The sequence below is a fragment of the Pristiophorus japonicus genome, chromosome 15 (assembly GCF_044704955.1).
Source record: "Pristiophorus japonicus isolate sPriJap1 chromosome 15, sPriJap1.hap1, whole genome shotgun sequence".
Lineage (NCBI taxonomy): Eukaryota > Metazoa > Chordata > Chondrichthyes > Pristiophoridae > Pristiophorus > Pristiophorus japonicus.
This window is the reverse complement of record NC_091991.1, coordinates 41,827,355-42,115,712: the sequence shown is the minus strand read 5'-3', so window position 1 is coordinate 42,115,712 and position 288,358 is coordinate 41,827,355. Positions and strand designations below refer to the sequence as shown.

Genomic DNA, 288,358 nt, shown 5'->3' with positions numbered 1-288,358 from the left:
AACAGTATGGTGATCATTTTTGGTAGACATTGAACTTGAGTTGAGGCTTACTATGTATGTAGAGCATGCTTCAGCTGCATTTGAGCCTACTATTGGGACCAGGGACAGATTAAAAAGTCTTGGGGGCTCTAGGCACGAAGAACATTAGGGGCTCCAACACACGACATTTCATCAGTTGTTTGCAGTTGTGGTGAATTTTACCAGGGCCCCATCTTTGTACAGGGCCCCTGGAAGGCACCCAAATTTGCATGGGGCCACTACCATGTGCTCCATTGGCCAATACATTAATCTGTCCCCGGCTGGCATCTTGCACAGATGGGGTGCAGAGGTGAAAGCAGGCAATTTAAAAGGCTACATTGTGCACTTAAAAGGTAAATTCACTTACAACAGAATTCAAGTGGCTGGAGAGGAGAATACAACATTTAAATTAAAACTTTAATGGAACTGCGTAAAGAAAAAACTATTGTGCGCTGTTTGATGCTAAGTTATCAGAACTGGAGTTACTGCTGCAAAAACTGTTCCAAAGAGGGGTTGCATGCGGTAATTACATCCTCTTGCCAGTGAAGGCTGCAGCAAAGCCACTGTAATGACAGTAAAGGTAGTTTCAATTATAAATGTGGGCATGGGAATTTATATTGGATTTTTTTTTTTAAGTCAATGTATGGGCCCAAACTTGGTCAAAGTCAAGGCCTGCCCAAGTGCCACCCAAATGGTCGCAAGAGACCGGGCGGTACGTTGTCACGATGATTCCTCTAAAAGAGAAGGCAGTACCGCCCGGCGGCAAAATAACGGCATATGCCATCAATCTGGACAGCCGCAGATGGGAGCTCCAATCTCAGCAGCAAGTGCGATCCTCGCCAAAGTGCCGCCGAGGATTGAGTCGGGCCCAGGGGAGAGGGGGGAAGACCTAAAACTAAAAATTTTAAAAAGAAACATTGGAACACCTTCAGGGGACCCCATACAGATAAATTGCTGGGAAAAAAAATGAAAAGATGTTCACTAACCTATTTTTGCAGGTCTTCTTACTTACCGTGGGAGTTAGACCTGCCTCCACACAGCGGTGCTTCCCCCTGCTGCCACCGACGCCCGCCCAAAGGAATCTGCCAGCTCGGCAGGCGGAAGGACACTTGCGTGACTTGACCACCAGTGGCCGTCAGCAGGTGGTTCCCGACAATAATTCCCTCCTGCCGGCTGCAGATTTGGAGGAATCTGTCACAAGGGGAGAATGCCGAAAAAACTCGGCAGCAGTGGGCGGTGTGGCCATCAATTTCAGGCCCTATGACTTTAAATTGGGGATTGAATTACACTCAAACTCCTTTTTAAACCCCTCCAGTCTCTACCCTCACCTCCGACAATAAGTGTGAGGAGCTCATGGACTTCTTTGTCTCTAAGATTGAGATCATTTGCTGGGATCGCCCCAGCATCCAAGGAAAGTTGGTAGATTACAACCAATGCATCCGCAATCTCTGCAGCCACTTCTTTTAAGACCCTCGGATGTAAGCCATCAGATCCAGGGGACTTGACCACCTTTAGTCCTATTATTTTACTGAGTACTACTTCATTAATGATAGTGATTGTATTAAGTTCCCCCCTCCCTATAGCCCCTTGATTATCCACTATTGGGATGATTTTAGTGTCATCTACCGAGACCCTCCCACCTCGTGCTGGACCCGGTCCCCTGATTTTTCTCAGATCCACCTACCCCCCACCCCCCACTTCATGCTGGTCCCCACCCCCAATCTTTATCCCCTACTCCCCCAATGCTCCTCCGTTCAGCCCCTGGCCCCCAAGCAGTTTATCCCTTCTATCCGCCCGGCCTCTCAATCTGGCTGGCTGCGGGTGGGAAATAGGCTTCCCATGCAAATCATCCCCTGCCATTACATTTGCCAGAGTCTGTGGGAAACGTGTTCTCCCGGGTTTCCCAACAGCCACGGAGCCCACTCGCTCCCAACTTGGTTTCCCCATTAAAATTCAGCCCCTGCTCTTGACTGTGTGAGATCGAATAGTTTTTGCTCTTATTTACTAAAAATACACGCCTTAGCTATGTTGTAGGCAAGTTAGTTTAGGGATCATGGGAAAATGACTGAAGAATGTTGAGTCCTTAGATGCTCTAATAATGACTCCACGAGGCAGTGTGTTGTACTTGAACTGTAGTGACCTTAGTCCTTTATTTGCTAACTCCAGAATGAGGATCACATCTGGTGGCCTGCCTTTTATACTAGGCCAGGCACACCTGTACAGGTAACCTACAAGTCTCCCACTGCTGTGCCCTCTGGTGATAGTACCAACAGTAGCCACGTAGGATACATGACAAAGAAGAGCAACTGACTGCTGCTGGGCACCAAGGAATGTGTCCATGTAAAGCACAGGTAGGAAAGTAGCTCAGTTGCAACTGTAATTTGTGCTGTAACAAAACATGATGTCAGGGGTATGTCAGATGACATGGATTGTTCACTAAAATATATAAAAAGTTAGAGTACCTGAGTATAAGGGGGCAGCTTAAATTTAAGACACCAAGGTTCCTTCCAGCAAGGTGACCTGATGCAAGTTAATGTGGCCATGTTGGGCTTACATGTTTACTATGATTGATGTAGAAATATAAGATACATCTTACATTTCTTAAAGTTACTGACACTAGACTCTTGGTCTTATTAATTAGTAAGACAATGCATCAGCTAGGATCTTACACAGAATCTTATAATTTGGACCAAATTAACAATGGCAAGATCAACATGCTAGATGTTGAAATTTATGGTATACATCGCTCATCTTGCTGTTCCAGGAAGCTGTTTCGTAGCTCCGTTCTGAGGTACAGTTAAAGTACATTGTTGAGTAAGAGAAGAGAGAGTATTACTGTGCTTAACCTTGAAGTGCTTGATAATGCTTTGGGCACAAGCAAAATCCCTCACCTTGACCACAAAAATCACCAAAGCATAAAAACTAAAATACATCAAATGGGAATATAAATGGGAGTTCAGAAAGAATAATCATCTCAACCAATCATAATTATTTGAAAACATTACAGATATTCACATTTTAAAGGGAAATACATTTTGATTAATCGCCTTCTGTAACTAATATTTGCTTCCAGCAATAAATTTACAAATGTTTTACATAGAATTCACAGCACAGGGACAGGCTATTTGACCCAACGGGTGTATGCCGGTGTTTATGCTCCACACAAGCCTCCTCCCACCTTCCTTCATCTCACTCTATCAGCATGTCCTTCTATTCCTTTCTCCCTCATGTACTTATTTCATGGTAACTCATGTTACCATGTTAGAATAGCATATAACCCTAAATCTGTAAAATCAGTGTGCATTTTTGAAGCATTTGCCAAAGATGTACTTGATTCATAACATTTTCAATTCTTGTTGACATCATGATATCAGAACCAGGTCTTCCACAAAGTATACTTCGGAGATTTGTGTACTTGTGAATAATTTTCCTATACTACATTGCAAGCTACTTTGTAAATGCATAACCAGAATAAATTAAATAGTAAAATTATCATACATTCTCAATTTTTTGGGAGGAATATATAAAATAAATTTAAATTCATGCATAGGTTGAATTCTACGGGTATTGTTAATAAAGTTACATTAAGTATTTAACAAAAAATAATCTACTGAGGGTCTTTTCAATTCAGAATTTCATAATTAAATGGGAATATAAATGGCTCTGCCTGGTAATGTACCAACTCTGGTTAAGGTAGGTGACCTGCTCCCAGGCCTCTGCCAAAACCATTCTAAACTGATCACTGGGAGGCTCACAAGAGGGTCCCAGTGATGACTCTTCTGTATATATATGCTCCTTCCTGTAGGGGAGTGCCTTGCCTCCTCTTAGTCCTTACCCATGAAGAAGAGGCTGAAATTAGGGATTCAAAGTTGTGGCCAATTGTTTTCATAAATCAGTATACCAGAATCCCACTGGTTAGATGTGTTCGTACTCCAATAAGCTATGCCATCAGTTTAGTTTTTGGTTTGTTACTAAGATCTGTTGAGTGTCTTTGTTTTCTGTCCGTTAACCAACACTCAACTAAGAGTAGGGATAAATGAGTCATTTTCCAGTTGGCAGGTTGTAACTAGTGGGATGCTGCAAGGATTAGGGCTTGGGCCTCAGCTATTTACATCTATATTAATGAGTTCGATGAAGGAAACGAGTGCAATGTATCCAAATTTGCTGACGATACAAAGCTAGGTGGGAAAGTAAGCTATGAAGAGGACACAAAGAGCCTGCAAAAGGATATAGACCGGTTAAGTGACTGGGCAATAAAGTCGCAGATGTAGTATATAATGTGGAGAAATGTGACGTTATTCACCTTGGTAGGAAGAATAGAAAAACAGAATGTTTTAAATGGTGAGAAATTATTAAATGTTGGTGTTCAGATAGGTTGAGGTGTCCTCGTACAGGAAACACAGGAAGTTAGCATGCGATTAGGAGGGCAAATGGCAGGTTGTCCCTTATTGCAAGGCAATTGGAGTACAAGAGTAAGGAGGCCTGACTACAATTGTATAAGGCTTTGGTGAGACCACACCTGAAGCACTGTGCACAGTTTAGGACTCCTTATCTGAGGAAGTGCAACAAAGATTTACTACAGTGATCCCTGGGATGAGAAGGTTGTCCTATTAGGAGAGATTGAGTAAATAGGACCTATACTCTCTGGGCTTAAGAAGATTGAGAGGTGATCTCATTGAAACATATAAGATTCTGATGGAGATTGACATGTTAGATTCTGAGAGGTTGTTTCCTCTGGCTGGAGAGTCTCTGGGGGGGGGGAGCGACGGAAATTCAGGAGCGCCAGGCGCTAATGTTTTCTAACTTAAAAAACAAGCCAGCATTTGCACTCCAGGAAGGTGGCAGGCGGGGCGGTATGTGTGCAGCGTGCCATATTGGAAGGCTCCTTACCTCCCTTAAAGGGAAGGGCCATCACTGCAGGCTCTGCAAAAGAAGAACTTACCTGGACCCCAATGGCAGCCACGATCCAGCCCGATGCATGGCAGCAGAGTTGACCAGGCTGAGCGATCGCGGGGGAGAAACTTCAAAGCGAGCAATGTAATTTTTTTTTAAACTTTCCTTGGCCACCTCGCCTTTAAGCATCACTTCTGAAGTGCCTGGCCTCCCGACGAACACCTCTTGCAGCTGTCGGTGTTTTCGCCTGGCAGTGCTGCAGGGGGTGGAACCGAAGTTTAGGTCCAGGGTGCTACCAGGGCAATGCTCACAGCGATGACTTCACAATCTCCGGGCGAAGGAGATCGGGCACAATGCCACACCACACCGCAAGCCTCCGGTTGAATATGGCAGGAGTCGATCTTTTCGCTGCGCCTGGTCGGTAAGTGCTTAGTGCCCCATTATCGCCCCCTAGAGGCGATAATGGGAGTGTGCTAAAGAGGCCAATTTCTAGGCCGAGGACTTGGGAGCATAGTCTCAAGATAAGTGGTCGGCCATTTAAGACTGAGATAAGGAAGAACTTCTTCACTCAAGGTACCCCAAAGGGCTGTGGATGCTGAGCTGTTGAGTATACTTAAGGCTGAGATGGATTTTTGGACTCTAGGGGAAATCAAGGGATTTGGAGATAGGGCGGGAAAGTGGAATTGAGGTCGCGGATCAGCCATGACCTTATTGAATGGCAGAGCAGGTTCGAGGGGCCGTATGGCCTACTCCTGCTCCTGATTCTTATGTTCTTATCACACAGTATGATTTCAACCTAAATGTTAACTTGGTTGTATTTAAAGCAATGGACATTTTTTATAGAGAATCACATGAATAGAAAGCCATCTTGGCAAGGGATTATACCCACCTACATAATCCTTCAGTGAACTACTGAACTGCAATTTGTGAATACAGATTCTTTTTGTTAGCCTTCTCAATCTGAACTGTGAAGGTCCAGTTAAACATTTCTCCAGTTCCTTCCCAAGACATTAAACCCAGGTTCTAACAATTATTGAAAGAATTGTGCATTGATTTCCTCTTGTGATCTTGCTCTTTCGGTCATCCTAACTTCAATCAAAATGATGACATTGAAGCTTTACTGCTTTCAAAGCTGAAATGTCAGATTTTACTATATGCTTGTTGTATCTGTGAATCAGGGGAAGCATTTGCCATGATGGAGAGCAGAATGTTGGTCTTACATCTGATCTGAGCAAGTTTTAGGACTGTTCAAAGATGTCCATTCCCTTATGTTCATTCTCAAGTGCGGTAAGTTTATATTGAAACTTAGTTTGTTTAGCTATACTGACCTTTTTCTTCCACTGAATCATTAAATATCAGAAATCCTTGTAGGAGTATATGAGTACTTTCTCATAATAGAAAGTTAATGAGAGAAAACATTTGTGTCCTAGAAAAAATGTCATTTGTATTTCATAAGATAGAAAACCTCTGAGTCATCTACAAATGAAACAATTATTCCATTGTTTAGATTACACATGCAGTTGAACCTGATTAATCTTAGACAATAAAATTCTTCAAGCACTCCTATGTAAAGATTCCTGTTCTTTGTCTTAATAAAGATAAGATCTCAACAGTGTGGCCTATATTGCAGAACCTTTTCTCAGGAGAGAGATAGATTGGATAGAGTCCATGATAGAGTAGATTGTCTGTATTTAAAATGATGAAGGATTCAATAAAGTAGATACAGAGAAACTATTTCCTCTGATGGGTGAGTCCAGAACAAGAATTGTAATCTTAAAAGTAGAGGTAGGCCTGTTAGGAGAGGATTCAGGAAGAACTTTTTCACACAAAGGGTAGTGGAAATCTGGAACACTCTCCCCAAAAGTTGTGTCAATTGAAATTTTTATTTGGTAAGGGCATCAAGAGATACGTATTAAAGACGAGTAAATGGAGTTGAGGTACAAATCAGCTAAGGTCAGTATAGCGGAACAGGCCCAAGAGCCTGAAGGCCGACTCCTGTTTTATGGTCATCCAAGAGGCAGTGTTAGGCAGTTCAGGACACAAGGATGGTGCAGAAAGGGAGAAGTGGACAGCGCTCCGTTTTCACTTTAGAATAAAAATTGGGGAACGGCCGTGAAGCTGCATCGGGCGATGCCAGCGACAGCTTCAGGGGTCACTGGGCACTACTTAAAGGGGAGGTGGTGGCCATGTTTAAAAAGTAACGTTTTGCTTCTGTGCCCCGTTGGCACCACGAACGCGGGATCTGTGCCGCGATCGGTCAGCCGGCACTCTGCTTGAGTGCCGGGCTGTTGGCATGGCATCCCTGGTCCCGGTGGTTTCTTAACTGCAGAGTTTGGAGCTTGAGCCCTTCCCTTTAATGAAGGGAAGAGTCCCACCTACACGGCAGCGCTACGCGGCCCAGTGCATAGTGGTGCGCCCTGCTCCCGACCCGTCCACCACACTACTGCCCCGTTATTTTGCGCTCCACTTCCTTTCGGGGACGATAACCCAAATTTTTCGAGCGGGGCGGGACTTCTGCACCTGGCGCAGAATGTCCCGCCTCCCGGATGTTACCGCCCCCAAACAAGGCACAACAGAATTTCTAGGTCTTAGACACTAAATTGAAAAATAAGACCTCTGGATTGCTTCCTGTGCCACACATTGTTTAGGAGGTAAGAAAGGTCAATGGGTGGTATTAGTGAGATTTGGAGCAAGAGGCTAAACTATCTTGAAGGAATAACCTTCATCTGAACTGAAACAGTATTAATACATTGTGGAGGGCAGTGTGGGAGGATTTAAACTAATATGACAGGGATGGGGAAAGCATAAATTTGATACGAGAGAAGGTGAGCAGAATTAATAAAGCTATTGGAATAGTAATGGAAAGTATAGCTGAAATAAATAGTGGAGGTATTTTCAGAGGACAAAGTGGAAGAAATGGGCTTTGAAATAGGGAAAGATAATACACTGCTATAGAAAGGACAGTGGATGTTAAAACGTTAAATGAGAAAATCAGGAAAAAGATTGCAATCAAAAGAAAATTGGATGGGTTCTAGAATAGACGGCTGCTCCACTCCTCCAGGTTACTGCCCAAGCGTTGAAGTTGAAAATGATCCCCCATATAGAATCATGGAAAAATTATGACACAGAAGGAGGTCATTTGGCCCATCGTGTCTGTGCCAGTCGAAAAAGAGCTACCCAGCCTAATCTCACCTTCCAGTACTAGGTCTGTAGCCTTGTAGGTTAAGGCTCTTTAAGTGCACATCAAAGTATTAGTATTAGGCAATCCCTCGTGTCGAGGATGACCCACTTCCACACCAAAAAAAAAAGAGTTCACAGGTGTTTCAATGTGGGACCTGACATTCCAGGTCCCGACTACATCCTGAAGGGTGGAAGATGCCTTCCATTGCACACCAGCCACCACACGGGCTTGACAGTGCAAGGCCTTGGCCCAGTGGCAAGGGTTAACCAAGACGACTGGAGACCAGCTCTGCTACGTCATCCCTGGGCTCCGACCCATCTGTTGTTATATGCTGCACCGCTCCTGGGCCACGACCCCTTCGCTCCTCAACTCTGACACCGCTGCTCCTGGGTCACGACCCCACCGCTCCTCGACTCCAACATCGCTGCCCCTGGGCCACGATCCCACCATCCCTGGGCCACGACCCCGCCGCTCCTCGACTCAGTCGCTCTTGAACCCCGCACTCTCGTCTCTCCTGGGACAAGGTCGGGGCCAAGGTGAGACGAGGGTTTGGGGTCCAGGAGAGGCGAGACATCAAAGTACCTTTTAAATGTGATGAGGGTTTCTGCCTCTATCACCCTTTCAGGCAGACTCGCACCGCCCTCTGGGTGAAGAAATGGTTCCTCATCTCCCCTCTAATACTTCTACCAACTGCTCTAAATCTATGCCCCCTGGTTATTGACCCCTCTGCTAAGGGAAATAGGTTCTTCCTATTCACTCTATCTAATCCACTCATAGTTTTATATACTTCAATTAAATCTCCACTCAGCCTCCTCTGTTCCAAAGAAAACAACCCCAGTCTATCCAATCTTTTCTCATAGCTAAAGTTTTCCAATCCTGGTAAAATTCTCGTAAATCTCCTATGCACCCTTTCTAGTGCAATCACATCCTTTCTGCAATGTGGTGACCAGAACTGCACGCAGTACTCAAGCTGTGGCCTAACTAACGTTGTATATAGTTCTAGCGTAATGTCCTTGCTCTTATATTCTATGCCTCGGCTAATAAAGGAAAGCATTTCGTATGCCTTTTTAACTACCTTATCGACCTGTCCTGCTACCTTTAAGGGTCTGTGGACATGTACTCCAAGGTCCCTCAGTTCCTCCACACCTCTCAATCTCCTTCCATTTATTGTGTATTCTCTTGCCTTGTTGCTCCTCCCCAAATGCATTACCTCACACTTTCTGGATTGAATTCCATTTTCCACTTTTCTGCCCAACTGACCAGTTCATCGATATCTTCCTGCAGTCTGGAGCTTTCCTCGTCACTGTCAACCACACAGCCAATTTTTGTATCTTCTGCAAATATCTTTATCATGCCCCCTATATTTAAGTTTAAATTGTTAATATATACTACAAAAAGTAAGGAACCAAGGCCCCAACTTTGCCCATCACTGAGCGCTGTTGTTTCGGCGACCAGTGAATTTTTTGGTGCCAAAGCTCAGTCCAAAGATTCCCCAGTGTTGGCGGCAAACATTCTGGCACTGGTGTACCTGTAAAAGAAGGTTTTGCAACATTTCTGTACTTAAGTAAACCTTCCCACCAACAAAATATTTAAAACCAGTGCAGAGACCCTAGAAACACCATAGGAAAAACCCTTACCTGCAATTAGAGAATCTGCGCTGGCCCACTGCTATCCCCGGCTGAAGGGACTTCCATTTAGCTTACAATTAAACTCTATAGTTAAAATTTGGTTTTTAAATTACCTTAAACAGTTATAAAATAAATATAAACTTAGCCATGCTGATGCTCTTGCGATGAAAAAAGAATGATGGCAAAAAAATTTAAAAAATAAAATCTTGACCATCGATGTCCACACAGCCCAAAATACTCCAAATAGTTAAAGGAAAACATTATAAAGTTCCAAAAATGAAGAATCAGAATACCAATCCTCCTTCTTCTTCTGGGATCCAGTGCAGCCCTCTCCCCACTCTCCTGGACGTTGAATGGAGCCGCTGCTAGCCCAGGCTGAAGGTCCTCCACCCATGCGGTCCACTGCGAGCTCAGGCCGAAGATCCTGCACCCATGCGGCCCGTTGCTAGCCCAGGCCAAAGGTTTGCACACTAAGGACCGTGTGAGACACTCCAGGTTCAAAGGCAAGCAGCAGTGATCTCTATTAAAGGTGGAACATTACATTGAAAAAAAATAATCCCACCACAAATCTTTTAAGTTTTTATGGAGTGTTGGAGTGCTTAAGTGCAAAATATATAATTTATATTAAATGTTACAACCACAAATCTTTTACGTTTCAAAGGAGTGTTGGAGTGCTTTGGTGAACATTATATAATGGCTATTAAATATTCCCACCACCAATCTTTTAAGTTTTAAAGGAGTGTTGGAGTTCTTAGATGGACATAATCTTATAAGAGCATAAGAAATAGGAACAGGAGTAGGCCATATGGCCCCTCGAGTCTACTCGGCCATTCAATAAGATCATGGCTGATCTGATCATGGACTCAGCTCCACTTCCCCGGCCGCTCCCCATAACCCCTTATCGCTTTATCAATTAAGAAACCGTCTATTTCTGTCTTAAATTTATTCAATGTCCAAGCTTCCACAGCTCTCAAGCAGCGAATTCCACAGATTCACAACCCTCAGAGAAGAAATTTCTTTTTATCTCTGTTTTAAATGGGCGACCCCTTATTCTAAGATCGTGCCTTCTAGTTCGAGTCTCCCCCATCAGTGGAAACATCCTCTCTGCATCCACCCTGTCAAGCCCCCTCATAATCTTATACATTTCGATAAGATCACCTCTTGTTCTTCTGAATTCCAATGAGTAGCGGCCCAAACTACTCAATCTTTCCTCATTAGTCAACCCCCTCATCCCCAGAATCAACCTAATGAGCCTTTTCTGAACTGCCTCCACAGCAAGTATATCCTTTCGTAAATATGGAAACCAAAACTGCACGCAGTATTCCAGGTGTGGCCTCACCACTACCTTATATAGCTGTAGCAAGACTTCCCTGCTTTTATACACCATCCCCTTTGCAATAAAGGCCAAGATACCCTTCCTGATCACTTGCTGTACCTGCATACTATCTTTTTGTGTTTTATGCACAAGTACACCCAGGTCCCGCTGTATTGTGGCACTTTGCAATCTTTCTCCATTTAAATAATAACGTGCTGTTTGATTTTTTTCTGCCAAAGTGCATGACCTCACACGTTCCAATATTATACTCCATCTGCCAAATTTTTGCCCACTTACTTAGCCTGTCTATGTCCTTTTGCAGATATTTTGTGTCCTCCCCACTCGTTGCTTTTCCTCCCATCTTTGTATCATCAGCAAACTTGGCTACGTTACACTGAGTCCCTTCTTTCAAGTCATTAATATAGATTGTAAATAGTTGGGGTCCCAGTACTGATCCCTGCAGCACCCCACTAGTTACTGGTTGCCAACCAGAGAATGAACCATTTATCCTGACTGTCTGTTCTCTGTTAGTTAGCCAATCCTCTATCCATGCTAATATATTACTCCCAACCTCGTGAACTTTTATCTTGTGCAGTAACCTTTTATGTGACACCTTGTCAAATGCCTTCTGGAAGTCCAAATACACCACATCCACTGGTTCCCCTTTATCCACCTTTTTCGTTACATCCTCAAAGAATTACTGCAAATTTGTCAAACATGACTTCCCCTTAATAAATCCATGCTGACTCTGCCTGACCGAATTTTGCTTTTCCAAATGTCCTTCTACTGCATCTTTAATAATGGACTCCAACATTTTCCCAACCACAGATGTTAGGCTAACTGGCCTATAGTTTCCTGCTTTTTGTCTGCCTCCTTTTTTAAATGGTGGGGGGGGTTACATTTGCAGTTTTCCAATTTGCTGGGACCTCCCCAGATTCCAGGGAATTTTGATAAATTACAACCAATTAATCCACAATCCCTGCAACTACTTCTCTTAAGACCCTAGGATGCAAGTCATCAGGTCCAGGGGATTTATCTGCCTTTAGTCCCATTATCTTACTGAGTACCACCTCCTTTGTGATTGTGATTGTGTTAAGTTCCTCCCCCCTATAGCCCCTAGACTATCCACTGTCGGAATATTGTTAATGCCCTCTACCATAAAGACTGATACAAAATATTTATTCAGCATTTCTGCCATCTCCATGTTCCCCATTACTAATTCCCCGGTCTCGTCCTCTAAGGGACCAACATTTACTTTAGCCACCCTTTTCCTTTTTATATACCTATAGAAACTCTTGCTATCTGTTTTTATATTTTGCGCTAGTTTACTTTCATAGTCTATCTTTCCTTTCTTAATCATATTTTCAGTCGTTCTTTGCTGGCTTTTAAAAGCTTCCTAGTCTTCTGTCCTCCCAGAAGTCCACTTTGTATGCCCTTGTTTTTAATTGGATAATATCAGAGCATCCAAAGACATAACAATTGGCGACGAGATTACAGATCTTCACACGAGAATGGCTACCCTTGGTACGTTGCAGCAGTTCGCCGATGGTGATGATTGGGACGCCTTTGTGGAGAGGCTCGACCATTTCTTCACAGCAAACGACCTGGCAGGCGAAAATCCGGCCACACTGGCTAATAAGCGCAGAGTTATCCTGCTAATGAGTTGTGGGCCCATAGTCTATGGTCTCGTCAGGGACTTACTGGTACCAGCGAAGATAACGACCAAGACGTACGAGGAACTTGTAACGTGATCCAAGAGCAACTCAAGTCCAAAGAGAACATCCTCACAGCCAGACACCTTTTTTACACCCACCGATGGCCCGAAGGCCAGGAAATCGTGAAATACACTGCAGACTTCGGGAGGCCGGCCGCAACGTGTGATTTCGGCGATCACCTCACCGAAGCGCTGCGGGATATCTTTTTAATTGGAATCAGCCATGAGGGCTTTCTTTATAAGCTACCGCCTGCGGATACCACAGTCACTCTGCAGAAGGCCATCTCTGTGAGCCAGGCATTCATGACCTCGACTTGCGGCTCTAGGCAGATGACTCATCCTCAGGACTCAAACCCAGCAAGTACTATGCACAAAGTGGTGCCTTTTAGAGGCTGGACTGTAGAACGTGAACCTTCTCAGGGAAGCCAGAACAGTGCCCCCGAGTCCCTTAACTCAGAGTGCGCCGAGGGGGCTAACCGAGTAGCTCCATGCTGGCATTGCGGAAGGAATCACAGGGCTCACCAGTGCCGCTTTAAAGACTATGTGTGTAAAGGCTGCAGCACAAAGGGCCACCTCCAGCGAATGTGTAAAAGAACTCTGACTCACTGTGTTGATGAAGAGTCTGCAGATGGCCATGAATCCAACATGGATTATGAAGTGACAGTCAGAGAGGCAGCTCAGCCCCACGATGAGGTACGTAGCATGTTTACCTGCCCCACCGAGTGTTCCCCGTTGAGGATGGAAGTCGAGATAAATGGCGTTCCAGTCTTCATGGAAGTGGATATGGGGATGAGCCAGTCAGTAATGAATCAAGAAGCCTTTGAGAGCTATGGGACAATCAAACTGAATGACCCAAGTTGGTCCCAGTTCAAGCAAAGCTGCGCACCTACACCAATGAACTTATCCCAGTCATTGGTAGAATGGATGTAAAGGTACTCCATGATGGCGCGGTGCACAAGTTACCTTTGTGGATTGTTGCAGGTGATGGACCAACGCTACTTGGAAGAAGGTGGATGGAGAAAATCCATTGAAGTTGGGAAGATTTCACCCCTCCAGCAATTGACGGCCTCCGCGCTCAGAGGCAAAGCAAGACCCGGCACCAGAGAGCAGACCAGCACAACACCCAAGGTATAGACCGACCAGCACGGTGTGAGGAGATGATCCAGCTGAGATGATCCGAACACACCTTCCAGGCTCCAGTAGCAAGACTTTGGAGGAAGAAAATCGGATCCAAAGGCGACTGCCCAGCTTCGGTGGCAGAACCCGGGGAGAAGAGGATCACCGCAGTCGACATCGTGGATGGAGGAAAGATGGCGCCCAAACCACGAGATGATGCGCTGAAGAAAAAGATGGTAGCCAGACCATGAGGTGCAGCGCTGATGAGCAACACGTGGCACCAAACAGAGAAGAGGTTTGGGGTAAAGATAGCAAGGCTCTTTTAAAGGAGGCCTGCAACCCACCACACTTAAAGGGACAGTTCCACATTCTCAATCAATGTAAGTGCAACTGTGAGTTAGATGTAAAATGTACAATTGATGATCAGAGTTGCGTACATGCAATAAGCAAAGAAAAGGCACACGATCGCGATCGGAGCTACAGGTTATTTACAATGTGTAATGAAACGTTGTGCGATGTAAAATTTCAACTGCATTCAGTCAATGCAGCAGGCAGACACCCATCGGGAGCACACAGGTCCAGCGAGCTACCCAATGTAGTAGCCTGCGTCCCTGGGACCAGAGTTATGCACCACGGAGTGTGGCCACAAGCAGCTAATACATTCAAGCTGCTGAGCAAGCGATCTCAGGAGGGCAACGGCACCGATATCGATACCCTGCCCCTGATCAGCTCCACCTCTCAGGCACCCAATGGCACCAACCACCACGAGCCTGAAAGAGCAAGCTGTGCGAAGGCGCAGCCCCCAAACCCCATCGCCACCAAGGCCATACCCGGGAACAGTTCTCCCAAATGGGACCGGGACCAGCCAGAATCCCAAACCAAATAACGCCCAAGCAAGTGAGTCAGCAGTTCCCTGTGCACTGCTAGACAACTGCTCCTCAGGGAGCAGCAGCGACCCAGGGTGAAAGGAAAGGACAGGGAGGCCACAGGCATCTGTGAACCTGCCTGACGCTAGGAGCAACGGCAAAAGCCCCGAGAGTAAGCAACTTGAGCCAACCGGGTTCCCACTGCCAGCACTGGGCACCGCACTGCTGCCAGACTACCTGGACACCATCCAGCAGTTCTGGAACTAGCTTGTCCTCTCGCACCGGTGCTGACACCTGTACCGATTCCAAGTACATATCAAGAATGTATCTCACCAGTCGAATGTACTTGCCTCACAACTGTACCACAGATGTAATGATATAAATGCAAATTTTTTTCTGGACTTGAATGTATATTAATGTAATGAGCCACCGACATAATCTATATGTCGGGGGGAGAGAATGGAGTGGTCATGGACATACAAACAGTAACCACCAGCACTCTACTGCCAACGAAACACCACCCACTCACCCAAGATAGAAACAACCTGCCAAGGGTCAACTAGATAGAGCTAAGCCCAGAGCACAGTCAATGCAGAGGCGATTTGCACTAAAGGCTTGGGGGAGAGTGATGTCATGTATCCAACATGGTTACTGCTTGTACTATTACAAGGTGTGCCACCAGAGGGCACAGCAGTGGGAGACTTGCAGGTTACCTGTACAGGTGTGCCTGGCCTAGTATAAAAAGGCAGGCCACCAGGTGTGATCCTCACTCTGGAGTTATCAATAAAGGACTACGGTCACTACAGTTCAAGTACAACACATTGCCTCATGGAGTCATTATCAGAGCATCCAAAGACATAACAGATACCGTCCTTTATTTCTTTAGTTAGTCACAGATGGCTATCTTTTCTCTTACACCCTTTCCTCCCCACTGGAATATATTTTTGCTGAGAGTTGTGAACTATCTCCTTAAATGTACACCACTGTTCATCAACCATCCTACCCTTTAATCTATTTTCCCAATCCACTTTACCCAACTCTGCCCTCGTACCTTCATAGTCTCCTTTATTTAAGCTTAGTACGCTGGTTATAGATCCAACTTTCTCACCCTCCATCTGAATTTGAAATTCAATCATGCTATGATCACTCATTCCGAGGGGATCCTTTACTAGGAGATTGTTTATTAATCCTGTCTCATTACACAGGACCAGATCTAAGATAGCCCCTGGTTGGTTCCGTTACATACTGCTCAAGGAACCCGTCCCTTACGCACTCTATGAACTCCTCCCCAAGGCTACCCTGACCAATTTGATTTGTCCCATCAATTTGTCCAATCAATATGGAGGTTAAAATTGTTATGTATGAATAAAGAGTCTGATTGGATACTGTGAGCTCAAAGTAAAGTGTGACCTTCGTCTTTTATTGCAGGTCTCCGGAGGGCCTCTCCAGCCTATGAGGCCTCCTTAAGTACCTGTGCTCCCAAGGGATTGTGGGATCCCTTGGGACTCCAGGGGATGAGCCCTCTGGTGGCTGTACAAGATATATACAAGTTTACATATATAACAAAAATCACCCATGATTATTGCTGTTCCCTTTTTACAAGCTCCCACTATTTCCTGGTTTATGCTCCGACCAACAGAGTTGCTACTGTTAGGGGGACTAGAGACTACACCCACCAGTGACTTTTTCCCCTTATTGTTCCTTATCTCCACCCAAATTGTTTCAACACCCTTATCATTTGAGCAATATCGTTTCTTACTATTGCAGTGATTCCATCCTTTATCAATAGAGCTACCCCACCTCCTTTTCCTTTCTGTCTGACCTTCCGGATTGTCAATACCCCTGAATATTTAATTCCCAGTCCTGGTCACCTTGAAACCACAACTCTGTAATGGCGATCAGATCATACCCATTTGTCTCAATTTGTGCCTTCAACTCATCTATTTTGTTACAAATGCTATGTGTATTTAGACAAAGTGCCTATAAGTTTGTTTTCTTACCCTTTTTTCTTGCTTGTTTCCTCTCTCCTTCAAACTCACTTTCTTTATTTTTGCTTTTTAATTCCCTCTTTACTCCCTTCCCTACTGAATCTAGTTTCAGGATCCCATCTCCCTGCCAAGCTAGTTTAAACTCTCCTCAACAGCACTAGCAAACCCCCCCCATCCCCCACGAGGATATTGGTCCTGGCTCTGTTGAGGTGCAACCCGTCCAGTTTGTACAGGTCTCATCTCCCCCAAAAATGGTCCCAATGCCTCAGGAATCTAAAGCCCTCCCTCCTGTATCATCTCTCCAGCCACGCATTCATCCTTTCAATCTTCCTATTCCTGTACTCAGTAGCATGTGGCACCAGGAGTAATCCGGAGATTGCTACCTTTTGGATCCTGCTTTTTAATCTCTCTCCTAGCTCACTAAAATCTGCCTGCAGGATGTCATCCCTCTTTCTTCCTATATCATTGGTGTCGATATGGATCACGACCTCTAGCTGTTCATCCTCCCCCCTCAAAATGTCCTGCAGCCGCTCAGTGACAGCCTTGACCCTGGCACCACGGGGGCAACATAACATCCTGGAGTCATGTCTGCGGACACAAAAACGCCTGTCTGCTCCCCTAACTATCAAATCCCCCACCGCTATTGCTCTTCCACTCTTCTTCCTGCCCCCTTGTGCAGCTAAGCTACCCTTGGTGCAATGGACTTGGCTCTGGCTGCACTCCCCAGAGGAACCATCACCCCTACCAGTACTCAGAACTGAATACTGGTTGGAGAGCAAGATGCACTCAGGGGACTCCTACACTACCTGCCTGGTCCTCGTCTTCTGAGTGGTGGTCACTCATTCCCTCTCTGCCTGCACACTCTTAAGCTGTGGGATGACCATCTCTAGAAATGTGCTATCTGTTATGTTTAGAATAACTCCACAAAACTGAGTACTGTAAGCTTAAACTGATGTGACCTTAGTCTCTTTAATAAAACGCCAGAGTGCCAAAGCAGCATGGCAGACAACCTTTTATACTCGCTTGCATGAGGTGTGCAGGTGACCCTTGGGCCTCCAACAGGTGAGCCCTCTGGTGGCAAGTCTTACACAGTTATAATGCTTACATACATAACACTATCCACGAATTTCTCAGCATTGTGGATGCACTGCAGTGACTCTAGCGGCCACTCAAGCTCCGAAACACGGATCTCGAGCTGCTGTAGCTGGTGACACTTCCTGCACACGTGGTCGTCCAGGCCACGAGAAGCATCCAGGAATGTCCCACATGGCACAGGATGTGCATTCCACGGGACTGAGCTGCCCTGTCATGCCTCTATTTAATAAACTAAGAACTAACAGCAGAAATAAGCTAAAAACACTCTCTAGCTACTCATTAATCAACTCTTTCCTTTGTGCCGACATCACTTATTCTACTCTGGCGTCACTCTTTCGAATTCTGCCTCTGATGAGTTGCTGCCCCTCTTGCTGTGCTCTCGCTCAAGTCACGCCCAGATCCGCTGCCTCCCCCGGTCTCAGGCCTGTACTCCGCGCTCCTTTATCGCTGCTATCACTCTCGTTCTGCTCCCGCTCAGATCTCGCCCAGGTCCGCTGCCTCCTCTGGATATGGATATGGATAGCATTATGAAATTGAAAGATAAATCATACTATCCTTGGTTTGCATTACACGTCAGAGTGGAGATAAGGTGATGGGGCAGATTTGCAGTCAGTTCAGTGAGATATATATGAATATCAGGGCAATAATATTGTTTGATTTTACCTATCACAAGATAAACCCGGAATAAAGGAATATGTTCAAAGTGGGTAACACTTGTTTGAATACATTCAGAACTACTTCCTAGATCAGTATAAAATAAAAGCAGAAAATGCTGGAGATACTCATCAGGTCAGGCAGCATCTGTAGAGAGAAACAGAATTAACTTTTCAGGTCGATGACCCTTCGTCAGAACTGGAAAAGTTAGAAATGTAACAGATTTTTAAGCAATTGTACGGGCAGGGAAAGCAGGGAGGGGAAGAAAGAACAAAAGGAAAGGTCTGTGATAAGATGGGATGTAGGAGAGATTAAAAGATAAAAAGGATGACGGTGCAAGGCAAATGGAGATGGTAATGGGACAAATTAAGAAACAAAAGATGAGTCTCGATGAGGTGTAAATGGGAATTCACCCAACGGCAGCTGCCTAACCCGCTGAGTATTTCCAGCATTTTCTGTTTTTATTTCAGATTTCCAACATCTGCAGTATTTTGCATTTGTCCAAGATCAGTATACTTCTGGACCAACAAAGAATGAAGCACTGCTTAATTTAGATCTGAGAAATGAAATGGGAAAAATAACTGATCAGAAAGCAGGAAGCAACTGGGAAATACTGACCACAACACAGTTAGGTTCAATCAAAGAATAGAAGAGAATGAAAAACCAAAAATAAGGCTGTTGGACCGGAAAAAGGCAAATTTTAGCAAGATTAATTGGGCAGAAAAGTTGGAAAACAGGTTAATGTATCGGGAGTAGGAGATGGACAGAGTACAAAATTAATATATTCCTGTACAAAAAAAAAGGAATGTGTCGAAGAATAGAGTTCCATTGATTAGTAGACAGATTAAAACTAAACTGAAACTTAAAATGGATGCATATGATGAACTTAGGGCTAACTGCTAAAGAAAATCATGAGGAATGTAGAAAGTTCCATGGGGAAATGAAAAGGATTAGTAGGGCTAAATGGAAAACTGAAATAAGACTAACATAATAAAAGGAAATGGTAAGGGATTGTATAAGCATATAAAAAGTACATAAATGACTAGAGAGTGTAGGATCATTTGGGGATAAAAGGAGCAATGTAGGATGAAAATATAGCTGATATATTAAATTGATCAGTTTTTACCAATGATGGTGGAAGTGAGAATGCGATTGCACTAGATGATCAATTGTTAGAGATAGTCATCGAAAAGGAATTGGTTCTAAATAGAATACAAGGTATGTAAATCACTGAGTCCTGATATTGTTCATCATAAGCTGCTGAAAGAAATCAGAGAGGAGATAGCAAAGGTTCTAGCCACAGTTTTTCAATCCTCCTGAAATATACATATTGTACCATGTGACTGGAGAGTATTCAATGTAACATCATTATTCAAGAAGGGATAAGTCAGTCTAATGTCAGTTGTGGACAATCTCTTGGATTCCATAATTCAAGATAAAATTAGTGAGCATTTAGAAATGCATGGGTTAATCAAGGACAACCAGCATGGATTTATTAATGGCAAATTGAGTTAGACAAATTTAATGGCCTTTTTTGAAGCGGTGACAGACACAAATAATTAGGGTAAATATGTTGTTATTTGGATTGAAGAAGGGTTAGAAATGGTATACCCCAGGTGTCAGTGCTAGATCTACTTTTGTTCTCCATTATATAGATGATTTAGACTTGTGTTATCATCAAGTTTCAAGATTGTACTTTCAATGCCCAAGAGTGTAAAAATGTAAAAGACTCCAGGAAGATAGACAGATTTTGAAGAAAGGGCAAGTAGGCCAACAGCATTTTGGGATGTAGATTACAAGAGTAAAGAACAAATGATAAATTTGTAGACAATTTTAGTCAGGCCAGAGTTAGAGTACTGTGTGCAGTTTTGGGCACGCCATTACCAGGATATTAAAACCATTGGGCACATACAGTGTAGATTTGCCAAAGTGATGCCAGCAATGGGAATTTATAACTATGAGGAGATACTGAGACTATTTACGCTGGAGCAGAGAAGGCTGAGGAAATTTAACAGGGATTTTTAAAATTATGAAGAGTCTTGAATAGGAAAAGATTATTTTCTTTGGGCATTCAGTTACAAGAGGTGATCAACATTGTGACTAAGCGAGCAAGGACAGAGGTTAGGAGAAAGTTCAAGAGGGTTGTCAGAAGGAGAATCCATTGCACCTTTTAAGGGGAAACTGGATAAATGTTTGAAGCAGAAGAAGATATAGGGCTATGGGCAAAGAGTGGAGCAGTAGGATTAGTGTTAGATTGCTTTAGCAATACACTGGCACAGAATGGCCTTCTTCTGTGCTATAAACCTTTATGTCCCCTTGTTATGTATGAATAACGAGTCTGACTGGATACTGTGAACTCAAAGTAAAGTGTGACCTTAGTCTTTTATTGCAGGTCTCCAGAGAGCTTCTCCAGCTTGTGAGGCCTCCTTAAGTACCTGTGCTCCCAAGGGATTGTGGGATCCCCTGGGACTCCAGGGGATGAGCCCTCTAGTGGCTGTACAAGGTATATACAAGTTTACATATTTCACAACTCTCCCCCTGCAAAGTCAACGGTGTACCTATTTACAAGGTGAGTCGATCTGGGGCCTTTCTTTCCCTGGTTGATCGTCTCGGTGCAAATGCTGGTTTTGGTGAATCGTTTGTTGGGCCCTCGCTTGGCTGCTGTGCAGCTGGCCTTGCTGGCTGCCTGGTGTGGTGAGTCCTGCTGGGCTGCTGCAGATGATGGGTTCTGCTTCGTGGCCAACCGCGGTGTCGGTTGCCACTGGAGTGTATGTTGGGGGGTCAAAGAAGGTAGGGTCCAAAGTGGGTTGCTCAGGATAGTCCGTGAATCTGAGTTTGATTTGGTTCAAGTGTTTCCGGTGAATGAGTCCATTTGAAAGTTTGACCCGAAACACCCTGCTCCCCTCTTTGGCCACAACAGTGCTGGGAAGTCACTTGGGACCTTGTCCATAATTCAATACAAATACAGGATCATTGATTTCAATTTCGCGTGACACATTTGTGCTATCATATGTACTCTGTTGAAGCCGCCTGCTCGCTACCTGTTCATGTAGATCAGGGTAAACTAACGAGAGCCTTGTCTTAAGTGCCCTTTTCATGAGCAGTTCAGCAGGTGGAATTCCAGTGAGCGAGTGGGAACTCATGCGGTAGCTAGGCAGGACTCGGGATAGGCAAGTCTGCAGTGAGCCTTCAGTTACTCTCTTTCAACCCTGCTTGATAGTTTGCACTGCTGTCTCTGCCTGACCATTGGATGCTGGCTTGAACGGGGCAGATGTAACATGTTTGATCCCGTTACGGGTCATGAATTCTTTGAACTCGGCACTGGTAAAACATGGTCTGTTGTCGCTCACAAGGACATCAAGTAGTCCGTGCGTGACAAGCATGGCCCGCAGGCTTTCAGTGGTGGCAGCGGACGTGCTTGCTGACATTATCTCACATTCAATCCATTTGGAATACGCATCTACAACCACAAGGAACATTTTACCCAAAAACTGGCCTGCATAGCCGACATGGACCCTGGACCACGGTTTGGAGGGCCAAGACCATAAACTTAGTGGCGCCTCCCTGGGTGCATTGCTTAACTGCGAGCATGTATTACATCTGTGCACTCAGGACTCTAAGTCCGCATCGATATCGGGCCACCACACGTGGGATCTGGCTATTGCTTTTATCATTATGATGCCTGGGTGGGTACTGTGGAGGTCACTGATGAAGGTGTCGCTGCCCTTCTTGGGGACCACTACCCAATTGCCCCACAGAAGGCAGTCTGCCAGTATAGACATTTCATGTGTGCGTCGCTGGTACGGCTTTATCTCTTCCTGCATTTCCACTGAGACACTGGACCAGCTTCCGTGAAGCACACAATTTTTTACTCGGGACAATAAGGGGTCCTGGCTCGAGCAGGTTCTAATCTGTTGGGCTGTGACGGGTGATTGCTCACTCTTGAATGCTTCCATAACCATGACTAACTCTGCGGGCTGCGCCATTTCCACCCCCGTGGTGGGCAATGGCAGCCTACTGAGAGCATCGGCACAGTTTTCTGTGCCTGGCCTGTGGCGGATGGCATAGTTGTATGTGGACAACGTGCGCACCCATCTCTGGATGCGAGCCGATGCATTAGTATTTATCCTCTTACTCTCGGAAAACAGAGATATTAGTGGCTTATGGTCAGTTTCCAATTCAAATTTTAGTCCAAACAGATATTGATGCATTTTCTTTACCCCATAGACACACGCTAACGCTTCTTTTTCAATCATGCTGTAGGCTCTCTCAGTCTTAGACAGACTCCTGGATGCATAAGCAACCAGTTGCAATTTCCCAGAATCATTAGCTTGTTGCAATCCACACCCGACGCCGTATGACGACACATCACATGCTAGTACCAAATGCTTACATGGATCATACAACACAAGCAATTTGTTTGAGCATAACAATTTTCTTGCTTTTACAAAGGCATTTTCTTGGCTTTTGCCCCAAACCCATTCGTCTCCTTTACACAGTAAGGAGTGCAGTGGTTCTAACAGTGTGCTGAGACCTGGTAAGAAGTTACCAAAGTAATTCAGGATTCCTAGAAACGACCACAACTCCGCCACGTTCTGTGGCCTCATTGTGTTCTCGATTGCCTCCGTCTTCGCGTTGGTGGGCCTGGTGCCATCCGCCGCGATTCTCCTCCCCAGGAACTCGACTTCAGGTACCAGGAAAATGTACTTCGAGCATTTTAACCTAAGCCCCACGCAGTTGAGTCGACTAAGAACCTCCTCCAGGTTCTGCAGATGCTCGACTGTGTCCCGACCTGTAAACAAGATGTCATCCTGGAAGACTACCATGCGCGGGACCGACTTCAGTAAGCTTTCCATGTTACTCTGGAATATCGCCGCGGCTGATGGAATTCCAAATAGGCTTCTGTTGCAAATGAAGAGATCTTTCTGCGTGTTGATGCAAGTGAGGCCCTTCGATGATTCCTCCAGCTCCTGTGTCATGTAGGCCGAGGTCAAGTCCAGCTTCGTGAACATCTTTCCTCCCACCAGCGTAGCAAAAAGGTCGTCAGCCTTTGGTACTGGGTATTGATCCTGCAGGGAGAAACGATTGATAGTTACTTTGTAATCACCACAGATTCTGACGATGCCGTGTCCCTTGAGGACTGGAATGATCGGACTGGCCCACTCATTGAATTCGATCGGCGAAATGATGCCCTCTCTTTTCAGCCGGTTTAGCTCTACCCTTTCTCCCTTTCTCTCATAATGTATGGTACTGTTCTCACCTTGTGATGGATGGGTCGCGCCCCCGGAATTAGCTGGATCTGCACTTTTGCTCCTTGATACTTCCCGATGCCTGGTTCGAACAGCAACGGGAACGTGTTTAAGACCTGGGCACATGAGGTGTCGTCAGCAAACGAGAGCGCTCGGACGTCGTCCCAGTTCCAGCGTAGCTTTCACAACCAGCTCCTGCCGAGCAGTGTGGGACCATCGCCCGGTGCCACTCAGAGTGGTAGCTTGTACACCGCTCCATCGTAGGAGACTTTTACAGTAGCACTGCCAATTACAGGAATCAGTTCTCAGTTTCATGTGAATAGGAGTCAAGACTGGCCTTGAGGCCTTGCTGCACCACAATTTTTCGAATGTCTTTTTGCTCATAATGGACTGGCTTGCGCCGTATCCAGCTCCATTGACACCGGGAGTCCATTTAATTCAACCTTCAGCACTATCGGGGGACACTTTATGGTAAATGTGTGCACCCGATATACCTCTGCCTCCTCGGTCTGAGGCTCTGGTTCGTCATGATCTGCCGAGGATCTGTCCTCCTCTGCAACATGGCAGTTTGCAGGATTAACAGGGTTTGCAGCTCGCCTGCACATGCGTTGGAGGTGTCACATTGTTCCACAGCCGTTGCAAATGTACCCTTTGAAGTGGCATGAATGGAAATGATGATCACCCCCGCAGCGCCAACAAGGAGCTAATGACCTTGCATTCATCACCCTTGCTGGTGGACTCTGAGACATCTGCGGATGTGCAGCTGCAGGCATGTGGGACCTACCCTGTATGTTGCGATTTGAAAACAACATCACTTTGTTCACAGTACTTGTAGCAGCACTCATGTGCTGAGAGATTTGCTTAGTATTGTCACTGGTGGCAATGAATGCCTGGGCTATCGCTATGGCCTTACTCAATGTTGGGGTCTCGACAGTCAAAAGTTTGCAAAGTATGGTTTCATGATCAATGCCAAGTATGAAAAAGTCTCTGAGCATGTGCTCCAAATGTCCTTCAAATTTGCAATGTCCTGCAAGGTATCTTAGCTCAGCGACATAACTTGCCACTTCCTGGCCTTCAGACATTTTGTAGGTATAGAACCGATACCTCGCCATCAGAACGCTTTCCTTCGGGTTCAGATGCTCCCGGACCAGTGTGTACAAATCATCATATGATTTCTCTGTGGGTTTCGCTGGAGAAAGCAGATTTTTCATGAGGCGATATGTTGGTGCCCCACAAACGGTGAGGAGAATCGCCCTTCGTTTGGCAGCATTCGCTTCTCCTTCCAGCTTGGCCACGAAGTATTGGTCGAGTCGCTCCACAAAGGTTTCCCAATCATCTCCCTCTGAGAATTTCTCCAGGATGCTCACTGTTCTCTGCATCGTTGGGTTCATCATCTGTATCTCGTCACCAGTTGTTATGTATGAATAAAGAGTCTGACTGGATACTATGAGCTCAAAGTAAAGTGTGACTGTAGTCTTTTATTGCAGGTCTCCAGAGTGCCTATCCAGCCCGTGAGGCCTCCTTAAGTACCTGAGCTCGCAAGGGATTGTGGTGGCTGTACAAGGTATATACAAGTTTACATATATAACACCCCTAAACTCTGATGGGCCTCTTCTATCAGCAGAGTCTGATAAAGACAGGAATTCCAGACTCCTTCCCAAATTATTGACTACACTCCAAAAGTACTTCATTTACTGTAAAGCGCTTTGAGCTGTCCGGTGGTCATGAAAGGCGTTATATAAATGCAAGGCTTTTTTATTGGATTTTCTGCTCCCTAAGCAGTGATATGATGTGATTATCCCCACCTTCACCCCCACCTCAGCCCCCTTCCTCAATGAGCACAGAAATGTAGAAGGAACCCTCGAGCACAATTGATATCCCACCCTCCTCCTATACTGAGCAGAAATATAGTAAATGTACCCATGCTTTCTGGTGCTAGCCTATAAACTGCTAGATGTATTGAATTCAACCACAACTTGCTGTGGTGGGATTTGAACTCACAATCTCTAGGTTGCTAGTCCAGTATCTGATCCCAAGGTCACGATAAATAAATACAATTTTACTTCAAATAGGCCCAGAAAAAGCTGCAATAACAAGTAGTGCTATGCAGCACTGTGAATATATTCGCAATTTTTACTGTATTTCTGCAATACATCCATTCATTGTGCTGAAATTGTAGACGTAAATATCCTGTTGCCTTCAATATTATAAAGGGAATAGACACTACGGGACAGAAATTTAGCACCGCCCGAAATGGGTTGCACCTACCGCTTCGGATGTGTTTCCACCACTGCCGTGGATGAGGTAGCCTCATGCGCGAAATTCAGCTCTTTGTCATTTTTTTTGGAGCGGACCGGAAGTCGGTCATAATGGGGGCGGAAGTGCGGCGAAAAGCACTGTAGAGGGGCAGAAGTGGAGGTAGGACGGAATCTCCGCCGCTGTCAGTCATCAGCCTGATGTCAATGATGACATGACGCGTGTGCGTCACCACGTCTCTTCCCTTCACTTAAAGGGGAGAGCTGCTGCGAGCTCTGCGATTATTTTAGTTAAGTCCACTGGGCATGCAGGGAGGGTTTTGGCCGGGCCAGCGGCCAAGAAGGGGTGCCAGGTTAACTGTTGACAGCCCGGCCAAATCCGGGGCATAATAGTTGGGCTGACCAGGCAGTCGGCCGACAAAAAAATTTAAATGGCGGCCGCGGCAGTGCGCCCTCCTCTTGAATAACCGCAGCACAGAACCCACTTCGAAGACAGTGCACCGACAGAAAGAGCTGTTGGGGGCACCGCTCGGTGGCCTGAAGATTTTTGTTGTTGAATTTGGATGGAGGTGCAGGAGATTGGCGGTGAGCGTTTTAATTGTGCACTTAGGAAGGGTCGGCAGCAGTGGGGTGGAAGTGGGGACCTCCGGAAAAATCACCTACGAGAATTTTGCTGGCGGCAGCGGCCATTCAACTGCAAATCGGTGGCATCTCGACTGTGCCACTTGGATGCTTTACGCTGATGCTTACTAAAATCCAGTTGCGACATCCTCAAAATTGTATTATTGCTATCATACGTGTTGAAGTTCAAATTTACTACACATTTATAGTGATGCAAACAGTTCATGAAAGGCAAATCGTCCGGCTAAAAGAGCTAAATCCAATAAATATGGAACTAAAATAAAACCAAGCATTATTCTGCATGAATGTGTTTCTGGACATGGGGTGATACCTACAATCTTGCAGTAATTTCTTCTGTGGGCATACCAATTCCATCATTATTTTGCATAAACAGACATTAATAATAAAAGATTTTGTTATGTAAATATATTTTGAATCCTCGCTCTCCCATACTAAATGCACTAAAAGTCATCATGCTGTCAACGTGTTTTCCAGTTTACAGTTATAACTGTTTAGCTTATTTTTCATAGTCACATTGTGCTGAGAGGTGACATTTGGTACATATTTACTTAGTGTTTGTTCAGGGATACCATGTAGAATTTATCCAGTGGAAAAGCATGTTGACTATCCAAGCATGAAGAGCATGATGTTGTCTGATCACATAGTCATCAGATTTGCATTCATTTGCTTACTACCACTAAAGTATGTGTACTATGTTACATCTCATCACCTGAGATTATCTCACGTACAGATTACTCTTCCATATCTTATGGTATTATATATAGAATAGCCGATGACCAGGAGCATACTATAAATAAAAGTGCGTGCATATTGACTTGGTTTGGATCAGTATGATATAGCAAATGAATCATGTAGATGCACAGGCCAAGTAAGACCTGCACTCATATCTAATTCATCAAAACCATTCATTGTTATCTCTCATTATATTTTTGGACTTGAATTTTTAACCATGACTAGTTGAAGAGCCTTCATGTGTGAGAAATTAGGTTTTACTAATTGGCAAGCTAATTGATGTCAATGGGCAACAGACTTCAATGAGCATATAGCAAAACAAAGTCTGACATTACAAAGTGCAGACTATGTAGCTTTGGCAACATAGATGAAAAACTTTCCCACTTTTAAAATAAAATGTAATCCAAAGGTAACAACCCAGTCTATCAATATCTAGAAATATATATCGACAACAGTAATTGGCACTTACCATTATTTCTGTTATTGTATCTTTTTACTGCCAATGATATGATATCTCATCACAGATATAGATTCCACGGGCCCAAATTTGCCCAGGAGTTGCTCCATTTTTTTTGGAGGAACTTGAATTTTCTGCAGTATCTTAAAAATCCCCATTCTGCACATTTAATTTTCGCCAGTGTAAGTGAGTTAGTTAGGATTTTTTTTAGTTTTGTTTTTTTTTCAAAAGGGTGCATTATCAGCCACCAATGCCTGTTTTGGCCATTTAAGCCAGTTTGGACAGTTAATAGTTGCTCCAAATTAACTTAGGCCAGCGTATGTGGCCACTTGTTGTCGCACAGAAAATTCTTGCGGAGAGTTAAGAAATCAGCGCACATAGTCAGAGATAGGGGAGGGGGAAGGGAAGTGGAGAGGACTTTGCAAAGCACTAAACACCTTCACAACAACTAATACAGATCTTGTTTTGCAACTTTTACATAATTTACACATTCCACTATATAAAGTGTCATAAAATATGTACTTTTTAATATCATTTATATCAGAAGACAAAGGGTTTCATAAAGCCATTTATGAATCAAATATTTTGCTAGCAGGGCTATATTAATGCAAGTTGTTATCTTGTGTCATCACACCATCATGAGGTAGTGATTGTGGGTGGTGCAATGATAGGAGTAATACAACTGGCCTTGTTGTCATCGGGTTAGGGAGCGGAAAATCAACTGGGTTCCAGCTCCTGGTTGCTATCCATTGAGCCTGCTGGAACTGTTCTATGTGTAGAGATCAGGTGAAAAGTGGAACAGGCTGTGATGTCCCTTGTGGTCACATAGCTTGCCTTTTTCCAATTGTCAAGGCGCGGGCTTACACATGAATGAACGATGGCCACTTGCGCAAGGTACCTGAGGGTTCCCATGCAGTTACTCCCCAATAAGGCACCCGTGGGTGCTGATGGAATGTTCCCAATAGGGTATCTACGGGCATCCATGCAGTTGTTCAGTAAGAATTGGAGAGATTTTTCAAAAATTAACCTAAGTCATAATTACTACCAAAACAAAAGCCACAACCAGATATTTGCTGGTACTGAGGAAAGTTTTCTCTGGTCATTCTCACCTCTTAACAGCCAGTTGCATTGTGCCATTGGCAGAGACTTTTCTTCTAAATCATTTAAAGAAACTCTCCTCCTTCCCCCCTCCCCACCCACCCCGATTAAAAGTCTCCTCATACCAACCTGTTTCTTGTAGCCTTCAGCGAGGGAAGGCAGCGGCCGGCTTGTGCGGCAGGCCACTCGGCCCGGGATAGGGGCGGGTCGTGTTGGGTCCCACGCTGCAAGCATGCAACATCACAATCATAGGAGGAGCTACTGCCCATGCGCGAATGCTCTACTGCGCATGTGGACAGCTGCCGGCACTCTTTTAGGCACAGGGCCCTAGCTCCGCTCCCCAATGGACTCGCCATGCTCGCCAAGCCTTGGGAGAGTCGGCAGAGAGGCCAGAAAACGGGGATATCTTTTCGGTGCCGTTTTGAACGCAGGAAGTCGGTGCACCTCATGTAAGTGCACCGAAAAAACTGGAGGGCCAAATTTGGGCCCTATGACACTAAATGGGACTACCACAGAAAGGGTCTTGCAGCAGTAGACAGGTTGCATAATGTCTTGCTCTTGAACCTTGCAAGAGTTAAATATAACATTTATACACTATAATATGTTTCTAAAAGTGATCAACTTTAACCATATACTCAAAAACAAAATATGCTCCCATCTAATATATGAACCACATAGTGGGAAAATATGTTGTGGAAAAACCTAGTTTTGAATACTGAATCTCCTTCATTTTTATCCCAGAACTCTTGGAAATAGTACAACACCACTTGGCAGCAGGATGCAAAAGTAATTGGCAAAACAACTAGAGGGGAAATGAGAATTGTTTTTACACAGCGGATTGTTAAGATCTGGAATGCACTATCTAACAGAATGGTGGAAGCAAATTCTATAGGAAATTTCAAGAGGCAATTTGACATATACTTGAAGAGGACTAATTTTCAGGGTTATGGAGAAAAGGCTGGCGTGTGGGGCTAAATTAGACAGCTCATTCAAAGAGCCAGCACGGGCATGATGAGCCAAATGCTCCCCTTCTGTACTGAAAGATTCTATGATTTTATCCTACTTGGAATATTTAGTAGAAACAATGATGTCTCCCTGATAATGGAAAATACAAAGAAAGAAAAATCTTGCATTTATATCATGTCTTTCATGACCTCAGGACATCCCAAAGCGGTTTACAGCCAATGATGTACTTTTGAAGTACAATTTTAGCACAGTAAGGTCCCACAAACAGCAATGAGATAATAACCAGATAATCTGTTTTAGTGATGTTGCTTGAGGGATAAATATTGCCCAGGAGACCAGGGAGAGATCCCCGGCTCTTCTTCAAAGTACTGCCATAGGATCTTTTATGTCCACCTGAGAGGGCAGGCATCTAATCGGTTTAGCATCTGATCTGAGAGACAGCACCTTCGACAGCAGCACTCCCTCAGTGATGCACTCAAGTGTCAGCCTAGATTTTGTGTTAGGTTGTGCTGATGCAGGAAAAACTAAGCCATTCTAAAGATTGTCTTAAGTATGTAAGAACTGTCATGTATGTACTTTTGGGATCACTAGCCACTAGATGGTGTCACTGTGGGAGGCCATTGTGTGCAGCCCAAGTACAAAAGGCCAGCCATTTTGTATATTCGGCACTTTGGGCCTTAATAAAGCAGAGCCAAGGTTATACCTCTTGGAGTTAAACAGTACTCAGTCTAACAGTTATTGCATACACAACATTTGGTGACAAGGCAACAAGAACCTTTGCATGCAAAAATGAGCACAATTGGATTGTTGGAGTGATTTGTGGAAGGAGAAGATTGGGCAGACTTTGTGAGCCGTTTGAGCCAGTTCTTCATGGCCAACAAAATGGAGGAGGTCCGTGACGCAGATTGGTGCTCCTCACGGTTTGTGGTCCAAAAATTTATGGTCTGATAAAGAATCTACTCCTGCCTGTAAGTCCAACAGAGAAGACATTTGAAGAATTGTGTACACTGGTACAAGACCACCTTAAGCCAGATGAAGGCATTATCATCTCGAGAAACAGATTTTATACGCACGTTCGCTCAGAGGGCCAGAATGCGGCGGAATTCGTTGCCGACCTGAGACGTCAACGGGACTGAGTAAGTTTGGGGCTGTGTTGGCAGACATGCTGCGGGACTTCTTTGTAATCGGCATCAACCACGAGGTGATCCTGAGTAAACTACTGGCGTTGAAGATGTTGCCGTGGAACAGGGCCATCGCTATTGCTCAGTCATGCATGACGACGGATAGAAGTCTAAAGCAGATATCAGTGAAAAATCGAAACTCGGCAAGTACTATAAATGTGATTGATTCGGCGTTCGGCAGAGCGGCACATGGCAGGGCCTACCCGACTGCGTACGCAAAACCTGTGGCTGCCCAAAGTCCGCCAACGGGAATGCATCCGATTTCTCCGTGTTGGAGTTGTGGGGGAAATCACCGGCACCAGCAGTGCCGATTTAAGCAATATAGTCGCAAAGGTTGTCTGAGAGTGGGGCATCTCCAGCACAAGTGTCCGCAGATGAGCAAACATGCTACGACACACCACGTGGAGGGTGATGGTCAGACTAGCGCGGATCCGGATACGCAATCCGAGATACCAGAGGAGGAAGTGTATGGACTGTACTCGTTCCTAACTAAGAGCAAACCGATAATGATCAACGTGAAATTTAATGGGATGCCGGTATCGATGGAACTGGCCACGGGGACAAGTCAATCGATAATAATCCAGAGGGTGTTCGACAAGCTGTGGGATACTAAGGTTGTGAGGCCTAGGCTGAGTCCAGTCATTGGCAAGTTGCGCACGTACACCAAAGAACTCATAACGGTGATTGGCAGTGCCACAATTAAAGTGTCGTATGATGGTGCGCTTCATGAGTTACCGTTATGGATTGTCGCAGGCAATGGCCCAACGCTGTACGGCAGGAACTGGCTTGAAAAAAATCAGATGTGACTGGAATGACATCATGGCATTGTCGTCAGAGGAAGATACATGTGCCCAAGTACTGAACAAGTTCCCCTCGCTGTTTGAACGAGGCATCGGCAACTTCACGAGAGCCAAGGTGCAGATCCACGTGGACTCGGATGCAAGACCCATCCATCATAAAGCTCGGGCAGTTCAGTATATGATGAGGGAGAAGGTCAAAATCGAACTGGACAGACTCCAGCGTGAATTTAATGAATGGGCCAGCCCCATTGTTCCTGTGCTGAAAAGTGATGGCACAGTCAGAATCTGTGGAGATTACAAGGCTACAATCAACAGGGTTTCGAAACAGGATCAGTACCCGTTACCGAAGGCTGATGACTTGTTTGCAACGCTAGCCGCGGGGAAGTCGTTCACCAAACTGGACTTGACGTAGGACTACATGACACAGGAGCTGGTCGAGGCACGAAGAGACTTACATGCATTAACAGCATAAAGGACTGTTTATTTATCACAGGTGCCCTTTTGGAATTCGCTCGGCTGCAGCAATATTTCAGAGGAACATGAAGAGTCTACTGATGTCCGTTCCCAGAACCGTCGTGTTCCAAGATGACATCCTGATCACAGGTCGTGACTCTGAGGAACATCTGAATAACCTGGAAGATGTTCTACACCGTCTGGACAAAGTAGGACTCAGACTGAAACGCTCGAAGTGCGTCTTCATGGCACCAGAGGTCGAATTTCTGGGGAGAAAAATTGCTGCTGATGGCATCAAGTCCTCGGACGCAAAAACCAAGGCCATCAAGAATGTACCCAAGCCGTCGAATGTGGCGGAGCTGCGTTCGTTCCTGGGTCTACTCAACTACTTCGGTAACTTCCTACCTAAATTAGTAGAACCACTACACATGCTGCTAAGAAAAGTTGACAACAGGGTATAGGGTGCGTCTCAAGACAGAGCTTTTTAGAAAGCCATTAATCTGCTTTGCTCTAACAAACTGCTGGTACATTATGACCCATGTAAACATTTAGTATTGGCCTGTGTTGCTTCGTCATACGGAATTGGTTGTGTACTCCAACAAGCTAATGTGTCGGGTAAACTTCAACCAGTCGTGTATGCTTCAAAAAGTTTGTCTAAAGTAGAAAGAGCCGACAGCATGGTAGAGAAAGAAGCACTATCCTGTGTGTATGGCGTTAAAAAGATGTATCAGTGCCTGTTTGGTCTTCGGTTTGAACTGGAGACAGATCACAAGCCGCTCATTTCACTGTTCTCCGAAAACAAAGGTATCAATACCAATGCTTCATCCCGCATCCAGAGGTGGGCGCTGACATTATCCGCTTATGATTAAGTCATTCGCAATAGACCTGGCACCGAGAATTGTACCAATGCTTTGAGCCGTCTGCCGTCGCTCACACCAGAGGTGGAAACGCCACAACCGGCGGACCTATTGTTAGTTATGGATGCGTTTGAGAGTGAAGGAACCCCTGTCACGGCTCAACAAGTTAAGACCTGGACCAGCCAGGACCCGATTTTATCGGTGGTGAAGAGTTGCATCCTCAAAGGTGATTGGTCTGCCACACCCAAGCAAATGTGCGAGGAGACCAAACGTTACATTCATCGCAAAGACGAACTGTCTATTCAGTCAGATTGTATACTGTGGGGCAATCGTGTTGTTATGCCCAAGAAAGGGAGAGAGAAATTTGTACATGAGCTACACAGCACACATCCCGGCATTGTAATGATGAAAGCCAATGCCAGGTCTCATGTATGGTGGCCGGGAATTGACTCTGAGCTGGAATCATGTGTGCATCAGTGCAACACTTGCATGCAGCTCAGCAAAACACCAGCGGCATCGTTGCTAAGTCTGTGGTCGTGGCCGTCTAAACCATGGTCCAGGATCCACATAGACTTTGCAGGTCCCTTCCTGGGGAAGATGTTTTTAGTTGTGGTGGATGCATATTCGAAGTGGATAGAGTGTATAATCATGTCATCCAGCATATCCAGCTACCATTGAGAATCTCAGTATCATGTTCACGACACATGGTCTGCCTGACATCGTTGTTAGCGACAACGGATCGTGCTTTACCAATCAGGAGTTTCAACAATCCATGAAACTCAATGGTATCAAACATGTAAGGTCAGCACCATTCAAACCTGCATCCATTGGGCAAGCAGAACGTGCTGTCCAAATCATAAAAGAGAGTATGAAGCGAGTAACATAGAAACATAGAAAATAGGTGCAGGAGTAGGCCATTCGTCCCTTCGAGCCTGCAGCAACATTCAATAAGATCATGGCTGATCATTCCCTCAGTACGCCTTTCCTGCTTTCTCTCCATACCCCTTGATCCCTTTAGCCGTAAGGGCCATATCTAACTCTCTCTTGAATATATCCAATGAACTGGCATCAACAACTCTCTGCGGTAGGGAATTCCACAGGTTAACAACTCTGAGTGAAGAAGTTTCTCCTCATCTCAGTCCAAAATGGCCTACCCCTTATTCTAAGACTGTGTTCCCTGGTCCTGGACTTCCCCATCATCGGGAACATTCTTCACGCATTTAACCTGTCCAGTCCCGTCAGAATCTTGTAAGTTTCTCTGAGATCCCCTCTCATCCTTCTAAATTCCAGTGTATATTGGCCCAGTTGATCCAGTCTCTCCTCATATGTCAGTCCCGCCATCCCAGGAATCAGTCTGGTGAACCTTCACTGCACTCCCTCAATAGCAAGAACGTCCTTCCTCAGATTAGGAGACCAAAACTGAACACAATATTCCAGGTGAGGCCTCACCAAGGCCCTATACAACTGCAGCAAGACCTACCTGTTTCTATACTCAAATCCCCGAGCTATGAAGGCCAACATACCATTTGCCTTCTTCACCGCCTGCTGTACCTGCATGCCAACTTTCAATGACTGATGAACCATGACACCCAGGTTTCATTGCACCTCCCCTTTCCTAATCTGCCGCCATTCAGATAATATTTTGCCTTTGTGTTTTTGCCCCCAAAGTGGATAACCTCACATTTATCCACATTATACTGAATCTGCCACGCATTTGCCCACTCACCTAACCTGTCCAAGTCACCCTGCAGTCTTTTAGCGTCCTGCTCACAGATCACACTGCCAGCCAGTTTAGTGTCATCTGCAAACTTGGAGATATTACACTCAATTCCTTCATCTACATCATTAATGTATATTGTAAAGAGCTGGGGTCCCAGCACTGAGCCCTGCGGTACTCCACTAGTCACTGCCTACCATTCGGAAAAGGACCCGTTTATCCCAACTCTCTGCTTCCTGTCTGCCAACCAGTTCTCTATCTGCATCAGTACATTACTCCCAATACCATGTGCTTTGATTTTGCACACCGATCTCTTGTGTAGGATCTTGTCAAAAGCCTTTTGAAAGTTCAAATACACCACATCCACTGGTTCTCCCTTGTCCACTCTATTAGTTACATCCTCAAAAAATTCCAGAAGATTTGTCAAGCATGATTTCCCTTTCATAAATCCATGCTGACTTGGACAAATCCTGTCACTGCTTTCCAAATGCGCTGCTATTTTATCTTTAATAATTTTCCCCACTACTGATGTCAGGCTAACCAGTCTGTAATTACCCGTTTTCTCTCTCCCTCCTTTTTTAAACAGTGGTGTTACATTAGCTACCCTCCAGTCCATAGGAACTGATCCACAGTCGCTAGACTGTTGGAAAATGATCACCAATGCTTCCACTATTTCTATGGCCACTTCCTTAAGTACTCTGGGATGCAGACTATCAGGCCCCGGGGATTTATCGGCCTTCAATCCCATCAATTTCCCTAACACAATTTCCCGCTTTATAACGATATCCTTCAGTTCCTCCTTCTCACTAGACCCTCTGTCCCCTAGTATTTCCGGAAGGTTATTTGTGTCTTCCTTTGTGAAAACATAACCAAAGTATTTGTTTAACTGGCCCGCCATTTCTTTGCTCCCCATTATAAATTCACCTGAATCTGACTGCAAGGGACCTACATTTGTTTTCACTAATCTTTTTCTCTTCACATATCTATAGAAGCTTTTGCAGTCAGTTTTTATGTTCCCAGCAAGATTCCTCTCATACTCTATTTTCCCCCTCCTAATTAAACCCTTTGTCCTCCTCTGCTATATTACAAAATTCTCCCAGTCCTCAGGTTTGCTGCTTTTTCTGGCCAATTTATATGCCTCTTCCTTGGATCTAACACTATCCTTAATTTCCCTTGTTAGCCACGGTTGAGCCACCTTCCCTGTTTTATTTTTACTCCAGACAGGGATGTACAATTGTTGAAGTTCATCCATGTGATCTTTAAATGTTTGCCATTGCTTATCCACCGCCAACCCTTTAAGTATCACTTGCCAGTCTATTCTAGCCAAGTCACATCTCATACCATCAAAGTTATCTTTCCCCAAGTTCAGGACACTAGTCTCTGAATTAACTATGACACTCTCCAACTTAATAAAGAATTCTACTATATTATGGTCACTCTTCCCCAAGGGGCCTCGCACAAGATTGTTAATTAGTCCTTTCTCATTACACATCACCCAATCTAGGATGGCCAGCCCTCTAGTTGGTTCCTCGACATATTTGTCTGGAAAACCATCCCTAATACACTCCAGGAAATCCTCCTCCACCACATTGATACCAGTTTGGTTAGCCCAGTCAATATGTAGATTAAAGTCGCCCATGATAAATGCTGTACCTTTATTGCATGCATCCCTAATTTCTTGTTTGATGCTGTCCCCATCCTCATTACTACTGTTTGGTGGTCTGTACACAACTCCCACTAGCGTTTTCTGCCCTTTGGAATTCTGTAGCTCCACCCATACAGATTCCACATCATCCAAGCTAATGTCCTTCCTTACTATTGCATTAATTTCCTCTTTAACCAGCAACGCTACCCCACCTCCTTTTACTTTCTGTCCATCCTTCATAAATGTTGAATACCCTTGAATGTTGAGTTCCCAGCCTTGGTCACCCTGGAGCCATGTCTCCGTGATGCCAATTACATCATATCTGTTAACTGCTATCTGTGCAGTTAATTCGACCACCTTATTCCGAATACTCCTCGCATTGAGGCACAGAGCCTTCAGGCTTGTCTTTTTAACACCCTTTGCCCCTTTAGGATTTTGCTGTAATGTGGCCCTTTTTGCTTTTTGCCTTGGGTTTCTCTGCCCTCCACTTTTACTTTTCTTCTTTCTATCTTTTGCTTCTGCCCCCATTCTACTTCCCTCTGTCTCCCTGCATAGGTTCCCAGCCCCCTGCCATATTAGTTTAACCCCTCCCCAACAGCACTAGCAAACACTTCCCTCGGACATTGGTTCTGGTCCTGTCCAGGTGCAGACTGTCCGGTTTGTACTGGTCCCACCTCCCCCAGAACCGGTTCCAATGTCCCAGGAATTTGAATCCCTCCCTTCTGCACCACTCCTCAAGCCACGTATTCATCTGAGCTATCCTGCAATTCCTACTCTGACTAACACGTGGCACTGCAAGCAATCCTGAGATGACTACTTTTGAGGTCCTACTTTTTAATTTAGCTCCTAGCTCCCTAAATTCGTCTTGTAGGACCTCATCCCGTTTTTTACCTATATCGTTGGTACCTATATGCACCACGACAACTGGCTGTTTACCCTCCCCCTTCAAAATGCCCTGCACCTGCTCCGAGACATCCTTGACCCTTACACATACCATCCTGGAATCTCAGTTGCGGCCGCAGAAATGTCTATCTATTCCCCTTACAATAGAATCCCCTATCACTATAGCTCTCTTGCTCTTTTTCCTGCCCTCCTGTGCAGCAGAACCACTCATGGTGCCATGGAAATGGCTGCTGCTGCCCTCCCCTGATGAGTCATCCCCCTCAACAGTACCCAAAGTGGTGTATCTGTTTTGCAGGGGGATGAATGCAGGGGACCCCTGCACTACCTTCCTTCCACTGCTCTCCCTGTTGGTCACCCATGCCCTATCTAGCTGTGTAACCTTTACCTGTGGTAAGATCAACTCACTAAATGTGCTATTCACGTCATTCTCAGCATCGTGGATGCTCCAGAGTGAATCTACCCGCAGCTCCAGTGCTGCAATGCGGTCTGTCAGGAGCTGCAGCCAGATACACTTCCCGCATATGTAGTCATCAGGGACACTGGAAGCATCCCTGACTTCCCACATAGTACAGGAAGAGCAAAGCACGAGTAACCCAAGGGTCACTGCAGACCCGTCTGTCATGCATACTGCTTAGTTACAGGACAAGACCACACACGCTTACTGGGGTCTCACCTGCAAAACTAATGATGAAGAGAGGTCTAAAGACCAAGCTATCTCTTGTACACCCTGACTTGAATAATCATGTTGAATATAGAAGACAAAGTCAGCAAGGATATCACGATCGCACAGCTGTGTCACGCGATATTTCTGTAAATTATCCTGTGCATGTTCTGAATTATGGTCAGGGTCCCAAGTGGATTGCTGGTACTGTCATGGCCAAGGAGGGCAACAGAGTTTTCATTGTCAAGCTCAAAAATGGGCAAACATGCAGGAAACATATGGATCAGACAAAGCTGCAACACACAGATGAACCGGAACAGTCAGAGGAAGAGACAATCGACGACCAACCAACCTACCCCCAGTCATCAGAGGCCTCAGTGGCCGTCAGTGAATTGGGACTTTCAATCACTGACATGTTCAATGAAAATGGACTTTCAATCCCTGACATGGCCATTGCCACTCCCACCCGGTCAACCACCCAGCCACCAGTCACAACAGACTCTGAACACTCACCCAAGGCTGGAGTTGAACTGAGACGGTCAAACCGGGAGCGTAAAACACCGGACGGTCTCAATTTGTAAAAGACTGTGTTAATATCTCAGAGGAGGGTATTGTCATGTATGTACTTTTGGGATCACTAGCCACTAGATGGCGTCACTGTTGGAGGACATTGGGTTGCATGCACATGTGTGCAGCCCAAGTACAAAAGGCCAGCCATTTTGTATATTGGTCACTTTGGGCCTTAATAAAGCAGAGGCAAGGTTATACCTCTTGGAATTCAATAGTACTCAGTCTAACAGTTATTGCATACACAACAAGAACAATTGGAATTTCCTACTTAGTTTAAATGGACTGACAACCAGAGTATTTGGGCTCCATCCAAAATTCCAACTACCTGCACAACTCTGTCAGAATCCCATCCTCCTATGTGGCTGAATTTCTAGGCTGTAGACAACTTAAATATTGCTTCTCACATTTTATTCTTGAAGTATATATCCTATGTCCATCTTGATTATTAATTGTATCCTCCATTGTGTTGAAGTACTCTACTTATTTAGAAAAATTAGTCGCCAAAACGCTCATCCCATGCTTTTGTCACCTCTGGAGTCAACTATTCCAAAACTCTACAAGCTGGCTTCTAATCCTCCGTTCTTGGAAAAACTCAGCTTATTCAACACTCTACTTCCCATATCCCAACTTGCACCAACACCTGCTGATCCATCGTTCCTGTGCATATTGGCCTATGTTGGCTTCCTGACTCCCAATGCCTCCAATTTAAGATTCACATCCTCATGTTCAAAATCCCTCCATGGCTTTGTCTCTCCTTATCTCTGTAACCTCTTCCAGCTCTACACCCCTCTGACAACTCTGCCCTCTTGTGCATCCCCCATTCCCTTTGCCCCACTATAGGCTGTTGTGCTTTCAGCTGCCTACACCCCAAGCTCTAGAATTCTCTCCCTAAATCTCTCCACCTATTCTCCTATAAGACTATGCTTAATACATGCCTCTTTGACCAAGCTTTTAGTCAGCCCTCCTAAAATCTACTTCTTTGTATCGGTATTAATTTTTGTCAGCACGCATTTGTGAAGTGTCTTGCGACGTTTTGTACGTTGAATGCGCTTTATAAATTCAAGTTGGTGGTGATCTTTGTAAATGTGTAATCTTTAATAGAGGACAGGCTATTCATTAAAACATGTCACCCCACTTTTATTCATTCAGTAGCAACAATCTATTTTGAGAAAAATGCTAACCTTTGTTGATATTTCCAGTTTTATTGTTTTAGTTTATAGCAAATACCCACAAATGAACCTTTCCAAAGCAAATACTAGCTGAAACAGGGTAAGTCAATACCAACACATTTGAAACTTCTTTTTACTGTACAGTAATAGTAAAAGTGAATTTGTGATATGAAATAAACATTGTCAGACTCATCTATGTATGAAATATAAATTATTTGGGATCTGGAGGTTTTTTAAGACATAGGTGAAAATTATAGGCTTCTGGCAGGCATGCTGCAATGTAAAGTGGTTTTATTATGTCCAGTTCACTGAAACAAGATGAATTAGTAATTAGGTTTGACATCTACAAAGCAATACAGTGCAAATGGGAAACATTGTTGTGTAACCTACATGAAAGAAATTCTGGGCACAGAGAAACATGAATTCAAACTAGTGAGAAGTCCTTTACAAAGCCTTTTAGTTCCAACGTGACTAATATTACTGAGGATAAAAAGGTCACTACAGCCATTAAAATTTGTACTGTAAGTTAGCTAAGATAGAGGAAAACAAAATGAAAAGTTCTGTTCAAGCAACTAAATTGTAGTTTTCTAAAAGTAGATGGCTTTTGTCTTTGCTCATACTGATGTGGAATTGGATGTGGCTGAAGTTGTTCCATCTTCGGACAGCATTGGCTGACTGCAGGCACTATAGATGTTACCATTGGAACTAGTTTTAGAAATGGTGGCCTGGAAAATCTAGCTGCCAAAATCCTGGCAGTTATGCAAGGATTAAAACTCACCGGTACACTCCAGCATTGAACCCACATGTATGGGATCAGTGGGCACATGTGCCGCTATGACACCTCGAGTGCCAGTTTGTCCCATGCTGTCTGAAACTTTAGTGTCTGGTTGACATCGAGGGAATGAATGCCGTGTCGACCCAATGTAGTCTCCCCTCCTCCCCCCATGGCCACCTGTGTAAGAGGGCCAATACTAAATGTTTTAATTATTTACCTGCTCTTCGGTGGTCCAAGCCATTTTCCTGGTTTAGAGTCTCAAGATAGGTCTCACTTTCATCCACCTGGAGGCTGATAGCCCTCATCTCACTGGGCATACTGGCCTCCAATATTATGTTAGTTGCCTTATGGACCTAGGAAATTGGAACTCTCAGCGTAGAGAGTCCCTGTCCACATCCCTGACCCTGTCCAATCCCCATCAACATGACTGGTCTTGAAAGAGGCAGGCAGAAGCGCTGCCCTCACAAGGCCAACTTGGGAATTCCCAAGTAAAGCTTCTAGCGAGATGAATATCATCCTCTTTCAAGGGCCATTTATCAATGCCAACACAGCTGCAATTGTCTATGGTTAATTAACAATAATATTGTTGTAGACTCAGTGCCAAAAAGTTTGTATATGAGGAGGAAAATCTGAAATTACAGATTTTAAATTAAGAATCAGTCTCTTTTTGATTGTGCATGTGTGCCACAAAGTAGATTATGTTTCTCTAGTTTTAGTTAATCTCTGTTCTTTTACATCCAGTCATAGTACGTAAGCAATTAAAAAAATGACAAACATACAAATTTCTGACTCCGAAGCAAGAATATTACTAAATGGGCCAAACTGACACTTGCAAGGTAAGGCTAAAGTACACTTTCAACTACCAATTACCTTGTCCCAATTGAGCAGATCACAAAGTACAAACAGCAACTATATAACTTAAACTGTGGGCTGTCATAATCTTTCAAGGGATTTGACACATGATACATGTTAATTTAGTGTGAGACAGGATAGGCTCTAAAAGAGTCTCTCTTATACAGTTTTAACATATTATGTGAATGGACTGAGAACCTTGTGGCAGGGATTCATAAACCTCATTGCTGCCCAAAGCTCTGGTCCTTCACCAATCAATGGACATGCTGAGGGAGTGCTCATCTGGAAAAGGCAGAGCTTGGGCAGTTGACTCTCAGCAATGCCACATTCAGTTCAAGCGACATTTAATATTCCCAAACAAATGTCAGGACCAGTGAGCTATAGTGGCAGTAGACATTGGTGAATCAGTTACATTGTAAAACACTGCTTAAGGAGATTGAGGACCACCTCAATCCCATTTAGCCGTCACTGAAATTCTGCAGCCAGTCAGTACATTTATTCCTTCCACAGCAAAATCACTTGGAAGAACTAATAGGTTAAGCTTTAATTATTGCACACAATTCACCAGCACTAAGGGGAAACACCATGGCACAGCATATTGACATTATTCACACATCACAGAAAGTAGGAATATAAATTGGCTGCACTTGATTTAGATTTTTTTGCTGAGATTTTCTTTTGTGTTTGCACAGAACAAGGTTTCATCACAGTAAAGGATGGATATTGATGATGATTGATGAAGTGCAGAGGACCATTTGAGAACGTTTCTAGCCATCTTACTGTGTACACGTGGATGGGGGATTCCTTGAAAGGGGTAGCTCAGATGATTGGCTAAGTGTATCTTGTATGAGTGCTTCATGCAGAAGTCTTCCAGGCTGCACCTGTGTTTCAGGAGCTACATTGTGATGGTCTTATTACTGGCATAAAAATTGTCAGATCATTTGTTAATACACAATCTTTGGTGAAGATTAGGAACATATTGATTTGGCATTGTTCCAATTAAGTCCTGGAATATGTTCTGCATGGATATTCATTACTTCATTTGTACAAAAAGATTACCACTGAAAGGACGTGTTTACATTTCCAACACTGACAGTTAATGTACAAACATATGAATGACAAAGTAAAGCCCGTTTAATTACATTTATAATTACTATAACCTGGGTAGGGCTAGATTTTCCTTTTCTAATGGAAAAACAAAAGAAATGTTTTACCACGGGGCAAGAGTTATGCATCAGGCTGGCAGAGTGAGAGGAAAGTGTTGGTATGAGGTCCAGGCCATTTTAACTCCTAGGCTTCATTACCATGGTCAGCTATTAGGTAAGTGCATCAGTGAGGGGGTTGGCAGGCAAATGCAGTTAGATGAGGAGGTGAAGCTTAGGGCAGGGAAGGCCAAGGTTTCCTTGTGGGCCCGTTGGCGTCCTGGCCCACAAGGAAACAATCAAACATTAAGTTTGCTACCTTCTGGGCCTGCTCCTAGCAAGGCTGGCACCAGGTACCGAACATGCAATTGTGCGTTAAAATCGTATCGCGATGTGAATGATGTCAGGTGCCAACTCTTGCATTTTAGTAAGGCCCTCACCTTCCTGGGGCAGGAGCCTCTAAAGCTGCCCGGAACACTCCTGTTAAAATGGTGCAGGCAGCAAGTGTACTGCAAACAAAGTGAGTATCACACTGCCAATATTTTAACCCCCGGCATCCTGTTACCATCAGGAGGAAGGGATTCAAATTAGTCCTCTTGTTTTTCATTAAAATTATGAGAAAACGCAGCTTTAAAGCATACGATTTGTAAGAATGGAATTTCATTATCAACAGCAAAAGAAATCCAGCAGCCAATCACAAAACATCTGCAACAATACCTCTTAATATCTCTTGAGAAGCTAATGAGACAGTTAGTCCAGTAATCAATGTCAAAAAGTTCATTAATCCCGTTGTAGAATGTGGAATTTCTGAGCAAAACGGTTGAAGAGAAAGTTAGAAAAAGTAGTTTACCAGCCAGGCCCTTCACAGGCTGCTGATCTTTGTTGTGGAGAAAAAGAAGTAGGATTTTCATGAGATGGTGGTAAGGAAAATCCCATAATATATAAAGGAGGTGCCAAGCATGGCATTTTAGCACACAAAGAGTGAACTCAGTTTCAAGAACTCTAGAGGACATAGTTGGAGGTTCGGAAGAAGTTGTACAACTTAAGAGCAAAAATATCATTGTAAAACAGGAGTGCCTCATCTTTTTTCTTTGTGGGCCACATATAGGCCTAGAAATTGGGTCGCAGAGCGTCTGTATTTCAGGTGCTTTGCAGCCTCCTAAGTCCCCAAAATGTCAGGCAGGAAGTGCGCTTACACTTCCGAATGGAAGTACACCACTGAATATTGGGTAAGGGCAAACTAGATGTGTACATTATCCATACCTGAAACAGGTGTTAGAATCTTTGCATTCATGGCCCTGACTTCTGATCTCCCTCTCCCTTCCAACACTTTCCTGTGTGGCCTTCTCTTGCAGCGCCGTTGTTATGAGAATAAGGTTCGAGCCCAATATCCAGAGCCCCTGGAATCCTACCATTCATGTGCAGGGTAAGTATTTTGCGCAGGGGAAGGGAATTTATAAGCCATAAAGTTAAAACTCAGTTCATAATAACTTGCATATATCTCAAGTTGTTGATAATAACAGATGTAATTGTCCTGATCTAGGATTTATCCTGTGATGAGGCAACAAGACGAAGAACAGTCCTTTCCAAGTCTAAATAGTAGTTGTTTACTTGCACTTATATAACGTTAAAAGTATATCAAGGCATTTCACAAAGGAGATAGAAAGGTGAAGGGATATTGATTCATGAAAGAGGAAGTGTAACTGAAAGCTTGGATCAAAAGATGGGTTTTGAATAGATTTTTAAAGCTGGAGCAAGGAGTAGAGGCAGGGCATTTGGGGAGGGGCTCTAGAGAGTAGGACCGAGGCAGTTGAAATCTCTACATCTAGTAGTGAGGCAAAGAGAGCGGGGAATGCACAGAAATCCAGAGTTAGGATTGAAGGATGCAGAAGGGATATAATGCATCAGGCAGAGCAAGGTGATGAAGAGACTCGAAAACAAGGACAAGGTTTTTAAATGTAATAAATTGGGAGACAAGGTGCCAATGTAGGTCAGTAAGGATGGGGGTAATTGGAGCATTTTTGATCAGTTAGAGCTTATGGAGAGCGCAAGTTGGGAGGCCGTAAAGTAGGGCATCGGAATAATCCCATCTAATGGTGACAAAAACGTGAATGAGTTTCAGTGGCGGAGGCAGGAAATGTTGCAGTGGTGGAAGTAAGTGGTCTTAGTGATGGTCAGTTTCTTAGCTTAGGACATTAAGGATTTGCGTGACCTGTTTCAGCCTAAGTGAGTGATTGTGGCGGGTATGGAATCTATAGCAAGTGATTGGAGTTCAAGGGGCTGCTTCATTCTTCCCAATGTGACTCATCCATGACTTGTCAGAAAGTCTGATTCCATAGAGGTAATCAAGGGGTTGAAATAGGTGGTGCAGAGGTAGAGTTGGGTGCTGTCAGCATACATATGTCTGCGGGTGACATCACAACCAGCAGCATTTAGATGAAGACGAGGAAGGGGCCAAGGATAATCCTTTGGGGTCTCCAGAGGTAATGGTTCAGGGATGTGAAGAAAAGCCATTGCTGGAGATGCACTGGCTAGGTAGAAGTGGAACCACTCAAAGACAATCCCACAGAGTGGGACAACAGAGGAGTGATAATAAAGGAAACTTATGTGGTTAATTAACTATATCAAGCACTAGGGGAAATCAAGAACAAGGAGAGATAATGCACCATAATCACAGTCACAGCGGATGTTAGTATATTCCCACCACCATCTCAGCACAATCCCAGCCCTACACAAGGTAGAAAAGGCCATCCGTCAACTTAAGAACAACAAGGGGCAGATAGAATTCCTGCCGAGGCACTATAGCATGGCAGACAAGCACTATTGGCACAAATGCATGACCTCATTACTCTTATCTGGAAGGAGGAGAGTATGCCAGGAGATCTCAGAGATGCCGTAATCGTGACCACCTTCAAGAAAGTGGACAAATCCGATTGCGGTAACTATAGAGGAATCTCCCTGCTGTCGGCCACTGGGAAAGTCAACGCAAGAATCCTCCTCAATCGTCTTCTCCCTGTGGCTGAAGAGTTCCTCCCAGAGTCGCAATGCGGATTCCATCCACTAAGGGCTACAACGGAAATGATCTTCTCTGCGTGACAACTACACGAGAAATGCAGGGAACAGCAGCAACCCTTGTACATGGCCTTCTTTGACCTCACAAAGGCCTTTGATACTGTCAACTGTGAGAGATTATGGAGCGTCCTCCTCTGTTTCGGCTGCCCCCAAAAGTTTGTCATCCTCCGCCTGCTGCACGACGACAACACCAGCCGTGATCCTGACCAACGGATCCACCACTGACCCAATCCATGTCCGGACTGGGGTCAAGCAGTGCTGCATCATCGCACCAACGCTCTTCTCGATCTTCCTTGCTGCAATGCCCCATCTCACTCTCAACAAGCTCCCTGCTGGAGTGGAACTAAACTATAGAACAAATGGCAACCTTTACAACCTTCGCTGCCTCCAGGCTAGATCCAAGGTCGTCCCATCCTCTGACATCGCGCTACAATACGTGGACGATGCTTGCGTCTGCGCACACTCAGTGGCCGAACTCCAAGCCATCGTCAACACCTGCACCAAGGCATATGAAAGCATGGGCCTTACACTAAACATCCGTAAGACAAAGGGCCTCCACCAACCTGCCCCCGCCATGCAGCACTCCCCGCCCCGGTCATCAGAATCCACGGCGAAGCCTTGGACAACGTGGATCATTTTCCATACCTCAGGAGCCTACTATCAGCAAAGGCAGACGTTGATGACGAGGTCTCCAGAAAGCCAGCGCCACCTTTGGTCGCCTGGGAAAGAGAGTATTTGAAGACCAGGATCTCAAATTTGGCACCAAGTTTATGGCCTACAGGACAATAGTGATACCTGCCCTCCTATATGACTGAGAGACGTGGACCATATATAGCAGACACCACCAGCGCTGCCTCCACAAGATCCTGCAAATCCACTGGGAGAATAGATGCACCAACGTCAGTGTTCTCGCTCAGGCCAACATCCCCAGCATCGAAGCACTGACCATGCTCGACCAGCTCCGTTGGGCGGGCCACATCGTCCGTATGCCCGACTCGAGACTCCCTAAGCAAGCATTCTGCTTGGAACTCCTCCACAGCAGGCGATCCCCAGGTGGGCAGAGGAAATGTTTCAAGGACACCCTCAAAGCCTCCTTGATAAAGTGCAACATTCCCACCAGCAGCTGGGAATCTCTGGCCCAAGACCACCCAAAGTGGAGGAAGAGCATCCAGGAGGGTGCTGAGCACCTCGAGTCTTGTTATCAAGAGCATGCAGAAATCAAACACAGAGAGCGGAAGGAGCGTGTGGCAAACCAGGCTCCCCACCCACCCACCCCTTTAACCACTGTCTGTCCCACCTGTGACAGAGACTGTAATTCCCGCATTAGACTGCTCAGCCACCTGAGAACTTTAAGAGTGGAAGCAAGTCATCCTCGATTTCAAGGGACTGCTTATGATGATGATGGATTCTTACTGATGTGAGGTTATAATGCTACAGGTCCGGGGAAGAAAGACTGAAAAATAAGCAGGGTATGGAGGAGTAGGAATCATGGTCTCAGCTCAGGGTTGGTAGCAAAATTATCCTTCATTTGTTCTCCATCCTATTCAGTCTCTCATTCAGCGAAAGCAAAGCATTGTAGAGAAAATGCCCTCTAAAATTGCCTGGAATTTGTTCTCAAAATGGAGTTCCAGCTTAAAGGCGATCAATAAAATGGAGTCAGTAGTTAAACTGAATGCTGGGAAATGGCTGGGAATTTAAACTAACTGAAATGAATAAGGTTTATATAAACAGAACATTCCTTACCAATGATAAGAGAGCCCAATAAGCACTGTTAGGAACAGTGCATTAGTGGTAGATAAATATGTCATGCCTTACCTGGTCCTGTGCAGGGTCCTAGATTAAAGAGACTGAGAAGTCAGGGGTGGGGAGGTAAAAGTGGAGTCCGGCCTGTGTAGGTATATGTGCCTTATTAATGAGCCCAGTGATGGACACAGAATGAGGAAACCTTCTGCCACACGTGTCCCCACATTAAATGCTGTATTGTTCCATCACTTGCCCTCACACTCCATTTTGTGTATCCATGTTGAATTTCTTTTCACTTCATTTTTGACTGGCATTCTTGGCTGCACCCCCTCCCCCAGCTCCACTCTCGAGCAGTCATTCAGCTCACTGCACTGTTCACTGCACTTCAGCTTTGCAGAAAAGCCTAAACTTAGCCTGATTACAAAGGGAGCCCTAATGTAGCTGTCTTCTGAGATATTGCCTGTGGATCACAGGAAGATTCCTTATGGCACAAAAGTTGATAGAACATAAGAATTAGGAACAGGAGTAGGCCATTTAGCCCCTCGAGCCTGCTCCACCATTCAACAAGATCATGGCTGATCTGGCCGTGGATAAAAGTTGATGGCAGAGTTGACTTGTATTGACACTAATAATACATGGCCATCTCTGCAGGACTTCATGGTTGAGGTAGGACACCTCAAACATGCTCCCCCTGGTAAGCTAGAGCCTCACACATTTTGTGCCTCCACTGTTCCCATGTACCTGATTTTGTTGCAGTCGAACGTTTAACTGGGGGAATACCTGCTACAATTCATCTACCCTTATGCTTTCTGTTTCATTGCAATATACTCCACCAATAACTGCTACACCATAATTTTGGACAAAAATGTATTTCTTTCACTGCTATGGTGAAACTTTAGAATCGTCCCCTTTATTAAGCTCACTAACTCCAGGTCTGACAGACTAAAATAGCCACTGCAGCCCAAGAACTCTGCACAAGTTCATCATTATCAGTGACCTGAACAAGTGAAAATGAGCTTGTTTCCTTTTTGAGAGTTTTTTTAACACCCTTTTTGGAAGTCTATGAATTCTCAAAGCTGTCCATTCCTGTGTTGTCCCAATAGTACATGTCAACCTTTTTGCTAAAATTCAAAGTGAAGAATGTTGGCCCTGTCATTGTCATTTAGTTTCACAATTTATGACTGCTGCTCTGAATGTGTATAAAAATCTACTTCCAATGAACTTCCTTAAATGGAATTCTCATAAATAAACAAGGAATATGTGGTATTATCTGACAAAATCACTTAGTCCAAATTCATCATGTTAATGCCAGTGACAAGAATACATTTTTTCAAGGATCTCCACTATCAATTTCAATAAATTTAATGGAAATCGGATCACAGCGTAATTGCCAATTCATCTGAATTTATTAAAAAGAGATTTCAATTACATACCACAGCTGAATTTTGATGCACAAAATTTAATTAAGAAACATAAGTCTATCTCCTTCTTAAACCCAGAAACATTGAAAAGCTCTTTCCGCAACTTTTTAAAGAAGAACTTCCCCATTCAGCTACCTGGTAAAATCAGACATTAGTACGAAGAACCAGGTTAAATCATTTACTGAATAGTTTTAATGCCATTTCAGTGTTCCTCATATAATTACTCTTCATCTAAGATATCCAGTAATGATGTTGGACATTCTTGGTTCAGGCTCAGTGGCTTGCTTCATTAGCATGTCATTCCCATTCCACATCATAAGATTTAATTGTAATGCTGAATATGCACAGCTCTTCACAGAAGTCTAATCAAAGTGGATTCACTTGTATTATTAATATAAAAAATCAGACCACTTGCTATTTTTATAAATAAAAGAATTCAGATACATAAATCAACTGTCATTCATTAGCATGTTACTGACATGTCTGGCAGACACATGAGCAGCCTATCATAGTTCCTTAAAATTATTTTCACCAAGATTAAAACCCTTATACATTAAATATACATTCTAATTCCACCATAAAGTAATCAGATTACAGAGCAGGTGACATTGTACTCCAGAATTCAAATGATTTGCAGTAATGAGCTGCAGAAGGAACGTTGTACTTCCAACAAGAACGAGACTGCCTTCAAATTAGCAATAAAATCATTATGAGCTTTTTTCAGGATCACCATCCTGATCACGATTGAGTTGCTGGTTGATTCATCATTGATATTACGATGGCCATGATTTGGTGTCATTTTTTTTACAATTATATTATTTGTGGTACAATTTTGTTGAATGAGCCCAGCTTCGTCAGTCATAGAAATAAAGAGATAAATTTCCCTTTCTCTCTAAGTCAAAATTCTTGATCAAGAGAGACTAAGATATCTGTTAAATGTGTACAGAAACAGTGAGCTCAGGTCTATTGTCTTGAAGCAGGTGTGCTTGTGGCCCACAAAAAAAACTCTGTTCAATTCCCGGTACATTCGAGCCCCACCCACCTTTCCCCCCAAGACCTGACCTGTCGGTTGGCTTAAAGTAAGAAACGGCTGATTTCTTTCCCTTTCCGACTGGTGGGCTGCAGCAGGGTAGCCGTTTAGCACTCGCAGCAGATTGGAAAACTGCAAATGTAATGCCCCTATTTAAAAAAGGAGGCAGACAAAAAGCAGGAAACTACAGACTAGTTAGCCTAACATCTGTGGTTGGGAAAATGTTGGAGTCCATTATTAAAGAAGCAGTAGCAGGACATTTGGAAAAGCAAAATTCGGTCAGGCAGAGTCAGCACGGATTTATGAAAGGGAAGTCATGTTTGACAAATTTGCTGGAGTTCTTTGAGGATGTAACGAACAGGGTGGATAAAGGGGAACCAGTGGATGTGGTGTATTTGGACTTCCAGAAGGCATTTGACAAGGTGCCACATAAAAGGTTACTGCACAAGACAAAAGTTCACAGGGTTGGGGGCAATATATTAGCATGGATAGAGGATTGGCTAACTAACAGAGAACAGAGAGTTGGGATAAATGGTTCATTCTCTGGTTCGCAATGAGTAACTAGTGGGGTGCCACAGGAATCAGTGCTGGGACCCCAACTATTTACAATCTATATTAACAACTTGGAAGAAGGGACTGAGTGAAATGTAGACAAATTTGCTGATGATACAAAGATGGGAGGAAAAGCAATGTGTGAGGAGGACACAAAAAATCTGCAAAAGGACATAGACAGGCTAAGTGAGTGGGCAAAAATTTGGCAGATGGAGTATAATGTTGGAAAGTGTGAGGTCATGCACTTTGGCAAAAAAAAATCAAAGAGCAAGTTATTATTTAAATGGAGGAAGATTGCAAAGTGCTGCAGTACAGTGGGACCTGGGAGTATTTGTGCATGAAACACAAAAGGATAGTATGCAGGTACAGCAAGTGATCAGGAAGGCCAATGGAATCTTGGCCTTTATTGCAAAGAGGATGGAGTATAAAAGCAGGAAAGTCTTGCTACAGCTATATAAGGTGAGGCCACACCTGGAATACTGCGTGCAGCTTTGGTTTCCATATTTACGAAAGGATATACTTGCTTTGGAGGCAGTTCAGAGAAGGTTCACAAGGTTGATTCCGGAGATCAGGGGGTTGACTTATGAGGAAAGGTTGAGTAGTTTGGGCCTCTACTCATTGGAATTCAGAAGAATGAAAGGTGATCTTATTGAAACGTATAAGATTATAAGGGGGCTTGACAAGGTGGATGCAGAGAGGATGTTTCCACTGATGGGGGAGACTGGAACTAGAGGGCATGAACTTAAAATAAGGGGTTGCCCATTTAAAACAGAGATGAGGAGAAATTTCTTCTCTCAGAGGATTGTAAATCTGTGGAATTCGCTGCCTCCAAGAGCTGTAGAAGCTGGGACATTGAATAAATTTAAGACAGAAATTGACAGTTTCTTAAAAGATAAGGGGTTATGGGGAGCGGGCGGGGAAGTGGAGCTGAGTCCATGATCAGATCAGCCATGATCTTATTGAATGGCGGAGCAGGCTCGAGGGGCCGTATGGCCTACTCCTGTTCCTATTTCTTATGTTCTTATGTAAATGCATTCTAATTCCACCATAAAGCAATCAGATTACAGAGCAGGCTGACAAAGCAGGCTTAAATGAGGCCTGAAGCCAAATTTGGCTTGAGCCTCAGGCCAGCACAGAGCTATCACTCTGTACACTTTGCACCCATTTTGGGTGTAAGTCGAATTTCTTGGGCTATGACTTCAAGTTAGTTGTGAACAAACTCTTAGATCTTGCTTTAACTGCAGCTCCCTGAGATTGTTTTTGCTTATGTACCCTCTCTTGTGACTCTCCTACTTGCAAGACATGATTGCATTCAATAGGAGAGAACAAAAGGGCATAGGGAAGGAGCACAAGAAATACATTCAAGGAGGTCATCCTGCATGTCATTGTAAGGGAGACCATAGAGGGGGCATGGGATGCTGTTGCTGGAAAGTTGTACTCTCTGGTATACTGACCTAGTGCTAGCCATTGTAAACACTGCAATGCAATTGAGAATGCAGTGTGCTTTCATGGTCCTACATACAGATACTTTGCCCTCTTTTACAGAGAGAAACAGGATAAAGCCATGACAATGCTTCCAAAGAAGCCCACACCTCACAGTGCCCTATTGAACAAGTACCATCTCAGCCTAGCACCAGCAAAGAGACACACTATGGATAATGGACTCAGTGAATGAGATAATGCAACACAGGGCAAGTTACAAAATATGGATGAGGAAGAACAAGTGATATTGGCTCCCTGAGGCCAAGTACCTGCTAGGTGGAGGTGCAATGTGGAATCTGGCTTTTGCACAGCACCCTGAGGATTCAGACCTGACAGGGCTTGCTTCTAAATGAAGAATGCTATTTGAGTCGGAGTGAAGTTAGGAAACACTTCTACACACAAAGGGTGCTAAAAGTTTGGAAGCCTCTTCCGCAGACGGCAGTTGATGCTAGATCTATTGTTAATTTTAAATCAGTGATTGATAGTTTTTAGTTAACCAAAGGTCTTAAGGGATATGAGGCAAAAGTGGGTATATGGAGTTAGGTCACAGATCAACCATAATCTCATTGAATGGCAGAACAGGCTCGAGGGGCAAAATGGCCTTCTCCTGTTCCTATGTTCCAAGGGTCCCTTATTTCCATGGAAAACATGCTGCATGACCTTGGGAACAATGAGGAGGAGTCCATTAATATGACTTATTCAGCAATGGAAGAAACTCATTATGCTGTGGGGTTTATGGTAGCATCTGTGGCATCTGCTGGACTTTGTGAACATCTCTCATGAATGTTCAAATAGTTACTATGGAGGCACGATGGGAAGAACCTATATGCTTGGGAATGGTTTCACACAAACTTGAGGCAAGGATTCGGGCACCTCATAGATACCCACACTTACAGCCTCAAACAGATCACTGCTCACTTTGAGGCAATATCTTCCAGCAGAGGTATACATATTGTTTTCAAGGGTTGGGAAGTTGGCTCTTCCGTTCACCATCTCTGTGCAATGGACAGGCCAATGTGGCTGCCTTACAGATCGAGGTGTTGTGCCACAAGAATCCAGCAGACTTGCAGTGATACCCTGCAGCTACCCAGTGCACTTGCTACTATCATTAAGGAATCTTGAAGAAGCGGTAGGAATTTAAATGTCACACATGGTATGTAAACAGACACGAGGGGAAAACAGCATTGCAAGTCATGCTAATATTCAGGACCACATTTATTTGTAATTCTTCAGTGTGTTGACTTTAAAATGGCAAAATATGTCATGTGAGGACTGGGGTGTGCAGGGCAGAGAGTGTGGTTATGTAAAAGGCCAGAATTTAATGAGGTGGAAGAGTTTGATATTATAGGAAGACATCCTGCATGAGTGCTTGACACATAGGTATTCCATGTGGGGATTCACAACTGGATCACTGTCATCATAGTCGTCCTTCTGCTATGCCATGGTTTGACTATTTCATGGGCCCGAACTTGGTGGCCTTACCGCCCGCTTCCGCTAAACTTTTTGGGTGGTCTCCCCTCAGTGCCATTTTCCACTTGGCCTCCCGCCGGCGGGAGGGGAGGACAGCTGGGAACCACCCGCAGACAGCCGCTAGTGCGCAAGGTGCGTAAGTGTCCTCCCACCCGCCGAGCTGCCAGATTCCTCCGGGCGGGAGTCGTGGCAGCAGGGGGAAGGACCGCTGCATGGAGGCAGATCTAATCCCAACGGTAAGTATGAAGACCTGCAATAAAAGGTGAGTAAACTTCTTTTTTTTTGCAGCAATTCATCCCTGAATGTTTTCCAGTGATTTTTTTTTTCTGTGCAAATTTTTATTTTTATGTGTTCCCCTCTCCATCAATCCTTGGTGGCACTTTGGCGAGGATTGCATTTGCCGCCGAGATTGGGAGCTCCTGCCCGCTGACGCCCAGATTCATGGCGTAAGTCGTTTTTTCCCGCCAGGCAGTCTTTGCAAATCTTTTGGAGGAATCTCCCTGCCAAAGTATCGCCAGGTCTCTCGCCGGTCTTTTTAGCAGCACTTGGGCAGGCCTTAGCTTTGACCAAGTTCGGATCCACATGTGTCTTCCTCTATGGCCATGCCGCTCTGCAAAACAAAATTATCTAGGATGCTGCACAGCACAGTTATTCTCGAGACCAGGCAGGGGTGGCTCTATGGTAAGGTCCAGCCAAATTATTTTTATATGAAGCATTGTTTGAAGATACCATTATCCGTGATATCATATTGGCCTCATTGAGTCAGTGCTCCATTTCTGTTCATGGTTGTTACAAAGGGTTGACCAATCTTCAACTCATTCTTCCCCTTTGTTGGAGCAGACGTTGACCTACATTATTCTGTGCTGCTGTTCACAATCCAATCCTATTGCCTGAGGTAGGATAAAGCATTGTGCACAAGGGCCCCATTAGCTACATGCATGCAATTCATGATGCCCTGGACTCGAGGAAACCTAATGGACCTGTGGAATTGTGCTAGCTCAGCCTGCAGTCTTTGTTTCTCAGTAGGAAAGGTGATAAAATTGTGCACCCTGTGGAATAATGCATCCTTTTCTCACAGCAGACTAACTAATGGAGCAGATGCCCCGTGTTGGCTAAGAAGGACTCTGAGGACTGTGGTGATGTTCAGATCAACACGGCACTGCCAATAACTCATAGCTTTGGTTTGCAGGTCCTGATTGAGCCAGTGGTAGAATTTTGCCACTGTTTCGTGGCTTAATCTGTGTCTTCTAAGACCAATGTTTCCAGGTAGCTTTGCCTGGGATAGTGTATCCCTGCAATAAGTACCACCAGTAAGTATAGAACAAGAGGTATACTGGACCATTCTCAATATTTTTCAAGTGAAAGCAGCCATCAACTTGCTACTGAAGCTGAGCACATACATTTAATCTAAGCAGGCAATACTGCTTTACCTGTTTGAAATAGGAATCTGTTAGGCAGCATTAAATGCCTACTGAGAGCTCTGGAAAATGGAAAACTAGTGTCTCAGTAAACAATGCTCCCTTCTTTAATTCATGTCGTGTTTCATTTAGGTGGGTGCCATAATCCACAGCAGCCATTTGCTCCCACCAGCAATTCTGATGTTGCAGGAATTGATTGTACTCTGTAGCATATTCTAAACATTGTTATCCATTAGCGCACATATAGCGCATGCCTTATTAAGACAAACAGTGATTTCAATACTATTTAGTTTTTTAAAAGCTTAATATTTGTGTGGAAGCCTTTTTGTTAAGTGTGTCACATATTTAATGTGATATTCATGTGTAGTTTTGCAGTCTATACATGATGTATAGGGTAGCATCTGCAGGTTAATGTTTCCAGTTGTTACCTTTGTAAATGCTAATCTGTCAATTATTCATCTAAATAGGTTGATTTAACATTTCACTGTTGACTAACTATTAGAGTTTTGTTGGATGTTAATGCCATCAAAATTAACAATTCTAAACATTACTATTAAGTTTAGCATGATGTTTTGGTACTATCTTACACTTCATTATATGTATGTTTTAATGAGTAGCTTGGTTGGTAGGTAGGTATGTAAATTGTGGAAAACCTGCTATATACTGAATAATCAATGATATTTTTTACTGTACCAAGGAATTGAAGTTAAGTGGTTTAATCTGTAATAGACCAAATTTTTCAATTAGTCTGTTGTCCTCAATTTCCCAGTATAGTACAGATGGGATCCATCACTGTTCAATCAGTGTGAGTTACTATTTGAGACATTGTTTTGTTTCTCTGGCCCTTTGCAGCTTTCAAAAATGTTAACACATTGCAGAGATTTTAGTTGACACCTGTGACAGGGACTGTGGTTCTCGTATTGGACTGTTCAGCCACCTAACGACTCATTTTTAGAGTGGAAGCAAGTCTTCCTCGATTCCGATGGACTACCTATGATGATGATATCGTATATTTGGTGTATTGTGAATGGATCCTCAAGAGGATCTAACTGTTCTCAGTTTCATTATACAGCATTTAACCAACTGGGATACTGTATTTTCAATAATGAAAACAGAAAATGCTGGAAATACTCAGCATGTCAGGCAGCATCTGTGGCAAGAGAAACTGAGTTAACGTTTTATGTTGATGGTTCTGATGTAAGGTCATCGATCTGAAACGTTAACTCTCTTTCTCCCTCCACAGATGCTGCCTAACTTGCTGAGTGTTTCTAGCATTTTCAGTTTTTATTTCAGATTTCCCACATCCTCAGTATTTTGCTTTTGTGCTGTATTTTCAATGTTGTCAACAGTATAGTTTTTTTTTATTCGTTCATGGCATGTGGGTGTCGCTGGCAAGGCCAGCATTTATTACCCATCCCTAATTGTCCTTGAGAAGATGGTGGTGAGCCACCTTCTTGAACCGCTGCAATCCGTGTAGTGATGGTACTCCCACAGTCCTGATAGGGAGGGAGTTCCATGAATTTTGACCCAGCAACGATGAAGGAACGATGATATACTTCGAAGTCAAGGTGGTGTGTGACTTGGAGGGGCACGTGGAGGTGGTGGTGTTCTCATGCTTCTGCTGCCCTTGTCCTTCTAGATGGTAGATGTTGCAGGTTTGGGAGGTGCTGCCAAAGAAGTATGGGTATTTTGAGGAATGAAGGGACCAACTTTTACCTTACATTATGCAAGTACAAAGTTATATATAGTTATGAGGAAATCACAAGGCATCCAATCACATCCAAGTATGCACTCAGCGAGGCTGCAATTTTTGGGCCAATATGGCCGATTTTAACCCTGCCCATCCAACGGAGATCAGGCAAGTGGACCTTTAAAATCTCCTGGGCCTCATCCTGCCGAAATCACGAAGGTTTGCCGCCAGCCTCGGCTTCCGCCCACCTGATTCCTGACCCAAGTTAAGATCTTAAAATCGGGGCTAAAGTATTACAAATTATCCCAGGAATTTGACTTAAAAGTAATGAATTAATTAATAGAAAAAAGTTTGATTAAACCATTTTACATGAACACTTTATTTTACTTAAAGTTAATAGAAACACTGATCAATTTATACACATTTAAATTTCTATACAAACATTGACATAAATCTATTTTTTAATTTCAGTGCCCAAGATCATTTTAAGGTAAATAGAAAATTTTTTATAATTATATATTTTATTTTGTAAATCATTTTAAAAAGCCTGATTTTTTTTTCATTTCATAACTCATTCTGAAATACGTTTTATGTATACTTTTGTGTTGAAGTGTTACAGGAAATGAAAGATTGAAGTGTTATCCCTATTTAAATGCCACTCTTGGATGGCTTAACTCCATGACATACTATTTTCAGGTTTTCTCTTGGACTTGATGTTTTTAAACAATTTATATTTTTTTTATCACATCAAAGGCAGACTGTAGTTTTTCAAAGGAAAAGGAGAATACTCTGCCGATGGCTCTTCCAGCCTTGCATTTCTTATTCCATTTCATCTTGCTTCGTTTTGACTAATTCAGTAACAGCTACCGGTAATAAAAAAAACTTGTTGGAACTTGTTGTGCCTTGAAGGGCTGTCTTTGATACACTAACAGCCAATAGGATGCATTCACTGATTACTTTACAAGAACTCATGTTTACTGATTGATGGTTAATAAAACAGAAACAATTTTACAGTTGTGAGGAGAAAATGATGCCAAATGGAATGTTTTTCTGCAGAACATGCAATGCCCTTGTCACTACTGTTTTACTACAGATGGAGATTATAATGTTGTCTAAATGGCTAAATCATGAGCTCAGAAATATTGGGGAGAAAATTACAGTCACAGGCTTCCTTCGGGCGAATGCCTCCAACTGGAATTTTTTTAACGAAAATATCTGGTGGTCCCGGAGGAACGTAGGATTGCGGTCGGAGGCCTAGTTTCGCAGTCCAGCGTATGGGAGCATGTCTTCTAGGTACTCCTGGGATCACGTGGGCCTGGACCACCAATGAACATCTAATATTCTCATTGATAATAATGGGAACTATGTTTGTACGAGCTCCCATTACTATCAATGAGAATACTGCCCAAAAGAAAGAAGCACACCACAATAAAAAATACACTTCATATATTTAAAATTAATTGAAATTGAATGTAATTAAATGTTTTAGAAAAATAATATTTATTTGAATTTTTTAAATATGTTTTACTATGTTTTAAGAACATAAGAACATAAGAAAATAAGAATTAGGAACAGGAGTAGGCCATCTAGCCCCTCGAGCCTGCTCCGCCATTCAATAAGATCATGGCTGATCTGGTCGTGGACTCAGCTCCACTCATCCGCCCTCTCCCCGTAACCCTTAATTCCCTTATTGCTTAAAAATCTATCTATCTTTGACTTGAAAACATTCAATGAGCCAGCCTCAACTGCTTCCTTGGGCAGAGAATTCCACAGATTCACAACCCTCTGGGAGAAGAAATTCTTTCTCAACTCGGTTTTAAATTGGCTCCTCTGTATTTTAAGGCTGTGCCCCCTAGTTCTAGTCTCCCCCACCAATGGAAACAACCTCTCTGCCTCTAACTTGTCTATCCCTTTCATGATTTTAAATGTTTCTATAAGATCACCCCTCATCCTTCTGAACTCCAAAGAGTAAAGACCCAGTCTACTCAATCTATCATCATAAGTTAACCCCCTCATCTCCGGAATCAGCCTAGTGAATCGTCTCTGTACCCCTTCCAAAGCTAGTATATCCTTCCTTAAGTAAGGTGACCAAAACTGCACGCAGTACTCCAGGTGCGGCCTTACCAATACCTTATACAGTTGCAGCAACACCTCCCTGCTTTTGTACTCCATCTCTTTCGCAATGAAGGCCAACATTCCATTTGCCTTCCTGATTAACTGCTGCACCTGCAAACTAACCTTTTGGGATTCATGCACAAGGACCCCCAGGTCCCTCTGCACCACAGCATGTTGTAATTTCTCCCCATTCAAATAATATTCCCTTTTACTGTGTTTTTTCCCAAGGTGGATGACCTCACACTTTCCGACATTGTATTCCATCTGTCAAACCTTAGCCCATTCGCTTAACCTATCCAAATCTCCTTGCAGCCTCTCTGAGTCCTCTACACAACCCGCTTTCCCACTAATCTTAGTATCATCTGCAAATTTTGTTGCACTACACTCTGTCCCCTCTTCTAGGTCATCTATGTATATTGTAAACAGTTGTGGTCCCAGTACTGATCCCTGTGGCACACCACTAACCACTGATTTCCAACGGGAAAAGGACCCATTTATCCCGACTCTCTGCTTTCTGTTCGCCAGCCAATTAATAGGGTTAAAAATAAACTTACCTTAATGGACGGGGTATATAATATAAAAAAGAGTGATTAAATTTAATTTTTCTATGTTTGTAAACTCTTAAGCTGGTAAAAGTAGGCTATACACTTACTTTTACCAGGTGTAAGAGTTTGAAGGACATTCGCTGGGCAAGAGTTGGGCAAATAGCCTGATCTCTGCCCTGCAGATGTCCTTTTCCCGGTGATGCGTGCGATTTGTCAAAAGAAATTTTAACAGATTGCTAAAGCCGGTTCTTGGCGCATGCGCATCGCGCTGAGAACCGGCATTTGCGAGGTCTCTTCGGGTGCGTGCGCACATCATATGCACCTGGAGAGGCCGCAATTTTTGGCCCACTATCTAATTAATTCGAATGTTCACTTAAAGTAGCTATACCATGTTAATTTTATATACAGATTGTACAATAATGGGGCATAAAGGGAAGGAAAATAATATTGGTTGGTGAAGATTGAACACAAGAAATAGTTTAAGTGAAGCCAATGCTCCAATCTCAATCAACTCCATTTTTCTTCAAAAAACCATTTTTGAGCACTAGAGAAAATATAAGTTTTAGTCAGTGTACTTTCCCTCTTCAGACTTGGGTACTGGGCACAAATCCAGCTTTAAAATTGTTCTTTTGTCATACTGATGCTGTCAGGGTAAAGCATAATTAATCTGAAACTAGCCTGCATTGTGCAAAGTCAATATGCAAAAGGAAATTAATAATTTATAAAAATGAACAACAGAGTATTTGTGCATCTTAAATGGGAAAGTAACTGCAGGGGCAGGACTTTTAGTGTGAAATATTTACCCCCTCATGTGTCCCACATTTTTATTTATTAACAGTCTTCTTTGTTGAATGATTTACCTTTATTAGATAAGAGATCCTTGAAGGGCTCCTATGTAGAGCTTGGGAGATAGTTCCTCAAAGTGGAAGTCAAGTAGATGTACTTTATTGATGTCAGTGAAATGGTTATTTGCCACCATTGATGGGTATGTTTCGTTTTTTAAGACCGTTGGGAGCTCTCTGTTCCTTTTTAACTCAGTCTCCACTGAGTTCTACTGCACAGAATTCAGTGAGGGTTGTATTTAAAAGGATATTATAATATCATCATTGGTCTGCAACCAGAGGAACTGAAGCAATAAAATGGCAGCTAGATCTGCTGAAAGAGGATACTTTCTTTTCCCTCCAATCAGATGGCAATGTGACACATGTGCTTCTCTGTTCTTTAAGGAACGTATTTCTCCTGAACTGTGTGAAGGGGCATTTCAACAAGGGCATCATGCAGGCAAAATTCAACTTAATTTACATCAGCTAAGTGAATTGATGAATAAGCAAAATTGGCCTGTACTCTTATGAAAAGACAGTGCATGTGATACTTTATTAACATCTGTATTTTAATAATAACTGTCAATTAATGGGCAAGTACAAATTTAGTTTAATAAAATAACCGTGTAAAAAATATTAAAGAAAGACATTGCATTTATATAACACCTTTCAAACATGTTCCAAAGCAGTTCATAGTCAATGAAGGACTCTTGAAGTGTCGACATTGTCATAATTTGGGGAAACATGGCTGCCAATTTGCATACAGCAAAGTCCCACCAACAGCAATGAGATAATGACCAGATAATCTGTTTTAATGATGTTGGTTGATGGATAAATGTTAGCAGGAACACAGGGAGAACTTCCCTACCCTTCTATGAATAGTGCAATGGGATATTTTACATCCAACTCAAAGGACAGACAGGGCCTCGATTTAATGTCTCATCTGAAAAATAGCATTTTTAACATTGCAGCTTTCCCTTAGTCTTGTAGTGGAATATAAGCCTAGATTATGTACTGAAGTCTCTGGACTGGGGTTGACTCAGAGGACAGGGCCTTTGTTCTTATTTTTTTGTGGCAAAAATGGTAAAATATGTAAGTTTTTTTTTCACCATGATCTCTCAGAAAAGGTACACATTATAAATTTAGCACTAAGACCATTTACAGAATCTTAAAATTTGAAATCTCCTCACTTGTTCATCACCACAAGAGAAGGAAAGAATCTCTGCAGCCTTCCCTTGCTGTTGCCAAGTATTTTACTGTACTCTCAGCCATCTTTACAGAGGCTGTGCTCCTTCTACACTGAAGTTTCCTGGGGCATAAGCTGCTCACATTGCTTTTAGAATGCTATTACACCAAAACTCACACCATTTCATATGTAATTTAACTTTCCTAGGAAACTTGCATGAAACTCCTTCTGCTGGAGAACTGCATAACTTTCTTGACCTTGCCATCTCTCGTGGCCTCACTATTCCTACCATGTCAGTTGCAGATAAGGCCATCTCTGACCATTTCCTTTTATAACTCTCCACACACATCCCCGTTCCCCCACCCAACCCTACTTCCTTCTGCGTCCATCCCTGGAAAAAACTCTCTCCAAACTCTCTTACAATTGCACTTATCAACTACAAACTGTCCAGCCTTTGGCCCTCCATTCACCATGTTCTTAATGATGTAAATTAAGTTGATAGGTGAGTGGGCAAATGCATGGCAGATGAAGTATAATGTGGATAAATGTGAGGTTATCCACTTTGGTGGTAAAAACAGAGAGACAGACTATTATCGGAATGGTGACAGATTAGGAAAAGGGAGGTGCAACGAGACCTGGGTGTCATGGTACATCAGTCATTGAAGGTTGGCATGCAGGTACAGCAGGCGGTTAAGAAAGCAAATGGCATGTTGGCATTCATAGTGAGGCGATTTGAATACAGGGGCAGGGAGATGTTACTACAGTTGTACAGGGCCTTGGTGAGGCCACACCTGGAGTATTGTGTACAGTTTTGGTCTCCTAAATTGAGGAAGGACATTCTTGCTATTGAGGGAGTGCAGCGAAGGTTCACCAGACTGATTCCCGGGATGGCAGGACTGACATATCAAGAAAAACTGGATCAAATGGGCTTGTATTCACTGGAGTTCAGAAAAATGAGAGGGGATCTCATAGAAACGTTTAAAATTCTGACGGGTTTAGACAGGTTAGATGCAGGAAGAATGTTCCCAATGTTGGGGAAGTCCAGAACCAGGGGTCACAGTCTGAGGATAAGGGGTAAGCCATTTAGGACCGAGATGAGGAGAAACTTCTTCACCCAGAGAGTGGTGAACCTGTGGAATTCTCTACCACAGAAAGTTGTTGAGGTCAATTCACTAAATATATTCAAAAAGGAGTTAGATGTAGTCCTTACTACTAGGGGGATCAAGGGGTATGGCGAGAAAACAGGAATGGGGTACTGAAGTTGCATGTTCAGCCATGAACTCATTGAATCGTGGTGTAGGCTCGAAGGGTCGAATGGCCTACTCCTGCACCTATTTTCTATGTTTCTATGTTTCTATGTCATTTCTGCAGCCACCGATCTGCTCAACCACACCCTCACCACTACCTTTGATGCCCTAGTCAATTTAAAACAATTACTCTCTCTCACCCTGGCCATTCCCCCTGGTACGGCCATTATCTTCGCTCCCTCAAATCCAAGGGGCGCAGACTTGAACGGATGTGGCGGACAACTGGTTTAGCCATTCACCACCAGATCTGGCTGGACCACATAAAGCATTATTTGGTCCTGCTCTCGTCTGCCAAAACTGCTCATTGTTTCAGGATCATTCTGGAATGTAAAAATGCCCCCCGGGCTACTATTCTCTACTGCTAACTGTCTTCTTAAACCTCTCTCCTGTCTCCACCACACTCGCCTCCAATAACAAATGCGAGGAGCTCCTGGACTTCTTTATCTCAAGGATTGAGACCATCCGATCAGCTGCCTCTGCCACTTCCCTCCCTTCCCCTAGCCCACCGGGCCGAACTTCCACTGAGGATCCCCCCTGCCCTAGCCATGAACTCGCATTTTTCTTCAGCTTCTCTCTGATCTCCCCTCTCGACCTCTCCACGCTCATCTTGTCCATGAGACCAACTTTCTGCTCCCTTGACCCTATTCCCACTAAACTGCTGACCACTCAACTTCCTTTTCTGGCTCCCATGTTAGCTGACATCGCTAATGGTTCTCTCTCCTCAGGTACTGTCCCCCACTCCCTCAAATCTACCATCATCACCCCTCTGCTCAAAAAAACAACCCTTGACCCCATTGTGCCTGCAAACTACCACTCCATCTCCAACCTCCCTTCCCTCTCCAAGATCCTTAAACGTGTTGTTGCCTCCCAAATCTGTGCCCATCTTTCCAGGAACTCCATGTTTGAATTCCTTCAATCCGGTTTCCACCGCAGCCACAGTACCGAAACAGCTCTCATCAAAGTCACAAATGACATCCTTTGTGACTGTGAGAAAGGTAAACTATCCCTCCTCGTCCTTCTTGACTTGTCTGCAGCCTTTGACATGGTTGACCACTCCATCCTCTTCCAACGCCTCTCCACCACTGTCCAGCTGGTAGCCAGAAAATCACCTGCAATGGCTTCTCTTCTCACTCCTGCATCGTTACCTCCGGTGTCCCCAAGGATCTATCATTGTCCCGTCCTATTTCTCATCTATATGTTACCTCTTGGCGATATCATCCAAAAACATGGCATTTGTGTCCACATGTATGCTAACGCCACCCAGCTCTACCTCACCACCACTTCTCTCGACCCCTCCACGGTCTCTAAATTGTCAGACTGCTTGTCCGACATTCAGTACTGGGTGAGCAGAAATTTTCTCCAATTAAATATTGGCAAGACCGACACCATTGTTTTTGGTCCCCGCCACAAACTGCATTCCTGAGCCATCGACTCCATCCTTCTCCCTAGCATTTGTCTGAGGCTGAACCAGACTGTTCGCAACCTAGGTGTCATATTTGACACTGAAATGAGCTTACAGCCACAAACTAAAACCGCCTATTTCCATCTCCGTAACATTGCCTGTCTCTGTCTCTGCCTCAGCTCATCTGCTGCTGAAACCTTCATCCATGCCTTTGTTACCTCAACGCACTACTGGCTGGCCTCCCACATATTACCCTTCGTAAACGTGAGGTCATCCAAAACTCGGCAGCCCATGTCCTAACTCGCACCAAGTCCCGTTCTTCCATCACCCACTGTACTCGCTGACCTACATTGGCTCCCGGTTAAGCAACGCCTCGATTTCAAAATTCCCATCCTTGTTTATAATTCCTTCCATGGCCTTGCCCCTCCCTAGCTCTGTAATTTCCTTCAGCCTCACAAACCCCCGAGCAATCTGCACTCTTCAAATTTTGTCCTCTTGAGCAGCCCTGATTATAACTGCGCAACCATCGGTGGCTGTGCCTTCAGCTGCCTGGGCCCTAAGCTCTGGCACTTCCTCCCTATACCTCTCCGCCTCTCTACCGCTCTTTCCTCCTTTAAGACGTTTCTTAAAACCTATCTTTTTGGCCAAGCTTTTGATCATCCGCTGTAATTTCTTTTTACGTGGCTCGGTGTCAAAAAATGTTTTTGTCTTGTAACACTCCTGTGAAGCACCTTGGGATATTTTACTACGTTAAAGGCGTTATATAAACACATGTTGTTGTTGTTGGTGAAATAACATCATAATGGACATCAAGGAAACTCAGGCCCCAGGATTCTATAACACTAAGAGTGTCGGGTGGCGGGGAGGGGGGGGGGGCGGGGGAGGGATGGAGGGCAGGGGGTGGTGGGCGGGGATGTGTGGGAGGGGGTGGAGGGCGGGGATGTGTGGGAGGTGTGGGAGGAGATATGAGATTCTTGCATCCCAGCAGAGCCGTTTCAAATTCCATACTGCCACACATTAACACTAATCTCCATTGGAGCAGACCCTAGTTTTCTAACTCTTCTTTCCTCCCTGCTGAAAGCAGCTACTGATGTAATCAGTGTGTCACACCATGGATCAGCTTATTATTCCTGTCTCCGGGTAATACCAAGGGTAATTAGAGGTTGAACAAACACTTTTAAAACATAAGAATACATTTTGCACTTCCAAAATAATATAAATGATTATCTTAGTGACAATGAGACTCAAGAGATAAGAGCTGCCATATTGTAGGAGATGGACAGAGTAGTACAATGCACAGAAATAAATGAGCTTATAAAGTACAATACAGTAGAAGGGTTACAGTAGACAGTATAGTATACAGAGTATAAATTATATTAATTTTCAAAACAGCAACATATACTCTATCCTAATAAACCACGAAGGAAGTAGCTATTAAATGGGCTTCGCACAGGGAAAAATTACAGACACATATTATAACATTGTGAGCAAACCAATAAATTACTGGTACATACTGATATATTTAAAATTTGGTATGTGGGGTGCACATTGAATTGAACTCATTTTAAGTACCTGTAGTGTAGATAACATGGTGATATATAGATAACATGGTGATATATAGATATGTTCCATATTAAAGGTCACACTGTTTTATAGTGAGACAGTACCACCTTAGGATTGTGCATTCTGGCTACCAGTTCACACAATTTGTTGAAAATACCTTCTGAACCTTTTTTCACTGCCATTTTTTTATCTGTAATGAAATTTCTCTATCTAAAATAAAGTTTTAAACTAAAAAAATGCATACTTTCACAGAAACATAATGAGAACCATCCACTGAATTGTCTATTGTGTCTTTTAATGCCTTTATTAAAGTGTACTTTGAAAGCTTTAGACTAAGTCTAAATCCTGGGTTTGGACTTAATATTTGACATTGTGAGATGAATCTGGATGATGAAGTTTAAATATTGCAGTGTGCCGAATTTCCCAGGATGCCATTCAGTCAGCTGTACTGATGGAATATGTTTCTTTAGCTTTACCACTTTCTACATAACACCTTTTGTTGAAAAGGAGAGGAAAAGTTACTAAAGCTTTGTTGCAAAATTTATGTTGTTTTTTTTCAAAAAAGGAGAAGCTATGTGTGTGTTGGAGAGAGATGGAGAAAATAATGACTGTTCTTATTAAGCAGCTGTCAGCTTTTGTGTTCTGTAAACTTGAGGAAGTGTATTAAATTGGTAAGAGTAAGGGGAGAGAGAAACAGATTCTTGATGTTAATGTTATGCATGTTACTTGGTGTTTTGCAGCTTTCAATCTATTCAGTCTTTCCCTCTCCTCCATCTTTGATATCCTTGTCACCAGTAAAACCTTCACTGTGTCCCATCCTGGTCATTCACCTGGTATGGCTGCCATCTTCACTCCATCAAATCCAAGGGGTGGAAACTTGCGTGTAACTGAGGCACATTACAAGCTATTTGGCCTCTGTTTTCGCTGACTAAACCACCGACTATGCCAGGATCGTCCTGGAGAGCAAAGATAGCCTCTGCCTTTTCTCCATTTGCACCTGTATCCTTAAAACCATCTCACTGGCACCTACCATTACCTCCAGTATAGAGTGCGAAGACTATAAGTGTGCGCACTCGGTCCGTGCAGCAGAGCTAGTCTCCAGTCGTCTTGGGTAATCCTTGCCACTGGACCAAGGCCTATCTCTGTCAAGCCCGTATGGTGGCTGGTGTGCAATGGCCACCACACGTTAAATAAATAAATCCAAGCACAGGCTCAGCAGTCCGGGGAGCGTCGAGAGAGGCGGGAGTCCAGAGAGGCAGCGGCCTATAAAAGGCTCAGCAGTCCGGGGAGCGTCGAGAGAGGCGGGAGTCCAGAGAGGCAGCGGCCTATAAAAGGCTCAGCAGTCCGGGGAGCGTCGAGAGAGGCGGGAGTCCAGAGAGGCAGCGGCCTATAAAAGGCTCAGCAGTCCGGGGAGCGTCGAGAGAGGCGGGAGTCCAGAGAGGCAGCGGCCTATAAAAGGCTCAGCAGTCCGGGGAGCGTCGAGAGAGGCGGGAGTCCAGAGAGGCAGCGGCCGCGGCCTATAAAAGGCTCAGCAGTCCGGGGAGCGTCGAGAGAGGCGGGAGTCCAGAGAGGCAGCGGCCTATAAAAGGCTCAGCAGTCCGGGGAGCGTCGAGAGAGGCGGGAGTCGAGAGAGGCGTACCGGTGCAGCTCCAGCTGAGAGAAGTCAAAAAAGAAGTAGAAAGAAATCAAAAGGTGACGTCACAGCCAACGTGGTAAGTGATTGGCTGCTGATTGGTGAGTAGTTTTTCTTTTTCTTTATTAGTCAGTAACTTTTAACATTGTTGTCGGCAATTTAAGTGTATCTAAGGGTTAAGTCATGGCAGGACAGCTCGGTCATGTGATATGCTCCTCCTGTACCATGTGGGAACACGGGGACAACACCAGTGTCCCTGACGACTACATGTGCGGGAAGTGTGTCCACCTCCGGCTACTGACGGTCCGCGTTGCGGAGTTGGAGCTGAAGGTGGATTCACTCTGGAGCATCCACGATGCTGAGAATGACGTGAGTATCACATGTAGCGAGTTGGTCTTACCGCAGGAGAAGGGTCCACAGCCAGCGAGGGAATGGAAGACCAGCAGGAAGAGTAGTGCAAGGAAGGTAGTGCAGGGGTCCCCTGTGGTCATCCCACTGCAAAACAGATACACTGCTTTGAGTGCTGTTGAGGGGGATGACTCATCAGGAGTGGGCAGCAGCAGCCAAGTTCATGGCACCGTGGCTGGCTCTGTTGCACAGGAGGGCAGGAAAAAGAGTGGGTGAGCGATAGTGATAGGGGATTCAATTGTAAGGGGAATAGATAGGCGTTTCTGCGGCCGCAACCGAGACTCCAGGATGGTATGTTGCCTCCCTGGTGCAAGGATCAAGGATGTCTCGGAGCGGGTGCAGGACATTCTAAAAAGGGAGGGAGAACAGCCAGTTGTCGTGGTGCACGTTGGTACCAATGACATAGGTAAAAAAAGGGATGAGTTCCTACGAAATGAATTTAAGGAGCTAGGAGCTAAATTAAAAAGTAGGACCTCAAAAGTAGTAATCTCGGGATTGCTACCAGTGCCACGTGCTAGTCAGAGTAGGAATCGCAGGATAGCTCAGATGAATACGTGGCTTGAGCAATGGTGCAGCAGGGAAGGATTCAAATTCCTGGGGCATTGGAACCGGTTCTGGGGGAGGTGGGACCAGTACAATCCGGACGGTCTGCACCTGGGCAGAATCGGAACCAATGTCCTCGGGGGAGTGTTTGCTAGTGCTGTTGGGGAGGAGTTAAACTAATATGGCAGGGGGATGGGAACCAATGCAGGGAGATAGAGGGAAACAAAAAGGAGGCAAAAACAAAAGACAGAAAGGAGATGAGGAAAAGTGGAGGGCAGAGAAACCCAAGGCAAAGAACAAAAAGGGCCATTGTACAGCAAAATTCTAAAAGGACAGAGGGTGTTAAAAAAACAAGCCTAAAGGCTTTGTGTCTTAATGCAAGGAGTATCCGCAATAAGGTGGATGAATTAACTGTGCAAATAGATGTTAACAAATATGATGTGATTGGGATTACGGAGACGTGGCTCCAGGATGAGCAGGGCTGGGAACTCAACATCCAGGGGTATTCAACATTCAGGAAGGATAGAATAAAAGGAAAAGGAGGTGGGGTAGCATTGCTGGTTAAGGAGGAGATTAAGGCAATAGTTAGGAAGGACATTAGCTTGGATGATGTGGAATCTATATGGGTAGAGCTGCAGAACACCAAAGGGCAAAAAACGTTAGTGGGAGTTGTGTACAGACCTCCAAACAGTAGTAGTGATGTTGGGGAGGGCATCAAACAGGAAATTAGGGGTGCGTGCAATAAAGGTGCAGCAGTTATAATGGGTGACTTTAATATGCACATAGATTGGGCTAACCAAACTGGAAGCAATACGGTGGAGGAGGATTTTCTGGAGTGCACAAGGGATGGTTTTTTAGACCAATATGTCGAGGAACCAACTAGGGGGGAGGCCATCTTAGACTGGGTGTTATGTAATGAGAAAGGATTAATTAGCAATCTCGTTGTGCGAGGCCCCTTGGGGAAGAGTGACCATAATATGGTGGAATTCTGCATTAGGATGGAGAATGAAACAGTTAATTCAGAGACCATGGTCCAGAACTTAAAGAAGGCTAACTTTGAAGGTATGAGGCGTGAATTGGCTGAGATGGATTGGCGAATGATACTTAAGGGGTTGACTGTGGATGGGCAATGGCAGACATTTAGAGACCGCATGGATGAACTACAACAATTGTACATTCCTGTCTGGCATAGAAATAAAAAAGGGAAGGTGGCTCAACCGTGGCTATCAAGGGAAATCAGGGATAGTATTAAAGCCAAGGAAGTGGCATACAAATTGGCCAGAAATAGCAGCGAACCTGGGGACTGGGAGAAATTTAGAACTCAGCAGAGGAGGACAAAGGGTCTGATTAGGGCAGGGAAAATGGAGTATGAGAAGAAGCTTGCAGGGAACATTAAGACGGATTGCAAAAGTTTCTATAGATATGTAAAGAGAAAAAGGTTAGTAAAGACAAACGTAGGTCCCCTGCAGTCAGAATCAGGGGAAGTCATAACGGGGAACAAAGAAATGGCGGACCAATTGAACAAGTACTTTGGTTCGGTATTCACGAAGGAGGACACGAACAACCTTCCGGTTATAAAAGGGGTTGGGGGGTCTAGTAAGGAGGAGGAACTGAGGGAAATCCTTATTGTGTTGGGGAAATTGATGGGATTGAAGGCCGATAAATCCCCAGGGCCTGATGGACTGCATCCCAGAGTACTTAAGGAGGTGGCCTTGGAAATAGTGGATGCATTGACAGTCATTTTCCAACATTCCATTGACTCTGGATCAGTTCCTATGGAGTGGAGGGTAGCCAATGTAACCCCACTTTTTAAAAAAGGAGGGAGAGAGAAAACAGGGAATTATAGACCGGTCAGCCTGACATCGGTAGTGGGTAAAATGATGGAATCAATTATTAAGGATGTCATAGCAGTGCATTTGGAAAGAGGTGACATGATAGGTCCAAGTCAGCATGGATTTGTGAAAGGGAAATCATGCTTGACAAATCTTCTGGAATTTTTTGAGGATGTTTCCAGTAGAGTGGATAAGGGAGAACCAGTTGATGTGGTATATTTGGACTTTCAGAAGGCGTTCGACAAGGTCCCACACAAGAGATTGATGTGCAAAGTTAGAGCACATGGGATTGGGGGTAGTGTACTGACATGGATTGAGAACTGGTTGTCAGACAGGAAGCAAAGAGTAGGAGTAAATGGGTACTTTTCAGAATGGCAGGCAGTGACTAGTGGGGTACCGCAAGGTTCTGTGCTGGGGCCCCAGCTGTTTACACTGTACATTAATGATTTAGATGAGGGGATTAAATGTAGTATCTCCAAATTTGCGGATGACACTAAGTTGGGTGGCAGTGTGAGCTGCGAGGAGGATGCTGTGAGGCTGCAGAGCGACTTGGATAGGTTAGGTGAGTGGGCAAATGCATGGCAGATGAAGTATAATGTGGATAAATGTGAGGTTATCCACTTTGGTGGTAAAAACAGAGAGACAGACTATTATCTGAATGGTGACAGATTAGGAAAAGGGGAGGTGCAAAGAGACCTGGGTGTCATGGTACATCAGTCATTGAAGGTTGGCATGCAGGTGCAGCAGGCGGTTAAGAAAGCAAATGGCATGTTGGCCTTCATAGCAAGGGGATTTGAGTACAGGGGCAGGGAGGTGTTGCTACAGTTGTACAGGGCATTGGTGAGGCCACACCTGGAGTATTGTGTACAGTTTTGGTCTCCTAACCTGAGGAAGGACATTCTTGCTATTGAGGGAGTGCAGCGAAGGTTCACCAGACTGATTCCTGGGATGGCGGGACTGACCTATCAAGAAAGACTGGATCAACTGGGCTTGTATTCACTGGAGTTCAGAAGAATGAGAGGGGACCTCATAGAAACATATAAAATTCTGACGGGGTTAGACAGGTTAGATGCAGGAAGAATGTTCCCAATGTTGGGGAAGTCCAGAACCAGGGGTCACAGTCTAAGGATAAGGGGTAAGCCATTTAGGACCGAGATGCGGAGGAACTTCTTCACCCAGAGAGTGGTGAACCTGTGGAATTCTCTACCACAGAAAGTTGTTGAGGCCAATTCACTAAATATATTCAAAAAGGAGTTAGATGAGGTCCTTACTGCTAGGGGGATCAAGGGGTATGGCGAGAAAGCAGGAATGGGGTACTGAAGTTGAATGTTCAGCCATGAACTCATTGAATGGCGGTGCAGGCTAGAAGGGCCGAATGGCCTACTCCTGCACCTATTTTCTATGTTTCTATGTTTCCACCCTCCAAGATGTAGTTCGGGATCTGGAATATTATGTCCTTCATTGAAACACCTGTGAACTCATTCCTTTTTGGCATGGAAGCAAGTCATCCTCGCTTCGAGGGACTGCCTATGATTTCAATTTTCCAAAAGAAACAGTAATTGAAGCCAACTATTTATCGCTCCATTTTTGTTCATTGTTAGAAAAGGTCAATAAATATAATTTCCACCTGTGTGAGACAGAAAGAGAGATATGAGCTGAGATTTTGCCTATCTCGGTGTGTTCGGAGCAGCCAGGGTCAGTGGCACCTCAATGTTGGTTCCGGCCCGCTGTGGAGAATCATTTTACGTTGATTGGGCAAGTTAAGCCTACCCAGCATATTTGCCGGCCAATTGAAGGAAGCATTATCAGCCGGTTTCCTTAAAAGAACCATGCATAAATTAATTGTGATAGTTGTTCTGTCAGTGTTCTACAGCATTGAGGTGCTGCAAACACTGCCAAGCACTGCACAGAGGTGCAGGGCTGCACCCAGGCTCTCCCATGACTTCCTCCATATGCTTATGGAGGGAGTCGCAGCATGCAGGGAGGTTCTCTTCCCTTCTAATGGGCGGAGGAGACCATCCCAGGAGACCAATGCAGCCAGGTTGCACATTGCACAGGAGGGCACAAGCAGGGATGTTGTCAGGAGGTCCAGGCTGCAGTGGCACAAACCTTTCAATTATCTCAGTAGATCACAAAACATTACTGCAAAGCCACACTCAACCTCATCCGGCTGTGATACTCATCACATCCCGATCACTCTGCCTTCCCTACCCTACTCCTGCATATCCTTACTCACACCAAGTTACCTTGCACCTCCACCCATCCCTCTCTCTCTATTTACATTATCACTTCCCCATCTCACTAGCCACCCCTCACACTCACCCTCATCCTAGTCCAATTATACCAACTAACAACACGATGGTCAGCACTTAGGTGTTTTATGTGAAGTTTCAGTTAATGTGCTGTCAAACAATGAAATCTTTATTTTCAACACATTGTGTTCTTGTGTTTTGTGTGCACCTTTGAAAGTGGCTTAGTGAGTTTCAGTGAATGGTGAGACATAACGGTACCCCCGCAATGGTGATGAGTGTGAAAGGAATGGCTTGGGCATTGTGGGAATGCTTTATGGTGTTGGTTTGGGGTGATGCCAACCTGGCGCATCATTGGCAGCCAGGGAGTACTTCATCAAGTGAAGTAAATCTGGCCATGATGAGGCCACCCCTGGCATCCCGGGCAGCAATGTGGTCGAGTGGTGTGCCCTGTGTCCTGTGCAGCATCAGTTAATTGTGGAGAAGCTTGGTGTTGTTGTTGGTGCTGCTGGTGTTGGGGCTGATCGTGGTGGAACTGAGGACCAAGTTGAGATAGTTTCAAGGGCACCAGTGCTGATGTAATAGATGGTGGGTGAACTTGAGATGACAGACGCAATCTGTCAATGGTGAGAGAGGTTGTTCGAATGAGGTGACACTGGATAGAGAGTTTGTTCCAATCACTTACAACCTGCATATAGCTCAATCTTTCTTCCAAATGCAGTAAGCAACAGCTTCTGAGCTTGGAAAGTGAACAGCTATGAGATGGAAGCTTTAGTAACACATTTGCAGCTGCTAAGCAAAGAAATGTTTTCATGGTAACACAACTCCTGACCTCCTTACGTGACATGATCCCCGAGCAGCGTGAACCCCGTGGGCAACCTCGTAAAATGGTAAGGTGAGCTCAAAATACTGTTTAATGGGCTGTTAACAAGGCTATAATGACCTAACTTTCCTCCCCCACCACTGTGTGTTGAGTCTGTTCAGCGCTGCCAGACCCGGCATTGGGAAAGAAGTGAGGTGGCGGGATGTCAGCGAGTTTCCAACCCGTTGTCAGGACAAAAATGTTTTCCACCTGACCCACCACGGAATGTGCCCACTGATCCCCGAAAAATTTCCCCCCATGGTGACATACAAAGAGAGGGTGAACGAGGGAGGTAGAATGTGTCTCCCTTCATTCAATGTTACTTCAATTTTTTTTAAAGTTTTATTTTGAAAACAACTGATTACCCCTATGTTTTGTTGATAATTGGGAAATGTCAATGAGAACTGCTTATAAAAGTGGGACAGTTATTCCAATTTCTAACACTTGTGAGAGAGAGATAGAGAAAGGCACAAATAAAGAAAAAAAGTAGCTTTTTTTCCTCGTTTTAATTTATTTCTTTTTTTTAAGAAATGAATTTTGAAAGCAAACAGATGGGAAGGGTAGACAGGAATGAAAGCAGGAAGAACCGTTTGTTGAGGGGCCTTTGGGAACTTTCTGCCCACATTTAGGAGTAGAGGATGTATATGGAGGGTTAAAGGTCAGGTGAATGGCAGCACGGCAAGAGGGAGGGGAGGATTCAGGAGTTGATAGCATAGCTCAAAGGAGCTCATCTGAAAGGAAGAAAGAGAAGAGAAAGAGAAGCAAAAGATGAATTCAGGGGAGAGAACAGAAAGAGAGAGACACAAAAACAGAAGAGCCGGAGAGAGAAAGCAACATGAAATAAGCAGAAGCGGGTAAGAGAGTGATCATATTCTCCGACTTACCATGTGTAACAGCATGGGAGATTGACTTGTTCTTTTAAAAAATTAATATAGCAATTAAAACATCAGAGGATCAAGCGACTACCACAGCTGCTGAAATTAACACTTATATTATACCAATCAGAATGTTGTCTTTCTGAACAGGACTGAGAATTCTTCTTTAGAGAGCTGCACTTAATTTAAATTTCTAAAGAATATTGAGTTATGATAGCTAAAAATATAGGTTCTGACATTTCTGGAGGTCCGCTCTGCAGGCATAAGTGCAGGAGAGTGGAACTCCCATCTATTAATGCTGGGATCTGCAGTCCTGATGCCAAATCACAGGGACAGCACATTTGCATGGTCAGGGTGCATCAGCAGCACCTGCCCTGAACCACTTCCTAGAATGTCACAGCAGCACCAACAGTGGAGAGAAGGCCCGTCAAGGACCTGATCTGAATCCTATCCTTCACATCATGGGCTGGATTTTCGGCTGGCTAGCGCCTCTGTTAGCAGCCTGGAGGGGCGGGAAAGGGTATCGAACAGCGTAATGCCGGGCGACCAGCTTTTACTGCCCGGCAGACGAATTTGGCTCAGGGTTTGCAGCGGCACAAAAACTTATCGGCCCACCCTGTAGTTTCAATCAGATTGTGACGTTAATCATCGTGCGACATTCCGCTAGCGTCCTGGTTACAAAATTAGGTGCTAATGCCGCATTAAACATCCGTTCCAAGTGACGCCTGAAAGACTAGGAGGACCCACGGTCGGTAAACGGTATTTGCCGTGTCTTTAAATTGAGGGAGGAGGATCCGTAATCAGAGATAACATTGACTGCAACATTTGCACACAGCACGCTGCGTGAAGCTCAAACTTTAAAGCGGTAGTTTTATCTGCCATTACAGTGTCCTTACAACTTAAGAGTTTAATGGGGGCATTGCTAGTTTGCCAGCGTATCATGCTCCATGCTATTGCAAGATGGTGCCAAGATAGAAGAAGGGCTCTTGGCCATGTCAGCCCACGGATGAAGAGAGGCCGACGATGTTTGGAGAGCAGGGCTTACTCCTCACGGGTTTACAGATACAATCCTCATACCTTCAGCTCTCTGCGGAGCACGTAACAAAGACTCTTTACGCCTGCAGAATGGACTTCAGAAAGTTCCCAATGAGCAGGGAGAGCCAGAATGAGCGGGCATGTGGGTTTGGAAGAATCGCGGGCTTCCTGAGGGTTCAAGGAGCCATTGACTGCACATTCGTGGTCTTTGGAGCACTATTACACAACGCAGAGGTATTCAGAAACTGAAAGGGATACCACTCTCTAAATGTGCAGCTGGTGTGTGACCACACACGTGCATCCTCGCAGTAAATGCTCGCTATCCAGGGAGCGCACATGATGCTTTCATCCTGGGTGAGAGCAGTGTCTCACGATTGTTTCGGCCACCACAGGAAGGGCACAGATGGCTGCTTGGGAATAAATGATACGGCCTAGCCACCTGGCTTATGACCCCCCTCCGCAACCCCACCACAGAGGTGGAGCAGCGCTACAATGAGAGCCATTATCCACCCGCAACATCATCAAACAGACAATAGGTGTGCTCAAGCAGCGTTTTCGATGCCTGGACCTCTCTGGAGGCAGCCTTCAATACACCCTATACTCCTCGATGGGCTTTGAGACTTTTTCTTTAAAGTGGGAATGCATCTCTTAAAGGAAGGCTACATTTACTTTACTGCCATTGCTGTCTCTTACTACTGCAAAGTGTAAGATGAGTCACCCGCAAGCCCCCAGTCTCTCGGAAACCTCCTTGGATGAAGAGGTGAGGGGAAGGAAGATTGTTCTCTTTCTCACCAATGGAAGAAAGAAACTGAAAATGGACAGGCACTAGGCCTGGAGAATCGTAGCTGAGATTGTCAGCTTTACGAGCATTATACTCACGACCTGAGTGAAATGCTGAAAACATTTCAATGACCTGGCAAGGGCAGCAAGTTGGGAGTATAGATTTCATTTCTCCATCTCTCCCAATCACACCTGGCAACAGTGTTCCCCTTTCCCCCAGCACTCTAAATAATTCTTTCCGCTGCATCACATTCTACACCACCCATCAGATGGACACACTGACACAGATGACACCTCTCATTTGCAGTCCAAACACACACCTCTTGTTTTTTGCTTTCATCATCATCATCATAGGCAGTTCCTCGAAGTAAGGATGATTTGCTTCCACGCCAAAAAGGGATGAGTTCACAGGTGTTTCAATGAAGGACCTAATATTCCAGATCCCGAACTATATCGTGAAGGGTGGAAGATGCCTGTGCTTCGATTTTTTTAACGTGTGGTGGTCATTGCACACCAGCCACCACACGGGCTTGACAGAGCTAGGTCTTGGTCCAGTGGCATTGATTACCCAAGACTAACTGGAGACCAGCTCTGCTGCACAGACCGAGTGCACACACATATCGCAGTGTGGGCTGGCCCGTGCTGCCCCTGGGCCCTCACCTCTTCTGGACCCCAGATTCATGCCTCTCCTGGGCCCCGGTCACTTCCCTCTACGGACGCTTGCCGCTCCTTCGCCCCTCCTGCTGTGCCTGCCCGCACTGCAATCAGCGACCTGGCTTCGTAGTCATCACCCTCCTGCAGCAGCACGCGCTGCTCCCTGCAGTGGTATGCCGCTGCACACTGCTCCCTCCAGTGGCCCCGACCTGCTGATGGTCTTGCAGGCCGGGACCGCGCCGATTTCCGCCTTCACAGCAGCCACGAACAGCATTCTCTTCTCATGTGGTAGCTTTTGCAGAATAAGGAACTCCTCTCATGGCTCCTTCCTCACTTCACACTCCAGTCACTTGTTTTCCATTAAACATCTTCCCATCCTGCTTGAATTTTGCTTCTTCTCCTTCTCAGTATTTGGACAAGCAGAAGTCCCCCACAGGTACACTTTCCTTTTCAGTGGCCACTCACTCACAGAAAGAGAGGGCAAGAGTCAGTAGGGGTAATGTTGACGGTGTAGTACTGTAAACTGGACAGTATTGATTCAGCACCCGTTATACATCTCTTCCAATTTTCATTTGCATTGAGAGATATATAATGGGCGGCTGAATCGAAATTGCCCATTTTACTCTGTCAACCAAAGGGAGAGGAGAAAAACCGGGGGATGAACACACAGCATCATGATCCTTTCCGAGTTGGAACAACAAGCTCTTGGCATCAGTGGTTGCTCAAGAGCTGTCTGCATCAGAGATTTGAGGCTGAGGCTTTATCTGAACAGAGTCTGTGAATATTACTTGTACCCCTTCATGTACCTCTGATAAAATGCACATTCAGCCAGATCGACAACATTAAATTGCATCTTGAAGCCTCCCATTTGCTATTGTGTAGCCCATCAGTGCCAGGGTAACTCAAGCTCCTTTTCTCTTCCCTTTAGGTCCTACTCCGCAGCATGACCCTGCAGAAGAACAGACTTCAGAGGAAGGCATCGGAATATGCTCCATCGCTCCAAAGCACCAGCAAAGAGGTTGGCACCCGGGTAGGTTATTCAATGAGTTCCACGTATCTGCATGTTGTGATGCATGTTTCTTCTCTCGGAGGGTTGTAAATCTGTGGAATTCTCTGCCCCAGAAGCTGTGGAGGCTGGGTAATTGAATATATTTAAGGTGGAGATAGACAAATATTTGAGCAATAAGGGAGTAAAGGGTTATGGGGAGCGGGCAGGGAAGTGGAGTTGAGCCCATGATCAGATCAGCCATGATCTTATTGAATAGCTTGAGGGTCCAAATGGCCTACTCCTGCTGCTATTTCTTATGTTCTTATGTGATACATACAGCATGAGTGGTGGCAAGGACACATAGAAACATAGAAACATAGAAAATAGGTGCAGGAGTAGGCCATTCGGCCCTTCGAGCCTGCACCACCATTCAATAAGATCATGACTGATTATTCACCTCAGTACCCCTTTCCTGCTTTCTCTCCATACCCCTTGATCCCTTTAGCCGTCAAGGCCATATCTAACTCCCTCTTGAATATATCTAATCAACTGGCCTCAACAACTTTCTGCGGTAGAGAATTCCACAGGTTAACAACTCTCTGAATGAAGAAATTTCTCCTCATCTCGGTCCTAAATGGCTTACCCCCTATTCTTAGACTGTGACCCCTGGTTCTGGACTTCTCCATCATCGGGAACATTCTTCCTGCATCTAACCTGTCCAGTCCCGTCAGAATTTTGTATGTTTCTATGAGATCCCCTCTCATTCTTCTAAACTCCAGTGAATATAAGCCCAGTCGATCCAGTCTCTCCTCATATGTCAGTCCTGCCATTCCGTCTGGAATCTGTCTGGTGAACCTTCGCTGCACTCCCTCAATAGCAAGAATGTCCTTCCTCAGATTAGGAGACCAAAACTAAACACAATATTCCAGGTGAGGCCTCACCAAGGCCCTCTACAACTGCAGCAAGACATCCCTGCTCCTATACTCAAATCCCCTAGCTATGAAGGCCAACATGCCATTTGCCTTCTTCACCACCTGCTGTACCTGCATGCCAACTTTCAATGACTGATGTACAATGACACCCAGGTCTCATTGCACCTCCCCTTTTCCTAATCTGCCGCCATTCAGATAATATTCTGCCTTCATGTTTTTGCCACTAAAGTGGATAACCTCACATTTATCCACATTATACTGCATCTGCCATGCATTTGCCCACTCTCCTAAACTGTCCAAGTCACCCTGCAGCCTCTTAGCAGCCTCCTCACATCTCTCGAAACCCTAGAAGATGGCTTGCTGGAGGGCGAGGTCTTCTGCTAGCTCTGCTGAGGGAGACAGAGATGCAGACTTCAGTTATGTAAGGTATTAGAAGGGCTGCTAAGGAGTGTCAGCATCATGGCTGAAAGTATGGAGGATTGCACTTCCAGCTTGTCATCCCACATGGTATCAGCAGCTGCAGTCAAACCTGGAGAGTGTGGCCAGGGACACTATAGCTGGGCCTTCACAACAGAGGCCGATGTTACCAGACTTTGCAGCTTTTGGTGGCAGCTCAAATGGCTGTGATCCAGATTCTGGGTTCCACCTTGAAAAGACTGGTGGACTCAATAGATAGAAGCTTTCAAGACATCATTCATTTCCTGCAGTCTGTTCTCCCGCAGATCAGTGGAGTAGTGGGAATCCTTTTAAGAAAGGCACTATGGTTTGACACTTGTGTGAGAGTGCAATTGTGTGTGTTTGGCATTACATTAATCACTTTTATCACATTTGGCGCTTTGGTTTGCAGTGTCTTTTCATAGCAGCTTCAGAGTCTGTATTCTCAGTATGTTCTCCATATAAAAGTTGGCTGAATGGTTTCAATGTTCTATAATGCAGCTTTAAGGGAGTAGCGAAGGGGGTAATAAGGACTATTAATACAGAGGATCTTTGCGTTACTTTTCAAGGGAGGGGAATGAGCAGGTCAGCGGAAGCACTGGTCTATTCGCAGATCCCTGATCTCTCCGCTGCAATACGGGATTTCCAAGTGGAGGAGTTTTTGCAGTGAAACCAAAAGTTAAATTTCAACAGGATCCCGCCTGGAAGTCAGACTGATTAACAGGCTTGGTTCCCTACTGGCCGGGGAGCACTGCAGAAGAGGCTGTAGCCAAGAAGCAGATAGATTTCCTGGTGCTGTGGTAGAGATTGCGAGGGACAAGGTGGGGTGGGTACTGTGTGGCTTTGAGGGTCAGGGGTCGGAGTCAGATTGGGGGGTGATTATGGGGGTGACCAATTGCGAGGGGGGGGGCGGGGTGCGTGGTTGTTGATATTGGGGGGTGCGGGGGTGATTGCGGGGAAGGAAGCAGGTTTGCTTTGGGGGCCGGGGAAGCATTCCTGCTCCTCCTGGCCCACAAGAAGTGCTGGAAAATCACTTACCTCTTCCACGCAGCAGTCGTCACCTCCCTTTAGCTGCCGGGCTTCCTGAGGCCCAGGAAACATGGACGGCCAGGGTTAAAACTGGACGAGAGATAAAATATGAGGCATGCAGCCTCATTAAAATATTTAAATAAGCAACCTGCTTCTTGGGAGTGAATTGGTTGCCCCCCCCCCACCCCCTGTCCCTCCTCCGTTAAAACTGGAAGTGGGTGGATTCGAGGAGGGTTGGGTTTGGGTTTGAGATTTAAAACATTTTAACATCCCACCTGACCCAAATCCACCAGTTTGGGGGATTGAAACCTCCCTCTCTATTTCCATGTTGTGCAACATGAAGCACATTATAATGATGCAACAGATTTTGAGTGGGACATGTTGCAGTGAGAGCTCAGACCTATCCACACATCTGAAATTTTGCTTCAATAGTGCAGTGGAGTGCTCAATGATGCTTGCGGTGTTGCAATGGCATTGATTGTACCTGATCTGTTCAGGCATATTAGTGTTGTGGAGGGTTTTCATCAGCTTACGCAGAAACCAGACACAATTTTGCGGGCAGCGAACTTGAGGCATGGGACAAGCCGCAGTGTACCCCCCAGCAGATTGGATTGTTAGGCTTCCATTTTATGGCCAAAACAATCAAATTTATAGTCCTCTGAATCTAACAGGAAATAAGCATGGTCTGCACTCTTTAGTGATTACTGTAGCTCTCTCTCTACACCCAACCCAATTCTACATTGCTTTTTCGAGTTCAAATATTAGAAACAAGTTGATACAAAGAGTGCAGCTATTTAAGGAATATGATTTCCCAATTATCATGCTGCTCATTCTGAAGTTCATTTTTACAGTAAATAATATTTTTGCTATTGGCTAAAGGATTTTTTGTTTTATAAGAACAATATGGCTGTAAATTATACGACTGCATAATCAGCTTACAGATTTCTGGTATTTTGCATTCAGAATCATCCAGGCATGTTTCCTGAAGAATACCATTCCACACTCAAGATTTCTAAGGTATAAAGTAATTTTGCATTTTCATGTTGTTAATCCCTTTCATTTGAATCTTAGCATTAGACTGTTTAGTATTCAAAGTCAGTCTGGTCTGTCATAATAGCACATATCACTTAGAACCATACACCAAGGATTTTTTCCTCTTGTCTGAGCAGGAAACTTAATCTTCATGGAATACACACAATATCCTTACAAAAGTGCATTATCCAATTTGTGATTACACGAGAGTATGGCACTTTATTTTCTGTAAATGTCACACTTTAATTACCAATATTTATAAATTGTAAGAAGTCAGCATTGAGGAACACTAGCTGATGTTCTCTAAGAATGTACATCTGAGTTAGTATTTCTGTTGTACAACTGCTTCCAGAATCAATATATTTTTCCTGTGTATCACCGAGATGGGTAAAGTCTATGGAGATGGTGAATTTTCAGTAAATCTTTGCTTCTTGGTCACATACTTCCTGTGTGGTGTGTAATAAGGAGCACGTGCTTATGTGCTTACCATGTGTGTCATATACTTCAATACATATATCAATGCTGTTATATAATACATAGTCTAAGGGCTAGAACCTCCACTTTTGGGATTATCGACCAAAAATAGACGTTATTTACGGTGTGGGCAGTAAAAAAGGGTTTTCAGATCGCCAGCTTCTCGCCCATTCTCAAAACACCTAGTTTACATTTTTGAAAATGGCTGTTACTGTGAGCGATATCAAATGGGTGGTAGCGTAAAATTTTTTTGACCTTCTGCCGTAAAGTGTGGCCGTCCTTAGCAGCGACATGGCAATGCTTGATTCCTGCGCTTCAGGAGGTCAAGGGTCACCATGACATGCACAGAAGAGGAGACAGAGAGGGAGCTCAGAGGGACTGAAGGCGTGGCTGGGTGTGGTGTGGCTGCTTTGGGAGGAAGGAGGTAGACTTTAGAGCTTCACAGCAAGTAGACAAACAAAAATTAGCTGTTACCAGCCCCATATTTGACTAAGTTTGCCCTATAATGGAGGGAGAGGAGGAGACATCACAGCACGCTGTGGAGACTGACACTGAGAGAACAGTGAGATGGGAGAGGAGCACATTGGAGGCTGCAAAAGAGCCAGGAGGTTCTCGGACGAGGCAAATGCCTCCCTCCTGCAGGAGGTCGAGTTACGCTGGGGTGATTTGTCACAACAAGGGCGTAGGAAGCCCACCCAAAAGGCCTACCAGAGGATATGGACCGAGATAGCAGAGGTGGTCTCGTCAACGACCAACGAGGTGCGTGAGGGCAACCAATGCCGCAAACGATGGAACGACCTTGTGGGATCCGCAAGAGTAAGTATTACATTGATTTAAATGTACTTATGTATTTATATAATTTGATTTGTAACAGTCATGAGTGACTATCAGCAGATGTGAGGTCTTGCACTTTTACCAGAAATGTTTTACTCAAAGCCTGCGGTCACGGTGTACGTCTTTTGGTAAAGAATGATAATAATCATAATAATCATGATTACATCTGTCGGTTATGTGTTGTATCAGTGTCTGTGACAGTACCTTGCAATGATATCATGCAATGATCTCATGCCATGTCATCCTGTCACCTTTTACAGAAGAAGCTATCGATGATGCAGTCTGTACAGAGGCGAACAGGTGGGGGGCACCAATCCCCAGCGACATCACAGAGATGGAGGAGCGAGTGTTTGCACTCATGGGGAAGCACCCCCGGACAGCCAAGGACGCATCTGCAGACCCTGAAGTGATGCCATGTGAGTAAAGCTTACACCATTGCGTGATGTAAAGTCAATAGATGCCACTCCCACTCATAGCCAAACAATCATATATGATAGATGATTTCTAAAAGTATTGCAGAAATCATTGCAACGCACAATGTCTTGATGGTCATGAAATGTGATGTCTATAATGATTTTGAGAGCGGTGGTGCTTTTGTCGTACATATGCTGTGTGTAACGCTGGCCTCATCGTGTCACCCTAACACCCCCTTCTCCTCTAATAACCTCATTTGTGCCTCGCAGCTCAGCCAGCAGTGTGGCCTCAGGCAAGGCCACAGAGGCCAGAAGGTGGGGGCGCGGGGCAGGAGTTGACGGCCGATCCTACTACATCTGGGGCTGAGGAGCTCCGATTGTCGCCCGTCAATCCGCTGGATCTGTTCTCGACGGATGAGAGCATGGACTTCGAAGAACCTGCATCGCCATGCTCCAATACTCATTCCACCCCAAGGCCATCTAGTGGTCCTCTGGTCATTCCCGCCTCCACTCTGGAGGTGCCAGCCCCAAGCACCTCTCCACAGGGCATCCCATTTGTCCCCATGATGGCGCCGACCCTGCGGAGGCCTCGTGGACATGGCAGATCTGTTCCACGAGTGCGACACGACAGTGGAGAGATGGTACAGTTGTCCAGGAGGACTATAGACATTGGTGACCAGCTCATCGAAGTATTGGGGGGCATGTCCTGACACCTGGCCACCATGACCGAGTTCATTCCATGCATGGCGGAGTCCCTGGATGCGATAGACAGGAACTCTGCTGCCACAGGCCTCCCAGTGGTCCGGGAGCGCAGCACTCCACCCCTAGGTTCCGCACCACCACTGCAAACGACAGATGAGAGCAAGGACCAAGATCTTGCTTCTGCATCAGAGAATGTTGCCCCCTTGGCACTCCCCGCTCCTGTACCCTTCATCCCCCCCAATGAGGCACCGCCTGAGGAGCTCCTCGGCCAGGCACCATGGGGCGAGGAGGGGAAGGGGTAGAGGTGTGGAGAAGAAGAAGGAGAGGGGGGAAGGAAAGTGAGGTGCATGTGCACAGGTGATGGCTGTGTTATATCTCCATCCGGGTATACGCAATTTGTTGCAATGCATGGGGGCTGGGGACCACGCTTCTGCTTTGCCTTTGTATTCTGTGTTGTTGGACATGTTGAACATGTGATTTATGTCAATGGTGGAAAAAGTGGGGTGTGGGTGGGGGTTGGGTGTTATTGGCTGTGCTACTTATGATTTCAGACCAATGTTGGTATTAAACTTTTGTTATTGAACATAACCTTGTTGCACATTGTCTCAGATAGCTGGACTGTTACACACTGGTGATTCCTTACCATGAAAGGGTTAAATACAACTTAACATCAATCAACGTAAACTTTAACTGGCACCAAGGTGATGGGCACCATTGATGTCTGAGCTGCACACACACAGTAGTGTGTCACCATTGTCACATCAGCGCTCTTTCAGGCAAATCTTTCCGATATCAGCTCCTCATGTAAGAATGGGATTTAACAAATGCCAGCCACACTGCTGGCGTTCGTCCCGGTTAGTACCACTTTTTGTGGGCGATTTTTTGAGCAAGTGATATTCTGGGCGATATGTGTGCGAGGTGCTGAAATTGACGATGGACGATCTCCATGGCCACTAGTTTGGGTAAATATGCTCTTTACGACAAAAAACAGTGGGCAATCGTTAATATTGAATCTTGGTGTTAATTCCATGCGAAAGTAACGCTGGGCGATATTATGGCTGTTCAATTCGCTCATTCTGCTGATTCCACCCCAAAAAAGTGGGCGGGCAGTAATATTTTTTCTTGCCATTAAGCCCATTGGGAAAATAATGCTCGGCAATAAATCTCCTAAAAAAGCCCGTCAGTTTCCATTTTGTGCCAAAATGGGCGATATCTGGACGTTATATGTCATTTCAGCGGTAAAATGGGCGTTAAGTGGGCGTTAAGCATGCAAAAAATTGGAGGTTCTAGCCCTAAGACATAACGATCACTGGATTAAATATCAGGGGAAGTTTACAATGAATTACTGACGTAGCAGACATTTTTTCGGCTTTGCCGTTTTCGGGGTGAAAACGAAGGCGGGGAGGGAAATTTTCCGCCTGATTAACGTTTGCGCTGTGTGGAGTAATTTTTGTCATTCGGCCCCCGGTGCGCAGCGCAATGGGAGGCGTTGTATGACTTTCGCGGCGCAAAAACGGGAACCTCGCCAACTAAAGTGCGGGGCTGGGAGCACTCCGAGAGAGGCCTTGGGATGGAGACAAAAACATTCAAAAATCATTGCCCACACCCTTGCAACACAAATCGCTACAAAAAAACCCAAAAGAATAAGCACTTGAACTTACCTTTTTTGCAGTTTATCTACCACACCGCCGCCGGTAGGGCTGAACCGCTGTGTTTTTCCTGGCGATCATCACGGGGCGCGTTTCGGGTGCGAGTTGAAACTTCTGCCGGTGTCGCAAGGAGAACCGTTGCACTCCCGCGCAGCTCTTCCTGGCGGGTCTTCTCAGCACAGCATGTAAAAGACCTCACCGCCCCATTTTTTTGCAGCGGAGGGTCAAAACCTGGCAAAACCCAGAGTGCAAACGACCCGAAAATCCAGCCCAATGCCTCCTCGGTCAGAAATATCAAGCTTCCTCTATGAAATTTAGTTTTCTTTAGGATGCCTCTACCAAATTTACAATGAGAATGTCTGGCAGTGATCTCTGCAAGTAGCTTTATAAGCAGTGACGAGTGTAAATTCTGGCTGTTTGTGATACTTAGCTGTAATTATTGGTGTATGAGGAATTCCCCACTATCAACATTTTTATTGCCACTGGTGAATGATTTGACAGGAAATGTTAGGCAGTTATTTTCCTGAAATAGTTACACGACACAGCTTTGGGTAGATTTTGACTTTGTGCGATTGTGTAAAATGGGTGAAACGAATTGGCAGCCAGTTTTACATCTCTCCCGATTTTTATTTCCATTGAAAGATGTAATACAGGCTGCCGATTCGCTGCTGACTGTTTTACACTCCTGCACAAAGTAAAAATCTAACCCAATCTCTCTGGCAAAGACAGAGCAGCAAGACTTTGATTTCACTTTTAACTGATTGTGTGGACAGATAAGTAGGGTCTTAAAATTGTGTATTTGCATTCTTGAACCAAACAAATAAATCTCATAGAATTTTGAAGTTATTCTATATATTTTGATTTGACTATAAGCTACTTTTTGTAAATTTCAAAATAACTGGTTTGTATATAGAAGGATAAGAATATTCAAATGAGCATAAATAACCTGAAAAATGTGGATCCAATTTCCACTCTACTGATGTTGATTATTCTTTTTTCATGCAGTTTCAATCTGCATACTAAGACATTACTGAAATAGATCTAAACAATTGTCTTTGCACCAATATAATCATGTGAATGAAATCTGCTGGAACATTTAAACACTTATTACCCTGGTCAATAGGATCTTTAATCAAACTCCATATTTACTTTGAATCATCACAGTTAGGTGTACATTTGTATATAACACCCACACATCATTAAAGATTTATGATATGAAATCTTTTTAAAATGTACCCTGTTATTTAGTTAGTCTGAATCAGGCTTAGTCTGAATCCAGCACCAGTTCTGCCTTAATTTTAAAGCCATGTATTGACGTGATCTGAATCTTGTAACCAGTCTTATATAGATGGAATTTTGAAAAAAAATTGGAAGAAAGCTGATATTGTTCTGAAGTTCATGTAAAAGCATCAGACACAATCAAGCCTGTTCTACCTGTCTGCTAAGAAATAGGGGCTGATTTTTCTGGAGGCTCTAAGCCTGGTCACTGGACAGGAGCAGTGCATCTGAAGTATGTTGTGCCCAGAAAGACTGAGAAATGCCTGCATTTAGTGGGTTGTGTCATGCAGATGCAGCAGGAGCGGCAAGGTCGGGGCGAAGGAGTGGCAAGAAACTGTGGAGGGATGTGATGGGGGCCCAATAGCGATGAGGACCCAGGTGCAGCACGGACCAGCCTACACTGCGATATGCGCACTAAGTCACATAGGTGCAGCAGAGCAGGTCTCTAGTCGTCTTGGGTAATCCTTGCCACTGGACCAAGACCTAGCTCTGTCAAGCCCATGTGATGGCTGATGTGCTACGGCCACCATACGTTAAAAAAATCCACACACAGGCATCTTCCACCCTTCAACATGTCGTTCAGGATCTGGAATATTCGGTCCTTCATTGAAACACCTGTGAACTTTTTGACGTGGAAGCAAGTCATCCTCGACTCGAGCGACTGCCTATGATGTGTCATTAACATGGCCAAGTTTCATTCCTGGTGCAGGTTCCCCTCCTGGCAGGGCTTTGTGCCAGGAGTCAGGGTAGAAATCAGAGTACGGCCTGCTTCTGAGGATCTGGCTGGCACCTTTGGGGTCTTTTGGCTGCTGTTGGAGAACTGCAGCCAGACGGCCTGCAAACCTGAAAATTCACCAGGTTCTTTCTAAAAAGATAGACCACTTATCTTGTTGGCCTTCTTTGCCTTATTGTCTGGCTCTCTCAGACCCGCTAATGTCAGGTGGGAGGGGAGGTTCTTTAAGTTCTCCCCAAAATAGGCTCCCAGCTGACAAAAGCACAAAAAAATGAGGTGGTAGGACTGGGAATGCTACTCCTGCCTCATTTAAATAAGAACACGAGGCCAGTACCTATTTCCAGCCCAGGCCCTGCTCCGTCACTCAAGAGAAGTCCGTAAATGTCTCATGAATGTAAAGGAGGAGGAGATTTTGTCTCCACCCTCTTTATCTTGATCTTTGTACCCAGGGAGCAGGTTTCCCTGGGATAAACGTCAAGAAAATTAGTCCCAAAATTACTTGTATAATGTTCCTGATATACAGAAAATATGGCATTTCATAATACTTCCTTTTGATTTGAATGGGTAAAATGTCCATTGAAATAAACAGCTTAGCTTCTTCCTTCAATTATCCTACCTTGTTTAACAGGACTAACTTTACAAACAGCTCTTATGCATGAAGAAATAGTCTTTATAGTGATATTAGTCGCCATCCTCCAATAGACATATCAGATTAATGATGCCTTTGATAGTAGTACTAGATATATGTCATTTAGGACTTGTGCAGAAGATGACTTCAATTGATTAGGGGAGTATAGAAAGTAGAAAGGACAGTTCGGTGGGGGTTCAGCATATGCTGTCAAGTGCTATTGATCATTTGTCAGATGCTAAAAAATTTAGATTTAAAAAAAATTGTATTTGGATAATGTTGGAGAGTGGAAAGTGCAATCTGTTGATAACTAAAAAAAATGCAGTCATGTGCAAAATCATGGATGCTGGTAAATATAATGACCTGAAATTCCGATGTCCCGGGTCCGTACGAAGTTCCTACAGACCCAGGAAGGCATCGGAAAAGCCGGGTTTCAGCACGCAATGCGCATGCGCTGAAAATCGGCTTTTCCGTTCTGTCAAGTTTCTGGCTTGACAGATCTTGCGCATAGCGGGAGCGAGGACGCTTGCAGGGCAAGATTTCCGATATTTACACATATCTTGCCCTGCAAATGTCCTTTAATATCTTGCACCTGAAAAAGCAGGCGTATAGCCTACTTTTACAGGCGCAAGTGTTTAAAAATACATAAAAACATTAAAATTAAATTAAATAAACACATATGAAAACATACTTTATTGTTAAAAACCCTCCCCACTACGGTAAGTTTATTTTAAGGCATCTTTAAAAAAAGTCGTGAAAATATTATTTTTTATAAGAATTTTAATTTAAATGATTTTTAAATATGTTGTGTATTTTTCTATTTTTTATTGATTTTTTTGTTTGTTTGGCAGGGGGTTTCTCATTCATAATAATGGGAACTCCAACTTACGGAGTTCCCATTATTATGAATGAGAAAATACTGTACATTGATTGGCTTCCCAGAGCCATGTGACGACAGCTCCAACCCTGCGCACGTCCTGATGTGCACTAGCTCCGATACGTAGGAGTGAAGGCCTCAGGCTCAGAAGTTCGAGCGGGCGCAGCAGCAACAGGTAAGTGTGCAGTTTTTTTACCTTTTTTCTTTAGTTTGCCCACAGGAAGACCTCTATCAAAATTTCGGGCCCATTATGTCAATGAGGGCATCACTTCTAAATTTCTGAAAGTTGATAGTTTGCCTTAAATTTCTTTGGAATTTGAAAAGTTTTGTAGATTTGTCACTGTACGCTGTTGACCCTACAAATCAAGTATTATTGAGACTGTAGGTCTGATGCGCACATCATTCTACAAATGTAGACATACCTGTAAGACTGCAAAAATAGCATTTATCAGCATGTCAATTTTCGCCGGCTGTGATTTGATGGTGACTAGTTTGATGTGATCAAACGATGCATAAAAATAGCCCTGGTTAAAGAACCCATCAGATTCAAACATTTTGAGAAACCATCCATTTTTAATGACACTTACTTAAATTCTGAAGACATCATAACTAATTGAATTCAATACACAACTTTATGTCAGTGTGTGTTGGGAGGGTTGTTGCAGAGAGGGAGGTCAGTGCAACTCACCATTATTCACTGCACCAATAGAGTACTTTAAGACTATTGCAGAAACTATTTAGTTTAAGTGAAATTCCACATGGAATGCACAGAAAACTGTCTATTTGCGAAGCCATTCTTTATTCATATGCATTACATTAGTCATACGGAATATTGGAGTGCCAATGATTCTATGTGTCTTTGAAGAGGAATTTTACAAATCTGTGTTCCCAAAAAATCCTGGACCTGACCTTGTCTAAAAAATGTAAGTGGAGCTTCTCATGATCCACTACCTAAGGTGGAACTGAGCCATATGGATCCGGAAGGTTTCTATCTGCAGCAAACACTGACTGAGCTTCCCACATCTGGACAGCAGTAGGGACTCCAATATTAGCCTCAAAATCCTCGGGCTAGGAAAGGGACAAAATCAGCCAGGGTTCCACTAATATCAAGTGACTCCTGCCAGAAAGTCCACATGTGGATATTGAGCGAGGACAGGATTGGGTTTAGCTGTGAGTCTCATGACATTATCTATGCTCACATGTGAGAAATGGCAAATTGTAAAGGTACCGGAGGGCAATTAACACGGGTGAACAGTACCTCACCATGTATCTGCTCCTTCAGTAGAGAAGACAAAATTATGGAGGAAAAAATAAATACATCTCATTTGGCTTTTAACATACTGCCATATTCATTTAGATAACTCATTCTCTATAACAAATTGCACAGAAAAATGTTGCTTTTAAAAATGATCAACAGTCTGATTATTGTACAAATTAATATTTGGTTCTAAAGTGTTTAGAATTTGGATACAAAATCACATCTATGGAGATGGTAAAATTAAACTGAAATATGCAACAGACAGGGGGAGCCAGGTTGTTTGTATTACTCGGATTTATAGTATATGTAATGCAGATGTTGCCTTGCCTTTTTACAAGGTTGTCTTTAATTATCTTTCGAGGAACAGATCAAGTGTGCTTCATCAACTGATTAAATATTTGACTGATGTTCAGTAAATTGTGTTCGTTTATTTTCACTGTATGCATAGTCTTATTCAGAAATTATGTATTAGACAACGTTTTGAGCAACACAGCACTGCAGGTGACCACCGATATTCTCTGTATGAGGTAAATTAAAACTCATAGTTTGAAAATTATAGATTCTTGCACTTCATGATTTAAATATTTAATTGTAACTCAAGTTATGATTTAATCCCTTTCTAAGCCAGGCATTAAATGAATAAACACTGGGGGAAAACACTTATATCCCTTAGGCATGGAGATAAATAAATGAGATTGCCTGGTTCGGTTAAACATAGCAGACATCGAGCAATGAAAAACTTGCAGGTTTTACGAGAAATCTGTTTGACTACAAAGTATAAATACTTCTTTCTACCACATATATGATCTTGAATCATAATGACATTTTAAAATCTCTAACTTGTGATATCATAAAACATATATTGTTATTGAACGACTACATTTTAAATGTATGATATGAAAAGAACCTGTCATGACCAGCATTGAAGTAAATATCAACAATCATGAGACTGACCAGAACTCACTCGTGATTTTGACACTCATGAGGTACGTGGTCAATCTCTTTTGTTGGTGTTTTTAATCACATCCTACTATTGACAATCAATCTGTCTTCATTCTGATTATTGATATGACAGACAGGAAGTTTATTTTGAGCCGCAGAAGTATAGTTATAGAGCATGTAGTGATTTTGAATGTGACACTGCCAAACCTTTCTGTTCGTATTTTTTTACTTTAATTTTTCAAGAGGTGACACCATGTGTTCAATTTTCCCCAGTTATCTGTGCCGTTTTTCTGGCGCGCGCTGCTTTTTTTTTGTGTAAATTAAAACATCCAAGTTTCCCCAAAGTTTCTGCACCAGTGTAAACAGTTACGATTTTTTTAGATTTGGATTTTTTTACGTCATAGGGGGCCTGATGTCTGTGCCAGTTTTTCACATTTAAGCAAATTTGGCCAACTTACATTTTTCCTAGGATGGCGTATGTGACCACTCTCAAAAACCCTTCTGGGCACTTAAGAAAAACCAACGCACATCAAGAAATCGGCGCAGAAAGTCGCCATTGTTTTTAAGCAAAGTTTTGGAGGGAGTCAAGAAGACAAAGAATATGCATCATGAAGTTTAATTTTTTTAAATTCAAAAGAGAGAAAATGGAAGTCTAATGCAATTCTTTAATTTTTGATTTTTTTTCGAAGTGCCACGCAACCACTGAACATCATCTCATCATGCTCGAAGGTCGGAGCATAGGCCGGCAGAATCATTCCCTCGCCCGGACATGGGCTTGGCTTCAAAAGAAGCCCGATGGGAGTGGGGGGGGTGGGGGGGGCGGTGCGGAGGGGGTAGAAGCCGAACTGAAGGGATGACAACCCTTACACTATACAGCAGTTTATTAAGAAGCCTGGGGGGGGGGGTTGGGGCGGGGGTTGGACGCTGAGCCCCTGTGTCCGGGCGAGGGAGCAATTCTGCCAGCCGACCCTCAAGCCCGGTGAGGAGATGTTCGGTCGGTTGTGGGCGGTACTTTGAAAAAAATCTAAAATTAAAGAATTGCCTTAGACTTTGTTGCCCCAACTGTCTTCATTGAACGCCTAGCTTCCCGTTCTAAACAAGCCTATTACGCATGTGCAGACAAGGGTGTGGTTCATACTAGGGCATCGACCTTGGGGAAAGAGAGAGAGTAAAGAAGTTTTAAATCCTTTGTCCTGCTATTTTGAGCTTCTTGCAAAGCGACAATTATTTGTAATTGGGGCTATTTTGACAATGCCATACTTCGTGCAAGCCTTCTGTATAATGGTGCTGCAGAAGAGATGATTGATTCGACATCATCGCATGAGAAATCTCAGAGCACGTAGGGTGATGGGCAGGAGGCCTTACCCACATCGGGTATATTGAGACAGGCGTTCATAGCTGCACCTGAGTGATGCAGACTGTGTGAGAAGGCTGCATTTCCACAAAAAAGTTGTAACCGAGATCTGTGAGGTAGTAAAAGCAGACCTGCAACTTAGAAGCGTCATGAGGACTGCTTTGTCAGTTGAAGTGAAGGTTGCAGCTGCACTTTCATTTTATGCATCTGGATAGCTCCAGGCCACAACTGGGGATGTGTGCGCCATCTCTCAACACATGACTGCTGCACTATATGCCCAGAGGAATGACTACATAAAGTTCCCCTTGACCACCCAGGCAATGCATGAAAGGGCTGTGGGCTTCTCCAGGATTGCTGGCTTCCCAAAGGTACAGGGCTGCATTGATTGTACCCACATCGCCTTGCGAGCACCTTTGGAGGATTCCGAGATGGATAGGAACCGAAAAGGCTTATACTCCGTGAATGTGCAGCTCATGTGTGACGACATGCATCACAGTTGCATGTCAGTTGATGAGAGATACCCTGGGAGCACCCATGATGCGTTCATCCTATGTGAGAGCGTTATATCTGCCATGTTTCAGCAGCAGCCAGAAGGGAAGATCTGGCTACTGGGAGACAAAGGGTACGGCCTCGCCACCAGGCTCATGATGCCCCTACGCGTGACCCGGACGGAAGCTGACCGGGAATACAACATGTCGCACGTTGCGACGCGCAGCATAATAGAGAGGACCATTGGCACCTTGAAACAGAGCTTCCGATGCCTGGACCATTCCGGAGGCTACTTGACAACCGTGAGATTGTCGGTCAGTTCACTGTTGTGTGCTGCATGCTGCATAACTTAGCCATCATGAGGCAGCAGCAGCTGGTAGGAGAAGACCCGCCTGAGGTGAGAGTGACCAATGATGATGAGGAAGATGCAGATGATGAGGAGGAGGAGGATGAGGAAGCCATGTGTTATATATGTAAACCTGTAAATACCATGTTTAACCACCAGAGGGCTCATCCCTTGGAGTCTTAAGGGATCCCACAATCTCTTGGGAGCACCTGTATATAAGGAGGCCTCACAGGATGGAGAAGCACTCTGAGATCTGTAATAAAGGACTACGGTCACACCTTTCTTTGAGCTTGCAGTATCCAGTCTGACTCTTTATTCAAGACATAACAACAGGCGAAGAGATACAGATGACGAACCCCACCGCAACAATGCAGAGAACCGTGGGCATCCTGGAGAAATTTTCAGAGGGAGATGATTGGGAAACCTTCGTGGAGTGACTCGACCAATACTTCGTGGCCAACAAGCTGGAAGGAGAAGCGAACGCTGCCAAACGAAGGGCGATCCTCCTCACCGTTTGCGGAGCCCCAGCATATGGCCTCATGGAAAATCTGCTCTCTCCAGCGAAACCCACAGACAAGTCATACGATGAGCTGTGCACACTTGACGGGGAGCATCGAAACCCGAAGGAAAGCGTTCTGATGGCGAGGTATTGGTTCGACATGTACAAGAGGTCTGAAGGCCAGGAAGTGGCGAGCTACATCGCCGAGCTAAGGCGCCTTGCAGGACATTGCGAATTTAAAGGACAGTTGGAGCACACACTCAGGGACTTCTTTGTACTTGGCATTGGCCATGAAGTAATACTTCGCAAACTTTTGACTGTAGAGACCCCAACCTTGAGCAAAGCCATAGCGATAGTCCAGGCGTTTATCGCTACCAGTGACAATATCAAACAAATTTCTCAGGACACTAGTGCTGCTGCAAGTACTGTGAACAATGAAACGTTGTTTTTGAATCGAAATGTACATGGCAGGACTTACACGCCTGAAGCTGCACGTCCGCAGATGTCCCAGAGTCCACCATCAAAGGTGGAAAATACAAGGCCATTAACACCTTGTTGGTGCTGCGGGGGTGATCATCGTTCCCATTCATGCCGCTTCAAAGGATCCGTTTGCAAAGGCTATGGAACAATGGGACACCTCAACGCATGTGCAGGTGAGCTGCAAACCCTGATAATCCTGCAAACCACCATGTTGCAGAGGAGGACAGAACCACGGTGGATCACGATGAACCAGAGCCTCAGACTGAGGAGGCAGAGGTATATGGGGTGCATACATTTACCACAAAGTGTCCCCCGATAATGCTGAAGGTTGAATTATATGGATTCCGAGTGTCCATGGAGCTGGACATGGGCGCAAGCCATCCATAATGAGCAAAAAAACTTTCGATAAATTGTGGTGCAGCAAGGCCAGTCCTGACTCCCATTCGTACTAAACTGAGAACATACACAAAGGAACTGATTCCCATAATTGGCAGTGCTACCGTAAAGGTCTCTTACGATGGAGTGGTGCACGAGTTACCACTCTAGGTGGTATCGGGCGATGGCCCCACGCTGTTCGACAGGAGCTGGCTGTGAAAGATACGCTGGAACTTGGACGACGTCCGAGCGCTTTCATCCATCGACGACACCTCATGTGCCCAGGTCCTAAACAAGTTCCCCTCCCTGTTCGAACCAGGCATCGGGAAGTTCCAAGGAGCAAAAGTGCAGATCCATTTGATTCCAGGGGCGCGACCCATCCATCACAAGGCAAGAGCGGTACCTTACATGATGAGAGAGGGTGGAGATCGAGCTGAACAGGCTGCAACGAGAGGGCATCATTTCGCCGATCGAATTCAACGAGTGGGCCAGTCCGATTGGTCCAGTCCTCAAGGGAGACAGCACCGTCAGAATCTGTGGTGATTACAAAGTAACTATCAATCGTTCCTCACTGCAGGATCAATACCCGCTACCAAAGGCAGGCGACGCTGGCGAGAGGGAAAATGTTCACGAAGCTGGACTTGACCTCAGCCTACATGATCAGAAGCTGGAGGAATCATCGAAAAGCCTCACCTGCATCAACACGCACAAAGGTCTTTTCGTTTACAACAGATGCCCGTTTGGGATTCGATCGGCCGCGGCCATATTCCAGAGGAATATGGAAAGCTTGCTGAAGTTGGTCCCGCGCACCATGGTCTTCCAGGACGACATCTTGGTTACAGGTCGAGACACCGTCGAGCAGAACCTGGAGGAGGTTCTTAGTCGGCTTAATCATGTGGAGCTCAGGCTAAAACGCTCGAAGTGCATTTTCCTGGCACCTGAAGTGGAGTTCCTGGGGAGAAGAATCGCGGTGGACGGCATCAGGCCCACCGATTCGAAGACGGAGGCAATCAAGAACGCACTGAGACCACAAAACGTGACGGAGCTGCGGTCATTTCTAGGACTCCTGAACAATTTTGGTAACTTCTTACCGGGTCTTAGTACATTGTTAGAACCCCTGCACTCTTTACTGCGTAAAGGAGATGAATGGGTATGGGGTAAAAGCCAAGAAGATGCCTTTGAGAAAGCTAGGAAGCTGTTATGTTCAAACAAATTGCTTGTGTTGTAAGATCTATATAAGTGTTTGGTACTAACATGTGATGCATCGTCGTACGGGGTCGGGTGTGTATTGCAACAAGCTAATGAATTTGAGAAATTGCAACCGGTTGCTTATGCATCCAGAAGTCTGTCTAAGGCCAAGAGTGCCTACAGTATGATCGAAAAAGAAGCGTTAGCATGTGTTTATGGGGTAAAGAAAATGCATCAATATCTGTTCGGGCTCAAATTTGAATTGGAAACCGACCATAAGCCGCATTTATCCCTCTTTTCTGAAAGCAAGGGGATAAATACAAATGCATCGGCCCGCATCCAGAGATGGGCGCTCACATTGTCCGCATACAACTACGCCATCCAGAAAACTGTTCCAATGCTCTCAGTAGGCTGCCATTGCCCACCACAGGGGTGGAGATGGCACAGTGCACAGATTTAGTTATGGTAATGGAAGCATTCGAGAGTGAGCAATCACCTGTTACCGCTCGACAGATTAGAACCTGGATGAGCCAGGACCCCTTACTGTCCTTAGTAAAAAACTGTGTGCTCCACGGGAGTTGGTCTAGTGTCCCGTTAGAGACACAGGAAGAAATAAAGCCGTACCAGCGGCTCAGAGATGAAATGTCTATACAGGCAGACTGCCTCCTATGGGGTAATTGGGTAGTGGTGCCAAAAAAGGGCAGGGACACCTTCATTAGTGATCTCCACAGTACCCACCCAGGCATCGTAATGATGAAAGCGATAGCCAGATCCCACGTGTGGTGGCCCAGTATCGATGCAGACTTCGAGTCCTATGTGCACAAATGTAATACATGTTCACAGTTAAGCAATGCACCCACGGACGTGCCACTAAGTTTATGGTCCTGGCACTCCAAACCGTGGTCTAGGGTCCATGTCGACTATGCAGGCCCATTCTTGGGAAAAATATTCTTAGTGGTTGCAGATGCATACTCCAAATGGATTGAATGTGTGATAACGTCGGCAAGCACGTCCGCTGACCACGGGCCATGTTTGCCACGCATGGCCTGCCTGATGTCCTTGTAAGTGACAATGGGCCGTACTTTACCATTGCTGAGTTCAAGGAATTCATGACCCGCAATGGGTTCAAACATGTCACATCTGCCCCGTTTAAACCAGCGTCAAACGGTCAGGCAGAACGAGCAGTTCAAACAATCAAGCAGAGGTTGAAAAGGGTAAATGAAGGCTCACTGCAGACTCGCTTGTCCCGAGTCCTGCTTCGTTACCGCACAAGACCCCACTCACTCACTGGGGTCCCTCCCGCTGAACTGCTCATGAAAAGGGCACTTAAGACAAAGCTCTCGTTAGTCCACCCTGATCTACACGAACAGGTAAAGAGCAGGCGGCTTGAACAGAATACATATCATGATCGCGCAAATGTGTCATGCGAAATTGAGATAAATGATCATGAATTTGTGTTGAACTATGGATAAGGTCCCAAGTGGCTCCCTGGCACTATTTTGGCCAAAGAGGGGAGTAGGGTGTTCATGGTCAAACTCTCAAATGGACTCACCTGCAGGAAACACTTGGACCAAACCAAACTCAGATTTACGGACAATCCAGAACAACCCACAATAGACTTTACCTTTTTTGACCCTCCAACATTCACACACACACATACACACACACACACACACACACACACACACACACACACACACACACAAAGGTCCTCCACCAGCCTGTCCTCACTGCACCCCAGTCATCAAGATCCACGGCGTGGCCCTGGATAACGTGGACCACTTCCCATATCTCGGCAGCCTCCTATCTACAAAAGCAGGCATCGACGACGAAATCCAACACCGTCTCCAGTGCGCCAGTGCAGTCTTCGCCCGCTGAGGAAAAGTATGTTTGAAAACCAGGCCCTCAAAACTGCCACCAAGCTCATGGTCTACAGGGCTGCAGTAATACCTGCCCTCCTGTATGGCTCAGAGACATGGACCATATACAGTAGACACCTTAAGTTGCCGGAGAAATATCACCAACGATGTCTCCGTAAGATCCTACAAATCCCCTGGGAGGACAGGCACACCAACATCAGCGTCCTCATCCAGGCTAACATCCCCAGCATTGAAGCACTGACCACACTTGATCAGCTCCGCTGGGCAGGCCACATAGTCTGCATGCCAGACACGAGACTCCCAAAGCAAGTGCTCTACTCGGAGCTCCTTCACGGCAAACGGGCCAAAGGTGGGCAGTGGAAACGCTACAAGGACACCCTCAAAGTCTCCCTGATAAAGTGCAATATCCCCACTGACACCTGAGAGTCCCTGGCCCAAGACCACCCTGAGTGGAGGAAGTGCATCCGAAAGGGCGCTGAGCACCTCGAGTCTCAACTCCGAGAGTGTGCAGAAATCAAGTACAGGCAGCGAAAAGAGCGTATTGGACTGTTCAGCCACCAAAGAACTTACTTCAGGAGTGGAAGCAAGTCTTCCTCGATTCTGAGGGACTGCATATGATGATGATGACATACACAAGTGGCAACCGACCCAGCGGTTGACCACGAAGCAGAACCCATCACCCGCAGCAGCCCAGCAGGACTCACCACCCCCAACAGCCCAGCAAGGCCAGCTGTGCAGTAGCCCACCGAGGGCCCAACAAACGACTTACCAAAACCAGCATTTGCACCGAGATGATCAACCAGGGAAAAGAAGGACCCAGATCGACTCACATTCTAAATAATTACACGATTGACTTTGGGGGGCAAATGTTGTTATGTATGTAAACCTGTAAATACCATGTCCAACCACCAGAAGGCTTATCCCCTGGACTCTCAAGGGATCCCACAATTCCTTGGGAGTACCTGTATATAAGGAGACCTCACAGGCTGAAGAGGCACTCTGAGATCTGTAATAAAGGATTATGGTCTCACCTTACTTTGAGCTTGCAGTATCCAGTCTGACTCTTTATTCAAGACATAACACCATGCAACCCGGAGCACGATGGCGGAGAAGCGCGGCCATTGTGCCCCTTTAAGGATTGCTCGAGCCTTGAGCCAGCAGCTCATCCGTGAACATTTTGCTGCCTGAAGGCTCAGCGGCAACTATTCCAAATGGACCATGTTTACTGTTCGGACCTGTTCCGCAATGTTGTGTTGTGTAAATGGAACAAATAATGGAAATGATTTTTGTTTACTTCAAAAAGTTGTGTTAATAATGCAACAAATAATGGAAATGTTTCAGTTATAATTTAAAATATATTTTATTCGAAAGTTTAACACTTTTTTGTACTTAACTTAACTTTCATAAAAAATATTCTTGTGTAAAACTTTAAAGTTTTCAGTTAAGATCACTGACAAACTTTAAGATCACTGACAAACTTTAAGATCACTTAAAATCTTTAAGATCACTTACAAACTTTTAAACTTGTAAATTTACATAACTTACAAAAAACTTTTAATTTGAGAACAGTTACAACAATAACAACAACAATAATAACAGCAACAACAGCAGCAAAGAAAGGTTGCACCCATCTCTCCTCCAACTTATTCTAAGACCGCCGCTGCGCTTGGTCTTGGTGGCTCCACTCCTGCCCGCAGGCGGTGGCGCAGCGTTTCTTGGGTTGGTACCAAGCATATTCTTTTGAGCATCTTGGGTAATGTGCACTTCTTGATGGGGGGCGTGGGCAGATGGTAATGTGGAAATCCCGGCTTGAGCCTCTTCAGAGGTTGGTCTGGGGATTGGAGTGGGAGTAGCAGTTGATTCTGTCAATGGCTGCGGGGTCTGGGCTTGTTCCCTTATTGCAGCAGCTAGCTCCAACATTCCCTCTCTCGTGCCCTGACAGTGTGTCGACTACCTGCAACATTCCTTCCCTCGTGTTCACCGACAGTGTATCCGCTACCTGCAACATTCCCTCCCTCATGTGCCCGGACAGTGTTCGCATTTCTCGTGAGATTGTTGTTACTTCTCCCGACAGTCCAGATACCTCATCATCCACCCCACTGATGGTGTCCAGGAGTGATCACGTAAGGTCAATATTCTCCGCATTCATTGCCTTCATCTGAACCGCATCTGTTAGATCTGTACTCAGGAGAGCGCTGTCGAGCTCTCCTTCCCTTCCTCACCCTGGGTGTGGCTCCCTTCATCCCACTGGGACCCGCAGCCTCAGACGGTGGGGCCCTGGGTGTGCCTCGCTGCACCCCAGTGGAATCCCCAGCCCCGGACTGTGAGAAACCATGGAATGTCCCAACGCTCATACCACTCAGGAAAGGGCCTGGCACCTCAATGGGTGACACCTGCACCTCCTCTAGAGTGAGTCATCATCATAGGCACTTGCTTCTACTCCTGAAGTGAGTTCTTTGGTGGCTGAACAGTCCAATGCGAGAGCCACAGACTCTGTCACTGGTGGGACAGATAGTCGTTGAGTGAAGGGATGGGTGGAACTGATTTGCCGCACGCTATTTCCGCTGTCCACGCTTGATTTCTGCATGCTCTTGGCATTGAGACTCGAGGTGCTCAGCGCCCTCTCGGATGCACTTCCTCCACTTACGGCGGTCTTAGGCTAGGGACTCCCAGGTCCCTGGCCCAAGACCTGGGACCCAGAGTGAGTACAACAGTGTGGGCTTCATCCATCCCCTCCCCCTGCCCCTCCCCCTCACCCCCATGCTCTTGGTCTGGAAGGTGGGATTGGAAGATGTTCTCCTCTTCAGGCTCGTCTGTGTCTGAATCTTCTTCTGCGTCGGCTTCAGCCTCGTCAGGGTTGGCCTCAAGTTCTGCAAAATATAACAGAACAGACAAATGGTTAGCAGCAGAGGAGGGGAGGAGGGGGCAGGGTGGATGGCATGAGTAGGCTCACACAGCGCAGGCAGCAGGCTGATTTGAAGGACCACGATGAATGATAGCACATTGCATCAATCGAAGCGTAGCTGATGAAGAGATCCTCATGAACCGAAACATGGCTAGCCCGCGCAGTTCTTAACATTTGGCAAAGCCAAACTGTGGAATTTGCAGGACTTACCCTCTCCCTCGAGTGTTGGCCCAGCTTGTGCAGTGGTAGTTGCTTTTCTCCAGGCAGGACCCATCAAAGCAGCGACCCTGTCTTCCAACTGTGTCAGTGGCTGCAGATTTTCCAGGATTCCTCCTGTTCGGGTTCTTTCTCGTTTGTTGTGTGCCACTTTCCTTTGCAAAGATGAAAATATAACTTTTTAGAGAGGGTGTCTTTCTGCAGGGTGGGACATACAGATGGTCACATTTACAATTGCAATTCCATTGAATAAATGAAAATATTACTTACACTAACTACTTGACTAAGGTCCTGCCACTTCTTTTTGCACTGGGCTCCAGACCTCGGGGTGGTCACCATTACACAATAATCTTCTGCAAGTTGGTTCCAGCGTTTCTTCATTTGTTTTGATGAAACTTTTATGTGACCTCTGCTGGTGCCCAGCTCGTGCCATCTGGCCTCAATTACAGTAACTAGCGCCTCCACTTCATCCTGCGAGAAATTTTTGGTCCTTGAGCTGTGTTGCATCTTGTATTGCAGCTCCGATTTTTCCACTGAGAATTAAAGTTCTCACACACAATTGGCTCTTTAAAAATGGGTGAATGCAGACCGGGAGATGTACTGGGCATGCGCGCTCGTAACATTCACGTAATAAACGTTTTTTTTCCCCGCATATGTGCGGAAGAGGGGCATTGTTTTTTCGGCGCAGTCATTAGGCTCCACCCGTGAAGCTAAAGGACAGGCTGCATGGCGCCAATTTCAAAAATTAGAATGGAAAACTTGCAAGTTTTTTTTTGAGTAGTCGGTGCCAAAAAAAAGGTGTGAGTAACTCTTGCAATACGCCAAAAAATGGCATTGGGGAAAATTGAGCCCCGTAGGGGGAAATTTTAAGCACCCTTTCCCCATGACAGGCAGGAGAGGGGTGGTGGGTTAAATTGGTAAAAATGCAAGACCTGACACCAACCCCCTGCAAATGTGCTTACTTGCGATTTAACTGTGGTATATTTGGGGCGTCTGAGTAACCTGCTCTGGAGAGGCGAGTCAGCGATTCTAATATGTTAATGAGGCTGCTTTACTCAGATTTTGGCAGCCATTTAAATTTAATGGCTGCGGGCCGCGTTTCCCAGGGCTTGGGAAACCCGGCAGCTGAAGGGAGGCAGGAGCTGCTCAGTCCAGCAGCGAAGTGCTTTTCCAGCACTGCTTGTGGGCCAGGAGGAGTAGGAATGCTTCCTCCGACCCCTCAAGTAAACCTGCCATAATCTTCTGAACCACCACAATCACCCCAACCCGTGTGCCCCCCCCCCACTCCGCAATCTCTTCACCCTCCCCAGCGATCTTTTCCCCCCCCCCCCATTTGTGGATATCTACATTTCAGGGATTGAGCGTCGGTCAGTATTCTGTTTATGGGCTCACATAACTGTATTAAATTCCCCAAGCATTGCTTTCGTAGGCTTTTGATATTGTCCAAATCCTTTAACTCAGGTATTCTTTTTACTATCTCAGAACTTTAACAATTAATTATTTTTAAATTTATGAGTAGAATACAACTCACTACATTTATAATTTTTGTATGGTTGACTTGGTGGCCATGATAGAGAAGTGACTCACCTGTCCAGATACATTGGGCCAAGTTTGAACTGGTCATTGGAACGGCGTGCTTCCGAGCCTTGCGGCTATTATTTAGAATGAAAAGTGTGCCTAAAAAGTACCTCGCTATTCTGAACTGTCTGCAGGCCTCCATTCCAGTCGGTGCAACGCAGCTTGAGCTGCGGGAGGTGGAGCTATCGACGTGCTGTGTCTACTGTCATGTATTCAACCAGCATTGTAACCCATGTATAATCTGACCTAAGTTGTGCACTGTGAGAACAATGACCACTAGGTGGTGAACTTGTGGAAGACACTCCTAACCTGGACCTTCAGATATAAAAGGGGAAGCTCAACCCACTTCCATCACTTGAGTGCTATGGAATAAAGGACAGGTCACAGACTGACCTTCTCTCAAGCATGGGCCTCGTGTGCATTTATACTGTATAGTAAGGATGTATTAATGGCGACGAGAAACTGGGATTTAAACCACGCGAGCATGGCCACTAGCAGAACAGACGAGAGGTACTGTGTTAAGGAATGGTTGGGACAGAGATTCAACATTGTTAAAGCAGCACACAGTTCTCCAGGCAGACAAGGGCAATTGGGCATGCCCCAACATGTAGTCGAACCCAGAGGGGGAGTTCGACAGAGACAATGGTAAGCTGAACGGCGATTCACGCCATTGCAAGGGACAATGCGGCCAGTAATGGGGCCATCAACACCTGTAAATGGCGCACTCAAGGACAATAACAGGGGCAGTCAGGGATGATCGACTGACAAGGGACCTTTTGTTTCAAACAGCAGCTCATGTTGGAGGCGTGGAGGCATACACTCAGCTGGAGTTTGCAGAGATGAGCAAAATACCTGCAGAAATTGCAGAAATGAACGCTGGGGGAAATCGCTGGAAGCTGAAGTTCAGCGAGTTCATGTGGAGCACGTATACAGTTCATACACCAGGACGCCACCGATAATGATGAAAGTGCTCCTCAATGGCATCCCAGTATCAATGGAGCTAGACACGGGGGCCAGCCAGTCCCTGATGGGTATCAAACAGTTCAAAATGTTGTGGGTGTCCAAGGGAGGAGGCCAAAATTATCGCCGATTGACACACAGCCACAGACATACACAAAGGAGATCATTCCGGTGCTAGGCAGCACCACGGTAGTCATGACCCACAAAGATTCGGAGAACAGGTTGCCACTCTGGGTTGTCCCGGGGGACGGTCCCGCACTACTGGGGAGGAGTTGGCTTGCTGTCATGAACTGGAAATGGGGCGATGTCAATGCAATTTCCTCTGTGGAGCGAGTATCATGCTCACAGATCCTGGACAAATTTGACTCAGTAATTCAACCCGGCATTGGCACTTTCATGGGGGCCAAGGTAATGATTCACATAAACCCAGACGCCAGTACACCACAAGGCCAGAACAGTGCGGTACGTGATGCGGGAAAAGATAGAAGGCGAATTGGACCGCCTGCTGAGGGAAGGCATCATCTCGCCAGTCAAATTCAGTGACTGGGCGAGCCCGATTGTGCCGTTGCTCAAGACGGATGGGTCGGTCAGGATATGTGGCGATTACAAGGCCACCATCAATCAGGTGTCACTCCAAGACCAGTACCCGCTACCGAGAGCGGAGGACCGCTTTGCGACGCTATCCAATGGCAAACTTTTTTCAAAATTGGACCTGACCTCAGCTTACATGACCCAGGAGCTGGCGAGTGAGTCGAAGAAGCTGACCACCATCACGACACACAAGGGGTTCTTTGAGTACAACAGATGTCCATTCGGGATTCGCTCGGTCGCCGCGATCTTCCAACGAAATATGGAAAGCCTCCTCAAGTCGATTCCAGGGACGGTGGTTTTTCAGGACGACATCCTCATCACGGGTTACGATACTGAAGAACACCTCCACAACCTGGAGGAGGTGCTACGCAGACTGGACCGGGTAGGACTGTGACTGAAAAAGGTGAAGTGCGTCTTCCTAGCTCCAGAGGTAGAATTCCTGGGGATGAGGGTAGCAGCAGATGGGATCAGCCCCACTGCGTCCAAGATGGAAGTGATCCGGAGAGCACCCAGACCCCGTAACACGACGGAGCTGCGTTCATTCCTGGGGCTCCTGAACTATTTTGGTAACTTTCTTCCCAAATTGAGCACGCTGCTAGAGCTGCGGCACGTGCTCCTACGCAAAGGTCGCGAATGGGTCTGGGGGGACAGCCAGGTAAGGGCTTTTAATAGAGCACGCAATTTGTAATGTTCCAACAATCTGTTAACGCTATATGACCCATGTAAGAAACTTGTGTTAACGTGCGATGCGTCGTCCTATGGTGTCGGGTATGTGTTGCAGCATGTCAATGCCAAGGGTCAGTTACAGCCAGTAGCTTATGCCTCCAGAAGTCTGTCCCAGGCAGAAAGGGGTTACGGGATGGGAGAAAAGGAGGCGCTCGCATGTGTATATGCTGTAAAGAAAATGCACCAGTACCTGTTTGGCAGGAAATTTGAGCTGGAGACAGATCACAAACCCCTAACGCCCCTTTTGGCCGACAACAAGGCCATAAATGCAAATGCATTGGCCTGCATACAGAGGTGGGCACTCACCTTAGCTGCCTATGACTACACTATTCGGCACAGACCGGGCACCGAAAACTACGCCGATGCACTCAGCAGGCTCCCACTAGCCACCACTGAGGGGGCTACCGAGCATGCTGCTGAGATGGTCATGGCTGTTGAAGCTTTCGGAAGCGAAGGTTCACCCGTGACAGCCCGTCAGATTAAAGTCTGGACAAATAGAGACCCGCTATTATCTCTAGTCAAGAAATGTGTCCTGAATGATGGGGACTGGGCAGCCACGTACAGGGCATGCCCTGAGGAATTTAAACTATTTCACAGACGCAGGGATGAACTCTCGATTCAGGCCGATTGCCTACTGTGGGGAAACCGCGTAGTCATGCCCCAGATGGGCAGAGAGGTGTTTATCAGAGAACTCCACAATGAGCACCTGGGCATTGTCACGATGAAGGCAATTGCCAGGTCACACGTTTGGTGGCCAGGGATAGACGCAGATCTGGAACTTTGTGTTCGCAGGTGCAACACGTGTGCCCAGCTGGGCAATGCGCCCAGGGAAGCCCCCCTTAGCCCCTGGCCATGGCCCGCAAAGTCTTGGTCATGCATCCATGTGGACTACGCAGGTCCTTTCATGGGAAAAATGTTTTTGGTTGTAGTAGATGCCTACTCCAAATGGATTGAGTGTGACATTTTAAATTCAAGCACATCCTCTGCCACGGTAGAAAGTCTACGGGCAATGTTCGCCGCCCACGGTCTACTGGACATCTTGGTCAGCGACAATGGCCCGTGCTTCACAAGCACTGAATTCCAGGACTTCATGGCAGGCAATGGAATTAACCATGTCAGAACGGCACTGTTCAAGCCGGCCTCAAACGGCCAGGCAGAACGAGCAGTGCAGATAATCAAACAGGGGATGCTCAGAATCCAAGGGGGTTCCCTACAATGCCGCTTATCACGCCTCCTGTTGGCCTACAGATCCCGACCACACTCGCTCACAGGGGTTCCACCCGCAGGGCTGCTAATGAAAAGGACGCTCAAAACCCGGTTATCTCTTATACACCCCACCATGAAAGAAATTATCGAGAGCAGGCGCCAGTCACAATATGACTACCATGACAGGAATGCGAGGGCGCGATATATTGATGTAAATGACCCTGTTTTTGTCCTCAACTACGATGCAGGGCCCAAATGGCTCGCAGGCACTGTGGTTGCCAAAGAGGGAAATAGGATTCTGGTAGTTAAACTTACCAATGGACAAATCTGCCGCAAACATGTGGATCAAACAAAAAGGAGGTTCAGCAACCCCATCGAAGAAGCAGAGGAAGAACACGATGTAAAGTTCACTCCTCCACAGGTGACCGAACACAGGAACCAAAGGGAGGAGAGCCCAGTCACTGTGGGCAGTCCGGACAGGCCTGAAGCACCGCAAACAGCAGACACTCAAGCCAGCGGCCAACAACCGGAGCCCCAACTCAGGTGCTCTCCAAGAGAGCGTAAACCACCAGAGAGACTCAACCTGTGATCCCAATAAGACTTTGGATGGGGAGGTGATGTCATGTATTCAACCAGCATTGTAACCCATGTGTAATCTGACCTAAGTTGTACACTGTGAGAACAATGACCACTAGGTGGTGAACTTGTGGGAGACACTCCTAACCTGGATCTTCAGATATAAAAGGGGAAGCTCCATCCACTTCCATCACTTGAGTGCTATGGAATAAAGGACAGGTCACAGATGACCTTCTCTCAAGCATGGGCCTCGTGTGCATTTATACTGTATAGTAAGGACGTATCATCTACACAGCTAGCATGGGGGTGGGGCTAGGGCCCAGTATGTCTGTGAGTGCCAGCAGCATTGCGTATGCACATTGGAGCGTGCGCGCATGCGCAATGGCACACAAACATTGACAATCAGCTATCTTTAAAGGGAAAGGCTGCAAATTGATTTTTGGGTGCGTGGAGTAGTGGAAAGCCTTCTGATTCATTTTTTGTGTCTGAAGGAGTGCTGTTAGCAGTACTGTGGAGGAAATCAGCTGCTGGAATTAGTGAGTGTTCTGTGTTGCTGCTAAACTTCCAGAAGGAGTACTGCATCGGTGCATGCAAAGTAAGGACTGTGTGTTTTGAAAAATCACTGAGTGTCAATTCAATACAGCAATGCAGCAACGTGCACCAAGAACGAAGAATTTCTTGCATGACGAAGTGGAGATACTATTTAATCTCATTGAGAAGAGATGGCAGGAGCTGGACACCAGCAACAGAGGTCGCACAAATGTGGCACCCAAAGAAATGACGAAACGCTGGAACCAAGTTACAGAAGATTACTGCTCATTGGTGCATACCACGAGATCGGGAAGCCAGTGTAAAAACAAATGGCAGGACCTTGGTCAAGTAGTTCGTGTAAGTAATATTTTCATTTTTCAATGGAATTGCAATTGTAAATGTAACCATCTGTATATGTACCACACTGCAGAAAGACACCCTCTCTGAAAAGTTATATTTTAATCTTTGCAGAAAAAAATTGTCCCACAACAAAAGGGAAAGAACTCGAACAGGAGGAGGCCAGCCAAATCTGCACCAACTGACACCCTTGAAAGAGAGGGTCGCTGCTTTGATGAGTCGTACCTGGAGAAAAACAATCAGTACTGCACAAGCTGGGCCCACACTCGAGGGAGAGGGTAAGTCCTGAAAATTCATCGTGGACCTTCAAATCAACATGCTGCCTGGCCTGTTACGTGTGAGACTACTCATGCCACCCATCCTGCCCCCTCCTGTGCTGCTAACCATTTGACTGTTCTGTTATATTTTGCAGAACATGATGCCAATCCTGAATATCTTGAAGAATTAGAGGAAGATTCAGATGCGGACGATCCAGTCCAAGGCTGGGATGCTGGGCTCATTAGTATGTGTTCAGGGGAGAATGTTGTTTGTAATATGGATCAGTCCATATTACAGGACCTCAGTCTGCCAAACACTTGCATTGGTTCTGGTCTGACATTCCATGGTTTCAGCAGCTCGTCATCCTTCTGTAGTGCTTTAATTTCTGATGTGACATTCCTTGGGTTCACACCTTCCGAGGCTGTGGGTCCCAGTGGTGGTGGCGGTGGTGGTGGAATGCAGCTTGAAACAGTGCCCCACTGTCCCAGACTGCACCTCCCAATGTAGGAGTGCCGCTTGAAACATCCAGGGCCCCACCATCCCAGCCTGCGCCTCCCACTGAAGGGGTGCCGTGAGGCAGACCCATGCCGAGGGAAAGGAGAATCCCACCACGCTCTCCTGAGATGCATCATCCAACAGATGTGGTTGAGGTTGTGGCATTGCGTGTGGAGACCAATGACCTTACCCGATCACTCGTGCAGACCGTCAGTGTGGTGGGTGATGAGGTAAGGGGACTGTCGGGAGAATTTGCAGTAATGACATGGGAAATGAGGGAGGGAATGTCGGAGGGCATGCAAGTGATGGCACAGGCCGTCGTGGAAGTAGCTGCTGCAATAAGGGCACACAGCCCGGCCAATCAAATGCCACCCCCATAAAGAAGTGCACATTCACCGAGATGTGGATGAGAGATGGGTGCAGCCTTTCTGTGCTGCTGTTGGTTTGTGTTTTTGATGTTTCTGTTGTTACTGTTTTCAAATTGAAATTGTTTTGTAAGTTTTGTAACTTTACAACTTATTAAGTGATCTTAAAGTTTAAGTGATCTTAGAGTGTAAGTTTTTTCACATTGAAATTGTTTTGTAAGTTTTTGTTACATTACAAGTTTATAAATGATCAAGTTTTTAAGTGATTTAAAGAGTCATGTTAAAGTAAAGTTTGATACAAGAATTACTTTGTAAAGTCCTTACTCTACAGTGTGAAACCACACGAGGCACATTCTGGGGACAAGGTCACTCTGTGACCTTAACTCTTTATTCACAGGACTCCAAAGACGATGACCCTGCGTGGGACCTCCCTTTTTATACCTGTGTGATCAGGTAAGGAGTATCTCCCACAAGTTCACCCCTTGTAGTCAAGGTGTGCATCTAGGTTGAGTGTATACAGTAATACAGTGGTGTTACATTGTGGTTACATACATGACATCACCTCCCCAACCGCCCCCACCCCGCACAAAGTCTTATTGGGATCATAGGTTTAGTCTTTCAGGTGGTCTACGCTCCCTTGTGGAGCACCGCAGTTGGGGCTTTGGTTGTTGGACACTGACATGAGTGTCTGTCACCTGTGGTGATTTCGGCCTGTCCGGGCTGACCGCAGGGACTGTGCATTCTTCTGATTGCTCTTGTTGCTTGTTCACTGGCGGTGTTGTGAGCTCCATCTCATGGTCTTCTTCAGGTTCTTCCGTGTCGATGCTGAACCTTTTTTTTACTTGGTCCAGATGCTTACGGCATATCTGACCATTGTTGAATTTTACCACGATGACCCTATTCCCCTCTTTGTCAATTACAGTGCCCTCAAGCCATTTGGGCCCCATGGCGTGATAGAGGATGAATACAGGATCATTTATTTCTATACATCTCCCCCTCAAATTACGGTCATGGTACTCATTTTGTGACTTGCGCTTGCCCTCAACTATGTCGGTCAGGACTGGGTGAATGAGGGACAACTGAGTTTTGAGTGTCCGTTTCATTAGTAGCTCTGCGGGTGGGACCCCCATGAGCAATGCAGTCGGGATCTATAGGCCAGCAGGAGACACGATAGGCGGCATTGTAGGGAGGGTCCTTGAAACCTGAGCATACCTTGCTTAATGATTTGGACCGCACGTTCCGCCTGGCCATTGGAGACCGGCTTGAACGATGCAGTCCTGACGTGGTTGATGCCATTGCCCGACATAAACTCTCGGAATTCGTAGCTTGTGAAACATGGGCCATTATCACTAACCAGGATGTCCAGCAAGCCATGGGTTGCAAAGATCGCACTTAGGCTTGATGCACTCGATCCATTTCGAGTCTGCATCTCCCACAATAAGGAACATCTTCCCCATGAGCGGGTCCGCGTAGTCAACATGAATGCGTGACCATGGCCTGATGGGCCAGGGCCACAGGCTGAGCGGGGCCTCCCTGGGGGCATTACCCAGCTGGGCACACGTCGTGCACCTGCAAACACAGTGTTCCAGGTCTGAATCAATTCCAGGCCACCAAACGTGTGACCGGGCAATGGCCTTCATCAGCACAATGCCTGGGGGCTCGCTGTGGAGTTCCCTGATGAATGCCTCCCTGCCCTTCTGGGGCATAACTACCCAGCTGCCCCATAGTAGGCAGTCGGCTTGGATGAAGAGCTCATCCATCCGTCTGTGGAACGGTCTGACCTCCTCAGGGCATGCTCCGTGTGCGGGCGCCCAATCCTCAGTCAGGACACATTTCTTAATCAGTGATAGGAGGGGATCTCTGTTTGTCCAGATTTTGATCTGGCGGTCTGTGATGGGGGAGCTTGCACTGTCAAAGGCATCGACAGCCATGACCATCTCGGCGCTTTGCTCTGCTGCCCCCTCAGTGATGGCCAGTGGAAGCCTGCTGAGCGCGTCAGCGCAATTTTCAGTGCCTGGTTGGTGCCGGATGGTGTAGTCATAAGCAGCCAGCGTGAGAGCCCATCGCTGTATGCGAGCTGATGCATTGGCATTGATAGCCTTGCTGTCTGACAACAGGGATGTTAATGGCTTGTAGTCCGTCCCTAATTCAAACTTCCTACCAAAGAGGTACTGATGCATTTTTTTTACACCATAGACACATGCAAGCGCTTCCTTCTCGACCATCCCATATGCCCGTTCTACTTGAGAGAGCGACCTGGAGGCATAAGCCACAGGTTGCAGTTGACCCTCAGCATCGCCCTGCTGCAACACACACCCAACCCCATAGGACGATGCATCACATGTCAGAACCAATTTTTTACAGGGGTTGTACAGAGCCAACAACTTGTTTGAACAAAGTAGGTTTCACGCCCGATCAAAGGCCCGTTCCTGACAGTCCCCCCCAAAACCAATCGCAACCCTTACGCAAGAGCACGTGTTGCAGCTCCAACAACATGCTCAAGTTCGGCAGAAAATTCCCTAAATAGTTCAACCGTCCCAGGAATGAACGCAACTCCAATGTGTTACAGGGCCTGGGTGCTCGTCGAATTGCCTCTGTTTTGGATTCGGTGGGCCGAATCCCATCTGCAGCAACCCTCCTGCACAGAAACTCAACCTCAGGAGCTAAGAACACACATTTAGACTTCTTGACTTCTGAGGGTGGATTTACTCTGGAGCATCCACGATGCTGAGAATGACGTGAGTATCACGTGTAGTGAGTTGGTCTTACCGCAGGGAAAGGGTCCACAGCCAGATAGGGAATGGAAGACCAGCAGGAAGAGTAGAGCAAGGAAGGTAGTGCAGGGGTCCCCTGCGGTCATCCCCCTGCAAAACAGATACACCGCTTTGGGTACTGTTGAGGGGAATGACTCATCAGGGGAGGGCAGCAGCAGCCAAGTTCATGGCACCGTGGCTGGCTCTGCTGCACAGGAGGGCAAGAAAAAGAGTGGGAGAGCGATAGTGATAGGGGATTCAATTGTGAGGGGAATAGATAGGCGTTTCTGCGGCCGCAACCGAGACTCCAGGATGGTATGTTGCCTCCCTGGTGCAAGGGTCAAGGATGTCTCGGAGCGGGTGCAGGACATTCTGAAATGGGAGGGAGAACAGCCAGTTGTCCTGGTGCACATTGGTACCAACGACATAGGCAAAAAAAGGGATGAGGTCCTACGAAACGAATTTAAGGAGCTAGGAGCTAAATTAAAAAGTAGGACCTCAAAAGTAGTAATCTCGGGATTGCTACCAGTGCCACGTGATAGTCAGAGTAGGAATCGCAGGATAGCGCAGATGAATACGTGGCTTGAGCAGTGGTGCAGCAGGGAGGGATTCAAATTCCTGGGGCATTGGGACCGGTTCTGGGGGAGGTGGGACCAGTACAAACCGGACGGTCTGCACCTGGGCAGGACTGGAACCAATGTCTTAGGGGGAGTGTTTGCTAGTGCTGTTGGGAAGGATTTAAACTAATATGGCAGGGGGATGGGAACCAATGCAGGGAGACAGAGGGAAACAAAAAGGAGCCAAAAGCAAAAGACAGAAAGGAGATGAGGAAAAGTGGAGGGCAGAGAAACCCAAGGCAAAGAACAAAAAGGGCCACTGTACAGCAAAATTCTAAAAGGACAAAGGGTGTTAATAAAACAAGCCTGAAGGCTTTGTGTCTTAATGCAAGGAGTATCCGCAATAAGGTGGATGAATTAATTGTGCAAATAGATGTTAACAAATATGATGTGATTGGGATTACGGAGACGTGGCTCCAGGATGATCAGGGCTGGGAACTCAACATTCAGGGGTATTCAACATTCAGGAAGGATAGAATAAAAGGAAAAGGAGGTGGGGTAGCATTGCTGGTTAAAGAGGAGATTAATGCAATAGTTAGGAAAGACATTAGCTTGGATGATGTGGAATCTATATGGGTAGAGCTGCAGAACACCAAAGGGCAAAAAACGTTAGTAGGAGTTGTGTACAGACCTCCAAACAGTAATAGGGATGTTGGGGAGGGCATCAAACAGGAAATTAGGGGTGCATGCAATAAAGGTGCAGCAGTTATAATGGGTGACTTTAATATGCACATAGATTGGGCTAGCCAAACTGGAAGCAATACGGTGGAGGAGGATTTCCTGGAGTGCATAAGGGATGGTTTTCTAGACCAATATGTTGAGGAACCAACTAGGGGGGAGGCCATCTTAGACTGGGTGTTGTGTAATGAGAGAGGATTAATTAGCAATCTCATTGTGCGAGGCCCCTTGGGGAAGAGTGACCATAATATGGTGGAATTCTGCATTAGGATGGAGAATGAAACAGTAATTTCAGAGACCATGGTCCAGAACTTAAAGAAGGGTAACTTTGAAGGTATGAGGCGTGAATTGGCTAGGATAGATTGGCGAATGATACTTAGGGGGTTGACTGTGGATGGGCAATGGCAGACATTTAGAGACCGCATGGATGAAGTACAACAATTGTACATTCCTGTCTGGCGTAAAAATAAAAAGGGGAAGGTGGCTCAACCGTGGCTATCTAGGGAAATCAGGGATAGTATTAAAGCCAAGGAAGTGGCATACAAATTGGCCAGAAATAGCAGCGAACCTGGGGACTGGGAGAAATTTAGAACTCAGCAGAGGAGGACAAAGGGTTTGATTAGGACAGGGAAAATGGAGTACGAGAAGAAGCTTGCAGGGAACATTAAGGCGGATTGCAAAAGTTTCTATAGGTATGTAAAGAGAAAAAGGTTGGTGAAGACAAACGTAGGTCCCCTGCAGTCAGAATCAGGGGAAGTCATAACGGGGAACAAAGAAATGGCGGATCAATTGAACAAGTACTTTGGTTCGGTATTCACTAAGGAGGATACAAACAACCTTCCGGATATAAAAGGGGTCAGAGGGTCTAGTAAGGAAGAGGAACTGAGGGAAATCTTTATTCGTCGGGAAATTGTGTTGGGGAAATTGATGGGATTGAAGGCCGATAAATCCCCAGGGCCTGATGGACTGCATCCTAGAGTACTTAAGGAGGTGGCCTTGGAAATAGCGGATGCATTGACAGTCATTTTCCAACATTCCATTGACTCTGGATCAGTTCCTATGGAGTGGAGGGTAGCCAATGTAACCCCACTTTTTAAAAAAGGAGGGAGAGAGAAAACAGGGAATTATAGACCGGTCAGCCTGACCTCAGTAGTGGGTAAAGTGATGGAATCAATTATTAAGGATGTCATAGCAGTGCATCTGGAAAATGGTGACATGATAGGTCCAAGTCAGCATGGATTTGTGAAAGGGAAATCATGCTTGACAAATCTTCTGGAATTTTTTGAGGATGTTTCCAGTAAAGTGGACAAGGGAGAACCAGTTGATGTGGTATATTTGGACTTTCAGAAGGCTTTCGACAAGGTCCCACACAAGAGATTAATGTGCAAAGTTAAAGCACATGGGATTGGGGGTAGTGTGCTGACGTGGATTGAGAACTGGTTGTCAGACAGGAAGCAAAGAGTAGGAGTAAACGGGTACTTTTCAGAATGGCAGGCAGTGACTAGTGGAGTGCCGCAAGGTTCTGTGCTGGGGCCCCAGCTGTTTACATTGTACATTAATGATTTAGACGAGGGGATTAAATGCAGTATCTCCAAATTTGCGGATGATACTAAGTTGGGTGGCAGTGTGAGCTGCGAGGAGGATGCTATTAGGCTGCAGAGTGACTTGGATAGGTTAGGTGAGTGGGCAAATGCATGGCAGATGAAGTATAATGTGGATAAATGTGAGGTTATCCACTTTGGTGGTAAAAACAGAGAGACAGACTATTATCTGAATGGTGACAGATTAGGAAAAGGGAAGGTGCAACGAGACCTGGGTGTCATGGTACATCAGTCATTGAAGGTTGGCATGCAGGTACAGCAGGCGGTTAAGAAAGCAAATGGCATGTTGGCCTTCATAGCGAGGGGATTTGAATACAGGGGCAGGGAGGTGTTGCTACAGTTGTACAGGGCCTTGGTGAGGCCACACCTGGAGTATTGTGTACAGTTTTGGTCTCCTAACTTGAGGAAGGACATTCTTGCTATTGAGGGAGTGCAGCGAAGGTTCACCAGACTGATTCCCGGGATGGCGGGACTGACCTATCAAGAAAGATTGGATCAATTGGGATTGTATTCACTGGAGTTCAGAAGAATGAGAGGGGACCTCATAGAAACGTTTAAAATTCTGACGGGTTTAGACAGGTTAGATGCAGAAAGAATGTTCCCAATGTTGGGGAAGTCCAGAACCAGGGGTCACAGTCTGAGGATAAGGGGTAAGCCATTTAGGACCGAGATGAGGAGAAACTTCTTCACCCAGAGAGTGGTGAACCTGTGGAATTCTCTACCACAGAAAGTAGTTGAGGCCAATTCACTAAATATATTCAAAAGGGAGTTAGATGAAGTCCTTACTACTCGGGGGATCAAGGGTTATGGCGAGAAAGCAGGAAGGGGGTACTGAAGTTTCATGTTCAGCCATGAACTCATTGAATGGCGGTGCAGGCTAGAAGGGCTGAATGGCCTGCTCCTGCACCTATTTTCTATGTTTCTATGTTTCTATGTTGAGTTGCAGGCCTACCCGGTCCAGTCGACGTAGCACCTCCTCCAGGTTGTGGAGGTGTTCCTCGGTGTTTCGAACTGTGATGAGGATGTCGTCCTGGAATACGATCGTTCCAGGAATGGATTTAAGCAGGCTTTCCATGTTTCTTTGAAATATCGTGGCCGCTGATCGAATCCCAAATGGGCACCTGTTATAAATGAACAGTCCCTTGTGTGTGGTGATGGTGGTCATTAGTTTAGATTCGTCGCCCAGTTCCTGGGTCATATAGGCTGAAGTGAGGTCCAACTTGGTGAACAGCTTGCCGCCTGCCAGTGTGGCGAAGAGGTCCTCCGCTCTCGGGAGTGGGCATTGATCTTGTAGGGACACCCGATTGATAGTGGCCTTGTAGTCGCCATAGATCCTGACACAGCCAAACGCTTTTAGGACGGGAACGATGGGGCTCGCCCAGTCGTTGAATTAAACAGGCAAGTTGATGCCCTCTCTCAACAGCTGGTCCAATTCGCTCTCGATGTTTTCCCACATCACATAAGGCACCGCTCTGGCTTTGTGGTGCACTGGCCTGGCATCTGGGATGATGTGTATCACTACTTTAGTGCCTTTGAAAGTTCCGACACCAGGTTGGAATAGTGAATCGAATTGTTGTAGGAATTGTGAGCACGAACTTCGCTCCACAGATGACATTGCGTGAACATCCCCCCAGTTCCAGTTCATCTCGGCTAACCAGCTCCTCCCCAACAGTGCGGGACCATTGCCCGGACAATCCAGAACGGCAGCCGATTCACTAACCCATTGTGTGTGACAGCCAACATTGCACTGCCTAGCACCGGAGTGATTTCTTTAGTGTAAGTCTGTAATTGTGTCTCAATACGTGCTAATTTGGGTCGACTGGTTTTAAGTGGCCATAGCTTCTCAAATTGCTGAACGCCCATGAGTGACTGGCTGGCCCCAGTGTTCAGCTCCATGCATACAGGGATACCGTTTAATAAAACCCTCATCATCATTGGTGGCGTTTTGGTGTATGAACTGTGAATATTCACCAGATGGACCCGCTGAACCTCGGCGTCCATCGATTTGCCCCAAAAGTCATCCTGCCTCAAAGAATCCTCTTCTGATCCATCCACCTCATATATTAGTCTGGTTGCAGACTTCCTGCACATTCGAGCTAAGTGGCCACTGAGATTGCAGTTCCTGCAGACAAACTGTTGAAATCTGCAAGATCTAGCTGAGTGTTTTCCCCCACACCTCCAGCATGAGTTAAAGTTTCCGTTGTTGGGAACAAAGGGACTATGGCCAGGCATTCCGCGCTGACTGTCCCTTTGACTGCTCTTAAGTACCCGATTATTGGGTGTCAATGGCCCCATCCCAGGCCGCATCGTCCACTGTGATGGCGTGAATATCTGTTCAGCCTACCATTATCTCTGTTGAAGTCCTACTCTGGGGTCTATTGCTGCCTGGGGAGTGTTGGACTGCCCCTACCTGCCTGCGGGGCTCTGAGTCACATTGATGATGTTGACTCCCTGATCCATCAGCGCGTTCGAGGCAGAATTGCGTGTATATTATTTTCGTCTCTTTCTCCCCCGCCATGAAAGTTTGAGCTATCAACGCCGCCGCTTCCAAGGTCAAATCCTTGGTCTTAATTAATTTGCGGAAATTTCCTGCATGACCAATGCCCTCGATAAAGAAGTCCCTTCGCATCTCCCCCCTGCAGCCGTCTGTGAACTTACAGAGGCTGGCCAAACGCCAGAGGTCCGCTACAAAGTCCGGTATGCTCTGTCCTTCACGACGTCGGTGGGTGTAGAATCAGTGTCAGGCCATATGTATGCTACTCGCCGGTTCGAGGTGCTCCCCGATCAATTTGCTAAGTTCTTCACCGCCGGCTTTTAGGTTGCTAGTAAGTCCTTCATGAGTGTGTAAGTCTTTTGTCCGCAGCTGGTCAAAAGATGAGCCCTTCGCTTGTCGGCCGCTGCATCCCCCAGCCATTCTTTCGTAATGAAGCTTTGCTGAAGCCTCTCGACAAAATCGTCCCAGTCTTCCCCAACACAGTACCGTTCCTCTGTGCTACCGATGGCCATTCTCATGGGTCGTGAATTCCCATTTCTTGTCGCCAATGTAAAGTCCTTACTCTACAGTATGAAACCACACGAGGCACATTCTGGGGACAAGGTCACTCTGTGACCTTAACTCTTTATTCACAGGACTCCAAAGACGATGACCCTGCGTGGGACCTCCCTTTTTATACCTGTGTGATCAGGTAAGGAGTATCTCCCACAAGTTCACCCCTTGTGGTCAAGGTGTGCATCAATGTTGAGTGTATACAGTAATACAGTGGTGTTACATTGTGGTTACATACATGACATATTTTATTTCACTAAAGTGAAGTACATTGTAAACTTTTCAATAAAATATATTTTACATTAAAACTGAATCATGTTCCATTAACATAACACAACATTTAGGAACAACTGCAAAAAATAAACACATCCATGTGGAACAGTTGTCGCTGAGCCCTCAGGTATCGGTAAAGCGTTCACGGATGGGCTGCTGGCGCAAGACTCGAGCAATCGTTAAAGGAGCATGATGGGCCACCCTCCTCCGACGTTGTCCTCCGGCCTCAGGTACTTGCATGGTTTCCTGATCGTCGTCAGTATCATCAGGCTCTATCACCGCAGCTGGCTCTTCTTGTTCCACTATCAGATGCTGCTTCCTCATGATGGCTAAGTTATGCAGTATGCAGCATACAACAGTGAACTGACCGACAATCTCTGGGGAATATTGCAAGTGGCCTCCGGAATGGTCCAGGCATCAGAAACACTGTTTCAAGATGCCAATGGTCCCCTCTATAATGCTGCATGTCGTAATGTGCGCCATGTTTTATTGATGGTCAGCTTCCATCCGGGTTATGCGTAGGGGCGTCATGAGTCAGGTGGCCAGGCCTTACGCTTTGTCTCTTTGAATTTGTAATACAGATTGAGGGTGAGGAAGTAGTGTCTCAAACGAGCGTACTATGCTTAAACAAAGGGGACGACAGTGGGATGAGGGCAGAGTTGGCTAAAATTGACTGGAAACACAGACTAAATGGTGGCACAAATGGAGGAACAGTGGAGAACTTTTAAGGAGCTCTTTCATAGTGCTCAACAAAAATATATTCCAGTGAAAAAGAGGGCGGTAAAAGAAGGGATAACCAGCCGTGGATAACCAAGGAAATAAAGGAGAGTATCAAATTAAAAACCAATGCGTATAAGGTGGCCAAGGTTAGTGGGAAACTAGAAGATTGGGAAAATTTTAAACGACAGCAAAGAATGACGAAGAAAGCAATAAAGAAGGGGAAGATAGATTACGAATGTAAACTTGCGCAAAATATAAAAACAGATAGTAAAAGCTTTTACCGATATATAAAACGGAAAAGAGTGACTAAAATAAATGTTGGTCTCTTAGAAGATGAGAAAGGGGATTTAATAATGGGAAATGTGGAAATGGCTGAGACCTTAAACAATTATTTTGCTTCGGTCTTCACAGTGGAAGACACAAAAACCATGCCAAAAATTGCTGGTCACGGGAATGTGGGAAGGGAGGACCTTGAGACAATCACTATCACTAGGGGGGGTAGTGCTGGACAGGCTAATGGGACTCAAGGTAGACAAGTCCCCTGGTCCTGATGAAATGCATCCCAGGGTATTAAAAGAGATGGCGGAAGTTATAGCAGATGCATTCGTTATAATCTACCAAAATTCTCTGGAATTTGGGGAGGTGCCATCGGATTGGAAAGCAGCTAATGTAACGCCTCTGTTTAAAAAAGGGGGCAGACAAAAGGCAGGTAACTATAGGCCAGTTAGTTTAACATCTGTAGTGGGGAAAATGCTTGAAGCTATCATTAAGAAAGAAATAGTGGGACATCTAGATAGGAATAGTGCAATCAAGCAGACGCAACATGGATTCATGAAGGGGAAATCATGTTTAACTAATTTACTGGAATTCTTTGAGGATATAACGAGCATGGTAGATGGAGGTGTACTGATGTATGGGGTGTATTTAGATTTCCAAAAGGCATTCGATAAGGTGCCACACAAAAGGTTATTGCAGAAGATAAAGGTATGCGGAGTCAGAGGAAATGTATTAGCATGGATCGAGAATTGGCTGGCGAACAGAAAGCAGAGAGTCGGGATAAATGGGTCCTTTTCAGGTTGGAAATCGGTGGTTAGTGGTGTGCCACAGGGATCGGTGCTGGGACCACAACTGTTTACAATATACATAGATGACCTGGAAGAAGGGACAGAGTGTAGTGTAACAAAATTTGCAGATGACACAAAGATTAGTGGGAAAGCGGGTTTTGTAGAGGACACAGAGAGGCTGCAAAGAGATTTAGATAGGTTAAGCGAATGGGCTAAGGTTTGGCAGATGAAATACAATGTCGGAAAATGTGAGGTCATCCACCTTGGGGAAAAAAACAGTAAAAGGGAATATTATTTGAATGGGGAGAAATTACAACATGCTGAGGTGCAGAGGGACCTGGAGGTCCTTGTGCATGAATCCCAAAAAGTTAATTTGCAGGTGCAGCAGGTAATCAGGAAGGCGAATGGAATGTTGGCCTTCATTGCGAGAGGGATGGAGTACAAAAGCAGGGAGGTCCTGCTGCAACTGTACAGGTATTGGTGAGGCCGCACCTGGAGTACTGCGTGCAGTTTTGGTCACCTTAGTTAAGGAAGGATATACTAGCTTTGGAAGGGGTAAAGAGACGATTCACTCGGCTGATTCCGGAGATGAGGGGGCTGGCTACCTTATGGTGATAGATTGAGTAGACTGGGTCTTTACTCGTTGGAGTTCAGAAGGATGAGGGGTGATCTTATAGAAACATTTAAAATAATGAAAGGGATAGACAAGATAGAGGCAGAGAGGTTGTTTCCACTGGTCGGGGAGACTAGAACTAGGGGGCACAGCCTCAAAATACGGGGGAGCCAATTTAAAACCGACTTGAGAAGGAATTTCTTCTCCCAGAGGGTTGTGAATCTGTGGAATTCTCTGCCCAAGAAAGCAGTTGAGGCTAGCTCATTGAATATATTCAAATCACAGATAGATAGATTTTTAACCAATAAGGGAATTAAGGGTTATGGGGAGCGGGCGGGTAAGTGGAGCTGAGTCCACGGCCAGATCAGCCGTGATCTTGTTGGGTGGCGGAGCAGGCTTGAGGGGCTAGATGGCCTGCTCCTCTTCCTAATTCTTATGTTCTTATGTTCTTATTAATGTTGGGGAAGTCCAGAACCAGGGGTCACAGTCTAAGGATAAGGGGTAGGCCATTTAGGACCAAGATGAGGAGAAACTTCTTCACCCAGAGAGTGGTGAACCTGTGGAATTCTCTACCACAGAAAGTTGTTGAGGCCAATTCACTAAATATATTCAAAAAGTAGTTAGATGTAGTCCTTACTACTAGGGGGATCAAGGGGAATGGCGAGAAAGCAGGAATGGGGTACTGAAGTTGCATGTTCTGCCATGAACTCATTGAATGGCGGTGCAGGCCCGACGGGCCGAATGGCCTACTCCTGCACCTATTTTCTATTTTTCTATGTTTCTATGTCTCCCAGTAGCCAGCTCTGCCCTCTGGCTGCTGCTCAAACATGTCAGATATAATGCTGTCGCATAGGATGAATGCATCATGGGTGCTGCCAGGGTATCTTGCATTGACTGACATGATGTGATGCAGTTCGTCACACACGAGCTGCACATTAATGGAGTGGAAGCCTTTTCTATTCCTGAACTGCTCGGGATCCTCCACAGGTGCTCGAAAGACGATGTGCGTGCAATCAATGCAGCCCTGTACCTTTGGGAAGCCAGCAATCCTTGAGAACCCCACAGCCCTGTCATGCATTGCTTGGGTGGTCATTGGGAACTTGATGAAGTCATTCTTCTGCGCATATAATGCAGCCGTAACCTGGTGAATGCAGACATGTATTGCACGTTGAGAGATGGCACATACATCTCCAGTTGTAGCTTGAAACGGTCCTGAGGCATAGAGTGAAAGTGCAGCTGTAACCTTCACTTCAACAGACAAAGCAGTCCACCTTCTGGTTTTCGCCTGTAAATCTGGTCTCAGCAACTCACAGATCTCGACAACTTCTCTGTGGAAACGCAGCCTTTTGACACAATCAGCGTCACTCAGATCCAGGTATGAACGCCTGAATCGAAATTGCCGAGGTGGGTAAGGCCTCCTGCCCAGCAGCCTACGGGCTATGACGTTCATGATGCGATGAGCTCTAATCAATTCTCTCCTATGTAGCACATTGCAGAACCATTGCAAAATCCGTGGTAGTTGATAATGCAGCACCGATACCTGAAGTACAACTTAAACTTTCAAAGTTCAATGGTGCAAAATAGCAGCACACCACTTCTCCTTCTCCTTCTACGCAAGGTACATGGACCACACCCAAAGGTCTTTTGTTCTCTCCCCCTCCCCCCTTCAGTGAAATCACTTGTCTCTCCCCCTACACCCTGGCTGAACAGTCGAAGAAATGCTGCTGCGTGCTTGAGTGAGCTGCTGGATGATCGATTTCCCGCCTCTAGCCCCTGATCGAACAGCCGAAGATATGCTGCTGCGTGATTTTCTTTGCTGCTGGGTGAACGATTTCCAGCCCCTGGCCGAATGGATAGGCACTGCGTGCTGCAGTACGTGAGGTAGGGACTTTTATTTATTTATTTATTTATTTATTGATTGATTTTTTTTATTTAAAAAAAAATTATTTTTTATTTTTTATTTTTTGATTTATTGATTGATTTATTATTTATTATTGATGATGGTTCTTTATTTTTAAAAGTGAAGGTGTTTCGGGCTTTCTCTTCCCTTCTCCCACCTGCAACTCTGGCGAGCTGCGCTGATTTCTTAACTCTACACAAGGTTTTTCCTGGCATACAAAAGTGGACACTTACTCCGTTCTAATTTAGTGTGGAGTAACTTTTCACAGTTCAAAGTTGCAAAACAGGCGTAAGTGGCTGGACACGCCCCCTTTTGAAAAAAAACTGAACTAAACTAACTCACCAGAACTGGAGCAAACTAAATGTGGAGAATTGCAATTTCTAGGATACTCCAAAAAAAACTAGTTGCTCCAAAAATATAGAAGCAAATCCAGTTGAAACTTGGGCCCATTAACTCTTGCCTCCACTTCTTGAAGTAATCCGATTAGAAGTGTTTGGGAATGGCAGCGGTTTGCAGTTTATTGCAGGCACTGATGGACCAAGAGTGTACTTGATTGATTAGTGAAACTTGTATTTGCCTGCTACAACATTAAACTGCATTGCCTATCTGTACCTCCTCTCTAAGATCCTGCTGAAGGCACTTATTAGACGACAGATCTTTTATCACAATAAAAATAATGAAAATGTTATAACTGTAAAATTTCAGAAGGATAGACAGTTTCTTAACTGATAAGGGAATAAGGGTTTATGGGGAACGGGCAAGGACGTGGACCTGAGTCCATGATTGGATCAGCCATGATCGTGTTACATGGCGGAGCAGGCTCAAGGGGCTGTACGGCCTACTCCTGCTCCTGTTTCTTATGTTCTTATGTTCTTATTAGATATTAATATTCCAAGACAATTGCAAATTCTATAGAAAACTCACTGTACTGAATTGATATAAGCTTATGAGTGCACACTTCCAACAACTATTTTTGAAATAGCCATGAATTATTCTGATACAAACCCACCTTAGTAGAAAAGTAATCAATTTCTAATTTAATTGCATCAGAAGATACACTTACAATGTCTGAAAAAAATGGCATCGTTTTCAGATGCAGACTAAATCCTCTGCCTTCTTTGGTAGCTGTCCTATCAAATTTGATTATTGTTGTGTTCCCAACACAGATAAGGCTGCACACAGGGAGATTAAAATAACAGTGACCTCAGTCTTTAATAAGACACTCCAGAGTGAGGAACAGGTCTTAGGGGCCGGCTTATATACAGTGCTCCCAAGGGATGCTGGGATCCCTTGGAACTTCAGAGGATGAGCTCCCTGGTGGCGGAACATGGGAGTGCATGCTTTACAGATACACATCTTCACTCCCCCAAAGTCAAAGTGAAAACTATTTGCAAGGTGAGGCGGTCGGGAGCCTTGCTTTCCCTGGTGGACCGCCTCGGTACAAATATCTGTTCTGGTGTGTTGGCTGTGCCCTCGCTGGGCTGGCATGTTGTTGGCCCTGCAGGGCTGCTAGGTGAGCCTGGCCTTGCTGGGCTGTTGGACGTGATGGGTTCGATTTCCTCGTCCGGCGCTGTGTCGTTGATCCTTTGGGTGTGTGCTGTGGGCTCGAAAAAGGTGGTGTCTGTTGCGTCCTTAACTCTTAAACATAATCACACGAGGCACGTACTGCAGACACAGTCACTCTGTGACCTTCACCTTTATTCTCTGGACCAAGGAGTGCTGGCCCTGCAAGGGACCTCCCCTTATATACCTGAATCTCCAGGTAAGGAGTGTCTCCCACAAGTACACCCCCTGTGGTCAAGGTGTGCATTTCTAGTAAGTATGTACAGTATGTAGTAGTTACATGAGGGATGAGGGTTACAATTGTATAAGGGTTACAGTCGTATGCTGGTTACATACATGACAGTGTCTGCTGTGGGTTGTTCAGGGCAGTCTGTGAACTGCAGCCTCGTTTGGTCCAGGTGCTTTCTGAAAATTTGTTCATTGTCTAGTTTGACTACAAACACCCTACTCCCTTCTTTAGCTATCACCATGCCCGCGATCCACTTGGGACCATGTCCATGGTTTAGCACATACACAGGGTCATTCAGATCAATTTCTTGTGACACAGTGGCACGACCATCGTTTACATTTTGTTGCTGCTGCCTGCTCTCTACCTAATCATGCAGGTTGGGCTGAACCAGCGAGAGTCTGGTTTTAAGTGTCCTTTTCATGAGTAGCTCAGCTGGGGGCACCCCTGTGAGTGAGTGGGGTCTCATGCGGTAGCTGAGCAGTACTCGGGACAGGCGGGTTTGGAGTGAGCCTTCTGTGACTCGTTTAAGACTCTGTTTGATGGTTTGTACTGCCCGCTCTGCCTGCCCATTGGAGGCTCGTTTGGTCCAGGTGCTTTCTGAAAATTTGTTCATTGTTTAGTTTGACTACAAATACCCTATTCCCTTCTTTAGCTATCACCGTGCCTGCGATCCACTTGGGACCATGTCCATAGTTTAGCACATACACAGGGTCATTCAGATCAATTTTGGTTTAAACAGGGCCGAGGTGACATGTTTGATCCCATTGCAAGTCATGAATTCCTTAAATTCGGCAATGGTGAAACATGGCCCGTTGTCACTGACCAGTATGTCAGGCAGGCCGTGGGTGGCAAACATGGCCGTCAGGCTTTCAATGATGGTGGTGGCGGTGCTTCCCGAAATTATTTTACGTTCAATCCATTTTGAAAAAACATCCACCACCACCAGGAACATTTTACCAAGAAACGGGCCCGCATAGTCGACATGGATCCTCGACCATGGTCTGGAGGGCCAGGACCACAAACTTAGTGGCACCTCTCTGGGCGCGTTGCTCAACTGAGCACATACGCTGCATTGCCATACACAGGACTCTCCTAAGTCAGAGTCGATACTGGGCCACCACACGTGGGGTCTGGCTATCGCTTTCATCATTACTATATCCGGGTGTGTGCTGTGGAGATGCAAGATGAACGTCTCCCTGCCCTTTTTTGGTAGCACTACGTGGTTACCCCACAACAGGCAGTCTGCCTGAATGGACAGCTCGTCCTTTCGCCGCTGGAATGGCTAGATTGGCTCTTGCATTTCAACGGGGATGCTGGCCCAGCTCCCATGCAGTACAAAGTTTTTTTACTAGGGACAGCAGAGGATCTTGGCTGGTCCAAGTCCTAATCTGGCGGGCCGTGACAGGTGATATATCATTTTCAAACGCTTCCATGATCATCAACAAGTCTGCGGCCTGTGCCACCATCAACAAGTAGCAGGCTGCGCCATTTCCACCCCCGTGGTGGGCAATGGTAGCCGACTGAGAGCATTCGCACAGTTCTCTGTGCCTGGCCTGTGGCGGATGGTATAGTTATAAGCTAATATCGCGAGTGCCCACCTTTGTATGCGGGCTGAGGCATTAGTATTTATCCTCTTGTTTTCTGCGAACAGGGATGTGAGGGGCTTGTGACCGGTTTCCAGTCAAATTTGAGGCCAAACAGGTACTGATGCATTTCATTTACCCCGAACACACACGCAAATGCCTCTTTCTCAATCATGCTGTAGGCCATCTCGGCCTTAGACAAGCTCCTGGAAGCATAGGCGACAGGTTGCAACTTCCCCGCAGCGTTAGCTTGTTGTAATACACACCCGACTCCATACAACGATGCGTCACATGCTAGCACAAGTCTTTTACATGGGTTATACAATATAAGCAGTTTGTTGGAGCGTAAAATATTTCTGGCTTTCTCAAAAGCAATTATTGTTTTTTTCCCCCATACCCAGTTCTCACCTTTGCACAATAACACATGTAGGAGCTCTAAAAGGGTGCTTAACACCGGTAGGAAGTTACCAAAATAGTTGAGGAGTCCCAGGAATGACCGCAGCTCCGTGACGTTCTGTGGCCTGCGTGCGTTCCTGATAGCCTTTGTTTTGGCGTCTGTGGGACTAATGCTGTCCGCCACGATCTTTCTCCCCAAAAACTCCACTTCTGTTGCCATGAAGACGCATTTCGACTCTTCAACCGCAGCCCTACGCGATCCAGTCGCTGGAGGACCTCATCCAGGTTTTGTAAGTGCTAGGTGGTGTCCCGCCCCGTGACCAATATGTCTTCCTGAAAGACCACCGTGTGTGGTACCGACTTGAGTAGGCTCTCCATGTTTCTCTTGAAGATCGCTGCAGCCAACCGAATTCCAAACGGGCATCTGTTGTAGATGAACAGTTCCTTGTGCGTGTTGATGCAGGTGAGGCCTTTCGAAGTCTCCTCCAGCTCCTGCGTCATGTAGGCCGAAGTCAGGTTGAGCTTGGTGACCATCTTGCCTCCTGCCAGCGTAGCAAATAGGTCGTCTGCCTTAGGTAGCGGGTATTGGTCCTGTAGCGAGAAACGATTAATAGTTACTTTATAATCGCCGCAAATCCTGACCGTGCCATCACTTTTGAGTACTGGAACAATCGATCTGGCCCACTCGCTGAATTCCACTGGGGAGATGATGCTCTCGCGTTGAAGCCTGTCCTGCTCGATTTCCAATCTCTCCCTCATCATGTGAGGTACTGCTCGCGCCTTGTGGTGAATGGGTCATGCCTCTGGGACCAAGTGGATCTGCACCTTCGCTCTGGAAAAGTTTCCAATGCCTGGCTCAAAGAGGGAAGGAAATTTGTTCAGAACCTGGGTACATGAGGCCTCATCGACATGTGATAGCGCTCGGATATCATCCCAGTTCCAGCGGATTTTGCCCAGCCAGCTCCTTCCAAGCAGTGTGGGGTCATCGCCCGCGACAATCCAGAGTGGAAGTTCGTGCACCGTGCCCTCGTAGGTGACCTTGACCATGGTGCTGCCCAGAACAGTGATAAGCTCTTTGGTGTACGTTCTCAGTTTTGTGTGGATGGGGCTCAGGGCTGGTCTGAGTGCCTTGTTGCACCACAGTCTCTCAAACATCTTTTTACTCATGATGGATTGGCTAGCGCCAGTGTCCAGTTCCATGGCTACGGGTAAGCCATTCAATTTTACGTTTAGCATTATAGGTGGACATTCCGTCGAAAATGTGTGCACCCCGTGTACTTCAGCATCTGCCTCCTCTCTCTGAGGCTCAAAATTGCTTTGATCCACCATGCCCGATCTTCCTCTGCCATATGGTGGTTAGCAGGTTTTGCAGAGCTTGCAGCTCGTTTGCAAGCTTGTTGGAGGTGCCCCATTGTTCCACAGCTCTGCAAGAATACCCTTTGAAGCGGCATGAATAGGCTGAATGGAAGCCTCCACAATGCCAGCAAGGTGTGAATTGCCTTGCATTCATCTTTTGTTGGGGACTCTGAGTCATCTGGGTCACCTGAGGCCTGCTGGCAGTTGCAGACTCGTGGTTTCTGCCCTGTACATTTCTGCTTGCAAACACAATTCCAGTTAATTTATGAACATTGCTAGTATTTGTGTGCTGAGAGATTTGTTTGGTGTTATCACTGGTGGACATAAACGCCTGTGCTATCGCAATGGATTTACTGAGGGTTGGTGTCTCTACAGTCAAAAGTTTTCGTAGGATGGTCTCGTGTCCAATGCCCAGTACAAAAAAGTCTCTCAGCAGTTGCTCCAGGTAGCCATCAAACTCACATTGTCCTGCAAGTTGCCTTAGCTCGGCGAAGTAGCTCGCCACTTCATGACCTTCAGATCGCTGGCACGTGTAGAACCGATACCTCACCATCAGCCGCTCTCCCTCGGGTTCAGATGCTCCCGAACCAGTGTACACAGCTCCTCATACGACTTATCTGTGGGTTTCACCAGAGCCAGAAGATTCTTCATGATGCTGAAGGATGGTGCCCTGCAGACTTTGAGGAGGACCGCTCTCCTTTTTGCAGCGCTTCCTTCTCCGTCCAGCTCGTTGGCTACAAAGTACTGGTCTAGCTGTTTGACATACGCTTCCCAGTCCTCACCCTCCGAGAACTTCTCCAGGATGCCCACAGTTTGCTGCATCTTTGCGTTGGATTCGTATTCTCGTCGCCAGTTATTGTGTTCCTAACACAGATGAGGCTGCACACAGGGAGGTTAAAGTAACAGTGACCTCAGTCTTTAATAAGACACTCCAGAGTGAGGAACAGGCCTTAGGGGCCGGCTTATATACAGTGCTCCCAAGGGATGCTGGGATCCCTTGGAACTTCAGAGGATGTGCTCCCTGGTGGCGGAACATGGGAGTGCATGCTTTACAGATACACAACAATTATGATGAAACTGCTTATTCTATTCAAGGAACAAAAGCTGCTGAGAGGACAATGGATACTGCAGGCTTTCCCGCCGGCTGCCAGTAGAAACGGAGTTAAAAAAATTCTCATGCAATCCGTCCGCTAAATTCAGCAGGACCTTCGCCTTCCCGGTATTTCTGGGTTTCCCGGCCACTGACATGTGCCCCCGTTCCCACCCTGTCTCCCCATAAATATCGGGACCATACGATTTGTTTGGTGTGGTTTGATTACACGATACTTGTGAAGAGTGCATTGATACACTGATCTTGATGTCATCAAAACACAAACACTGAGCGCAATATATGTTAAAATGAATTTGATACAATAATTATATAATTTTTTTGACAATTGACTCAGCAGAAATTCTAAATAGATACCACTGCAAGTCTTAATACCTTATAGTCTACAAATCGGTCCTAATATTTGTGTGTTGACGTGGCAAATTCTTGTTAACAAGTAATTGTTGAGACAAAACTGCAGTGTTAAAATAAATAAATGCCTCTGAGTTAGAAGGTTGTGGGTACAAGCCCATCTGCAGCACTTTAGCACATCATCCAGGTTGACACTTATTGTAGTGTAGTATGGAGGAAGTAAATGGTTTCCATAGTCAGACCCTAAAAAATAAATACAATGGGTCAAATCTTGCGGGAGTGGGGCATCTCATGGCATGCCTTGTTAGATAGACTTTTTTTCTGCACCCTTAAGCTCGAATCTATTTTGCACCATAACGTGCTGGAAATGCAAGCTGATAATGGTGTGGCGAGGGCAATGGGGCATCTGGAACCTAAATGAATTGCGGGTCCAACAGTCTATTTCCTTAACCAATGAGATTTAAGGATTGGGAATGAAACATAAGTTCATAAGAGCATAAGATACAGGTACAGGGGTAGGCCATATGGCCCTTCAAACCTGCTCCGCCATTCAATAAGATCATAGCTGATCTTCTATCTCAACTCCTCCTTCTTGTACTCTCTTCATATCCCTTGGTTCCCTTGGTATTCTAAAATCTATTGATCCCTGTCTGGAATATACTCAACGACTGAGCATCCACAGCTCTCTGGGGTAGAGAATTCCTAAGATTCACAAACCTTTGAGTGAAGAAATTTCTCCTCATCTCAGTCCTAAATGGCCGACAACTTACAGAGGAATGATGGAGAAGGAAAATGAACTCGAGTCAAATCGGGTGCAGAAAGAGAAATAGAGAGGGAAAGAAAGATTTGATTAAAAGAGAAACAAACACGTAAAGGAAAAGTAAGAAAAAATTAAATTAAAAATTTGCCATTTGACAAGTATTGACTACATGCAGGAATTAAATTGAATACTTTAAATAGTTCCCATTCTGGGATAGAGGGGTTGATTGGTATGACATTAACAATTATCATGTTATTAAAAAGGTACCTACGCTCTTAATTACAAGATTTACCTTTTTGTGATGAGTTTAATGGGCAATTAACGTGCAAAACCAGCAAGTTGTGAAAAATAACAGGGAGGCTAAGGACGACAGGCTGTTTGTGCGAAGCAATCCGTGGAACAGTGTAACTTAACCAGCAAGTTTGGAGATTTGCAATTCATGGCACACCTCTTAATCGCCTCAATTTGCTGGTGTCGCTAACCATTGTTTTCCAGCTAAATCTGACCCGTAATTTTACTCGTGCAAGGAATGCAATACATTTGTTTCTATCACCATCTTTGCTGTGTCATTCCATGACATGCATTTCTAATTTAGGATGGAAAGCAGATCATTTACATAAATGCAATGTCACTGTTGTGAAAAAGGGAAGAAAGCAGGCTTAGCTGTCCTTTTGTACATGTTTTCTCACTTGTGTTGTTCGTCTTATTATTCCAGATTGACTTTGGTGTCCTCCTGATTGTAACTCCACAAAAGAAGGACGGTGTGTTTCTTTTAAACTTCAGTTATCTAGTGGGAGGGTGAGTTGGTAAAATACTATTTTTTCACTCCTGACATATGCCACATATTCTTATTTTTAAACATGTAATTGTTCCACTTAACTTTGTGGTAGATTATGCCTGTCACACAGACAAATGAGGCAATTATAACCCAACCCTTCTGGCGGAAAGTGGGCGAATTGTCAGTTCAAATGTCCCAAAGTTACTTAGCTGTTCTGCAGCCCCAGCATCCCGTAGTTTGTGATTTTAACCTGCTTGTCTGAGCAGGCAACATGGACACCCATCCAAAGCTGATGGAGATCTTCTTTACATATGCATGTTGGCGATGCCATTGGGATCCAACTTCAATTTTAACTCGGGCCTGAGTGGGGCTTTCCAGCCTTACCCATTCCAGAACACGAGATACCACGGAACCCAATCCTGCACTTACCTTGTGTCCGTGGGAGGTGTCTGGGCCGTCCAATTTTCTGCTGCATCCCGCCAATTACCCACTCATTATGGGTTGGAGTTGGCTGCTGGGATTTAAATGAGGCCTAACTGGTAAAATCACCCGGGCCTCATTCTGCTATGGGTGGTTGGGAAATTAACTCACCAGCAAGGTTTCCTCGGCCAAAAATCTCAAAATACTGTTGGATAGCTTCCTGATCTTCTGTGCTCTTGCTAGAGGTGGAACTGAACAGCATCAACATATAATTCTGCAAATTATTTTTGAAAAGCATTCATCTATCTTCTGTTAGATAAACTGAGATTTTAGGTTGGATATTAGCTCAGAGGCGAGGAGGGAGTGGGGTGGGGGAACTGATTAGAGGTCGGGAAGCCCGGAAATATGGGATGGACTTTCCATTAACTGCAAGATTGCTTTAAATTTTTTTCGGAGGTTACCCCCCCCCCCAATTTGTCAGTCAGCCAGCCTGATGGACAGGTGGGAAAGCCTGCAGCACAAGCTGGGCTGAGGGCAGGTAGGTCTAGTGGGGAATGTAGTGCTGGAGGGCATAGTGGTGCGGGGAGGGGGATGTTCATTTGCGGGTGGATTCTGATCATGGGGTTGAGGGTTGCAGATGATGGTCGGGGGCTCCGATAGTGGTTGGGTGGGCAGATAGTGGTTTGGGGCAGGGGGGGGTTCCGATTATGGGAAACGGGGAGCAGACGGATCGTGTGGGGGATTGGGGGTTTAATGAATAGCTTGCTGAGCCTGGAGGAAACATTCCTGCTCCTCCTGGTCTACAAGCCGTCCTGTAAAGGCTCTTACCTCATGGATTCAGCCCTTCTCGCCTCCTTTCACCTGCCAGGGAAACCCAGCCGTCGGTGTTAAAAATAGAATCACTGTTAAAATGAAGACACGCAGTCTAATATAAACACTTAAATGGAGAACCCGCCTCCTGTGAGCGGATCGGTCGCCTGCCTCACGTCCTGCCTCTGTTAAAACCAGAAGTGAGTGGGTTCGAGGCGGGTTAGGTTCCTGTTTCAGACTTGTGGCTTCTTAACCTCCCACCCGAACCAAACTCACTCGTTTTGGGGGGGTTAAAGTTCCCCCCTTCATGTCAAGTGGCAATATTGTACAGGATGCAGCATTCCACTAAAAAGCTGACAATTTAGTCCATTGTTGGATTGGGCAAGGCATCTTAAAAATATTTCGATCATGTCAAATGCTGGTTTAATCAGATACATATGTCCCTTATTTCTACAATTCCCATCTGGAATAGAAGTATTTAGGAGTAGAATATCAAGCCATCCATTCATTCTATAAACATTGTCACTCAGCAGGCAGGCCCTCCAGCCTTGCTTCTTTCTCAAATCACAAGAGTTGATTGAGACAAAAAGAAAATAATTCTGACAGGATCAGATTAGATGGTAAACATGTGTGACGAGCATCACATAAACATTTTTCAGTTGATCTAAGTGATTACATTCATGGAAGAGATGTATAGTTTTACATGCATGCAAATAAAACTTATCACACCATCTGTTACTCTAACTCCTTCTTTGCCAGGACTTCCAAACTGCAGAACTCCATACCTCCCTCAGCTTTTTCTTCCTCCTACAATAAACAGTCTTTTAAAACCCAATCTGGCTGTCATCTAACCATTGCTTTGATTTACATTATCTTCCCTCCTACTCTTTTCAACTGTCTTTCACAAAGAGCTTTGCCATCCATCTAAGTTTCTCGAGAGTAAAAAAAAATCAATGATTTCCTTTTGCAAACCAGCAGTTACCTAAAATCTGTATGTATTGTTTAATCTTGAATCTCATGGGTAAATGGGAAACCAATATGAAAGACTGCCACCTTGACCAACATACCTATGACCTAACGTATACACTGAGACAGTACAGATGATTGATGCTAGTGATATTACCTATGAGTGTCGGAAAGAACCCAGTAGTGTAGAAGGTCATTCTGCCATAACTTACTAAGTTATACTTACTGATGACTGATTCTGAATGGAAATACAGATTTAGGACCATTATTTTGAAACATAATATATGACTAATTTTAAATGGTTCTTTGGAAGAAAACAAACAAATTTGTGACTGAAATGGGCAATAGAGGACTAGTTTAAAAAGCAATCAGATTTATAGCCATGTAATAGCTCTAGACGCCACTCCATACTGAAATATTGTTTGCCTCTGTGCTGTGGACCCTAGTTTGTTTAGAGTGTGCAGATATCAGCAGAGGTGTCCAAATTAACCCCACCACCGCCCCCAACCCCACCCCCGCCGAACGTGGAAGTGGGAAAATTCAGCTGGGTTCCTGCCCCAGTTAAAATTCCCCCCTTCATGTCAAGTGGCAATATTGTGAAGAACACAGCATTCCACAAAAAAACCTGACAATTTAGTCTGTTCCTGATTGTCGAAGGAATCTAAAGCATATTTTGATCATGTCAAATGCCAGTAAATTATTATTTTACTTGCAGTGTTTTGTACAGTGGAATATGTTTTCAGTTCTACCTTTAGAGCTGATGGTAGATGGAAGAGCTAGCAGGAAAATCTCTGACAGACTCTGGATATGTTCAGCTACAATTTCAGTATTGCACTCAATTTTCAAAACATCAATATTCTGTAACGTTATTTGGCAAACAAAAAAGGATTTCTTGTAAAGGAAAAAAAGAAAAATCCAGTCAACATCAAAAATGTGTGGTAGAAAGTAAAAAAATACACCCCATGAGGATAATAATTCCAAATGTTACTGGTGATTTGGGGTTTACAGTGATTGCCATGATACGTGTTAACCCCATGATACTTGTTCATTCCAATTTGTGAAATTCAACTGAATAAATCTGGTTATTTATGGGCTAACACCAGAGAAAATGGCCAAGAAAGCTGCTGGATTGTTTGGAAATCCAGCTAGATCGCTAATGTCCTTCAGGGACGGAAACCTACCAGCAATAGAACACAATAACAAAGGGAGTGCTGTAATATATTCAGAGATACCTGGCAAATACACTCCAGGGTCATCCCAAATGATTCCATCCACTACCTTATTGATATTGAATTCGATGAGCCAGGGTGGACAATCTGGCTTTGTACCTGTTTCAAGAGAGACAGGTTCAGTGGGAGTGATTTTAAAGTAGTGGCTGAAACGGGCACAAAATCATAGACGTGTGCCTGCTGCTCGTTTGTGCTGGCATGGGGCACTTTGAGGTCCAAACCTCATTAGTTGGTGAACTGCGAGCACTCTCTGTAGCTTGCCAGTTCTGAGAAGGTGGGAAGTTGGCAGCAGGTTGGGCCTGGAAAAACAATAATAAGACACAATTAGAATAGAATAAAACAATAATCAGAATAAAACTGGATTGATCATCTGCCGTCGACCTCGGCACCGGCTTCGGACAGGACAATGGCACACCCAGCCCAGTCGACCCTGCAAAGTCCTTCTCACTAACGTCCGGTGACCTGTGCCAAAATTGGGAGAGCTGTCCCACAAACTAGTCAAGCAACAGCCTGACATAGTCATACTCACAGAATCATACCTTTCAGCCAATGTCCCAGACTCCTCCATCATGATCCCTGGGTATGTCCTGTCCTACCGGCAGGACAAACCCATCAGAGGTGGCAGCACAGTTGGGAGGGAATGGCTCTGAGAATCCTCAACACTGACTCTGGACCTCATGAAGTCTCACGGCTCCAGGTCAAGCATGGGCAAGGAAACCTCCTGCTCATTACCACCTCCACTGATGAATCAGTATTACTCCATGTTGAACACCATTTAGAAGAAGCACTGAGGGTAGCAAGGGCACAGAATGCACAGCATCACTACTGACTGAGCTGGCCGAGTCCTGAAGGACATAGCTGACAAACTGGGTCTGTGGCAGGTGGTGAGAGAACCAACACGAGGGGAAAACCTACTTGACCTCGTCCTCATCAATCTACCTGTCGCATGACAGCATTGGTAGCAGTGACCACCGCAAAGTCCATGTGGAGACGAAGTCCCGTCTTCACACTGAGGACACCCTCCATCATGTTGTGTGACAATACCATTGTGCTAAATGGATTAGATTTAGATCAAATCTAGCAGCTTAAAACTGGGTATCCATACTTAAAAATGAGGTGCCAAATTGGGGAAGCTGCAACACAGGACTACATGCATGCTAAACAGTGGAAGCAGCATGCTATAGACAGGGCTAAGTGATCCCGCAATCAACGGAAAAGATCAAAGCTCTGCAGTCCTACCACATCCAGTTGTAAGAACATAAGAAATAGGAGCAGGATTAGGCCGTTCGGCCCATTGAGCCTGCTCCACCATTCAATAAGATCATGGCTGATCTGATAATGGACTCAGCCCCACTTCCCTATCTGCTCCCCATAACCCTTTTGCTCCCTTATCGCTCAAAAATCTGTCTATCTCCACCATAAATATATTCAAAGACCCAGCCTCCACAGCTCTCTGGGGCAGAGAATTCCATAGATTTACAACCCTCTGAGAGAAGAAATTCCTCCTCATCTCAGTTTTAAATGGGTGGCCCCTTATTCTGAGACTGTCCGCTGGTTTTAGTTTCCCCTATGAGTGGAAATATCCTCGCTGCATCCACCTTGTCAAGCCCCCTCATTATTTTATATGTTTCAATAAGATCACCTCTCATTCTTCTGAACTCCAACGAGTATAGGCCCAACCTACTCAACCTATCTTCATAAGTCAACCCCTTCATCTCCGGAATCAACCTAGTGAACCTTCTCTGAACAGCCTCCAATGCAAGTATATCCTTCCTTAAATTCCCCAAAACTGTACGCAGTACTCTAAGTGTGGCCTTACCAATACCCTGTGCAGTTATAGCAGGACTTCTCTGGTTTTATACTCTATCCCCCTTGCAACAAAGGCCAACATTCCATTTGCCTTTCTGACCACTTGCTGAACCTTCATACTAACTTTTTGTGTTTCATGCACAAGGACTCCCAGGTCCTTTTGGACTGCAACACGTTGCAATTTTTCTCCATTTAAATTGTCATTTGCTTTTCTATTTTTACTGCCAAAGTGGATAAACTCACATTTTCCCACATTATACTCCATCTGCTAGATTTTTGCCCACTCACTTAGCCTGTCTATAACCCTTTGCAGATGTTTTGTGTCCTCCTCAGTTTGCTTTCCCACCCATCTTTGTATCATCAACAAACTTGGCAACATTACACTTGGTCCCTTCATCCAAGTCATTAATATAGATTGTAAATAGTTGAGGACCCAGCACCGATCCCTGTGGCACCCCACTAGTCACTGTTTGCTAACCGGAAAAAGAACCATTTATCCCGACTCTCTGTTTTCTGTTAGTTAGCCAATCCTCTATCCATGCTAATATATTACCCCCAACCCCATGTACTTTGGGTGCCCGTGAATGGTGTTGGACAATTAAACAATAAACGGAAGGAGGAGGCTTCAAATATATCCCCCTCATTGATGGTGGAGCCCAGCATATGAGTGCAAAAGACAAGGCTGCAACCATCTTCAGTCAGAAGTGCCGAGTGAATGATCCATCTCAGCCTCCTCCTGAAGTTCCCACCATCACAGAATCCAGTCTTCAGCCAATTGGATTCTTTCCACGTGATATCAAGAAAAGGCTGTGTGCACTGGATACAGCAAAGGCTATGGGTCCTGACAAAATCCCGGCTATCGTGCTGAAGACTTGTGCACCAAAACTAGCTGTGCCACTAGCCAAGCTGTTCCAGTACAGGTACAGCACTGGCATGTATCCGACAATGTAGAAAACTGCACAGGTATGTCCTGTCCACAAAAAGCAGGACAAATCCAACCCGGCCAATTACTGCCCCATCAGTCTACTCTCAATCATTAGCAAAATGATGGAAGGTGTTGTCAACAGTGCTATCAAGCGGGCACTTACTCACCAATAATCTGCTCACTGATGCTCAGTTTGGGTTCTGCCAGGAGCACACAGGTTCATTGCAGCCTTGGTCGAAACATGGACAAAAGAGCTGAATTCCAGAGGTGAGTTGAGAGTGACTGCCCTTGACATCAAGGCAGCTTTTGATTAAGTGTGGCATCAAGGGGCCCTTGTAAAATTGAAACCAATGGGAATCAGAGGGAAAACTCCACTGGCTGGATTCATACCTAGCACAAAGGAAGGTGGTTGTGGTTGTTGGAGGTCAATCATCTCAGCCCCAGGACATCGCTACAGGAGTTCCTCAGGGCAGTGTCCTAGGCCCAACCATCTTCAGCTGCTTTATCAGACCTTCCCTCCATCATAAGGTTCAAAGTGGGAATTTTGGTTGATGATTGCACAGTGTTCAGTTCCACTTTTAAATCCTCAGATAAAGAAGTAGTCCATGCCCGCATGCATCAAGATCTGGACGACATTCAGGCTTGGGCTGATAAGTGGCAAGTTACATTCACACCACAAAAGTGCCAGACAATGACTATCTCCAACAAGCGAGAGTCCAGCTGCCACCCCTTGACATTCAATGGCATTACCATCGCCGAATGCCCCAGCAGCAACATCCTGGGCATCACCATTAACCAGAAACTTAACTGGACAATCACATAAATACCGTGGTCACAGGTGCAGGTCAGAGGCTGGGTATTCAGTGGCGAGTGTCTCACCTCCTGATTCCCCCAAACCTTTCCACCATCTGCAAGGCACAAGTCAGAAGTGTGATAACATAGTCTCCACTTGCCTGGATGAGTAATCTTCTTCTTAAAGTGAGTGCAGCTCCAACAACACTCACGAAGCTCGACACCATCCAGAACAAAGCAACCCACTTGATTGGCACCTCATCCACCACCTTAAACATTTATTCTCTCCACCACCAATGCACCATGGCTGCAGTGTGTACCATCTACAAGATGGACTGCAGCAACTTGCCAAGGCTTCTTCGACAGTAACCCCAAATCTAGAAGGACAAGGGCAGGAGGCGCATGGGAACACCATCACCTGCAAGTTTCTCTCCAAGTTACAAACCATTTTGACTTGGAAATATATCGCTGTTCCTTCATCGGCGGTGCGTCAAAATCGTGGAACTCCCTCCCTTATAGCAGTATGGGAGTACCTTCACCGCTTTGGACTGCAGCAGTTCAAGGTGGCGGCTCACCACCACCTTCTCAAGGGCAGTTATGGATGGGCAATAATTGCTGGCCTTGCCAATGATGCCCAAATCCCAGAACAAATTTTATAACAAGGGAGTGAAGCGACCTTGGGGGACCTCAAATCGGCCCCCAAAAAAGGTTTTCTGGGCTGTTTGGAGGTGGCTTCCAGTAGTCCCTCTTAGGCTATTTAGTGCCTCATACAAACAGGTAGGACGTGCACAGTGCATGCTCCACCCATTTGTACCTGGGATCCCCCACTCTGCATATAACTCCAATTTGCACACTAAAGCACCCTTTTGCCTGTTATAGGCAGGCAGCTCGTTTGTTTAAGGCCCATCGGAAATATTCATCATGTTGGCCTTGAGTGTTAGCCTTGGGCATTAATAGGGCAGCCAAGATGCTCACCCAATTTCCAATTGCTGGATGCCCGAAACAGGTAGTCATTAGTTGAGTCACTTATCAATCCTTACGTAGACATTGGAGGTGAAGTACACATCTTTGATAAATCCATCCGGAAATGTGAGTGCACTTCCTACCGTTTATCGCCTGAAAAATGGGCAGTAGGTGGCTGCATTTCTAGGCTTCTCTCTTTACATTGTGTTTATTCTTTTTAAATTCCTGTCATTTTTAAAAAATATTACCCTTGATTTTAACTCTTGACTGGGAGTCGAGTGGGTGTATCCCAGTGGTAAACCATCTGTACCTCCGCAGGGAGATTTTGAGTCACAGGCCTCATCTGTTTAGGCCGAGTCAGTCTCCTGGTTGAACCAGGCAGTAGAAATAGCTGGCCGGCAGCAGGAGTGGGATTTCAGGTGGCAGAAGGCCGCCCTGGGAACCCAAAGGAACGGTCCGGGCAGTCAGGTAAGGGGGAGGGGAATTATTACTCCAGGCCCATAGGGAAACTAATATAAAATTCATTTATCTTTGGCCCCAACGACTTACCCGTACAGACCTACAGTTAAAATTGCAGTCGGGTCCCAAAGATGTCATCAGGGCCAGAACTGCATCTTTAAAGAAGGACCCTGCTGCCTCTCGCTTGCTCAGAAGAGCAGGAACCTGCGGGAAGACAGTGGGATCGGCACCGGTAAGTTGAACAGGTTATTTTAACTGCTCATTTTCCCAATCTACGCCAGATGGTCAAGGTTAAAATTAGCCTTGTTATTTTGAAAAATGCAATCATTTTCCAGATGTAAAAATTTCCAGATGTTGTTATTGTTCAATCACCATCACAAAAATGTTTCCATTTACTGGAAATTTGGGCTTATTTAACACAATTTGTGCAATACTGGTATTTTAGATTTCCAGCATCTGCAGAATTTTGCTTTTGTTTTACTGGTTATTTGTGGTTGACAAGCAGCATATCTTGGCAGTTTGACGTGATAAAGGCATGTGGTTCCTTTTAAAATTTGGCATAATCTGATGCTATTGTGGAGAAGTTAGGTTTCATAAGCTGCATATGTGTGTCTGATCCATCTATTACGCAAGTATAATTTTTCACTTAAATGTACACTTTAAAAGCATTTAAAATTGACAGGTAGTAAGAAACATATACAAGATGATAGCAAAAAGTTAGTTTTATTGGGGATAATTTTGTTTTCAGGTGCGAATTGCAGAGGCTTATAGGTTATGGTAGCATAGTCGTTATTTCTTGTTTATTAACGATAGTTGTTTCAGATACTCTTTATATATATATTTTTAAATTTGCAGGCAGAATTCTAAATTGATTCAACAAAGATACTGCCATAATAGATGACATGCTACCACTTCACTGTCTTTAGCAGGTCAGAGAATTTAAGATGAACTTCTTTGTAATTTCTCATTAATTTCTACATGCAAAATTGGTTTTATATCTAGAACATGCGTGCTCTGCTGGGTACGGTAGTTTGTATGGTTATATTATTGGACTAGTAATCCGGAGGCCTGGACTAATAATCCAGAAATATGGGTTCAAGGCCCAACATGGCAGTTGGAGAATTTTGAATTCAGTTTAAAACTATAAGCTGGAAATAAAAAGCTGGTATCAGTAAAAATATGTCCATGAAGCTTTCAGATTGTTATAAAAACCCAACTGGTTTGGGTCCAGGTCCAACCCTTTAGGTCTGGCCTACATGTGACTCCAGTCGCACACCAGTATGGTTGAATCTTAACTGCCAGTTGTTTCAAACTCAGGACAATAAATACTGACCTTACTCCCCAGAATGGATTTTTAAAAATACTGTATGTTCCAGAAGAGGCTGTTCTGAAGATCACCCAAAATTGGTCTTCGGGATTAATCTCAGTAACTCGGGTGAGCATGTCGCTTCTCCAGAGACAGTTCACGGCTTTAACATAAGAACATCGGAATTAGGAGCAGGAGTCGGCCATACGTCCCCTCAAGCCTGCTCTGCCGTTCAAGAAGATCATGGCTGATCATCGTCCTCAACTCCACTTTCCCACCCGATCTCCATATCCCTTGACTCCCCTCGAGTCCAAAAATCTATCGATCTCAGCCTTGAATATACTCAAAGAATCAGCATCAACAGCCCTCTGGGCCAGAGAATTTCAAAGATTTACAACCCCCTGAGTGATGAAATGCCTCCTCATCTCAGTCTTAAATGACCTACCCCTTATCCTGAGACCATGGGGCCAACCTTGGTGCACGCACCACCCGCTGCCGCCGACTGCTGCCGAGTTTTCTGGGCGGCCTCCCCTCCGAGTGAGTTTGGAGGAGGCCTCCCGCCGGCGGGAAGGGAAGACCACTGGGAACCACCCGCTGATGTCCGCTGGTGTGCAACTGACGTAAGTGTCCTCCCGCCCGCCGAGTTGCCAGTTTGTCCAGGCGGTCCTCCGCTGCAATAGGGGAAAAGACCGCCGCATGGAGGCAGGTCTAACCTCAATGGTAAGTCAGAAGACCTGCAAAAAAAGGTTACTGAACTTCTTTTCTTTATTTTTTTCCCAGCACTTCAGGTGGATGGCGTCCCCTGAAGGTTTTGCAGTGTTTTTTAACTTATTTTTTGAAAATCTTAAATTTGATATGTTCCCCCCCTCCCTGGGCTCGATTCAATCTTCGGGGGTACTTTACTGAGGATTGCATTTTGCGCCGATATTGGGAGGTCCCGTCTGCTGCTGCCCAGATTCATGGTGTAAGTCGTTTTTTGCCGTCGGGCAGTCTTTCCTGGACTTTTTCATCAGGCATCTCAGCGGTCCTTTGGGCAGCACTTGGGTAGAACTTAGCTTCCACCAAGTTCGGAGCCCTTGCCTCCTAGTCCTAGACACTCCATCCAGGGGAAAACATCTCTCAGCATCTACCCTGTCAATCCCCTCAGTTTCAATTAGATCACCTCTCATTCTTCTAAACTCCAGAAAGCATAGGCCCATTCTACACAATCTCTCATCATAGAACAGCCCTCTCATCCCAGAAATCAATCTAGTGAACCTTCGTTGCATCTCCTCCAAGGCAGGTGTATCCTTCCTTAGATAAGGAGAGCAAAACCGTGCGCAGTACTCCAGGTGTGGTCTCACCAAGACCCTGTACAATTGTAACAAAACTTCCTTACTCTTATATTCCAATCCCCTTGCAATAAAGGCCAACATACCATGTTCCTTCCTTATTGCTTGCTGTACTTGCATGCTAGCTTTCTGTGTTTCTTGCACGAAGACACCCACATCTCTCTGAACACCAACATTTAAAAGTTACTCACCATTTTAAAAATATTCTGCTTTTCTATTCTTCCTACCAAAGTGAATAACCTCACATTTCCATACCTTATACTCTATCTGCCACCTTACTGCCCACTCACTTAGTCTATCTATATCCCTTTGCAGACACTTTGTGTTCTCCTCACAGCTTACTGTCCCACATAGCTTTGTATCATCAGCAAACATTACATTCGGTCCCTTCGTCAATGTCATTAATATAGATTGTAAATAGCTGAGGCCCCGGTACTGGTCCCTGCAGCATCCCACTAGTTACAGCCTGCCAACCTGAAAACGACCCGTTTATCCCTACTCTCTGTTTTCTGTCCATTAACCAATCCTCTATCCACGCTAATACATTACCTCCAAATTGCATGAACTCCCATCTTGTGTAGTAACCTTTTATGTGGCACCTTATTGAATGCATTTTGGAAATCCAAATATATGACATCCATTGATTCCCTTTTATCTACCCTGCTAGTTACATCCTCAAAAAACTCTAAGAAATTTGTCAAACATGATTTCCCTTTCATAAAACGATGTTGACTCTGCCTAATCATGTTATGATTTTCTAAGTGCCCTGATACCACTTGCTTAATAATGGATTCCAGTATTTTCTCAATGACTGATAGCTGGCCTGTTCCCTGTTTTCTCTCTCCCTCCTTTCTTGAATAGCGGTGTTACATTTGCTACCTTCCAATCCGCTGGGACCGTTCTAGAATCTAGGGAATTTTATAAGATCAAAACCAATGCATCCACTATCTATGTGTCCACTTCTTTTAGAACTCTAGGATGTCAGGTCCAGGAGATTTGTCAGCTTTTAGTCCCATTAGTTTCTCTGGTACTTTTTCTCTGCTTATATTAATTACATTAAATTCCTCACCCTCATTAGACCCTTGGTTCCACACCATTTGTGGTATGCTTTTTGTGTTTTCTACTGTGAAGACAGATACAAAATAATTGTTTAATGTTCCTGCCATTTCCTTATTCCCATAATAATTTCTCCTGCTTCAGCCTCTAAGGGATGAACATTTACTTTTGCTACTCTCTTCCTTTGGTGCTGTGCAATTTGTTCAGGCTGCCTCTGCAGCAGCAACTCTAAGGTAAGTCCTAGGAGGAGGGGGATGAGAACAGGATAAGGGGCCAAGCATGGGTCGGCAGAAGTTGCAGTAGTGCTAAGAAGCCAGGAGGGGCCCCATTAGTTTTTGCAAATTGAGGTCCTATGACATACTTTAATATGTGCAGCATGCAACGCGCAAACTCTATCCACTGGAACTCAATGTAAAGCAGGCACATCAGCAACCTTAAAGGGACTGCTTGGAAAATCCTCCAGGTAAGTTTTCTTTAATGTCTTTTGTAGGGCCAGGAAGAGCATTAATGTTCTGCTCAGGACACTGGAATTCATAACTTCACCAACTCAGATCTTCAAACACTTAAGGTACAGATGTAAGTAAGCAGAGAAAGACCCCCAAATGTGCATCTAGAATCATATAGAAGGACCTGGCAATGGCATTGCTTGCTTCCTCTCTCATACTCTGGGAAACAGGCCATTGCGAGAAAATGTTCAATGAGCTGACAAGAGCAAGCAAGGTAAGAACCTGCCTTTTTTGACTAATGACCTTGTCACACGGCATCATGGTTCAAAGGCTTTCTAACTCTTCAATTTGCAACACGTGTCACCATCACTCCTCACAAACTTTACTTGCAAGAATCTTCTTAACAATCCATCATCTAATATAACAGGGTTCTGTCAATACATCTGTACCATCATCTTTCTGATGCCACATGGGAGACATCTTCCACAGGCTAGTCTTCATCTAATACACAATCCCATTTCAGGAATAAAATGTCTCATTATACTCATAAAGGCAGATGACCAGAGATCTAAAAAGAAAGAAAGACTTGCATTTATATAGCACCTTTCATGACCACCGGATGTCGCAAAGTGCTTTACAGCCAATGAAGTACTTTTTTGGAGTGTAGTCACTAAAGTTTTATTTGGAAATTTGTGGGTGCTAGTGCCCTTACAAAAAGGGGCTCACTTAATTTAAAGTTATGCTTAAAATAGTTGCAATGTGGGAAACGTGGCAGCCAACTTATGCACATCAAACTCCCACAAACAGCAATGTGATAATGACCAGATAATTTGTTTTTGTTATGTTGATTGAGGGATAAATATTGGCCAGGACACCAGAGATAACTCCTATGCTCTTTTTCGAAATAGTGCCATGGGATTTTTTATGTCCACCTGAGAGAGCAGATGGGGCCTTGGTTTAACATCTCAGCTGAAAGATAACACCTCTAACAGTGCAGCACTCTCTCAGCACTGCATTGGAGTGTCAGCCTAAATTTTTTTTATGTGCTCAAGTGCCTAGAGTGGGATTTGAACCCTTCAATCTTCTGACTCAAAGGTGAGTGTGCTATTTACTGAGCTACAGCTGACATTGATTGTAGGTAAGTTTCTAACCCCTAACAAAGAGCAGACCACTGATTTCCTGAGGAGACATTCAACTTTAGCCATGGCAGGATTGGTAGACCTGTGCAAGCTGTAGATTTAAGGATACAAAGCTTAACATAACCAGCTGAAATCATTTAAAGCACCAAACTGGGAGAAAAATTGTGATTTTTCACTGTCTCCTCAATCTCTCTAAATGCTGCACACCCTTCAACTAGAGTGGTGATTGTGAGGATTATTGAGGTTCTGAAAGGAAGGTTTTGCAGTTTTGATAGATTTGGAGAAGCACTGTAGTATGCTCCCGAGCAGGTCTCTCATGTTATGATTGTTGCTGTGCTTTTCCCAACTTCACTATTCAAAAAGGACTGGGAATGGAACCCCTGGAGGAAGTCGGCCTGACTGCTAGAGAGGCTGAAGAACACAGAACGAGCATTTTTGGATCATAGAAACATGGAATCATAGAAAATAGGTGCAGGAGTAGGCCATTCGGCCCTTCGAGCCTGCACCACCATTCAATATGATCATGGCTGATCATGCAACTTCAGTACCCCATTCCTGCTTTCTCTCCATAGCCCTTGATCCCTTTAGCCATAAGGGCCACATCTAACTCCCTTTTGAATATATCTAACGAACTGGCCTCAACAACTTTCTGTGGTAGAGAATTCCACAGGTTCACAATTCTCTGAGTGAAGAAGTTTCTCCTCATCTCGGTCCCCAATGGCTTACCCCTTATCCTAAGATTGTGACCCCTGGTTTTGGACTTCCCCAACATCGGGAACATTCTTCCTGCATCTAACCTATCCAGTCCCATCAGAATTTTATATGTTTCTATGAAATCCCCTCTCATTCTTCTAAATTCCAGTGAATATAAGCCTAGTCGATCCAGTCTTTCTTCATATGTCAGTCCTGTCATCCCGGGAATCAGTCTAGTGAACCTTTGCTACACTCCCTCAATAGCAAGAATGTCCTTCCTCAGATTAGGAGACCAAAACTGTACACAATATTCAAGGTGTGGCTTCACCAAGGCCCTGTACAACTGCAGCAAGACCTCCCTGCTCCGATACTCAAATCCTCTCGCTATGAAGGCCAGCATGCCAATTGCCTTCTTCACCGCCTGCTGTACCTGCATGCCAACCTTCAATGACTGATGTACCATGACACCCAGGACCCGTTTCACCTTCCCTTTTCCTAATCTGTCACCATTCAGAGAATATTCTGCCTCCCTGTTTTTGCCACCAAAGTGGATAACCTCACATTTATCCACATTATACTGCATTTGACATGCATTTGCCCACTCATCTGATCTGTCCAAGTCACCCTGCAGCCTCTTAGCATCTTTCTCACAGCTCACACTGCCACCCAGCTTAGGGTCATCTGCAAACTTGGAGATAGTACATTCATTTCCTTCGTCCAAATCATTAATGTATATTGTAAATAACTGGGGTCCCAGCACTGAACCTTGCGGTACACCACTAGTCACTGCCTGCCATTCTGAAAAGGACCCGTTTATCCCTACTCTTTGCTTCCTGTCTGCCAACCAGTTCTCTATCCACGTCAATACATTACCCCCAATACCACGTGCTTTAATTTTGCACACTAATCTCTTGTGTGGGACCTTGTCAAAAGCCTTTTGAAAGTCCAAATACACCACATCCACTGGTTCTCCCTTGTCCATTCTACAAGTTACATCCTCAAAAAATTCTAGAAGATTTGCCAAGCATGATTTCCCTTTCATAAATCCATGCTGACTTGGACCGATCCTGTCACTGCTTTCCAAATGCGCTGCTATTATGTCTTTAATAATTGATTCCAACATTTTCCCCACTACCGATGTCAGGCTAACCGGTCTATAATTCCCTGTTTGCTCTCTCCCTCCTTTTTTATTTGGAGGAATCTTCCTCACTGGCTGCCAGGAAAATTTATAGGCAGATTATTAGTAATACATTCGCTCAGAGTAACACTCTCCTCATTGAAAACTTCCATTATTGCATCTCCCAGACTTCATGCCTTCTCCAATCCTTTCAAAATGAAACATTGGCTTTTATGTCACACTAAATATGCCACTTAACCTCAACCTCATGAGCTCATTGAGCAACAGAGCCAATTGAAACAGCAATGTGTTACAAACTAAAGAGGCTGAATTTTCCGGTGATGAGCACTTTTTTTTCATCCCGGAGGGGCAGCAATGGTGGTGGTGAGCTCTTCTAGGCAGGCGGTCAGCTTCCAGCGTCCCACGGGGGGTTTCAGGGACGGTTTTGCAGGAGCGCGGAGCAGTACCGCCCGGAAGTGTTGAGCCGGTGTGCAACGCCCCTAGTTGTGACACCAGCTCACTTTTTGTCTCCCGCCTGGCCCATATGTCCTGCAGGGTGCCCTGCTGGGACCACCTGTGAAAATGGGTGGTCCAACCTGCGGTGAGGTAAGTAATGTCCACCTCCGGTAAGTGTGATTGTTTTTTCTTTAATTCTTTTGCAATTTTTGTTGAGGTGGAGTGTGCTATGTATTGGGAATGTTTTTGGTGGGGTTTTTTCAAGTATCTTTCTTTCTCCCCAAGCATTTCTCAGAGCGCTCCCTGGTCGGCTGTTTAGCTCAGGATTTTCGCATGTTCAGACAGCCTAGCGCCCTAAGAGAGGTGTACAATGCCTCCCTTAGTGCTCCACCCCACACTCAGGGCCCAGTTGCCCAATTATACTGACTGAAGCGTAAACTGTTCCTGGGCACAAACTTTACCACCATGCCACCATTACCGCCCCGAAATCAGCAAAGCCGAAAATCCAGCCCAAGTTACCGAAAAATGTATATGGTTATGCGACTAAAACTGTGATGTGAAGAAGCTGTGTTTAAATGGTTATGTTTGAACTGGAGATAAAAATTCTCCTCAGACTAGATAGATGTTTAGAAGTACTAATGTCTTGGTTTCCTGTGCATGGTACAGCATTTTGTACTATATATAATCTCCCTGTTGCTAAGCGATTATCTGTTATTTTTAAGTTAAGAATTGAACCTTATTTATGTATTTTATGTATCATGTTAAGGTAGGGATTGAAGTTAGCTTAACAGAACTGCCTGTGAAGATAATGGAAGGAAGTTGGGGAAGTTAATGTAAACAATATCTCAGAATGGAATAGTTTGCTAGATCGTAAAAGAGGTAATGACCAATTGAAGTGAGAAAGTTCTGCTTTGGGCCTCATAGTTGAAAGAGTACTAGGCTAGGCCTTGTATTAATGGTACCTGAGAGGATAGGGATGAGAGAGATGAGACAAATTCCAAAGGAAGGAACCCTGAGAAAATATAAACAGGAAGAGACATGTGAACAAGATCATGGGGCCGAAATTCAGGCATGCCAGAAAGCTGCCACACCAACGATTTCTTACCTGTTTTTTCTGCCGGGAGCGATGAGGCGGACTTTGGATCGATTTTAGACACTTGAAAATTTTTTTGATATTGGACCGGAAATCGGTCATAGTGGGAGTGGAAGTGCGGCGGTAAGTGAGGGGCGGAAGTTGGGGTGGGATGAGTCTCCGCCGCTGTCACTATAGGTTAAAAGCTCTTGTCAATATCCCGTTTCAGGACCACCCCTAAAATTGGATAAAAATAACCTCCTGATAGCTTGTCCTTACAGACGGAGGAAGAGAGAGCGACAGGCTCTAGATGAAAGGAAGAGAAGCTGCTCAGAGAATTGCTCACGTGTGTCAACTATCTGTCCGATCGAATTGGTATCAGCTACTTGTCATGGTCGTATGTTTTTGCAAGATAACCAATGTGTTATATTCCATCTTAAGCTCTGATTAAACACAATATACCCGCCATATTGGTTTGCACTCGAACCTGATTATTTAAAGTAACCAGAGATAGCCGTAAAGAGGTTATTTCTAACAAATGTTTCATTTTATTATATAAGAACACAATTCAAATTTCTTATCACTGTATTTCCTCTGAACATCCAAATGTGCTTTTTTATTACCTATGTTGGTACATCTTCTAGGTGTCACCTAAAGGCCAATGGCATGAAAGGTGGTTGGCTAACTCATTTGGGACAAGAGACCATTCGTCTTATGACAGCTGGGTCCTGGGAAGGATCAGTTGTCAACTGTATCTTCGATGTTACTGCTTGGGTTGACTGGTGCTGCCTCATACATTGCCTTCAAATAGGCTTCTGATAGGTTTGGCTAGAGCATCTGCTTCTTGCCTGAGAAAAAATAAATTACAACTTGCAATTACATAGCACGTTTAAATGTCCAAAAACACTTCACCGAGGCATAATCAAACAATAGACACTGAGCCAAGGAAGGAAATATTAGGAGGGTTGACCAAAGGTTTTACTAGGGTTCCTTGATGCCACACTCAGTCGAATGTTGCTTTGATGTCAAGGGCAGTCACTCTCACCTCACCTCTGGAATTCAGCTCCTTTGTCCATGTTTGACCAAGGCTGTAATAAAGTTAAATAATCATAATATCTCTTGTTGCATTATTACTTATCCATACTTTGATATTTTAAGTTTCAGTAAGGTATAACCATTGGAAGATAATTATTAGTGGACAACAACTCTATTTTAAAAAATTATACAGGAAACATAATTTATCATTTTGGATGCTATTGCAACCAGTTTTCCATACACTCGCCCTAACCAGAAAATTATAATTAGACACACTGTTGGAAATAGGGAAGAATTAAACTTTGTAGTGGTGAACGGAAATGGCCTAGGGTCATAGTTTAAAGCCAAGTTTTGTGCTTTGTAGCTGAATAGGCTGTTCATCTCATTGATGTCAAATTCTGTTTAAAACTGACATTAGCAGTGAGAGATCTTTAGTGTTTAAAATGACAAAGCTGCCTCCCACATTTCTTTGAGTAAATGATGTTTTTCATGATTTCCCATTGTTACATTTACAATACACCACAACAGTACCAAGGTGAAGAGTGATGTATGCTTGTACAGAAAATCTTAGTTGCAACGTTTAATGCATGTGATAATTGTATTTTATTCGATACAAAGCTCCATATGAAACTCTCTATACAGTGTGATTATTCTGTGTCTATGGTGACAAATTCAAATAAAAAATGGCTGTAGGTATTTCGTACAAGATCTTTCTACATGATAACTGTTATGTATGTAAACTTGTAAATACCATGTCTAACCACCTGAGGGCGTATCCCCTGGAGTCCCTTGGGAGCACCTGTATATAAGGAGGCCTCACAGGCTGGAGAGGCACTCTAGATCTGTAATAACGGATAACGGTCACACCTTACTTTGAGCTTGCAGTATCTAGTCTGACTCTTTATTCAAGACATAACAATTGGCGACGAGAAATAAATGACGAACCCTACCGCAACAATGCAGAGAACTGTGGGCAGCTTGGAGAAATTTTCGGAGGGAGATGATTGGGAAACCTTCGTGGAGCGATTCGACCAATACTTCGTGGCCAACGAGCAGGAAGGAGAAGCGAACGCTGCCAAATGAAGGGCGATCCTCCTCACCGTTTGCAGGGCACCAACATATGGCCTCATGAAAAATCTGCTCACTCCAGAAAAACCCACAGACAAGTCATACGATGAGTTGTGCACACTGGTCCGGGAGCATCTAGACCCGAAGGAAAGCGTTCTGATGGCGAGGTATCGGTTCTACATGTACAAAAGGTCTGAAGGCCAGGAAGTGGCGATCTACGTTGCCGAACTAAGGCACCTTGCAGGACATTGCGAATTTGAAGGACAGTTGAAACACATGCTCAGGGACTTCTTTGTACTTGGCATTGGCTGTGAAGTAATACTTCACAAACTTTTGACTGTCGAGACCCCAACCTTGAGTAAAGCCATAGCGACAGCCCAGGCGTTTATCGCCACCAGTGACAATATCAAACAAATTTCTCAGCACACTAGTGCTGCTGCAAGTACTGTGAACAAAGTAACGTTGTTTTCGAATCGAAATGTACAGGGCCGGACTTACACGCCTGCAGCTGCATGTTCGCAGATGACTCAGAGTCCGCCATCAAGGTTATTGAATACACGGCAATCAACACCTTGTTGGCGTTGCGGGGGTGATCATCGTTCCCATTCATGCTTCTTCAAAGGATACATTTGCAAGGGCTGTGGAATAATGGGACACCTCCAACGCATGTGCAGGTGAGCTACAACCCTGCTAATCCTGCAAACCACCATGTTGCAGAGGAGGACAGATCCACGGTGGATCACGACGAACCAGACCCTCAGACTGAGGAGGCAGATGTATATGGGGTGCACACATTTACCACAAAGTGTCTCCCGATAATGCTGAAGGTTGAATTAAATGGACTCCCGGTGTCCATGGAGCTGGACACGGGCGGAAGCAAATCCATAATGAGCAAAAAGACTTTGATTAATTGTGGTGCAGCAAGGCCTCAAAGCCATTCCTGACTCTCATTCGTACTAAACTGAGAACGTACACAAAGGAACTGATTCCCGCAATCGGCAGTGCTACCGTAAAGGTCTCCTACTATGGAGCGGTGCACGAGTTACCACTCTGGGTGGTACCGGGCAATGGCTCCATGCTGTTCGGCAGGAGCTGGCTGGCAAAGATATGCTGGAACTGGGACGACGTCCGAGCGCTTTCGTCTGTCGACGACACCTCATGTGCCCAGGTCCGAAACAAGTTCCCCTCCCTGTTCGAACCAGGCATCGGGAAGTTCCAAGGAGCAAAAGTGCAGATCCATTTGATTCCGGGGGCGCGACCCATCCATCACAAGGCGAGAGCGGTACCTTACATGATGAGAGAGAGGGTGGAGATCGAGCTGGACAGGCTGCAACGAGAGGGCATCATTTCGCCGATCGAATTCAATGAGTGGGCCAGTCCGATTGTTCCAGTCCTCAAGAGAGACGGCACCGTCAGAATCTGTGGTGATTACAAAGTAAGTATCAATTGTTTCTCACTGCTGGATCAATAACTGCTACCGAAGGCAGATGACCTATTTGCGATGCTGGCGGGAGGGAAAACGTTCACGAAGCTGGACCTGACCTCGGTCTACATGACACAGGAGCTGGAGGAATCGTCGAAAGGCCTCACCAGCATCAACACGCACAAAAGTCTCTTCATTTACAACAGATGCCCGTTTTAGATTCGATCGGCCGCGGCAATATTCCAGAGGAACGTGGAAAGCTTGCTGAAGTCGGTCCCGTACACTGTGGTCATCCAGGACGATATCTTGGTTACAGGTCGGGACACCGTTGAGCACCTGCAGAACCTGGAGGAGGTTCTTAGTCGGCTTAGTTGTGTGAGGCTCAGGCTAAAATGCTCAAAGTGCATTTTCCCTGGCGCCTGAACTGGAGTTCCTGGGGAGAAGAATCGCAGCGGACGGCATCAGGTCCACCTGTTCAAAGATGGAGGCAATCAAGAATGCACCGAGACCACAGAACGTGACGGAGCTGCAGTCGTTTCTAGGACTCCTGAACTATTTTGGTAACTTCTTACTGGGTCTTAGCACATTGTTAGAACCCCTGCACTCTTTACTGCATAAAGGAGATGAATGGGCACGGGGTCAAAGCCAAGAAAATGCCTTTGAGAAAACGAGGAAGCTGTCATGCTCAAACAAATTGCTTGTGCTGTACGATCCACTTAAGCGTTTGTATTAGCATGTGATGTGTCGTCGTACGGGGTCGGGTGTGTATTGCAACAAGCTAATGAATTTGGGAAATGCAACTGGTTGCTTATGCATCCATAAGTCTGTCTAAGGCCGAGAGGGCCTACAGTATGATCGAAAAAGAAGCGTTAGCGTGTGTTTACAGGGTAAAATAAATTCATCAATATCTGTTCGGGCTCAAATTTGAGTTGGAAACCGACTATAAGCCACTTATATCCCTCTTTTCTGAAAGCAAGGGGATAAATACGAATGCGTTGGCCCGCATCCAGAAATGGGCGCTCACATTGTCCTCATACAACTACGCCATCCTCCACAGGCCAGGCACAGCTCTCAGCAGGCTGCCATTGCCCATCATTGGGGTGGAGATGGCACAGCCTGCAGATTTAGTCATGGTAATGGAAGCATTCGAGAGTGAGCAATCACCTGTTACCACCCGACAGATTAGAACCTAGACGAGCCAGGACCCCTTGCGGTCCTTAGTAAAAAAAACTGTGTGCTCCACGGGAGATGGTCTAGTGTCTTGTTAGAGATGCAGGAAGAAATAAAGCCATACCAGTGGCGCAAAGATGAAATGTCTATACAGGCAGACTGCCTCCTATGGGGTAATCGGGCAGTGGTGCCAAAAAAGGGCAGCGATACTTTCATTAGTGATCTTCACAGCACCCATCCAGGCATCGTAATGATGAAAGCTATAGCCAGATCCCACGTGTGGTGGCCCGATATCGATGCAGATGTAGAGTCCTGCGTGCACAAAAGTAATACATGTTTACAGTTGAGCAATGCACACAGGGAGGCGCCACTAAGTTTATGGTCCTGGCCCTCCAAACTGTGGTCTTGGGTCCATGTCGACTACGCAGGCCCATTCTTGGGAAAAATATTCTTAGTGGTTGTAGATGCATACTCCAAATGGATTGAATGTGTGATAATGTCGGCAAGCACGTCCGCTGCCACCATTGAAAGCCTATGGGCCATGTTCGTCACACACGGCCTGCCTGATGTCGTTATAAGTGACAATGGGCCATGCTTTACCAGTGCCGAGTTCAACGGGTTCATTACCCGCAATGGGATCAAACATGTCACATCTGTCCCATTTAAACCAGCGTCCAACGGTCAGGCAGAACGAGCAGTTCAAACAATCAAGCAGAGCTTGAAAAAGGTAACTGAAGGCTCACTGCAGACTCGCTTATCCCGAGTCCTGCTCAGTTATCGCACAAGTCCTCACTCGTTCACTGGGGTCCCTCCCACTGAACTGCTCATGAAAAGGGCACTTAAGACAAGGCTCTCATTAGTCCACCCTGATCTACACGAACAGGTAGAGAGCAAGTGGCTTGAACAGAATACATATCATGATCGTGCAAATGTGTCACGTGAAATAGAGATAAATTATCCTGTATTTGTGTTGAACTATGGACAAGGTCCCAAATGGCTTCCTGGCACTGTTTTGGCCAAAGAAGGGAGTAGGGTGTTTGTGGTCAAACTCTCAAATGAACACACCTGCAGGAAATACTTGGACCAAACCAAACTCAGATTTATGGACTTTCCAGAACAACCCACAATAGACTCCACCTTTTTCGACCCTCCAACACACACACAAGTGGCAACCGACCCAGCAGTTGACCACGAAGCAGAACCCATCACCCACAGCAGCCCAGCAGGACTCACCACCCCCAGCAGCCCAGCAATGCCAGCAGCGCAGCAGCCCAGCGAGGGCCCAAGAAACGACTCACCAAAACCAGCATTTGCACCGAGACGACCAACCAGGGAAAGGAAGGCCCCAGATTGACTCACATTGTAAATAGTTACACTATTGACTTTGGAGGGAGTGTTGTTATGTATGTAAACCTGTGCATGCCATGTCTAACCACCCGAGGGCTTATCCCCTGGAGTTCCAAGGGATCCCACAATCCCTTGGGAGCACCTGTATATAAGGAGGCCTCACAGGCTGGAGAGGCACTGTGAGATCTGTAATAAAGGACTACGGTCACACCTTACTTTGAGCTTGCAGTATCTAGTCTGACACTTTATTCAAGGCATAACAATAATAGTCTCTAAATTTTGGTTGCTGTGTTATTACTGTGGTGACATTTTCATGAAATTATTCTAAATTTTTCTTAAATATTCACACAACTCATTATAAAAAAATGTCTTTCTGTTAATCCATAAATTAGGTACATTAGAAGTTAGTTTAATTTCTTCAATTTGCTTTTTTAGTCAAATGGTACATCCTATCCATTACTAAAACTGCCTTATGCACATTGCCTACTTACCGACCCTCCTTCAGTTTCGGTTCTGCTTAAACCTTTATCCGTTTTGTATGTACAATATAAGTATACTCCCTGTACACTCAATGTACAGTTACATAAGACTACTGGATGTACCTTCACACTGTATACGCTATGCTTGTACCACCAGAGGGTGCAACTGGTGGAGACCTAGGGATCACCTGTACACGACAGGTAACCAGGTATAAAAGGGAGCTCACCATGCTGTACCCTCACTCAGGAGCTGCAATAAATGGACTAAGGTCACCACAGTTCAAGTACAATACCTTACCTCGTGGACTCATTACTCGAGTGCTTACAGATACAATAACTGGCGACGGGATTATGAATTTCCACGCGAAAATGGCTAACCTTGGCACGTTTAAACAATTCGCTGATGGGGAAGATTGGGAGGCCTTTGTGGAAAGGCTCGAACACTTTTTCATTGCGAACGACCTGGCAGGAGACGACCTGACCTCACTGGCTGATAAGCGCAGAGCTATCCTGCTCAGCAGTTGTGGGCCCACCGTCTATGGCCTCGTCAGGGACTTGCTAGCCCCAGCGAGGACAACAACCAAAACATATGCGGAGCTTGTAACGATGATACAGGAATAGCTCAAACCTAAAGAGAGCATCCGCACAGCCAGACACCGATTCTACACCCACCGGTGGCCCGAAGGCCAAGAAATTGCAAAATATGCTGCAGACCTGAGACGATTGGCTGCACCGTGTGATTTTGGCGACCACCTCACTGAAGCACTGCGGGACATCTTCGTTATTGGAATCGGCCACGAGGGCCTTCTTCACAGGTTGCTCTCTGTGGCCACCACGGTCACCCTGCAGAAGGCTATTAACGTGAGCCAGGCATTCATGGCCTCGGCCTGCGATTCCAAGCGGATGACTCACCCCCAGGACTCTAACCCGGCAAGTACTGTGAACCGACTGGCGCCTTTTCGAGGCAAGGCTGCTGCAAGCAGTCTCTCTCAGGGAAGAGAGAACAGAACCCCGAGTCTCGCAACCCTGAGTCCGACTAACCCCATGCTGGTGCTGTGTAGGAAATCACAGGGCCCACCAGTGCCGCTACAAAGACTATACATGCAAAGGCTGCAACACGAAGGGCCACCTCCAATGAATGTGCAAGAGAAATTGTACTTACCGAGTCGATGAAGAGTTGGCCGATCATCCGGATTCCAGTGATGATGAAGAGAGAGTCCACGAGGCAGCTCAGCCCCATGATGAGGTGTATGGAGTGTTTACCTGCACCACCGAGAGTTCTCCGTTGAAAATGGAAGTCGAAATCAATGATGTTCCAGTCACGATGGAGGTGGACACAGGGGCGAGCCAGTCACTGATGAATCAGGTGGCCTTTGAGAAACTCTGGGACAATCCAGTTAAACGACCTAAAATGATCCTGATCCAAATGAAGCTGCTCACCTACACAAACGACAACATCCCAGTCATTGGCAGCGTGGATGTCCAAGTGTCCCATGACGGCACGATGCACAAGTTACCTTTGTCCAACGCTGCTAGGAAGAAGATGGATGAAAAAGATCCACTGAAGCTGGGAAAACCTCCAGCCTCTGCCGATCGATGTCCTTCGCTGCCCCGAAGTTGGATCCAGCACAGCACCTGAAAAACCAGCCGCTGAATTCAACTGTGTGGAGACGACACAGACCACTCAACCCAACTGCGAGATGATCCAGCCGAAACGACCCGACCTCACCTTCCAGGCTCCAGTGGCAGGACTTAGGAGGAAGTAAATCAGTGCAGAAGGCAATTCCCCTGTCTCCATGGCAGAACCTGGGGAGAAAAGGATCACTGCAGCTTACCTCATGGAGAGAAAGAAGATGGCGCCCGAACCACGAGGTGAAGCGCCTGAAGTAAAGATGGCGGCATCCAGACCACAAGGGGCAGCGTTGATGGAGCAACATGTGATGCCGAACAGCGAACCGGATTGGGGTAAAGATTGCAAGGCCCTCTTAAAGGAGACCGGCAACCCATCACAATTAAAGGCACTGTTCCACTCTTTATACAGCGATGCCGGTGATACATATGTCAGCGATGTAATTGACAAATTCAAGTATGTAAATGTAACTAACCATGTTAAGTCGGGCGATTGCGGTCAGAACCAATGTATTGTGAGAGTAAATGAAGTGATGATGTGCGATGCCGGGTTCTACATGCATGTCGACAAAACCAAGGGCAACCTCCCGTCAGAAGCACCCAAGTCCAGCAGGCTACCCGATAATGTAGTCTACGCCTCTGGGACCAATGTGATGACCCAGGGAGCGTGGCCACACACAGAGAGAGCATACCCACTGCAGGGCCAGCGATCAGCGGATGGCATAAGCACCACCACCAGTACCCTGCTCCTGATCGGCTCTACCTCTCTGGCCACCAGTGCCAGCACCGGGGGCAAGAGGCTAGCATCCTCCAGCCCTTCCAACGGGACCTGGGATGACCAGGCTCCCACTATTGCTGAAGGGCAGCAAAGAGACACTGCAGCCCTCAAAGGAGGATAGGGAGGCCACACACTCCTGTGACTGCCCACCACTAGGCAACGGCCAAGGCCCTGAGACTCAGCCAGGTGAGCAATTCGAGCCCACCCAGCTGGAAGGGGGCGCAGCGCCGCCATCAGACAACCTGGACACAGTCCGGTAACTCTGGAACTAGCGTCCTCACCCACCTGCACCTACACAACGCAGGGGCAAGAGTGTGATACCACGTATGTACCTTACCTGTAAAATGTACTTGTTCCACTACTGCAGAACCCAAACAGTGATGTAATTAATCCTATGTTTTTTTTAGTTTTTTCTTTCTGTACATGTATGTACAACCAGGTGTTGAGCCATGTATGGGTCTATGTATGGGTGGGGGTGGGGGAGGGGGAATGGATGTATGTAGCCATGGACACACATGGATCACACCCAGAACCCACTCAACCCCCACTGCAACCTCAAACTGTCCACTGCTGACCATTTCCCAATGTTGTGGCAATAAGGACTTGGGGTTCAACAGGGAGAGAGCCAAGCCAAAGCATAGACAAGGTGCTTGGAGAGTGATGTTGTGTATGTATAATATAAGTATACTCCCTGTACACTCAATGTACAGTTACATAAGACTACTGGATGTACCTTCACACTGTATACGCTATGCTTGTACCACCAGAGGGTACAACTGGTGGAGACCTCGGGATCACCTGTACACGACAGGTAACCAGGTATAAAAGGGAGTTCACCATGCTGTACCCTCACTCAGGAGCTGTAATAAATGGACTAAGGTCACCACAGTTCAAGTACAATACCTTACCTCGTGGACTCATTACTAGAGTGCTTACAGATACAATACATACTTTTTTCGCCTTTGGAACTGATTTCTGTAATGTCCTTCTCACTGGTCTCAAATTCTCCATAAACTTCAACTGGTATAAAACACAGCTGTTTGTATTTTGTCCCAAATTGTACCCTGCTTGCCCATCAATGATCTACATTGGCTCTCTTTCCTCTAACACAATCAATTTAATACCCTCATCCTCATTTTCAAACTCCTCACTGGCTTTTTTTATTCATTCAAGGGATGTGGGCATCGCTGGCAAGGCCAGGATTTATTGCCCATCTCTAATTGCCCTTGAGAAGGTGGTGATGAGCCGCCTTCTTGAACCGCTACAGTCCGCGTATTGAAGGTACTCCCATAGTGCTGTTAGGCAGGATCGTAGGCCAGGAGGAACAGGAGTGCCCTTCTTAGCCTCATGAGGAAACCTTGGGTTTCCCTGCACTGGGCTTCACTCCCACTTTCCCAGTCATGATCATCTCTGGACCTCCTCCTTCACCACTAACGTTCACTCTGTCCCTGGCTGGTGCCTCTTGCCGCACAGTATTACATGCCCGCCCTATATCCTGCTCCCGCCCATCGGCCACCTCGTCATTTCCACCAGGTTTGGTCCTCCTATATGCTGTATTGAGCTAAAATGGCCCAGGCCACAAACCGGCAAGGCCATGAGAGCTTGACACTTGCCCATTCCATCTCCCACGCCACACCACGCCCCGAGTTAAAATCGAGACTTAAAAGTTTGTTGACAACTGATATGGTTACCCAATTTATTCTTCTCCTCCCTTCTTTTATAAAGGTATTACATTAGCTGCTCTCCAGTCCCACAGCACAATTTGCAATTTAAGGAGGATTGAAAAATTGTGATCAGAGTCTTTGCTATCTCCTCTCTGATTTGTTTCAGCAGCCGAGGCAGCATGCCATCAGGACCAAGTGACTTAACCATATTGAATTCTGTTCATGTTTCAGAACCAATTCTTTTTCGACAGTTATCTCTAACAATTGTTCCACATCCTTGTCCAGTACACCTACATTATAACTTCCATCATCATTTGTAAAAACTGATGTTTATCTCTGCCATATCTTAATCTTGCATAACTAGATTTCCTCTTTCATCCTTGAATGGTCCTACTCTCTAACTATTATTTTACTTTTCCTATGCTTACATAAGCCCTTACTGTTTCCTTTTATATTATCTTCTATCCTTTTTCTATATTCCCTTTTAGCCCTTTTCATCTCCCCACTATACTTTCTATATTCCTCATGGTTATCTTTAATATTGTTAGCTCTAATGTTATCATATTGCTCCTTTTTAGGTTTCAGGTTAATTTTAATCCCTCTATTTATACCTGGAGCTCTGTAATTTGATGTAGCTTGTTTTGCCTAATAGGAAAATGTTTTGTACTCTGTCCATCTTACATTTGATGATTTCCCTTTGCTGATCTGTCGACCTGTTTCACAGCTTTCTGCCCTATTAATTTGGGCCAAATCATTTTTATGTCAATTAATTTTGTTCTTTTTTCCAGTCCAGTTATTGAACCTAACTATGTTGTGGTCATTATTTCCCAATTGATCTCTTACTTTCAGATCAGTTATTTGTCCCACTTTATTTCGCAGAACTAAAACAAGCAGTGCTTCATTCCTTGTTGGACTAGAAATGTACTGATCCGAGAAGCAATGTTGGTTGCAATCTCACTTTGATCACACACATTACGTTTATTTCAGTTAATCTTGGGATAGTTAAACTTGCCCAATATTATTGCCCGGGTTGTTCTTATGTTGCTCTGTAAACTGTTTCCAGACCTCCCTCTCTATCTCATTTCCAATGTTTGGTGGCCTGCATGCACACTGATTGAAATCCTTCCCCACAGCTCCGCAAGGGCAATGGTGCTATTCATTTCAGGTGAAGGCTGTCCTTTAGGTATAGCCGCCCCTTGTTTCAGAAATAGTTCCAATGCCCCAAGAAAGTAAACCGTTCCCTCCTTCATCAGCTGTGCAGCCGTTTGTTGATCTTCCTAATTTTCCTCTTCTTAACCTGTTCGGTGCATGGCACAAGAAGCAATCCGGAGATTATAACTGATATGTCCTTACTATACAGTATAAATGCACACGAGGCCCACACTTGAGAGAAGGTCACTCTGTGACCAGTTACCTTTATTACCAAGACCTCAAGTGATGAAGGTGGGTGGAGCTTCCCCCTTTATACCTGAAAGTCCAGGTTAGGAGTGTCTCCCACAAGTTCGCCCCTTGTGGTCAATGTTCTCAAGGTGTACAACTTAGGTCAGCTTATACATGGGTTACAATGATAGTTGAATACATGACATCACCTCTCCCCCAAAGTCTTATTGGGATTACAGGTGAAGTCTCTCTGGTGGTTTACGCTCCCTTGTAGAGTGCCTGAGTTGGGGCTCCGGTTGTTGGGCGCTGGCCTGAGTGTCTGCTGTTTGCGGTGCCTCAGGCCTGTCCGGACTGCCCACAGTGACTGGGCTCTCCTCCACTTGGTTCCGGTGTTTGGTCATCTGTGGTGGAGTAAACTCTACATCGTGTTCTTCCTCTGCTTCTTCTATGGGGTTGCTGAACCTCCTTTTAATTTGAGCCACGTGTTTGCGGCAGATTTGTCCATTGGTAAGTTTAACTACCAAAACCCTATTCCCCTCTTTGGCAATCACCATTTTTGCCCTGCAGCGTAATTAAGGACAAAAACAGGGTCATTGACAACAATACATCGCGCCCTCACATTTCTGTCATGGTCGTCACATTGTGACTGATTCCTGCTCTCAACGATTTCTTTCATAGTAGGGTGTATAAGGGATAACCTGGTTTTGAGGGTCCTTTTCATTAGCAGTTCTGCGGGTGGGACCCCTGTGAGCGAGTGTGGTCGGGATCTATTGGCCGACAGGAGGCGTGATAAGCGGCTTTGTAGGGGACCCCCTTGGATTCTGAGCATCCCCTGTTTGATTACCTGCACTGCTTGTTCCGCCTGGTTGTTTGAGACCGGCTTGAACGGTGCCGTTCTGACATGGTTAATTCCATCGCCTGCCATGAAGTCCTGGAATTCAGTGCTTGTGAAGCACGTGCCATTGTCGCTGACCAAGATGTCCGGTAGACTGTGGGCGGCGAACATTGCCCGTAGACTTTCTACCGTGGCAGAGGATGTGCTTGAATTTAAAATGGCACACTCAATCCATTTGGAGTAGGTGTCTACTACAACCAAAAACATTTTTCCCATGAAAGGACCTGCGTAGTCCACATGGATGCGTGACCATGGCTTGGCGGGCCAGGACCAGGGGCTAAGGGGGACTTCCCTGGGTGCGTTGCCCAGCTGAGCACACGTGTTGCACCTGCAAACACAAAGTTCCAGTTCTGCATCTATCCCTGGCCACCAAACGTGTGACCTGGCAATTGCCTTCATCATGACAATGCCCGGGTGCTCATTGTGAAGGTCCCTGATGAACACCTCTCTGCCCATCTGGGGCATGACTACTTGGTTTCCCCACAGTAGGCAATCGGCCTGAATCGAGAGTTCATCCTTGCGCCTATGAAACGGTTTAAATTCCTCAGGGCATACCCCATACGTGGCTGCCAAGGCCCCATTCAGGACACATTTATTAACTAAAGTCAGTAGCGGGTCTTTATTTGTCCAGACTTTAATCTGATGGGCTGTCACAGGTGAGCCTTCGCTTTCGAAAGCTTCAACAGCCATGACCATCTCAGCATCATGCTCAGTTGCTCCCTCAATGGTGGCTAGTGGGAGCCTGCTGAGTGCATCAGTGCAGTTTTCAGTGCCCGGTCTGTGCCGAATTGTGTAGTCATAGGCAGCTAATGTGAGTGCCCGCCTCTGTATGCGAGTCGATGCATTCGCATTTATGGCCTTGTTGTCAGCCAAAAGGGACGTTAGGGGTTTGTGATGTGTCTCCAGCTCAAATTTCCTGCCAAACAGGCACTGGTGCATTTTTTTTACTGCATATACACATGCTAGCGCTTCCTTTTCTACCATCCTATAGCCCCTTTCTGCCTGGGACAGACTTCTGAAGGCATAAGCTACTGGCTGTAACTGACCATTGGCATTCGCATGCTGCAATACACACCCGACCCCATAGGACGACGCATCGCATGTTAACACAAGTTTCTTACACGGGTCATATAACGTTAACAGTTTGTTGGAGCATAACAAATTGTGTGCTCTATCAAAAGCCCTTTTCTGGCTGTCCCTCCAGACCCAATCACGACCTTTGCCTGGGAGCACATGTAGCGGCTCTAGCAGCGTGCTCAATTTGGGAAGAAAGTTACCAAAATAGTTCAGGAACCCAAGGAACGAACGCAGCTCCATCGTGTTGCGGGGCCTGGGAGCTCTCTGGATCACTTCCGTTTTGGATGCAGAAGGTCTGACCCCGTCTGCTGCTACCCTCCTCCCCAGGAATTCTACCTCTGGAGCTAAGAAGACGCACTTCGCCTTTTTCAGTCGCAGCCCTACCCGGTCCAGTCTGCGTAGCACCTCCTCCAGGTTGTGGAGGTGTTCTTCAGTATTGCAACCCGTGATGAGGATGTCGTCTTGAAAAAAACCACCGTCCTTGGAATCGACGTGAGGAGGCTTTCCATATTTCGCTGAAAGATCGCGGCGGCTGAACGAATCCTGAACGGACATCTGTTATACTCAAACAACCCCTTGTGTGTCGTGATGGTGGTCAGCTTCTTCGACTCACTCGCCAGCTCCTGGGTCATGTAAGCTGAGGTCAGGTCCAATTTTGAAAAAAGTTTGCCACCGGACAGCGTCGCAAAGAGGTTCTCCGCTCTCGGTAGGGGGCACTGGTCTTGGAGTGACACCCGATTGATGGTGGCCTTGTAATCGCCACATATCCTGACCGACCCATTCGCCTTGAGCACCGGCACGATCGGGCTCACCCAGTCACTGAATTCGACTGGCGAGATGATGCCTTTCCTCAGCAGGCGGTCCAATTCGCATTCTATCTTTTTCCGCATCACGTACGACACCGCTCTGGCCTTGTGGTGTACTGGCCTGGCATTCGGGTTTATGTGGATCAGTACCTTGGCCCCCATGAAAGTGGCAATGCCGGGTTGAAATAATGAGTCAAATTTGTCCAGGACCTGTGAACATGATACTCGCTCCACAGAAGAAATTGCATTGACACGCCCCATTTCCAGTTCATGACAGCAAGCCAACTCCTCCCAAGTAGTGCGGGCCCATCCCCCGGGACAATCCAGAGTGGCAACCTGTTCTCCGAATCGTTGTGGGTCATGACTACCGTGGCGCTGCCTCGCACTGGAATGATCTCCTTTGTACATGTCCGTAGTTGTGCGTCAGTCAGCAATAATTTTAACCTCCTGACCTTGGACACCCACAACCTTTTGAACTGTTTGATACTCATCAGGGAATGGCTGGCCGCCGTGTCTAGCTCCATTAATACTGGGATGCCATTGAGGAGCACTTTCATTATTATCGGTGGCATCCTGGTATATGTGCTCCACATGAACTCGCTGAACTTCAGCTTCCAGTGATTTCCCCAAGTATTCATTTGGCCTCGTAGGGCATACATCGGGCCCGTCCTACTCGTACATCAACCTGGCTGAAGGCTTCCTGCACATACGTGCCAAGTGACCGCTGACGTTGCAGTGTCTGCAGGTATATTGCTGATATCTGCAAGCTCTGGCTGGGTGTTTGCCTCCACACCTCCAGCATGAGCTGGAGGCCCCATTGTTGGAAACAAAAGGTCTATTACCAGTCGATCGTCTCTGACTATCTCTGTGACTGTCCTTAAGCGCACCATTAACAGGTGTTGATGGCCTCATTACTGGCCGCATTATCCATTGCGATGGCATGAATCGCCGTTCAGCTAGCCATTGTCTCTGTTGAATTCCCCCTTTGGGTTCGACTACATGCTGGGGCATGTCTGATTGCCCTTGTCTGCCTAGAGAACTGTGTGCCGTGTTAACAATGTTGACTCCCTGGTGGTTTGCCGCATTTGAGCAAGATTTTTGTCATACATCATTCTGGTTTCTTCCTCCCCTGAGATAAATGCCTGGGCTATCAGAGCCGCCGCTTCCAAGGTCAAGTCTTTGGTCTCAATCAGTTTCCTGAAAATCCCAGCATGCCCGATGCCTTCAATAAAAAAGTCTTGCAGCATTTCCGCTCTGCATGCATCTGGGAACTTACATAGGCTCGCCAGTCGCCGGAGATCTGCCACAAAGTCTGGAACGCTTTGCCCTTCTTGCTGCCGGTGCGTGTAAAACCGGTGTCTCGCAATGTGCATGCTGCTCGCCGGTTTATGGTGTTCCCCGATCAACTTACTGAGCTCTTCGAATGTCTTATCTGCCGGCTTCTCTGTCACTAGAAGTCCTTCATCAGTGAGTACGTTCTGGATCCACAAACCGTCAGGAGATGAGCTCTGCGTTTGTCGGTCGAATCCTGTCCCAACCATTCCTTAGTGACAAAACTTTGCTGTAGTCTCTCAATAAAGTCGTCCCAATCATCACCAACACAGTACCTCTCTTCTGTGCTGCTAGTGGCCATGCTTGCGTGGTTTAAATCCCAGTTTCTAGTCGCCAATGATATGTCCTTACTATACAGTATAAATGCACACGAGGCCCATACTTGAGAGAAGGTCACTCTGTGACCAGTTACCTTTATTACCATGACCTCAAGTGATGAAGGTGGGTGAAGCTTCCCCTATTATACCTAAAAGTCCAGGTTCGGAGTGTCTCCCACAAGTTCGCCCCTTGTGGTCAATGTTCTCCAGGTGTACAACTTCGGTCAGCTTATACATGATAGTTGAATACATGACAATAACCGTTGTAGTATTATTTTTTAATCCACATTGTTAGAAATAGTAGGGCCGAAATTCAGGGTCTCGGTAAGACCCGTTACCACCTGTTGCGGCGGGTCCTGTTGTGACCGAATCCCATGGCCGCCGCTTTGCCGTCAACTGGTCGCCGCGACAGAAGTTTGGCTCGGGGAGATTTTGCGGCGGTATAGACCTCCACCCCGATCGATGGACTTTCGTGGCGGTATGGGGCTTGCGGCAGTGATGATGCGATCAAAGTGCGCACTGCTGCCGCTCTGCCCCCGAACCCATTTTCAGTTTAAAAAAGTCAGTCCTTTTACTGACACTGCCCCCGCCAGCTTTTTGGGTTGGTGCAATGTGGGAGAGCGCCAGCAGGTGCATTGAGAGGTTTTTTGTGCATCAAAATTTCTCGGAGCTTTTTGTCCAACATTTAAAAATGGCAGCAGGATTCTGAAAACTTTTGCTAAGTGCTAAAACTTTTTCCCTGTCTCTCATTAGTCGCGGCCGGAGGGAGTAAATCTCTGTTGCACAGAGGGTTGTGCCTCCACCCATAATGAGCTCAGTTTTGGCAGAGGAACGCCTGCTCCACATTGTCAGAGGCAGGGAGGCATGCAGGAGGAGGAGTCGCCGTCACCAACGAGTCCTCAGGCAGCAGGCAAGGGAGGCAGCAGCCATGGCTGCCCATGTAGAAGGGCCTGAAGTTGGCCGCAGACCTCAACATCCAGAGGCTGGCCAGCAGGGAGATAGCACGAGGAGAAGGGTGAGATACGATGACTACCTGCACCAGATAGTGGGCGAGGAGCCTTGCCAGCAGCAACCTGCAGAGGCTCCGCAACATGATGAGGAAGAGGGAGAAGGTGCTCTTCCAGCTGGTATTGGAGAGGCCCAGCACATACCTCTGCCAAGGAGGCCCTACTGTCCTTGGGTCTACCGGTGCCAGTTCCTTCCTGCAGCTCAGCAACGAGCAATGTGTGCCAAGACTGAGACCGTGACCGAGCTCTGCAATGTCCAGTGGCCAGATTTGGAACCTCACACAAGGCTGAGGGCAGCGCTCAACGTGGAGACCAAAGTAATGATAGCTTTGAACTTTTATGCAACGGGCTCGTTCCAGTCTGCAAGTGCAGACATCTCCAACATTTTGCAATTCTCCGCCCATCGCTCCATCTGGCAGGTCACCCATGCGCTGTACAAGCAAAGGGTGCAATATATCTCCTTCCCCATGACCAGGGAGAAACAGGTGAAGCGCCAGACCGGATTTGTCCGGATTGCAGGGTTCCCCAGGGTGCAAGGGGCCATCAACTGCACACACGTTATCCTGAGGGCACCACAACACCATGCTGAACTGTTTATCAACAGAAAGGGGTACCACTCCCTGAATGTTCAGTTGGTGTACGACCACCAGTGAAGGATCCTGGCAGTTGATGCCAGGTATCCAGGCAGCAGCCATGATGCCTTCATCCTGGCAGCGTGCCCGCCCTCTTCACCAGACCAAATCAAGATTGTGGCTGCTTGGGGATAAGGGATATCTCCTGTCCACTTGGCTGCTCACTCCACTTCGCAACCCCAGAAGTGCGACTGAGCATGCCTATAACGATGCTCATTCTGGCTCCAAGTGCATCATTGAGCACTGCGTTGGCATGCTTAAACAAAGGTTCCATTGCCTGGACCACTCTAGTGGCACATTGCAGTACTTGTCTGATCGGGTCTCCATCTTTGTGATATTTTGCTGCAGGCTGCATAACCTGGCTGTCATGAATGGACAGCAGCTCGAGGCCAAACCAGCAGTACCACCGCAGGAGGGGATGCAGCAGGAGGTGGAGGAGGAGGAGGAGAAGCGTCCTGAGCCACCCAGGAGGTGTCGTTGCCATCCCAACCCTGCAAGGGAAGTCCAGACATGTCTGATTGCTGCTGATTTCGATAATCTCATCTCCACATGACCCTTCAGCTTCTACTTTCCATGGCCATCCCAATGAGTGCCTTGATACATCATTGCCCACTGTCACATTATACACCAGCCCAGATATAGGTGCAAAAAATAAAGATAATCAATATCACTCTAAACAAATAACAGAACAATAAACAGTGCAGAAAAGTAACATGTAAACAGAAATTTGCCACCCTTGTGCATTTCCAAATAACCCCTCTTACGCGTGCCTACCCTACTACTTTGCCTTGGTGTCTCCCCTGTGGCTGCCTCATGGGTCTGGGAAGGCTGCTGTGTTCCCTGTGTGGAAGCTGCAGATGTCCTTCTAGGATGCCCTGAACCAGCTTTGGGTCTGGAAGGGCTGGCTGTAGACTGGTGAGCACCCTCCTGGGAGGGTTCAGTCTGGCTTGGCTCGGGCGATGCCATGCGTGGAGGAACTGGTGGAGTGACACGACTGGGGCGAGGAATGCTGCGATCCTGAGGGAGCGCATCATCCGTATCCTGGTCTGAGGAGCCCGAGTCATTCACTGGGGGCGGCAAGCCACCACCACCAATCTGAGCGAACTCAGGTCGGGGCTGTGGGGCCACACCGGAAGGTCCCCCACGAAGGCAACACTGAGGTGTCGGGTGGCATTGAGCTGAGACTGCAGGAGAGTAGCCACATTCTCAAAGCCACCAGATATGACAGCAGTTAAACGCTCTGCGGCCTGTTGCATAGAGTGCATAAGAGCATTCTGAGCTTCCAGGGCCTCGGCCATCCTCTCCAAACCAGCACCGATACGCTCGTTCCCTCGCACCTGTACTGCAATGGCAGCTGCCACATCACCTACAAGTTGCGGCCTCACATCTGGATCCACACAGTCTCTCTGGTACCTTCAGACTGGCAATGATGGGCTCCATGGAGTATGCAGAGCTGTCGACAATGTGGGAGGCGGACTCCTCCATGCTCCTCACCACTTCCGACAGCCTCTCCAGCACCTTTGCCAGTGCCCCCAACATCTGGGAATGCACGGCCTCCACCCTTTGTTCGTATGTCGCAACATCAATGGGCTCGTCTGAGTCCTCCTCAGCAGAACTCTGGTACGGACTCTCCCCCCGGAGAGATGGCACCTGAGGTTGCGTAGCCCCGTCACCATGCTGCAGCCCGCTACGCTCTGGTGTAACATCTAGTGCAGATTCTGAGCTATCTGGACTAGATCGGACCGGGTACTCCCAGTAACTGAGCTGGTGCATGTAGGTGGAAGCAGTGATGTGGTGCTGCCAGCATTGTCCTCCTTTCCCTCTTCCTCATCACTGAGGTCCCCAAAAGATGGAATGAGCTCGATCCCTCAATGTCCTCAATGCTGTCAGTACGCTCATCTGGCTGGCTCTCATGAAGGGTCTCCTGCAGGCATCACGACGGTCTCTCATCATCCGGTGTCTCAGGATCCACTCCCTCGGCTGGGCTGCCACTGCTCACTGGGCTCCCCTCCAGGCCTGGCGACGGTCCTTCAGGAGGATCCCCTCCCTTGCCTCAGCTGCCACTCAGCCTCTCATCTGCAAGCATCAATGGGAGAAAGGCTGTCGTTTGGGGAAGGTAGGGGATTGATGCATGGAGCCTACAACTAGCAGACTTTCAGAAGGAAAGGCACAGTTTGCGCTGTCGCTTTCAGGGAGAGATAGCATAAAAGGAAGGCCTTCACTTACACATGCTGCCCACATCAGCATGGCCAGTACTGGAGGTCACAGCGGGGGGCTTATCTGCAAACATAAATGGGAGAAGGCCTGCCGTGAGGAGGAGGTGGGGAATTTACGCATGGAGCAGACAAGTAGCAGACTTTCAGAGGCAAAGGCACAGTAAGTGCTGCAGCATTCAGGGAGAGATAGCATTAAAGAAGGGCCTTCACTTACCCTCATCAGCATCGCCAGTGCCGTGGGCCATAGGGAAGGCACCATGTCTGCCCACGAGCACCTCAACCCTCGCCTCCAACAGTGTGAGGATTTGAATGTCGGCCTCGCCACCACCTGTCCTCCTTTGCTCAAAGTGATTATGATCAAGTTTGGCCTGCAATTCAAAGAATGGTTGGTTTGTAGCACTCTGATGATGCATCAGAAATGAGAGCACAAGTGTATGTCTGCGATATACAGCTGTAAAAGTGAGATGAGAGGGCCTCCATTGCAAGCACACATACATATATATAGAGGCCTCAGCAATGAAATGCTGCGTCAGTGACTAAAGAGCGAAGGTGGGAAATAAGAGAAGGATGAAGGAGAGGCTCGCAGATGGAAGGTGAGCATTTGGTGGAATAGGTACTCACTTTTACAATTTACAATATACTATTTACAATATACATTAATGATTTAGACAAAGGAATTGAATGTAATATCTCCAACTTTGCAGATGACACTTAGCTGGGGTGGCAGTGTGAGCTGTGAGGAGGATGCTAAGAGTAGACTGTAATTGAGTAGACTGGGTCTTTACTCGTTGGAGTTCAGAAGGATGAGGGGTGATCTTATAGAAACATTTAAAATAATGAAAGGGATAGACAAGATAGAGGCAGCGAGGTTGTTTCCACTGGACGGGGAGACTAGAACTCGGGGGCACAGCCTCAAAATACGGGGGAGCCAATTTAAAACCGAGTTGAGAAGGAATTTCTTCTCCCAGAGGGTTGTGAATCTGTGGAATTCTCTGCCCAAGGAAGCAGTTGAGGCTAGCTCATTGAATGTATTCAAGTCACAGATAGATAGATTTTTAACCAATAAGGGAATTAAGGGTTACGGGGAGTGGGCGAGTAAGTGGAGCTGAGTCCACGACCAGATCAGCCATGATCTTGTTGAATGGCGGAGCAGGCTCGAGGGGCTAGATGGCCTAATCCTGTTCCTAATTCTTATGTTCTTAAGTTCTTATGTTAAGAGGCTGCAGGGTGACTTGGACAGGTTAGGTGAGTGGGCAAATACATGCCAGATGCGGTATAATGTAGATAAATGTGAGGTTATTCACTTTGGTGGTAAAAACAGGAAGACAGATTATTATCTGAATGGTGACAGATTAGTAAAAGGGGAGGTGCAACGAGACCTGGATGTCATGGTACATCAGTCATTGAAAGTTGGCATACAAGTACAGCAGGCGGTGAAGAAAGCAAATGGCATGGTGGCCTTCATAGCGAGAGGATTTGAGGATAAGAGCAGGGAGGTCTTACTACAGTTATACAGGGCTTTGGTATGGCCACACCTTGAATATTTTGTACAGTTTTGGACTTCTAATCTGAGGAAGGACATTCTTGCTATTGAGGGAGTGCAGCGAAGGTTCACCAGACTGATTCCCGGGATGACAAGACTGATATACGAAGAAAGACTGGATCGACTAGGTTTATATTCAATCGAATTTAGAAGAATGAGAGGGAATCTCATAGAAACATATAAAATTCTGATGGGATTGGACAGGTTAGATGCACGAAGAATGTTGGGGAAGTCCAGAACCCGGGGTCACAGTCTAAGGATAAGGGGTAAGCCATTTAGGACCAAGATGAGGAGAAACTTCTTTACTCAGAGAGTTGTGAGCACGTGGAATTCTTTACCACAGAAAGTTGTTGAGGCCAGTTTGTTAGATATATTCAAAAGGGAGTTAGATGTGGCCCTTACGGCTAAAGGGGTATGGAGAGAAAGCAGGAATGGGGTACTGAAGTGCATGATCAGCCATGATCATATTGAGTAGTGGTGCAGGCTCGAAGGGCGGAATGGCCTACTCCTGCACCTATTTTCTATGTCTCTATGTTTCCATGTTTCATCAAACAAATGTTGTCATTCATCCTTTTACTACATTGGATCACCGTGCTATTATGGATGGAGGTCCCCAACACCTCTTCCGCTATCTCTCTCCTGGCATTACTAAACACTTGGTGAGTTGGTCTCCCAACATCTGGGTATCGGACTCGCCACCTTCCCTCGACACCGTGCATCAGGGTCTCTAGCTCGGCATCAGAAAATCGCATTGCCCTTCTTCCCAGCCATCCTTGAACACAACTTCTTCCCTCCTCAGTGCCTAGCTGAAAACCCTGGCCTTTAAGAAGGCCAGGGAGCAGCTAGCTCTTTGGCTACAAATCATCCTAAGGGTGAATTCATCCATGGGAATATCATCCCAATTAACCCACCCACACCGCTGCAAACTATCAGGTTTGAAAGGCTATTTGCACCAGAGGACTTTTTGCGGGGAAAAAGCTGAATATGGATCCATTGGCCGCCGCAACCATAGCGGTGCTAATCACGAGAAAAAGGCGGTAACACCTTTCTGTCGGTGCTGAATTTTGGCCCCAACCCCTTTACGGATATCTCTGGTCACTTTAAATAATCAGGTTCAAGTGCAAACCAATATGGTGGGTATGCACGTGAGCAATTCTCTTCCTTGCAGCTTTTTTCTCTTCATCTAGAGCTTCCTTCACTCTCTCTCTCTCTCTCTCTCTCTCTCTCTATCTCTCTCTCTCTCTCCCGTCTGTGAGAACAAGCTCTTGGGAGGTCACTTTTAATCTATTTTTAGGGGTGGGCCTGAACTGGGATATTGACGAGACCTTTGACCTAAAGAGGTTCCCCTAAAACCTTCATACCCAATTAGGCTTCTAGTTCTTTGTCTCGATTCTTGTGTCAAAACCCACCCTAAAGATGTCTTACAATTTTGGTCTCATGTCTTTCTTTGTTTACACTTTCCCAGCGTTCGTTCTTTGAAATTCATATCTCATCTCTTTCGTCCATATCCTGCCTTTGATGCAATGAGGTCAAAGCCAGCAACCTGTTCACTTCAGAGTGTTACCTCCATTATGACATTGCAAACTGCTGTCTGTTTACGCTAAATCCTACCAACTTCCTTCCATTGAGCTGAAGTTTCCCCAGGAGTTGCTCCTCTTTTTTTGGAACAACTTGATTTTTCTGGACTATCTTTTTAGTTGCAATTCTGGCCATTTAATTTGTGTAAGTGAGTTAGTTAGGTTTTTTTTTAGTTACGTTTTTTTTTTCAAAAGGGGACGTTCCCAGCCACTTACCCCCATTTTAGGTGTTTGGCCAGCAAATAGTTGCACCAAACTAACTTAGGCCAGCATATGTTGCCATTTCTGTCTGCACAGAAAAACCTTACCTACAGTTAAGGAATCGGCGCAAGTAACTACATTTAAAGCACCACCAAGCACCAAACAAAGCACAAAAAGTAATAAGCAATTAATTAACAAATAAAACATAGAAGGAACCCTGCACCTAAAGCACCAAGACCAAAGTAATAATCAATCAATCAATAAATAACAAATAAAAAATAGAAGTCCCACCAAAACACAGCCCGGGAAGGCAGCTGGCTGCCAATGAGGGAGACCATTCGGCCAGAGCTAGGAGGCGGGGTGGGTAGAAGGGAGTGGGGGGAGGGGGGGAGAGGAGAGGAGGAAGGGAGACAGGAGTGGGGGAGGGAGGGGGGAGAGAGAGGGAGGGGGAGAGAGGAGGAGGGGGGAGAGAGGAGGAGGGGGGAGAGGAGGGGGGAGAGGAGAGAGGAGGGGGAGGTGGAAGTACCTTCTTGATCAAATGGTACAAATCGTCTGGAAGCCAACTCCTTGGACTTCAATATCCTGAGGATCTTGTTCGCCCGAGATACGGTGGACATTCCCTCTGCTCAGGCGCATCTGTTCCTGCTGTCGGGGCCACTTACTGGGCTGCCTGCGCGATGCAGTTATTACTGTCCTCGCTTACAGAGGGCCTGACTTCACATTTGGGGCACTGATCTTGGAGGGTTTTGGTTATGACCGCTTGCTGATGACAATGGTCCACAAACTCCTTCAGAGTCCTGTAAGAGTTTGGCACATCTAGACTGATGTCCGGCATGGCATTAAACACCCGCCTGAATCCCGGTTCATCTGGTCGAGAGTTACAAACCCAAACCCCTAGAAACTCTTCAGGAGTTTTACAATCAGGTCAGAGTTGACACAGCCTGCAGAGCACACTCTGACCGCCAATGAGGGAGCCCATTTGTCCAGGGCTGGGCGGCGTGCTTCGGGCCCCTCCCACACAGTCTGCAGTGCGCGTTTGCAGAAATGGCCTGCCAGGAGCTACTGCACATACGCGCAGACTCTAGCGCGCATGTGCAGAGGTCCCGGCATTGTTTTCAGCGTTGGGACCTGGCTCCGCCCACCACGTTTTCCGATGCGCTGCGCCACAGGCCACAGGCCTGGAACCGACGGGGAGAATACAGAGGTAAGAAATCGGCGCCGTTTCTGTTCTACAAAGTCGCCGCACCTCATTGAGGTGCGCCGTACTAGCAGAGGGGACAAACTTGGGCCCATTATCTTTGCAAGCAGCTCTGTTAAGCTAACATCAAATCCTACCACAGAATTATACATAAAATACATAAACAAGGTTCAAGTCTTAACTTAAAAACAACAGATAATTGCTTAAGCAACAGAGAAATTACATATAATACAAAGAAGCCATACCATCCACAGGAAACTAAGACATTAGCCTTTCTAGGCATCTATCTGGTCCAGGGAGACTTTTCATCTCCAGTTCAAAACAACGATCTAAACACAGCATTTTTTGCATCACAGTTTTCATCACATAACCATATACATTTTTAGGCATCTTTAGTTTCTAACAGCATGCCTAATTCCTTAAGCTCTCTCTGCAAGAACTCAAATTTACTTCGATCTATGGCATTGGTTTGAACATGGACCAGAACTTTTGACCTTTCCTTTCCAAACACTTGTACCATGATGTTCTTCATCTTAGCTGAGGGAGGCAGCATACTGCATTGGCCCTGAAAACCCAATTTTCATGAGTTGTAAGGCCCGCCCATTTGCCACCCAAAGGACCGCCGATGGCCGCTGAGAGACTGGGCGCTACTTTGCCTGAAAGATTCCTCTAAAAGAGGTGGCGGTACCAATTGGCGGCAAAATAACGGCTTACGCCGTCAATCTGGGTGGCAGCGGGCAGGAGCTCTCAACCTTGCCGGCAAATGAGCTTGCCGCCCAAGTACCGCCGAGGATGGAGTCGGGCCCAGGGAGGGGGCAACTCTGAGAAGTAAAACAACATTACCAAAAAAAAACATCGAATACCTTCAGTGGCCCCATTCAGGTAAGTCGCTGTAAAAAAAAAAATGTCAAAGATGTTCACTAACCTTTTCTTTCAGGTCTTCATACCCCCTGCTAGCGCCGACTCCCGCCGACTCCTGCGACTCCCGCCCGCACCAATCTGGTATCGCGGCGAGCAGGAGGCCACTCACGCAACTTGGCCATTAGAGGACATCAGTGGACGGTTCCCGGCGGTACTCCCCTCCTGCCCGCTCCAGCCCAAGTGGAAACTGGAAGCGAGAGGAAAACGGCAGCAAAACTCTGTGGCAGTTGGCGGCAGCAGGTGGCAGTGGGCGGTAAGGCTAGCAATATCAGGGCCCATGAATCTTTGATCCCATGACAAATGTCAGAATCCACCATTGGTGACATCCAGCACTGCCCCTGCCAAAGTTAGCCAGGTCGGCGGAAGGTCACCACTTTTACATAAACTGGGCAGGCACCCATGACACTTGGGCTCCATCTCAGATGCCTGATAGGCTGGAAAATGTGGCTTTGGAATATTCTATTGGCTCACATTATATTGGGGAAAACAGATACATTTACAAATGGCTATCAATGTAAAGCCTCCAACCTGAGAGTCCTTGACCTTGGCTACTTCCCCCATATTGGTGTCCTTGTTTGGGCAAGGCTCTATGATAACTGTACACTGGTGTCCTTGTTTTGGGCAAAGCCGGCATTTGATGAATCTAGGATCAAGCCTAATTTGTAGCCATTCTATAGACTGGTTTTCAGCCCCATTCTTTTATTTAAATAAAAGCCATTCTCTTCAATTTCCAAAGGCCTTAGTGGCATTTTCAAAATATGATTTCATACCAGAAGTAAGTGAAATGAAGAAGTATGAAATAAGATGCCAGAAATACTGCTGATATGGTATGATAATAATGGCATTTGCAGTGTGAATCTTTTTGCAACTTCACTGTTTATTATTCTTAAATTATGACAGAGGTCACTATCTGCTAAAATCGTTTTCACAAAAGATTCCTCAAATGTGAGTTATATTGCAAAAAAGTTTTTTGAATGAAGCTGTAGCCCTGAAAAATCTCTTGGTCCCTAATTGCACTGAAACAGAACATTTAAGGGCACAGTAAGAAAATATAAAGGATGATCCTGTGGGAAGATTGGTCAATTTCTATTGCTACTCTGAAATTGGTCAATTTGCTACTGCCGAGTTTGGAAGAAAGAGGCTGTAATTTAGCAAAGCATGTTTGATGTCCTCATTTATTACTTTCTGGTGCAAAAACAAGGAAGATTAGAGTTCAAAGTAAGGCAGATTGAAATCTGACAAAGATTTGGTGCAAAAATATTATTTGAGGTATATAAAAACATTAAATAGCTTTACTATTTTGACTGTGTGTTTGTGTTAAAATTCAACTATACTTTTGATATCCTTAACAGGGTTATTACCAGACCCATTTAGGGTCAGTTGATGGGGAAAGCTGTCAAGTAAACTATAATAAATAAAAGTAGAAAATGTTGGAAATACTCAGCAGGTCAGGCAGCATCTGCGGAGAGAGAAAGTGAGCGAACGTTTCAGGTCGATGATCTTTTGTCAGAACTGAAAAAAGTTAGAGATGTAACAGGTTTTAAGCAAGTGCAGGAGCAGGGAAAGTGGGGAGAGGACGAAAGAACAAAAGGGAAGGTCTGTGATACGGTGGAAGGTAGGATTGATTAAATGACAAAAGGTATGATAGTATAAAGCAAAAGGAGATGGTAAGGGAACAAGTAAAGAGACAAAAGGTAGGTCTAAAAGAGGTGTAAATGGGAATAGCAGAATCATCAACAACGAACATGTGAAAAAATAGGGGCAGAGGTTATGGTCTGAAATTGTTGAACTCGATGTTAAGTCCAAAAGGCTGTAAAATGCCTTATCGAAAGATGAGGTGCTGTTCCTCGAGCTTATGTTGAGCTTCATTGAAACATTGTAAGAGGCCAAGGGCTGAGAGATCAGAATGAGAGTGGAGTGGTGAATTAAAGTGACAGGCGGTGTTCTGCAAAGCAGTCACACATTCTGCGTTTAGTTTCCCTAATGTAAACTATAAGGAGAAGAATTTTGGCTGCTTTCCGCCTCCTGTTAGCATCCGCGAACTTCCCTGGTGGTTTTGCGTGGCACAAACACTTACCTCCTCGCTCTCTTGCGTCCCATAGATCATGACATCATCCGGTGCGCAGCGCCCCGTTACCGCCCCAGATGTGATATTCGCTCTCACCCGCTGCTGCATCGCCAGGTGTCAACAACGACAGCAACAGGAGGTGTGTTGCCTCAGCTGGCCGCTTGGGAACGATATTTAAAGGCAGTTGTAGTCAGGTGCTTTATTCTTCGCACCAGTCTGCTGCCTGCTGATTATTTTTGACTGCTCATTGCTGCACGATGCCTTGGCCCTCCACTTCTTAGAATGCTTGGGGCTGTAAAGGAAGTCGTAAAGGTCCCGTTGCCCTACAGAAATAAGAGGAAAAATCTTGCAATCCAGCAATGGCCCTTCCCTTAAGCGAGGGACGGAGCCTCTGATGCCGGCATCACTGCACTGAACATTCTTCAGCGTTCTGTTGCTACCGCCCCCCTCACAGACTTTAGCTCTCTAAGAAAAGTGGTAGCATTTGATTCAGCGTTACACTGCCCTCTTGGAGCGCTAAAGCTGAAGTTCTCAGGATGCAAAAAGGATTATCGCCTGGCAATACTTTTCTCACTTCTCAAAAGTTTGGGGGCCAGAAGCTCCACTTTTGTGCTTATCGCCAATGGGCAATATTTCTGGCGTGGGTGGTAAAAAAGGGTTTTTAGATCACCGGCTTCTCGCCCATTCTCAAATGCACATGAGGCCCATGCTTGAGAGAAGGTCAGTCTGTGACCTGTCCTTTATTCCTTAGCACTCAAGTAATGAAAGTGGGTGGCGCTTCCCCTTTTATACCTGAAAGTCCAGATTAAGAGTGTCTCCCACAAGTTCACCACCTAGTGGCCATTGTTCTCACAGTGTACAACTTGTCAGTTTATACATGGGTTACAATGCTGATTGAATACATGACATCACCTTCCCTTCAAAGTCTTATTGGGATCACAGGTTGAGTCTCTCTGGTGGTTTACGCTCTCTTGTAGAGCGTCTGAGTTGGGGCTCTGGTTGTTGGGCGCTGGCCTGAGTGTCTGCTGTTTGCGGTGCCTCAGGCCTATCTGGACTGCCCACAGTGACTGGGCTCTCCTCCCTTTGGTTCCGGTGTTCGCTCTCCTGTGGTGGAGTGAACTCGATATCATGTTCTTCCTCTGCTTCTTCTGTGGGGTTGCTGAAACTCCTTTTTGTTTGATCCACGTGTTTGCGGCAGATTTGTCCATTGGTAAGTTTAACTACCAGAATTCTATTTCCCTCTTTGGCAATCACAATGTCTGCGAGCCATTTGGGCCCTGCAGCGTAGTTGAGGACAAAAACAGGGTCATTTACATCAATACATCGCGCCCTCGCATTCCTGTCATGGTAGTCATATTGTGACTGGCGGCTGCTCTCGACAATTTCTTTCATGGTGGGGTGTATAAGGGACAACCGGGTTTTGAGCGTCCTTTTCATTAGCAGCTCTGTGGGTGGAACCTCTGTGAGCGAGTGTGGTCGGGATCTGTAGGCCAACAGGAGGCGTGATAAACAGCTTTGTAGGGAACCCCCTTGGATTCTGAGCATCCCCTGTTTGATTATCTGCACTGCTCGTTCTGCCTGGCCGTTTGAGGCTGGCTTGAACGGTGCCGTTCTGACATGGTTAATTGCATTGCCTGCCATGAAGTCCTGGAATTCAGTGCTTGTGAAGCACGGGCCATTGTCGCTGACCAAGATGTCTGGTAGACCATGGGTGGCGAACATTGCCTGTAGACTTTCTACTGTGGCAGAGGATGTGCTTGCATTGAGAATGTCACACTCGATCCATTTGGAGTAGGCGTCTACGACAACCAAAAACATTTTTCCCATGAAAGGACCTGCGTAGTCCACATGGATGCATGACCAAGGCTTGGCGGGCCATGGACAGGGGCTAAGGGGGGCTTCCCTGGGCGCATTGCCCAGCTAGGCACACGTGTTGTACCTGCGAACACAAAGTTCCAGATCTGCGTCTATCTCTGGCCACCAAACGTGTGACCTGGCAATTGCCTTCATCATGACAATGCCCGGGTGCTCATTGTGGAGCTCTCTGATGGACACCTCTCTGCCCATCTGGGGCATGACTACATGGTTTCCCCACAGTAGGCAATCGGCCTGAATTGACAGTTCATCCCTGCGCCTGTGAAATGGTTTAAATTTCTCAGGGCATGCCCTGTACGTGGCTGCCCAGTCCCTATTCAGGACACGTTTCTTGACTAGAGACAATAGCGGGTCTCTATTTGTCCAGATTTTAATCTGATGGGCTGTCACGGGTGAGCCTTCGCTTTCGAAAGCTTCAACAGCTATGACCATCTCAGCAGCATGCTCGGTAGCCCTCTCAGTGGTGGCTAGTAGGAGCCTGCTGAATGCATCGGTGCAGTTTTCGGTGCCCAGTCTGTGCGGAATTGTATAGTCATAGGTGGCTAACGTGAGTGCCCACCTCTGTATGCGGGCCGATGCGTTTGCATTTATGGCCTTGTTGTCGGCCAAAAGGGACGTTCGGGGTTTGTGATCTGTCTCCAGCTCAAATTTCCTGCCAAACAGGTACTGGTGCATTTTCTTTACCGCATATACACATGCCAGCGCCTCCTTTTCTACCATCCCATAGCCCCTTTTGCCTGGGACAGTCTTCTGGAGGTATAAGCTACCAGCTGTAACTGACCCTTGGCATTGACATGCTGCAACACACACCCGACACCATAGGACGATGCATCACACGTTAACACAAGTTTCTTACATGGGTCATATAGCGTTAATAGATTGTTGGAACATAACAAATTGCGTGCTTTATTCAAAGCCCTTTCCTGGCTGTCCCCCCAGACCCATTCGCGACCTTTGTGTCGGAGCACGTGTAGCGGCTCTAGCAGCGTGCTCAATTTGGGAAGAAAGTTACCAAGATAGTTCAGGAGCCCCAGGAACGAACGCAGCTCCGTCGTGTTACGGCGTCTGGGTGCTCTCTGGATCACTTCCATCTTGGTCGCAGTAGGGCTGATCCCGTCTGCTGCTACTCTCATCCCCAGGAATTCTACCTCTGGAGCTAGGAAGGCGCACTTCGCCTTTTTCAGTTGCAGCCCTACCTGGTCCAGTCTGCGTAGCACCTCCTCCAGGTTGTGGAGCTGTTCTTCAGTATCGTAACCCGTAATGAGGACGTCGTCCTGAAAAACCACCATCCCTGGAATCGACTTGAGGAGGCTTTCCATATTTAGTTGGAAGATCGCGGCGGCCAAGCGAATCCCGAACGGACATCTGTTGTACTCAAACAACCCCTTGTGTGTCGTGATGGTGGTCAGCTTCTTTGACTCACTCGCCAGCTCCTGGGTCATGTAAGCTGAGGTCAGGTCCAATTTTGAAAAAAGTTTGCCACCGGATAGCGGGTACTGGTCTTGGAGTGACACCCGATTGATGGTGGCCTTGTAATCACCAGATATCCTGACCGACCCAACCGCCTTGAGCACCGGCACAATCGGGCTCGCCCAGTCACTGAATTCGACTGGCGAGATGATGCCTTCCCTCAGCAGGCGGTCCAATTCGCCTTCTATCTTTTCCCGCATCACGCACGGCACCGCTCTGGGCTTGCGGTGTACTGGTCTGGCGTCCGGGTTTATGTGAATCCCTACCTTGGCCCCCATGAAAGTGCCAATGCCGGGTTGAAATAATGAGTAAAATTTGTCCAGGATCTGTGAGCATGATACTCGCTCCACAGAGGAAATTGCATTGACATCGCCCCATTTCCAGTTCATGACAGCAAGCCAACTCCTCCCCAGTAGTGCGGAACCGTCCCCGGGGACAACCCAGAGGGGCAACCTGTTCTCTGAATCTTTGTGGGTCACGACTACCGTGGCGCTGCCTAGCACCGGAATTATCTCCTTTGTGTATGTTCTTAGCTGTGCTTCAATTGGCGATAATTTTGGCCTCCTGGCCTTGGACGCCCACAACTTTTCGAACTGTTTGATACCCATTGGGTACTGGCTGGCCCCCGTGTCTAGCTCAATTAATACTGGGATGCCATTGAGGAGCACTTTCATCATTATCGGTGGCGTCCTGGTGTATGAACTGTTTACGTGCTCCAAATGAACTCACTGAACTTCAGCTTCAGCAATTTCCCCCAGCGTTCATTTCTGCAATTTCTGCAGATATTTTGCTCATTTCTGCAAACTCCGGCTGAGTGTGTGCCTCCACGCCTCCAACATGAGCTGTTGTTGGAAACAAAAGGTCCCTTGCCAGTCGATCATCCCTGACTGACCCTGTGACTGTCCTTGAGTGCGCCATTAACAGGTGTTGATGGCCCCATTACTGGCTGCATTGTCCCTTGCAATGGCGTGAGTCGCCATTCAGCTTGCCATTGTCTCTGTCGAACTCCCCCTCTGGATTCGACTACATGTTGAGGCATGCCCGATTGCCCTTGTCTGCCTGGAGTGTGCTGCTTTAACAATGTTGAATCTCTGTCCCAACCATTCCTTAACACTGTACCTCTCGTTTGTTCTGCTAGTGGCTATGCTCGCATGGTTTAAATCCCAGTTTCTCGTTGCCATTGTTACGTCCTTACTATACAGTATAAATGCATATGAGGCCCATGCTTCAGAGAAGGTCAGTCTGTGACCTGTCCTTTATTCCTTCGCATTCAAGTGATGAAAGTGGGTGGAGCTTCCCCTTTTATACCTGAAGGTCCAGGTTAGGAGTGTTTCCCACAAGTTCACCACCTAGTGGTCATTGTTCTCACAGTGTACAATTTGTCAGTTTATACATGGGTTACAATGCTGGTTGAATACATGACATAGCCCATCGCCCCGAATGGGGCGCAATGAAATTTCCAGTCCTTACTTTTGTTTTCCCGACATTAGGCACTGATGGAAGTGAAAGTGAGGAAGTGTTTTGCAGACAGAACTAGAACATAACATCAATAAAAAATATGTGAGAGCAGGAAGAGAAGAAAGAGAAACAAATCAAATGGAGTAAGGTTCTAGAAAATCCAAGGTAAAGGAGTTGGGAACATTTCCATTTTAAACCATTTGAGGGGAGTTATTTTTCTTTCAGAATGTAGAATATCTAAAAATAGCCACCTAACCAGCAGATAGAAAAAAGGGTGAGGACAGATGGTAAAAGGCAGGACTAAATTGAGAACAAATTTGGCATGACGAGAATAATTTTAGTTGTGAGTGTTTTTGTAAAACTTACGTTGGTCTCTTCTGGCCAGTCGGTGCCTCCTGCCATGATTTGGCTGGCGTGCAGGCCTCCCGAATCCAGATATTAAAATACCATCACATCACCGATGACGTCATCGAGCCATAATCTTTAACTTTAAATTAAGTCCTTGCTTGCCTGCAGCATGAGCATCGGCCAACTTGAAAGTTGATGAATTTACGATGTTCCTGGGCGGGAACAGTGCAACCTCAGGCCGGTAAGTGAACTCAGCCTGATCTTAACCCCTCCCACGTCTCATCTTACTGGACAAGGGGAGTTAAAATTGACTCCTGAGAAAAAAGTGGGCTGAATTGAACTAGCATTTAAAGCATAAAGCAGAACAACATATTGATCCAGAAATTGCTGGAAAGATAATGCTGGCTGACATTATTAGTTCGCAAAATAGCCAGCAATTTGTGCTGGGAAAGAGTTACAAGCTGAATTCCGATTCTTGGCAAATTGCTGGACAACTTGCGCCGCTCCGTTAGCCTCGCTAAAACCGAAAAAATTGCAACCTCACCGTGAGCCTCTCCATTGAAATTAATTGCATGTCATGAAATTGCTGGATTTGCACCATCATGCATATTAATCTTGCCACTGCCATTTAGTGCTGGTAATTCATGTCTTCAGGACCCTGTTAATGACATGATTTATGATCCTGACATGAAACTCAACCTTGGAGGTCCAGAAAGGGAACAAATGAAGCTGTGGAGTTTTACTCCAACTTGTAGTGAATTGGTCCTAGAGCTTTTTAAACCATTTTTAAAATCTGTCTTGGCAGTATTTTTGTGCCAGTCTTGTCATCCACACCCCTGTAAGTGTCGGAAGGCAATCATTTTCAGGATGCAAAGCTGTGTTGACATTCAGAAATACAAATTGATAAATTTATTTCAGAAAATAATTTTTGGATACAGTATAATTGTATATTTCGCCCACCTACCCTACCAATACAACAATTTCCAAACACACTGGGTTACAATTACCTCTTCCCATGATTGTTCTTTATCATTTTTTTCTTACTTTTCCCTGTGTCACTTTAGTCTCTCTCTTAATCCATTCTCTTTCTTCCCCTTCTGTATTTATCTTTCTATATTGAATTTAACACTAATTCGACTTATTTCCTTTTCCATTTGCTCTGTTTCCTTCTCATTCCCTAAATTTCATTGATTAAGGAGATAGACCATTGGGCACGATGTTCACGAGGTCCTAGATACCTGAGTGACATTGCTGCGTCATTACCAATTTTCATTTCTGGCGATTTGCAGCACAAATATAGTGTGATCTGAAGGGTGAGGAAAAAATGCAATTCACATCGCTCGCTGCGAGATGTGTCAGTTCCAACAATTTCTGGGCCATCATATCATGATTAGCCATCAGACCTTGTCAATCCCTTTGGAAATCCGCAAAGGAAACATGGTCTATAATCTGATGGAATGATGCGGGCCTTGAGAAATTAATTTACATTTGATAACATCGATGCATTCCCTCATGTACAAGAGGGCACTTTCTGAAAATTGTCCTTTGTGGTAAGGTGGTCTGAGAAGCACACAGCACATGTTGAAATTGCTATTTTGCTAAAGTCATATTTAATCTGTTGCTATGGAAACAATAGGTCATCCTTTTCAAAACTCAACTATTGGTGAATAACCTTGAAGTACAAACATCTAACAAATAGTTTCTACTGACAATTTACTAAATAAAATATCATCTTTCTAGATACACAAGCCTTAGTAACATTCCTAGGTTTATATTGTGCCGAACAGAAACTTATTAAATATTTTCATTTATATATCTGATATATATATATAGAGAATACCCTGATTTTGTGAGAGGATGGCAAAACCAGGGCTGCAATTGCCAATGGCGTGGGTGCACTTGCATCAGCAGCAGAGAGAGCTGACCCCAGTGGAGTTTGGAATGTAAGCTAGCCCCCGCCCCCACCAACATTTCAATATGCTCTCTGCGTACAGAGAGGCAGGCAGGCTGTAATCTGTAAAACTGAGCAAGCCACTACCTGTAAAGGGATGTTACTCACGATTAATGGGGAGGTTCACTCATTTGCTACCTTACATTGAAGGTAAGTATGAAAGCACAGACTTAGAGAAATGTGTGCAATGTGGGCTGCAGCTAAGACTCGCTTACTGAGTAATGACACTTGGAGGTTTTGCTATAGGAGATGCCGCAAAGGTATAATGACCATCCGCTTGTTAAATCTGAGGAGCAAACTGCAAATGTCGAGGTAGCCAAGAGACTAAATACAGCCTTCCACGTCCCTTACAACTGGAATAAATGGGAACGAAGTTCAGTGGTATCAGAAGTACCAAACTAAATGTACTTATCTTTGTATATATGCTTACTATTCATCCATAGAAGTTGTGAACCTAATGTAAATATTTGTCTACTCACCAGCCAGATTGCATGTAAACCATGTAGAAAACATGTACCCACTTTTCACAATAATCCTTCACACAACAGATGTTGTCGGCCACAATTGCAGAAAGGCAATATGTACCTTGCACATTGCAGTTTAAAGTTCATTTTACATAGAGTACTGAGAGCAGAGACACTTTGAAAGCTAATTCCCACAGTCTGGCACAGGTATGGAGGTGGTCTGGGTGTACTCAGGCAGTTGCTAACATCTTCCCAAATATGTTCTGCTTAAAGGCCAAGGCAGATCACACAACGACTAAGGGAATACCAGGACAGGTGATAGCCCAGCTCGGCTGCAAATAGCTTACCCTGGAGATTAACCTGGGCCTCTTTGATTGTAAATTTGTGGATGGAGTTTTCAAGTGCAAGCTTGGAGGTGTGGTACTACTGCACAGCAGTATTCTCTATTTATTATCATCATGGTAGGAGCTAAATTTTCAAAGCAGGTGCAGAATGCACAAAATGTTTTATTATCTTACCTCTCTTTGAAGGCATTGTTAGGGGGATGCTTTGGAAGTCCTGGAGAATGTGGGTAGTGAGTTTGAAGACGATGCACTAGGGTAATTCACAACTCACAAATGAGGACAAGCAAGTACAGGTAGTAGGGGTGGAAGAGAAGAGAACTAGCCAGTCTGACAGTCCACAAAATATACCTGCTGTAAAAGTAAAGGATTGGTATCAGGCAGAAATTAATGCAGAAGCAGAAGTAATTTTCCATTTCCTTTGAGTATGCCATGAGTAGCCTGCAGCAGCTGATGGAGAATGTGCAGCATTACAACTTCGACATCACTGGAGTAATGCATGAGGGTTTAACTGGAACGCAGAGTACCACAAACCAAGTGGCAACTTCCTAGCTATCTGGGGAGGAGCGCAAAAGCAGAATAACGTTCTCTCGTGAAGGTTGTGACTGGTGTCATTAAGGCTTTGGGTACCATTCTATAGGACTCTGTTACTACCAGATTTGACAGAGTGAGCGAGTGGTTGAGAAAAGCAATGATGATGGGCTTAACCCACATTGGAGCCAGCTCCTGCACTGCTGTCAAGCAGATTGCTGGTCATCCAGCTTGGGTAACCAACACTGGTGCCATGGCAGGAAAAAGGTTCGATGAGACAGCTTCCTGTTAGAGTGTCAACACATCCTCCAAACCCAGCCAAGCCCTGCAAATAGATGAAATACCAGACTGCAAGTACTAATAGCCACTGCATTGTTGGACGTGGCTTCAGCTGTGTAGATAAAGTTAGTTAACATGACCGGGGGCGGGACTCCCGCCTGTCCTGTACCCCACACACCCCAAACTCACCCCAGGTTAAAATCAGAGCTATGCACACTGTTATTAAAAAAAATGCTAACTGAAACAACAACAGCCTTGCTTTAAGAATTAGGTCAAAGCAGCCTTAGTCTTTCAACAGACCTGTACTCATTTGATACAGGTGAAATGCATGATGGGGGGAACGTTGCAAAATTCATCATAGGACTTCATTTGAATAATTTTACTATCTAATGGGTGTTGGCTGCCCCCTTTCTGCCCGAAAAATTGCAAAATATGACACACTATGAATCAGGCATCAAGATGATGCCTCCTATTTTATGACCTACACTTGTCAGTCGCAAGGTTCAAGATCAATGGCAGAGCCTTGTAAAATCGGGCTGATATTTGATCCCCAGATAAATTGCAAGTTCACATGACAGGATGTGGAAAATATTTTATGTAATTTTATACCTCTAAAGTCAGATGTCCATTATTTTCTTGCACCTGCTAATTTTTCTTCATTACAGAACAATACTACTCTAAGTCAATTCAAGACTATGGCCCCGAACTTGGTGCGAGTGTTGAGCTGCCCGTTTCTCAGCGTTCCCGGGCGGAATGTGAGTTTTTGCTGCCCTTTGTGCCAGTCAGGCACAAATTTAATCACGCTTCTGTCGGTGGCAGTGGGAGCGGCAGGCAACGGGAGTTGGCGGGCGGGAGAGGTGCAGGCCTCTCGACTCGGCCAACGTTGGAGGCCCTGCACCGCGTATACCCGCGATTTAGATTTTTTTAATAGTTTCTGGTGGCCGATTACATCACTTTTACTGTGACTGGGGATGAAGACTCAGCTACGCATGTGCATATAACCTCGTTACTCACTTGCACCTGCTAGTTGTGGAGTGGTCTAATTTAGAGAGAGAGAGAAGCAACATTCACATCAGACATCCATCTTACAAAGCTGGCATGAATGAAAGAAAAACTGCCAAGAAGTCTAATGGAGGGAGGCCCAGAGCTCTCTGGTTTACTGAGGATGAGCTGGAGGCACTTGTCTCAGAGGTGGAGTGCCGTTATAAAGACCTCACCCGGGATGGTCATGGCAAGCCTGCACCACCCCAATATAGACGCATTTGTCGGGAGATTGGTGAGGCCGTGTCCTCAGCAGGCAACACTGCGGTATGGAGACCAGTACAGGAAAAGATGGAACAATGTGGTTATGTCAGCAAGAGTAAGTAAACATCTTATTGATGCACTCCCGTACTACTCAAAAAGGTTCTGTGGCCATTGTGTCTGTGTTTGTGTCTGTGTGTGTGTGTGTGTGGACTGTGCAAAGGGGGTAAAGGCTGCAACTTTTATTTCTGCAGAAGAAAAGAACAGCCAACACATCAAAGCAGTTTGGCACGGGAGGGGGCCCACCAGATGTCATTGAGGTGACTAGTATAGAGCAGCGTGCATTGGCATTGGTGGGTGACTACCCCCATGCCACCTCACATGGTGGTGCCGATCCCGTGCTAGAGGATGGTAAGTTTAAACCGGTCTGTATGTCACTCATGTCATGGACGGTCATTGTCATGTATCTCACTACGGTACATAACTGTATCTTACCATGCTATACATGACTGTAACCAGAGATGACCTGTAACCACAAGCATACCTTACCACCAGGGGTGCACTTGCAGGAGACACTGGATACCTGTCCCAGACAGGTATATAAGGACAGGTCTCAGGCAAGTGTGGCATTCGAGAGCTGTGTAATAAAGGTGCAGGTCCTGAGTGACCTTGACTTCAGTATGTGCCTCGTGTGAATCTGTACTGCAGGGACAGGACTTTACAGTCATGTAATGTGATGTCAAATGCTTTTTAATGCACTGCCTGTTGGCAATTCATGGTGTGGTGATGTGTCGATGGTAGTCCTTGAGGTAAGAATGTGAAATGTGACGGTTTTCACCCCACCCCCAGCTAAACACTTAAGTGTTGTTCTGTACTTGCAGATAATCAATCGGACACCACCGTTCTATGCACCCCATTCACCTCTGGCAAACAAAGGCAGTGCCTAACACCAACACCTTCCACCTCAACATTGCTAGGAGCCCAACACACCAGCTCCTTCTGCCTGCCCCCACCGCAAGATCCCCATATCCACCGCCGCCACCCAGAGGGACGAAGACCAGGAGGAAGAGGTGGGAGAAGGCCCAGTGTTTGTACCACTTGAGGTCGAGGAGGTGGAAGAGAAGGATTGCAGCCTCCTGACATGTGTGCCACCTGTGCGGCCAACATCGGTTTCTGGATCCGACTTTTTGGGCTTCGAGTCGGAGGAAGTGGGATCAAGTGTTGGGAGGCACAGCAGCCGTGCCGGTAAAGCCACCAAGCCGCAGCCACCCAGGATGATGCCTCAAGCAGATGGCGATGCAGGACGTCTGACAGCAATGCAGGAAATGGTGCAGCTGTCCAGGTTGAGCATTGACCTAGGCCGTGATCTGCTGCAGAGCATGGCTGGGATAGCTGCCAGCATCGTCACCTTTGCAGAGCAGCATACTGCCCGTATGTCGCAGCTCATCAGTGCGGTGGAGTGAAACAGCGACTCTGTAGAAGCCATGTGCCAATTGATGCTTTCGGGCCATTTCATGGAATCGCCGATGCCACACCAGCGAGGCCGACACACGCCGAGGAGCCGGAGATGTCAGCAGCTTCCATCTTGCCCCCTCCATTCTCTCCACGATGAACATGACAGCAGCGCTCCGGCTGCCCTCCTGCACAACATCATGGAGCAGAGGCGGTGAGGGGCAGGGGTGCGGGTCGCCGTGGTGATGGCAGAGCCATGAAGAGGACAATGGGCCTCACATCGAGGGGGGGAGAGAGGAGGTGATAGAGGGTTGGGTGTTGGTACTGGTGAAGATGTTAAATCTTGTTAATGTTGTTGGTCTTGTTTCACATGCTCCTTTTGATTGTCACTTTAATGGTTTTTGAAATAATGTAAAAGATTTGGTTTCACGTGTTTGCATGTTCTGTCACTTTGGAATGCTGGACAAATCAATGCAAACACATTTTTTACCAACTCTTGTTTAGTGTTTCACTTTTAGGTATTCTGGGGTACGTGCTGAGAAACAGACAAATCTCCATCAAGTGTACTTGAATCTGAGCAATATCTGACCATGCACTTATTACGCGACTCTATAATGGGTCCTGACATCAGGCAATTTATCAATGACAAGTAAGGGTCACCAATGCAGGAAGGCTCCCATTGAGTCACAGATAGTTGAAGAACTTGTTGAGCAGATGTTAAGGCTGGCATTTGTATTATGTCCGTAATGTACTTATGAATGACTCCACGCGGCAATGTGTTGTACTCCAACTGTAGTGACCTTGGTCCTTTATTCGTAACTCCAGAGTGAGGCAGCCACATGGTGTCTACCCTTTTATACAGCCCCTGCCACCAGGGCAGGAAACTCTGGTCTCCACCAGTTGCACCCTCTAGTAGTGCCAGCATAGTATAAACACAGTGTAAACATTATTGATAGTACATCGGGTAAACAAGTCTCCATCTTATGCAACTATACAGTGACTACACAGAGTATATCTATAGTCTGCATATATAACATCACTTTCCCCCAAGTCCTTTGTGCCAATTGCCTTTGCATTATGTGCTCTGGCTTAGCTCTCCCCAGACTTAAGTGCCAATAGCCCTTGCATCTTGGCTGTGCTTTGGCTTGGTTCTCTCCCTGTTAACCCCCAAGTCCTTTTGCCACAACGTTGGGTAGTGGTTACCAGCTTGGATGGTTCGATGATGCAGTGGAGGTTCCAGTGGGTTCTGGCTGTGATCCATGTGTGTGTCCATGGCTACATACATCCATTTCCCCCCCCCCCCACAGCGAAATCATGCAGCTGACCTGTTACATTAACATACAGGATCAGACACAGTGCAAGTACAAAGAAAGAAAGAAAAAAAATTTTTTTACAGTTTGTAACATGACACCTTGGTTCAGTGCCTTATATTCGTTACATTTTACGATCGTGCACCAGGATTAGGTAGATTGCATAATTAGTTCATTCATGGTCAGTACTGAGGTAGCAGGACAGGTATGTGAGGACGCTAGTTCCAGAGCAACCAGACGGGGTCCTAGTCTTCTGATGGCGGTGCTGCGCCCCCTGCTAGCGGGGTGGGCTTGGTTCGCTCACCTTGCCAGGGCTCAGGGCCTTTGCCGCTACCTAGAGGTGGGCAGAGCCACAGATGTGTGTGGCCTCCCTGTCCTCCTTTGAGGGTTGCAGAATCTTCTGCCTGTTCTCTAACGGTGTTGGGAACCTGGCTGTTCCAGGTCCCGTTTGGGGAACTCGTTGGGTCTGACCTTTCGCTCCCGGACATGGCCGAGGTAGCGACTGGGTCTGGGGGCTGCGCCGTCTTCACCCGGATATGGGCAACGGCGGCCAACTGTGCATATTGGCGCCATTTTCATTTTCAGGTCCATGGCGAATAGTGCCATCGGGTGCTTGCAGTGTGGGATAGACCTGGGGCAGGGTATCAGGATCAGTGCCTTCACCCTCCTGAGGTTACTGGCCTATAAATTGTGGGGACACCTGAGGCAGGGCATCAGGATCAGCGTCTTTACCCTCCTGAATTCGTTCGCTTACTACTTTTGGGGACACTATTCCCGACATCTCGCAACAACATTTTGTTCTTTACATTAAGAATAGTACAGATATCTCGCAACAACATTTTATTCACAATCTTAATCGGTTCGTTACATTGATTGCCATGCATACAATGTCTCTTTAAGTTCAGTTGGTTGCAGGTCTGCATTAAGAGAACCCTGCTGGCTTTACCCCACTCAAATCCTTTGTTAAACACCATGTGTTGGTCCCTCAGCGTTGCACCTCGTGGTCTGGCCGTGGCCATCTTTTTTTTCCCGCCATGCTGCACCTCGCTTCAGCAGGGATGCCATCTTGCCTCTGTCCTCAAAGTCGACTGCCTTGATCCTTCTCTCCCGCGATTCTGCCACAAAAACTGGAAGAGTGCCTGTGAATTCGATCTTCCTCCCCAGAAGTCCTGCGACTGGAGCCAGGAAGGTACTTTTAGATCATTCCGTCGGATCATTGCCACGCAGTCTGTGCCTCAGGTGCTGCGCTGGTCTGTTCTCTGGTGCATGGCCCAAATGAAGGTAAGGTTTTGCTCTGCCTCTGAGCATGGGGGACATTGTTTGCTGGAGTGAAGAGTGTCATGTATCTTACATTATTATATATAACTGTATCCTAACATGCTGTACATGACTGTAATAAGATATAACCTGTAACCACCAGCATATCTTACCACCAGGGGTGCACTTGCAGGAGACACTGGATACCTGTCCCAGACAGGTATATAAGGACAGGTCTCAGGCAAGTGCAGCATTCCAGAGCTGTGTAATAAAGGTGCAGGTCCAGAGTGACCTTGATTTCACTACATGCCTCATGTGAATCTGTACTGAGGGGACAGAACTTTACAAAGAGGTCTTCCTATTTCCACTGAATCTTCCCCATCCACCTTCTTCTGAGTAGTGTTGGACCATCACCTGCAACAATCCACAGGGATAACTTGTGCACCACGCCATTATGGATTACACTTACATCCGCACTACCAAGGACTGGGATCAGCTCCTTAGTGTAGGTGCGCAACTTTTCCTGTACTGGAACCAGCTCGGGTCGTTTTTCATTCCATAGCCTCTCAAAGGCATCCTGGCTCATCACTGACTGACTCGCTCCCGTGTCCACTTCCATGAAGACTGGAACGCCGTTTATCTCGACTTCCATCTTCACTGGAGGACAATCGGTGGTGCAGTTATACACTCCATACACTTCTTCTTGGGGCTGAGCTGCCTCTCTGGCCAAATCATCATAGTCCCCGCTGGATTCAAAGTCATCTACCGATGCGTCTGCTAGACGGTGAGTCGTATTTCTTTTACACATACGCTGGAGGTGGCCCTTCGTGTTACAGACTTTGCATACACACTCAGCAAACTGACACTGGTGAGCCCTATGGTTTCCTCTGCAATGCCAGCATGGTGCTACTCGATTAGCACCCCTCAGCGGACTCTGAATTCTGGAACCCTGAGGTCTGTGCTCTCTGCCCTGGGCAGAACAACATTCTACAGTCTTGCCTGTGAAAGGCACCAGTCTGTGTACGGTACTTGCCGGGTTTGAGTCCACAGGATGAATAATTTGCTTGGTGCTGCAGGTCGAGGTCATGAACGCCTGACTGATGCTGATGGCCTTCTGCAGGTTGACTGTAGTGTCGGCAGATAATAGCTTGTGAAGGAGGCCCTCGTGGCCAATTCCTATAACAAAGATGTCTCGCAATGCTTCGTTGAGGTGCATGCCAACATCACAAAATCTCCTGAGGTCGGCAGCATATTTTGCAATCTCCTGGCCCTCAGATCTGCGGCGAGTGTAGAATCTGTGCCTGGCCATGAGGATGCTCTCTTTTGGTTTTAGTTGGTCGCAAATTAGTTCAGTCAGCTCATCGTATGTCTTACCTTTGGCCTTTGTGGGTGCCAACAAGTTCCTGACGAGGTGGTAGACCTCGGGCCCACAATTGGTCAGCAGTATAGCCTTGTGCTCTTCCGCCGATGCATCCGTCTCCCCTGCCAGGTCGTTTGCCACAAAATATAGCTCGAGCCTTTCCATGAAGACATCCCAATCATCATCCTCTGTGAAGTATTTTAGTGTGCCAAAGGGAGCCATAATCACGTGAAAGTCCGTATTCTCGTCGCCAGTTATTATGTCTGTAATGTACTTATGAATGATTCCACGAGGCAATGCGGTGAACTCAAACTGTAGTGACCTTGGTCCTTTATTCGTAACTCCAGAGTGAGGCAGCCACATGGTGGCTCCCTTTTATACAGCCCCTGCCACCAGGACAGGAAACCCCGGTCTCCACCAGTTGCACCCACTAGTGGTGCCAGCATAGTATATACACAGTGTAAATCTTATTGATAGTACACCAGGGAAACAAGTCTCCATCTTATGCAACTATATAGTGACTACACAGAGAGTATATCTATAGTCTGCATATATAACAATTTGAGTCCTCATTCTTGTAGGTGCAACATTGCCGAGCCACATCCCTGACATGAAATATTGTTCAGCCACATTGCAGTCCATTATCAATAGTTCTCTGTCTTCTGTACTTGAGCTCATGTTGTTCTCAGGATCACATCCTGCCACCTAAGAGAACCTCAAGATTTAATTGCTTTTTTTTTACATTACCTCATACCATCTGTACACTCACATTGTCTTACTAACTCTGTTCTGTGTGCAATGGTTTCAAAACTCTTACAGCACATCTCCATGGTGCCTTTACTGTCCGTCGCACCTCATTTCCGCTTCCTATCCCACACCTGCCCTTCAACGGAGCACTTTTCATTTCCATATGTAAAGGCTCTCTGAGCAGTGTCATTTTCCATGTGTGAACTCATTCTGAGGGTCTTATACTCGTCCAGCATATGTATGTGAGTCGGGATGTGCAGCTCCGGACCACTCTGCGTGATTGTCCCTTCCGCCCGATTTACAGCCAGCTCAGATCAATTTTCCCCCAGCGGTCGTTCTGGAGGGCGGGAGCAGGATCTTTCAGACGCTGCATGGGCAGGCAGTAGGAAGTTACGCTGGCGGTACTTCCTCGATTAAACTCCCGCTGGGCGGGACCTGGGCGGCACATTGGTGGTACCTGAGGATTTTGGGGGAAACCTCGGCGGTAGTGGGCGGTACATTGACCAGGATCGGGGCCCAAGAATATATCTCTGTAATTCAGTCCTAATCACTGCTATTCTGCACAAACTCTACATGAGAATATTAACTGGGCTTAAGTGTAAATGAAGAATGTTACACATCTGCGTAAGAATACAAAGACAAAGCAAAATACAATCCAGATCTGGTGCGTCTAATACTTCTGAGGTAATATTCACTGTTTTTGATTGAAAAATGCAAACTGTTTCAGTCTCACTCATTCAAGCTACATCAACACATATCTTTTACATACAAATTGATTTAAGATCCATCTCACTCATTGTAATCATTAAATGTCCCTCCTAGTATTGTCAAGATTCGCAGCTATGTATAATTAAGCCAGTTAATGTTGCTTGGCTGAGGAACGTTAATACCATATTAAGTGTCAAGAAGGTTATTGAGCAGTTTCATGGTTTCATTTTTTATTTTCTCTATTGAAACATTTGCTTTGATTTTGCCTTTTTTGTGCTTCGGAAGAATTGGACTATCTTAGCACTAGACATCTCCCCAGCCAAAACAGTTCCACTCCTGAATTAGTTCACTTCTATGGGATGGGAGAGGACTTTCAACTGTTTATCCTTCAGCCAAATATGTTCCAACTAGAGTTCCAAGGGGAGCAGACCTGATTGAATATCAGTTAAGGCTGGAAACTGAATTTATTGGGGGTTTAATAGAGAACTATTAGAACTACCCTGCATTGGGTATTTACTAAGTTTATTGGTGTGTAGTAAAATCATTGGAATTACTATCATTGGCACGATTGTGACATACCAGCTTCATTTATGTAGTGCTGTGCGTGGGGGGTGTTGAGTTTTTGTAGCCATTCATACTGTATAGATTTGGAGTATTAGAAAACCAGTGATGAACCAGACATTGCATCATATTATGAACACTGCACATTTTCCCTTAGCTTTAATACCAACATTTCATTTATTGCTGAAATGAAGATGTGCCACCTTTTGCTCATCAATATCATTGCATACTGATATTTTTATTGGTGATATCCTTTGCATGCAGATTTTCAGAGATAAAAGGGGAGGATTAATATGTTATTTCTCTTTGCATGACATGTATGGGATTACCAGCAATGGTGTACAACTAGAGTTTTAAGAATTTACACGTATGCTAAATATTTCCCCTATTCAGTACTGGTCACTCACTCTCCTCAGCAGTGCTCCCTGTCTCTCATAGCTCGTTCCTTTCTAACTTCATTCTCTGTATTTTTCCAGAATTTGACCTCTGTCATTATTCCCACTCTATTTCTCTCTGCTGGCTCTCTCTACAGTCTGGTCTTGTCTATTCTACTTTCACCCAACGGTGGATAGTGAGATTTGTTAAATGCATACTCGGCCCCGAAACATCCAGAGCTTGAATGGATCAGGCTACCAACTGTGCCAATAAAAAGCAAAACACTGTAAATGATGGAAATCTGAAACAAAAACAGCCGCTGGTAGAAATCAGGTCACTTAGTAGCTGTGGAGAGGATAAAATTACTGTTTCAGAGGAACAAACATTTTAATAGAAACAGAGAAAAAAAGGGAAAGGGAACTATACCTTTGATTTTGCAGTTCTAAAGACCTGGTTCGAAACATTGACCTGTCTGCTTTACATAAGAACAAAATAAATAGGAGCTGGAATAGGTCATTTGACCTTTCAAGCCTGCTCTGCCATTCAACAAGATCATAGCTGATCTTCTACCTCAACTCCAGCTTCCCGTACTTTCACCACATCCCTTAATTCCCTTCGTTCCCCAAAATTTATCGACCTCTGTTTTGAAAATACTCAATGACTGAGCATCCACAGCTCTCTGAGGTAAAGAATTCCAAAGATTCACAACTTTTTGAGTGAACAAATTTCTCCTCATCTCAGTCCTAAATGGCTGACCCTTTATTCTGAGACTGTGACCCCGTGTTCTAGATTCCCCAGCCAGGGAAAACGTTTTCTCAGCATTAACCCTTTCAAGCCCCTCAAGAATTTTATATGTTTCAATTAGATTACCTCTTATTCTTCTAAACTCTAGGGAATCTAGGCCTAATCTACTCAATCTCTCTTCATTGGGCAATCTCCTCATCCCAGGATCCAGTCTAGTGAACCTTCGTTGCACTCCCTCTAAGGCAAGTATGTCTTTCCTTAGGTAAGGAGACCAGAACTGTGCACAATGCTCCAGGGGGCTGAAATTCACCGTCGTCCGAAACGGGTCACACCTACCGCTTTTGTTGTGTTTTTACCGCCATGAGGTAGCCTCTTGTGCGAAATTCAGCTCAGCCATTTTTTTTTGAGCGGAGTGGAAGTCAGAGAGCAGAAGATCGATCACAAGAGGGGCAGAAGTGGAGGTGTAATGGAGTCTCCGCCGCTGTCAGTCATCAGCGTAGCGTGATGATGTCATGACGCTTGTGCGTCACCACGTCTCTCCCCTTCACTTAAAAGGGGAGAGCCGCTGCGAGCTCTGTGATTATTTTAATTAGGTCCACGGGGCCACCAGGAAGGGTTTTGGCCGGGCCAGAGGCCTGGCACCCAAAAGGAGCTGCCAGGCTGCCTGTTAGCGGCCCAGCCGAACCTAGAGGCATAATTGTCCGGCCGACCTGGCAGTCGGCCAACAAAAAACATGATGCTGGTCGCGGCAATGCGCCCTTTCTGTCTGTGCATACAGAGCACCGACAGAAAAAAACTATCGGGGGCGCTGCTCGGCGGCACGAAGATTTTTCCTCCTGAATTTAACTTGAGGTACGGGAGGTTAGTTGTGCGCACTTTGATGGCAGCAGTGGGGCGGAAGTGGGGACCGCCAGAAAAAGCACCCAGGAGAATTTTGCACGCGCTGGCCATTCGACTCCGCCGCTTGGCTGCCGCTTTCCGGCAGTAAGAGGCATTTTCGGGAGGCTGAATTTTGGCCGCCAGGTGTGGCTCCTACATTACAACAGTGACTACACTTCAAAATGACTTCATTGGCTGTAAATTGCTTTGGGACGTCCAATGGTTGTGAAAGGCACTATATAAATGTAAGTCTTTCTTTCTTTTCACCAATGCCCTGTATAATTGTAGTAAGACTTCTTTACTCTTATACTCTAAGTCTTTGTAACAAAAGCTAACATACCATTTGCTTTAACTAACCTCCTGTGTGTTCCCAGCAAAATCTGTTAGCAGTTCTATTAAAATGTTAGCTCTTTGTATAATATAGGGCAGTATTTTAAATAAAACATGAAATTAAAAGTTTTTTGTTATTAAAACCCTTACAAACCATAATATGGGATATAAACAAAATACATGTTGCGATAGTGATGGTGGTTTTAAAAAAACCCACTCATAACCAATGTTCCCTCTCAATTTTTTTGTGCACGGTCCCTTTAAATTTGCATGGCTGCACATGTGAGGTATCTTCCAGCGGCAACAGCTTGTGAGTGGCTTGTGCAGGGCCTCCCGATTGATGCGTAGGCATGTGGCCTCGTGCCCAAGCACCTCAGAGGGGACAAAGCTCATAACATACAAAATATAATTTACTTATGCCTCAACTATCCCTGAAGTATGTAAAACTGAACATTCTGATACATGACCACATAAATCATCTACTTCAGTGGAATAGGATAGTGTTGTGTATCTGTAAAGCATGCACTTCCATGTTCCGCCACCAAGGAGTGCATCCCCTGAAGTCCCAAGGAATCGCAGCATCTGTTGGGAGCACTGTATATAAGTCGGCCCCTAAGGCCTGTTCCTCACTCTGGAATGTCTTAATAAAGACTGAGGTCACTGTTACTTTAACCTCCCTGTGTGCAGTCTCATCTGTGTGAGGAACACAATAACTGGCGACGAGTATACGAATCCAACGCAAAGATGCAGCAAACTGTGGGCATCCTGGAGAAGTTCTCGGCGGGTGAGGACTGGGAAGCCTATGTCGAACGGCTAGACCAGTATTTTGTAGCCAACGAGCTGGACGGAGAAGGAAGCGCTGCAAAAAGGAGAGCGGTCCTCCTCACGGTCTGCGGGGCACCGACCTACAGCCTCAAGAAGAATCTTCTGGCTCCGGTGAAACCCACAGATAAGTCGTATGAGGAGCTGTGTACACTGGTTCGGGAGCATCTTAACCCGAGGGAGAGCGTGCTGATGGCGAGGAATCGGTTCCACATGTGCCAGCGATCTGAAGATCAGGAAGTGGCGAGCTACGTCGCCGAGCTAAGGCGACTTGCAGGACAATGTGAGTTTGATGGCTACCTGGAGCAAATGCTGAGAGACTTTTTTTGTACTGGGTATTGGACACGAGACCATCGTACGAAAACCTTTAACTGTAGAGACACCGACCCTCAGTAAGTCCATTGCGATAGCACAAGCGTTTATGTCCACCAGTGATAACACCAAACAAATCTCTCAGCACACAAGTGCTAGCAATGTTCATAAATTAACTGGAACTGTGTTTGCGAGCAGAAATGTACAGGGCAGAAACCATGAGTCTGCAACTGCCAGCAGGCCTCAGGTGACCCAGATGACTCATACTCCGCAACAAAGGATGAATGCAAGGCAATTCACACCTTGTTGGCATTGTGGAGGCTTCCATTCAGCCTATTCACGCCGCTTCAAAGGGTATGCTTGCAAGAGCTGTGGAACAATGGGGCACCTCCAACGAGCTTGCAGACGAGCTGCAAGCTCTGCAAACCCTACTAACCACCACGTGGCAGAGGAAGATTGGTCCATGGTGGATCAAAGCAATTTCGAGCCTCAGAGAGGAGGCAGATGCTGAAGTACACGGGCTGCACACATTTTTGATGAAATGTCCACCTATAATGCTAAATGTAAAATTGAATGGCTTACCCCTAGCCATGGAACTGGACACTGGCACTAGCCAATCCATCATGAGTAAAAAAATGTTTGAGAGATTGTGGTGCAACAAGGCACTCTGACCAGCCCTGAGCCCCATCCACACGAAACTGAGAACGTACACCAAAGAGCTTTTCACTGCCCTGGGCAGCGCCATGGTCAAGGTCACCTATGAGGGCATGGTGCATGAACTGCCACTCTGGATTGTCCTGGGCGATGGCCCCACACTGCTTTGAAGGAGCTGGCTAGGCAAAATCCGCTGGAACTGGGATGACATCCGAGCGCTATCACATGTCGATGAGGTCTCATGTACCCAGGTTCTTCACAAATGTCCTTCCCTTTTTGAGCCAGGCATTGGAAACTTTTCCGGGGCGAAGGTGCGGATCCACTTGGTCCCAGTGGCACGACCCATTCACCACAAGACGCGAGCGGTACCTCACATGATGGAGAGAGTGGAAATCGGGCTGGACAGGCATCAACGCGAGGGCATCATCTCCCCAGTGGAATTCAGTCAGTGGGCCAGCTCAATTGTTCCAGTACTCAAAAGTGATGGCACGGTCAGGATTTGCGGCAATTATAAAGTAACTATTAATCGTTTCTCGCTACAGGACCAATACCCGCTACCTAAGGCAGACGACCTATTTGCGACACTGGCAGGAGGCAAGATGGTCACCAAGCTCGACCTGACTTCGGCCTACATGACACAGGAGCTGGAGGAGTCTTCGAAGGGCTTCACCTGCATCAACACGCACAAGTTCATCTACAACAGATGTCCGGTTGGAATTCGGTCGGCTGCAGCGATCTTCCAGAGAAACATGGAGAGCCTACTCAAGTCGGTACCACGCACGACTGTGTTTCAGGACGATATATTGGTCATGGGTCGGGACACCGCCGAGCACCTACAAAACCTGGAGGAGGTCCTCCAGCGACTGGATCGCGTAGGGCTGCGGTTGAAGAGGTCGAAATGTGTCTTCAGAGCAACAGAAGTGGAGTTTTTGGGGAGAAAGATCGCGGCAGATGGCATTCGGCCCACAGACGCCAAGAGACAGGCTATCAGGAACGCGCCCAGGCCACAGAACGTCATGGAGCTGCGGTCGTTCCTGGGACTCCTCAACTATTTTGATAACTTCCTACCGGGGTTAAGCACCCTCTTAGAGCCCCTGCATGTGTTATTGCGCAAAGGTGAGAACTGGGTATGGGGGGGGAAAAAAACAAGTAATTGCTTTTGAGAAAGCCAGAAACATTTTATGCTCCCACAAGCTACTTGTATTGTATAACCCGTGTAAAAGACTTGTGCTAGCATGTGATGCATCGTCGTACGGAGTCGGGTGTGTATTACAACAAGCTAACGTTGCGGGGAAGTTACAACCTGAGCTTGTCTGAGGCCGAGAGGGCCTACAGCATGATTGAGAAAGAGGCATTAGCATGTGTGTTCGGGGAAAAGAAAATGCATCAGTACCTGTTTGGCCTCAAATTTGAGCTGGAAATCGATCAAAAGCCCCTCATATCCCTGTTCGCTGAAATCAAGGCGATAAATACTAATGCCTCAGCCTGCATACAACGGTGGGCACTCGCGCTGTCAGCGTATAACTATTCCATCCGCCACTGTCCAGACACTGAGAACTGTGCAGATGCTCTCAGTCGGCTACCATTGCCCACCACGGGGGTGGAAATGGCGCAGCCTGCAAACTTGTTGATGGTGGCGCAGCCCGCAGACTTGTTGATGGTCATGGAAGTGTTTGAAAATGATAAATCACCTGTCATAGCCCGCCAGATTAGGACTTGGATCAGCCAAGACCCTCTGCTGTCCCTAGTAAAAAACTGCGTACTGCATGGGAGCTGGGCCAGCATGCCCGTTAAAATGCAAGAGCCAATCAAGCCATTCCAGTGGCGAAAGGACAAGCTGTCCATTCAGGCAGACTGCCTGTTGTGGGGTAACCGTGTAGTGCTACCAAAAAAGGGCAGGGAGACGTTCATCTCAGATCTCCACAGCACACACCCGGGTATAGTAATGATGAAAGCGATAGCCAGATCCCATGTGTGGTGGCCCGGTATCGACTCTGACTTCGAGTCCTGAGTACGGCAATGCAGCATGTGTGCTCAGTTGAGCAATACGTCCAGAGAGGCACCACTACGTTTGTGGTCCTGGCCCTCCAGACCATGGTCGAGGATCCATGTCGACTATGCGGGCCCGTTTCTCGGTAAAATGTTCCTGGTGGTGGTGGTGGATGCTTTTTCAAAATAGATTGAATGTGAAATAATGTCGGGAAGCACCGTCACCGCCACCATTGGAAACCTGAGGGCCATGTTTGCCACCCACGGCCTGCCTGATATACTGGTCAGTGACAACGGGCCATGTTTCACCAGTGCCGAATTTAAAGAATTCATGACCCGCAATGGGATCAAACATGTCACCTCGGCCCCGTTTAAACCAGCCTCCAATGGGCAGGCAGAGCGGGCAGTACAACCAATCAAACGGAGCCTTAAACGAGTCACAGAAGGCTCACTCCAAACCCACCTGTCCCGAATACTGCTCAGCTACCGCACGAGACCCCACTCGCTCACAGGGGTGCCCCCGGCTGAGCTACTCATGAAAAGGACACTTAAAACCAGACTCTCGCTGGTTCACCCTAACCTGCATGATCAGGTAGAGAGCAGGCGGCAGCAACAAAATGTAAACGATGGTTGCGCCACTGTGTCACAGGAAATTGATCTGAATGACCCTGTGTATGTGCTACACTATGGGCAAGGTCCCAAGTGGATCGCAGGCATGGTGATAGCTAACGAAGGGAGTAGGGTGTTTGTAGTCAAACTAGACAATGGACAAATTTGCAGAAAGCACCTGGACCAAACGAGGCTGCGGTTCACAGACTGCTCTGAACAACCCACAGCAGAAACCACCTTTTTCAAGCCCACAACACACACCCAAAGGATCAACGACACCACCCAGGTTCAATTTCCTGGTCCGATCATACCCAACAGTCCAGCAAGGCCAGGCTCACCCAGCAGCCCTGCAGGACCAACAACACGCCAGCCCAGCGAGGGCACAGCCAACACACCAGAACAGACATTTGTACCGAGGCGGTCCACCAGGGAAAGAAAGGCTCCCGACCACCTCACTTGTAAATAGTTTTCACTTTGACTTTGGGCGGGAGTAATGTTGTGTATCTCTAAAGCATGCACTCCCATGTTCCGCCACCAGAGAGCTCATCCTCTGAAGTCCCAAGGGATCCCAGCATTCCTTGGGAGCACTCTGTATAACCCGGCCCCTAAGGCCTGTTCCTCACTCTGGAGTGTCTTAATAAAGACTGAGATCACTGTTACTTTAACTTCCCTGTGTGCAGTCTCATCTGTGTTAGGAACACAACAGATAGAGTGATGAATTTGGATCAGAAATTATAAAATATGTAAATACTAGAAGCAGAGAGGGAGGATGGAAGGAAAAACATTCCATGGAAAGTTATTACAAGGATGGAATCGGTCTTTTGGATGAGGAATGTGGGGCATTATGAAATTAAAAGATAACAAATCAGATAAAATTAACATTAAGAGCAAGTTATTGGTGCATGAAGTTGGTGTACAGGATGAGATAGTGGGTATAATCAATCAAACCTTATTTTCTGTAAGAGGTATGATAACAATCCATTTGTATATGCAGATTTATTACAGTGTTTTAAAGAGGCACACAGTCCCTAAAATGTGCAGACATAAACTGCAAGGTTATGCCCTTCATCTTATCAGCTACACTGCATTTCATGTCCTCATTTATCCAGTGTGACCCATGACCTATAAAAGAATAACAGAATCTTGGCTGGAAACATTCACCTCCATTTCTTTTGATAGGTGTAATGCATTCTGCAAATGGCTGCCATGTCGTGTTTCAAATATTAACCAGCTAAGTGCCACACAATAATTGTACTCTCATTCCATTTTAATGTAAAATGTATCTTTAATTACCCAAGTATACAGTCAATTGATATTCATCTTGCTTGGTGGGCTTCACCGTATTTCTCTTTTATTTTGATTGGGAACTAAAATCATGAGTCACATTTTCAGTCTGAAATCAAAGTCAGTTATGAGAAACTAAGCATCATCAACATATACAACAGCACAGGCAGCTATCAGACAGGTTACTGCACTAATTCTCCCTGCACGGGCCTCAGTCTCAGCAGATGAACAAATCATTACTTGAGCAGTGAAAGTTGGCACACACATCCATGTGTTATATATTTGCAGGCCTTCTGCTCACTTATTGAATAGAATTTTTTCTTGTTTCTCAAAATGTATATGTAGGTGGATGTCAAATTGGGCCGTACCAACTTGCTACGACAGTTGAATATCATTTTAGTGCTCACTATCTTGGCTCACACATGCATAATGGCTACTCCAGAGAAGTAGCAGATAGCTGCTGGTGCTCTAGCATCAGTTGTTGCCTTCAAGAGAAGAACTTTGGCCCCGATATTGGTGGCCTTACTGCCCACTGCTGCTTGCTGCCTCAGACTGCCGCCGAATTTTGCTGCTGTTTTCCTTTCCTTGCAATTTTCCACTTGGGCTGGAGCGGGCGGAGGTGGGGGTGAGGAGGTGGGGGGAGTACCGCTGGGAACTGCCCACTGACGTCCTCTGGAGGCCGAATAGCATAAGTGGCCTCCCGCTCACCAAGCTGCCAATTTGATGCTGGCAGGAGTTGGCGCCAGCAGGGAGAAGGATCGAGGCTGTTCTAACCCCAACGGACGGTATGTAGAACGTAAAAAAATGGTTAGTGACCATATTTTAAAAAAAATTTTTACAGCGACTTACCTGGATGTGAACTCTGATGGTGTTCCGGTGTTTTTTTTTGTTTGCCATGATTGTTATTTGCAGGTCTTCCTGGGCCCGACTCCATCCTTGGCGGCACATGGGTGGCAAGAGTCTTTGCCGCTGAGATTGAGAGCTCCTGCTTGCTGCTGCCCAGATTGATGGCGTAAGCCGTTGTTTGGCCGCCAGGCAGTACTGCCACCTCTTTTAGAGGAATCCTCCAGGCAAAGTACCGTGCAGTATTTGTCAGCCATCTGTCAGTATTTGGCGGTCCTTTGGACGGCACTTGGGCAGGCCTTGGCCTTTATCAATTTCGGCCCCATAGACTTTTTGAAAAAAACTTTGGAGGAAAAATTCAGTTCCTTAGTGCCTCCCAGTAGTGCCAGCAAATGGCACTAACGGGCCGCTGCTGCAGTAGTGCTAATGCAGCACGAGTCCAGTAACACACTGCAAATCCACCCTCCCCCCCCCCCCCACTCCTGTTACACCGCCGAAGTGTGCAATATTCACTGGCCTCCCAATCTGGAAAATTAATTGTCGCCACCTACCTTAATGCCTCGATCAGACAGCAACAGGGAGAGCTGGCGTGCAGCTCCAGGAAGCCGGCTCCAGCGATGTTATTTAAAAGCATCAGCATTAATCACTCCCAACTATCAGGGTAGGTTAGTTTCAATTTTATTTTTTGTCAGCTTCACCAACTAGAGAAATTCCAATGAGTAATTTCAAGCTTCCTTTGTATCAGCAATCTTCTGGCAAGCAGCTACATTTATTGTTCAAAGATTCAAACTGCTATAGTTGGCAACATTAATCAGGGCTGAACTGGCATGCTACCTCGCCCTCCAGGATTTATGGTGGAGGGATCATAGGCAACGAGAAATACAGGAACATGTGGGCAGAGGGATGAGGAGGGGCATCAGGGCTCACACCAGGAGCCTTACCCTCTGAGGGTATTCCATCAACAATTTTCCTACCTTGAATTAAGCGATGAGCAGTGTATTAGATGGCTCTGCATCACCAAGGTGGTGGTCACAGAACACTGCCATCTCCTCCTAACAGACCAGAATGACTTAAACCTCAGATCCCTTTTGCTCACCACATCTTCATCATACCTTCCCTGTGTCATGCCATATCACAGCATCTTCTAGGGCACAAAGGTGAAATGAGAGAGACCACAAAATATTGCAAACTCCATGAATAAATTTAAGCATAAACATATCACATTAATTCTAATAATCTTGTGCCTGCCATAGTTGAGTAGCTGTCATTGTGTGAAAGGCGTGAGATGTGGGTGTGAGTGTTGGTAGGCAGAGACTGTTGGTGGGTGAGTGCTGGGGGTGTGGTGCTTTGGGCAGTGTGTGAAGCTTGTGGTACAGATGGTGGTATGTAGCATTTGTTGAAACATTCAATCACTCAGATCACCTGACTGAGGTGGATCTGCCATAAACACATCGGCTCCTCCTGTTTGTTGTGCGTCTCCTTGTTGAGACTGAGCTGCTGCAGTATCAATGAACCTCCTCTTTAAGTATTGGGAAAAGCCTGTGACAATGATGATATGCGATTTGACTGCACCCGATATTGGTCCACCTTTGAGTGTAACACCAATGAGCTAGGCCTTTAAGAATTGAATTAGGGCTCCAAATATTTCGTTGAGCAGTGAGAATAAATTTTGCGTGCAACTTGCACTAATTCTCAAACTTTTCAAATGATACCGCCCATTCCTAGGCTAGAATGGATTTTTAGCCCATTGACTTTTTTTTGAACACTGACAGCTTCCGGAGCTACAGCGATTGTTCATGATAGGTTTCCACCAGGAGACACAGCCAGTATTGGAGAGGAGAATGTTTTCATTCCCTTTGCTATTTTTCAACTTCTTTCTGGTCCCTCTCAATTGCTGTAGCAAAGTGAATTATTATGCAACATATTGTAAAGTAATTTAATTCTACACATTTCTGCCGAATGTGTTAGAAGTCTGTTCCTGAATGGTCCAAGCAATAAAAGCACGAAGATGCAAGATATTATGCAGTATATAGGTATGTTTCATGCAAAGCAATGTTTTCCGGCACAGTCGACGGCTAATCGTGTAGTCAGCGAACTATAATGCTGTATTAACCATTATAGACTGGTCAACCTGACATCGGTAGTGAGTAAAATGATGCAATCAATTATTAAGGATGTCATAGCAGCGCATTTGGAAAGAGGTGACATGATAGGTCCAAGTCAGCATGGATTTGTGAAAGGGAAATCATGCTTGACAAATCTTCTGGAATTTTTTGAGGATGTTTCCAGTAGAGTGGACAAGGGAGAAGCAGTTGATGTGTTGTATTTAGACTTTCAGAAGGCTTTCGACAACGTCCCACACAAGAGATTAATGTGCAAAGTTATTGGGGGTAGTGTGCTGACGTGGATTGAGAACTGGTTGTCAGACAGGAAGCAAAGAGTAGGAGTAAATGGGTAATTTTCAGAATGGCAGGCAGTGACTAGTGGGGTACCGCAAGGTTCTGTGCTGGGGCCCCAGCTGTTTACATTGTACATTAATGATTTAGACGAGGGGATTAAATGTAGTATCTCCAAATTTGCGGATGACACTAAGTTGGGTGGCAGTGTGAGCTGCGTGGAGGATGCTATGAGGCTGCAGAGTGACTTGGATAGGTTAGGTGAGTGGGCAAATGCATGGCAGATGAAGTATAATGTGGATAAATGTGAGGTTATCCACTTTGGTGGTAAAAACAGAGAGACAGACTATTATCTGAATGGTGACAGATTAGGAAAAGGGGAGGTGCAACGAGACCTGGGTGTCATGGTACATCAGTCATTGAAGGTTGGCATGCAGGTACAGCAGGCGGTTAAGAAAGCAAATGGCGTGTAATAAAAAGGCAAGCCTGAAAGCTCGGTGCCTCACTGCAATGAGTATTCGGAACCCAGGAGAGGGCTCTGAGCTAGTTAGAGTGGGTGAGAGCGCAGATGAACAGGACCCCAAGAAAGAATGCAAAAGGCAGGAGGCAACAGAGCAGAGTAGCATTGGGGTAAGTGTAAACCACAAGCTGATCGGAAGGGACAATATGTATGAATATAAAGGGGCTGCAGGAGGGGTCAAAACTAAAAATCATGGTTTAAAAACTAGTATTAAAACACTCTACCTAAACGCACGCAGCATTCAAAATAAAGCAAATGTGTTGACGGCACAAATCATTACAAAAGAGTATGATTTGGTGGCCATTACAGAAACGTGGTTGCAGGGTGGCCAAGACTGGGAATTAAACATACACTGGTATCTGACAATTCGGAAGGATAGACAAGAAGGGAAAGGAGGTGGGGTAGCTCTGTTAATAAAGAATGATATCAGGGCAGTTGTGAGAGATGATATTGGCTCTAATGAACAAAATGTTGAATCATTGTGGGTGGAGATTAGAGATAGTAAGGGGAAAAAGTCACTGGTGGGCGTAGTTTATAGGCCCCAAAATAATAACTTCACGGTGGGGCGGACAATAATCAAGGGAATAATAGAGGCATGTGAAAAAGGAACGGCAGTAATCATGGGGGATTTTAACCTACATGCCGATTGGTCAAATCAAATCGCACAGGGTAGCCTTGAGGAGGAATTCATAGAATGCATATGGGATTGTTTCTTAGAACAGTATGTTACAGAACCGACAAGGGAGCAAGCTATCTTAGATCTGGTCCTGTGTAATGAGACAGGAATAATAAACGATCTCCAATAAAAGATCCTCTCGGAATGAGTGATCATAGTATGGTTGAATTTGTAATACAGATTGAGGGTGAGGAAGTAGTGTCTCAAACAAGCGTACTATGCTTAAACAAAAGGGACTACAGTGGGATGAGGGCAGAGTTAGCTAAAGTAGACTGGGAACACAGACTAAATGGTGAAACAATTGAGGAACAGTGGAGAACTTTTAAAGAGCTCTTTCATAGTGCTCAACAAAAATATATTCCAGTTAAAAAGAAGGGCGGGAAGAGAAGGGATAACCAGCCGTGGATAACCAAGGAAATAAAGGAGAGTATCAAATTAAAAACCAATGCGTATAAGGTGGCCAAGGTTAGTGGGAAACTAGAAGATTGGGAAAATTTTAAACGACAGCAAAGAATGACTAAGACAGCAATAAAGAAAGGAAAGATAGATTACGAAAGTAAACTTGCGCAAAACATAAAAACAGATAGTGAAAGCTTCTACCGATATATAAAACGGAAGAGAGTGACTAAAATAAATGTTGGTCCCTGAGAAGATGAGAAGGGGGATTTAATAATGGGAAATGTGGAAATGGCTGAGACCTTAAACAATTATTTTGCTTCGGTCTTCACAGTGGAAGATACAAAAACCATGCCAAAAATTGCTGGTCACGGAAATGTGGGAAGGGAGGACCTTGAGACTATCACTATCACTAGGGAGGTAGTGCTGGACAGGCTAATGGGACTCAAGGTAGACAAGTCCCCTGGTCCTGATGAAATGCATCCCAGGGTATTAAAAGAGATGCCGGAAGTTATAGCAGATGCATTAATTATAATCTACCAAAATTCTCTGGACTCTGGGGAGGTACCAGCGGATTGGAAAGCAGCTAATGTAATGCCTCTGTTTAAAAAAAGGGGGCAGACAAAAGGCAGGTAACTATAGGTCGGTTAGTTTAACATCTGTAGTGGGGAAAATGCTTGAAGCTATCATTAAGGAAAAAATAGTGGGACATCTAGATAGGAATAGTGCAATCAAGCAGACGCAACATGGATTCATGAAGGGGAAATCATGTTTAACTAATTTACTGGAATTCTTTGAGGATATAATGAGCATGGTGGATAGAGGTGTACCGATGGATGTGGTGTATTTAGAATTCCAAAAGGCATTCGATAATGTGCCACACAAAAGGTTACTGCAGAAGATAAAGGTACGCGGAGTCAGAGGAAATGTATTAGCATGGATCGAGAATTGGCTGGCCATCAGAAAGCAGAGAGTCGGGATAAATGGGTCCTTTTCGGGTTGGAAATCGGTGGTTAGTGGTGTGCCACAGAGATCGGTGCTGGGATCACAACTGTTTACAATATACATAGATGACCTGGAAGAGGGGACAGAGTGTAGTGTAATAAAATTTGCAGATGACACAAAGATTAGTGGGAAAGCGGGTTGTGTAGAGGACACAGAGAGGCTGCAAAGAGGTTTAGATAGGTTAAGCAAATGGGCTAAGGTTTGGCAGATGGAATACAATGTTAGAAAATGTGAGGTCATCCACCTTGGGAAAAGAAACAGTAAAAGGGAATATTATTTGAATGGGGAGAAATTACAACATGCTGCGGTGCAGAGGGACCTGGGGGTCCTTGTGCATGAATCCCAAAAAGTTAGTTTGCAGGTGCAGCAGGTAATCAGGAAGGCGAATGGAATGTTGGCCTTCATTGCGAGAGGGATGGAGTACAAAAGCAGGGATTTCCTGCTGCAACTGTACAGGGTATTGGTGAGGCCGCACCTGGAGTACTGCGTGCAATTTTGGTCACCTTACTTAAGGAAGGATATACTAGCCTTGGAGGGGGTACAGAGACGATTTACTAGGCTGATTCCGGAGATGAGGGGGTTACCTTATGATGATAGATTGAGTAGACTGGGTCTTTACTCGTTGGAGTTCAGAAGGATGAGGGGTGATCTTATAGAAACATTTAAAATAATGAAAGGATATACAAGACAGAGGCAGAGAGGTTGTTTCCACTGGTCGGGGAGACTAGAACTAGGGGGCACAGCCTCAAAATACGGGGGAGCCAATTTAAAACCGAGTTGAGAAGGAATTTCTTCTCCCAGAGGGTTGTGAATCTGTGGAATTCTCTGCCCAAGGAAGCAGTTGAGGCTAGCTCATTGAATTTATTCAAATCACAGATCGATAGATTTCTAACCAATAAGGGAATTAAGGGTTATGGGGAGCAGGCGGGTAAGTGGAGCTGAGTCTACGGCCAGATCAGCCATGATCTTTTTGAATGGCGGAGCAGGCTTGAGGGGCCAGATGGCCTACTCCTGTTCCTAATTCTTATGTTCTTATGTTCATAGCGAGGGGATTTGAGTACAGGGGCAGGGAGATGTTACTATAGTTGTACAGGGTCTTGGTGAGGCCACACCTGGAGTATTGTGTACAGTTTTGATCTCCTAACTTGAGGAAGGACATTCTTGCTATTGAGGGAGTGCAGCGAAGGTTCACCAGACTGAATCCCGGGATGGCGGGACTGACATATCAAGAAAGACTGGATCAACTGGGCTTGTATTCACTGGAGTTCAGAAGAATGAGAGGGGATCTCATAGAAAAAAATTCTGACGGGTTTAGACAGTTAGATGCAGGAGAAGTCCAGAACCAGGGGTCACAGTCTAAGGATAAGGGGTAAGCCGTTTAGGACCGAGATGAGGAGAAACTTCTTCACCCAGAGAGTGGTGAACCTGTGGAATTCTCTACCACAGAAAGTTGTTGAGGCCAATTCACTAAATATATTCAAAAAGGAGTTACATGTAGTCCTTACTACTAGGGGGATCAAGGGGTCTGGCGAGAAAGCAGGAATGGGATACTGAAGTTGCATGTTCAGCCATGAACTCATTGAATGGCGGTGCAGGCTCGAAGGGCCGAATGACCTACTCCTGCACCTAGTTTCTATGTTTCTATTATCTAATGATGAATATAGTTTCAGTATAAAGTGCAAAAATAAGAAGAAAATATATGTAATATGTACATTAAAGCTAATGATACTGATCCAACTTAAGTTTCCCTCCTATCTCTTGGGAAAATTCCTATCCTTATAGAATCATAGAATCATAGAATGATTACTGCACAGAAAAAGGTCATTCGGCCTGTCAAGCTAGTGTCAACTCTCTGGAACACCAATTCAGCTAGTCCCACCCCAACCCCCACACATCCCTTTCCCCGTAGCCCAGCATTTTTTTTCCTTCGGGTACTGATCCAATTCCTTTTTGAAAGCCATGATTGGCAGTGCATTCCAGATCCTAACCACTCACTGTGTAAAAAAGTTCTTCCTCATGTCGCCTTTGGTTCGTCTACCAATCACCATGAATCCGTGTTCTCTGGTTCTCGACCCTTCCGCCAATGGGAACAGTTTCTCTCTCTCTACTCTGTGTAGACCCTTCATGATTTTGAACATCTCTATTAAATTTCCTCTCACTCTTCTCTAACTTCTCTGCTCTAAATCTATCCACGTAACTGAATCCCTCATCCCAGGAATCACTCTCATAAATCTTTTCTGCACCCTCTCTAAGACCTTCACATCCTTCTTAAAGTGTGGTGCATAGAATTAGACACAATATTCCAGTTGAAGCCGAACCAGTGTTTTATAAAGGTTCATCATAACTTCCTTGCTTTTGTTCTCTATGCCTCTATTTATGAAGCCCAGGATCCCATACTTTTTAACTGTCTTCTCAACCTGCCCTGCCACCTTCAACAAGTTGTGCACATATACCCCCAGGTCTCGTTGTTCATGCATCCCCTTTAGGATTGTATCCTTTAGTTTATATTGCCTCTCCTTGTTCTTCCTACCAAAATGTGTCACTTCATACTTTTCTGCGTTAAATTTCATCTGCCATGTGTCTGCCCATTCCACCAGCCTGTCTATGTCCTCTTGAGGTCTATTACTATCTTCCTCACTGTTCATTATACTTTCAATTTTATTTCATCTGCACATTTTGAAATTGTGCCCTCTACACCCAAGTCCAAGTAATTAATATATATCAAGAAAAGCAATGGTCCTAGTACCGACCCCTGAGAAACAGTACTGTGTACCTTCCTCCGGTCCGAAAAACAACTGCTCACTAATACTATCTGTTTCCTGTCACTTAGCCAATTTTGTATCTGTTATGTATGCAACCCTATGTAACCAGTATTATACCACCTGTTGGAGTCCCAAGGGATCCCAGCATCTCTTGGGAGCACTGTATATAAGCAGGCCTCCCATGCTGTACCAACACTCTGGGAGTTTGAATAAAGGAGCTAAGGTCACACTTACTCATGTCTACATTACTCAATTAAATTACTTTACAATGAACATAACAACTGGCGACAAGATAAAGAACAATCACGCAACAATGCAGAGAACTGTTGGTATCCTGGAGAAATTCTCAGAAGGGGATGATTGGGAGCCCTTCGTGGAGCGACTCGACCAATACGAGCTGGAAGGGGACGAGAACGCTGCCAAACGAAGGGAGATTCTCCTCACCGTCTGCGGGGCAACAACCTATGGCCTCATGAAGAATCTTCTTGCTCCGGTGAAACCAACAACCAAATTGTATGAAGAACGGTGTACACTGGTTCGGGACCACCTAAATCCGAAGGAGAGCATTCTGACGGCAAGGTATCGATTTTACACATGTCAACGGTCTGAAGGCCAGGAAGTGGAGAGCTACGTCGCCGAACTAAGGCGCCTTGCAGGATATTGCGAATTCGATGGACTCCTGGAGCAAATGCTAAGAGACTTTTTTGTGCTTGGCATTGGCCATGAGGTTATCCTTCGCAAACTATTGACTGTTGAAACACCGAACCTGAGCAAAGCCATAACGACAGCCCAGGCATTTATGTCCTCCAGCGATAACACCAAACAAATTTTGCAGCATAAAGAGGTTTTGGCAAGTACTGTACACAAAGTAACGTCGTTTTCAGGCAGGAATGCATATAGCAGAACGTACACGCCTGCAGCTGCATGACTTCAGATGACCCAGAGTCCGCCATCAAACGTTAATGCGAGGCAGTTAATACTTTGTTGACACTGTGGAGGTGATCATCGAGCCCATCAATGTCGCTTCAAACACTATGCGTGCAAAGACTATGGAACAATGGGACACCTCCAGTGAATGTGCAGATGAGCTGCAAACCATGCAAACCACCACATTGCAGAGGAAGATCAATCCATGGTGGATCAGGCTGAACTCGAGACTCGAACTGAGGAGGCAGAAGTGTACTGGGTACACATGTCGGGGTTTTTCCTTCAACTGTTGCTTGTGACCTGGCGCAACCTTCAGTCTATGGTGATTTGAGTTGCTATCACCAGTGGACCCCTTTTCTGCTTATACCCAATTACAGCTTAGTGATATGTTTGATACCACTAATAGGCCTGAGGCTGCTTCTACCCAATCGCAACCTTGATGTTTTGAGGCGTCCTGCACCCCTATCTGGTTCTGACCTCAGAATTTAGGTGGATAATGAGCTTCCCACAATAAAACACTCAGAGATGCAAAAGACAAGAAATGTTCCTGGAAAAGTCAGGTAAGTCCTATTTTATTAAAACCCATGTGAGCGTTTAAACAAGGTTAAGTTTCTAAAGACAACACAAAATTGATACACACATAATAAAATTGGTGCGAGCTCCCAAAGTGTGGACCAAGTAAAATACAAGGACGACGCACTGGCTTGTTGAACCACTTTGAACTATAGAAAAAAAAAAGGTTTATGGGAGGAACGGACACAACGAATTTCTACACAAGTTTAAAATACTTATACCCACTCTATCACCCACCCCCTCTTTTACACCTAACTAGCCTAAGCTGACAGTTGGGAGAAGACTCCAGGGTGATACTCAGTTTCCTTTGATGGGTATAGTGGGTCCCACCTTAAATCGGATTTGCTCCAGTTATCCTCGGAGGTGGTATGGGATCGCAGTTGTGTTTCTTTTCGGCCGGGTGAGTTGTCGGTATGGACTGGGGTGAATGTTGCCTCTCCGGTCACCTCGGTCGTCGGTTATCCAGTCGGTGGGCCTCGGAGCACGGTCCTGGTGTGCGGCTCGGTTGCTTAGGGCAAGGTTGGGCCCCCCCCTTTTCCTCTTCCTTGGTTTTCGGTCGCTGGTTCAGCACACGGATGGAGTCTAGGTCCGCTGGTGGCAGTTGTCTTTGGCCGCTCCGAAGTTCTTTAGCCTGGGTCGTTCTTTTGCGAGGCTGAGTCCCTCTCCCCTCCTTCGAGGTGTCGTCAGGTCCCCTTGTCTGTGTTCTTCAAGTGCTGCCAGCTCTCACCTTTATACCCGGTTCGGTTACGGCCTTTTTCACGCCCAAACTGAATCAGTGTCTCATTGTTTGAGTCGAGGTGGGGATGAGGTGTTAAGGTAAAGCATTGTTTCTTGTGCACCTCGATGCCTGATAGTCTGGCTGGCTATTGTGTCAGGGTTGGGATGCACCGAGGTGTTGGCCTTTCCTATTGTCTTTATATACATGGGTAATGGGCTGGTGATGGGCCCTTCTCCTTGATTAGATCCAGGTAAGCTCTCCTTTACAAAATGGGCCGGGTATTCCCCATTGGTCGAGGATTTCCCTGCTTCTGGCCCGGCTCGATTCACTGATTGGCCAGCCCAGGATGCACTTTCCTGGGATTGGCTGGCTTCTCAGCCTGCCTGTGGCCCCCTGAATTCACATAGTGTCTGGCCACAGACATCCTTCCCAGCCTGTCTTTCTTCCTGCGGCTTGCCTTGGCCAAAGTTCGATTAAAAGGGTGTATGGGATGATCCCATGCTCTGTTTCCTTGTTACCAGGTGCCTTTTTTTGTGTAGCACTGGACTTTCGACCTTTACACACACCTTCACCACGAAATGTCCACCGATCATGTTAAAAGTTGAACTGGACAGAATTCCAGTATTCATGGAACTGGACCGGGTGCGAGTCAGTCTTATCATGAGCAAAAAGGCCTTCGACAGGCTGTGGTGCAACAAGGCACACAGGCCCAAGCGTACCCCATTCCTACCAAGCTGAGAACTTACACTAAAGAGCTGATCCCTGTAATTGGCACCGCAGCAGTAAAAGTCTCCTATGATGGAGCAGTGCACGAACTCCCACTGTAGATTGTACCAGGTGATGGCCCCACACTGTTCGACAGAAGCTGACTGGGGAAAATCCGCTGGAACTGGGACGACATCCGAGCGCTCTTGTCCGACGACGAGAGTTCTGAGCAAGTTTCTGTCGTTGTTTGAGCCAGGCATCGGAAGTTTCTCGGGGGCAAAGGTGCAGATCCATTTGGTTCCCGGTACACGACCCATCCACCACAAGGCACGGACGGTGTCATATATGATGCGAGAGAAAGTTGAGATCGAGCTGGAAAGGCTGCAGTGAGAAGGCATCATCGCGCCGGTGGAGTTCAACGAGTGGGCCAGTCTGATTGTTCCGGTCCTCAAGGGCAATGGCACGGTCAGAATTTGTGGGGACTATAACCGTTTCTCGCTGCAGGACCAGTACCCGCTACCCAAGGCAGACGACCTATTTGCAACCCTGGCAGGAGGAAAGATGTTCACCAAGTTGGACTTGACCTCGGCCTACATGCCGCAGAAGCTGGCGGAATCTTCGAAAGGCCTAACCTGCATCAACACACACAAAGGTCTGTTCATTTACAATAGATGCCCGTTTGGGATTCGATCAGCCGCGGCTATTTTTCAAAGGAACATGGAGAGCCTGCTAAAGTCGGTTCCGCGCACCGTGGTTTTCCAGGGCGATATATTGATCACAGGTTGGGACAACATCGAACACTTGAAGAACCTGGAAGAGGTTCTAAGTCGGCTAGATCGTGTGGGACTCAGGTTGAAACGCTCGACGTGTGTTTTCCTGGCGCCAGAGGTCGAGTTCTTAGGGAGAAGAATCACGGCAGACGGCATCAGACCCAACGACGACAAGATGGAGTCCATCAAGAATGCGCCGAGACCACAGAACATGACGGAGCTGCGGTCGTTCCTGGGACTCCTCAATTATTTTGGTAATTTCCTACCCGGGTTAAGCACCTTGCTAGAACCTCGACATGTGTTGCTACACAAGGGAGATGACTGGGTATGGGGGAAATCACAAGAGGCTGCTTTTGAGAGAGCCAGAAATCTGTTATGTTCCAACAAATTGCTTGTTCTGTATGACCCATGTAAACGTTTAGTGCTAGCTTGCGATGTGTCTTCGTACGGGGTCGGGTGTGTCTTGCAACAGCAAACGAATCGGGAACATTGCAACCGGTCGCTTATGCGTCCAGGAGCTTGTCCAAGGCTGAAAGGGCCTACAGCATGATTGAAAAAGAAGCTCTGGCATGCATTTACGGGGTAAAAAAAATGCACCAGTATCTGTTTGGTCTTAAGTTTGTTAGAAACTGACCATAAGCCTCTCAGAGAGCAAAGGGATTAATACCAATGCCTCTGCTCGCATCCAAAGGTGGGCGCTCACGTTGTCTGTATATAACTATGTAATCTGCCACAGACCAGGCATAGAGAACTGCGCTGATGCTCTCAGTCGGCTACCATTGCCCACAGCCGGGGTGGAAATGGCACAGCCTGCAGACTTGCTCTTGGTGATGGATGCATTTGAAAACGAAAAGTCATCCATTACGGCCTGCCAGATCAGGACCTGGACCAGCCAGGATCCTTTACTGTCCCTTGTAAAACACTGCGTCCTCCATGGGAGCTGGTCCAGCATCCCGGCAGAGCTGCATGAAGAGATCAAGCCATTCCAGCGGCGTAACGACGAAATGTCCATACAGGCGGACTGTCTTTTGTGGGGTAATCGCGTGGTTTTGCCTAAGAAAGGCAGGGAAATGTTCATATATGACCTACACAGTGCCCACCTAGGCATAGTAATGATGAAAGCTATAGCCAGATCCCATGTGTGGTGGCCCGGCATCGACTCAGATTTAGAGTCTTGCGTGCGTCAATGCAACACTTGCTCTCAACTGAGCAATGCACCCAGGGAGGCACCGCTAAGTTTGTGGTCATGGCCCTCCAAACCTTGGTCTAGGATCCACGTTGACATTGCTGACCCGTTTCTAGGCAAAATGTTTTTGGTTGTTGTGGATGCTTATTCAACATGGATTGAGTGTGTAATAATGCCTGTAGGCATGTCCACTGTCACCATCGAAAGACTACGAGCCATGTTTGCCACACACGGCCTGCCTGATGTCCTTGTCAGCAACAATGGGCCATGCTTCACCAGTGCTGAATTCAAGGAATTCATGACCCACAATGGGATCAAGCACGTCACAAGTGCCCCGTTCAAGCCCGCATCCAATGGCCAGGCAAAACGGACATTCCAAACCATCAAGCAAAGTTTGAAACGTGTGTTGGAAGGCTCCCTGAAGACCCGCTTGTCCCGAGTCCTGCTCATCTACCGCACCAGACCCCACTCGCTCACCGGGGTTCCCCCAGCCGAACTGCTCATGAAAAGGCGCTCAAAACACGGCTCTCTCTTGCCCACCCCGATCTCCATGATCACGTCGAGGACAGGCGGCATCAGCAAAGCATGTACCATGATCGCACAAATCTGTCACGCGATATTGAAGTCAATGACCCTGTATTTGTACTCAACTATGGACATGGTCCCAAATGGCTTGCTGGCACTGTCATAGCCAAAGAAGGGAGTAGGGTGTTTCAGGTCAAACTCGCAAATGGACTAACTTGCAGAAAGCATTTGGGCCAAACCAAACTGTGATTCACAGACAGCCACGAGCAATCCGAAGAGGGCACCATCAACTTCGACCCTCCGACACACAAACAAGTGGCAACCGACATCACGGTTGACCACAAGGCGGAACTTGCCATCCCCAGCAGCCCAGCAAGGCCAGCTGCAAAGCAGCCCAGCGAAGAACCAACCAACTCACCTACACCTGCATTTGTACTGAGACAATCGACTAGGGAGCAAAAGGCCCCAGATTGTCTCACCCTGCAAATAAGTGTACTATTGACCTTGAGAGGGAGTGATGTTATGTATGCAACCCTATATAACCAGTATCATACCGCCACCAGAGGGCGTACCTGTTGGAGTCCCAAGGGATCCCAGCATCCCTTGGGAGCACTGTATATAAGCAGGCCTCCCATGCTGTACAGGCACTCTGGAGTTAGAATAAAGAGACTAAGATCACACTTACTCATGTCTGCAGTACTCAGTTACATTACGTTATTATGAACATAACAGTATCCATGCTGCCGCTGTTCCTTTTATTCTGAGATATTCCATAATGGCAAAGGGTAGCACTCACTGAATTCACACCAAATCCTCCTCAACAATGCCAGCTATTCTGGCAGCAGCCAAGATGAATTCATCATGTGCCAGACCAGTGTGCCAGCTCTCTTCCAGCTCATGGCTGGCTAGTCGGAGGGCTATCCACTGTCCACCTGGCTCATGACTCCCCTTCTCAACCCCAACACTCCTGCCCAGCCCTTATACAATGAGAGCCAGGCTGCCACCAGGCACATTATTGAGCAGACCATTGGAGTTATCAAGCAACAGTTCTGCTGCCTTGACCGCTTGGGTGGAGTCCTCCAGTACTCGGCTGAGCGGGTATCCCTCTTTGTCATCGTCTGGTGCATGCTGCACAACTTGGTCATCGTGAGGGCCACCAGGCATAGCTCCACCACCTCAGGAGGAGGAGGTAGAGGAGGAGCAAGAGGAAGAGGAAAAAGACGAGCAGGAGCAGCAACACCAGCGATTGAAGAGGTAGGCAAACAATCTCAATTTTGCAAGGGCGATCCATGACCATCTCATCACACTTTGGTTCCATTGAATTCCATCCCACTTCCCAGTTCCTCTGGACATCCCTATCAGCACAGCAATTTGGCCTTCCATACCACAGCCCCATAACTGAAATGAGAGACACCAGCAAACTTGAAACATTCAAATTCAAATTTATGTCACAACATTTAAGAGTATCATAAAGAACAAATATATTTAACAATCACCCTTGTGTATTTCCTTATATCCCTTCTTAGCACTTGGTTTAACTATTTTACAGCTCCTCTGCAGTGTGTGCCCTGTGGCTGCAGTATGACTGGTGGAAGGCTGCTGAGTGTCAGTACCAGAGAATACAGATGGCCTTGCAGGACGCCCTCGACCAGCTCTGGGCCTGGAAGGCTCGGCTGTAGACTGCACCACTTCAGGTTGGCCGGCGGCAGTCTGGGCTGACTGGGTGATGGGCAACAACACGTGCAATGGCGGAGTGACAGTGCTGGGCTCAGGAATGCTGTTATCCTGAGAGAGGACAGCAGGTTCCTGTTCCACTGATCCACTGCAACTCCCCTGGGGCAGTACCTCAGCATCCCCACCAATCTGATGGAACACAGATTGGTGGCCTGCTGTGACACTGAGATTCCCGATGGACTATAATGGACCTAGCGGCGATGGCAGCAGCCAAAGCACACTGAGACTGCATGAGAGCAGTCTGAAATTCGATGCCACCAACCATTTTCTGCATTACAGCACTAAGAAGTTGCTTCCACCTGTGCTGCAATGGAAGCTGCTACATCGCCCATGACATGCGTCATGAGGTCTGGATCCGCACGGCCTCTCTGGGAGTCCATCATCGCCTGCAGACTGGAAATGATGGGCTCCATGGTGTGCGCAGAGCTCTGTGAAATGCTGGAGGCAGACTCCTCCATGTTCCTTTCCATAGTGGAGAGGCTCTTGGGCACCCCTGCCATTGCACCTATCATGTTGGAGTGCATGGCCATCACCCTTTGGTGCATGATTCCCCATCAAGGCCTTAATCTGAGTGCTGTGCAGCAGAACTTGCGCGCGAACATTCCCTCCGGGGAGCTAGCTCCCAAGGTACCCTTTCCCCTTGACCTTGCTGCAGCTCATTAGGCCCAGGTTCATCACCCAGTGCTGACCTCTCTGCTATGTTAACCTCTAAGGATCGCATAGTGCCAGTCTCTGAGCTGGTGCCTGCGGGTGAGAGATGCAATGACGCGGTGCTTGGGTTATCCTCCTCCTCCTCCTCCTCTTCTCCCTCCGCAGTGTGATGTGGGGGGAGGGGGTGGCGGGGTGGGGGCTGCTGAGGCATCTCAGGTACGGGCTGCATATCTGCTTGCTGATTATCTGAAAGCATAAATGGCACAAGACTTACATTAAGGTGAGGGCAGAGGGTCAGGAATGGAGCAAGAAAGGCAGAAACTATCAGGAGCTGGAAAGTGATAAAGCCTTCTGGTGTGATGGGGAAGTAGGATGGGAAAAGGAGAGCAGATAAAGATACCGTTGTCACCCCCAGCAGAGTCGATACCTCCGCCGACCACGGCGCCCACCACCTGCGGCTCAATTAGCCTCAGCACTTATTTCTCCAGGTCAGAGAGCTCCTGCAGTTGAGGTTCATCCCCGCCAGTCATTTGCTGCTCCTTCCTATTATGTCCCATCTTGGCCTGCAAAAGAAAGGAACTTGCGTTGAGTAAGAATCCAGCTATATATGTGGGAGATATGTCTGCCATGGTTGAATAGCTGTGAATGTAGGCAAGGCATGAGATGAGGATGTGAGTGTGAGTAGCTGCACATGTTTGGTTGGTGAGGGAGTGGTGATTTGCCCAGTGTGCACAGACAGTGGTTCAAGAGGAGGAGTGGTGCTTTGCTCAGTGTGCACAGACAGTGGTTCAAGAGGAGGAGTGGTGCTTTGCTCAGTGTGCACAGACAGTGGTTCAAGAGGAGGAGTGGTGCTTTGCTCAGTGTGCACAGACAGTGGTTCAGGAGGAGGAGTGATGCTTTGCTCAGTGTGCACAGACAGTGGTTCAAGAGGAGGAGTGGTGCTTTGCTCAGTGTGCACAGACAGTGGTTCAGGAGGAGGAGTGATGCTTTGCTCAGTGTGCACAGACAGTGGTTCAAGAGGAGGAGTGGTGCTTTGCTCAGTGTGCACAGACAGTGGTTCAGGTCGGGGAGTGGCGGTTTGCTCAGTGTGCACAACAGTGGTTCAGGTGAGGGAGTGGCGGTTTGCTCAGTGTGCACAGACAGTGGTTCAGAGGCTGGTGTGCAGGAGGTGTGGAAGCATGTACTCACCTTGACCATCCGACTGAGGACATTGAACTTTTTGCGGCACTGTGTCAGGGTTCGATTAACAACAGTGCTGGCCAATACCTCCTTGGCCACTTCTCTCCACATGGCCCCGAAGGCCTGTGGCAGTGGCCTCCTTTCAGATGCGGGGAGCAGCGAATCCCTCCTTTTCTCCACTGTCTCCAATGCCATATCATTGAAGCGCCTAACCCTCTCCCTTGCAGCTGGATTTCCTACAGTCATCCCAGAAAGTTGTTTCAATAGCTCACAGGTCTCTCTCAAGTGCAGCAAAGCTGACAACGAGCAGGTGCAGCTTGATATTACCTCCCCTTTAAGATCTGGAATCAGCCAGTGTGAAGGATTGAAGGAGGATTGCTGAATACAAATCACTTGAAATTGGATAGTGCTCTGCAATTCACAGCCCTGCAGTGCCCCACTGAGGTAATTAGTGCCTCATTTACTATCCCCTGCCTTGCAGGGGCGCTAAAGACTAGTTTTGAAGAAGTTACCAACCATTTGCGCCTGATGCTAACCTTTCAAACTTTTAAAATTAGCCCCCCTGGAGCGTTACTGAATTTCGCCCCCAAACATTTTGAATATTTATAGCAGGTTTCCTGTTCTGATGAAGGATCATCGACCTGAAACATTAACTCTATTTCTCTCTCCACAGATGCTGCCTGACCCATTGAGATTTCCAGCATTTTCTGTTTTTATTTCAGGTTCCAGCATCCACAGTATTTTGCTTTTGTGTTCCCGTTATTGAATACTGTTTGAAGCTATGGAGCTATTCAAGTGCCACTCAGAGCTTTACATCGACAATACATTTTCCTCGGAGCTACTCCTGCTCTGTCGCCGTAACTTCGCTTATGCGCATGAGTAGGGTTTTCACAGCATTTCGATTACAAAGTTACAGCTGCGGAGTGAGAGCAGCTTTGCAGAAAATCCCAGCCAAAGTTGTGTAGAATTTCCCCTCCAGCAGTACTGAATAGAGTTTACTCAGATGGCCATGAGCTAAGCAAAGCACTTTTATGAAATCAGAGTTTTTGTCCTGTGACAAATTTCTTTTTTATTTTAGAAGTCTTAAAAGAGTTAGAATTAAAGCTGACATTCCTGAACAAATTTCAAAGTAAAATCATCATCATCATAGGCAGTCCCTCGAAACGAGGATGACTTGCTTCCACGCCAAAAAAAAGAATGAGTTCACAGGTGTTTCGAATGAAGAACCCGAACTACATCCTCAAGGGTGGAAGATGCCTGTGTGTGGATTTTTTTAACGTGTGGTGGCCATTGTACACCAGCCACCACATGGGCTTGACAGAGCTAGGTCTTGGTCCAGTGGCAAGGATTACCCAAGACAACTGGAGACCTGCTCTGCTGCACGGACCTAGTGTGCACACATATCGCAGTGTGGGCTGGCCAGTGCTGCCCCTGGGCCCCTGGCCCCAAACTCACGCCTCCCCTGGGCCACGATCACATCCCTCCACAGTCTCTTGTCGCTCCTTCACCCCGATCTCGTCGCTCCTGCTGCATCTGCCCACGCTCCAATCACTGACCTGGACCTTGCCATGCCTGGTCCAGGTCGGTGAGGTACATGTAAAACCTGCTTCGCTACCTTGTACAAAGAGTACTGCTTCCTGAACATTAAAGTTTTGACATGACCTTAAAATAGAAGACACTCAATTTATAAACTTACATACATGTATTGGCACAGTTCTTCAGCTGGATGTATAAATAATAATGACAAATGCGTTTCAATAGCTCAATGTCAAACTAAAGTTTTGTCAAGTGACGTGAACTCCATGAGTAAACCGATTAAACCCCAAGTACTAAAGGTTTTATAACAAAACTATAAATGTTGGATTTACTCAGTCTAAACAACAATGGTTTAACTCTCACCTGTGGATCAGCAAATTCATATAGTTAGTACAAGTGCCATTAACAAAAATCAGATTTTCACACCAGTTTAAAAAGTACTGCATTTTCCTAAGAAGAAAAGCTCTAAGAATGGTCCAGTACGCACAAATTCAGTCGTTTTAATAGCGAACAAAAAGATTGAAATTCTTGCATCTTGCTTTGATGAGTTGTGTTGTAATTGTGTTCTAGCCTTTTGACTATTTTTTGTGCACCTTAGTTGATTTGCATTCAAGACTGCCCAGCTTGAGAAACAACTATGAAGTACCATTTTTAATGCTGTCCTTTTAAATTCCAATTGTATGTTTTGAAGGAAAGTATGAAATGTTGCCAAAAAGCAATTTGTTAATCTTTATTGTGAAAATATCTATTTTGTAAGGGCACACTAAACATTTTGCATTTTTGATTTTCAATGATTTGGATCATAATCCATTGTACAGGTATATGAGGGGTGGGGGAGAGGTATAGAGAGATATGGGGACGGGGAACAGGGAGACACGGGGGGTGGTGGGGGGATAGAGAGACACGGGGGGGGAGGGATAGAGAGATACGGGGGGGGGAATAGAGACAAGAGGGGGGGAAACAGAGAGACACGGGGGGGTGTACAGAGAGACACGTGCCTCTCTATTCCCCCTTCCCCTCTTCCTGTCTCCCTTCCCCCCTCTCTGTCTGTCTCTCTGTCTCTCTCCCCCTCTCACTCTCCGTCTCTCTCCCTCTCTCTCTGTCCCCTCTTTCTGTCTCCCTCCCCCTCTCTCTCTCTCCCTCTCCTCCCCCTCTCTCTCTGTCCCCTCTCGCTCCCCCTCTCTCTGTCCCCTCTCTCCCTCTCTCTGTCCCCTCTTTCCCTCAGTGACTGGTTGTCTGCGAGTCTCAGGCCAAGTTGCTTGTTCCATAAATTAGTCAGGACATAGTGACTTTGTCCTAGATACCGATCCGATTATACATAGACAAAGTTCTAGCAGATATGAGCATGTGTTAAATTTATCTTGGATGATCCACAACGCCATTTCAGTTGTTGTTTGACTGGCTGTACTGTACTGAAGCAAAATACTGCGAATGTTGGAAATCTGAAATAAAAACATAAAATGCTGGAAATATTCAGCAGGTCAGGCAGAATCTGTGGAGTGAGAAACAGAGTTTGAAATATTAACTCTATTTCTCTCTCCACAGATGCTGCCTGACCTGGTGAGTATTTCCAGCATTTTTTTTTTGTTTTTATTACTCACTGTACTGGTTTGTTATTTGTGAGTGCAATTTCAAAAGTTGCTTTTTTTCATCAGCTTTGGATCTCATGAGATTATTGACAACGAACCTGGACTTTCTCTTTTTCAGAATAACTGATTATGAGTACAGGTAAGATTATTGCTGAAGAAACTCAGCCTGGCTGTCACTGCTCCCAGTAGCCTTGCTGATACTGTTGGCTCTCCCTCTCACTTTGCCACCATTGCCTACCTGCCCATTAAAGTCTGAGGCCCATCTTTTTGCAACCCCTACTTTCCATTCTGACAGTGCATTAGGTGCTAGTAAGGACCTCGATTCGTACTTACTTATTGACTGAGCAGCGTGGCAGCCCCAACCTGCGAGAGACCATCGGCGGCAGGTCGGGGCCATAAAAGGAGCGGTGAGCGGCGGCCTAAAGCAGCGTGGCAGCATACCACTGCAAGGTACAGCGCGAGCTGGTGCAGGAGGGTGACGACAGCGAAGAGGGCGACTGGATTTGATGTCATCAAGGTCCAGGTCGGTGATTGGAGCATGGGAAGGTACAGTAGGAGCAGCGAGGTTGGGGTGCAGGAGCGGTGAGTGATTGTGGAGCAAAGTGATCGGGGTCCAGGAGAGGCGAGAGTTTGGGGCCAGAAGAGGCGAGGGCCCAGGGGTGGCATGGGCCAGCCCACATTGCGATATGTGTGGGCACTAGGTCCATGTAGCAGAGCTGGTCTCCAGTCGTCTTGGTTAATCCTTGCCACTGGATCAAGACCTAGCTTTGTCAAGCCTGTGTGGTGGCTGGTGTGCAACGGCCACCACACGTTAAAAAAATCCACAAAAAGGCATCTTCCACCCTTCAGGATGTAGTTCTGGACCTGGAATATTAGATCCTTCATTGAAACACCTGTGAACTCATCCCTTTTTCAGATGGAAGCAAGTCATCCTCGATACGAGGGTCCACCTATGATGATGATGACTTATTGACTTGTAATGTGAATGTAATAGGGCAGATCTTGTTTTGTGAGATAGTGTAAAACAGGTGATAATGAGTCGGCAGCCTGTTTTACATTTTTCCCGATTTTTATTTCCATTGACTCAGAAAGATGTTCGAAAGTACTACCAATTAATTAATTCCTTTTGAAATGCAATTATTGTTCTTTTGTAGGTAACTGACAATTTTCATACAACAAATCTCATGAATAGCAATAAGATAAATGAGCAATTAATTTGTTTTTTTGATGGTGTTGGTTGAGGGAGTCATGTTTGTCAGGATACGCTAAGAACTCATTACCCTTTATCAAAAAAGTGTCGTAGGATCATTTACAGCGACCTGAACAGGAAGACAGGGCCTCACATTAATATCTCACCCAAAAGATTGTACCACTAATAATGCAGCACTCCCTCAGTACTGCACTGAAACACCAGTTTAGATTATATGCTCAAATCCTGGAACATAAGAACATAAGAATTAGGAGAAGAAATAGATCATACTGCCCCTCGAGCCTGCTCCACTATTCGATAGATCATGGGTAAACTTTGACCTCAACTCCACTTTCCTGCCCTATCCCAAAATCCTTTAATTCCTCTGGAGTCCAAAAAGCTATCTATCTTAGCCTTGAATATTCTCAATGACTGAGCATCCACAGCACTTTGGAGCACAGAATTCCAAAGATTCACAACCCTCTCTGTGAGGAAATTTCTCCTCATCTCAGTCTTTAAAGGCCGGCCCCTTATTCTGAGGCTATGCCCCCCTGGTTCCAGACTCTCCAGCCAGGGGAAGCAATCTCTCAGCATCTACCCTGTCAATCCCCCTCAGAATCTTAAATGTTTCAATGAGATGATCTCTCATTCTTCTAAACTCCAGAGAATATAGGCCCAATCTATTCAATGGGGTCATAAACACAAATCTTCTAGCACAGTGACAAGAATGTTGCCACTGAGCCAAGCTGTCACGCTGACCAGTAAAACACACAGGATGCTCAGTTTACCTGGGGCTTTGTGTCAAAAAAAGGTGAACCATTTTCTGTAAGTTATCCTGATTTTCAACCTCAAAGGTGCCATGACTTAAATAAGCCAAAACCATGATATATTATAGACAAAAAGGCTTCATATTTTATTACAGCTGGGACCTGGGAGGCACAGAAAGAAAGATAAGTGCAGTATTCTTAACTTCTTTTAAAGAAAAAAGGGCCACAATAGATGGAATGGGATATATTAGGTAAAAAATGTAATGATTAAAGTTGAAGGGAGAATGGGGAAAATATAATATGGACAAAGGAAAAGATAACTCAAGCAGCAGGAAATGATTTAACAAGTTTTACTTTTTATTTTTTATTGTATCTGTTGATTGTATAGGATTAATATTACAATCTGAATCAATTCTTGACATTTCAGTAGCTTGTTACTGTAATATTAGCATTTGTTTTAGTATAATATGAGAAATTAAAGCTTAATAAATGGTAGTCCTGGAATTTTCACTCCCACTTCATCATCTACATTCTGCTTCTTGACAATTTTTTCTGGAAGCATGGAATTGGTTTCCATTATTTTAGGATTGTATCCAGCTTCACTGTACAATCAACACCCTCAACTCTACAACTATTTTATTAGTTGTGCACTTTAATCAAGTGCCCCCTGGTTAAAGGGAGGGGGGTGACGGGGGGGACACTCCAAACACGTGCCTCCTTGTTTTTTTTTTGAGGGCTCTAAAAACACAAATTATACAAGTGCACCCTAACTAAAAGGGGGGTGTGGGGGGCACTAAAACCGACAAACATGGACAAATTAAACTTTGGACATGGTTAAAATTTGGTTCAGGGGGTGATGATGCATTCCAGTCCCTCCGGCGCCCACCTATCGCGGAAGGCCGTAAGAGTACCGGTGGACACCGCGTGCTCCATCTCCAGGGACACCCTGGCTCGGATGTAACCACGGAAGAGAGGCAGGCAGTCGGGCTGAACGACCCCCTCGACCGCCCATTGCTTGGACCGGCTGATGGTCCCCTTGGCCATGCCCAGGAGCAGTCCTACGAGGAGGCCTTCTGAACTGCCCGCTCTCCTCCGCACAGGGTGCCCAAAGATCAGGAGTGTGGGACTGAAGTGCAACCAGAATTTGAGGAGCAGCCCCTTCAGATATTGGAAGAGGGGCTGCAACCTCGCACATTCAATAGAAACGTGGAACACGGACTCCTCTATATTGTGTTCCTAACACAGATGAGGCTGCACACAGGGAGATTAAAGTAACAGTGATCTCAGTCTTTATTAAGACACTCCAGAGTGAGGAACAGGCCTTAGGGGCCAGCTTATATACAGTGCTCCCAAGGGATGCTGGGATCCCTTGGGACTTCAGGGGATGAGCTCCCTGGTGGCGGAACATGGGAGTGCATGCTTTACAGATACACAACATCACTCCCCCATCAAAGTCAAATTGAAAACTATTTATAAGGTGAGGCGGTCGGGAGCCTTTCTTTCCCTGGTGGGCCGCCTCGGTACAAATGCCTGTTCTGGTGTGTTGGCTGTGCCCTCGCTGTGCTGGCGTGTTGTTGGCCCTGCAGGTGAGCCTGGCCTTGTTGGGCTGTTGGGCGTGATGGATTCGATTTCCTGGTCCGGCGTGGTGTCGTTGATCCTTCAGGTGTGTGTTGTGGGCTCGAAAAAGGTGGTGTCTGCTGTGGGTTGTTCAGGGCAGTCTGTGAACCGCAGCCTCGTTTGGTCCAGATGCTTTCTGCAAATTTGTCCATTGTCGAGTTTGACTACAAACACCCTATTCCCTTCTTTAGCTATCACCGTTTTCTCGATCCACTTGGGACCATGTCCATAGTTTAGCACATACGCAGGGTCATTTGGATCAATTTCCCGTGACACAGTGGCGTGACCATCGTTTACATTTTGTTGCTGCCGCCTGCTCTCTACCTAATCATGCAGCTTGGGGTGAACCAGCGAGAGTCTGGTTTTAAGTGTCCTTTTCATGAGTACCTCAGCCGTGGGCACCCCTGTGAGCGAGTGGGGTTTCGTGCGGTAACTGAGCAGTACTCGGAACAGGCGGGTTTGGAGTGAGCCTTCTGTGATTCGTTTAAGGCTCTGTTTGATGGTTTTTACTGCCCGCTCTGCCTGCCCATTGGAGGCTGGTTTAAATGAGGCCGAGGTGACATGTTTGATCCCATTGCGGGCCATGAATTCTTTAAATTCGGCACTGGTGAAACATGGCCCGTTGTCACTGACCAGTATGTCAGGCAGGCTGTGGGTGGCAAACATGGCCCTCAGGCTTTCAATGGTGGCGGTGGCGGTGCTTCGCGACATTATTTCACATTCAATCCACCACCAGGAACATTTTACCGAGAAACGGGCCCGCATAGTCGACATAGATCCTCGACCATGGTCTGGAGGGCCAGGACCACAAAGTTAGTGGTGCCTCTCTGGGCGCATTGCTCAGCTGAGCACATACGCTGCATTGCCATACACAGGACTCGAAGTCAGAGTCGATACCGAGCCACCACACGTGGGATCTGGCTATCGCTTTCATCATTACTATACCCAGGTATGTGCTGTGGAGATCCAAGATGAACGTCTCCCTGCCCTTTTTTGGTAGCACTACACGGTTACCCCACAACAGGCAGTCTGCCTGAATGGACAGCTTGTCCTCTCGCCACTGGAACGGCTTGATTGGCTCTTGCATTTCAACGGGGATGCTGGCCCAGCTCCCATGCAGTACGCAGTTTTTTACTAGGGACAGCAGAGGATCTTGGCTGGTCCAAGTCCTAATCTGGCGGGCCATGACAGGTGATTTATCATTTTCAAACACTTCCATGACCATCAACAAGTCTGCGGGCTGTGCCACCATCAACAAGTTTGCAGGCTGCGCCATTTCCACCCCCGTGGTGGGCTATGGTAGCCGACTGAGAGCATCCGCACAGTTCTCGGTGCCTGGCCTGTGGCGGATGGTATAGTTATATGCTGATAGCCCGAGTGCCCACCTTTGTATGCGGGCTGAGGCATTAGTATTTACCCCTTTGTTTTCAGCGAACAGGGATGCGAGGGGCTTGTGATCGGTTTCCAGCTCAAATTTGAGGCCAAACAGGTATTGATGCATTTTCTTTACCCTGAACACACACGCTAATGCCTTTTTCTCAATCATGCTGTAGGCCCTCTCGGTCTTAGACAAGCATAGGCGACAGGTTGCAACTTCCCCGCAACGTTAGCTTGTTGTAATACACACCCGTCTCCGTACGACAACGTGTCACATGCTAGCCCAAGTCTTTTACACGTGTTATATAATACAAGCAGCTTGTTGGAGCATAAAATGTTTCTGGCTTTCTCAAAAGCAATTACTTGTTTTTTTCCCCATACCCAGTTCGCACCTTTGCGCAATAACACATGTAGGAGCTCTAAAAGGGTGCTTAACCCCGGTAGGAAGTTACCAAAATAGTTGAGGTTCCGTGGCCTGGGCACGTTCCTGATAGCCTCTGTCTTGGCGTCTGTGGGCCGAATGCCGTCCGCGCAATTTTTCTCCCCAAAAACTCCACTTCTGTTGCCATGAAGATGCATTTCGACCTCTTCAGTCGCAGCCCTACGCGATCCTGTCGCTGGAGGACCTCCTCCAGGTTTTGTAGGTGCTCAGCGGTGTCCCGACCCGTGACCAATATGTCGTCCTGAAAGACCACCGTGTGCAGTACCGACTTGAGTAGGCTCTCCATGTTTCTCTGGAAGATCGCTGCAGCCGACCGAATTCCAAAAGGGCATTTGTTGTAGATGAACAGTGCCTTGTGCGTGTTGATGCAGGTGAGGCACTTCGAAGACTCCTCCAGCTCCTGCGTCATGTAGGCCAAAGTCAGGTCTAGCTTGGTGAATGTCTTGCATCCTGCCAGCGTCGCAAATAGATCGTCTGCCTTAGGTAGCGGGTATTGGTCCTGTAGCGAGAAACGATTAATAGTTACTTTATAATCGCCGCAAATCCTGACTGTGCCATCACTTTTGAGTACTGGAACAATCGGGCTGGCCCACTCGCTGAATTCCACTGAGGAGATGATGCCTACGCGTTGCAGCCTGTCGTACTTGATTTCCACTCTTTCCCTCATCATGGGATTAAATGTAGTATCTCCAAATTTGCGGATGACACTAAGTTGGGTGGCAGTGTGAGCTGCGAGGAGGATGCTACGAGGCTGCAGAGTGACTTGGATAGGTTAGGTGAGTGGGCAAATGCATGGCAGATGAAGTATAATGTGGATAAATGTGAGGTTATCCACTTTGGTGGTAAAAACAGAGAGACAGACTATTATCTGAATGGTGACAGATTAGGAAAAGGGGAGGTGCAACGAGACCTGGGTGTCATGGTACATCAGTCATTGAAGGTTGGCAAGCAGGTACAGCAGGCGATTAAGGAAGCAAATGGCATGTTGGCCTTCATAGCGAGGGGATTTGAGTACAGGGGCAGGGAGGTGTTGCTACAGTTGTACAGGGCCTTGGTGAGGCCACACCTGGAGTATTGTGTACAGTTTTGGTCTCCTAACCTGAGGAAGGACATTCTTGCTATTGAGGGAGTGCAGCGAAGGTTCACCAGACTGATTCCCGGGATGGCGGGACTGACCTATCAAGAAAGACTGGATCAACTGGGCTTGTATTCACTGGAGTTCAGAAGAATGAGAGGGGACCTCATAGAAACGTTTAAAATTCTGACGGGTTTAGACAGGTTAGATGCAGGAAGAATGTTCCCAATGTTGGGGAAGTCCAGAACCAGGGGACACAGTCTAAGGATAAGGGGTAAGCCATTTAGGACCGAGATGAGGAGGAATTTCTTCACTCAGAGAGTGGTGAACCTGTGGAATTCTCTACCACAGAAAGTTGTTGAGGCCAATTCACTAAATATATTCAAAAAGGAGTTAGATGAAGTCCTTACTACTAGGGGGATCAAGGGGTATGGTGAGAAAGCAGGAATGGGGTACTGAAGTTTCATGTTCAGCCTGAACTCATTGAATGGCGGTGCAGGCTAGAAGGGCCGAATGGCCTACTCCTGCACCTATTTTCTATGTGAGGTACCGCTCGCGTCTTGTGGTGAATGGGTCGTGCCTCTGGGACCAAGTGGATCTGCACCTTCGCCCCGGAAAAGTTTCCAATGCCTGTCTCAAAAAGAGAAGGAAATTTGTTCAGAACCTGGGTACATGAGGCCTCATTGACAGGTGATAGCGCTCGGATGTCATCCCAGTTCCAGCGGATTTTGCCCAGCCAGCTCCTTCCAAGCAGTGTAGGGCCATCGACTGGGACAATTCAGAGTGGCAATTTGTGCACCGTGCACTTGTAGATGACCTTGACTATAGCGCTGCTCAGGACAGTGATAAGCTCTTTGGTGTACGTTCCCAGTTTCATGTGGATGGGGCTCAGGGCTGGTCTGAATGCCTTGTTGCACCACAGTCTCTCAAACATCTTTTTACTCATGATGGATTGGGTAGCGCCAGTGTCTAGTTCCATGGCTACGGGTAAGCCATTCAATTTTACATTAAGCAGAATAGGTGGACATTCGTCGAAAATGTATGCACCCCGTGTACTTCAGCATCTGCCTCCTCTCTCTGAGGCTCAAAATTGCTTTGATCCACCATGGACCAATCTTCCTCTGCCATGTGGTGGTTAGCAGGTTTTGCAGAGCTTGCAGCTCGTTTGCAAGCTCATTGGAAGTGCCCCATTGTTCCACAGCTCTTGCAAACATACCCTTTGAAGCGGCATGAATAGGCTGAATGGAAGCCTCCACAATGCCAACTAGGTGTGAATTGCCTTGCATTCATCCTTTGTTGGGGACTCTGAGTCATCTGGGTCACCTGAGGCCTGCGGGCAGTTGCAGACTCGTGGGTTCTGCCCTGTACATTTCTGCTCGCAAACACAGTTCCAGTTAATTTATGAACATTGCTAGCATTTGTGTGCTGAGAGATTTGTTTGGTGTTAGCACAGGTGTTTATGTCCACCAGTGATATCACAATGGTCTTACTGAGGGTCGGTGTCTCTACAGTCAAAAGTTTTCCTTGGATGGTCTCGTGGCCAATGCCCAATACAAAAATGTCTCTGAGCATTTGCTCCAGGTAGCCATCAAACTCACAATGCCCTGCAAGTCATCTTAGCTTGGCAACGTAGCTCGCCACTTCCTGACCTTCAGATCGCTGGCACATGTAGAACTGATACCTCGCCATCAGCATGCTCTTTCTCAGGTTAAGATGCTCCCGAACCAGTGTACACAGCTCCTCATACGACTTATCTGTGGGTTTCACTGGAGCCAGAAGATTCTTCATGAGGCTGTAGGTCGGTGCCCCGCAGACTGTGAGGAGGACCGTTCTCCTTTTTGCAGCGCTTCCTTCTCCATCCAGCTCGTTGGCTACAATGTACTGGTCTTGCCATTCGACATAGGCTTCCCAGTCCTCATCCTCCGAGAACTTCTCCAGGATGCTCACAATTTGCTGCATCTTTGCGTTGGATTCTTATTCTCGTCGCTAGTTATTGTGTTCCTAACACAGATGAGGCTGCACACAGGGAGGTTAAAGTAACAGTGATCTCAGTCTTTATTAAGACACTCCAGAGTGAGGAACATGCCTTAGGGTCCGGCTTATATACAGTGCTCCCAAGGGATGCTGGGATGCAGAAATTACAGGCGGCCTGAGAGCCCGTGAACCGACTTAAAAACTTAAAACTTAAAAACGGGACTGCTCCTTGCACCACCCTCCAGGCCAAGTCGCCAATACATAAGGTGAGGACTCCTGCGTAGAGAGCATGCCATTGGAGACCCCCACCTCCTCCGGACAGCAAGATGGTGTGCCATGGCATGTCCGGATGGCATTCGAGGATGGCAAGGTGGAGAGCATGCAAGAGCAGCCTGTACAGGAATCCCCTCCGTGCAGAATTGAAAGGCACTGAGGGGATTTCCTGGAGGAGGCTCACGTTGTGAGGGGCCAGCTCTCGAGGGAGGTTGTGGGGCTTGGCGTCGATGAGGAATTCCATCCGGACGGGGGTCAGTTCGGACAGGATCCGCCCACGTGCTCGGGCCTCCTCCACTCACCTAACGGGTGTCAGGGCCCAGTGCTGTTTTTAGCGACTCAATGGCATTTGCCGCACGCTGGACGTCGGCCCAGGATAGGTGCCGTGCCAGCTTGTTTGGCGCCATCCAGCCCGCTCCTCTGCTATAGGACAGGTCACTGACCCTGGTCACTTCGCCAGCCACAGCCCTCTCGTCCGCCTGCCACCTAAAACTGCGGTCATGGAGGTACGGATTCTCGAGCTGTGGCTTCCGAAGGACAGTCGCCACTCCAGACGGGGGAGAACTGCGTTTGGTGGCGACTCTGTTCCAGACCCTGATCAGTTTCTGGTAAAAGACAGGCAGCCCCCGCATGGTGGTCCTGACGCCCCCAGGCTCACAAACAGGAGCTGCATGTCATAATTGAAGTAGTACTGCTAGTGGAAGAAATACATCGCCAGCACACACCTTCTAGGAGGGGGCTCAACATAGAGGTATCTCTGCAGGGTCTGAAAAAAGAAAGTCGCATGCTGGGTGCTGACGCACACCAACGACTGACCGCCCTCCCTAAGCCCTTCAACTTTACAACTATTGCAGTGCTGGTTGGCTGTCTGTCCAACATCAAATCTGAGATGAACCAGTACTTCCTCCAAGTACGTATTAGTAACACTGAAGCCATCCTGTTTGATTTACATCAATCCTCATTTCAAATGCCTCCTTAAAATGTGGCTTTTTGGCTATACCTTCAGTCACCTCTCCCTAACCTTCCAACCCCTACTCCTTCCCTCTACAATGTGTCATGGAACATTTTGCTATGTTAAATGTGACATAGAAGTAAAACTGTTGTTGATATTGGATAGTTTAAGGTTCCTGTAAATGTTACTAATTATGTATTATTAAAGAAAATTTGCCCCATAAACCTTAAATCATGATACAGAAATAAAAGAGGTTGTATGTTTTGAAACGACTTGTTTTGAAATAAGCTTCCTGAAAATATTTTGTGTGGAATTTTCTTGCCATGATGAAAGGGGAGAGGAATTCACCTTTATCACAGTGGTGGAGTTTTTCTAAAAGACCAGAGCAGATGACAGTGAAATGAAACTTTTGTTTTAAAATAGTGTACTGTTACAACTGCAAGCGTAAATGCATTATTTGAGTACAGCTTTATAAGGTGAACAATATTGCTAAGAATCGCAACGAAACATTTTTGAAGTGAATTGAATTAAATAATGTTGTTAGCTATGCGACTACAGAACTTCTGAGTGAAATATCAAGGGCGGGTCCTTTGTGGGTCTTAAGATCCACTGGGCGTCAACCGATAGCAGCCAATGTGTAATTATTAGAACAAGCATTCGGATTTCACGCAGCATTTTAACCGGGAAATGAATCGGCTGTTATGCAGTATGTAACTGTTAAACCTGAATCATATTTTCTTTTCAAACGAAGGCTTTCGAAGAAGGACGGCGATGAATTCAACTTATATATAGAGAAATATTTGACTGCAATCTTATATAGAAAGAAAATAAATGATTGGAATGCAAATAAATCAGATGAAGCGAAGAGTGAAATAGTAGTTGAAGGCAGTAGCAGCGGGTGGACATGTGGACCCTGCGGCTACCCAGCACTCTTGGTGGCTCCACTCCAGCGCTCGATACATTGGCATCCGGAAATGATGAAAATTGTGGTCTGGGGAGAAAAGGAGAAAAAAAGGTCTCTTGTGAAGAAAAGTGAAGAAATGAGTTCGAAGAAATAATGTAAGAGCAGCAGGTTTGGTTGGAGCTTGACTATCTTTGCAAGGCTTCACTTAATCCTCATTGTAGAACAGGCTGCAGAAAGTGGCCGATTGGCGTCCTTGGGATACTTTGTAACTTTTTTTATTAATCCAATAAAATCGCATTCGGAAAACACAAGGGACTGGGATGGTTTTCAGGTACGTAACCCAAGAAAAATGTAGGGCCAAGTCTATTAATGTACTACTCTAAGATAATGCACCATTAGATTATTTTCGTTAAGGACAACTATTTATGTATCTATTAAGTTTTTGTTTAATGTTTTTCTGATTTTGAAACAACTGTTGACGTAGTTCAAATAATGGTTTACAATGGAGACGTAAAAGTAGTTTTGGGGAATTAAATGAACGGTCACAAAGGGTAGAACGTACCGCTTTTTCATTTTTTAAAGTTTAAGGGGTGATACTGTGAGTTTTTCTCCTTGTCTTTATCAGGGTTGCTGGTTCCGTTTCTGGGATCTGTGCCTGACTGAGCTGCTTGGCAGATGTCCCAGGTGAAAGAGCCTCCCGGGCCTGAAGGGCCAGAAGAGGATACTTTCACAGAAAACAGTCTTTTGCTCCACACTGACGGTAAGGAGACTTGGAAAAACGAAACGTAAGCTATCTCATACTGTTGGAGAATTCAGCCTTCTATGTTCAAAAGGTTCGATTTAAACTTAAAAGAAAATTTAACTCAAATCCTCCCTAAAGTTATATTTTAATTCCATACAACTTGTTATAATTTTTTTTGGAGGGGGGTGGGGAAATAAACCAGGCGTCCATGTTTTCAAATATGCATTTGATTGCTGGAATAATTAGAATATTTCTAGGAGAGCACTTTGACTGAAACTTGAGTTTTAAAATATGCATCTAATCTAAACTTGGTCTTTCAGAGTATGTTGAAGTTTGATGACCTCTTGCTATGGTAATTTTAAAAAGTTTCCCCCAAGCTATTCATTTGATTTGTTTTATGATTCCAATGTATGGTACATTTATAGGGTTGATTTATACTGAAGACTTTGAAATTCAAACTGAGCTGTCTCACACCTCAGGGCTATAGTTCACTTGGTTTTCAGAGTTGCATGCCACTTCTGCATTGATGTGTATCCAAAAGTAATTTGTATTGAATAAATGCAGCCATAAATTGCAATATAAGTATCTGGTTTGAGAATGTGGCATGAGTATCTTTTTTAAAAAAAAATCCAAACAAATTATTGGTTTTAAAAGGATTTCTCCCTGATTGTGTGTGTGTGTGTGTGTGTGTGTATAAGATTTACATTGACATTTTGCAACATTTTTTAAAATTACATAACAGCCTTTTTGAAAATCAGTCGAATCATGTAGAAGCCTCCTGTTTGAAGATTTTTGTGGAAATTGACAGCTTTTTATTTAAGGCTCCTGTCATTTTTCTTAGAACTAAGGTTTAATTTTTATCAACTTATTGTCAAAGGCATCACTAGCTAACAATATAATGCAGTTACAAATTTAGACAAACAATTCCATGGTAAAATCTAGATAGACAACTCCAGAGGGATAGCAGTTTGAATGCATGAAATTGGTGCTTGGGTGTGTCAACTGACCAACAGCCCGAAGTTCAATCTTGGCAATTCATTGTGTATTATATGCTAGACAGCTGTTGACTGAATAGGCATCTGTTTTATTTCTGTAGTGCTTCTGTTTTTTTCAAAGAAAATCTCAACTTTCTGATTTCAGTTGTTGCTGTAAACCCTGAATTTGCTGAATTGTTTCTTCATTTTCTCTTTGGATAATGAAAATGCCCTTTGTATTACTGCATTATTAAAAAATGAAATAAGTTGATAGAACCAAAAAGCAGAACATATTCTCTGATGCTGAAACAAAATGAGAGTTCAATTTATTAGTGGAGTTTGAGACTAAACAAATCAATCGAGCTTGCTTGTGTCCCACTTAAAGTAAAGGAACAAGAGAGCATTATTGAATTAAATGAGATTTTAGACACCAACTGTTGCAATAAATTGAAATGGATATAGACCATTTTAAACATCTGTTTAAAAAGTGCTTTGCAATTTTAACTGTTTTTCCTATTTATTGTGACTTTCATATAGAATATATGAATAACTTAACTGCTCCATTCATTGAATGGCACTAAACCTTGACTCTTTGAATTTTTCACTGACAAATGTAAGGGTAACTAGGGTATAGCACATCTTGAATTTTAAGAATTTGACTGTTTCCTCTTTTCTCCAGGGAAAGAAAATGTAAAGAAATGATTGGCTTTGGTCTTCCCAATAAAAACCTTTGTCTTCAGTCCCCAACACAAACTCTGTTCCCTAGCCATTAACTCCATTCCTCTCCCTGGCAACTATCTGAGGCTGAACCAGACTGTTCGTAACCTTGGTGCCGTATTTGACCCTGAGATGAGCTTCTGACCACATATCCGTGCCATCACTAAGGCTGCCTACTTCCACCTCCATAACCTTGCCTGACAATGTGTCTGCCTCAACTCATCTGATGCTGAAACCCAAATCCATGCCTTTGTTACCTCTTGACTTGATTATTGCAATGCAATCCTGGATGGCCTCCCATCTTCCATCCTCCATAAACTTAAACTTAAACTTAAACTTAAACTCATCCAAAACTCTGCTGCCCATGTACTAACTCGCACCAAGTCCCATTCACCCATCATCCCTATGCTCGTTAACCTACATTGACTCCTGGTTGAACAACGCCTCAATTTTAAAGTTTTTTGTTTTAAAATCCCTCCATAGCCTCTCCCCCTTCCTATCTGTAACCTCCTCCAGCTCTACAACCCGCCGAGATATCTGTTTTCTTCCAATTCTGGCCTTTTGCACATTCTTGATTTTAATAGCTTCACCATTGACGGCCATGCCTTCAGCTGCTGAGGCCCTAAGCTCTGGAATTCCCTCCCTAAACCTCTCCGCCTCTCGTCCTTTAAGATGCTCCTTAAAATCTACCTCTTTGACCAAGCTTTTGATCACCTGCCCTAATATCTCATGTGGCTCGGTGTTAAATTTTGTTTGATAACACTCCTGTTAAGTGCATTGGGATGATTTTTCATTTTCCAGTGAGGTTCAACCCATAGCATAAAACGATTCTGAGCTTGGCATTAAATTGGCAATCTCACTTTGAGAGACCAGAGAGATGGCTTGCATGGGAAATGGAAGTGCTCCACTGAAGCACTGTAGGGAGTGCTTCCTGATATCCCCACAGTCTTTCAGTTGATGGTGTCGCCATGCTATTTGTTATCCAGGCGCTGAGCAAGCCTTTCTAGAGTTCTCCTTTAATAGTTCTCCATAGAGTCCTTCTTGTGCAGTGATGTATACTTTGATATGCAGTGGAAGCTGTGCTGCCTACCTACCCACCTGTGGTTATGGAAAAATTAATTGTGATGTTTGATGATAGTGCCATCAATGAAATTATCAATATAAAAGTTTGCTTGCATGAAGCCCAGAAAGTGAGATACTTGGTTTCCTGATGTCTCGCATGACAACCAGTCACAGAGCTATTGGAGCATCATTATTTGGATTCATATGATTGCAAGGTGATTTGTCAAGAATCTCGTCTTCTGTGTGTTTCAATCAAGTGCAAGTTTTTTTGCAATTTGGTCATGGAGGAAGCTTTGCAGGAGGGAACAGTTCAGTTCGTAGCTGGAAGTGAAATTTATGTGAAAATCCAAGAATATAAATTGAAAACCTTTTTTAGGGCCAGATTTTTGAGAGGTTTGCGACCGGGTTTTCGCTGCGATTTGACCCTCCACGGCGAGAACCTGGTCGTAAAGCCCGGACGGGATCCTCGGGTACCTGTTTGCGGCGGCGCTTCCATATACCGCCAGGGAGAAGTGCGCCGACGTGCAACGACTCTGATTGCGTTTGCGTCTGAGTTTCGGCTCTCTCCCGACCCCGTATGCTGCGCCCAGAATAGCGACAGGTCAAACCTGTCGGTGGAGTCCTGCCAGCAGTGGTAAGTACGAAAACCTGCAAAAAAGGTAAGTTAAAGTTTTTATATTTTTACATTTTTTTTTGCAGCGATTAGATAGTTAAGGGTCTTGTAAATATTTTTGGAATTTTTTTTTTACCTCCCAAGGCACTGTGAATGCTTGTGCAACGCCGCCCCTTACTGATGTAATGGCTGAAAGTTTGGCCTAAAACGGTAGCACAGCGAAAACGGTAAGTTTTACGTACTGTTACCGTTTTTGCCAAAAAACTCAAAGCCAAAAATCCGGCCTCAGTGTTTTTCTTTCTTCCCCATTCTTCCTTTTATTTCCCCTCTTTACCATTCTCTTACTGTAAAAGTGTGGGCAGGTGAATTGTTCCCAAACCGCTGTCTGTTCTGAAGTGATTATTATGGATCAACCAGTATTTTTCCCTGTTCATTCCTTCAGATAAGCAAGCAGAATTGTTGGTCTTGCATATATTAATTTAAAAATTAGTAGTTTTCATTACTTCATCATTAGTCAGGAACTCAAATTTTCATGTAATGAAGCATTCTGCACTGTTGTTCCCTTCGAGAGACTCCATTCCGTGAGCTCTCCTTCCTTTCTTCTTACATTGCTCTGCCCTTTGGATCTCCCAGAACACCCAAAATTTTACAAAGGCACCATTTCAGTTCATATTGTGAAGCTTTAAATATCAAGTTGTGTTTTTAAAAATCAAGGGTAGGAAATTCCAGGAGGGACCTTTTGGGGGTGGATCTGGGATGGACGTTTGGCCGTCCCATAGATGCACCAATGAACCCGTCCCAATTCCTGGGCTCAGCATACTTTGGGCCGATGCTTGTGCCATTTACATTGCCATAGGGCCCTTGCTTTGGCTGCGTGGTGGGATTTCGCTGCAAGTCCTACCTGCATTACCAACCTGAGAACTTAAAAAAAAAAATTGCTGCTGCTCACTAGCAATCACTTGATCGGTGATTGCTTTCGGGAAACCAGCTTTTTAAAAATATTACGTTCTCTTCCATTCCGCCAGGTCCTTGGCAATTCTGGTGCCAGGGACACATGGTTCTCTCTTGCATCCAGCGTTGTATAGCTTCATAATACGCCTGCCTGTTTGTGGGTGGCTTATTATAATGTGGAGAGTATTTGAGCTGCAATTTCTGTTTGGGGCAAAAAAGGACTGAACACCATGTAAATCATCCACCGCTGCTATCCAGAAACAGTTTTGTGATTAGAGGGCTGCAGAGTTTTGACATCACTATTTTTATGGAATTATAATGCTCTCTTTTCTCTCCCTTCTTTAATATGTTTAAACATAATTTAAAGTAGTGTATAGTGATGACATCAGTGGTACTGCTTAGACAAATTTGAGCACATAGGAATGAATGAACTTGCAAGATTAGTTGCTGAAAAACCCTTGTAGTTTGAAGAGTATCTCTGAGGACTTTATTTTTCATGTATTTATGCTGCAAGGTATTTCCCCAACAGGAGGAAGATTATCCAGTGGGGAAAAAATGGCCAATGGTAGACCTCCTGACTTGAGTCCAGCCACTATGAAAACATTATTTTTAGGTGATTTACTAGTTGACATTAGTAGAAAATCATTCTTTTAACAAAGGTTCAATACTTTTCAGTGCATGTATGTCAACATACTGTCCTAGAAATTTGATGGCGTTGTGACTGTTTTCCCGAATACGGAGGGCAGGAAGTGCACCGCCCGGCATATTGGTATAGGCAGAAAATAGTGTCTAGGGCCCTGCGTTAGACCCTTTGCAAATGCAAATATGAGGCCCCCTGTACAAAGTTGGGTTGCCTGGGCCGGCTGCATTCCGGAAAATCAGGTTTATATGGGGCCTAACCAGTGGACTTTAAAGGGTCACCACCAAAAAGGTAAGTTTAAAATAAAAACACTTCACTGATTGTGGAACCGAAAAGTGCAGGAGTGCTTCTCCCAGCTCTGCTGCAGTCCCGCAGACTGTTGGTTGCCCCCCCCCCCCCCCCCCCACCTCCTGATCATCTTTCGTCATGGTTGCCCCCCCACCCCTGATTGACTTCCCTTTCCCTTTAGTCATTGATACTGCCACTCTACATTCCGAGCCCCTTCGCAGTGAGCTTCCTGTAGACTGCCAATAGTTGTCCGACCAGCTCGCCGGTCTTTTTTTTAAATGAGGCCCTATATCAGATGTGCCTTGGACATGCCCGTTCAAACGCAGGGATCATTCTCTGCACCCAGTTGGCGCCACCATGCAGAAATTTCTAGGTTGTAGTGTTCAGTGACTTTACAGGGTTTGAGTTTTTAAATCTCTGAAGGCAATTTTATGTATATAGACAGGTGAGCATTAGCATGCATCAGTGTGTTTTTGGCAGCAATAAACTCTTTCAACTCTAAAATTAGCCTTGCCATCTCTAAGTGTCATGAACAGTCCACTGAACTGTGCATGTGCCACACTGTGTACAGGTGCAACGTCTGAAATCCGGAATCCTCGGGGCTGAGTACGTGCCATTCTTTTTCAGACAAGAAAATAAATAGTCTGAAATCCAGAATCCTCTGTACCGAATCCGTGCCAAATTTTGTATTTTGCTGGATTTCAGAACTCGCCGTGGCCTGAATCCATGCCAGATTTTGGATTTTGCCGGATTTCGGACCTTGCTGCATGCTGCTCCTCGCCACTCACCGAAATGTCCTGCTTTCGGACAATTCTGGTTTTCGTAGTTCCGGATTCGGGACATTGTACCTGTATTGGAAAATAATGAAGTGTTAACTCAATCATTTAAATGAATAATGTTGAGATTGCAGTGTTCAAAATGGGGCTAACGAGCAAATACAAAATCAGGACTTTTAATCTGGGCCTTGGTTCTATACAATATGAATTACTGCTCCGTCCAAAAGATCTGCACAGAACTTCAGTGAATTTTCACAAAGCACTTGTCATCTTGCTTGTGGTATTCACAGACAGTGTCATTGTTTGGTACTCTGTCCCTTTGCACATGCACTTTTGAATATAGAATTATCCATTCTGGGAGCATGCATTAAGGTATGAAGATTCAGATTTTTTAATTGAAAAACCAAGGTGATGAACCAAATCTCATAGTGCTGGATGTCAGCAAATTTTAAAATTTGCTCGGTAAGTAAGGAAGAAGTGATGCCACGGTCGGGGTTTAAATGTTTGAAGATTTCAGGAGGAAGGAAAGATTGAGGGAGGTAAAGAGTTTCAATTTTGAGGCCCAGGCAAAAAATTGTTGGAATAAGTCTGAAATAGCGACACCAGCATGTATTCGACACTGTCGGGAGGAACAAGAGTATGTAGGATGCCTTCGGATCTAAAATGTTTTGGAACAGCACTGACATAGTGGTCTTGATAAAATAGAGAGAGGCTAGAATGGTTGCAAAAGACACAATTGGAGGCTCTAGGTGATACAGGAATTGTCTATTGGATGATCAGCATTATTTGCATCCTGTCAAGAGTGCAAGACAGGTGCCAGAAAAGTCTTCCCAGATATGGTTTTATTGAGAATTCACAAGATGGGTACAAATGATAGGCCATTCTATCTATCTGAAGCTGATCTATCCAGAAAGACCCTAATGACCCCATAATGGCATCCAGCTGTCTTGCAAATGATTTCAAGGATTTTTGCCTCCTCTCCTCTACCTGAAAGCCCATTGCAATCATCATTGCTTTGTGTGGAGAAGAACTGGCTAACTTCACTCCTAAATTTGCCTTTTACTACCTTGAACCGTTGTCCTACTTTCATGTTTTAATTTTACCTTTTCCATATTCTTTACTATTTTATATATTTAAAAATATGCTTCTAAGATTATTTGATTCTTCTTTCAAAACTGACGAGCCCAAGTTTCTCTAATCTTTCCTTCTATCTCAGTCCTATGATGCTAGGCATCAGTCTCTCTGTTATTTTCTGAACCATTTCCAGGGCTTGAATATTTATTGTCTTGGTGAACGACACTGCATACAGTATTCAAAGTAAGATCTGAGCAGAACACTTCCAACTTGTGTTTTGCTGATATAGTTCAGTATTCAGTTTGCTTTACTGATTGCTGCCCTGCTGTGATCAGATATATGTTGAGTTTGCCAAACCCCTAGATTTCTTTCAATTTCATCTTTAATTATTTCAACACCATTTGTGGAGTTTTTGTCTTTTTTTTCCCCTTCATATTTGTAGTACTTTACACTTCATATTTTATCTTCCATTGATATTCCAAATTAGGCTCTGTTTAACTCATTTTGTAGTTCTTGAGCTGTCTCCGCTCATGCACATTCTCCCTTTTACCCCTACCACCATTAAGTGTCATCTGAAAATTTGAGCAGGTTGCATCCAAATTACTAATGAACTTTTTTAAAACTGGAGGTTTCTCAGTACCAATCGCTGGGGCATCCCACGCAGCACTTATCCCTATCCTGACATAACTTCTCAAAAAATGACACTGTACCTCCTACCTTTCAACCAGTTTCTTATTGATTCCCAGGTTTCATCCCGAATCCCTAACCCTCTGCTCTTAAATAGTAAGCATTATAGAACTTTGTGAAACAGTCTACTTGGGATTTCACTTCCTTAAAGAAATCAGTAGTTAGTCAGACAGAATCTTTTCTTGAGTTTATATTAGCTGTTGTTTACTATGCTATCAAGTGGGTAATCCTCCAGTTCATTCGTAATCAATTCCATCATTGTGCACAGGATTGATAGACGTTGTTACAACAGCGCAGTTTCCCTAAATCTTTTCTATTCTTCCAAAGTAAAATTCCTCAACTCTATCTGTGTTGATTTTTCTCTAGGTGTACTCTGTTTTTATGCCATCTGATGTGCAATAAAATTGTTTTTCCTCAAAATAGAATAAAATCCGTAATCACCTAAACAAGGAGTGATTTGATTTTTGTTCATAGATGTTCGAGAAATCTCTCGTCCTCCTAGATGGCCAGAATAAAGGAATGTTCGAATAAACTTTTTTTTAACTTAAATTGAAACATCATCTTGCCTTTTTACATGTTTTTAGTAATTGGAGAGTTAGAGAAAACATTGAATAATTGCCTCTTTCAGATACCAATAAACATGATGAGGGGAGAGAAGTTGCACAGCAGGAGACCTTACCTTCGCCAGGTAACTGGACCATACATCAAGATGCACAGCACCCATCAAACCTGGCTTCAAATGACACCACTGGTGACCTCATCAGAAGTAAGTTCATGGAAGGTCTTTTGACTAATGTAGTGCATTCTGGAACAAATTGCTGTCTGACAGTATTACAATAATACCACAATTATAGATAGTGATGATATTGACATGCAGTTAGCTTGTGTCAAATGTGATAATGTCAGTAAAGTAACACGAGTCAATGGAATTGCCTTAACAGAATGATGGCTGTCAGAGTATATTAACAGTTTGCGCAAATGCCACAAGTATTGCTGAGCAATGACTGCTCTTTTATTACAATGCATATTGTCAAACTTGTAACTAGTTGATGCTATGTATGTATGTACTAGTGGTGATCTTTGCATTACAGATTTGTTGCCATTGTTTCGAAGAACAAATAGAACTCCGTGGTTCTGATACACATTCATTGGTGTTTCAGTTGTGTGTAGGAAACTTGTTGTGCTATGAATAGTTAAGTTTAGAACAATCCTGGTTTATAAATTGCATTTTCCATAGTATCTTGTGGTAAATTTAAATTGCATTATACAAAGCACTTGAATGAAAAAATCATAACTTGTCCCTCTCTTAGCTATCGAATGTGACTTACCTATTTCAGCCCCTCATTAAAATTACTTTACAAACAAGTCCTAAAAACTATTCTTTGAAAAACAGCTCCAGCGGTCATTGTTATTTTAGCCAATTGAGAACTAAAAATGTGAAAGTAAAGTTGTGCGATCAGCAAGGCCTGACTCCGACACCACTCGTTGACAACTAATTTTGTAAAGGGGTCTTGCAACAGGAGTTGGGTCCCGAATTAACATATATTCAAGGAACCTAATGCCTGTTTTACATGAGACATGGCAATGGGACCAGTGCCATTTCAGTGCAGAACACTGGTGCAACGCATAAGAATTTCTACCCATTAAATTTCAAATGGAACATGAGGTCATTGCTTGCATTGACATTTCATATCTGGGAATGCTGTTTTTAGTACAATAAATGTAGACTAGTTCTGGAGCTGTTTAGTTTTAAAACAGAGGATCATGCCCATAGCATTAATCTGATTCATAGAATCATAGATTCACAGAATATTACAGCACAGAAGGAGGCCATTCGACCCATTGAGTCTGCACCGGCGTAGGTTAAACTAATTTAAAGTAAGGAGGGTTTTACTGAGCTGTCAAAATCACAAATATCAATGGAGATTTCATTTGAGAGAATTCTAAAGAACAAAGAAAGATTTCCCCCCCCCCCCATAGAAGCTAATTTATATTTGAGTATTATTCAACAGACCTCTAGTAACCCTGTTGTTGCCACTCTTCGGCCGCGACTTTTCTTACTGGGTCGGGAGAGAGGCAGGCGACTTTGGATGTGGAATGGAACCCTGCTGCCGGTAGCAGCCGCTCTGTTGAAGTGATTTCCCTTGATTGGGCTTGTTGAGACCACTCTGCGAGGTTCCCAGCTAATTAAAAGGAAGCTGGTCTAATGACATCATTTGATGATGCGTCATCAGCCTGTTTCCTTAAAGTGACCATGGCCACATTCATTTTGATAGTTGTGCTTGTCCGTGTTCTGCAACATTGAGGAATGGAGTCTCAGCATGCAAGGAACAGTTTCCTTCCCTTCCAATGGGCGGAAGAGACCTCCCCAGGTCACCAATGCAGCCTGGTTGCACATTGCACAGGAGGTCATAAGCAGGGATATCGTCAGGAGGACCTGGCTGCAGTGTCGTAAACTTTCAATGAGCTCAGTAGATCACAATGTTACTGCAAAGCTACACTCAACCTCATCCTGCTGTGCCATTCATCACATCCCCATTACTCTGCCTTCCCTGCCCTACTCCTGTACATTCTTATTCACCAACTTACCTTGCGCTTCCACCCATCCCCCCTCTATCTATGTTATCACTTCCCCATTTCACTAGCCATCCTTCACATACTCCTTCATCCTTGTGCAAACATACCAACCAACAACAACACAAGGGTAGGCAATTGGGTCTTTCAGCCAATGTTCATGTAAAGTATCGTCAAACATTGAAATCTTTATTTTCAAAACTTTGCTTTCTTGGATAGATTTGTGTGCTCCTTTGGAAGTGGCTTAGTGAGTTGCAGTGAATGGTGAGACATAACAGTACCCCCGCAATGGTGAAGAGTGTGAAGGGAATGGCTTGGGCATTGTAGGGATGCTTTATGGTGTTGGTATAGGGTGGTGCCAACCTGGCATGTCAAGTGGAGTAAATCTGGCCATGGTGAAGCTGCCTCTGGCCTCCTGGGCAGCAATGTGCTGATGCCCTCTGGCCTGTGCAGCATTAGGTGATTGTGGAGAAGGTTGGTGTTGCTGGTGTGCCTGGTGGTGATGGTGTGTGGGCTGCTCGTGGTGGGATTCTGAGGCTCAAGGTGAGGTTTTTTTCAAGGGCACCGATGCTGATGGAATAGATGGCAGCTGAAGTTGAGTTGACAGCGATCTGCCAATGGTGAGAGGTTGTTCCAAGGAATTGACACTGGATAGAGTTTTCACTCCAAACACTTCCAACCTTCCTGAAGCTGAAAAGTATATTGGAAATCCTGAAGGCTCCAGCTTCTAACATTGCAAAGTGAAAAGCTGTGAAATGGTAGCTTTTATACCACTTTTGCAGCTGTCACCTATTCAAAGCAATGGAGAATCACTGAAAACCTGACGTACTTACCTGATGTGATCTCAGTGACCGGAACCTCCTGAAAAAGTTGGAAAAATGGTTAGTAGCTGGTAAAATGCTGCTTAAACATCTTCAGTATTTCAATTGCCTGACCTGCCGGGTCTGTAAACTGCAGGCAGAGCCGGCACTTGGGGAAACTTACAAGGAGGTGGATTCAGAGCGGGATACTGCCCCGCTGTTAATCTTTAGATTTTGACCCACCTCCGAACCCGCCCTCTTAGTGCCAGCAAAGTCCTGGCCTTCATGTGAGTTTGGATCGTGAGTGATGCTATGTTGCTTGACTCTGGGGAACATTATCCAATGCTCATACCTGTACACTTCTAACAGATTCAACTGAATAGCAATTCCTTTCTTCCTTTTAAGCTTGATTGGGGTCTGTTGTACTTATATTTTTGTTGCTCGGGCTGAGAGCCAGTCAACGTGCCAGGGATTATGCCTTCCTGTTCTCCATAGCTTGTTGCCGCATGGCTTGTTATACACCATGTATTTGTTGAATGACAATGTTTAATACATTGTTAATTCAAATTGGGAATAGGAATTCTTTAAAACTACATTTTTGTCTTTTTTTTCCTCATAAACCAGAAGCCAGAGTTTTTTTTCCAGGTATTCTTTGGTTATGTATCCTCTTTTTTTGATCAATAATCCAAAATGTATACATCTTTTTGTCTGCATGCTCACTGAGCAATTTTAATTCATAGATGCGATTTACATTGAAGGTTTTTTTAGATGTATTTTTGTCTTTTTTTTCTTGTATTTGAGATTGTCTGACTTTCTTGATTTGTCATGTGCTAGGTAATTCAGAAAGGAAATCTGATCTGAGTAGACACTTGTTTTACTCTGTGAATTTATGGTCTGTAGAATTATAGTATAATTTAGTTTAGAGAAATTTTGCAGATAATTTGGTTTTGTACAAGGTCAAATATGAATCATTAACTCTGGATGACAAACCAACATTTTTTAATGAAATAAATTTATATAGTGCCTTTTGCCAATGAATTGTTTTTGAAGTACAGTCACTGGTTTGAAGGCAAATATAGCAGGCAATTTGCACATAAGCAAGTTCCCAGAGAGCAATGAGATAAGTGACTAGTTATTTTGTTTCTGGAGGTGTAGTTTGAGGGATAAGTGTTGGTCAGGACAGCGAGAGAATTTTGAATGATGCCAGCTGAACATGCAGACAAAACTCAGTTTTATATCTCACCTGAATGACGATGCCTACAATTTTGTACCAATCAGACGTGTAAATCCAGATTATATTCTCAAATCCATGACTTGTACCCACAGCCTCCTGATTCAGAGGCAAGGCTGCTACCATTAGGCCGAACATTATTTCTTTACAAAGTACAATTTGTGACCACAGCTGCCAGCATTATCCAAGCATGGGGTCGAAGTGTTTTTCTGTTTGTTGTTACAAGAGCCTGGATTTTCCACTAGGATGGAAATCCTACCGGAACTGTGGCAGGATGAGAATGACGCACACCCGCCCGATGTCACTGGTGCTAACACTGCTATAACTTCTGTGATGTTTTGAAAGTCCATTTAATTAGAATAATTTATGTCTGCTCCAAGTGTTGTAAACTCCCCTGATTGGGAGCTCACCTATTTCGAAACAGTAAATAGCATTCTGCTGCAGTGTTTAAAGACCTGCAGCAATTTAAAAGGACTGTTAATACCCAATGTTTTGGCTGCGGTAAAGTGATCATTGTCCAAATGTTCATTTGACTTTTTCTGTCCATAAAATTTAATGCACTCCATTTCCCAATAGATGTTGCTGGCAGGCCAATACAAACTCTCCCCACGTCTGTTGCGAATATCTCAAAGGGCAGCATGCAAATGATAAAAATAAGGAGCCAAAGATGGAACATTGTGAATGAGGTGACCTTGTAGAGGTTAGAGGAAAAGCCATTGTTGTAAATGTGGTTATTTAGGGAGTGGAGCCGTATAAGGGCGACTCCTCCGAGGGGAAGCATAGGGGAGAGATGGTGGTGGAGGAAGATGTTGTGGTTGAGTGTTTCAAACATCACAGATGTTGAGACAGGATGAGAAGGGATAATACACTGTATTTGCAATTGCAGAACATTTCAAAGCCCTTGATGATTAGGCTGATAGTGGTGCTGAGTATGATGGAAGCTAGATTGAAGGGTTTTGACAAAAGGAATCTTAGGAGAGGATAGCAATCCACTGGGGGGGTGATGACTGGTGCAAAAACCTTGGAGAAGAAAGGGAAGTTAGATATGGGATCATGGTTGGAGAGGATGAAGGGATCAAGAGTGAGTTTTTTTTTGAAGGAAGAATGAAGGTTTTGGAGAAGAGAATACGTTAGAAAGGTATGTTAGCAAAGATTGGAGTAAGGAGAACTGGTTGGATGGGAAGGAGATGGGCCTGGTGAATGTTAGTGGGGAGATGGGGTGGGGGGGGGAAGTTTGAGTGATAAGGGCTCGGGTTGGGGCAGGAAAATACTGAAGGGGAGGAGGAGGAGGAGGCTGTGACTGAAGCAGAAAATGTTGTAAATACACAGCTGGTCAATCTGTAAATCATTGTGGTTAGAAGCCTTTATCAGAACACTTCTATCTGAAATGGTAATCTGGCTCCTCCTTTACAGATACTGAATGACCTGTGTATTGGCAGTGTATTCTGTTTTTGTTTCCGATTTCCAACATTTACAATTTATTTATTTTCTTTTTTAAGTGGTTGAGATAGCTGTGTGGATAGTCTTGATCCTTGAGATAAGGTAGTCCATAAACTCTTCACACTTGGTGATTGGGGGTGGGGGGAATTTAAGTAGGTGGCTGATTGTTGAAACAAGTTTGGAAATGGTCTTTGAACTCAAGGACATAGTAGGATTTGGCTGGATTTATTCATATACAAATTGCTAAGGGAAGAAAATATAGAACAACCATAAAAAATAAACATTTACATTTTACTTAATTTTGTAAAAGTTGTAAAAGAAGGTTGCCCTTCTCGGGTAGATGAGAAATAGGAGGTGACCAAGAATAAATTCTTGAGGGACTCCAGAGATAACAATGTGGGATTGGGACGAGAAGCCAGTGCATGAGATTCTCTGGTTACAACTGGATAAATAAGAATGGAACCAGGCAAAAAAGGCTGACCCATTCAGCTGACAATGGAGGAGAGGCTTTGGAGGTGGATGGTGTGGTCAACTGTGTCAAAGGCTGTATACAGGTCAAGAAGGATTGTGCACTATGGGCACAATCACAGGATGTAATTTGTGACTGAAGGCCATTGGGGTGCTGTGGCAGGGATGGAAACCTGAATGAAGAGGTTCAAACATGGGATTGCACGGGAGATGGGTAAGGATTTGGGAAACGACAATAAATTGAAGGACTTGAGTGGAAAGAGAGGTTGTAGATGGGGAGGTAGTTTGCAAGGACACTGGAGTCGAGGGTGAGTTTTTTGAGGTGGGAGGTAATGATGGCACATTTGAAAGGGAGGGGCACAGTACCTGAGGAGAGGGAACCGTAACCATTAAAATATCCGCAAGCAGGGGGGAACCAGTAAGGAAAGTTGGGTAGTCATCAGTTTAGTGGGAATAAAGTCGAGAGAGCAGGATGTGGGTTTCGTGGACAAGATGAGCTCTGAGAGGGCATGATTGGAGATATGAGAAAAATGAGTTCGGGCCGGGGGTAATCTTTGGGGGAAGTTTGGCTTGATGGGCCAGGGGAAGACAGGGATGCAGCAGAAACAGCTGAACGGATGGTCCTAATCTTAGAGACAAAGGCATTCATTTGCTCCCCAAACTTCATGTTGGAGGTGAGGATGGAGGGGGAATAGTAGAGGGGTTTAAGAAGAGTGTTGGTAGTGAAGAGATGCCGGGGATTACCTTTGCACTCCAGGATGCTCCTGGAATAGTGAGCGAGTTTTGGCAGAGCAGAACCTGATGGCGCTTATGTGGTCCAGCCAGATTTGGCGATGAATAGGCTAAACCAATTGTCTGCCATATTGTTCAAGTCTGCAACCCTTGGACTTAAGAAAATGGAGATGAGTGCTATACCACGGGAAAGACCAGACCAGAGTGGTAGAGCACAAGGGTTTTACTGGGGACAAGTGCATCAAAGTTGGAGGTGAAGTAATTGAGCAGATCAGTAGATGCAGATATATTGGAGGGCTATACAGTTGAGAATTTGAAAGTGTCATTGGGAGTGACTTGAGGAGAGTTGTTTCCAGGGGTGAACGCAGAAGGAAGTGGGATAGAATGGGGATGCACGTGGAGAGGGATACAAGGAAGTGATCAGAGACTGCCTTATCTGTGATTGAGATGATGGGAGTAGAGAGGCCATGTGAGATGACCAGGTTGAAGGTGGGGCAGTGATTGAATAGGAGAGCTTATATGGAGGGAGAGGTTAAGGAGGGCAGTGAACTCTAGGATAGAGGTCAAGGTGAGTTGAAATTGCTGAGGATGAAAAGTCACTTGTTGCAGAGGCTGAGGGAGGAAAGAAGTTTCCTACCGAAATATGACGTGATACTTTGAGTGGACGGTAGAGAATGAGGATTTTAAAGAAGAGCTAGGGGTGGAACAAGGAGAGGTGCTCAAAGTAGAAGGCGCCAGATGAGTGGGGTGATCGACCAAGGTGAGATTTGGTGATCAGGGCCACACCGCCACCCTGGCAATTTGGCCATGGCAAGTGATGGAAGGTATCGCCAGGTGGGGAGGCTTCAGTAAGCTCGATATTAAAACCCATCTGAATGTGTAGTTTTTTATTCCGTGTCCTGTACTACACGTATACCAGAAATTAGTTGAATTATATGCACATCCTGATTAAGTCATTCAATTGTGGCATGGCGGAGCCAGGATCTGCCCAGTATCTTACTGAGGCACACCAGTTGTTTCATTGACATTGATCTTTCATGCAGATGTCTCGCACTAATTCTCTGACATACAAAGTTGGCCATAAAAAGGTTGTATACTGGCTTTGATGCGTTTAGTTCACCAACTTGCCCATCACACAAGCGGGCCTTTAGGGTTAATCACTTCTGGAAAATTACAGTGCATGTAATATAAATTTAGATGGTTGAGAGGTACAGAAGTGATTATTTACTCAAAAGATTAGGTAAGTGATTTATATGGCTTTTTAGTAGTGATTTTTATTGCAAAATTATTAATTGTCAGTAGAGGAAGGAGCAGAGTTAGTCTTTAAGGTTGTATGCACAATGTCGAAATTACATTAGCAAAACTATGTAATTGGAGCCCAATTATGCCTTTTTCTTTTATCAAAACTATATCTATCAACCTTTGGACTTTTTGCTTAATAAATTCAGGATCTTTAGTTTAGTTTAATTTCCAGTAGCATGTATTCTGAGAGGTCCTAGTCGGCCTCGTGTTCCTCCAGAGTTAAGTGCAGGCACAAGAGTTGAGGCTTTAGTAGCACAAATAAGATACAAAATTCGAGTACAGTCACTAAATCAAAAATGCATTTGACTCTGTCACCATTCCAATATCTACCTTGAGTGATGGTCTGGTGGTGAATTACCTTTTTATTTGTTTCCTGTGTTACATGAGGGAACAGTGCAACACCTCAATCCAGTGGACATGCTGGTGATACTTGCAGAAATCCAGCTCTGGTTAGTAGGGGATGTACTACAATGTATGCAGTGTAAGTATTGATTGCACGATGGGTTATCTGCCATCGTCAACATTGGGCCATCATTGTCTGTCTACAGGAATGCAAGCAATGCAACAGAGATACTTACTGGCAGTATTTGACCGTTTTGAGTATTTCAGAAAAAAAATCTGGCAGTCTGAGGTTTATCACAGCTTCTCTGGTTTTGGAAACCCCTGCCTGACGACAAATCAAATGAAGTTAACAGACAAGTAATTGGAAAAGGTTTGAGCTCAGTGATTCCATCTTTTTTCCATTTTTAATTTTCATCTAAAATTTTAAAATAAAGGAAAATTACTTGATGGACAGAGAGGCAGTCCTTTCTCTGATTTTTTTCAGATTATTATTTGAATATTTCTCTCCCTTTTTAAGTTTTTACAAATGGGTTCTTCGCCAACATGTGATTTGATTTTTTTTTGTCCAGTACCTGTATCACTGCTCAATTTTCAGATGCTGTGACCTATCCCAAGTCATGAATCCAGAACCCCATTATAGTCTCTCAAAACTTTAATGGAAATAACATTTCTGCTAATCTACACCAAGAAATCTCCCCAAGTCTCCTCTATAATCCACTGCTAATCTACACCAAGAAGTCTCCGTAATAATCCTCTCACTCCTCACCAACAACAAATACTCTTTAGACAAGTAAATGTCCAACCACGTTAGATTCTTCTGCCAAAAACAGTACACATTACTTGAGCTCATTCAATTGAGTATGTAAAATAACTAATCATAGATAACTATTAATATACGATTTATTTCAAAATGTTGGGAACCTATCTATACACTTCTAAACTATCAAGCAGTTATTCAGTTAAGACTCCCAAAATTTCTGTAGAGACTTTGGGGGAAACTTGTCTGACTTTTCATTATCTTTTGAAACATTGGCCCAGGATTTAATGTGACGTCCACCGTTGGTTCAACTTGATAATGCCCATTTAATCTCCCATGATATTTTGCGCTGCAAGTGCGAGATGAAAATGACGTGGCACCCTCTAGAGGACACTTGTGAACGACGTGAACGGGAAAAGCAACTGTGTATCTCCTTAACCAATCAGGTTGAAAGATTGTGAAAGGAGTGGGTGAATTGCATGTTAAATCAGGTAGGGAGAGAAATGAACAGGGCGTGAAAAATTGTATTGAGAGAAAAAGATGAAGAAAATGTTTTTTTTTTAAAAAGTATTACTTTTACATTAAAAACAACTCCAACAACTAAAACCTGAAGGAATGGAATTCCACACTGGCAATAGTTAAATTTCAGTGCCAAAGAAGTTGATTGGCAGTAATTAACACATCACTTTGTTAAAAGGGTACTTGAAATAACTTGACTTAACTTTCTGTGGAGAGGTAACTTCATATCTACTGTGCAAGTACAGGAAATTGATGCCATTCAATGCATTTGAATGGGGAGCTAAACAGTGAGATGCTGTTTTCACAAAGCTAATGGCAGATTGGCACATCTCCGAAACAACTTCTCGATTTCCATGTTTAAACATCCATCTGCCCTCGCCTGAAATTGTTCTGGCATTTGCCCATAAATAAGTGAGTGCTATTATCTAACTTTGGGCCAATAAGCATAAAGATGCTCCCCTGAAATTGGAAATAAGGTCCATTCTCAAACAGCATTGAGCAAGCTTCATTCTTGTCCATCTGACCTGGAAATGTTTTTTTTAATGTAAAAATTATATTTAATTCCGTAGCAGTGAGAAAACTTGCCTTAAGGAAACAAATAGTTTCTCTAATTCTGGCCTTGTTTTGATAGCTTTGCAGACGTTATTTCAAGGCGCATTGACCGTTTTTATAGAATCATTGAAACTTACATCACAGAGGGGGGCATTTGGCCTATTGTGCCTGTGCCAGCTCTTTGAAAGAGCAGTGGTGCTTAGTCCTACGCCCCTGCTTTTGGTCTGTATCCCTGTAAATTCCTCATCCTCCAGTATCTGTCCAACTCCCTTTTTTAAAATTATTTTTAGGACCAGCTTCCACCACCTTCAGGTGGAATGTTCCCAATTTGGATAACTGAGTGAAAAAAGTCATCTCCCCTGTAGATCTTTTGCCAATGATTTTGAATCTATGACGTTTAGTTATTGACCCACACGCTGGAGGGAATAATTTTTCTCTCTCTACTTTTTTATTTAAAAACTCATCATCTTGAAAATCTCTATGGTCACCTCTTAACCTTCTCTGTTCCAAGGAGAACAGTCATAACTTTTCCAACCTTTCCTCGTAATGGAAGTCCCTCGTCCCCGGTAATGACCTCTGTACCCTCTTTAAGGACTTTATGGGGCCGAAATTTAACTCTCCCAAAAAGGCCTCTTACCGCCAGAAAGCGGCGGCCCCCACTTCCGCCCTACTGTTGCCAACCGTCCTGAGTGAATCATTAAAGGGTGCACTGCCGATCTCCCGCACCTCCATTGCACCTTCTACGAAATTTAGCTCCAAAAATCTTTAATCCGGCATGCAGTGCCCCCGACAGCGTTTTCTGTCTGTGCACCTTGCTTTCAGTCTGTGAGCCATGATTGCTGCTCCAGATATGTGTTTTTTTTTATCGGCCGACTGCCAGGTCGGGCTGACAGTTACGCCCCTGGGTTCGGCCAAGCCGCCAACAGGATGCCTGACCGTTGGCCCGGCCAAAACCCTCCCTGGTGGCCTAGTGGACCGAAGTTTCAAAATGCCGAAGGCTCTCCCCTTTAAGTGAAGGGGAGAGCGTGGTGACACACACGCATCATGACGTCATCTCCGTTCCACTGCTGACTGGCAGCGGAGACTCCGTCTCGCCTCCACTTCCACCCCTCTAAGTACTTACCGCCCCCATAATGACCGACTTCAGTCCATTTAAAAAAAAAAACAACAGAGTTGAATTTACCGAAAGAGGCGACCTCATCTGACACGGCGGAAAAAACACTTTAGGAGTGGAAGGTACGAACCATTTCGGGCAGAGGTAAATTTCGGCCCCTAAATCTTTCCTGAAGTGTGGTACCTAAATTACCCACAATAATCCAGCTCAGGTCTAACCAGTGATTTAAAAAGTTCCAGCATGATCGCTTTGTTTTTATATTCTATTCCTCTATTTATAAACCTATGTAATCCGTATGCTTTTTTCCACATTAGCAACTTGCCCTGCCACCTTGTAGGATTTGTGTATATGGACATCAAGGTGTCTCTGCTCATCTACATTTTTCAAAATCGTGCCATTTATAGTATACTGTCTTCCCATATCAGTCTTCCCAAAGTGCAGCACTTCACACTCTCCACATTGAACTCCATCTGCTTCTGTCCATTTCGTCATCCTGTCTGTCATCCTGAAGCTTGTAACTATCCTCATCATTCACTATTACTTTGCCAAGTTTCATCTCATCTGTAAACTTCATAATGCTGTCCCCTACACCCGAGTCTCGGTCATTTATAAAATTTGCAAAGAATAATGAACTCAAAATTGACCCTTGGGGAACACCACTGCAAACTAGTCTGAAAAACATCCATCCACCATCACCCTTTGCTTCCTGTCACTGAGCCAGTTTTTTTATCCATACTACCACTTTCCTTTTAATTCCATGGCTTCCTTTTTAATAAGCCTTCTGTGTGGCACTTTGTCCCTTTTTTATTAAATCACTGAAATTAGCTCTTCCCCTAATTGAGCATTTTTACTATTGATATTTTCTGGTTTCTTTCTGTAATTACTTTAAACTGAATTATGTTGTGGTCACTGTTAGCCAGATCCCTTACTGTACCACTCATCTTGCTCCACTTTATTAGATACAACACTGCTTCCTTCCTTATTGGACTGGAGACATATTGATCGAGAGAGTTTTCGTGTGCACATAGCAGAAATCCCTCTCCTTCCCTACCCTTGAATTACCCCAATATAGATTGGGAAAAGCTAAGTCTTCTAATGTTACTATTCTATTTTTGTTGCACGCCTTTATATTCTATCTCCTCACTGTTTGGAGCGCTCTTTTTATAAAATTTAAAATCCCAACAATGTAACCGCTTCTCTGTTCCTCAACTCAAGCCAAATAGATTCAGTCCTCGAGCCATTTAATATGTCCTTTTTTTATTTAGAACTGTAACATCATCCTTAATCAATACTGCCACGCCCCCTTCTCTTTCCTTTTTCTATCATTCCAAAATGCTTGGTAACCAGGAATATTAAAGCCCATTCTTAGCCCTGTTTGAACCATGTCTCTCTTAATGCCACCACATCATAATCCCATGTCACAGTTTGTGCCTGTAGCTCACCAACCTTTAATTACACTACGGATACTGACATACATACAATATAGGGCAGAACTTACACCACCATTCTGTGCCGTTTTTTTGGCCTACGCTGTTTTTTTTTGAGCAGACTAAAATCTGCAGTTTCTGCGCTATCCTAAATGACGTATTACGATTTTTTTTTTTAGTTCCCGATTTTTTTTGACGTCACTGGAGATGGCGGCTGTGCCGTTTCTGGTCATTTAAGCAAGTTTAGCCAACGAGGATTTTTTCAAAGCGACACTACACCGTTCTGAAAAACCTTTTCCTGAAGTTAAGAGAATCGGCACAGAGAAGGCGCCATTGTTTTAGTGGAGCTGAAGACACGGGGGCGGGGGACCGTTTGGCCTGGGATAGCAGTGGCACTGGGGGGGCAGGCATTCGGCCTGGAATGGCAGGGCGGGAGGCCTGGAATGGCAGGGCGGGAGGCCTTTTGGGCCAGGATAACACTGGCACCGGGGGGGGGGGGGGGGGCGCGGGGGGGGCCTATCAGCCGGGGATAGAAATGGGGGGGGGGGGGGGGGGGGGAGAGGAGTCCTTTCGGCCTGGGATAGGAGCGACATGTTTCACTTCTTAGCCTCAGCCCTTCAGTGTGTCCCTTGTTAATCTGGCAACCTCAGTTTTTGGCGCAGACCTTAAGCTCCACCCACAGAGCTTAAGGACAATCTGCGCTGTGCCAAATTTAAAATTTATTACGGCGAAACAGTCGGCCACTAAAAAAATCGGACATGCCTCAACAACTGCACCAAAAATCGGCCCCTTAATACCTCCTTTAGCACTTTTACTAAGTTCCTCTCTTTCTAATTTTACTGCTGTTTATATCTGTCCACTGATCTCATTTCTGCTATTCTCTGGTTCTCTTTTCCCCCTGCCAAATTAGTTTAAACCTTCCTCAACAGTACTTGTTAACCTCTCAACCTTGGACGGAATTATAATAAATTGTCTGTCGTATAGGATAGAGTACTGTTGATTCCAGTAGTTAATGTTTAGAAATTCAAATGGGAAGTAACATTGCAGCACTATAAAGATCACAGCTGTATTGCTGTTTCATAGCTCAGACATCAAGGTAGATCTTGACTTTGTGTAATTGTGTAAAACGGGTGATAGCGAGTCAGCAGCTTATTTTACATCTCTCCTAGTGAAAATAAAAATCGGGAGAAATGTAAAATGAGCTGCCGACTTGCTATTGCCCATTTTACCCTATCGCAGAATGTCAAGATCTACCTCACCATCTCTGGGTTGATGTCCAGGACTAGTCCAAGTTTTATTATGGAGCTGCTCACTGCTATATACTCCAATGGCATATTATATCGTATTTGTGTAGGAAAATTTCCAATAGTGGATTAAATAAAAGGATGGGTAAAATATGAAAAATTAGTATCTTAAAAGATGGAATGTGCCATCATTTTTCTTCGTTTGAATGGGCACTGTTATACTGAAGATATCCTTTCCTCCCCAGCCCCCACCATGTAGCTCTTTAAATATAGAAATATTTGATGCAATTTCAAAATAATTAATTGAGTTGTATTTGTCCTGGTGCTTCCTTTGCTGTTAATTGGGCACTTGATGCATAAGTCAGCAGATACTTCAGTACTGTCACTGTAGTATAAAATTCTCATCACAGAAATTATACAACGAGCAGCTGTGGTTATGTTCATTTTAAAGAAAATTTGAACAGCGAATTTTGGTAGACAAGTTTTATAAAATGCAACAGATATTGCGATTATTTTCAAAGCTTTATCTGTGGTCCAAAAAAAGTGAATGTGACACAAGTAGTTATTTTCAAATTGCCTGGGTCTTAATAATGTATTAAAATGTCAAATTGAAGTATATAAGTGCAGGAGATTACTTACTGCATTTCAAAATGAAAATTTCCTTTGTTCCCATTCTACGTAAGTGCAGCTGCGTTTGTCCATCTGGATTGATGTACGAGGTGAAGTGCAACTATAACAGCAAAGGGCAGCAAAATATAATATAGATCAATGTGATACTATCCTTGACATTTCCAGCTGCTCGGTGCAGTGCTCCTTGCTATAATGTGTGTCTCAGGAGCAAGGGATTATTTCTCTGGAATTATAGGGTAAATTTTTTGCTTGTGTGTTCCTAAAGCAGAACCTTGCCCACTGACGGTAGCTTTTAGGAAATTAGAGGCAAGTGCGCATCCCATGCTTTTCTACCCACACAAGGTAAATTGTGTGTTTTTGCATGTGCTAGTTCCTGTTCTGTGCTCCCAAGAGGCATAAGACAAAAACTTAGTTTAGTTGTTCTTGTTGCAGTGCAACTTTCACAATTGCAGTCAAATGTAATCAAGTTTCATCTTTTTGATGTTTCTAGGTCATTTGACTTCCCTGTAAATGACAATATATTTTTTTCTGGTATTTAGGGAAATCAGCAGTCAAAGTAGCCACATTGGCATAAACTTTAATGTGGCAAGGAGAGTAGAGAAGTGAAAAGTTCCAAATGTATATGTGTATGATATAAAAATACATGAGATGCAGGAAGTGTTCCAATACATTTAGAATTTTTAAGGTTTCCAGAGTTCTTGCTTTGTTTTGCCCTACTGTTTCATAATTCATTTGTGCTTTATTTTAAAAATGTTGCTGGAATTTCCTATTTTATTTTGGCACCCCTAACTATGTCCCCCGAGTCCACAAAACCTGTGTCTGACACACGAACTTTCCTGGATCCAAATTTTCATATTAAAAAGAAACACTAAAGTCTTCTCTCTTCCACCTGCTCTTCACAGCACAAAGTCTCAGGATAGATTATTTTCCCTCATAATTATGATCTCATGCTGACAATCAGCCTTGTAGCCCAGTTCTTGACTCCCTTCAGTAAATCTACATGTTTCTGATAAACTAAAAATCTAGCGGCAGATGTAATCTCATTTACTTTTTAGTTTCTTCACGGCCTGTGAGCACTGAACCAGTGGTTTTAATGGCCTATCAACCAAAACCACAATATCTCATTCCCGTTGCCGTCAAGCATTCTACATTTAATTTGTAATCCATATTCTCACGTCCTCTTCCTAATCCAAGTTGAATTGTATCTGCCACCTCTCTGCGCATTGTCCTAACCTGTCCTGATCTCTCGATTATCAAATGTTGGTTAGCATTATTTATTGAACTCAATTTGGCATCATTTGAAAACTTAGGCACCCTGCACAGTATTCTGACCTCAAAAGTTTGTACATAAACTTTCCTACATTACAACATTGACTACACTCCAAAAGTACTTCATTGGCTGTAAAGCACTTTGAGACGTCCAGTGATCGTGAAAGGCGCTATATAAATCCAAGTCTTTCTTTCTATAAATTGCAGCAATCCTAATAGCAATCCCTTTGGGCCTCCACTGGCAACGATGTTTCATTCTGACATATACCCATGCACCATCTTTCAGTCACGCAAAAAAATCAAACCTAATACTTTGCTATCTATCCCACTGGCAGCATACAATTTTCCACCTTGTTCATAGGCCAGGTTTTAGAGTTGGGATTATGAAGCAAAATTAACTTCTTGCTTTCAAATTCAATCATAATGTTGCACTAAGAAGAAAATCTAATCCCTCCTCCCTGATAAAGCTCTCTAGTTTACCTCGGATATTACGATGATTTTTAAAGGCATTTAAACACATGAATAAAGCAAATGTAGGAATATTATTATTTTGTAATTGTTTTTAACAAGGGTGGGTGGGGGGAGCGGCAGTGCTGCCTGATATTTTTGAGACGCATATAAGGAAAAGAGAAAACTCGTATCGGAAGGGTAATGCTGAGTAAAGTCTCATTTGTTTTTGGTATGTGGGCGACACTGGCAAGGTCGCATATACAATCTCGATAATGTTGCTTTTACAAAGTAGTGGCTTGCTAGGTAAATTCAGAGTCTCACACACTGAATATGGGTGGCAGGTTCCCGTCCCTTAAGGACATCAGTGAACCAGTTGAGATTTTATGGAAGCATTCATTGTCATTTTTTTCTGGTGCCAGCCTACAAATTACAATATTTATTAAATTCAGAATTGAGCAGTGTGGTCTTGATGCAAACTCTTTGATTACTGATTGGATTAAAATGACTTCTCATTACTCCAAGAAGAAAATTGGTCGTGTTGAGTCTTTACATTACTCTTCACTTGTCATTTTTGGATTTAAAACTCATAAAACCTATGGAAGCATTTTACAGCTTGCTGATGGTGGTCTGATGCAGATAGCTTTCCATTGACACACAGTGTAACTTTATATAGTGCTTTAAAGCTTCTAACTGCTTGAAAGTAGCAAGACCGTGTGCCAAATGAACAGGAGGAAAACGATCTTGAAAGTAGTACTAAACTATCACCACTGCTGACTGTTTTGTCAAGGAAGTAGGTTGAATTTTATTTGTAAAATCTCTCTCATTTTATATGTGCATTTTTAAGGAATTTTTAAATCGACATTAGGCATCATTTCCCTCCACTTCTTATAAAGAGCTCACATTTTCCACTGCCATTGACTGCAGCATTCAGGACTCCTGAAAAGGCAGATCCTAGGCACATTTAGAGGTTTGATGTTTATCTTCTTTATATTTATGATGTGCCACTGGTGACTGGAGCTCCACAGGCCTGCCGCCAATGGTACACTAACAGGCTCCTAACAGTCTCACTAGAAACACTGTTAGATTTCTTAATTGACTTTAAAGTCGCATCAACGTTTCTTTGCCTGTACATTTATACTTTTCCTTGGAGGATGTGCAAAAAAAGTGACTCTTTTCTATTGTTTTGGGAATATTGAAAAACTGGTAAAGTTTAACAGATGTTTGTGTACTCTTTTTAATATTGAAATACAGGAGCATTTTGAAGGTTAACTATAAAATAAATCACATTTTGAGCTATATTTTCTTGATTTTTTTTATTCTGCGAAACTGTGGACAGTTGATTTTCCACATCTGTTTGTGATTTAAGATATACAGCACTTAACTTTCCTGAAGACAAAGTCTCCCTGTTCTGCCTGAGCAATGTCGTTTAACTTGGAGATGGTTAAATGGGAGTGTTTCTAAATGCCCAGCAAAGGGCAGTGTAATAACTGGAAAACATTTGAAAGTCATTAATTCTGTGACTCTTCAACATCATAAAAACAAACACGTCAATAATATGTAAGCTAGAACTTTATTTTTAACCTGAACTGTAACATTGGTTTGTATTTGAAATTTAGTGCCAATATTTTTCATCCAAGAATGAGAGGAATGGGTAAAAGAAATGTTCCAGTATAAAGCTCTGATTTTACGCAGCGAAATGTTTTTAATTGAGAAGATTTTGGAAGATTGGTCTTTCGCAAAAGGTTTTGTAATTAGAAGCACACATGGATACCATACAAGTACAGTGGGAAAGAATTGTTTCAAAAGGTAGCAAGACTTTAGCCTTGTTAACTGTTGGTCACTTTTTTATTGTAAGATCAACCAGATGTTTGAGTCACGAGACACTCCAACTTCCAGTTTTGTACTTGTGCATGTATGGACTACTTTTCAGTTCCAAACCAGAATTTCTAATACACAAATAGTTGCAAGAGTGAAGTATTAAAGGGGAATCAAACATAATTCTACAATGGGTTTTGCAATACAAAAATTCTGCACGATTTCAAAAGTACCATCTTAATGGTAATGTATGAATAAAATAGCACATGCAAGTGTCCAAAAATAACATGATTGTGAAACCAACAGAAAACTGATTTATTTCCCTGTCTTTTGATTTTTCAAACTAAACATTTTCTATACAAGACGTTTTGGGTTTGAATGTAGGAGTTTCATTTACCATAATTTTAATTGGAATTTCTAAAGGAGAAAGATACACTGAAGGCAACACCCAAATGACTCAGCCATATGTCAACTTGGAAAATATTTTTTTAAAGGAAACTGTGCGCAGTTCATTATCAGTACCATGTGATCTTTGTCCTTGAGTTCCTCTGTTGATTAGCCATGGACCTGCATGCTTTTTGTTCCTGGATTCTGAGTCAAACCTGTTGAAACTACCCAAATATGGCACGAGATCTTAATTGTATACTCATCAAGGGGAGGGAAGTCAGCTGGGGAAGGTAATAATTCCTCAATGTGAGCATCTGGTACTGTCCTCCCTCGGGTCAACTAAAATGTGAGCTAGATGTTTGCCTTCGTGTTAATCTGCAACAAATGTCCCCAGAGTCCTGGAATATCTGACTTTGAATCAAGTCAGGAACAAAAAGGTGCTGATCAGTGGAGCCGTTTACTGATGACAGTAGAGCATTTGTCATAGACTCCACCCAGCCTGAAGTACAGGATCCCTTTGGGGATGTAGTGTGGTGCTGATTGGTTGGAGATTTGCTCGCCCCACCCCACCCCCCCCCAAACAAAACATAAGGGACACTGCTTTTCTTTTCAACTACTTCCCTATAGAGTATCATTCTCTTAACTGTATCCTAGCTGTCATGTAAAATCCCATCCAGAAGCTTGTGTCGAGATTTCAGACAAAATCTGCTAACTGTTCAGTTTTAATTTGGTTGGACACACCACAGCAAACTGCCCAATTGTTCCATATGGGTGGAACTCTTCCTGCAGTTAGATTCTGTCCATGTTGGTTGAGTTTTCTCTTTATTGTGCCCCTGCTCTCGAGTGTCTGCTGTTAAGGTCTGCTTATGGTTTTTGCCAGCAATTTCAATGCTTGCTTGACTGTGGCAAGTTAATATCGTTAATTTGTGCAATCTCCGTTTCAAAATATCTGTTCCCTTAAATGTTGAAAATGTTCTTGACTTCCATCTGAGAATAATGGTCACCTTGTCAATTTTTTTCAATTCACAGTTGTCTGTTGCAATGGGGAAAAAAATCAAGTACTCCAGGGCAGTTCCATAAATACATAAAATATGCCGCACACAAACAGGTCCAATTAGTCTCCTGGTGTTTATACTTCGAGTCTCTCTCATTCCATTTATCTCACCTCAGCCATTCATCATAACTTTCTATTCCCCTTTTCTCTAATGTACTCATCTAGTTGCCTTTTGAAAGCATCAAAGCTATTTGCCTCAACCACTAGTGTGTAGTGAATGCCACATTCTGAGTAAAGAAATTTCTCTCTCCCCATTGGATTTATTAGTAACTATCTTGTATTTGTGGGCCCCTAGTTTTGGATTCTCCCACAAGTATTCTACTAAACTTAAAGTAGGACAAGGGAAAAAATGAGTAAAAGGCAAATTTAGAATGATCAACGCATGAAATGGGCTTCTGGGTCCAGTAGTAGGGGATGACCACTCTAATCATTTAAGAAACCATTAGTTGCTGTGATGAGGAGCAGTAGTGTTATTTTGGAAGGCTAAGATGAATGGCCTATCTGGTGTGTGTGTCTCCTTTTTTGTTTAATTCTTTCTAAAGGTTGCTAACATTTTTGTTCAACATTGGGCAGAATCTGTTCTTTCAACATTTCCAAAGGAAAATTACCATTGTAAAGCTTAGTGACGAAGATCAATTAATGGCAAGTTTTCTTTTGTGTTGATTACAGGAAGACTTTGTATATAATCACATGATCACAACATTGCGATGTATGTTCTGTTACGTATTGTGAATGGGTATAATTTGTCTTGCCTCAGTGGTAGAAAGATGAAGCTGTGAACTTGACAGTTAAGATTAAGATACCTCCACCTTCCTTTATGCTCATTCTCACCATGGATTGTTTTCCAGTATGTTGGAAAGTCTTGAGAAATATGAGCTTAGGCTATATAGTCATGGCAAGAATCACTACTACTCTCTGGATTCAACTGAAAGCCACCTTATCAGTCTTTTACTATTTCTACCTCTGATTCAAGACTTGACTACACAATGTTAAGGTTTATAAATCAGCAGAGAGAGAGAGAGAGAGAGACCAAATCCAATAGGCTCATTTGGTTTCTTCTGTATCCATGCCGTTGACACTAAATCTAGAAGTAACTCAGGCAGATTGTTTGGGAAGAACATGACGAGGAACATAAGTTGATATTGCATTATAAATATCACATTATCATAGAAACATAGAAAATAGGTGCAGGAGTAGGCCATTTGGCCCTTCGAGCCTGCACCACCATTCAATATGATCATGGTTGATCATGCATTTCAGTACTCCATTCCTGCTTTCTCTCCATATCCCTTGATCCCTTTAGTCGTAAGGGCCACATCTAGCTCCCTTTTGAATATATCTAACGAACTGGCCTCAACAACTTTCTGTGGTAGAGAATTCCACATGCTCACAACTCTGAGTAAAGAAGTTTCTCCTCATCTTGGTCCTAAATGGCTTACCCCTTATCCTTAGACTGTGACTCCTGGTTCTGGACTTCCCCAACATCGGGAACATTCTTCCTGCATCTAACCTGTCCAATCCTGTCAGAATTTTATGTTTCTATGAGATCCCGCCCCCTCATTCATCTAAATTCCAGTGAATATAAACTTAGTTGATCCAATCTCTCTCCATATGTCAGTGCTGTCATCCCAGGAATCGGTCTGGTGAACCTTCCCTGCACTCCCTCAATAGCAAGAATGTCCTTCCTCAGATTAGGAGATCAAAACTACACAATATTCAAGGTGTGGCCTCACCAAGGCCATGTACAACCGCAGTAAGACCTCCCTGCTCCTATACTCAAATCCTCTCGCTATGAAGACCAACATGCCATTTGCTGCCTTCACCGCCTGCTGTACCTTTATGCCAACTTTTACTGACTGACGTACCATGACACCCAGCTCTCGTTGCACCTCCCCTTTTACGAATCTGTCGCCATTCAGATAATCTGCCTTCCTGTTTTTACCACCCAAAGTGGATAACCTCACATTTATCAATATTATACTGCATCTTCCATGTATTTGCCCACTCACCTAACCTGTTCAAGTCACCCTGCAGCCTCTTAGCATCCTCCTCACAGCTCACACTGCCATGGCTAGCTGGTAATCTTTTTTTAGTACAACCTGATTTGTTCCAGGAATAGCTTCTGTAGTGCCTGGCTACAGATCCTAAATGTATGCTGGCAGGGAACATTGTGTAAGTTTTACAACCTTTATCTCTCAATCTCGCTAACTCCTCTCAGATCAGACGCACTCACAGACAGAGGTAATCAAGATGGTCGATGAGGATAGTGTAAATGGACTTTAGCAAAGCTTTTGATAAGGTCCCACATTTTAGACTGGTCACTAATGTTAAAGCCCATGAGATCCAGGGCAAACTGGCTAGTTGGATCCAAAATTGGCTTAGTGATAGGAAGCAAAGGGCGATGGATGTTTCCAGTGGGGTTCCGCAGGGCTCAGTACTGGGTCTCTTGCTTTTTGTGGTATACATCAATGATCTAGATTTGAATATAGGGAGTATGATTAAGAAGTTTGCAGATACACTAATTGGCTGAGTGGTTGATAATGAAGAGGAAAGTCATGGGCTGCAGGAGGATATCAATCTACTGATCAGGTGGGTAGAGCAGTAGCAAATGGAATTTAATTCGGAGAAGTGTGAGGTAATGCACTTTAGGATGGCTAATAAGGAAAGGGTATACACATTAAGCGGTAGGCCACTTAATAGTGTAGATGAACAAAGGGATCTTGGAGTGCTTGTCCACAGATCCCTGAAAGTAGCTGGCCAGGTAGATAAGGTGGTTAAGAAGCCATACGGAATGATTGCCTTTATCGGCCGAGGCATCAAATACAAGAGCAAGGAGGTTATGCTTAAATTGTATAATACTCTGGTTAGGCCACAGCTGGAGTACTGTGTGCAGTTCTGGTCGCCGTATTATAGGAAGGATGTAATTGTCCTAGAGAGGGTGCAGAGAAGATTTACTAGGATGCTGCATGGAATGGAGAATCTTAGTTATGAGGAAAGATTGGATAGGCTGGGTTTGTTCTCATTGGAACAGAGGAGGTGAGAGGAGACCTCATTGAGGTATACAACATTTTGAGGGGCCTGGATATAGTGGATAGCAAGGACCTATTTCCATTGATGGAAGGGTCAATTATGGGGGGGCATAGTTTTAAGGTGGTTGGTGGAAGGTTCAAAGGGGCTTTGGGAGGTGGGAGGGGGGGCTTCTTCACACAGAGTTGTGGGGGTCTGGAATTCACTGCCTGGAAGGGTGTTGGATGCAAAAACTCTCTCCACATTTAAAAGGTGCTTGGATGGGCATTTGAAGTGCCGTAGCTTGCAGGGTTATGGACCTAGAGCTGGTAAGTGGGATTAGACTGGATAACCTCTTGGCTGGTGCAGATATGATAAGTACTGCAGTGAATCTAATAGGGCCAGGGTGGTGGTCTGGACTAGTTTCGATCGCCTGGATGGGTTGGAGAGGAATTTTGACACACTTTTCCCCCAATTGGGTAGGGTTTTTATCTGGTTTTTGCCCCTTCCAGGATATCACATGGCTCTGGTTGGGATGGAGTGTAGAATGTTTCAGTGTAAGGGGTATTGCAGTTGTGTGGGGCGCACTGGTTGGCCCGGGTACTCTTTAGCTTTCCGCTATTGTTCATTGTTCACTGGTTTATATATAGTCTTCAGGGCTGCTGACCAAGGGCCGTGTGGCTCTTTGTCGGCCAGCGCGAACATGATGGGCCAAAATGACCTCCTTTTGCGCTATAAATGTCCCTTCCAAATACACAGCAAAAATGGCTTTCAAGATTTTATATTTTACAAAAATGTTGTATACCCCCACTCTTCCAAAAAAAACGGATTCTCTGGTTCTGTGTTTGGCTACATGAAGGATCTCTACTGTCCTAATAACACACACTAGCTTGGATATTTAGAAGTCCAAAAGGATATACCCAAGAGCCACCACAGAATTTGATTGATGCTATTTTGGCATCAATGTCTAGTACTTAGATGAGATTGATCTAATGTGTGCTTAGATAGAGAAGAAGATCCTACAAATGTGGAGCTCTTAAGGTCCAGTTGTGTTTACAGAGCTGGCGTGCTAAAGCTATTAAACCCAGAAAAGTGCATGAGCAGCTGTATCACTGTTCTAATATATTAGGAGGCAGAGGCACAGCTTGGGAATATCCTTTTGTGTCCTGATTCATAAAAGCGGAAGCTAGATATCTGTAGTCTCAAACTTCCTTGGTACAGCATGTGTAAAGGCTTGCCAGGTTTCTGTTCTTTATTATGTTCCTTTTAATAGTTCAAAAGAATAAACCTTCAGTTAGCACACACAATTTCATCCAGCTCCTAGTACACGAACACTTCTACCTTCACAGGAAACTCCCGATTGTTTTTAAAATAGTAGCTAATAGTACGCAGCATTGGACCAGAATTCAGTATTGTAAAAAATACTGAATTATGTACCAGTAGCGTCAGGTAACATAAAATTCCAGAGATGAAAAAGTACTTTCCTAATGGTATAAACTGCAGGGTGAGTAAACTAAATGGGGCGCAAGTCAGCTGAAAATCCAGCCCCAGATGTCCTCATTCGTAAGCAACTTTGTCTTGCATTAACAGAGAAATGTTTAGCAGCATCCAAATTTTGTCACAGATGAATTCTTTGTGGGTGATGTCACCTTTTTCATCGTCCATTTGAACCTGAAATGGAATGAATGGTATCTCATCTTTGTAAGAGATTGCTGTCATTATATTAGACAGGATAAAAAGTGTTTAAAAAATCTACTGATCTGTTTTATGTCCTATAAAGATGATTTATTGTTCACTATTTTTTAACCTTAACTGAAAGGGAACAATGTTTTCACCTCGTGTTGCTGTCCCTGGGCCAAACTACTAATCATTATATGTAACTACTGGCCTAGTTTGATTTTGGTTGTGTGAAATAACAAGATGGCCACGTGTGGGGAATCTTGCACGTTAACTGAACATGGCTGTTTGTTTGATCCGCCTGAGAAAAAAGACTGGAAGTTTGGCAGATATTTTGCAGCCTGAATGTGTTGTGGTTGGGGAAGGAGAATTATCCATGCTGTGTGGATATTGCATGCAAAGACAGTTAGATTGCTCCATTTAGGTAGAGTATTCAACTTAGAAATGGCTATTGTCTGCATCATATTTTCCTTCACCCTCCCCTCCGGGTTTTTGGCCTTGTTACCTGGCTTCCTATGGATTTTTACGTAGTTATAACTTGTTAGTGAATCAATATCTAAACATTACCACACTGCATTATTTAAAGGCAGATGGTGCATTGAAGAATTGATGCACGTGATTTTTGAGATGTGAACCTCATAAATGTGTTTCTCTTGCATACATTTCTAGCTTCCAGTCAAATCTGAAAAAACTGGGCTAAATCTGCATGTTTATAATTAAACAATTATTTTAAATTATTTCAAATGGCTTGGGGGCAGAAGAAGTGGGAATGGTTTAGAAACCAATTCTGGACTTCTGGCTTGACCTTGTGCTATTCAGCTGCTTCCTGCTTAAAGCATGTATTTGCTGATCCTGTGTAAGAGGCAAGGGAGGGACAGTTGTGTTCAGTCTGAATCAAACTCTCTAGTGATGGGTATCATATGTGATCTCGCTATTAACTTGAGATTTATCCATTGTATAATGGAGTATAACTATATGAAGAATGAGGTATACTCATCGCCCATTACATATAATTAAGACAAGCCTTTTAATTACCCAACCCCAGAGGATAACTTTGCCTTGAGCACAGCAGCAGTCATCTTTTTATGTTTTGCATAAATGTAGACTTTTTTCTTTGCTACCAGATTTTACTGTGTCTGTTGCAACAATTTGTAGTTGTATGACACCTTTTAATGTAGTGAAATGGCTCATAGCACTTTACAAGAGGAAACTGGACATTGTGCAGGATTTGGAAGGAGGGTTTGGAAGCTGACCAAAAGACTGGTTTAATCATCGGCTTTTCAGGAGCTAGCTGAAAGGGGGAAAGATTTGTGTCAGCAATTTTAGAGCTAAGACCTGATGATAGGCTTTGCTGCCAATGGTGGAGTGGGAGGGTTGCACAAAAGGTGGAAAAACATAGAATAAAGTGAGAGAAAGTTGTAGAGGTAAAGTGGAGCAAGGCCATATGGGGATTTATCGATCAGGATGAGAATTTTGGCATCCATATGTTGGGCAGTTGAATTCTGTTGGAGGTGTGATCTGTGAATGGAACTTGGTATGGGATAGAATTCAAATAAGGTTCTGGATGAGTTAGAGATTCTGGATCTTGTAAGGCAAGGAATATGTTGGAGATAGCATGGATGAGAGTTTTAGCCATGGTGAGGCTCAAGTAAGGGCAAAGATTGGCAATGTTGCCACGGTGGAAGTGGTCTTGATGTTTAACAGGATGTAAGGTTTGATGCTTTCGCTGTCCGATTCAGCCCAAGCAAGCAGCCAGGAAAGTAGAGGGGTGAAATCAGTGACTAAGGTGCAGTGCTTCTGGTGAGGGCTGAAAAGCTTCTTTGGGCTGGATTATCGGCTAATTTGCACCCCATTTAGCACCTTGGCGGGGAGCAAAAATTATTTCTTTGGGTGAAAAATGAGGCGCACAACATTTTGCGCCTGGGTAGAACTTTCGCTAATGGATTTGGGGTGGCACTAAAACTTACTGTCCCACTGCTGTTTTGACCGTTTTGATAAATCGTTGTGCATCGCTGCGCTAGCGCCCTAGGCGGAACTTTCGAGCATTTCGCCCAATTTAGCGTCCACCCGAGAACCCGGGCACGCCAGGCGCTAACGCCGCCTTTTTGAATTTGGAGGAGAAAGTTGGAGTTGAGTGATTAAAAGGATTGGGAGAAGAAGGCTGCGTTACGGCATACTTTTGATTGTGAAGTTTAAGAGTTTCTAGTTTGTTTTATGAAGAACATTTAAGGATATTTTTAAGATGGGGGCCATGCTAGGGCGGGAGCCAGTAATCCTGGCTGCTATTGCCATACGACTTCAAGCTGGAAGAAGGCATATTGTTGATCATTTGCAGCGTAATTGAAGAGGTCGCAGACATGGGGAGGAGGACTTTCCCTCCACGAGTTTACAGGGAACATCACTCATTCCTCCAGCTCTCTGAGGCACAGTGCGTTAACAGGCTGCGCTTCTGAAAAGAGGTGGTCCGAGATATGCCAGCTGCTACGGGCAGACCTACAGCCTACCAGTGGCAACAGGACTGCACTGCCCATTGAGGCGAGGGTGACTGTGGCACTTGCCTTCTATGCCTCTGGCTCCTTTCAGACATCAGCGGAGGACATGTGCTCCATCTCGCAGCACGCTACACATTGCTGCATTCGCCAGGTGACTTCTGCACCGTACGTATGCAGAATGGACTTTATAAACTTCCTAATGACCAGGGAGACCCAAAATGAGAGGGCTGTAGGTTTTTGGATGATTTGCTGGCTTCCCCAAGGTTCGGGGTGCCCTTGACAGTACACACATCGCCCAGTGAGCACCTTTACATAATGCAGAGGTTTTCCGAAACTGAAAGGGATTCCACTCCAATATACAGATCGTTTGCGACCATACTCCGCATCATGGCAGTCGATGCCCAATATCCAGGGAGTATCTATAATGCTTTGATATTGCGTAAGAACGGTGTCTCTCGCATGTTCCAGCGTCAACCACAAGGCCAGAGCTTGATGCTCGGGGACAAAAGTTACGGCCTCGCCACCTGGCTTATGACTCCCCTCCAGAACACTGACAGAAGCCGAGCATCACTATAATGAGCCATGCAGACACATGCAACATTGTCGAACAGCCAATTGGAGTGCTCAAGCAGCGCTTCTGATGCCTGGACCACTCTGGAGGCTGCCTACAATACACCTCTCAGCAGGTCTGAGTTCATTATTGTGTGCTGCATGTTACACAATTTAGCCATCATGAGGGAACAGGAATTGCCATGTGGGGATTGCAGAACCACTTCAGGAGAAAGTTTGGGTGGGGTGGGGGGGTGGAGAAGGAAAGAGGAAGACTAAGAGGAGCCTGATGAGGAACCCATGCCAGCACCACAACCGCAGGGGAGGCCTTGTGGAGATTTCGCCACTGCAAAAGCCTTACGTTGGCAGCTCATAATTGAATGCTTTGCTTGGAGTGAATGGCATGTTTGACCATTGCCTGGTCACTCTATCCCACCATGTTGACTCTTTCCCCCCCCCCCCCCCTCATTCTGCAAATTACACTACACAGGAATGGTTAAGGTGAACAAAAAATGTTTGTAGCATTGTAAACTTTGTAACCTTCATTGAATTAAATAAAATAAGGTGCATCCAGCAGTGTGATCATTCAACAACATAATCCAGTGAGAAACTTTAACATTATCTAACATAATACTGTATCATAAAATATATGCATCCAGCATCAAAAACATAATGCAGTAACTATACCCTGCCCCACTTATTTCCCCACCGTCTTTTAGCCCCTTCCTCTTACCACCCTCCCTTGCCTGCTGCTCCTACCCAAAGTGACACCAAGATGGCGTGCAACGAGGCTGCCAGAGCGTTGCTATATTCGGGGGTGGGGGTGGGGGGGGGGGAAGGAAGAAGAAGAGACCATGGAGACGCCATCTGGGGATGCACTGGAACAGCTTGTGGTGTGGAAGTCCTGGCTTCTGACTGGCGTCGCCAGTCACAAGTGGTTTGGGTGTGACAGTGGGGAACGCAGAGAGTATGGCGGCATGGCATGGACTGCATCACCTGCCCAAGCTCCAGCAGAGCTCGTGCCTGTGATGTGCCATATTCTGCAAGGGTTCACACCACACTCTCCGGGACTCCACTGTCACTGCTGGAGGCTACCAGCCTCGTGGGCATTGATTGGCTCGCACCGACAATCTGCAACCCTACCTCTGTAATGGTCGCATTCAGACTGTCTATGCTTGCGGGGATCCTACCCAAGACATCAAGGAGCTGACGGCTGACTTGGATGCTCTCCCTGGACATTCCCAGTGTGTCCAGTTCCACGTCTGCCTGTCAGCCAGCAGACCGACTTTGCCGACTCGCCCTCCGGAGCGATGGCCTGCGGGATTCAACCACAGCACTGCGTTACTGCAAGCCACTGGTCCCAGGAGCCTCAGATTCCTCAAACCCCGAGAACGTCATGTCGTCCTCAGAGGAGCTGAGTGCCGGTGGTGGAGCAGGGGTTGAATGAAGCTGCACTGGATGCTGTGCAGCAGTTGGCTCATCGGTATCCTCCTCTTCCTTTTCCAGACGGTGGCCTAATGTGGAGTGGTCCCTTGAGGGATGTTGTGCCTGTGGCTGGTCATCTGGAAGTAGAAAGCAATAGACGAGCAGTTAGAGGCAGGGGAGGGGGCAGGTGACATAAGGAAGGTCGCTTAGCACAGGCTCATTTGAAGGACTGCCGCTACTCCATTATATCTAGTCTGGAGACACTGCAGAACATTGTCCCAACCTAGTCTGGAGACACTGCAGGGCATTGTTCCAACATATCCCAGGGATTTACCCTCCGTATCCGAAGGGGGATCACACCCCCCCCCCCCCCACCCCCCTGGTGGCAGCTGCCCGACCAGTGACGCTGATGAGGTCTGCCACTCTGTCCTCGATGTCGGAGAGTGGCAGGGTCTAAGACAGACCGTCGCCTGACCTCACCTGCCCGCGGCGATTATGCGACTTCTTTGCCTGCAAAGCTGAAGATGGGAATGATTACCAGAGGGTCCATCTGCTCTTGTGGCACAGATAGCCACCAAAGCACTTATACCATACTGTGTGAATGTAATAGTCCTCTGTTTAATGGCCTTGGAAGTTGCACGTGGTTCATCAGGAAGACATCGAAGTGGGGAGCAATCTTATGAGATCTCAAAGCAATCTTAATATGTAAAGATCATTCATGGCAAATAGGGTGCCGAACTCTGTGTCATGCATCTTAGGAGGCAACCCACAGAGTGCTGAGAGGCACCAACAGCATGAGAACAAATAGTGTCAGATTTATAATTGAAGTAATGAAGGAGTGCATGAATTAAAATTGTACTCACTCTGATGACCCTTGTCAGATCATTACATTTCTTTCTGCACTGTGTGCCAGTCCTGATCAGTGTCTGAGGCAATTTCCCTCCAGATCCTTTTTAAATATGGATAACCGTGATCTGGATCCACCCCGAACATGTAACTTCTGCCACGATCTTTCCACAGCCTCCATTAGAGCTTCATTAGTCTCGTGGCTGAATTGCCTAGCACGCTGTCTGGAATCGTCGTCGTCCATGATGAAAATCAAAATCTGAAATGGCTGGTTCAGTCCCAGTTGTACTGCACATGCGCGCGGCCGCGCCCTACATTAGCGTTTGCGACGGGAGACCAAACCAGAAGCACTGGAACTTTTGGCTCCGGCACACAGTGTGGTGCAACACCGGAGTTAAAGCTAATGCTCCTTGAACTTTCATTCGGCGAAATTTGTGACCTCTGACGCTAACGCTAACCCAACGCTAAATTTTTGACTTCGCCGCGAATTGCGCCCAGAAACGGGCGAAAATGCAAAAAGCCGAAAATTCATCCCTTTGTGTAGCAGGTGTTGAGCTGGAGAGAGTCCCAGTTCATCCAGGACTTGATGTCGGATGGGCACATGACTAGAATGGGGATTGTTTTTGGAAAATGATGGTACTGTATAAGCATTACAACTGGGGGTTAAGAGTTTGAAAACATTCTGCAGAGAACATCACTGAATTCATTCTTATAACTTCAATGGGCATACCAAACATGGATTTTCAATGTGCATTTTCAGATTTTATGGTTGCATTGTTTCTCATCGACATGCGTCCCCTTGGCGACATCATCAAAGAACACCCAAATCTACATGTACGCTGACGACACGCAGCGCTTCCTCGCCACCACTTCTCGACCCCTCCACTGTCTCTAAATTGTCAGTTATCCAGTACAGATGAGCAGAAATTTCCTCCAACTAAATATTGGAAAGACTGAAGCCATTGTCTTGGGTCGCTGCCACAAACTCTGTTCCCTAGCCACCGATTGCATCACTCTCCCTGGCAACTGTCTGAGACTGAATCAGATCGTTCGCAGCCTTGGTATCTTTGATCCAGAGATGAGCTTTCGATCACACATCCACACCATCACCAAGACGGCCTATCTTTGTAACTAGCTGACATAGCTGCCTAGGCCCCAAACCAAGGAAAGCCCTCCCTAAACCGTTCCCTGTCTCTACTTCTCTCTCCTCCTTTTCGACGTTCCTTAAAACCTACCTGGTCATCTGTCCTAATAATCTCCTTGTGTGGCTTGATGTCAAATTTTGTTTGACAACGCTCTTGTGAAGTGCCTTAGGACGTTACACTATGCTAAAAGCACTATGTAAATGCAAGTTGTTGAGTTTGTATGTACAGGTTGGACTTTCCCTTGTCCGTGGCTCCCTTATCCGGCACCACCCCACGTCTGGCATGATTCTGGTGGCCAGGGGCACATGCATAGGATGCGGCCGACCTCCACCCTGACTTAAGACCGTGCCGACACTCAGCCCGCGAGGGGCTGCGCCGACCTCCACAACCCCCCTCCCCCCGACCTCGGGCCGCCTTTTCCGCGCCTCCCCCCATCCCGGGCTGATCTCCCTTTATCTGGCAAAATCCCTTATTCGGCACAGGGCGGGTGCCAGATAAGGGAGGTTGAACCTGTACTTTGTACTTTTTCATTTTGACCAAATTTAATGGTTTAAAAAAAGACTTGCATTTATATAGCACCTTTCACAACCTCCGTTCATCCCAAAGTGCTTTACAGTCAATGACGTGTAGTCAATGTTGTATGATTCTTTTGCTTCCTGGAAAAAGACCCATCTCTGGCCTTCATGTTTTCAGTTGTCCTTGTAAGTGCCATTGGATTATATGTTGACTAACATTTTTGCACTGAATTATATTGAAACCAATGTTATTTTGTAGCAAATAAATGGTTTATTAAAAATATATATTTTGCAACAGATTTTCGAGTACAAGTACAATGTCTCAAATCGGAATTGTCCGAAAACTGGACATTTTGAGAAAATCCCATTTGATATTCAATAAAATAAAATCCGGAATTATTGTCCAAAAACCGGCGGGCCCGACTAGTTATTGGCTTCGCCCCTCTGTTTTAAATGGCGTGTGATCGGTCCGAGCCTTGGCCCTGCCTGACCCGACCTGACCCACGCCACCATTAGTACTTTGTCTGATTTGGTAGCATACGTACGCTCTTGATTTTCTTGTCTGAAACCCAAAAATCGGCAAGGTCCCGGTCCTGAGGTCGCCGGATTTGAGACTTTGTACCTGTAATCACATGTTGGATTAAAAGTTGCTGTTCAAAGATCATTACAGCAGTTTGACTTCCACAACTCTAGATTATAACATTTTACTCAATTTTTGGTGCAAATTAAAGATTAATATCAACCTTTTGTTTGAAAAATAAAACTGAGTTTTCATTTTCCTGCTTGCATATATTCTTTCAGCTCAACCTCAATCACTGCCTTGGCCAACTACTTCAGCACTGGAACAGACTGAGGGGGAAACTGGCAAATTACAGAATGGCCACACGAGTCTGAGTAATGTAACTGGAATCCACAACGGGGGCACACATGGGATTTCAGACCACAGAAAGCTCTCTGCTCCAGTCTCTCAGAAAATACACAGAAAACTCCAATCAAGCCTTTCTGTGAGCAGTAATGGCAGCAGGAAAAGCAAATTAAGCTCTACAAACTCTCAGAAACCAGCATCCACACCAGAAGGTAAGTTTAACTATGCAGAATTATTTTCTTATTACATTCCAGTGTTTGTTTTAAATAATGTTATGGAACAAGACTAGTAGGAACTACTTATCTATGCTGATTTTTCTACAGTGGTAGAATTATAAAAGATTTTTTATAATTCATCTGAAGAGAATTCTTAAGAATTACAGCATTATTTCTTCTTGTTTGCCAAGGAAGAATTCATTCAATAAATTCTTCAAAGCAGATTGGGAAAAATGATTTAGTTACCTTGTTGGCTGATGAATCATTTTACTTTATCTGGTTATCCTGACTCACTAGCAGTCAGTCATTGGATATATTTCAATATCATTTAAGGATCTGACATCATGCAAGTCTGGTTGCTTGTCATGTGATCATCAGTGTGAATACCTAATGGTATATTTAGAAATATGCACAAATTTTTCAGGTGTGTTTAGAGTGAGCATCAAAATCCCACCTGTGTTTATCTTGCATAATCTAAATTCAAGTACCTGAATTCCTTTCAAAATAAATTTTTTCTTGTATCCTCTTCATGTCTTTTTTAAAAATGTTCTCCTTTCCTGAAGGACAGTGTCATGTACTGTATGGCACCTCACCCAAGTCTCCTTTTTTCTTATGTAAGCCAAAGAGTGTGTTCGCAAGATTGTACAACTATTGCGTCATAACAGCCAAGCCCATCCCTTTCCTCACTTGCCAGACATTCATGTGCAGTTGGAGCAGGGCAATTGGATGCTATTCAGGTTCTGGAGTTCTGGTCAATTTTCTCCTCCCTATCTAAGGGATGATGAGACTGGTTGTAATGCACCTACCATTGTCTGGCTGAAATCAACGAATGCAGCACAGAACAAGATTGAACTTGCAAATCACCTGCTTTATATGGCTCAGTAGCGTGTCATTTGTGCCCCTGGGGAAAACCTTATTTTTTTTTTAAGGGCAACTGATCAGTTACTCCCACCAGATGAATCTGTTTGCAGATCAAAAAAGTAATGGTGAGCATGTTGTATTCAACACTCTCGACTGCAACGCTGCATAGGCGCCATGCTCGGTCTTGGCATTACTCCTTGTGAGGAGAAAAAGCTCTGATTTCACAAAATAAAAGCCAACATATATTTCTGCAATTGCACAGAAATAAGGAGATTGGTAATAATTGCAAAGTATGTGCAAAATGTGTTGAATCTTAAAATTGATGCAAAACCACTAAGTTTGCTTTATAATAATCATGCATTACAAAATTGCAATGCATTTTTCTCTTGTTTTACTTGTAATAACTTTTACTATTGATCAAACCTACCATAAGATTACATTTAGTAACCTATTCCAGGGCAATTGTTTCTGTAATTCCAATATTACTGGAACTTATTGTGCCTTCAGACACTTCCATACTGAGATGGAATAGTTTATTTTGCACAACTAACAAAGATACAGCAATGGGATTAGAAATTGGTCCTTGTGCCAGTTTTCTGGGCGGAAAATGGGGCAAAAAGGACAGATTTTTTGGGGGGCTGCAACTTCCTACTTTACGCCATATTGGTAAAGACAGCTTTGCAAGCTTCCTAGGTGACTACCTAAAATGGGCATTAGGCCCTTTGTGTAAGTAAATGAGGGACCTACCGCTTGTTTTGGGCAAACTTGCAAAAATTGGTTTTGATAGAACAGAGCAGGAGTCAGCAATGATCCGCTCAGATTTCTTAAGTGGCCGATGCAGCCTAAGCATTGACGGCCACCAAGAGGAATGTTAATATGGCCCATGAATCAATTTTGGAATGGTTTCGAGCCTTCTGGTTAGGGCACATGCTGTCAACCTGCCACTGGTTATTGACCCAAAAATGATCCTAACCAATTACCATGCACCATCTTTTTAACACCGGAATCAGTTGAACAAATATTTTCAGACTCCATTGTATTGTTCTCCACCCTATCCTGTGATTAAATAATTGGGCAGTGTGGTATGCTTTGCAGGTGTGGGTAACATAAAATGTCCTCAAAGAACAAATTCAGATGTGTGCACTCTTTGATTGCTCTATGGAATTCTCTGCCCCAGAGAGCTGTGGAGGCTGGGTTAGTGAATATATTTAAGGCGGAGATAGACAGATTTTTGAACGATAAAGGGTTATGGGCAGCAGGCAGGGAAGTGGAACTGAATCCATGATTAGATCAACCATGATATTAAATGGTGGAGCAGACTCAAGGGGCCAGGTGACCACCTCCTGCTCCTGTTTCTTATGTTATGTTCTTGTATAAGTTTAGGCAGTGAGAGTTAACATTCCGAGGATGCTTGAATACTGATCGAGATTTGTGGTGTTTAACTGTGCTTTTTTTTAGCCTTGACATAGAACACGTTTTGTCGAATATATGTTAGAGTAGCTGTTGCATATTTGGGTCTGCCTTAAATACTCCCTTGGATTCAGCAGCATTTGCTGTTCTGTTAGTGGTTCTCACATCTTACTTTCAGCAATGTGCCCATACTGACCAATATATAATAACAGTGGCGTATTGTGCAGGAGGTAGGTGGGAGGTGCATAACAATAATAATTATACTCTGAACTTGATATTTTTCCTTTCGCCTATGCCCTCACGTGTGCATTCCTCCAGATTTTCAAGTGTATCAAAGCACTTCAGTGAGGCAAGGCACAATCATTAAGCTACTTTATTGTACAGAGTAACAATTCTTAAATAATTCACTTCACTTAACTTCAAACCCCTCCTCGCGAATAAGAAAAATATTAAACTACACAGCGATATCCCAGAAGCTTTTCATCCATCTTGGCAATGAAATGGACAAAACTTGCACAGGCTTGGTCAGCACCAATCTTGCAATAAATTGCATAGGCTTTTCATGCCTTTTTCTCAGCAGATCATCCTGATGGCCTTCACTTGTATCCATTTGTTGTACTTCTCCCTCTGTTCACAGAAAGTGGCCAACTTCTTCCCCATTTGGAGATTCACCAGTCGGCCCGTCAACCCAGCCAGTTAACTCCCTCCCAAGTCTACATTCTCAGCAGAGAACTCCCTGCTGGATTTTCAAGAAAACTGTCACGGGAATAGCCTACTGATAGTGTGAAATGAGATAACAAACTACTTATTGTCTGTGATCATCATGGTAAACATTAAGGAAAGTTGGTTCATCAACACCTCAATCCTTGTCCTAGTAGCTTCAGTATGTATGGAAGTTTTTAAACATGTTTGGACTATCTTTAATTTTAAAATAACACTTAAATATCCTTTCTATGAAAAAGTAGTCAAAAATCCCAAATGTGACAGTGGTAGACAGCTAACAATTGATATATTTACCAAATTTATATGAAGTTTAAATTTACGTTCAGTTGTTAATGCATGTCATCCTTGCTGATGCTTTTGAGGGATTTTAAGGAACCTTTGACATGACATTTTATTTACTCTGAAGAACAAAATTGTATAGATTTTTTTTTACAAGGTTGCTAAAAGTTTATCAGATCCCAGAATTGCCTATTTTATCTAGGTGGATATTATGGGCCCAAGTTTCGGCCTCAGTTGCTCCTGATTTTTTTGAGCAATTGGTGTAGAACGGAGTATCTTAGAAATTCTAATTCTCGGCATTTAGTTTGCTCCAGTTCTAATCAGTTAGAACAGTTTCACTTTGAAACAGAATTTTTTTTTCAAAAGGGGGCGTGTCCGGCCACTTACGCCTGTTTTCAAAGTTTCGTCAGTGAAAACTTACTCCAAACTAACTTAGAATGGAGTAAGTGAAGATTTTTGTACGCTCGAAAAAACCTTGTCTACACTTTAGAAAATCAGGTGTAGGTTACAAATCAGGCGTAGGGAATGGGGGGAGGGGGGTTTAAAGGGAAGTTTACAAACATTAAACACTTCAGTTTTACAAATAAAGAGCCAACATCAATAATAAATGATTAAAAACATCAATAAATCAACCAATAAACCAATCAAAAAAAATTAATAAGAAAGATTTTTTTTTAAATCAATAAATAAAACATTTTCTACTTACCAACTGCAACACCGGGAGCCCTCCAACAGCGTGCTGGGATGCCCCACCTAGTGTGTCTCTGTCAGTGTCTCTATCTCTCTGTCTGTCTGTGTGTGTCTCTCACTCTCTGTCAGTGTCTGTGTTTCTGACAGCAAGGGGTGGTGGGGTGGGTGGGGAGGGGGGGTGACAAGGGAGGGGGGTTGAGAAAGGAGGGAGGAGAGGGGGGGGAAGAGAAGGGAGGGGGGGGAGGGGAGGAGAGAAAGAGAGAGAGAGAGAGAGAGAGATTGAACGGGCCCGGCCGGGCCAAGACCTCGAGCTTAGACTTATCGGATTGACAGGTTGGTGGCATCGGGACCGGGGTGAGGGGGGGGGGGCGGTGGGGGGCGGGCGGAGGAGATCGGTTGGGAGCGGGGGAAGCGGAGGTCGGGTCGGGGGGGAGGCGGTCCGGGGGGGGGGGGGGGGGGGGGGGGGGAGCGGGAGTCAAGTCGGGTCGGGTCAGGTCCGAAGGAAGCAGGAGCTGGGCGTGGGAGGAGCCTTATGCACGCAGCCCCAGTGAGGCCATTCGGCCAGGGCTAGGGGCTGCGTGCTTTGGGCGCCTGGAGCTACTGCACTTGCGCGCCCACTGTAGCGCGCATGTGCAGAGGTCCCGGCACTGTTTTCAGCGCAGGGACCTAGCTCCGCCCCCTGCAGCTCATGCTGCGCCGAGGGCCAGAGGACCAGCAGGGAGCCGGAGAATCTGGAAGTTTTTTTCAGGTGCACTTTGTGGCGCGAAAAACGGGCGTCCAGAACGGCGCGGCCCGAAACTTGGGCCCTATGGGTGGAGTTTAACCCAAAGTAAGGAAATTTGACCAGGAACCTTATTTAAGTATTCATGCAGTTAAATGAGGCTCGCATTTGCCAGTAGCATAGCCTCATCATCTCTCTCTCGAATTCCACCCCCAAATTGCAGCTTGGAAAATCGGGCACAATTTGGGCATAAGGCCTGATTTTTCAATCTCTGCCTGGCACCGGTGAGTCTACTTTGCTTCAACATAACTTTGGAAGAGCAAGGCTTTTTATTTTAGAAGTAGTGTAGTTCCAGTGTTTGGGTCTGATTCTGGAACAAAGCAAAGGGAGCCCCACACTGCTTACATTTGACACTGTATGGAATGTAAAGCCAGTGCTGTTTCAAACCAGGTGTAAAATGTGCCCAGAGGATCCCTTGGACTTCTGGCACATTTTTATTAAAAACTACCTGCAAATGATTTGAAGATTGCAGGTACTATTGTGGGCAAAGTCTAAAAACATTTAGAATTTAACTTCTGGGGGAGGAGCGCAGTGTGTGATCAACGGAATTCACGCATCAACCAGGCAGTGTAAACTGGATACAACCTGTCTGAAACCCAGAATTCCGGCATTGTGGATGTTATCTACAGTCTATAGAGAGAAGTACACTGTGTAGTGTGCTTGTTTAACCCTGTACATGCCAATCCGCAAATTGAACTCAAAACTGTCATTAGTCTGATGGTGCTGTCCAATTTTTGCACCTAAACTAGGTGTTTTATTATTTTCCCCACTGCAGGGGACTCTTATATGTCTATTGCTTAAATATGAAAATCTCCTGAACTAGATCCCTTCCCTAGGTTTAAAATATAGGGGATTAATCAAATGCTTAGTTAGATCCTTTTCTAATTTGCATTTAAACAGAGAATGGTCTGTTCAGTTTCTGATCTGTATTGAATAAAAATGTGATTTATTCATACGTGCAAATTTCTTTGTTAAACCATAGCCAGTAGTTTATTTTACCAGTGCCTTATTTGCATTTAATAATGGAGTAAGAAAGTAATACATATTTCCTGCATTCATCTTTAACCAGTGAAATGCCAGTTAACTCCAGTCCTTGATGTGCTTTTTGTTTTTTCAAATCACTCCGGTTTAGTGAAGCTAGAAAGTGCATTATAGTGTTTTAATCGATGTCATGAACTTGGGTAATACCTGAAAGTGGAGATAAATTGATGAGTCAATTACTGCTTCTGCCTTCAGGGCCTAACAGTCAGTTATATTAACGATAATTAATAGGCTTCAGGGAGCAACTAATTTTTCAGGAAATCAAAACAGGATGTACAAGACATAAAGGAAGTGAGTTGAGGACTCTATTTGAAGCAGCATATTAATGACTGAATTTTTAAAAACTACAATATCCCTGTCTGCTGACCTTCATAGACTTAAACTCATTATCAAGTTGACTATAATCATCCTGTAATGTTCCAACATATTTTAGAGGAAATATAAATTGATATATGAAACTGTTCCACAAATAATAAATATTTTCCAGGATCTGTAGAAAAAAATTCTAAAACTAGTTTTTTTTTGTGCACCCTAAATGCACATTTGTCTCCTTCCATAAGAATAGGTTACATGTCTACATGTGATCAGGCAGTGTACGAAGCAGTGAGAGGGGGAGGGATGGAAAATAGAGTATCCCTGGAGAAGAAAACCTTTGTTTTCATGTGAGCATTTATTATATATCAGTATGCTTCATTATTTCAAATTAAGAGCAACATTTGTGTTGTTATCCATTTCAAAAGCAGTACCAGAATCATAAACCACAAACTATTTAAACCTCAAAACTGCTGAAGGTTGCAAATAGGATATTTCCTGGAGAATAGTTTTGTTTGGTATAGTAATATTTCCCCATACTAAGTGCAATGTTTATTTGACCAAAGATTTCTTTAATTTTGTAAATTAATTCCTTGAGGTAGCTCTTTGAATGCATGCAAAATGTATTTAGGCTTTTGTCCAGTAATTCCAATCAGACTTTTATTTACATTGTAATCATTTGTCTGTCATATTGATTATGTCTGCAAGGAAAAGAAAAGTTACTTGAAGTATGTTCATCACCTCTTTATATTGTCAGATTTCCAGGATTACAAGAGCTCACAGCCATTCAGTGTTTAACATTTGGGCACAATTTTCTCCAGCACAAGTGGTAGGAAATTTACTCTCCACCAACCCCCAAAAAAGAGATGTTTCTGTAGTTTTCCTTTTGTTGAAATATAAAGATGATTGAAAAACATCTGGTGGCTGCCAAAGAAAGCCTGCATACAGTTGCAGTTTTTATTATTGCATGCTGATTAGCATTGGATGATATTTGTAAGAATGGTGTCACTGGAGAACCATTGGGATTAGCTTTCTGCATGCTCTGAATGGTAAACTAGAAGTGAAAAGTAGATGACGCCATGGCTGCAGTCCTGTTGTGTTCCAGAGCCCGCTGTGTCCTAGTGAGATGGTCCCAGGAACTAACTTGTGCTTGAGAGTTTCTGGTGGCGCTATCAATGAAAGGGACAATCCTGTAGTTGGTTAGTAGTATTGCCGCTAATGTGCTGCAACTGAATGAGATGGAAAATTGAGCGCTTGCTGATGGTGCAGACTTATTGGGGGCAATTTTAACCAAACCCGCTGTCGGGAAAACTGACTAGATCGTACGCACTGCTGATTTTGTTCTCCATTGAAGTTATTGGAGAGTGATATTATGCGGGGTATAAAGCCAGCATTCCACCTGACCCTGTGGGTTCCTCACCCAGTAAGTTAGGTTAAAGTTCCCCTGATTGCTGCCTGTTGATTTGCTTTCCAACAGGAATATTGTCTGCAGTGTGTTCGAGTGTAGACCCTCGTGTAGGGATGGGGGAAGAATAATTTACAGTATAATGTTTCTTCTGTTTACCCCTCTTCCATCCATGGGTTAACTTGCATTCTTAATCTCATTTTGGTAGTTCTATGACAAAAGACCTTCTGGGTCAGAAACTTAGTAAAACCCTCTCAGCTGACATTGTGGGTCTGTCAGTGAATTGATCTATAGTTGGTGAAAATTGGCACCCTCTTTGGTACCACAGTAGGACCTGCCTGGCACTATATTTAAAAATTGTTGGCACCCATCAGAATCTGGAATTGAAAAATTTGTTGCTAAATGTATAAGGTGACTTGCTCATGTTTAGTGTCTTAATTGAGTGTCTGTGTTTGGGTCTGTGTAGAGTAAAAATTAAAAGTTACATTTGAAGTAGGTAACACATTACATTAACCTATTGTCCTTTAAATCCACTCCTGGCTGATGGGATGAATTCTCCTTTTTGTTGGCCATAGAGGCTTTGACATGAATTGGATTTTGCAGTCTCAATCCACTCACTTGTGTTGCTGATATTTTGGCATATCCGTGATGGTGAAGTAGGGTCGTCTCCAGAGAGTGAGAGATAAGGCATGCATGCTATTGCAACCGAATAAAAGAAGCTTTACTACACATTTGTCACTTAATGTGCATAATCTGCAAGATTTTGATCTGGTACATCATGCAGGACTTAATTTCTCCACCACTGACAACTTCCACCTTTAGTGAGCAATAAAATAAATTAAAACCGATTTGATTTCTTCTGTTCCTATGTTTTTTGCCGACATGCTTTCCTTGTCCGTAGGGCAGGTCTGCTTTGGCCATGGGCTTTCTTGGTGGCTGGTTAGCGAGAAGCTGCGCTCTCTAGTATGGACTCGACCTTTTTAGTTTTGGAGCTACCCCATGGTGCTTCAACTGGAGGCCCAGCTAATAGAGCAAGTGTTGCTGGTTATTGGGGTTGGTAAATTATGAATTCAGTCAAAGACAGTAATTTAATTAAAAACAGAAAATATAATACTCAGCAGGTTTGGCAGCTCTGTGGAGAGAGAAACCCAGTTAATTGGCTGAATTTTAATAGGGAAGGTCGGTTGGGAGCAGGGGGCTCCAAAGCGGCTGGGAAACCTGGGCGAACCGGTTTCCTGCAGGCCCTGCCAAATTAAATGGCAGGGCATGATTTGCAAGAGAAACCTCTAATTTCCCACCCACAGCCAGCCATGTTGAGGGGCTGGCTGGCTCTGGGTAGGTAGGCCTGTGGCACTGGATCGCGGAGGGGGTAGTGGGTATTTGGGTGAGGATTGGGGGCCGGAATCAGCTCTGGAGGGGAGGGGGTGTTGGGGATCAATCGGTGGTGATGGTGGGGGGAGGGGGGTGGTCGTTGCTGTCGGATGAGGATTGTGGGGGGAGGAGGAAAGTGGGTGTTGGGGCATGATCGGCGTGGGTGGGAGTTTCCGATCGCGGAGGGGTGGGTTAGGCAGGGACGCTTGATTCAGGAGGCAAGTGTAAAAGTACTCATCTCCTGAATCCAGCAGGCCTCACCTTGCAGTAGCTGGCGGCTTTCACGAGGCATGCAAAACCTGACCAGCTAAAGTTAACTTCAAATTGGAAGTTAAGGCCGAGGCTTTCCGCCTCATTATACTATTTAACTGGACGACCTGCCTCCTAGGAGCAGGTTGACTGCCAGATCCCTGTTCTGACTCAGTTAAAACTGGAAGTGAGTGGGTTCGAGACAGATTCTGATAGGGATTCAGATTTTCAACACACTAACCTCCCACATGACCCTAAGCCAACCTTTTCTTTACGGTAAAATTCCCTCCAACATTTCAGGTTGATGACCTTTCAATAAGTTTGAATTTGTGACCCTCTGGTTAGCAGTCCAGCAAATTATGGAAGGTACTATTGGGCTCCTTACCATAAATGCTGTAGGAAATTAAAACTTGCAATATCTAGTGTGTTTATAGGTCTACTTTAAAGGACCACGGCCTCCTACCTCTCTTATATTGTTTCTTTTGTCCTTCTTGTATTAGACCATAAAAAGGTCTAAATATTTGAATGTCTACTTCATTTGTCTTGTACATTAGATGCTATATTTTATGTGCAAATGAAAAGGTGGGTTGAATGTGGCTGTGTAGGAAGAATGTTTGAGTAAATATGCTTTTTCATGACCCTGTATTTATTTATTTTATTGACTTTATTTGGTTTATTCAAACCTTTCTCTTAGCATCAGACTGCTGTGCTTCTTTGGTTCTGGCCTGTCTCTTCTGTCACTGCACCGAGCTCACCCTTGGCCTTCTCCAGGTTTGCTCCTTCTTTCAGCATGGTGTCTGTAATTCCTGCTGTGATTGCTGTGCCTGTTGCTGCATGAGTCTTGAGGAGACCCCTGATGAGGACCTCAACTGTGTCTGTGACTTCGATTTTGCACTCTTTGATTCTTGCTGTGAGACAACTGAGTGTCTGGAGATTTGTTTAGAGTGCTCTGAACTCTGCCAGCATAGCTAGCTAAAATGGAGCTGGACCAAGGTTTGTGTTGCATAAATGAGCTTAACAATATGCTACTGTCCTGTTCAAATCTTAAATTAGCTACTAAGGGAAAACTTTGAATTTTCTCACTTCAGTCAGCAAGAAATTATAGTTCAAAGTTTAGATTAGTTAACAATCTTCACATCATTCAGTTTGTACACAAATCCACTTGCATGCAATTCAGACACGTGCATCGGCGTTCTCCAGATTGACTGGTGTAACTTTGAAAACCCCATTTAAGTGGTGCCAGCAGAAACTTACGCCAGCTGGTTAGGAAATGCCCCGGCAATTCTTTAAAGTTCTGATTTAATTTATTTGTGGTATTCTATTTTCATTTTTAATGTAGGTCTCTTGTATAACAGATCTGGTTGCATGTAAGAAAGGTCAAGTTAATTTGTTAATAAAAATAAATGATCAGGGAACTGGGTGGTGCAGTGGGTTAAGCACATGGCCTTTCATCTCTGGGACCGCAGTTTAAATTGAGCCCAGACCGATGAGCTGAAAATCTGCTCTGTCTGCAGTCTGGAAGGGTCCTATATGAAATGATTTTGGCTGGTCTCAATCTAGTACTTAGCCTGCATGGACCTTCAACCCAGAACTGGCATTAATTGGCAATCTTGCTTAAGATAGCTGGTGTGGAAATTGCAAATAATAATCGACTGGTGCAATAGCTGGTGCTCTTGAGGTTGTAATGGAGACGACATCTGATAGAGTGGAGGGAGCTTTTTTCCTGCCTCTGTCTGTATCTGACCAGGGAGTGTTTGATACTGACACTGGGTATCCAAATAGGAAGAGTTCCATTGCCCAGTCCAAAACAAAATCAGTGAGTATTGCTTATATTTCAAATAAATTCTTGGAACTAAGTTTGGAAGACATTTAGTAACAATGGATAACTGTTTTCAAGTATAATCTTCAGATAGTTACTTTGCCTCATTTGTTTATATGTAATTTATGATCCCAACTAGTCACATGCAAGTAATTTCACCATTCACAATCCATGGTCACCAATATATCTGCATTACATTCACTTTTTGAAGAGATAAATGGAACTCTGAAGAACTCCAACATGGGTATGAGTTAAACAAAACTATTGTAAACCAGTGCATAACATTTTGGGAAGAATACAGAAGGTAAAGAAACTTAAGGGCAAGTCTTTTGCACAGCATGTATACTGGTACCTACTCAATTATTGTACAATTTAAAAAAATCTTAACATGGGCAAGAAAAGGGACAACTGTTCAGTGACTTCAAACTAACAACCTGATGTATTTCCCTGGAAATAGGAAAGGAAATTGAATGCTTCCTTTAGTCTCCATTGCCACAGCCAGATATACACTCGTATAATATATGCTCTCGGTGTTTTTGGACATGGAGCACCGTGTTTCTTTTCTCTTGGAATCAATCCAGTATAAACTTGGTAAAATAAACAGCATATTGAGATTCCTCAGTATATCTGTTAACCATTACTAATGTTAATTAGTTAATTACAGACTTCTTAATTTCACCATGAAAAAATGATTTATCATAGTATGTCAATACTGAGCAGAAGATACCTAAAAACCTGTGTATTTTTATTTAGTTTTATCTTTTGCCATGCCATGATGTGACCTTATACTTTTCTTTCCCTTCCTCCCCATTTTACAATCTGGGATGTTTGGTAATTTGCACTTTTTCCCCACTTGAAGATGGTTGTGTGCATTGCATTCTCGCCTGCCTATTCTGTGAGTTCATCACCTTCTGCAACATTATCCTGGGACAAGCTTCTTGTGGTATTTGTACATCTGAAAACTGTTGCTGCTGTTGTGGACCAGATGAATTTGGGGATGATTGTAACTGCCCATGTGACATGGACTGTGGCATTATGGACGCCTGCTGTGAGTCCTCGGACTGCTTGGAAATCTGTATGGAATGTTGTGGGATTTGCTTTCCTTCATGATCATCTGAAGCAACATGACTTTTTTTTTAAAAACAAGCTGAACAAACTGGAGATAATGTCCATTCTGTTGCCAAGACAGGCGATACCAAAATTCCCTGGTCATGTTCAACATTATGAAGACAAAACAGTTGCACTCTAACTTCTACATTAGTATTTTCGCTATGGAAATTTATATCATCTCTGGACTAATGGACAACAAATTTGTCATTTTTGTTTTCTTCACCGTTTCCGCTTGCAAATGTTGCTTTGTTAATTAGGCAAAGATGTTGTCGCGGAACATTTGTATATGTGCATGATTAGGTTGTGTGCAGTTTAAAAAAACCAAAGCTATTCCTGTGCAAACTTTTTATATACATTAATGTTGTATATTGCCCTTGATGATAAAGATGTTTTTAAAAAAACAAAAATAGATTATACACTTAACCAGGTTTACAATCCAGGTTCACAACATTCTGTCCTAATTTTTCTCAGCTTTTTTGGTTGAAATTAAAAGTCAGTTTGGTTACCGATTGTATTAAATGCTACATTAAATTATTAGAAATATACTTATTACTGTAAACTACTTAAGTGTATATTCTTTGTGTTCATTGTCTTGGTTTAAAAACAAATTAAGGATTTAACTGTAAAGGCTTCCTTTTGTTGTATTCTACAAATAGGAACAAGTATTCATCTCTGCTTATTTTCCTGAGTGAATTGTTTAAATTGAAAACCTGCTTAAGCATACCTGCATGGGGAAAGTGGGAGGGGTTTTGAATACTCAAATATTACATTAATTTAAGATCGATCTTTCTTCGAGAATTTTTTTTCTGACAACTTATTGTGTAGAGTAGTAATGAACCAAATGAAGTTGATAAAGCAATGTAGTATTGCAGGATAGAGATACTTGTTTACTCTGAGAACTGATATGTGTGTTCTTTTAATTTGTGTGTAGCTTATTGTGAGATAATCCAAGGCAGACCAGATATATATATTTTTTATGGCTTTCTGTATTTTTTTTTTACAGACTAGAGCATTGGTCTAAGCCATGTACTAAAACAATCAACACAAATTAAAAATAAAATTAATTAGACACAATTTAAACATTGCCTATATTTTGTCCAACCCTGTGTGAAAGTATAATCTGGTTGACAAATTGAATCTTATTGAGCATGTTCTGAACTTAAGCATTGCTATGATCTCTTTCTTCTAATGTTAAAGATTTTATATCAGTGTTCTTAGTCTTATGATAGTTGTGTAAACCTAGAACCCACTGAATAGCATGAATTGGGAACTACACCGCAAGTGAAGAGTCTTGCAATGTAAATAATGAACCTCTGAAAATTGATTTGTTTCAATAGACAATGAGTACACCTGAAAGTATGTATGTGGTCAAGGCAGCTTTACTAGACAATCTGTTTTTTACCCTATTAAGCTGTTGCATTATGAATGATGCATTATGATTCATACGAAAGACACATGAGAAATTAATTATGCAGTTTGATTTCTAAGAATATTGGCATTTGTGTGCGACATTTGACTTTCTTTAAATGTTTTCTAACAGCTTTGCATTTGAAAGCTACTTGAGAGATGGAATGGGAGAAGAAGCCAGTTATTTGGTGGTGCATATTTTAACATATATTTATACAAAGATTCACTCTAGTTTGTGTGTGTGGGATAGAAATCCGAAATATCACATCAAATTGGTCTTGTGAATTTGTTTACAGCAATAAGGTTGTGTGGTCAATATTTCCTTAATTTTACGAATGGAAATTGGTGCTTCCTTAAAGCCCTTGGCTTCAAAAGAATGTCTGGCCAGGCATAATTACTTGAAATGGGAGAAACAAGCTCTACAATTGAATGATTTGTTTTTGTTACCATAGAATTTTGTTAATAGATTTTTGAAGTTGTAGTTTGCAAAAATACTGCTAAGTTTATGAGCCTGCCTTCCTTCATTGATTGATCCATAGATGCTGTTGCATGCTTGTGTCTGATTGTATTGCAGCAGACAACACAGAATTTACAATTGAATCATTATTTGGTTTGGTATATGAATTCAGAACGACAGGTCAGGCCATAGTGGATTCAGAAGAAATGTTTCTGATTGGTTGGCAACAAACTATGATTCCATATGTATTTTAATCAGTATTGAATTTGGTACTCAAATCCTGAGAGTAACGGATTGGAAGATAATGGTTTAAGATTAAATGTTTGGTTATGAAATACCTACGTAACCATTAAGTATGCTCCATGAAATCGGCCAGATTACACATTCTTTCAAATAACAAAATAGTCAATATTTCAAATAAATTGAGATAAATGAGTGAGCAAAACTCTGGGATAGAAATTGGTGTGTGTTTTGCTTGCTTTCTGGTTCAAGGCAGGTTCCCAAAAGTCAAATTTTGTAGCATGACGTTCCATACTGAAATGGCGCTCGATGCCATATTGGTTCAGGTGCACTAGAAGCATTCCGAGTGGCCAGCTGAAACTAATGCAGATGTGATTTAAACATGGCAATTAGTGCCTGGTGCCTGAATCAAGACCAATATGTGAAATTGGTGTCTCTGCATGCCTGAAACATCTCAACGCACCCAGCAAATCATGGCAGGAACAGTTGGTGAATTGCTTTCACGATTGGTATTTAAAGGGCTCACCACCTCCAATAAGGTAAGTCTCTGGTTATTTGCTTTGGGTTTCTAGGGTGTTTTTAGGCCATGTTGTTGGCTGTTTTGCCAGTGTTCGTTGAGATATTTTTGAGTGCGAGTTTGTTGAAGGAAGGTTCTCAAAATTAGCATCTTTTTAGTTGCTGAACATGGGAAGGCTGCTGGGCTTACCTGAGGTACTCCAACCTGGAGGAGTGGCAACAAAGACCTGCACAGGCTGCAAGAAGGCAGCAAAGGGTGCAGAAGGCATTACAGCACTCAGAGCATCATAACTCAACCTCAGGAGTAATGTGCAAGGCGGCTGTGTTTCAACAAGGAGAAAGTCACTTGACCTATGCCACGCCTGTGGCAGTGAAGATCACTGGCGGCAATAAACTTTAATGCTTCTGTCCTCTTCTAAACTGCTTCTGGTAACATCAGCAACATTAGTCAGTTTGCTGTGCACAAGGGCAATTCGGCAGGTCACTGATGCATTGTTTACGAGGCAACAATAGTTAATTATCTTCCATTTTGAAGCTGATCAGGAAGAAAGAGCACTGGACTTTGTAGCATTGCTGGATTCCTGCAGGTTCAGGGCATTATGGACTGCACTCGTGGGGCCCTACGTTCCTCCCTCCCTCATCACAGATGCTCAATAGGAAATGCTTCTCTTCACTCAATGCTCAACTTTTTTTGAGCACGGGCAGCGAGTCATGCAGGTCTGTGCCTGATTTCCTCACAGAAGTCATGATGCTTTTGTATGGCGCCAGTCCTCAATACCCCCTCTATTCCATCCAACTATCGGGTGGCAGTCTGGCTACTGGCTTATGACTCCTCCCAGGAATCCAGGCATAGACATGGAGTGCCGATTCAACGTGAGCCACATAACAATATGGGCTCTCTGTGGTGCCTCTCTGGGCGAGTTGCTCAACTGAGCATATACTCTGCATTGCTGTACACAGGACTCTGTCAGAGTCGATACCGGGCCACCACAGGTGGAATCTGGCTATCGCTTTCATCATTACTATACCCGGGTGTGTGCTGTGGAGATCCGAGATGAACGTCTCCCTGCCTTTTTTGGTAGCACTACGCGGTTACCCCAAAACAGGCAGTCTGCCTGAATGGACAGCTCGTCCTTTTGCAGCTAGAACGGCTTGATTAGCTCTTGCATATCAACGGGGATGCTGGCCCAGCTCGCATGCAGTACACCGTTTTTTACTAGGGACAGCAGAGGATCTTGGCTGGTCCAAGTCCTAATTTTGCGCAAAACATAAAAACAGATAGTAAAAGCTTTTACCGATATATAAAACGGAAGAGAGTGACTAAAGTAAATGTTGGTCCTTTAGAAGATGAGAAGGGGGATTTAGTAATGAGAAATGTGGAAATGGCTGAGACCTTAAACAATTATTTTGCTTCAGTCTTCACAGTGGAAGATACAAAAACCATGCCAAAAATTGCTGGTCACGGGAAGGTGGGAAGGGAGGACCTTTGACTATCACTAGGGAGGTAGTGCTGGACAGGCTAATGGGACTCAAGATAGACAAGTCCCCTGGTCCTGATGAAATGCATCCCAGGGTATTAAAAGAGATGCCGGAAGTTATAGCAGATGCATTCGTTATAATCTACCAAAATTCTCTGGACTCTGGGGAGGTACCAGCGGATTGGAAAGCAGCTAATGTAACGCCGCTGTTTAAAAAAGGGGGCAGACAA

At 45.1% G+C, this 288,358-nt stretch overlaps 1 protein-coding gene across 3 annotated transcripts; it reads left to right on the top strand.

The window, feature by feature from the left end:
- Window positions 1–88,378: 88,378 nt before the first annotated feature.
- On the top strand, window positions 88,379–285,082 carry mdfic (MyoD family inhibitor domain containing). 3 transcript variants are annotated; one of them, XM_070901621.1, is made up of 9 exons: window positions 88,379–88,459; window positions 120,895–121,105; window positions 129,186–129,268; window positions 138,477–138,550; window positions 230,461–230,944; window positions 231,239–231,373; window positions 239,766–239,903; window positions 271,701–271,976; window positions 283,780–285,082. In XM_070901621.1, exons 6-9 carry the CDS (start codon window positions 231,289–231,291, stop codon window positions 284,028–284,030), a joined length of 750 nt encoding a protein of 249 aa, XP_070757722.1. In that variant the 5' UTR covers window positions 88,379–88,459; window positions 120,895–121,105; window positions 129,186–129,268; window positions 138,477–138,550; window positions 230,461–230,944; window positions 231,239–231,288; the 3' UTR covers window positions 284,031–285,082. The 3 variants fall into 3 exon arrangements, with proteins under 3 accessions (XP_070757722.1, XP_070757721.1, XP_070757723.1); XM_070901620.1 differs by lacking the exon at window positions 120,895–121,105 and having other exon boundaries at window positions 88,383–88,459; XM_070901622.1 differs by lacking the exons at window positions 88,379–88,459; window positions 120,895–121,105; window positions 129,186–129,268; window positions 138,477–138,550 and adding an exon at window positions 220,166–220,182.
- The last annotated feature ends 3,276 nt before the right edge of the window (window positions 285,083–288,358 follow it).

Excerpts from the sequence above, each read along its gene's own strand:
- mdfic (XM_070901621.1), top strand. The coding sequence starts at position 231,289 with ATGTCCCAGGTGAAAGAGCCTCCCGGGCCTGAAGGGCCAGAAGAGGAT. Across the intron at positions 239,904-271,700 it reads CACTGGTGACCTCATCAGAA|CTCAACCTCAATCACTGCCT; the intron begins GTAAGTTCATGG and ends ATATTCTTTCAG. Across the intron at positions 271,977-283,779 it reads ACCAGCATCCACACCAGAAG|ATGGTTGTGTGCATTGCATT; the intron begins GTAAGTTTAACT and ends CCCCACTTGAAG.